At 47.8% G+C, this 288,358-nt stretch overlaps 2 protein-coding genes and 1 long non-coding RNA gene across 10 annotated transcripts; 1 reads left to right on the plus strand and 2 right to left on the minus strand.

Annotated features, from left to right (window-relative positions):
• Positions 1-40,427: 40,427 nt before the first annotated feature.
• On the minus strand, positions 40,428-48,260 carry LOC115832525. The gene is made up of 3 exons (XR_004028049.1): positions 48,146-48,260; positions 44,138-44,248; positions 40,428-41,461 (listed from the first exon to the last, which is right to left on the minus strand). It is a non-coding gene; the product is annotated as an uncharacterized LOC115832525 (long non-coding RNA).
• Positions 48,261-66,657: 18,397 nt separating this feature from the next.
• Positions 66,658-75,492, minus strand: DLL1 (delta like canonical Notch ligand 1). The gene is made up of 11 exons (XM_003280990.2): positions 74,501-75,492; positions 73,927-74,223; positions 73,150-73,210; positions 72,660-72,917; positions 70,690-70,750; positions 70,022-70,152; positions 69,707-69,876; positions 69,372-69,588; positions 67,672-68,470; positions 67,443-67,560; positions 66,658-67,336 (listed from the first exon to the last, which is right to left on the minus strand). Exons 1-11 carry the CDS (start codon positions 74,552-74,554, stop codon positions 67,331-67,333), a joined length of 2,172 nt encoding a protein of 723 aa, XP_003281038.1. The 5' UTR covers positions 74,555-75,492; the 3' UTR covers positions 66,658-67,330.
• A 15,558-nt stretch (positions 75,493-91,050) lies between these two features.
• On the plus strand, positions 91,051-208,757 carry FAM120B (family with sequence similarity 120B). 8 transcript variants are annotated; one of them, XM_030809995.1, is made up of 11 exons: positions 91,051-91,173; positions 101,799-103,445; positions 107,401-107,581; positions 114,348-114,449; positions 131,530-131,702; positions 141,619-141,711; positions 176,309-176,515; positions 181,495-181,603; positions 185,989-186,081; positions 193,126-193,177; positions 207,248-208,757. In XM_030809995.1, exons 2-10 carry the CDS (start codon positions 101,820-101,822, stop codon positions 193,164-193,166), a joined length of 2,625 nt encoding a protein of 874 aa, XP_030665855.1. In that variant the 5' UTR covers positions 91,051-91,173; positions 101,799-101,819; the 3' UTR covers positions 193,167-193,177; positions 207,248-208,757. The 8 variants fall into 8 exon arrangements, 7 of the variants coding, with proteins under 7 accessions (XP_030665855.1, XP_030665854.1, XP_030665853.1 ...); XM_030809994.1 differs by lacking the exon at positions 207,248-208,757 and adding an exon at positions 193,343-196,291; XM_030809993.1 differs by lacking the exon at positions 207,248-208,757 and adding an exon at positions 193,339-195,627.
• Positions 208,758-288,358: the final 79,601 nt, after the last annotated feature.

Genomic DNA, 288,358 nt, shown 5'->3' on the forward strand with positions numbered 1-288,358 from the left:
TGTATTCAATAAGTAACATGAGACAGTCGACAATGTATTATAAAATGAACTTTCTGTCAGATGATGTAAGTGGCCAGAGCAATTTAAGACAGGCTGAGCCCACATTTAAGGCAGGCTGGGCCTACATTTAAGGTAGGCTGGGCCAGCCTATGATGGTTGGTAGGTTTGGTGTAAATGCATCTCAACTTAGATCATTTTCAACTTATGATGGTTTATTGGGAGGTGCATCTGTATTCACATTTGAAACTATTATAATTAAATTGGATTAAAATTTCAGCTCCTCACCAGCAGAAGCCACATTTCAAGTGTTCATATCACACGTGGCTGGCTGCTTCTGTATTGAATAGCACAGAAAGTTCTATTGCACAGGGCTGGTACTTCAGGGTAAGCCTGGCTTACACCTCACAGAGGAAAGGTGCAATTAGGGAGACTCTGCTTCATTTAAGCCCTTGCACACAGGGACACCCCTATGCATGTATAACCTATGCATATACGTGTGCACACACCTATGTATGCACATGCAGTTTTACACACCTACACCTGCACACACCCACATACACAAACCTCTCGTGCAACCTAAACACTCATCACAGCTGGGAAGGCCTTTGTGCAGGGTAGCACCACTCACTAAATGGGAGTTGTGTGATGAGTCTAGCAGTTGTTCTCAGCCTGAGGCACTCGGGCAAGCTTTCCCCACTGCCCACCTTGCCTTGGGTGGGGGTGGTTCTCATGTTGGCTATGGAGGAAGAAGGTCATCTTGAAGGCACTGATTGGAGGGCCCTATTAGGGTGCTAATGTGGGTGCTACAATTATGAGAACACATGGACACAAAGAAGGGAACAACAGACACTGAGACCTCCTTGAGGGTGGAGGGAGGGAGAAGAAAGAGGAGCAGAAAAAATAACTACCAGGTAGTCAGCTTAGTACCTGGGTGATGAGAAGCGGAGTAAAGGCCCCTATTTGGGAAGTTTGAGAGCATTGATGAGGTTCCTGACTTCCTGGAATTGCCTAGCACAGGCCTGTCAGCTGGTGGGCAATGGGTAATCCCAATAGCGGTGTCTTTACTTCAGAGACAGACCTCAGAATGACGGGCAGCCATGGAACATGCCATGTTCTTGTGCATGAGCTTCTACACTTGGGAATCACCGTCAGAGATTTTTAACAGTCATCCCCTTTGATGGACAAAAATCTCCCTTAGCATCGATCAGGCAGCGAGCAAAGTAACTGTTTTACTTTGCTCTCTTTTTAAAGATTTACAGCTGGCACAGTGGTAACATTTCACAACGCATAAAAACCCAATCCCTGGAAGTTGTCCAGTGCCTCACAAATCATGAAGTGATGATGTAGCAGAGCTGGCCTTAAAGCTCAGCTATGGCCTCTGTGTGTGCAAGTGCATGAGCATGTGGAGGGGTGTGAGCACGTGTGTGCATGTGTGTGAGTGGGTGTGAGCACGTGTGTGCATGTGTGTGAGTGGGTGTGAGCACATGTGTGCATGTGTGTGAGTGGGTGTGAGCACGTGTGTGCATGTGTGTGGGGGTGAGTGCATGCATGTGAGCAAGCAGTTCTGTGTGCATGTGTGTGAGTGGGTGTGAGCACGTGTGTGCATGTGTGTGAGTGGGTGTGAGCACCTGTGTGCATGTGTGTGGGGGTGAGTGCATGCATGTGAGCAAGCAGTTCTGTGTGCATGTGTGTGAGTGGGTGTGAGCACGTGTGTGCATGTGTGTGAGTGGGTGTGAGCACGTGTGTGCATGTGTGTGGGGGTGAGTGCATGCATTTGAGCAAGCAGTTCTGTGTGCATGTGTGTGAGCATGAGTGCATGTGTGTGCACGTGTGAGCATGGGTGAGTGTGTGAACATGGGGAGTACATGTGTGTATGTGAGCATGGGTGAGTGCATGTGTATAAGTGTGTGCATGAGCATGTGTGTGCATGTGTGTTAGCATGGGTAAGTACACGTGTGAGAGCAAGTGTGTGTGTTAGCAAGCATGTGTGTGGGTGTGAGCATGTGTGTGCACACCTGTGAGCATGGGTGGATGTGTGTGAGCATGGGTGAGTGCCTGTGTGTTTGGGTGTGAGCACGTGTGTGCATGTCTGAGAGTAGGGGTGAGTGCATGTGTGTGAGCAAGGGTATAAATATGTGTGGTCGTGTGTGCACAATGTTTGAGCATGTGTGAGTGTGTAAGCATGTGTTTATGAATGTGTGAGCATTTTGAGCACATGCCTGAACACATGTGTGCACATGTATAAGCAAGTGCATGTACACTTTAACTGGAAATTTCAGGTGTTCAGAGTGTGGGTCTACACACACACACACACACACTGCCCCCTCCTTCCGTCCCCCTGGCCTGGGGCTTCGCATCTGTCCTTCAGGCATCGTCCCTGCTAATAGCCATGCAGCCCAACCAGAGCCAGGAGGAAGCTGCATTGGTGCCGCCACGCGGCCCTGCACAGCTGCCGAACAGCAGCTTCTCTCACTGTGGGGATGAGCTGGTCAGCCTGGAGCCAGTGTGGCCGGAGGCTTCCTACCCAGCCTCCCTGGGGTTGGGGAGGAAAAGCTGCCTCCGAGGCCTGGACTGTGCTGTGCTGATGTTTGACTGCACCTGCTGCCTGCAGGGGGCACAGAGGCTGTGGGTCCCTGCAGGAGTGGCACAGGGACAAAGGCCACAGGAGGTGCAGGCGGGTGGTGTGTCTTCACTGGGTGTAGTCTACAAGGATGAAGGACACAGGAGGCACAGGCAGGTGGCACATTTTCACTGGGTGTATTTGGTGCCCGAGAAGTGTGCACCCCCCAGCACAGCCCTGCTAACCGGGACAGCTGGCACCTGACACTCCAATCAGGAAAGCAGAGCCTGGTGAAGATGACGCCCCAGGCTGTGACCACTCAGCAGAAAAGTCAGAAACCCTGGCCTAGCAGCTCCTGGATGCAGGCTGCTCTGTGATCAATGAGATTTCAACCAAAAATGAGTCACTGCTTATTTATTTTGCGTTTGTGTGGGCCCGTTCTCTGCTAATCAGAAAAGTTGGCAGAAAAGCCCACTTCCTGGGGCAAGCAGCTATTCTAGGAGAGTGTGGGAATGGGAGATGGGTTCGAGGTAACCCCCACCATATGGCTCTCCTCAGGCCCCTCTCCCGAGTCCCCTCTGAGGGCCCTGAGACCAGCATTCCTGACCTGCATACCTCAGGCAGCAACAAAGTCTCAGCTCCACAAAGGGAGACCTCCGCAGACCACCCCTTCTCCAGTTTCACCCGGTGGCCTCCCTTTCTCGTGTCCCAAGAGGAGTGGGGATCGGGTTTGGCTTTCTGTGGGGCATACGGTTTCCAAGTGGATGTTTAATTCACACGCCAGTCCCTGGTGGCAGATTCGGTTTTCCACTTCTGTAACAGGAGCTGGGCTGTCACTGCTGTCGGAATCAAACAGACCACTTCTTCCAGAAGAATCCTAGGCCGCACTGAAAACAAAGCGAAATAAACTCATCATCCAACAACCACCGCCATGTGGCATATCACCCTCCATTTGGATTTCCTTCGGCTTTTGTTTGTGGCAAGAATGTGGAAACATTGAAATCCAGTATCTGCCCTGGAGACATGAGATTTTGTTAACATTTGAGAAAGTCAAGACTGAGAGTGGGGCAGCCCCAGCGTCCAGACCGCGCAGCCCCCGGGTTCCAGCATGAGGACGGCCAGCTCCTGGAGCTCCATCCCTTCTGCGCCTGGGCCCCAAACTGTTGTGCCAGCACCAGGCAGGGGCTCACTCCTTTGGCGCCAGGTCGTTTGGACCATAGATGGGGAAAAGGGCCCTTAATGGTCCTGCAGGAGCGGTATAGGACTGTCCACAAAGAAGAGGGCACCTGGATGCTGTGGCAGGGCCATGTCAAGATGCCTATGTGAGTGCCATGCCTGGACACCATGGGAACTGACCGAGGGTCCAGCAATCACAGGAGTCATTTCCTCATCAGAAGGATTTGCATCCGTTCCTCTGCTGGCATTTAAAAGCTGATTCACGCACGCTGACCATCAGCCCTGCTGAAAAGGGGGTCACAGCTCCTTGTGAGAAAATAAGAAAACCAGCCAGGACCCGAACCCGAGCATCTGACCTCCGCCATGTCAGGACCTGAACCTGAGTATCTGACCCCCACTCCCTCGGGTCCCGAACCTGAGCATCTGACCACTGCCCCCTGGGGACCCTAACCTGAGCATCTGACCAATGCTGCATCAGGGTTGCAGGAGGGAGAGCAAGATTGCCCTTGAGGCCCTTCCGCCCTCACATGCATGCACTCACACACGTTTGTAACTCTCCACTCCCTGTGGCTGTCAGGAGAGCACAGGCGAGTGCTTCGCAGACCAGGAGCATGGCCTGTGCCATCCCCAGCACCCACCAGGCCCAGGGGCTGCCCCTGCCAATGCCTGGCTCCAGCTCATAGTGATCCCCATTCTACCCAGAGGCTCAGGGCTGAAAAACGTGGTTCGGTTGGAATGTTCTTTCCCTCATCACACCTCAGAAGCTGAATTCTTGGATGAGGGACACGGAATGGGGTGATTCAGGACATTCGGGACATGGACTCTGGAGCCAGACCACTGGGCTCGAATCCCAGCTCTGCCACACACAAGCTGTTGGCCAGAGACAAGTTCTGAGCCTCCTCCTGCCCTGCTTTACTCCCTGTGAACTGGAGCTGTTAAGGGTGCCCCCCTCACAGCATGGTGGAGATTCCAGCGTCAGCATTTGCAGAACCTTTGGGCAGCATCTGGAGCCCGGCAAGTGCACACAGGAACCTGATGGGCAGGCAGGACAGAGGGAGCCTCCTGAGCACAGCACAGGCACCTGCATACAGTTGGCAGCTAGAGGGGAATTCTTCTACCCACAACAGCGTGATGGCGTGAGAGGCATCTCCACCCCTGTGAAACAGGCTACAGGAGGACCGCTGGGCTGTGGGGGTCCCGATCACATGCTGTGGGGCAATTTCAAGCACCTGGCATCCCTGGCTGACCCGTTCTGAGGGGCAGCCCGTGTTGTGGGTCCCTCCGGCTTTCTTGGAAGAGTCCTGCAGCAGCGAGAGGCTGAGTGTCCAAAGCCCTAAAGCCACAACTAGCCCAAGCAGCCATCTGGAGTGGTGCTTGGCGAGCAGTGGCATGCCGTGCCCCAGGCCTTCGGCTCAGGCCTGCAGAGCTCCAGAGCTCCGGAACGAGAGAGCCAGGACACAGGGGTGCAGCCTGTGATCGCCCAGGATGGCCGGTGGCCCTGGCGGCAAGCCTCACCTTTCCCTTGGCCCACTGTAACCAGGCACAGCCCAGGCTGTTCCCCTCCCTTTTGAAGGGAGCCAGTCATCAATATATCAGTTTGTAATCACATGAACAGGAAGGTTCCTGGAAGTGAAGCCACCAACAGGCCAGCGGTCCTGGCATTGCCTCGACTGGCAATTGCCTGGGGGTTTCCTGCAGCCAATGGAAACTGACCTTCGTGCCGAGGAAACAGCCAACCCAGCCAGAGGCAGGAGGAGGCTCGGTCCAGGTGCCCTGGGGGGTCTCTTTTCCCTTGAAAGGACAAAGGTTTGGGGAGGAGACACACAGGTGCATTCCCCAGCCCCCGGGATTCCCCGTAGTGGTTTCCCTCACCATTGTCAGCACTGGAAACACAGAAGTTGACACAGTCCCATTGAAGTGGGTCAAGTGTGTTGTTGAATGTAGTGCACACATACAATGGCAGGTCTGCCAGCACCTGAGGTGGCCAGCTCAAGGTAAAGGCTCATCACAAAGCCATCAGTAACCACATCTTTTTTCTTTCATTCAATCAAAGCAAAGTGTACATCTTCAATGCATGACCTGGCAAGATTTAATAAGACACAGCAGAAACTGTGGAAAGAAAGAGGTTAATTCCAATCAAGGAAGTCTGATTTGGCTTGAATTAGGCCGGCTGTTAATGGGGGTAAGGGCGTTGCCAGCAGAGGAGAGACGGTGAGGCTGATGATGGCATTACTCAGCAGGAGATGATGGGAAAAGAGAATGAAGGGTTCGGCTGCAGGAAGACATGAACGCCCCTCCACAGGTTTGAACTCTACCAGTGTTGAGGGCCATGAGAAGTTTCTAAATAGGGGATCTTGGGTGTGGACATGCTTTAGAGGGTCAGTGGCTCCAAGAGTAGAATCATTTGGGCGGGAGAGGGGTTACCATGAGGCCAACTCAAAACAGATTCCAACAATACCAAGCAGACGTCTGCGGGCTGCACCAGCAAAGGAAGAGACATTCGGGAGGGAAACCCTCTGCCAGGCTGGTGAAGGTGAAGATGGGGCACACTGTTACAAACAAGTCCAAGTTTTCTGTTAAAGCATCAACACTATCACCTCAACCTTATGAATATCCTCAACCTGAACAAAATTGCCCTTCTTAGCTAAAACTTGCAATGATTCCTAATGACAAATTACAGTGATTTTCCCTAATGCTAATGTCTACACTACTCTTCTTATTTCAGCCCAAGCCTGACTCTGAGACTGAAAGAGGCAGCCTTTCCACCTCCAAGGCCCTACCTGTCTCTGGTGCGGATCTTAGGGCTCTGGATGCTGCTTCCCCTGGTGGGGGCTGGCACCGTGAAGGGCCTGACTGCAGCCAGCCCTGTCTGCCCCTTTCTGGAGATGTCATTCTAGACACAACCTCTCACCATCCAGCACTTTTATTTTCCTACCCACAATACAACAGCAAGCATTAGCAATGTTCCTCCGATGTGCCCAGTGCAAGGAGAGAACCAGAGAGTGTATGTAGGACCTGGCTTCTGCCTTCAAACATCTTGCAACTTGTTCAGAGAGTCCAGAATGAAACAAACGAGGTGTACAATAGGCAAGCAGTATTCAGTCCCTGGCTTGTGTACAAGCTCACGGGAGGAGGAGGTTAACACTCGGGAGAAGCCATGCTGGGGACGCTGCATGAAAGTCCTTCTTGGAAGCCAGAGACCAGGCTGGGGATCCAGACTGCGAAGTAATGTGGCTTGTGCCTGGCACACCAAGAAAGGCATGTAGCAGGAAGGGCCCCCAGGGCAGGCTGGAGTCATGGATAGAGGGTCCTGCATGCCAGGCCGAGGGTTGGGATCACAGGTTTGATGCCATGGCTTCCATGAGGCCGCCTCTCAGGGGTCAGGCGGATCAGGGCAGGGTGGTCCCAGGAATGGGCAAACTCGGGGTCTCGGGAGATGCACTGAGAGGGCAGGAGCCCAGCTATGGAAAGACACCTCGAGTTTTCCTGCCAAATGTGTGTGATTCAATTCACTTTCCCCAGCACTGACCTGACTCTCAGCCCACACGAAACCTGAAGGAACGCTGCAAGGGAAGACTGTCTGTGTACAAGCAGATCGTCCATCCTCCAGCTCAGTGGCTTCTTCTGCATTCTTAACTGGTTTAACATTTGTTTTGCAACCTCACACACGAATCCAAGCCCCTCTTTCTATAACAGCCATCACCATCAATTAGGCACCAAGTAAGTCTCCGACCCTGTGCCTAGGGCTTTACATAAGCGATTTCTTTAATCTCACAACAATGTCAACAAGATCAGCCCTGCTAACACTGAGCCCTGTGGGTTGTCTCCTATGAGCCCAAAGGGTCAGGGCTTATCAACCGCATAGGCAAGAGGGGCCCAGGCCAGCTGACCAGGAGGTGGGCTCTGTCCGCCTCTCCCTGCGGCCCCGGTGGAAGGCGGTTCATTCACGAGACATGGAGACGGAGGCATGGGTGAGCTGGATGAGTGACTGCGTGTGCACCAAGGAGGCGGCTGCCACCACGTAGCTCCATGCACCAGCCAGAGCCCGAGCCTCGCTGCAGCCTCACTGCCGTTTGCTTGCCACCGCCTCTGCCCCGGAGCCCAGGTAGGGTGTGGATGTCAGTGCAGCCTCAGCACCACCCACTCCTGACCTTTTCGCCCACCTTCACCGTCTTTCCTGCTGGCTCCCCAGTGCCTTCAGAATAAAGACCCTTGAGACCGTGTCACGGCTCCTGCCTCCTCCCGCACCTCCAGCTTTGTCTCCTGCCTGCGGTCCAGCGTCCTCTGCTGGGCTCCAGGGCCTTCGCCCCAGGACCGGACCCAGGCCCGGACGCTCTCAGCCTGCCTCCTGGCCTCGTGTTTTCTCTCAGGGCATTCCACAGTTGTACTTTTGTGCATTTTGTGCAGTTATTGGATCAGCTTCTGCCTTTTCCAGTAGACTACACGCTGCATTACGGTGGAGACTATATATTTGATAAACTTCTGTAGAATGAATAGTCTGGAGCCCAGAAGATGGAGAGAAGGTTGGCTCCCTTGGCAGGAAGAGCAAAGTGGGCACAGGAATCCCCTCTGTAGAAGGGAGGAGACGATTTTGGTTTCCGACCAGTTGCGTCTGGGCGTGGGGCTGGCTCATGTGCTGAAAGTGTCCCTGAGCAGCAGAAGTCAGAGGAGGTGCGGGCTGCGGATGCGAGCTGGGGCCTTCACACAGAGCCTGAGCATGAGTTTCTGAGGGAGGTGAGACTCACAGCACGAGACTCCCATAGGGGAAGAGCAGACCCCGGGACCGAGCCTGGGGAACGCAGCAGAGCCAGCCCAGCGAGGTCGAATGACCGGACCCCAGGGACGCAGAAGACAGAGGGGCCCGGGGAGTCAGTACTGAGAGACCCCGAAGGCGGCGCACTGAAGACTCCACACGGGGAGTCAGTACTGAGAGACCCACAAGGCGGGGCGCGCTGAAGACTCCATATTCATCTGTTTTTGTTTTATAAATGGAGTCATCAGCAGACAGTGTTTTTTGTTTTGTTTTGTTTTGAGATGGAGTCTCGCTCTGTTGCCCAGGCTGGAGTGCAATGGTGCGATCTCGGCTCACTGCAACCTCCGCCTCCTGGGTTTAAGCGATTTTCCTGCCTCAGCCTCCCGAGTAGGTGGGATTACAGGTGCGTGCCACCACGTCCAGCTAATTTTTTGTATCTTTAGTAGAGACGGGGTTTCGCCATGTTGGCCAGGCTGGTCTCAAACTCCTAATCTCGTGATCCAGCTGCCTCGGCTTCCCAAAGTGCTGAGATTACAGGCGTGAGCCACCATGCCCGGCCGAGTGAAGTGGTTTTAAAGATCCAACTATAGATTTGGCTTTAGAAAAGTAATTGCCAATCTTAGATGCAGAAGCCCAAGGGCTTGATGGCCAGAAGTGGCGGTGGGGGGTGGGGGTGCCGGAGGGGCTGGAGCCGCGCAGTCGAAAGCGCCTTTCCAGCAAGGGGCTGCAGCCGTCTGGTCGCCTTTCCAGAACTCAGACTAAGAAAGTGAGGATAGAAATGGGACCGTAGATGGAGAGGATCCCAGAGGAAAGAGAAGTTTCCGTTAGAACGTTTTATTCAAACACGAAGGGGAAGTTCCACCCCAGTGAGCGCTGGGAAGTGCGTTCTCAGATGGGGATGGTTATAACAGAAGCCACAGTGATGTGCCCCAGAAACCAGTAGCATGAGCCACAGCTGCCTAATCCATGCACAATAACCTCGCTGCCCATTCATCCGCATTTTCCTTAGGTTTTCAGAGAAGTATAATTTTGTGAGAAAGTTGTTGCATTTGCACTTTTAGCCCGGGAACAAAAAGAAAGTCCAGCGGACTGTGTTAGCACACTTGGGAACCCGTGGCAGACGAGCATCTGTCTGGCACACCAGGCGTCGATCTCCGCGAGACAAGCTGGAAAATCCTCTTCCCCAGAAGCGCAGCACCTGAGCGTGTGATGTGCACATGTTCGTGTGGAAGGCCCGAGACGCCATCCAACCCCATGGCTCTCAAACCGGGTCTCCAGAACCACGGCCTCAGCAGCATCTGCAGCCCCCAGCATTCCAGATTCTCAGACTGAGCCCCCACCCACGAGTCGGAAATGCTGAGGCTGGCTCTGGAAACCCGTGCTCTCCTGGGTTCTCCACCCTGACTCTGATGCACCTGAAATCTAAGAGCTGCTGCTCAAGTTTGACAGTTCTCACTCAGTCAAAACCACCTGGGGACGCTGTTGAAATCCCACACTGGGATCCTGTTCCCAAGGGCCCTATACATTTTGTCCTGACTGTCAGCGAGTTTTAAAAGCTCCCCAGAGGCATTTACTGTGCATCCAGGGATGGGGCCATCAGCAAGGTGCCTCCGTGGTGGAAGCAGACCTCACAGTTGGAATGCACAGCTCCCATTATCTCACGTTAAGAGATAGGGTTTGTGGTTTTGAGCCTTTTGGAAGAGAAGTGACATGGAGATCTAAAAGAATATGTGGTTTATGAAAGTTCAGTTAAAAAATGGTTAAGATGGTAAATTGTATGTTATGTGTATTTTACCACAAAAAAAAAAGAGGAAAATGTAGGATATTAAAAACAGTACTACCTGGAATTTGTATGCACATAAGTAATTTAAAGTCCAAAATGACACAAACTCCCTGGGCGGCCTCTGAACCAATGTGCTCCTGAGCCCTCTTCGGCCTCCCTGGGTCACATCTCTACAGATTAGAACCATGCTATGCTGAGCCCACCTTCCTGTTGCCATTTTGTGGGGAAGGAAAACGAGTTTAATCTCTTTTCCTGACCCCACCCTTCTTTTCCATAGTGAACAACAACAAAAGTCGTATAATGGAACTTAGAATTGATGGGGCCCAGAGCATACTGAGGCTCATTAAGCAATAAAGATCTTGATTGAGAATATTGTTCACGATTAATGACAGGCTGGGGGCCGAAAACGCACAGCTGACGGCCAGGAAACCCAGTTGGTGAGAACCCTGCCAAGCATCCCCCACAAGGCGGTCGGTGCCATTGTCAGCAGCAGAGGACGCAGACCTGGGCAGGATCTCCTCCCTGAGAAGCCCGCCCTCTGCGCCTGCACCTCCCCTCTGTCTGCCGCGCCCCTTCCCCGCTGAGCCCATCTGCGGCTGCAGCCACATCCTGCATTCCATCCACTTAAAGCCTGTTGTGCAATCCCTTTGGACCGGTGGACACCTAATTAAAACAAATTAACGATCTGAAGCAGAAACTGTGTTTAATGAAGCCTCGCTCAGGCTTGCGCATAGTACCAGGGCTGTTTGCCTACAAATATTTACCAGCCCTTGGTGCGGAAGAAGCACGGCCACCTGTCCCCAGCCTTCCTTCCACCCGCGGGCAGTGCCAAGCAGGGTTCCTCCCACCATCGCCACCACAACCCCTGGTCCCTGTGCCCATGGAGCTGCAAGAGCAGCATCCACCTCCCTCTGGCCTGCTCTCCCTTGGGCCAGGGTCCTGCCAGGCCTCTGCTGGCCCACCCTTCTGATCCAGTCTAGGTCCAGCTTTGGCAATCTCAAGTTCACCCAGCAACTGGGTGGGGTTTCCTGTGGGTAGGGCTGACAGCCAGAAAGCCACCTAGGGTTAAAAGTAAAAAATATGTTATTATTTTCCCAAAACAGAGATGAGACCCACCTTGAGGGTACTTGCTCCAAGAATTGCCTCAACTCTCATTTCAGGCCTGGTAAGATGGTGCGATTATTATAACAAAGAAGAAATAATTTGTTTTAAAGACAAATGGAAGGAGAAAGAGGAGAGGGGAGAGGAACCTCAAAGAGAAGGCGAGAACTAAGGCAGAAAGGTGGCCCAGGACAGCAGGAAGTGGACCAGCCGAGGGAGGCAGGAGGATGCCCCGGAGCCCTGACCTCCATCCGTCTCGAGTTCTTGGCCTCATCTGCCTCCTTCCCAGCATCTCACCTGACAGTGACTCTGAGGAGCACCTCCAGCCGGAGGCCGCCAGATCCACACACTGTTCCCACCATGAGACCCTGCACACCCGGCTGCCCAGGTGAGGGCTCAGTTGCTCTCAGCCCTCCACGCGGCACAGGACTCTGCTGCCACGAGAGTGAGTAATTCCAATGTCAGCCCCACAAGGCAAGGCCCAGAGGGAGCTCAGGGTGAGCCCCCTTCCACAGACAGAGTCCCTGAGCCACACAGGAAGCCAACAGTCTCTGCAGGATCACAGACAAGGTGCAAAGCAGGTGCAGAGCTCTGTCGCTGCTCCCAACATGCCCGGGATGAGATCGGATGAAACGGCCTCTCCACCAGGTGCCCAGGGCAGGGCCTGAGTCCACAGGACTGTCAGGGCTCCGCAAAAATGTTTTCATCCCTTTTAAAATAAGAGGGAAGAAAACAAACTGCGAGGTAGAAGAAAATGTTTGATTGTATACAAAAAATATGTGTTCATATTTTTCCCATGCGGTTGTAAAATGTCATTTTTAATCTTTCTTATGGAGGGCAGGCCCTGCAGCAGCTTTAGGGGCCAGGCCTGTGCATCGCTTCCAGGACACTTCCTGGGCCAGCAGCGACTGCACCAGGCAGCCAGCAGGGAGGCCAGCAGCCTTCCTTACCAGCCCCAGCCTGTGGTCTGGGCCTCTCCTCTAGAGTTGCCCCTTCCCCTTAAAAGAGCCTCTGTGCTGACGGTAATGTCTGGGCTGGCCCCTGGCCCACACTCTAAAGAAGCCCAGCCCCACAGGCAGGCAGGTCGCTACCTGTCAGCTCAGGTCCCTGGAGACTCTGTGGCCCCACTGACCACCCCTGCCTCCTGGGCCCCGCTGGGGACAGGGCCGACACAAGTCCATGCCTGCCTCTCGTTCCACACTGTCCCCGCTTCCCTCTGCCCTGCATTCCTGGTCCCTGCCTGCAGCCCCGAATTCCTGCAGTGTTCGAGGCAGGATATGCATAACTCTGGAATTCACTTTCTCACCTGCCTGTCACAGCCTGAGCCCGTGAGCCCTCAGGGCTCAGCACAAGTCCCATCTGCTCCCCGGGCAGACGCATGGCAGGCTGTGACTCAGGAGAGGGAAGTCCCTGGGCTACAGACTGTTAATTGTAAACCCAGGAGGCCAGGTGACACCCTATTCTGAACATCAAATAAGGGGAAATGAAGGCATCGCATACCAGGCAGGCCAGCTCCCAGGTGCTCAGGCAGGACACGGCCATCCCTGGGGTTGGTTCTCCCTGTGCCTGGCACTCTCCTCTCCAGGTGCACCAGAGCTGACTCTGCACTGCCAAGTGGGCTTGGGGAGCACTGCACCCCACAGGAATGCTACCTGCTGGGAAGGGCACAAGAAGACAGGAAGCCATCAGCCACACAAACGGACAGCCTCCAAAATCAACACGTTCGGAATCAGCCACGCAAAGGGACAGCCTCCAAGATCAACATGTTCACAAGGAACCAGCAGCCGAAAAGACTTTACCTCGAGCCATTCCGGGAAGCACGAGTCACTCCCACCTCCAGGCACACACCAGCGTTTACCTGGTTTGGAGCTGCCCAGCCCAGCCCAGCACTCTTGCCAGGGTACCAGAGCCTGGAGGAGGAGAAGAGGTGCCTGGCCCCACCGTGCTGTGGCACTGGCAGGGCTGACACACATGTGCCACTGTGTTGCACGACCACAGCCTAGCGGGCTTCCTCTGCCTTCACCCAACCCGCTAAGGACATTGCTGAGGTCAAACAGGTCTTATATGCAGTTTTTTGGATTCCTGAACTGAATGGACTTCGTAAACATAGTTTACTTTTTAAATTTAGTCTTTTATCACGTTCTTCCAGATAGAGAACGGCTCCCTTAGGGACACCTAGATCATGTTTCTCCCAACCAGCCATTGTTTGCCAGAAAACCAAGCTCGTGGCCACCACATCCACAGCGCAGCATAATATCCATGTGAATGGGTTAGTGCTGTCCGCATTAGAAATGCCGGATTCTTAATGCTTAGAGCTGAAAGCGACCGGCCTCAGGGCCAGCACTGTCACCTCACACGGGAAAAGCACGACGCATCACGTGCTCTGAGGTCGGCCCTGCTGTCTGTGCGGCTCCACCTCCAGTCTCACCGTCCCCACAGCCCTGCCACGGTAAGTTCACTGGGCGCTGGACGCTAGATGCTGGCCTCGTCTGCTCGTAGCTTTCACCCCTGCCTTCCGAGTATTGTCAAGTGAGAGGCCTGCTCAGGTCAGTGAATGCCCGATACTGCAGGAGGAATCGTGATCTGAACAATCAGATTTGAATATCTTTCATAAGCCTTCTTTCTAAATCTCCAGCGAGCTCACACTCGCCTGATGGAATCTAACCATCATGCCCTCCCCGTCTTGGCACCCCAACAACTTTTGCAATATTATCATGACCTGGCAAGAACGTGCTGTTTTCAGATGCAGGCGACCGCGTGTTCTTTGTTGACATGCCAAGCAAAGGAGGCTGGAAGAGGAGCCCTTCCAAGATGCCACCTGCAGTTCTCACTGCTCTTGTCACTACATTAAACATATTTGGCCGTCGTTAGTCAGTTCGGATAAAAATACAAGTAGATTTCAGCTGTGTTTGGTAATTCCTAAGAGAGGGTTCACTGAGTCCCACGAGGGGCACCAAGACACTTTATCCCCCAAGACGCCCACCAGGAAGACAGGTGCTCCATGTTCCTCTGGTTTCCACCTCACACTGTGAACGGTGGTTTGTGTTTTTCAACAACACCCAAGGCCTTTTTTCTTTCTCCTTATAAGGAGTACTTTCCCCACGTGGTCAGCAGTGCAGGGGTTGGTGTCCTTGACTGCTGAATCTGCAGGGCCTGTGCCCACTGCACTCTCCTGCCTGTGTGTGGGCCTGACCTGGGCCCCCCTGCTCTGGATATGCCCAGGACTTCCCCTTGGTGTAGCCCTGGAAGTCCTGTGTCCTGGAGAGAGGCCTCTGTGCCAGGCAGACCAGGGTGGTTGGTGGGGTCATGTGCTGACCTCCTAAAATCATGCCCCCTTCAATTTGTCTTATAGCAAACAGATTTTGACAATACAAAGCTTTCTTTAAAAATTTAAGGTCGGGCACAGTGGCTCACGCCTGTATTCCCAGCACTTTGAGAGGCCAAGGTGGGTGGATCACCTGAGGTCGGGAGTTTGAGACCAGCCTGGCCAACATGGCGAAACCCCATCTGTACTAAAAATACAAAATTAGCCGGGTGTGGTGGCGCACACCTGTAGTCCCAGCTACTTGGGAGGCAGAGGCAGGAGAATCGCCTATACCCGGGAGACCAACTAAGCTGAGATTGAGCCACTGTACTCCAGCCTGGGTGACAGAGCAAGACTCTGCCTCAAAAAAAAAAAATAATAATAATAAAGTGCAATTTTTAGTGAAGGCTAAAGAAAAATGGTGGGAAGAGCTGAGGGATGTGATCTCAACCCTGATGAAGGCCTGAGAAGAGCCATCGGAGGAGTCGGAACCAGAAGGGGATTCTATGGGGCCCCTCCCTCGTCCTCAGAGTGCATGGCTTTTATTTACACGTGACGTAGTCTGCTTTTGCCAGGGGACTGCATGGGACACTCCAGCAAGTTTTCCATCTCGAGTTCCTGTAACCAGCAGCGAAGGCATCAGAACGGCCACAGGTTACCAAGCTGGGGTGCATCCTGCCCGGTGGCTTCGCCCTGATCCTTGCTGCGTGGCCTCAGCTCTTCTCCCTCAGGAGCTGCAGGGGCTTTGGTCCACGCCGCCTGTGAGACTGAGGCACCAACAGCTGCCTGGTTCTCAGCACTTACTGGGATTGAGTTGAACATCACATCAAAACTTGCAGAGAGCAGCGGTCAGTGGCCCCCAGGCTGGGCTAGTGCTGGTGACTCGGCCCTAAGCACACAGGAGGCAGCCTGCCTGTGCCCAGCCCGGGACCCTGGGTTTCCCCTTTGCTTTGTTCCCCAGGGGTGCTGGCTGGCACGCTGTCTTTGAGGGGCAAGGAGATGCCAGCCCAGGCAGTTTCCAGGGCAAGCCACAGCAATGCCTGGCGTGCATGGCAGTGAGTGTGGCCATCTGGTCATTACGGCCGAGCTGCTTCCAGTGCCAGCGGCTCTTTCTCCGTCTCATTCCAGGGGCTTTGGAGCCCGCGACAGAGATCCTGGGGAGAGCTTGGCTAAAGTTCACTCTCATGTCTTCTCCATCTTGGACAGAGAGAACGAATTGCACTGTGGGAAGATGTACACCTGTGCATGTGTGTTCTTGCATGTGTGTGAAGACGAAGACACCAGGTGTCGAGGACAGCGGGAGAGTGAGGAGCCAAGGGTGACATGGACCTCAGAGTCCCAGGGAGCAGGAGTTGCAGGAGGAGGAGCAGAGGCCAGGTAAGGGCGGAAGACCAGGACCTCGTGCGAAGCAGAGGGTGGGGAGGCCCAGGACAGCGGCCACAAAAACCAAACAAGGGACAAGTTCTGCCCTGTGTTGCCGAGGAGAGAGGCTTCAAGCTTTGTTTCCCCACAGGAGCTGTCACTGGAGCAAGGGGACGGATGCAGAGGGCTCCCGCACTGGCTGCGCACCAGGCTCTTACCCCCTCCTCACCCGCGCGCCAGGTTCTCACCCTCTGCTCACCAACCACGCTTCTTGGCACGTTTTCTTGTTCATTTCTAGCACGCTGACTTCCATGATAAAAGCTGCCACACAGTTCAGAGCTAGTAAGAATGAAGCGGTTGAGGGAAAATTTGCTTCTCATAAGTAGATAAACCCCAAGGGCTCAAGCTGATCAGGACCGGGTGGATAACACACCTCCTGCAGCTGAGCCTCCCACCTCACTCTCAGCCACTCACAGAGGAAGCCACTGATGGGGACGCTGAAGGCGTCCCCCAGACCTTCAGCTCCCTCCAACGAGCCCCCAGAGCAGGAGGCCCGGTCATCCACCCCCATGCACAGCAAGTCAGTGCTAATGTGACTTCAGCCCTCAGCTGTCCTGAAAAGCATGTAACGAAGCATTCGGAAAATGCATGCACCCAAGAACTAGCAGAGTCCACGACAAACATTCACTGCCACACTTTTTCAGGGAAGGAATAGGGGTTGGTAACACTCTCTGGTCCAGGGGCTCGGGGAGGTGAGACGGCTTCTCCGCACAGCGAGGTGTCCGCTCCAGTCAGCGTGGTCTGCAGAAGTCGCACAAAGTGCCTGGAAGTGCTCAGGGCCATCTGGGGGTGAATGTTCTGCTCCCTCAGCTATCCCTGCCCTTGGCACACCCGGGCTGCAGACGGCCGGCAGGGAAGCCATGGAGGAGGCCACACGGCAGTGTTGGTATCTGATGACTCACCCAGAAAGGAGGCGAGTGAGTGGACTGTAGGGTGAGTCGCAATCCTTTGGAAATTGTTCATCGTACCTAACATTTATTCTAACTCCCTCTGAACCAGGCCTCCCCTGTCTTGCTGGATAACAGAGAAGTGACAGACAGGACGTGGAACCCCACGCAGCTGTCCAGGCCTCCCCAGCACTCATGGCTTTGGGCTCCCAGACCTTGGCCCAAACCTGGAAATTTTACCATAGCCAGGGAAGAGGCTGAAAATACCACAAGAATGGAACCTCATAGCTCTTGGAGATTTCTGTTTCTAGCTGAGTGGGAACCAGGAAAGGCAGTGAAGCCAGCAGCCATGTCCCGTGGCCTCCTGAGTGGGGGGTCTGTTGCTGAGACATCCGGGCACCAGGGCTCGGTGTATTCTCACCGCCACCCCGCACTCATCGCACTCAATGCTTCTCAGCCTGAATTGCAATGCCACATGGGTCTTCCACTTTGGAGAAATAAACACGCCAAGAGAATGTGAAGGAGTTTTCCCTAGGGACACGGAAGAGGGTTCCGTTTATCTTGCTCACTTCCCAGAGAATTCTGTTCAGGAGCCAAATGCCCCAATAGGACAGAGACCTTAAAAATATGGGCCTAGTTGCTGCTGTTGTGTTTGTTCTGGAAGCTTCCAGACCCTGAGGGCTGGCAGCTCTGGTCTCAGGAACCTGGCTGTGCTCAGCCTGCCCTGGTGTGGGTCACTGCAGCCAGGAGGAGGGTGTGTGAAACCCTCCCTGGAGCCACATAGTGGAAAGAGAGGTGTCCTGCCCGGCAGGGCAGCTTTGCCCCATCAGCTCAGGGACTCAGGGAGACTCAGGAGCAACAGGAACCACGGCCACTCACAGTGCCACGGGGAGTGAGTTACACGGCCGGGGAGAGTCACACAGCCACAGAGAGTCTGTCACACAGCTGCAGGGAGTCACACGGCCACAGGGAGTGAGTTACACGGCCGGGGAGAGTCACACAGCCACAGAGAGTCTGTCACACAGCTGCAGGGAGTCACACGGCCACAGGGAGTGAGTTACACGGCCGGGGAGAGTCACACAGCCACAGAGAGTCTGTCACACAGCTGCAGGGAGTCACACGGCCACGGGGAGTGAGTTACACGGCCGGGGAGAGTCACACAGCCACAGAGAATCAGTCACACAGCTGCAGGGAGTCACACGGCCACGGGGAGTGAGTTACACGGCCGGGGAGAGTCACACAGCCACAGAGAATCAGTCACACAGCTGCAGAGCATCAGTCACACAGCTGCAGGGAGTCACACGGCCACAGGGAGTGAGTTACACGGCCGGGGAGAGTCACACAGCCACAAGAGTGTCACACAGCTGCAGGGAGTCAACACGGCCGGGGAGAGTCACACAGCCACAAAGAGTCTGTCACACAGCTGCAGAGCATCAGTCACACAGCTGCAGGGAGTCACACGGCCACGGAGAGTCACACGGCCGGGGAGAGTCAGTCACACGGCCTCGGGGACTCAATCAGATGGCTGTGGAGAGTCAGTCACACCACAACACGTAAGTCATGCAGCCACAGGGAATCAGACGACAGCAGGGCAAGTGGCATCTGATGGGAAGCCACCATTCCAGGGCACTGGAGGTGGCAGCTCAAGCTCTACAGCTGGTGGTCCCCGATGGCTGCAAGAGCAACCCCTCGAGGCTCCGCTGCGCCCCCAGCTTTGGGCCAGCCAGCGTGCGAGTGTGGGCGCCGAGCGTGCTTTGGCCAGATCCTGGAAAGCGAGGCAGCTCCGATGCCGAGATTCATATCTTGATGCCAGACAGGGCCCTGCACCTGCCAAGGGGGCTGAGTGGGCCTCGAGGGGCTGGAGAGACCCAGTCGGGTGGCTTTGCACCCAGATGAAACACACGGGTGAAAAGGCAACTGACTAAATCCCGGCTTCTTCAGAGCTATTTGTAGATGGCACACTTGGGGCCCTCAGTGGGAGTGTGTGCCAGCCTACGAGGAGCCCAGGACCTGCGTGGGGGCCTTGCAGCCCTGTCAGCCTGCAAATCTGGCTGAGAAATCACGATGCTTTGTGTGTCTAGAATAAACCGTATTCAGGTTGGAGCGAAGTGCACTGCATTTTCGTGATGAAGGCCATGAACTCTGAGTTACACGACAAGTATTTTGAGGGAGACACATGGCTGCCCAGTTGTCCAAGCACACTGCCCAGCTAGGGAAGAAGGGTGGAGTCTGGAATACTGGAGCGTTTGCAGGACTCTGGGGGAGGAGCAGGTGTTGCATGTAGGTCCCATGAGATTATAGACGTCCTCCACCATCTCTTCTTTATCAAAGTTGCAATTCCTCCAGCCACTCCCGGTTCCGTTTCCCTGGGATCATTTAGTCCCGTTAGAACCCTGGGTGAGCCTGCAGACCTTCATCCCACTCACTCACCCAGAGACACCACCCACAGAAGCGGGCACGGGGGAGGCCTGGCCTGGCCGTGGCTCCCAGGATCCAATGTGAAATGCCCCCTGGGTGTTTGCAGACAGAGCTTGCTCCTAATGAGAAGCCACAGAGAGAGCAGAAGGACACGAATGCTGCTGCCAAGTCACTCCCACAGCGCGATGCAGCGGACACAGGTGATGGGAGGTTGGGCCGCTGGGGGCCTCTCACCACTCGTCTTTATTCATTGCATCTTAGTTCTCTCCTCTGTTATTGAGGCCTAACATCCAGCCGCTAAACTGCTGTTTTGTGTCTTCTACACTGTGTTCAGGACACGAGCACAGAAGTCCATTCCCACTTGGCCAACAGGCTGCTGGTTGGCACCTCTGGTGAGTAACAGGCCCTTGGGAATTAAAAAAATAACAACAATCAGCACCACTCGCTCCCCTGTGGCGGCTGCATCTCCTGGGGCTTCTCTCCTCCTGGGTATGATGTGTGAGCCCTGCACAAAGCTGGGCTTTGCCGTCGCTCCTCTCTCCACGCGCCCCTTTTTCCTCCCCATCCCGGATACTGCGGGGCCCCAGGCTGCCTTTCCAGGTGAGGGTGTTGGACCAGAAGAGCCACAGCTGTTCCTCCCTCATGTGGCCTCCCAGGCCAGCTCTGTAACTTGCAGGATTTGACTCTGTAAGACATAGTTCTGTGCATCTGAAGAAAGGGTTTGCTCCTGAACGGTGACAGCAAGAGTCACTTTCTGGTGATTTTTCTCTCCTTTGAATCACATTCCTCTGGCTCTTAAGCTCCAAGCGCTGACATGCCTGAACATGCCATGGGGTCGGGAGTGCCGAGATTTGGCCCAGGGAAGGCTGCTGACACCACTGGCATTAGCTCAGCCCTGACCGAATGGCCAGACAAAGCTTAGCAATTTGCTGGACTGCCCTGGAAAACAGCATCCTCGTCTACGGACTTAGGGAGTTGGACCTGGTCACTTTTTAGGCTGTTCCTAACGCTGAAGCTACCTTCCCACTCGACCAAGTCCACAGCAGCCCCATGGAGGACTGCCTGGTTGTCCCATCTGAAAAGAAGGGTGAGCCAAGCCCGGGGAGAGCCTGCACCACTGACAGCGCAGCGGCTGGACCAGGTCTGGGGTCAGTGTCGGGGCACATGAGGGGCTGTGTGCTACCCGCCTGCCAGGAATAATTCAGAGGGGGTAACAAGCTAATTAATTAATGGGAGAGTTCTGCGACCCTTATGTGAAAGCCACACCAAGAGGTGTTATTAAGTCCCTGTCATAGAAAAAAATCTGAGAAACGAAGGCCTGGTCAGTTGCCACCTCCTCCACCCAGGGAGCTGCACTGTGGCCCGAGGGCCCGAGGACAAGGTCTCAGCTCCCACAGTGTCCCGAGAGGCTCCCACCCTGGGTGGGGGGATGAAGGCAGGGGCTGGTGGGACCAGCGGCTCCCCACGCTGGAAGGCTCCATGCAGGCCCCGCTGTTTTCACTAATGTTTAGGCATAATGTCTGTCCTATAAAATAACCGTGTTATCATCCAAACAGCTGACTCACTCACATCTTCAGAGTTTTGACCCAAACTTATACATCTGACATTTCAAATCTGTGAGTCAGCTCTTGCATCCAGCCACCTCTTGGAGTTTCTTCAATGGAAATATGAGGACTTAGAGTCACCTCTGACCCTTTCCATCCTGGGGTCCGAGCCTTCTCCTCTCTGCTTCCTGTGCTGGGAAGGCTCTTCTCACCTGGTGGGCACCTCGACCAGGAGCAGCCACACAGCTTCTGCAGCTGTACATCAGCCAGGAGAGGCTTGCATTTTATTTATTTTTATCTTATTTTTATTTTTTTAAGACAGAGTCTCGCTCTGTCACCCAGGCTAGAGTGCAAACTCTGCCTCCCAGGCTCAAGCGATTCTCTTACCTCAGCCTCCCAAGTAGCTGGGATTACAGGCACCCCCACCATGCCCAGCTAATTTCTGGTATTTTTAGTAGAGACAGCGTTTCACCACATTGTCCAGGCTGGTCTCGAACTCCTGAGCTCAAGTGATCCGCCTGCCTCGGCCTCCCAAAGTGCTGGGATTTCAAGTGTGAGCCACTGCACCAGGCCTGCATTTTAGATACAACACGAAAATCAATCCCTGGCTTCTTTCAAAACGCCATCTGTGGGTTCAGTGCTGTTTTCCAATTCCATGATGACATCATTTCAAGTGAGGGAATAGTCAGAGCTTCAGAGAGCCAATCGGAAGGGTGGGCAGGTGTCTGCACTGTCCACAGAGAACCAATCGGAAGAGTGGGCAGGTGTCTGCAATCTCCACAGAGTGCCAACTGAAAGAGTGAGCAGGTGTTCACGAAGTCCACAGCAGGCCAATCAGAAGGGTGAGCAGGCGTCCACAACATCCACAGAAGGCCAATTGGAAGGGTGGGCAGCTGTCCACAGCATCCAGAGAGCCAATCAGAAGGATGGGCAGTATCTACAATGTTCACAGAGAGCCAGTCGGAAGGGTGAGCAGGTGTCTGCGGTGTCCACAGAGTGAGGCTCAGCCTGGAGAGAAGACAGTGCGGGTCACCAGCCCAGGCCAGAGAGAGACAGTCTGGAGTTGAGCCCAAACCTGCCAAGTGCTGCTGTGGACTCTGCCTTGCGTGTTCTCTCTCTAAGCCTGAGCTCCTCTGCAGCAGGACCTGTCTCACAGGCTGATGTGAAGATTCAGCTCATAGGGTGTTCAGTGCACTGCCTGGCAAATGCAAGGTGCCAATGTTACCTGTGGTTGATGCCAGACCAGGGAAGGACTCCCAAACCCTCCCCACACAGAACACACAGCAGACACTGTCACTGGAAGACACAAAGGCCTTTATTTTATTAACGACTCTTGATTTTCTGTGGATTTCCTTTTGTCAAAAAGAGCATCCTTTGCCCTCCTTTTTAATGTATTATGCTGAAATCGCAGTTTTGTGAAAGCAAATATTGCAGTAACATGCACTATAGAAACAGAAAGTGAAATAAGAAAGAATTGCAGATTTGTTTACCCTGCATATTAAGTGGACTCCAAAATTACTTTAGAAATAAGCCCCTTTCAGGGAACAAAAAAAGTCTAGCACACTTACTTCAAGTGCGGAGAATAATCGCGTATCAAAGGACGGCTAGGACTCACCAAGCTTCCCAGGGCAGAAGGCTCACCCTGTGTTAGGGTTCCATAATCAAGTTGACCGAGTCAAGGGTGTAAGGAATGCCTCCACTTTAACATCAGAGGCTGCTTTTCTCCCATCCTCTCGGTCTCTGAAACCAGTGCAGCAGCGTCTGTGCATTCCCAGCAGCCTTCTTGCCGGCTGTCTCTGGCCGCCAGGACTGCGCAGGGCTGCCGGGGAGGCTGTGGCCGCCCTGCCCGTTGCCTCAACTCCCTGGCTTTGTGGCAGGATCATCTGTCTCCCTGTTGAGTCGCTCTTTGTTCTGCTGGTTCTAACCGTGGTTTTAAACATACATGACTGACCAAAGATCCTTGGCACAGAATGGAGTTGTTAGACATTCCTGTAAAGTAATGCAATGAATTTTTCAGCAAAATTAGTTGAATTCTCCACTAAATTTTGCTTGTCAGACTGGATACTGTTCTTATTAAATCTTTGCTAGCAGATTTAATTAGCCTCTAGTAGAAGATTTTGAAATCTGTAAAAGATTTAATAGGATTTTATTTGAAGTAAATGATGACTCCATTAAAGGATCAATTAATAAAACATTCAAAAAAATTGTGACAATAAAGAATGTATATTTGGAAATAAACATAAGATTCCACCAACAGTACAAGAAGCTTTTTATAGATTTTTGTTGTGGTGGTTTTCCTTATATCTCTTTTCTGTGCTTGCTTTAAAAACGCTGCCAATTAGATGGATTTAACATTCAACCGAGGCAGGTTTTTATTCAAAGGAGACGATTTTAGTCTGAAGAGCAGCGGATTTAAAGCAGAGACTTCCCTGCTGTGCACTGATCAGCTATTGATTAGGGGGAGGGGGGGTCGTTAAACAAAATCATCAATGCCAAATAATAGGCCCTCAGCCTGCGGGGACTGACCTGGGCACATTTGCGATAGGAAAAGTAAAGCCAGCCTTTGTGGAGAACCAAAGGCCCTGGTCTCTCTCGAGCAAAAGAAATGTTAATTGAAAAATTCCTTAAATAGGTGGAGGCTCTGAAGTCTGCTTTACATAAAAGGTATGAAATCACAATCGGGGGGAAAGAAAGGCCGTGGTGTTGAGTGGGAGTTTTCTCCCGAATGGCGCTGATTAATTTCCCATTCATAGATGACAGGGGTTCACGGAACAAGTCCCTGACAGCTGGACCTGCCTGCACAGGGAAGTCTGGTTTAATTGGCTCCTTGACAGGGAAAAGTAAAACAAAGAAACTTCCTACTGCATGCAGAGAAATAAAACCTGACGATTTACATAGATAATCAATGGATGACTGTTTTCCATTTGTCAGTTTACAACCGCAGAAAAATGGTCACTTTGCCACCGTTAGTTTCTCACGATGATCCTTAAATCACATCTGGGAAGCGACTCTTCCCCCCAGAGCATCTCCACGTGACCACGCTCCCCAGATGGAGGCCCAGGTCGGAGGTCAGCCACTCACTTTCCAGATAAACTGAACTCAGAGCCGCACCATGAAACTGGGGCCTGCAGGGCCAGCTCAGGAAGGCTGGGGGGCCGTGGCCGTGAATGGAGAGCCGGGGGAGGGCCGCTGGGGGATTCCTCCTCCAGAAACTGAGTTCCGCATCCCCCTCTGAGTCCTGCCCCCTCCCTGTCTCCTGCCATCACCCTCCAGCATCCAAGACCCTGGGCAGACACAGCAGATCAGGCCCCTTCCTCCTCTGACCCCTTTGCACTGCTCCCCCACAGCCAAGGGAGCAGGTGACATGTCATTAGCCAGAGTCGATGGAAAGAAAACCCTTCAGTTCCTTTGTACTTCACCCAAAAATCAACCAAGACAGAAGAGGTTGGAGCAGCTGCCCAGGGCACCCAGTGTGAGCACTGGCCACCAGGACAGCTGGGGAGACACAGGCAGGCCCAGCACAGTGTCGAGAAGCTCCAGTGCTCAAATACCAGGTCCCCCAAAGACCCCGGGGTCCCAAAGATTCTCGAGGCCACAGGAAAGCCTGCACCCCACACTCCTCCTGGGTGCAGAGCTGCTGATCCAAATATGTGCACACACTCCTTTCCCATCTACTCAACAAGATACATGGAAAACACACAACAAATCCAAGAGTAAGAGGAACAAAGATTTGGAGAGTGGCTTTCAGATATCAACTGAGCAGGAACAGCAGAGCCAGCCAGCATCTGAAACTAGCTTGTACGCCTTAGAAATTCAACCCTCCCCGCAGAGTGAGCACTGTCTCCACACAGAACCTGTGCTGTGGAAGCAAGAAGTGGTGAACATGGGGGAGTTTCTGTTTAAACGACTGTGTCTCCCTCACGGAGAAGGACAGTGTCGCTGGATCCCACGTGTTAAATGACTGTGTCTCCCTCACGGAGAAGGACAGTGTCGCTGGTTCCCACGTGTTAAACGACTGCATCTCCCTCACTGTGAAGGACGGTGTTGCCGAATCCCGTATCTTAAAACGACTGTGTCTCCCTCACTCTGACGGACAGTGTCGCTGGATCCCATGTGTTAAACGACTGCATCTCCTTCACTGGAAAGGACAGTCTCACTAGATCCCACATGCGCTCTGTGCCTCTCACTGGATCCCACATGTGCTCTGTGTGGTCCTCCCAGACTCCAGGCTTCCAGAAGCGCAGGAGTCCGGTGCTAGGCTGGGCAAAGGAGCACCTGGTCCAATGGGGCTCACAGAAGAAGTAACTCCCGGCGGAGCCTGTCCAGGGAGAAATGCAGCCCTGCAACTCCGTGGCTTCCTCAGAAAGGGCCTGTGCAGGGTGATGGAAAGGGTCCAGGAGGGCAGGCTGGAGCCCCAGAGCTGATTTGCACATGGAGGGGCTCGCATAGCCTGAAGGGGCTGGAGCTCAGGGCAGCAGTCAGGAACTCGCTTGTGTATTCTTAAAAACAAAACAGCCCCCAGGCCCCAGCAGGGTCCTGACACCCACATCCCAGGGTCTCACATCCTCAGTCAGGAGCAGCTGCCGAAAGGGACTGCCACTGCCGTGCTCCATGGAGATGCAATCAGCACGGGGTCCCTCCTCAAGGGAGCACTATGCTGCCCGGAGGCAGGTTGGGGGGCTGTGGCTTTTCAGCCATCACGAACAGGAGAGACCCATGGACAGCACACCAGGCCCCGGCTGCCAGGTGCCTTGGGGTCTCTGTACGTGCCGGCCCCTCTCCCCAGGAAGGTCTTGCTCCTCGGCCCCACCTGGTCAGCCCCAGCAGGTTCTCCGGGTGTCTGCTCAAATGCTCCTTTCTCAGGGGAAGTGCTGTATGGCCATCCAAGTACAGCTTCTAGTGACCACGAGCCAGACCCTCTTGGCACTCGGAAAAGCCAAATCCTGGGGCGGGGGGGGAGATTGTGTGTGTCTTTACCCCAGCCTCTCCCTGGGGTGAGGCCGTGCTATCTGAGTCCCTGGGCTGACACAGTGCCTGGCTCACAGGACCCTCTCCACTAACAGCAATGGAGCGAAAAGCCCGATGTCTGGGGGACTCCAGAAGAGCCCCTCGTGACTCTTCCGCCTGCTTCACGGTGATGCCTGCACCACCCCACAGTGGAAGAGAGAAGCTCCTTGTCAACTTCTGTGCAGCACACCATTCCAGGGGAGGTCGGGGGCCAGATTCCCCCAGGAAGAAGAAAGGCAGGTGCAGCGCTACTAATACGGCATGATCAGTTCAGAGCATTGCTTTCTTCTAAGCTAAAATATCAATGGTTTAGGAGGCTTGAAATGTGTTTTCTGGAGAGCCCGTGAGTACGGCTGTGTGGTTTTATCAGCCTCGATGCCCAGAGTGGCCTTGAAAACTAAACTGGGAGTGAGGGTTGGGGGCGTGCACCGGCCGCTGCTCCCAGGCCTCTGAAGTATAAACAATGGGCTCAACTGCAAAGACTCCTGTTAGACATCAGAAAGAACCAAGACTGTAAAATGCTAGGCATCAGAACAAGAACTCAGTCATAAAAATATATATTTATAACAAAATATAGCTAGAACATAAATGCCCAACAAAAGGGGGCTAGTTAAATAAACTTAGAATCTGTACCAATAGAACATTCTGTAGACACTGACAATTATGCCTAGAAGAAATTTCAAACTATCATCTGCAGTTAGGTTGGTTGCTGGCCTCCATCTCAAACGTCTCTGACTTCTCTGTCTCAGAGCCATGGACTCCTTTGACAAGCCAGTGAAAGAAACTGGCCATCTGCCTAGAAAAACTCACCAACACCCACCATTTTGCCCAGTTTTAAGAGTCTCACAAAACCAACAAAGCCCACATGGAGACCTCCTACTGGGAATGCCACGTCTCCAGGGGCCACGCCTCCAGCATCCACGCCTCCAGTGGCCATCACTGCCTGCTGCCTTGTCCCAGAAACCATGGCAAGAGTGCCCAGGCTTGAGCCCACATGGGTGTCAGTGGGGTGGGTGACACACATCTCTTCAAAAAGCAGCATCCTTGTTCCCTGCATGCCTGCTGAGCTTGACATAAGTGCAGTCCCCCAAACCCAGAACTCAGGTCCCACCAGACCTCAGTTTGGAATGACTGAACTATTGATCAGTAGGGTACTCCAGCCCCAGAAGAATTAGGAAGGGCTGAGGGGTCTGGGGAGTGGTAGCTCCTTCCTAAGAACTCTCCAGCAGACCCCTATGTCCTGTAATACACAGAGAGGAGAGAAAACACCACTCAACCTCTTGTCCGTGGGGAAGGGGCCCTGTGGTTTCGGAGAGACTGCAAGATTCCAGACCCAGTTAAAACAGCACAGCACAATTCTACCTGAACTCAGGGACACAAGGACGCAGGCCAAGTCAACCTGGTTTTCCCAAACGCACCAGTTAAAACAGCACAATTCTACTGAACTCAGGGACACAGGGACGCAGGTAAACCTCCCCAAATCCACTGCAGATCCCACATCAGAGTAAAATGGGGCCACACTTTCAGGAAGTAGCTCATCCCTAAGTATGAAGCATCTGAAGTGGGTTCTAGAATAACCAGTTCACCAAGAAGAAATGCAAGTGAACCATGAATGTATTTTTATAGGTTAACTTCACAAGTAATTAAAATTGTAAATGGTACCAAATTTGCAAACTTTTTAGTATCTATATTTATTATTAAGTAATATGATAAATATTATAATAAATATGTTTATAAACATTCTATAATATTTATTTAGTATCTGTACTTAGAGTTAGCAAGGACACAGGAAACTGGTTGTCAAACTACACACACATGTTCAGATCTTGGGAGGACAATGTAGCGTATAACTGAGAACCTTTCAAAGGCTTGTGCATTTTAACCAGTAATTCTGTTTCCCAAAATTGATTTTAAAGAAATAATTAGAAGTTTATGAAACCACTTTTATACGAGCATATTCATCACAGCTTTATTTAACAGGAGTAATAAATAGATGCAACAATAATGATCAATGAAAGGGGGTTAAGTAAATTTTAGAATATCTGTATAATTGAACACTTTCTAGACATTATAAAATCATGTTTTAAAGAATATTTAATGACACAGGAAGAGGCTCACAACATCGTTAGTTAAAAAACTAGTTCCATTGCACGGCAGTGAGTGTGCTGCTGGCAGTATCACACCACACGCATGGGAATTTTGAGGAGAGTGAGTTTTATGCTATGTGGGTTTTTCTCACAATTAAAGGAAAGCTGCTTACAAAACTGAAGGACCCCAGTTTTGAGAAAGATGTATGTAATATAAGCAAAGGGAGGAAAACTTTATGGATACACATTACATATTAACAGTGGCTCTGTTAGTTTTTTCTTTCTTCTTTCAGCTAGCTATGAAGTCTCTTTACGAACTGGAAGAAAGGGAAATTATTTTGTTTCATTTTTTTTTTTATTTTAGATGGAGTCTGGCTCTGTTGCCCAGGCTGGAGTGCAGTGATGCTATTTTGGCTCACTGCAACCTCTGCCTTCAAGCAATCCTCCTGCCTCAGCCTCCCAGGTAGCTGGGATTACAGGTGTGTGCCGTCATGTCCAGCTAAGATTTTGTTTTTTGTAGAGATGGGGTTTCACCGTGTTGCCAAGGTTGGTCTTGAATTCCTGAGCTCAGGCAATCCACCCGCCTCAGCCTCTGAAAGTGCTGGGATTACAGGAATGAGCCACCTCGCCTGGCCTTGTTTACTGTTTCTACATGTGTCCCATTATTCTACTCCTGAAAAGTTAGCCCAAATAAGTTTATTTAGCTCTAGAAAAAGAAAATATCTTTAAAGCAAGTTTATCCCAGAATTGTCTGTGAAAGCAAAGACTTCACCGTTTCAAATATTCAAATAAGTATTAAAAAGAAGAAAATGTTAAATAAGAATATATCAAGTCAGTGGACTATTATATAGACAAGACAAAGGCAGAGATATACACACATAATAGTGTGAAGCAAACGAATCAAGGTGTAAAGTGACAGCTGTGACCCTAACTCTAAACACAGACAGTGGACATTACGCGTGGGAAAGGGAGGAAGAAATACCGGGGACAGGCCGGGCGCCGTGGCTCACCCCTGTAATCCCAGCACTTTGGGAGGCCGAAGTTGGTGGATCACGAGGTCAAGAGATTGAGACCATCCCGGCCAACATGGTGAAACTCCAGCTCTACTAAAAAAAAATACAAAAAAAAAAAAAAAATTAGCCAGGCATGGTGGCAGGTACCTGTAATCCCAGCTACTTGGGAGGCTGAGGCAGGAGAATCACTTGAACCCAGGAGGCGGAGGTTGCAGTGAGCCGAGATGGCGCCATTGCACTCCAGCCTGGGCAAAAAGAGCGAAACTCTGTCTCAAAAAAAAGAAAAAGAAATACCGGTGACCCTAACTCTAAACACAGACAGTGGACGTTACGCATGGGAAAGGAGGGAATACCACGCGGCCAGTGCTGCCTAGGCTGGCGAGACACAAATGATTTTATTTTTCTACTTGTTTCTTCTCTAGATTTTCTAGAATGAGCAGCAATTACTTTTGAATTGGAACAAATTGTGTTCATAAGAATAAAAATCACATCTAGATTTCTTTCTACCTCAAGGAGAGAAACATTTTATTTAAGGTCAAAGACGTGGAATTCTTCACACTTGCCCCTTGCTATACCATCGCAGGCCGTATCGGCCCCAACAGAGACGCTTTGAGTACTGGGTGCCTGAGGCAGGATCCAGGCCTACAGAGGGCCTGACAGGCAAAGCCCCTCACAGCCCACAGGTCTGCCCCGAGATGCTCCTCTGTGCAGTCGGGAAGCTGTCTCTGAGCCTTGGAAAAGACGCAGGTGTGGCTTAAGGTATTAAAAAGTAAACATTGTAAGAAACCCTACTATCGTGTTGGCCATAAATGTGATAACCCTTAAAGAATCTTTGGATTCATTTCTGAAAGCATTTAGAACACAAGTTTTCTTTCTTTTTTTTTTTTTTTTTTTTTTTTTTTTGAGACAGAGTCTCGCTCTATCACCCAGGCTGGAGTGCAGTGGCGCAATCTCGGCTCACTGCAGCCTCCGCCTCCTGGGTTCACGCCATTCTTCTGCCTCGGCCTCCCGAGTAGCTGGGACTACAGGCGCCCGCCACCTCGCCTGGCTAATTTTTGTATTTTTAGTAGAGACGGGGTTTCACCGTGTTAGCCAGGATGGTCTTGATCTCCTGACCTCGTGATCCGCCCCCCTCGGCCTCCCAAAGTGCTAGGATTACAGGCGTGAGCCACCGCGCCCGGCCCCACAGGTTTTATTTTTCATAAGGTAAGCTACTAAGGGATGCTTAACACACACACACACACCACACACACACACCAGCACCTCCAGTCAGCACACAAGTTCACAAAGACACACTCATATATATGGATGGCAGACGCCAGTCCCTCCACAGGCACACACCAAACCACATTCTCCCTCCCCACAGAGTCATTCTCCTTTCAGTGAAACCAGAACATCCTCCCGAGAAAGTCTCCAGAGTGGAATTTACACCCCCAGGGGTCACAGGGAATCAGGTCTCTCCTCTGCCCGCTGACCTTCCACTGAGGTTTACAAGAACTCGTGATTACAGACATTCTAAAGTGGGTGCCGCCTGAGCCCATAATAAAGAGAGAATGAGCGTTTGTCGTATAATGAAAACAACCGACCTCGCACAATAGGATGATAGATAATGCATCAAACCAGCATATGAGCCCTTTAGGATCTCACATTTGGAATTGGCCAACATCAATTATTTAAACACAAATTGAATTAACAAAATATTCAACATATGTTCTTTTAAACTTGCTAAATCGGATGAGACATCTAAAAGCTGATCTGTGGGGTCGGCCTGCTTCGAGAGGGGGGCAGGCAGCGGGGCAGGCGTTGGGGAGGGGTGGAGTGAAGTGCAGGAAGGTGGTCAGCTCCGCGCTGTGCTGGAGGCCTGAGCTCTCCACTCCCAGAGGAAGGGGTGATTAATGCCACCACCAAATGTATGCCTGTGCCTAACCCTGACCTCATCAAGCCCTGCTGCCACCATCTGCTGTTTTTAATTCCTCTGCAATATTTGTATTTGCTGCCTCCCTCCACAAAGAGCGGGGGCGGGGAAGCACTGCTCCCTACTTAGCGACGTGTGATCTGGTTGGCTGGCGGGGCCCGGCCAGAAGCATCTGTTGCTGCAGTCCAGCAGCATCTGCCACTATTTCTCACTTTCCCCAGCATGCTGGGAGATACGGTTTCTCCCAAAGGTGGCCTTTCCATGCACACTGTCAATCCCATCATTGTCCGCCCGCCTGTTCCCACGGTGCCGGCCCCGTTGCCATGCTGCCGGGCCTTTGCTTGCTGGCTGTCTGTAATCCAAGATATTGTGTGACTGAGTTATGCCATTAACCCTCCTCCTATGCATCGGGACATTCAATTAAGCTCAACAGGAGAGGCCGGCTGAGAGGGAGGTCTGTCTGCTGGGGAGGGACGGCCCACTTCCAGGAGCGTTTACAACAATAATAATAACTGCGACGACCAGCGGGTACTGTCGTAAATAGTGCTGACGGCCAGGGAGACAGGAACGATTCTTGGCAGGGCAGCTTTCTCCTCTCTCACTGTTTTCGTTTTTTTAACTTAAAATGCTATAAAAGGATGCATTGTTTTCTCCTGATTCTTGATACGGCTATTAAGCATTGTGATAAAATGTGTGTGAACGCTATTATTTAAGCGTTGAGTGTTAAACACCTTCTGCTAATGGGGTGCAGCCTGGTTGTGCATGCACGCAGTGTCCCAAGCTGTCCCTGGGCCTCGCCCTTGGTCAAATGCCCAAACGCCCAGAGCTGCTGCGGGGACCTCTCCGAGGCAGCGCCTGCACACAGAACCGCACTTCCCCTGGAAGATGCTCTGAGGCCCAGACGTAGAAGGACAGCAGCCTGTCAACAGCAGGGCCGCCCTTGGCAACTCGGCTGTGTCCCCAAAACACTCCCGAGAGCTCAGGGAGGCCCCAGGGATCTCCCCTAATCACTTCCTGAGAGCAAACGGCCTTCCTACGAATGGCCAGGTGTCAGGATGGCCCCACAGCTGCACCGTCCTCCTCACGGGCCCCCACTGTGGCTGCTCCCAGGTGGCTGAGCCAAGGGAGCACTGTGGTCCGCTGTCCCCGCAGGACACAGGGCTCCTCGACAGAGGCTGTGGCCGCCCCGGATGTCCTCAGCTCCCTGTCTGTGGCTGCTTTGTCTGCCGACTGCAAGGCCTCTAGGCCACACGACCACTTTGCAGATGATATTTGAGTACAACTAGACTTTTAAAGTAAGTTCTGAGCAGGAAAAGACTTTCCTCAGAAATTTCGGTGCTGATGAGTGATGCCATATTGACTGTTCAGGAATTCTGGATATTCTAAGTTTATAAATAATCAGCAACTTGCTGAGCAGGGGACGTTGACTGAAGGCCAACTGTGCATCCTGCAGAGACACGCGAGGAGCTCGTTTTGTCCTCCTGCCAGGCCCTCGCAGGTGATCGGGTCTCCTCACTTCACGGATGAGAGATGCAGCTAGCGACGACCTGCACTTGACCCTCGACGGCACCAGCTCCTGGGAGAGCCGGGACGGAACCCACGTCTGGCCCAGGCCTTCTCCTCAAAGGCTTCGCCGTCACAAAACGTGGATGAGGAATGAATCCAGGAGACGCGGGGGGAGAGCACCAAGGTCAGAGTGCACCACGGTGTGGGGGAGCCAGGGCGAGCCGCCGTTGCAAGGGCTGTCACACCAAGCCTGCAAACGCAACCCGAGGGCCTGGGGTTTTCCCACACGGCTGAAACGTGAACCCCTTCCCGTGGCCCTGCCTGGGCTGTCCTCCTGGTCAGAACGTCACACGGCTGCTCTCCAGGAGTGGCTCCTGCAAACGGCCCCGCTGGGAAGCCCTGGGACCTCACACCCAAGCAGATGCAAGCAGCGCCTGCCTGGAGCCCTGACACCCGGCCGCCGGGTGCCCACAGGGGTGAAAGGGAGATGTTTATGTGGCAGGTGTGGGCTCCCCTCCCTGGGCGAGAGCTGCGGGAAACCAAATTTTATAAGTGTGGTTGTCTGCCTCACAAACCAGCTTCTGTGATCATCCATTATCATGTCATTCATTACACTGCATCCAGTCTTAATCAGAACTTCCTGGCCACGCAGAACCTGAAGGTGAGTGCTGGCGCCCTTCTGCAGACTGCTGTGTCTCCGTCCTGCAGCCACCCCCAGCTCCGGCCCTCCTGGCCCCTGCAGCCACCCCCAGCACCTGCGCTCACGGCCCCTGCAGCCACCCCAAGTACCAGCCCTCCCAGCTCCCGCAGCCACCCCCAGCTCCGGCCCTCACGGCTCCCGCAGCCACCCCCAGCTCTGGCCCTCCAGGCCCCTGCAACCACCCCCAGCACCCGCCCTCGCTACCCCCAGCAACTGTGCTCATGGCCCCTCTGCTTTCTGTTTGTCACTCTTTCCATGCTGAGGTCAGACCTGATGAACAGGAAGGACTGTAAAAGGAACAGCTTTCAGGGCAGATCTGAGCCACAGAAAAGATACTGTTCAGGGCGGTGCAGCCTCCCTGAGCATAAACATGGGCTCTGCCCATGTGGCGCTCGCCGGAACCCCAGGAGAACAAAGCTGGAATGACTTCACCCCGGCTCCGACACGGCTCTGCTGTCTGTGTGTGATTGATGACATCAGTCTCAGCACCTCTCCTCACACACTCAGAACACTTTTCCTCAGTTGCCACCAGCGTCAGCCAAGGTGGGGCCATGAAGGGGACCCAGGGGCCCGGCGGCTGCTCCTTCCCGTGCGCTGGGCAGCTGCAGCCCATGGGCCCCTCCGCCGCGTGCACCAGGCTCCTGGACAGGACAGAACGAAGCCACGCAGGAGACGAACTTGCAGAGGCAGGAGGGCAAGGGCAGCAGCAGACCCAGGAGGCACCATGAGCTCTTGCCGGAGGCGCTGCCTCACACGGGCACTATCCACCCAGCTCAGTTCCCAGGGACTGAAGTTTCCACAGAATATAATGGGATGGTCTTTTCTAAACTGTAAATCATTGTACAGCCTTAGGGCAGAAATAGCAAAGGCAAGGACAAAGGACCAGGATGCCAGAGCTCCTGACCCATCACCGGGCCCCTAGACCCAAGCCCACTCCTGTCCACGCCTTCGTCACACGTTTACAGAGTGAACAAGTGAATGAATAATGAGACAGGGAGACGAAGGGGCACTGGCCCCAATGCCAGTGAAAACCAAGATGCCGGTACACGCAGAGAAGAAAACTGAGATGCCGGTGTACACCAGAAGAAAACCAAGATGAAGTCAAGTCGAGGCCTTCCAACAACAGTCTGTGTGCGGCCCACAGGGCCAGGGGTCCAGCCAGGGTTTCCGGAGGGCTCCCTGAAGGCTCACAGCTGTGCCTGGCACTGGCCTGCTGCAGACAGGGTCTTTACAACACAGGGCTGTGTGGGAAGGGCTGGATTCCCATGCAGAGGAAAAGCTGTTCACCAGCATCTGTGGCTCAAAGTTACTGCAACGCAGAGCGGGGAGCTCTGGCCGGTACGAGTGGCTTAATCTCACACTCCAGAAAGACACTTTGAGACGTTTCCCAGCACCTCTCCTAGATTCTGAAACCTGTGGGAGCAGAAACTGGGGCCGTCTCACTCACTCAGTAGCAACTAAGAGCATGATGTGGAAGCCAGCAATTAAACCCCCTCCAGCAGGCCGCAAGGTTCCCCAGCCACACCCCACCATCAGCTCTCCGAGCCACGCGACAGGGAGAGCAGGGCATGCCTGCATGGTCAGATGGCAGCCTCAGAGGCAGCTGCAGCCTGGTGTGGGGCCTGCAAGGGCCGCGTCTCCAGCCACCCTCCTCCGCAGCCTGACCCACGCCGTGCGGGAACGGACATCCAGAGAAGCCAGCCTCATTTCAGCGAGGCTGTCCCCAGAGAATACGGAGAATATGGAGATGCAGCGAGACGTTGAAGAAGGCAGCTGCAGGTCCCTTGTTAGAGCACTTTAGCCTAAAACAAAATTAAAGAGTAAGCTGGAAAAGTCGACTTTTCCTGTGAATATTGGCACACACTCAGGGACCAGCAGCACAGCTGTTCCAGCAGAAATGGAGGAATGAAGTTTCATTCAGAGTCGCACTAAAGGAGAGCCAGCCCAGGACGAAGCTCAGCCCAGGACGGAGAGTCCTGCCTGGGGGTGGGTCTGGCTGCCTGCCCTCCCCTCCAGCAGCTGCCCCTCAGTGTGGAGACCCAGCCCCGCCCCAGCACCCAGGCCTTGCCGAAGAGGGGTCTGGCCTGCAGCCCTGGGGGTCTCACTCCCTCTGGGGTCCGGCTCTCTGGCAGCCTTCCTGACACGGTCCTTCACAGCGGTCCTGTGGCTCCCATGCTGTCCCCCACCCCACACCTCCCCTCATCTTTAATTACACGTTCTTCTCCCTTTCCTTCAACTCCCCGGGGGTGGGGTGGGGCAGGGGTGCTGGGAGGGTCTGAGAGGGGTCTGTGATGACTGAGGGTTTTGTCATATCCCATCCATCCCATCCTGGCCACCAGCAGCCCCAAGGTTGGGCCGGTGCCCGTGACCGTGGCAGGTGAGCGAGATGTGGAAACGGGACAGGCATCCCCTCCCCAGCTGTGGGGTGCAACCCAGGGCTGTGGGCAGAGCAGGAGCCACAAGCTGGGCTGGGCACAGGCCCCACATGGACAAAGCAGGAGCCACAGGCTGGGCTGGGCACAGGCCCCACATGGACAAAGCAGGAGCCACAGGCTGGGCTGGGCACAGGCCCCACGTGGATACAGGATGGACTTCACAGCCCCTCTGCTGCTCCCCTTGTCGTGCTGAGGTGAGGTTGGAGCAAAATCCACACCTGCCCCATGCACGGGCCTCAAACCTCCTTCTCACTGCGCACTGGGCATTCAACACCCAGGAGCAAGGCCTGGGAGGGAACAAAGTCTACCCTCCCCAGCTCAGAGACACACACTGACCCATGCTCGGGCCACAGGAAACACAGACCAAACCCAAGATTAAAAACATTCAAATCTCGACCTTTAATGCAAGATTTGTTTCTCACCTGAAAGACAGAATTTTACCTTAAAATTGGAGGTGATTTCACCCTGGATATGATCAGAGGACTAGTGGGGAAACTGAGGCTGAGGCCATGACATCACATCTTACAGAACCCATGGGAAAGTCGGCACATCCGTGGGGGACACTTTGTGTGTGTTCCTGGAAAGTTGTAGGACCGTGGTTGGAGGGTGTGGATGCGTGTGTGTCCCACGGCCAGGGCAGGAGCTCGCTGTGATGCCGGCCTGGAAAGACACTGGCCGCGGCCGCTGCCCTTCCCATGGAACCAGACATCAAACGGACGGTGTCTGCTTTGCTCAGTGCCTGTTATTTTGAGGAGTAGCCCTAACAGCTCTCCTGAGAGGTGGCCTTGTTAGCCTGCCTTTCCCAGAGCCCCTCGTGGTGAAGCCACCTCTGTAGCAGCAGCTTGTCTCCGGGAGGACCCAGAAAAGCAACATCACCCATGTGCTTCACGGAACCCCAACCCCCGTGTGTCCACCCTCCTGCCTCTGGGCCGGCACACCTCAAGACTTCAGGAAGAAACGTCTGGTCCCTTTGCACCTCCCAGAAGCTGCAGCAGCACCTGCGGAGCAGACGCAGACACAGACGCGACTTTCTCTCAGGTCAAGACCACATCAGACCTGAAAATTCAGTCACCCCATGGCCTGACTGCCGCACCGTGAATGGAGCACTTTAAACTTTCTTAAGAGCTGTGAAAATGTATCTTTTAAAAATATTTTAGTTCGCTTAACATTTTAAAAGTTCCTGCTAGGCACATTTTACCAAAAAAAATAAATACCCACACACACAGTTTGGGGCGTCCAAAGGCTCTGAGAGCAGCTGCAGGGGTCACGGGGGGCGACACAGGCCTGAGTCAGCTCTTTTACTACGCTTTGTGCTGCCTGTGTAAATGACCTAATCCATCCGCAGGGCGTTTCAAGGGGCAAAAGGAAAGGGTTTATGAAACCCAGGTTGAAAAGGAGACACCGAGGCACAGTGCCTCCCCGGGACCCAGAGGAGAGTCACGGAGCCCACTGGAGAAGATGTCAGCCACCATGAGACCCTGTGCATTCATTCCTGTGCGTGCTGTTTTTAAATTAGAAAACCTCAAAGCTTCTCCCTGTGACAACAGCCATTCAGGACGAAAGAGGACGGTAAGCAAGGAGCCATCCTGACACTTCGTCAGCTGATTGATGGGCTGAGAAGTCCACGGCGAATGATTGATAGGCTGGAAAGTCTACAGTGAAAAGGAAAAGAAAGAAGGACACGGCACGTTCACTGACGAGATTCGTGGCTTCCCTCGTGTGGCCACCTCATCCAAACAGGGGCCAACAGGAACTTCACAAGAGATCACAAGTAATCCTGCACAGGCAGAAATTCAGATGTGCGGCCTCACCTAATCTGACTGGGATTTGTAAGAGGTAAGATGTTTGTTGAACTGACTCATCAGTGATAGTTCTTTTGTTTCAAATAAAACGGAAGTAAGGCTGACACCCACATGCCCTGTGTTCAGCTTGTGACCTGGAACAGATTGTTCCTGCAGAAGGAGCTGTGTGATCCAAAAGCCCAAGTGTTTCTGGAGATTTTCCCCTTGGCTTTGCTGCACCATGACCATGAGGTGGATGCTTCTCATCTGGAAACCAGGGCAGTAACATGAAAGGCTAAGATTATCTAGATGTTCCTGGGATAGAACGTGGAGAACGTGGCCCATCTGAGCTGTAGCCCTTTCCAGGGGCATGAGCTCAGCATCTGCAGAAGACGTCTGTGTCACGAGGGACCAGCGGCTTTTCGCACCCAACGTCCACGGGGCTCCAGGCCCAGTAGCCCCTGCCATGCCCCTGAGCAGGGACCTGCTCGAGCCCAGGAACATTCCAGGAAGCCCCGCAACGGTGGTCCTGCCAACAGACCCCACCCAGTCATCCTCCCCCACAGGCCGTCTTCTCCTGAGGGAAGCTTCCAGAAGCCAGGGTAGGCTGCAGACCCAGAAAGCCCACGAAATGCCAGGCAGCCACCAAGGTGTTCCTGTGGCACTGTGTGAGCACCCATCGGCGGCGTGCACGGCCCTCCATGAGCTCATGCGTGTCAGCATCTGCAGAGCCCATCAGCGGCGTGCACGGCCCTCCATGAGCTCACGCATGTCAGTGTCTGCAGAGCCCTCCACCCGCACATGGGGTCCCAGCCACCATTCACTTCTTATGGCTGACATGAGTCGTCCCAAAGCTGAGTGGCCTTGACAGGTCTTAGCAGCCTTAGTGGCTAGGTGAGGTCCTTTCTGGAGGGACGCAGGACATGTCTCTGGGGCTGGACCCATGTGAAATGGCGGTCAGCGCCCGCCATGTGAGAAAGGCTCCAGCATGGATAAGCCGCGCTCAGGAGACCTGGGCCATGGCGGCTGCTGGCATAGGAGGTGCAGTCACACAGCTCAGACCCAGGGCTCGGCTCCCGCTGTGCGGGCACTGATGCCATGGATTGCATAACAGGACGGTGTGCTCTAGGGCAGCCCTGCCTCTGGAAGCCCAAGTTACACAACCAACCCGACCCCAGGGTCCTAGGAAAGCAAAAGCCATCTCGCCAGAGGTGAGCTCCACTGACCCCGAGACACATTTACTGTGGGTGGTTGGGGTACGGCGGCCCCGTCACTCGTCCCCACTCGCCAACCATGTGCTGGGCACCCGGCTGAGCTCTCACATCCATTATCTTCTTTAATCCTCCCAATACCTTATTAGGGAGATATTTTAATCCCACGTCACAGAGAAGGGAAGTGTGGCCAATTGTACACAGCGATTACAGACGGAGCCAGGCCTCGGGGCCATTCTGCACAGCTGTGCCGCAGCCCACAGGTAACCGAAGTGAACTCGACAAACACGTCTCAAAGGTGGGGCCTTTCTCCAGCCTCTGCTCCATCCATGGCAGCTTTGGCATCTTCCTCTAATACCAGTGTCAATCAGCTGTACTTACCAGGCCTACGTGCGCATGGAGTGTTCACTTAAGTGACCACTTGACCCCACATTGCAGCCGGGAACTGCAGCCCCAGCCCACCTGCATGGCTAATGAGTTCAAGCTGCACAACAACAGAAGTTTCAGATGAACAGAAGGAAGAAGCGAAGGTTGGCGGTTTCGCTGGGAGTTAAATCGGGGCAACGATTCCCTAGGAAGTTCAGAATGTCCCTCCCTCAGGCTGTCTCCAAAGACTGCCATTCAACTAAAGGGCAAGAGTCCGAGGTCAGTCCAGCTCTTCCCTGGCAGCCGTGGGTTGGGGGGACAACCCCAGGCCTCCACCCTCTCTTATTTTCCTGAGATCCTGTGATTAATGGGAATGTCGGGTGAATGCCTGGATTCTCAGGATTAAGCCTTATTGCAAATCTAGAAGAAATCAGCCCTGCTGAAACACGGCACACCTTCAAACTCCACTGGTGCCGAGTTGTACCCAGCCTTTGTTCAGCATCCCTGGATGCCTGGACCTCTCGCTGGAACTCAACACCCCAAGCTCTGCAGGGTGCCCTCTCGCCAGGCTGGAGATGCAGATGCATCTCAGGCTGCCAGGAACCCGCACTCTGCATCCCACCAACATGGGCATCCCCAGGAGTTGCCCTAACCAAGGAAACGCCACGGAAACATCACCACAGCATCAAAGCCAGTGGCCGTCACACACCGGAGCCCAGAGCCTGGACACAGAGGCGAAAACGAATCGGTCTAAAACGAAAATCCACCAGGATGTGAACATGTTTTCCCGAAGTTGATGGAGGAAACCACAGAGCAAGGGTCAGACCTGACACCTGCACTCGCTGAAGGTCACAGGCTGCGGAAATGCCAACGCCAGGTCGCCACAGGTGGGGGGCCCTGACAGCGCAGGTAGAAGCTGCAGCCCCCTCTGCAACCTCAGTGTGGCTCTGCCGTCTAACTGCTGCCCAAACCAAGGGTTCCCATTTTTGACCCAGCATGTTCCCTGTAAAACACTTCCGGATGCTTAGTTGAAATTTCCCAACTATAGGAGAACCAGAGTGTCATCTCCCCTCTCTGTCTGTGAGATGAAACCTGAGGACCACAGAGCTGTGTCAGCTGTGGGTTTTATCCCCCTCCGGACTCCCTGGGTGTGCAGCCACAAGCAGGCCAGCAAGTGTCTTGACTGTAATTACCCTTGAGAAGTCACGGGTCTCGGCCCAGGGCAGTACAGACACCACTGAGAGCCACAGGGATCCACCTCTTAGCTGAGCAGCCAGGATAATAATTCAAGAAGTGAATTCAAGAAGCGTTAAGTTCATAATAGGATAAAAACGTAAGCCTGTGGCAGCAGGAAAACGTGCGGAGAGAATGGGGTGTAGTTACTGCTCTTAGCACATGGTGGGGCATTGTGGATCTTGTAAATCTGATAAGAAAAAAAAAAAACCTGATACAAATACTAATTCAGTACATCTCATCCTTTAAATTTACTGACCATGTGTTCAATAAGCACTCAGTGTGTGCCAAGAACCAGGCAGGAAGTGGAGGAAAGCAATGAAAAGACATCACAAGGACCCCGGGGAGCTCGCAGTCCAAAGAGGAGACAGGCACACCACCCAACACTGACCGGCGATGGAGGGTGGAGGGCTTCCTGGAGGAGGTGACTGTGAGCTGGGATTGAAGGATGAATAGGAGTTTCTGTAAGGAAAATGGTGTGTTCAGAAAACAATTCACACAACAATATCCCTTCCAGTGTGTGCAGTGAGGTCTCTCCAGCCCAGCCCAGGGGTGCTGTGTACAGGATCCATCAAAGTCCCTCCAGCCCGGCCTGGGAATGCTGTGTGCTGGGTCCACTGAGGTTGTCTCGGGAGTGGCCAAGCCCAGCTCTGGTCCTTCCTATCTTCTGACACCCGGGGGCAAACAGGGCCCTGCCTTCACACAGACGCCTCTTGAGTGCCAGAAGAGGCTTTTCACTCCAGAACCCTTTTCCTCTGTGGGCCTGGTGGGCACCAGGCTGCAGAAGCTTCTGTGCGGCCATCTGTCAGCATCCATCTCCAACGCAGGTGGAATGCAGCTCTTTGTCAGGCTGGATTGTCCGGGCCACCCACTGTCGGGGCCTAGCAGCTTCCTCAGGGCTGTGCAGCCTCACCACGTGCTGCCAAGTCTGGTCTCTGCCTCTGGTCATGCCCACTTCCCACATGGGAGGGTGCAGGTGCAACCCCAGGCACTGGTGCCATGGCCTCCAGCCACTCAAAATGCCCTGTGGAATGTGCCTGTGTGGGTTTAGTGTGTCTTGATGCTTTGGCAACATGAAGAGCTGTACATTCGTTCTTTCTGTAGGAAGCACTTCATATGAGAGACAGAACTCTCTAGAACGCATGACGTACCTCTGAGAAATGAAGACCTGATTCACGCACACAACAGGTGTGATCGAAGGCACTCTGTGCAGGAAAATGACGAAGGAAACTCCCAGCCAGGGGCAGCACTTGCACTTCCTGAAGTTCACCAAGAATAAAACACGATACTCTTACTTCATGATACGGGTCTCTTTCAAAGACTCTAGTGCTCTACAAACACATTATTGCATTTAAGTTAACAAGATTCTATTGGGTAGATACTGGCAATGTTTCTCAGTTTCCATCAGAAAACTGGGCTGTATGAATTCTGGAGACTTGCCAAAAGTAACAATAAACCAAAAACACATCTTGCCTTCATTACCAAAATCCATGAGGAACTGCTGTGTTAGGCAATTTTAGTATATCGGAAAGCCCCTCGGCACGCCGTCCACCCCTCCCTGCCCCTGTGTGAGTGGCAACCACTGGGATGCCTCCTCTGCAGTGCTCACAGGGAGAGACCATGGAACCGAGCCCCTGTGTCCTGCACACCACACCAGCCAGCCGTGACCACTCCCTCGTCGGCGACCAGGTAGGTCGGACACCTGAGTGCCCCACAGTGTTTTTAACCAGAATTCGTTTCTGGTGCCCTCTTCTCAGCTGAGGGTGCATTTTTGTCCTTGTCAGTTTTGTCTGTCTGAGACCCAAGATCTCTCTGGACCATGTCTCACCTGAGGGGCACAAGCCTGGTGGTGGATTGGCAGAGCAGTGACACAGGTGAGCATCCCCACAGGAAAATGCTCCAAAATCGGAAATGTTTTGAGCCTCAACATGACACCACAAGTGAAAAACTCCACCAGTCCTCATGTGATAGGTCACGGTGAAAACACAGTCAGCACTTTGCTTCACACACGAGTTATTTAAAATGTTGTATAAAATGACCTGCGGGCTATGTGTACGAAACATAAATGCATTTCGTGTTTAGATTTGGGTCCCGTCTCAAGATATCTCATTATGTTTATGCAAATATTCCAAAATCCCCCAAAAAACCCAAAATTCAAGGCATTTCTGGTCCCAAGCACTTCAGATAAGAGACCCTCAGCCTGTGCTGAAGCGGCTGCCGCTGCCCCTACAAGAGCAGAACAGTTTCTCACGAGCAAAGCCACTGGGACCCAGGGGTGGGGAGCGAATCTCAGCTAGAAGCCCCCTGTGGCACTGAGTCTCACCGCCCGCAAGTCCCAGCCTGAACTGCTTTCCCAGGCCTTCGAAAGAAGGAAGCTGCTATTTCTGGCAAGGCCGGGGAGGACCGTTAACCTGGGGGCCTGCTGTAACTCAACGAAACATGGAGAGGACTTCTGTGCCGACCCCAAAGCAATGCTTTTCCAACGCGAATGTGCAAGAAACCGCCTGGGTCTGCTTAAAATGCAGGTTCAGATTCAGGAGAAACCAGCACCCAGGTGGCGCCGAGGTCGACAGATGCTGGAATCTCATCCCTGAATTCTCAATGTTCGCTTCCCTCAGAAAGACTTAGTAGAACGATCATGCGTAATACCTGACTCTATTACTATTCTGAAGACTGATGTGATATTATATTTTGTATACTTTGAATGTGTTGGAAAGCAGACAAAATGTAAGTTGCGACTGTGAAATGAATTACATGCTAGAATCGCTAGTCCCAGTCACTAAAATTGTGGCACCCCAAAGGCATGAGAAGAGAAAGATGAAAAGTGAGACACTCCTCATTCTTAGTTCTTGTATCTCTCTTTCCTGTTCCTTTATTTCATCCCATGTTTCTCTTCATATGAAACTGTGCGCAAGGTGTAGCTGCACCCCCACCCAGGCCGGTGGAGAGACCCCATCTTCTTTTGGAGGTTACCTGTGAAAGTCAATGATGCCAGCTACAAACAATAGACTGGCATGTTTATTTGGAGTGACTGCATCAAATGGAAACCAAGGTCCTGTCTCCAGGCAGACAGCTGCTCCCATCTGTCTGTGCCCATGGCACAGGTGGGGCCTTCTGTGGGCTGCAGCCAGCACCAACCAGTACATCTAGTTGACCACAATGGGCAAAAGTAAAACTTCATGCCAATAAATGGCCAAATCAAAATAGAATTTCTTTTTCTGGCTGATCTCTGCCACACAAAGACCTGTCTTCAGAATTGGCTGAGTCAAGCACCCAGCCTGCCCTTGTCCAGCCCCTGCGAAGGGAGGTAGGATGGAGCCGTCTGGCATGGGCCACGTGCACTGGCCAGTGTGGTGTCTCTACCTGCTGAAGGCCAGCACTTTGAAAACAGCATTGCAGTTTCCGGCTCACACTAAGGAGTCAGTTTGCAGATTCTGCTGGAGGACTGGCCACTATTCGAGATTCTGTAAGATATTCCAAGACATCTAACACATGGTTCCTGCCCTCAGACAGCTTATAATCTGCTCAGGCACAAACATTAAAATGCACACAGCAACATAAGGCTAAATGTAACTACTGCCAGCTTGCTCCGTAGAACAGACCCTAACTGCCGAAAAATCTCAGCTGGAGTGAGGGATTCCTGCCTGGGGTACCAATAAGCTGCCTATAAACTTATTCACAGCTGGGATCAGCTGAGCCTTGAAAAATAGATACAATTTGACTCAGAAAGCACTTTTTCTGGGTGGAACCCAGGCAGTGACTGAGAATATGAAGTGTGTCTCTGCTAAGCACTTTTACACATATTTATCTCGTTTAACCCTCACAGCAGCACTGCACACTTGGACCTGGACCTGAGAGAGCCCAGAACCCCAGTAGCAGCTATTACCCCCATGTTTCCAATGGGGAAACAGTTCTGAGAACTTGAATCACCTCACCAAGGGGACAGAGCTAACGGCAGAGTTACGCCGACCCACAGTTGCTGTGTGACGCTCCGGCCCTTCTGCTGCTACTGGGGTTCTGGGCTCTCTCAGGTCCAGGTCCAAACCCTAAAGAGAAATAAAACACTCAGTGATGTGGGCCAGGCCCCACCTGAGTGTCACGAAACCAAAGAGGGTTCACAGTCCCCAGGAACCCTGCCCTGCTGCCGAAAACGGGCCATCCCGCGAGGGAAATGACACATAATTCCCTCCAATCTCATCATTAGTGGCCTGCTCGGTTAGCCACGGCCAAAAAGAGGAAATCTCAGGGAAACATTCATTTCTTCTGCCCTAAGCCCTGCAGCCATGATTGCTTTTATAAGCAAATTGTCTGCTTCATAAAAATGTTTAAAGCATTTATTGTATTTTTCTGATACACACAGTTATTGTTTTAAAAAACCTTTTAATTACAGAAAAAGCACAAAGAAGAAAATTAATCCCTAGGCAACTAGTCTGAACCACAGCCTTAGACCAGTTGACAACTTTGAAGCTTCAGGTAAAAGATTAAGAAATCCCGAAGGGATAACTGGGCAAGAATGGCGTCCGTGTCTCTGTTAGGACCTACAGCCAGTAAGAAGAGCATAAGATTCAAGCCGGACGGGTCACGGCCACATCACCAAGGAACACTTTACCCTGAGTTTCCAGTTTCTCCATCTGGAGTAAAAAACCTGCCAGCCTTTTAGAATCGTGAGGAGCAGAGACCGTTTACGCCAAGCGCCAAGCTTAGTGCCTGGTACACAGTCGGCAATGATGTTTATCGATCCAGCTTTCTCGAAATGCTTTGGAGGCAGAATAATTTTTCCAGAATTTCCATGAGTCCTCCAAAGTTCTGAGTCCTAATGTGAATTTGCAAAAATGAAATTAATTCCTGGCACCTCCTCCCTGCCCTGGGGCCCAGGAAGCCTCCTTCTCAAAGCCCTCAGAAGCCCCGGGAAACCCTGGGGCGTCTGGGCACCTTCTGACTGCACCCCAGTGAGTTCAGGCAGAGGACGACGCAGTCTGCAGATGGCTGGAGCCCATCGACCTTCCTGGAAGTGGAAGTCCTGATGGGAATCCCCGCGCTGTCATCCACCCTTCTTACAGAAAGGGTCAGAGTTCATTACCCATTCCATGCCCTGCAGAAACCAGGGTCTTTACTTTGGGCTGGCATGATACCAAATCAGATTTGCACACTGGTTGACTAACTCAACAGCTTTCTTTGGCAGTTAAGTGTGACTTCCATCAACCAAATGGTAAAACATTAAAGTAAAAATAAATGCAGGTTCTATGGAAAAAACAATTAAAAAATGGCCTTTGATGTTCCTGATACATTCTGACAATCCTAGAGATTTAAAAAGCAGCATAAGGGATTATTTATTACATAAAAAGGTCAAACAAATTGATAGAAAAATGTATCAATAAGAAATCCATTAGTATGATTTAGATAAACATGGAGAAAAATTGTAAATCTTAATGAGAAAATAGCCAGACTTGCTCATGGTCAAATAATGTAATTAAATAATTATTTATTTCACTATGTTACAAAAATGTAATGATAAATTGTGGTGAAATGCATCCTTATATATTAGTGATACTGAAGCTTGTTCAATGCGGAGAGGAGAGACGTGGCAATGTGTATCGAGAAACAAAATTATGTTTATGTCCTTTGACCCAGTAATTAACATGGCATGAGGGAGAGGCATATATTGGTCATAGTGTCATTTATAGAAGAGAGAATTTTCAAAATAAATGCCTGATGAAGTATTAAGCAGCCTTTTCCAATTATGGTTTTGAAGACTATGTAGCAACTTAGAAATTGCAGATAACAGACAGAGTAAAAAGAAAAGCAGGATGTAAAAATTGTTCCTGGACTATGATTGCAACTTTCTAAGATGTGCACATAGGAAAAAGAAGTGCAAGAAAAGTGGCGAATGACTGTAGTTACGAATACTAGGATTGGGCCGAGCATAGTGGTTCACACCTGTAATTCCAGCACTTTGGGAGGCCGAGGCGGGCGGATCATGAAGTGAGGAGATTGAGACCATCCTGGCTAACACAGTAGAAACCCCGTCTCTACTGAAAATACAAAAAATTAGCCGGGCGTGGTGGCGGGCACCTGTAGACCCAGCTACTCAGGAGGCTGAGGCAGGAGAATGGCGTGAACCGGGGAGGCGGAGCTTGCAGTGAGCCGAGATTGCGCCACTGCACTCCAGCCTGGGCGACAGAGCGAGACTCCGTCTCAAAAAAAAAAAAAAAAAAAAAAAAAAAAAGAATACTAGGATTGAAAAGTTTTCTTCCAAACTTCCTGTGACATGGTTTTTTCAATCTAGGATTTAAAACAAAAATTATGCTTTACAGCAAAGGAGAGTTTGGGTTTTCACTCCCGGAGGTGTTCGGAGGCCACGGCAGCCCACACCATGCCCAGATGGAACCACCACCTGTGCCTCTGACGCCACTGTTCTGGGAGCTGCCCCCAAGGCAGCTGTGCAGATACCAGACGCTGCTCCTGGTTGAGGATGAAAATATGAATAAACGGGCTCTTCAAGGACAGCGTGACAATATTAAATAAATGTTGCATAATGCAAACACTGCACCTAGGTAAAGCCCCTTACAAAATTGATTTATTTTGATCTGTTTTAAATTTAAAGGTTTGTAATGCGGAATTACCGTGCTGGATAATTGCCCACACACCACATTCTACTGAGTTGAATAACATTCCATGTATAATTCAGAGCTGTATCTAATTTCTTAAATACAACCTTTTTTTTTCAAATTTATGTTACTCCATAAAAAGCAACTCTTCACAGTAACAATTATAAGTACAAAATATGAAAATATTTTCTGTACCTTTTCCCAAAATTTCACTAAATCTTGAAAACAGACCTTAAGAATATGTTTTCCGTACTTACATATCTCCCTCCTGTCTCCTCTGCTGCAGCTCTTTTGGACTTGAAGGCCTTGATTTTATTGGGATTAATAAAATATGTTTATATACATGATTTATAAAAAGTAAAACAAGGCCAGGCGTGGTGGCTCATGCCTATAATTCCAACACTGGGAGGCCAAGGCAGGAGGATCACTTGAGGCCAGGAGTTTGAGACCAGCCTTGGCAACATACTGAGATCCCATCTCTACCAAAGGGAAAAAAAATTGTTTTAATGAGCTGGGCACGGTGGTGCCTGTGGTCCTAGCTCCTTGAGAGGCTGAGGGGGGTGGATTGCTTGAGCCCAGGAGGTTGAGGCTGCAATGAGCTGTGATTGCACCCCTGCACTCCCGCCTGGGCAATGGAGCAACACCCTGTGTCTATTTTTTTAAATAAAAGTAAAGCAAGACAACACGATGACTCTGCATCCTAACACAAGTCACGTCCTGAGCTTCTGTAGAAAGAGCCCACCATGGCCATGCAGGACCTCATGGAGAATCAGCAGGTGCACAGGTGCACACTGCAGCTCCCGTCTGCGTCCTGGAAGCTTTGGGTCTTGGACAAATGAGGGCTAAGCCTGTGCAGTCAGTTCTCTCAGCCAGAGACTGAAGCAAGGAACTGAAACCACCACCAAAGAACCTTGAGGAAATGTGCCCATCCTCGCTCCTTGGGAAAATGTGGATCGTTAACGTGACCAAGCAGAACGGCGCAGCAGCCTCCCTCCTGTTAAATCCACGTTGTATTCATCCTGGGGGTGCCTAAAACGTCGCAGCCTCAATTCCTCAATCTCCATCAGATTCTTGGGAACCAAGGGGAGGGAAGGGTGGTGCTGACTGCCCAAGGCTCAGCCCTCCAGGCCTTTCCAGAGCACCAGGGCCGCCATCTCCCTCCTTGGAGCAGCGTTGCATGGCTCCACCTGGGCCAGGGTTCGAAAATTTGAGGTGCTCTCAAGCTCAGAGTTTGCGGGAGCCCTTGCCCCGCTGGCTGCTGTAAAAGTTTTGGTTAAAAGCTCTGAACTGAACGTCCTTCCCGCGTCCCCTCAGAGACTCCAGAGGCACACTCACCCCCAGAGTGAAGCAGCAGACAGAACCCAGGACCTTCTCTGCACTCACACGGGAGAGAAGCATGCACGGGAGGCTGAGCCCGAAGCGTCATTTCCTAAAAAGAAGGTGCTCCTCCACTGCAGCTGCCGCTCTTCCCTCAGCCCCATCAGCAGGAAGTCGGCTCTTTAAAGAGTTTTAAATCAGCAGTAAATCACAGTTTCTAAAGCTGTAGCACTGATTGCAGCGAACCCTCCAGACTGGGCAGCACGTGTGCCCGTCAGGAGCAGCAGCCGCTGAGACTGTGATTCTCCTGCAGCTGTGGGGAAACAGAAGTCCAGTGTTTATCCAGATGCATCATTTGCAACTATTCACTCATGTGAATTAATAACAAGGAAAGCACACACAGGTGGGGGAAGCCCGAGCTTCGCCCCACACGGTGTGCCCCTGCTGTGTGACCTCAGGCCAGTCCCTCAGCAACTCACGCTTTTTTCTTTAGGGAGGGGGTCTTGCTTGTTGCCTCGGCTGGAGTGTAGTGGTGCAGTCATAGTTCACTGCAGCCTTGAACTCCTGGGCTCCAGCCATCCTGCCACCTCAGCTTCCCAAGTAGCTCAGACTACAGGCGTGTGCCACCACACCTGGCTAATTTGTGTATCTGTTTTTTTTTTTTTAGAGATGTGGTCTTGCCACATTGCCCAGGCTGGGCTCGAACAATTCTCCTGCCTCGTCCCAAAGCGTCGGGATTCCAGGCGTGAGCCACGGCACGAGCCTACTCACACGTTTTGAAGCTTCCTTGCCACACTGACACTCTTGTATTCTCTTCTATTCTCTGCACTAAATTATGAGAAAGAATTGAGATTTTTTTCAGGGATCTGAACCAAATTGTACAACACTGGTCTACAACACGCACACACACGCCCCGTGAAACAGCTTTTACCTTTCAGAGCATAATCGGGACATTGTAGGGCGTTCTATGTAGTTTTAAAGGAGTGGACAAGGTACTCACGTCCACCAGCAAAGACAGGAGACAAGGGATTCAGGGGCAGGGTGACATTTGGAGGGAAAGGGAAGGGTCCTCCACCCACAGGCCCTGCAGGAAACGCTCGCGGTGGGAGGCGACCTGGGCCTTGCTCATCACCTCCCTTCTGGTCAGGACCCCACAGCGGGACAGCGTGAGCCCACGCGCTTGTGTTCTGAGCAACGTCACCTCAGCACCTCCGCAGATACGCAGCGGCCAGGCGGTCCCAGGCTCCACAGGCAGAGACTCGGCTTGGGTGTTGGCTGTTTGTTTTTTCCAATATCCACCTCCCTTGAAATCAGGACTTTGAAACTTCGTTTTGCAGAGACCGTTTCCCTGCACTCTACTGAAGTAATTACCAGTTCTTTTCCCGACCTTTGCTGACCCCAGGGAAGTGCTTTTTTTTCACATTTCCATTCTGGGATTTCTGTGATCTCCTGGATCCACTGCCTGCACTTCCTTGGAAAGACCCAAACCAGAGGAGGCAGAGGGTTCCCTTCAGCAAACACGCTGGGCCCCTGCAGTCGCAAGGCACAGAGAGCATGGGGGTCCCACGTTCTCCGCAGGGTCCCTGCAGTCTGGAGGTGCAGGGAGTGCATAGCTGTTACACATCCGATGGCAAGGGTGCCAACTGTGATCAGGGGGCCTCATGAAATGGATTTAGACTCAGTTTCCCCATCTGTGAACTGAAAGGCTGGGAGAGGTGATTTCTCCACCCAGGGGGCCTCCAGTCCTGGTGCATTGGGGCCATTCTTGGAACACCCAGGGGCCCTTCTAACAGCGGATTAAACATGCACTCACCGGTCCCTGCCACACAGAACGCGACACTTCTGCATGAGTGCTGAGGGGTCTGGGTGGGAGCAATGGGCAGCCGACACCCTTGGAAAAAGCTTCCACACACGAGGCAGGACGAAGAGGAATACAGCCGCGTGTTCTGAAAGATGCATGTGAGGTGATTTTGTCACTGTGTTAACATCACCGAGGACACACACACACCTAGTGTAGCCCACTGCACACCCAGGCCATACGCGGGAGGCTGTTGCTCCCAGGCTACAAACCTGCACAGTGCTGAATACTGCAGCCAATTGTCACACAATGGTAAGTATTTGTGCACCTAAACATATCTAAAAATAGAAAAGAAGTACAGTAAAAACAAGATATAAAAGATGAAAAATGGTACAACCGTGCAAGGCACTTGCCATGAATGAAGCTTGGCCTGGAAGCTGCTCTAGTGAGTCAGCAAGTGAGTGGGGAGTGAGTGGGAAGCCAGGACATGACCATACGCTGCTTTAGGCTTTATACACACTGCACACGCAGGCTGCTCCGGTGAGTCCATGAGCGAGTGGGGAGTGAGTGGGAAGCCAGGACATGACCGTACACTGCTTTAGGCTTTAAATACACCACACACTTAGGCTACACTAAATCCATTGTTAAAAATTTCCTTCTCCAATAATAAATCAACCTTAGTTTACTGTAATCTTCTTGCTTTATAAACTTTTTAATTTTTTAACTCTTTGACTCTTATAATAACATGTAGCTTAAGATACAAACATGTTGTACAGCTGCACAAAAATTCTTTCTTTCTTTATATCCTTATTCTATTAGCTTTTTTCTGTTTAAAACATTTTAACTTTTTGAACTTTTTTGTTAAGAAACTAAGACACACACATTATCCTAGGCCTGCACGGAGTCAAGATCATCAATATCACCGTCTTTCCCTCCACATCTGGTCTCACTGGAAGGTGTCTGAGGGCAGTGACGCACGGAGCTGTCATCTCCTGTGATAACACGGTTTCTCCTGGACGCCTCCCGCAGGACCTACCTGAGGCTGCTTTACAGTTAACTTTTTTTTTAATAAGCAGAAGGAATGCACTCTAAAATAATGACTAAAGGTTTGGTATAGTAAATACACAGCCGGGAACAAAGTTTATTAACATTATCTGGTCGTGTGCGCTGTGCACGACCACATGTGCTGGACTAGTACCCAGCTGGCAGCACAGCGGGCTTGTTCATGCCGGCGTCGCACAGGCGCGGGAGCCACGTGTTGTGCTGTGACGTGACAGCCAGGTGACAGCCAAGGGACCAGACACTTTCAACTCCGTGACAATCTTCCGGCGCCACCGCCCCCTGTGGGGTGTGCCATTGACGGCAAAGTCCCTGTTTGGTGCTGGGCTGTATCTGAGCACCTCAGCTCTGCAGAAGGGGTCTAACCAATCTAAATTCTGAAACTGGCCCATTTCATCAGCGTTCTTGGGAAAATGAGGCAAAATAGACTTGGACATTTCAGAGAAAACATTCAGTATTAGTCAGTATGTTTATCTGACATTATTTACAATCCCTCCAATTACAAGCAGTTAGAAGAGGAGAAGGAGGTCAGCTGGCCATGGCAGGGAACAGGGCCTCCTCTCCTGATCTTTCCCATCTCAGCAAAATGCCCCATTGTGTGGCGCAGGGGAAGTTGAAGTCGAAAGCCTGGCGTGGGGAAGCAGCTGCTTGGCCATTGTTTAATCTGAGCTAAGGCAATGTCACCACGCCCAATTATGTGGCCGCAATTTGGGTTACAGTTGCTTTGGTCAATATGATCACTTTCTTTTTTGTTTTTCAAAAAGGTCAAAGGTTGGGGGCTGGAGGCTGAAGCAGTCGGGCAGTGAGGGGATTGGGGACCCAGAGACTGGTTTCTTGGAAAACACCCGCAGGAAAAAGATACTCTGTCACAAAATATCAATGCCAGCCAGATGTCACCAGTCTTTTTTTTTGCATGTGTTTCTTAACAGCTGGTAAGAATATCAGCTCAAATTATTCACCACAAGCACACACTTTCTGTTTGTCTCCAGATAAAGGGATTTAAAATCCCGTTTGTCAGTGAGGGAAGGTGGAAACTGTGGAATGGATCTTTCTGGACCAAAAGGTAGGTGACTCCCCCCTTCCCCGCTGCCCGGCCACAGCCCAGAGAGACAGAAAGGTGGAGACTCACGGCCAGGGCCGCACGCAGGCCTGTGTTGTCTGCTTCCTGGGACGGTCCCCTGCGTCCAGCACACCCACGGGCCAGTTTTTAGCAGGCCCAGTGTGGCCACCTGTCTGGGAAGGCCGGACAGTCGTTCCTGTCTATGACACCAGTCTCCTACGTTGAGCTGCCTCCTGTAATTCCCTGCAGGATCTGTAATCACACGGCGTCTGGTCTGGGCGCCGGCCACACGTCCGCTCACCCATGCTGTCTCCGACTCCCCCCAGTTCCATGTGCAGCTCCCTCATGGCGTCTTTTTGGAAGGGCCATTTTCCATATCATTTATACCGTCTGGGTGCTTTGAATCCAAAAGATTCTCGGAAAATACTTACCGAAAAAAAAAATGTATAACAGATGTGCCTTTGAAAAATTCATTTGATTGATGGTAATAAAAGGCTCTGTAGTGGGCTGAGAGGTGTTCCTTCAAAATCCATGTCCCCCCAGAGCCTCGTGATGTGAGCTCGTGTGGAAACGGGTCTCCGCAGATAGTTGAGAGTGGAGATGAGATTGAGCTGGATGAGGGTCAGCCTGGAATCCAGTGACTGGTGTTCTTATAAGGACACGAGACACAGAGGCAGGGGAAGAAGGCTGTGGAAGAGGGAGGCAGAGATCAAGGTGATGCACCCACAAGCCAAGGGCACCAGGATCTCACAGCACTCAAAGCTGGGAGAGGCCTGGAGCAGAGTCTCCCTGACAGCCACAGAGGAGCCAGCCCCGCCCACACCCACATCCCGGAATTCTGATCTCTGGGACTGTAAGGAAATGAATTTCGGTTGCGTAGAGGAGGTAATTTGCCATGGCAGCCCGCAGGGACTCACTTGGTGTACAAGGAGGAGGAAAGTACCCACTACTCCTAAGATAGAGCAGCCACACCCGAGGTAAAAGGGCACCCCATACCTGGAACAGCCCCCACTGCCCGCGGTGACCATCAGTACTTGTCACTGAATGGATTCAGAACTCGGCAACCTCACCACCTGCTAAGGAAGCCCTGTGGGAGGATGAGTCCCTGTCTCCTAGGTGTGAACCCGTACCCCATCCGCTGCCTGCAGCCCCCCGGGAGGAAAGGTGATATCTGGGGTGCCAGGGCCCTTGGCCTGTGGGGCAAAAGCTGGGCGGAGCGGGCTGACTGAGGCAGGAAACGTGAGCAGCTGTCCAGAGAAGTTGGCCCCCAAAGCATGAGTCTTTACTAGCAGCCCGAGAGCTGGCTGCTGGCAGTCACTGGACAATTCCCACTTCACTTTGAGCTGATAAATGGCAGGAAAAGTGCCCACCAGGAAGCCTGGGAACTCGGCAGGTGGTTATGACGACAAGGCTCAGAGACCAGGTCACACTGGCTGGGGCCACTTGCTAAGAAAAAGGCAGGCCACTAAATCCCTCCCTAAAACCCAGTCAGTGTGGACAACGGGATTCTACCTAATGCCTTGGGGACACGAGAGGTAAGTGTGCTCTTGTTTCTTAGGTGACATTCTTTTTTAATCTTAAAAATATCTGTTGCCACCATTTGACTGTATGGCCCCAAGTAGCTTTCATTCCCACAGGTTTAACACATTGTGAGCAAATAGCGCCCATTACTACAAACGCCTGTGAGGGAGAAAAGCCCACAGCCTTCCCCACAGGAGCATGTGTGATGCGGGGTGGGGACCCTGTACCTGCTCATATGTGTGGAGAAAGTGGGACGTCTGTAATCCTCCACCTCAGGAACTAGCTGACTTGACTTGGACCCAGCTTTTCAGGAGGCACAAAACACGAATGAGAATCAAGTACAGAAGCCCTTAGTGTTCCGGTCGCTCCGCGTCTAAGAGCTGTGGTGGGCGCCACAGAGCCTGCTGCTAATGCAGATCCCAGTTTGGCAAACACCGGGGCCTCACTTTATCTCTTGTGGGGAGTGCACGCACCTCACATCTGTCTCGCGGACCATAAACGCTCTCCCGAGAATCATGTTGACTCTGCTCACCGATCCCAGGCCCAGCACAGAGACACACCGTAAACACCTGTGGAGGCAGCGTGGGCAGCCCCAGCCCAGCGACTCTGGGGCTCCTCAGAAGACAGGGCCCTCCCCCAGCCACGCCGGGAATGCGGCATGACAGCAGATCAGGAAATGGGGCAGAAGCCCCTGAAACCCTCGGAGTCAGGTCACAGGGCGGGTGCTCACCCACCCCCAATGCCTGAGGGTGACATTTGACAGTTTACACACGGTCTCTGAGCGCCTGTTTTAGCCTGGGTTTGTAAAGGAGTCAAGAATTCATCTCAGAAAGCTGCCAGTAGACAACCAAATGCTATTTCAAAGCAACTGCAGGGGTTAGTAATTGAGATTTTTTTTTATCCCTCTAACTTGCTACTTCCCTAGTTCTGCGGCAGGCCTCTTGACTCCGCTTATAAATACTAAAACTGTTGCTGTAATAAGAAAAAACAAGAAACATTCTTTGAATATTTCAGAGCAAAATGCTTGTGAAAGCCCTTAGTTTCCCCACAGAAAACGTATTTAAAAGAAGAGCCGTGAATCGGCGGCAGCTGCTCCCAGCACCTGTTCCCCGTTCCCATCATTGAAGTTCTCGTGGCATTTTGGAAAGAACTGAGCAGTTTTCCTAGAGAAATACTCTGGGTTCTGGATTACACAGTTGACTGCACTCAACTGTTGGCTGAGACAAAGGGGCCTGAGAGGTGTACCCGTGCGCAGAGCTCCGCACCCCGAAACCGCTCAGGGCACGGACCGCGGTGATGTGCCACCTCCCGCCCGGCACCCACTGAAGCGTCCTGCTCACTTCTTCGCATGGATGGCGGTGTGGGGCCAGGGGACACGTGGCATCATTTGCCCATGCCATTTTCACTTTTTTTGTTTGTTTTTGTTTTTTTGAGACAGTCTCGCCCTGTCACTCAGGCTGGAATGCAGTGGCACAATCTCAGCTCACAGCAACCTCTGCCTCCCAGGTTCAAGCAATTCTCCTCCCTCAGCCTCCCAAGTAGCTGGGATTACAGGTGCACACCACCATGCCTGGCTATTTTTATTTTATTTTATTATTATTATTATTATTATTGAAACGGAGTCTCACTCTGTCACCCAGGCTGGAGTACAGTGGCATGATCTCAGCTCACTGCAACCTCTGCCTCCCAGGTTCAAGCAATTCTCCTGCCTCAGCCTCCCAAGTAGCTGGGATTACAGGCACACACCACCACACCCGGCTAATTTTTGTATTTTTAGTAGAAACGGGGTTTCACTATGTTGACCAGGCTGGTCTCAAACTCCTGACCTCAAGTGATCTACCCACCTCGGCCTCCCAAAGTGCTCAGATTACAGGCGTGAGCCACCACGCCCGGCCACTTTCTTCACTTTCATAGAATGTCTGGGCTAAGTCTTCAAGGCACAAGGGCATCAAGCTCTAATGAGCACACGAGGGCACTGCTGCAGATGGCCGGGGGGGCAGGCGGAGGCCACCATGCACCCTCCCTCTTCATCGGCTCACAGCCCCTCCTGGACAGCTCTCGCTGCCATCACAAGCTGAGCGGCTTACAAGACACACATTCATCCCCTCACGGTTCTGCAGGTCAGGAGCCTGACGAGGGTCCCACTGGGGTAAAAACCAAGGCGTCAGCAGGCTGGCTCCTTCCGGAGACCCGAGAGAACCTCTTCCTGCCTCTTCCTGTTTCTAGAGGCCGCCACACCCCTGCACTCCTGGCCCCGTCTCTGAGCCACAGTGCATCTCCAGCCTTGCTGACCCCCACCCCTGCCGCTGCCAAACTCCTCGAGGCCTCTGTCCCCTGTACAGACCCTGTTCTTCCACTGGGCTCCCCTGGGGAATCCAGGCTAATCTGCATCTCAGGGCCTGGGGCTTAATCCACAAAGTGCTGTTGGCTCTGGGGTTGGGAGGTGGGGGAGGCCGTGCCCAGGGTCCTTTCTTCTGTCTTCCACACCATTGATCCACATCATGTTCAAATGATCTTCTAAAAGGAATGGCTTCCCATCAGCCCACGTCACCGGCTTCACCCCACTGTTACCAGGAGCTGGTTCTTGTTGGGCTCTGGAGGCCAAGAAGGGGCTCCTTCCCTCTGCCCATCAGCAGGTTGCTTGGCACCGTAGGGTGGGCGCCCCTGTGAGATACAGCCTGGGGGCACGAGGCGGCCGCAGGCCTGGGCCCGGGCTACGGGCTGGGGAAGAGGGAGGATGAGGCGTGCAGACGCTGAAAGGGCGGCTGCAGAGACTTCTTTGTCCAGAAGTAACCCAGGGCGAGGAAGTCCCCGTGGGTGAGGACCACGCATGCCCGGTTGGCGCTGATGTGTGGGAAAATGACAAATGGTGCAAGCCACACGGGTCACACGCATCTCCTGTGCTAATCGTGGATTTTCATTTCCTCTGGAGACCCAAATGAGAAAGTAAAAGTGTACGCAGGAGTCAAACCCACTTTCTAGAATGTGGCTAATTTCTAGAGGCAGCTGGGTTTCCTGTGGAGAAGACAGGTTTGCCCACGCAGCATAGAGAGGAGACGGCTGTGCGGGCTCCAGCCCCCGGGGAAGTAGGACCCAGAGGTCACTGCGAGGAGGCTCCATGGGCCGCAGTGGCTCTGTGGAATCTGAGGAGCGTGGTCTCACGGCCACCTCCCCCTGCACCAGCCCTGTGGCCCAAGGTGATGTCTGTGTGCCTTGGTTTCCTGATGTGTAGAATGTAGCCGGCTGGAGGACAGGGAGCTGTTGGGTTCTTTGTGTGGAGCTCTCCAGAAGGCTGTTCAGGCTGTAGGCAAATTCCACAGGCCCTCGGCCTTCCCCACTGGTGAACTCGAGCTGAGCTGTGGGGGCGGTAGCCCCTTCGTGGAAGCTCAGTGTCCACAGGGACACCTGCAGCAAGGGAGGCAGAGCCAGGCAATATCCACGCAATGTGACGATATTTAGCAATCAGTCGGAAACTAAACTCAATATGATGGCTCAGAAGACTGGTGAGCCTAGGAGCCAGGACCCCAGGTGCCTTGATGCTGGAGAGAAGAACCTGGCTGAGATGCACCTGCAACTGTTTGGAGCCGGTGACCTTGGGCTCAGCACACCCTCACTGCTGGTGGACACAGTACCAGCGATGCCCCTCACGAGCAGCTGCAAGGCCCTCGGGCAGTGGCATGGGTGCCATCACTTCCTGCCAACCCCACATCCTCATTTCCCACGCTTCTCCTTCCACCTTCTGGGATCACTGGGACCTACTGCAGGACATGCCTCAGAGGGACAGAGGGAAGCAGACCACCCTTTTCTTCAGAGAGTTCATGGCCCAGGGAGGGAACGCTGGCTGGGGACAATCACAGAGCCTCTCTGGTGCCCAGCCAGCGACAGGGACCCTCGGGGCTGCGGGGGGAGAGGACGCCCCTGCCCTGGCCACAGAGGGTTGGGTTAGAGGTGAGCTGGGGCCGGAGAAGCCACGGGAGCCGTGTGACGCCTTCTCAGGAGGTGCTTCCGCAGCTTCGCCTCCTCTCGTCTTCCATGTGCAGGGAAGGACCAGCCGAGTGACAGCTGGGAGAGAAACCGATTGCCTCCCCTCGGGCTCTGGGCAAATGTCAACCTGCAGCTTTGAGTCTCTCCCTCTGGAATCTTCTACATGGGGTATAATAATGTTATTACATATGTTGGTTATTTACAGCACAACATGAAAAGGCAATTTGTAAGGATTGGCCCATCTAATCGGGGCGAATCACCAGTCTTCTGAGCCATCATATTGAGTTTAGTTTCCGACTGATTGCTAAATATCGTCACATTGCGTGGATATTGCCCGGCTCTGCCTCCCTTGCTGCAGGTGTCCCTGTGGACACTGAGCTTCCACGAAGGGGCTACCGCCCCCACAGCTCAGCTCGAGTTCACCAGTGGGGAAGGCCGAGGGCCTGTGGAATGAGGGCTCCATCCCCCCCGCAAGGAGTGAACAGCACTGAGGTTCCCGTCGCCGAGCCACAGCACTGTGCAAGCCCTCGATGGGCCATGGACGCCAGGCCCCAGCCCAACGCGCTTCCTTTGGCTCCTCCTGAACTGGGGGGCCTCGCCCCCGCCTTGCCAGGGCCCTGGCATCTGTCTCACTGGCCTTTCTCACCTGGTATTCCAGCAAGGAGGGCACTGCAGTTTTACCTCCCTTTGAGAGGCAAGAACTTCTCAACCCACAAGAAGAGGTGACCAGGTCCTGGGTGACTGTCAAATAAGCCTGGTCCAACTGGGAACGAGTCTTCTGGGCCCCAATTTCCCACACGGTATTCTTGTCTGACAAAATCACAGCCTTCCACGTTCAAGAATCTTCATCTCTCTATTTCAGGGAATGTTCCCTAAGCTCTCCCATCACTGAGCACTGCTGCCAACACCCCAGCGGCATGCTACCACTTTGGTCTGATGGAGAGAAGGGTTCAGAACCTCGTGCAAGTGGGAGGTAAGCAAGGGAACAAAGGCATCTTCCAGAGCCAAGGCGGGGGCCACACGAGTGTCTGTCTCAGTGAGATCCCACTGTCTTCCAGGGTTTGACACCGCAGCAGTAAGCCCCGGAGTGGCCCCACACCCGAAGATCCACAGGGGAAAAGGTGGATGTCTCAGCATGGGTTTGTAACATTGTTCTCTTGAATAAGCAGAGGATGCAGAATTAGGAGCAAGCATTCCGAGGGGTGGCCAGCTGTGGCTTCTGAGGGGCACCTGACCTTCCATCTGCCTTCTGAGCACCAGCTGCCCCAGGTGAGGTGCGTGGAGTTCCACAGCTGTGATGGGCCGTCGCCATGGAGAACAGTGGCTCACAATTGCTTTGATTTAAATTGAATTAAGGTGAAAATGAATCAGGGCATAACTCTCTTCTTTCAGGCAGATGTCTTTCTGAACCAGTGTATTTATGACTTAAAAAGTCACAAAAGTTTTGGGCCCAGGGATCGGGCAGGAAGGAAAGGCAGTGCGATGCAAGGAGGGACGTGTTAGAAATTGTATCCGGAACCACTGTGGCTTGTACTGAAGGAAGAAACTTCATATTTCTGCTTCTATTTCTACGACAACACCAAGGAAGGTGTGTGGGGTGGGGAGCAAGTACACACAGGTCTTTGGTATTACCAGTGGTCCAGGATTGTATAATTCTGTTTATTCTACCCATCCCACACCCTGACCCTGACTCAAGTCCTGCAGCCCCTTGGTGCCCTGAGCCCCCTCCCCTGCCTGTTCCCAAGCAATCAATTACCCTAAGACCCTGTTCTAGGTGTCGGCAGATGATGATGCGTTAATCAGACAAATAGGCCATGGGGTAGGCAGGGGTTGTGGGTGCTGCTTCCTGGTCCCTCTGGCAAACCAGAAGGGAGCTGCCTCCCCGCAGTCCCCACCCTGTCTCCAAGCTTCCCAGCAGAGCCCCACATCCAGCAACTGGGCCCAGCTTTAACCAGATGGAGGAGCAGCCTGACGTCCTGCCAGCCCCAGAGACAGATGTGGGCACAGGAAGGGGAGGCAGGGAGGAGAGGAAGCCAATAAAAAGCTGCTAGCATCCGTCAGGGTGACCCTTTGCAGAACCTGCGTCAGCCTGAGGACGCAGGGACAGGCTGTGCGGAGAAGCCGCTGTTAGCATCCGTCAGGGTGACCCTTTGCAGAACCTGCGTTACCCTGAGGACGCAGGGACAGGCTGTGCGGAGAAGCTGCTGCTAGTATCCATCAGGGTGACCCTTTGCAGAACCTGCGTCAGCCTGAGGACGCAGGGACAGGCTGTGCGGAGAAGCCGCTGGCCTTTGCCACTTGAAAGCTGGGTCCCTGCCGCCTTCCCACCCCAGGGCTCCGTCGGAGAAATTCTCACAGAACCCCTAAGCAATGCGTGGGGAAAGCACGGATGCCACCCGGAAGCACGCCGAGGAAGAGTCCATTCATGGGAACTTCCAGAGCTGGTCACAGAGGCCAAATGCACGATCAGCTGCACGGCAGGGGCTTGCCCGAAGGACCGGAACCTTGGTGAGCATCAGCGGAGGCCACTGTGTTTCCCCAAGAGTGACCCAGGGTGCCTTCAGGCCAGGCGCAGCTTCTTCTCATTTATCTCCACCACGCAGAGCGACGTGCAGCACAGACGAAGCACTCGGTGAACATTTAAATGAGTTTGTGGGATGCACCTAAAAGAAATAGAAGTTTTCCAGAGAATAAGCAGGTAGAAGCTAGACCCCACCAAAAAGATAGGCAGGCAGGCATTTGTTAAGTCCATTTCATCTCACCCTAGGGTTTTAACATCAAATTATCCCTGTCATGAAGAGGCATTTGTTACCCAAATTCTTATGCTCTTCAAGAGGGAGTAGAAAGGAAAAAAATATGAAAAGGGAGAAACAGTACAGACCCTACCTTCAAACTTACTACCCCCACCATACGCACACACAGACACACACACAGTAAATGACATCAGATATTTATCCAGTCTGCCATAAGACATCTGGCTCCACCTTATAAATGAGGAAAGCTTGGGCCAGCACAGTGGCTCACGCCTGTAAGTGCAGCACTTTGGTGGTCAAGATGGGAGGCTCACTTGAGCCCAGGAGTTTGAGATTAGCCTGGCAACATGGCAAAACCCCATCTCTCCAAAAAATACAAAAATTAGCTGGGCGTGGTGGTGGCACATGCCTGCGGTTTCAGCTACTCAGGAGGTTGAGGTGGGAGGATCCCTTGAGTCTAGGAGTTCAAGGCTGCAGTGAGCTGAGATTGTGCCACTGCACCCCAGCCTGAGCAAAAGGAGTAAGACCCTGTCTCAAAAAAAAAGAGGGAAGCTTGGTGCTGGGTACATCAGAGATGGAAAGACTCTTTCTGGTCTTTATGTCTCACTGGACAACGTGAAGATTCAAATTCCAGGGCTGCTCGGTAGAACCAAGTCTGGAAAACACGCTGGCGGGCGCCACATCAGCAGCACCTTTCCCTGGAGCCGGCGTTGTCGCCACTGTGTACGTAATTCTACTCCGAGGGCCTTTCAGGGTGGAGGAGAGAGCTGTGGCCAAAGGCAGTGAGAGGCAGAAGCCGGAGTCGAAAAGCCAGATTTCAGCCTCAGGGAAGAGCCAGTCCCAGCCCTGCCCTGGCCTCACCACCCCCGCGAGACCCCAGGCCTCTGTGCAGAGACCGTGCTCAGGCCCAGCACTTACGCTGGAGAAAAGGCGGAGACGTTCAGAACCCAGGGGATTCCAGGCTGCCTTCTCCACAAGGGTCAGGTTTGTGGAGGAGAAAGGGGAAGATTCTCCACCCACCAGGCGCCTCCCGGACTGTCAAGAACTAACAGGGACTAGATCACCCAAAATAGCAGATCAAATTGAAACAGCATACTTCGCTTTTGGAACGAACCACGAGGCAGGCGGGAGGACCGGAGATTGCAACATACTGACCTTCCGAGTTCTGTTTGGGTCAGTTTGTTAAAATTAGTTTGTCCTCCCTGGAGACACGGCCAACGCAGACTTTTCTGTGGCAGGGGTCCAAACACAGTCCCTGCTGCTCTCCACGCACAGCAGTGGGAAAGTGGGAAGGCAGCCCTTTCCCTCCATCACTCCGGGGAGCTCATGTGCAGACAGGGTCCTCTGTAGCATCTTTAAATAGGAGGTGACTTTGTACCGTTGGAGCCGGGGGCAGAGTCAGCAGTGACCTGAACAGTTACGACCAGGATAAGTTCCTTCTGCTGAAAGAGGACGTTAAGATGAGAAGGGCTTGGCCGGGCACGGTGGCTCACGCCTGCAGTCCCAGCACTTTGGGAGGCCGAGACCATCCTGGCTAACAGGGTGAAACCCCATCTCTACTAAAAATACAAAAAAAAAAAAAAATTAGCCCGGCGTGGTGTTGGGCGCCTATAGTCCCAGCTACTCAGGAGGCTGAGGCAGGAGAATGGCATGAACCCGGGAGGCAGAGCTTGCCGTGAGCCGAGATGGCGCCACCACTCCAGCCTGGGCGACAGAGCGAGACTCCGTCTCAAAAAAAAAAGAAAAGAAAAGAAGTGCTTTTAGGCACTTAGAGCATTTAGAGCAGTGGGGTGATTAATTCCATTTTCCATTTCGAGCCTCATCTCAAGTGTTTTTATTTCTTTCTCTTCCTCACCTTTCTGCCACCAGTCACTGCCCAGTGACCTTGCTAGGTCAGGGCTAGAGTGTAATCATGACGAATAAACTGGGAGTTTCATGATATTTCTGACACCTGTTTGACTACAGAGACACTGAACTGTCCTCCGCCAGGTCCGCCCAGGGCGCTGGAGCCTGTGTCTGAGGCCCCTGCCCCCGTTGTTGGCAGCAGCTCCAGGGCTCCCCCACCTCCCTTCCCTCTCCTGTTTCAAAAGTATTGACTTTGAGGATCAGAAATGGTCCTAACTGTTGCTTTTTCATTTTAACTAAAACTCTCAAATGTACAGTGTTTTTCCCTTTTTTCAATATACCTTTTTAATATTGCTTTTTTTTTTTTTTTTAAAGATGAAGTCTTGCTCTGTCCCCCAGGCTGGAGTGCAGTGGCGCAATCACGGCTCACTGAAGCCTCAGCCTCCTGGGCTCAAGCCGTCCTCCTGCCTCAGCCTCCTGAGTAGTTGGGACCACAGGTGCCACCACCACACTCAGCTAATTCTTTTAAAATATTTTTGTAGAGACAAAATCTCACTCTGTTGCTTATTGCATTTTTTCATTTCAAATGTTTATACCAAATTTTTTCTAAGCCTCTAATAAACAGCTGAAATTCACAAAATCAAATTCATACTAATTCTTGAAGAAACAATACTTGCCCTTCTGCAGGTGAGCAATTCCTATTGTAAGCATCTGACAGCAGACGCCCTTCCCCCTTCTTCCTTCCTTCCTCCCTCCCCCCACAGGTCAGGGTGGGACAGTGCAAGAGAGAAAGTTGGAATCCCGTCACAAACACTCTCAGGCCACCTCCATAAAAGTGTAAGAGGTTCTAGGCATCAGGCTAAAGTACTGCTATTGAGGTCCATGATGTCTACACCAGGGTGCCACTTGGGGGTTTGGAAAGGCAGGCTGAGGGGCAGGAAGTGGCAGATTCTGATCCTGTCTCTGAAAAGTGATTTTATTTGTTGAATATCCCAGCACTGAGTTGTGAATTAAGATTCACTAAAGCAATCAAGGTACTTGGAAAATGTCCAGGGCCACAAAGCGGACATATTTTTCCTTATGGTTCAATAATTTTAAAGTTCAAATTAACTTAAAACAGTAACACGCTTTTTGTGAATGGTGCTTTGACCATAGGTTTAGACACCGAGGAAGCAGAGGGAGTTGGTGCGCAGGAAACAGCCTGGGAGGCCCTTAGCAGCTGAGACACACGTCTGCACCTCTTGCCATGGGAGGTTGGCTCGGCTTCTAAAAATCGTATCCGAGGAAGATTCTACCACTTCCTCGATAAACCACTGACAGCCTTGAAGTTTCCTTCATGCCTCGATCCAACAAGAATGCCCCATCCTGCAATTTTAGATTATTTCCTCTTACACTGACCTTATTTTCTTTGAGAATGTAATTAATGACACGAGTCTTGTCATTTTTCTTTTCTGTGCTTTAAAAAAACCAAGAGGTTCTGATGCTCATGTTGCAATACATTTTAAAACGCTGTTTCATTCTGCCTTCCTCAGGTACCTCACTCCGGATTCTACTAAAATCGTAATCTCTAGAAGGTGGATTCAGCAAATGCCAGCCGTGGAGACATGAATGTTTCCATAAGAAACAAGAAAAATAGAAAGAATGTGTGTTAGCCAGACGACACCCTGATGGCAGCCCCCACCACCTCCCCAGCCCTCCTCAGAGGCAAAGCAATTTAGCTCAGATGGGCTTCTCCAGAATGGAAATAGTCATTGGGAAAAACGCTAGTACTCTGCACTAATACATATCATCTTAAAAACTTATCTCTGAATTGTTTCCAAATGACAAATGTGTAAAGTTTCTAAGTACTTTTTGTTGTCTTATCCTTGTAGTGGAAGATACTACATTCAACACAGACGTACTGTGTGCCTCCTGCGCGCGAGGCCTGGTGCTCATGGCACGTGTCCTTGCGTGCAAAATACTACTCTTCATCTTGACGTTCCTAGACATTCAGCTGTTCCTCAGGAAACCATTTACCTTCCCTCTGCCTTTTCTATAAAATGCATAGGCTGAGGAATTACTGACTGCACAGCACTTTGCTTGCTGGATACCAAGTAAACGCACTCTTACCATATACAGACAGGGCTGTATCGAGGCGGCCAGTTATTAGAATAAAAACAAAATACTACGTTCATCCGCTCAGATAATCCCTGTTTGGCTTCATGTTATGGTTTGAAACTCCTAGTGACATTGATAAGAGTGAACACGATAATGAAGCTTCTTTCATGATGAAATGTCCTGAGTGTGTGTCTGTGTGTTCTCAGATTATAGCTCACGTGGATACAGAACGTTTTCTTGCTTCAGCATCAAGCGGGGATTGGGTTGCAGTGGTGAAGAAAGGCCAACACAGCCCGCCCTCTTTGAGGTTGCAGTCTCCTGGGACACACGCCCACTAAACAAACAACTACACAAATTAATCATGCCACAGGGCAAGCTGCAGGAGCACCATCACGTGCGGCAGGTATCCCAGGCGGGTCATTTTCGTGGCGGAAGAAGGTCACGCTGGAAGTCACCAGACAGATGGAAGATCACACTCCAAGTCGCAGAGTGGGGGCGGATGGAGAACCAGGCTGCCAGGGCGCTGGCTGGGGCCGAGCAGTAACGGACCCGTGGGAGAACAACAAAATGAGGCTCCAAGACAGGCGGGAGCCGGATGGTGCATGACCTGAGAGGCCAAGTCAAGGATTTTGAACTCCATGCTAAAAGCAGCCGGAAGCCGTTCGCTGGCGCCAGCTGAGCACATGCGCAGAACCGTGCCCTGAAAAGCACCCTCCCCTACAGACGGGGAGGAGGTGCTCCCAGCACTGCTGCAGACACTGCAGTTTCCCTTTCAGGGACTCAGCAGCGGGGGCAATCACCTAGGCGCGCCACCAGCGAGCGGCGGGCTCTGAATCAGAATCCCCGAGACTCTGGTACCAACATCCTTGACCAGATTCCCATTCTCCACCCAGTTTAATTGGGTTAGTTTGGGTCTTATAAGATTTCTCATCTGCAATGTGCATATGCAACCACAGCAAGCCTCCCTAAGATGCATTCTGCTGTAGGTCCCGTAATAGACACGGCGGTCCATACACACCAGGAAGCTGACGTGTTTGTGTGTGCGTGTATTCACTGTATAATCCAGCTTAATGCTTTTGCTTATGGGAAGTTTCAAACGTATACGAAAGAGGAAAGAACAGTGAAATAAGCGCCCCCATGGGCCACTCCCAGCTGCAGCGACCCCCAGCAGTGCCCGTGGGACTCCTCGTGCCACCGTGCCCACGGCGGGGGGGCTCTGAATCAATCCCAGACCTCGTATTGTTTCATCCATAAATATTTCAGAATTTTTCTCTAAAAGATAATGGCTCTTTTTAAACTGAAGAGTAATAACACATCACATCTAAAATATTTAGCAAGTACACTTTAAAATCATTTGGATATCCCAGTCAGCGCTTACATTTCTCCAGTGGGTTCATAAATTTTTTTAACTCTTTGAAACAGGAACCAGATCCAGACGCTGTGATGGATTGATATGTCTGTGTCTCTTTGAATCTGTAGGTTCCCCTTCACTATTTTCTTGTTTTTTCCTTGCAATTTATTTGGCTACAGAGTTCCCTGGATTCAGCTGCGCAGATCTGTGGGGCATTGAGGAAGGAGTTTTCAGTCCCCTGTGTTTCTGTAACTGGTAATTAGACTGAGAGCTGTCATCAGATTGAAGCTCAATGTTCTTAGCAAAACACTTCTCTTTGCTGGTGTTGCTGGTCTCTGTATTTAATGTGCCCTTAATGCAAGGAGGAAAGGCACAGCGGAGTCCTGTCTGAGGGGAATGAACGCCAGTCCCTCCGTGCAGCTCCTGCTACACAGGTCGCCCTCTTTCCATCCCGGGAACCACTCAATGCTTTGAGGTACGCACAAGTTAAAAATACAATCACTACCATTTTCACTAAAACGAACCAGGGCTTAGTGGGGGAAAAGCGGCAAATACCAGGGCCGGAGGGGGGTCAGCCCACAAGGAGCCCGTGGGGTCCTGCTGAGCCAGAAGGCGGGACGTGCTTAGAGACAGGGCTGCCCATGAACAGGAAGCAGAGGAGCAGCTTCCGTGACTCCCACGCCCAGTCTGGGGCCATGTTGGTGTCAAACGGCGACAAAATCATGACAGCTGTGATCCACTGGGTACAAAATCACTCACAAGTCTACACTGACATGAATGAATGAATGAATGAATGAATGAATGAGGAATGCTTATTCTGTCTGTGGAAAGAACTAATAAATGCATCGGGGGATGGAATTAGAAAATCACGGCTGCTTCATGCGCGTGCCTGCTCTTACCAAGTCACCTCATGATGGCCAACAAGCAGCTTCCTGATGGAGAGAGGAACGGGCTGCTTCTCATGGATCCAGGGAAATCAAAGCCTTGAAAAGAGAAACACCAAGGCCACCTCTGCCCTCAGCCCCTCGGGCCGCAGGTGAGTGAACGCACGTCCACTCTGCCTTCTGGTTGTCATTCATAAAATTTATTTTGGAAAAATATTTTAAAAAGGAATTTCTTCATTAACAAAACAGTAAAAAACTCAAATAACATTTGCACAATATTCCATAAATACATTTATATACAAAAAATATAGTCACATAGACCCGAAGTGCCTTTGTACATATTTACCAAAATTTAAATTATAAAAAATGAACATCACAAAATACTCAAGCTTTACAGATATCGTGAAAAATATTTTTACAAATCCAAAAAATAACACACATCTTTTCCATCTAGAAAAAGCACATTTTCGTATCAAAAAGGACAATAAAGGCAGTGTTTGTGTTTCTAATTCAAGAAAAGACTGGCTCATAAGAATCCAAAATATACACTCAGGCAGTGCATGCTTCTTATGCGTAATTCAGTTCACCCATTTAAATATATATTCTCTTAAGAGCAACTGTCCATAGTGCAACGGCGACATCACGGAAGGCAGTGCCGCAGGCGGCCGGGCCGCGGCAGGCTATCGGCAGGCGTCGAGGACCTCAAGAGGAGAACCTGCTCGGTCTGAACTCGGTTTCTCAGCAGCAGTCCACGGGGCCTCCCTCCTCTTCAGCAGCATTCGTTGGGGCATATATCCTTGGAATTTTACTTATTTTAAGAGAAACGGGAGTCTTGCCATTTCACTTCCATCTTACACCTGGAGGGGCCACAAGACAAATGGGAAGTTAGCCTGAGACAGATTCCCGGGCTGCGGCTTCAGGTGCTCCCATGCCGAGGAGGGGGCGGCTGCTGCCTGCACTGACCTCAGTTGCTATGACGCACTCATCCTTCTCCTCGGATATGACGTACACCGACTGGTACTTGGTGTCTTTTGAAGTCGAACAGCCCGAGTCCCGCCTTTTTCTTTCAGGTGCTTCTCCACTAAAAGGAAAATAGAGAAAATCCACAATGAATGCATGAGAACATTTGGAAAGAGAAACGGACCGATACCCCCAGGTACCCCCCTCCTGATGCCCGGCCCACAGCACGTACCCCCTGAGTGTGGTCGCGGTCCCCTTCTCCTCCCCTGAGGAGCCCTGGGGCTGGCACTTGGTGTCACGCTTGCTGTGCGCGTCCCTGACGGCGGCGTCGTCACCCTTGAGGTCCTGCACGAGGTTATAGTCCACTGCCGGGTAGCGGGCCTTGAAGCCGTTCTTGTTGGCACTGTGGTCCCCGTGGAAGTCTGCCTTCTTGTTGGTGTTCTTGATCTGCGTGGCCCCGATGACGCTGACTGAGATGTCCTTCTCACGCTGGCAGTTGGCCAGGTTGTTCATGGTCTCCGTCTCCCCCCGGCAGGGGTCAGCTGGGGGCCGGCGCTTCTGCAGCCTCAGCCGGACGCAGACCACCACAGCGGCACAGCCCAGCAGCAGCATGAGGACAAGGATGACCCCGGCGCACACGGCCACCCAGGGGAATGGCCCGCCCTGGCCCTCCAGCTTCTCAGTGAGGTCCACCACCGCTGGGCCTGGGGGCAGCTCTGGGAGCAGGAACTGGCAGTTGGGACCCCCGTAGCCCTGGGCACACTCGCACACATAGCGGTGGCCCCTCTCGTGGCAGGTGGCCCCATTGTGGCAGGGTGCGTGCTCGCACCTGCTGACGGGGGCACTGCAGTTCCTGCCCGTGTAGCCGGGCGGGCAGGTGCAGGAGAAGTCATTCACGCTGTCCCGGCAGGTGCCCCCATTGGCGCATGGGGAGGAGGCACAGTCGTCCACGTTGTCATCACAGTGCCTCCCTGAGAAGCCGGCCTGGCAGCGGCACAGGTAGGCATCACCAAGGTCCACACACTTGGCACCTGGAACACAGGGACATGAGCGTCATGTGTCTCCTCGTAGGTTTGTTCACCAAAAAGTCATTCTGAAGCATCTATCTGTCTGTCACTGTAGAAACCAGACAAACCAAAGACAGTCGGTGGCCTGAATGAGTCCCCAGCGCAAGGCAACATGGTCTAGGACCTCAAATACGAGAGGCGTCCAGGTCTAGCTCTACAAGTCAGAAACTCCATGGCCAGCATCTGGACAGGCGCTGTGCAGAACACTCTGCCTGGGGACTGCATTAGTCGCCACAACAGCCGGACAAGAGCATGTGCCACTTGACCCAGGTTTCAGATGGGGAAACTGAGGCTTAACAAGGGTGTCCTTGCCCACAGTTACACAGCGAGTGAAAGGAGCAGGCACTTACAACAGGGGAGGGAGGGAGAGAGGGAGGGGAAGGATGACCATTCCAGAATGCTCCGGCACATCTGGGGCCCAGATCTCCTTGCTGTGTGTCTGCTTTGGGCAGCCAGCCCCTCACTGCTAGCAGGAGGCTCTCTGTCCTCACTCAGGGACACCCCCGACTACTGTGCTGGGTGGCCACACAGCTGGGCCATCCTCCCAAGCTGGAGTGGCCGGGGCCTGTGGGCATCACTTACTGAACCCCAGGCAGCCTCAGGTGCCCCAAGCACCTCGTGGCCCTGAGCAAGTCATTCACTGCTTGGTCTAGGTTTCCACAGAGAACTTCATAACCAATGCACCGGCCTCTCTCACTCCCCAGGCCTTTCCAGACTCAAAGACAGAGTTTCCATCGAGAATTCCTGGCGGTCTGGATAAAAGTGCTTCATGAACTCGAGGTCGCTCACAAATGCTTGTTTTTAATGCCATCTCAGTATTAACCACTTGCCCCAGTCTCTGAGCAATCGCCAGCTGCCCCCTTACCATTAGAACAGGGTGAAGAACTGCAGTAGTCAATTTTCTTCTCACAGTTGAAGCCGGAGTAGCCCACGGGACAGCGGCAGCTGTACCCTCCATCGGGGCTGTCTGAGCACCGGCCCCCGTTAAAGCAAGGGCCGTCCGCACAGGTCATGGCACTCAATTCACAGATTTTGCCGTAGAAGCCGGGTGGGCAGGTACAGGAGTAGCTGTTCTCGAGATCCTACATGATGGAGAGGTCAGAAAAGGCTTTCCAAAGTTGCTCCAAGGAGCCCACAGGCTCCATTCAACACCAGGGCACCCCAGCTTCGGGGTAAGATGCCATGCAGCCTCCGACTCACCGTGCAGCTCCCTCCGTTCTTACAAGGGCTGGGGTCACACTCGTCGATCCCCAGCTCGCAGGTGGCACCTGTGTACCCAGGCCGGCAGGAGCACGTGTAGCTCCCCTGGCCCGTGTTGGTGCAGGTAGCCCCGTTCTTGCAGGGCTTATGGTGTGTGCAGTAGTTCAGGTCTGTGAGGGGTGGGGACAGGAAAAGTAGGAGATAGGAAGCTCGACGTCAAATGCAGGAAGACTTTATTTTTCCAGTGATCAAACAGCCAGGGAAGTCCAGGGCTGCTCTGGAGGGGGCAGGCCGCCTCAGGGAGAGAAGGCTTACCCTGGTTGCAGAAAAGGCCCCCCCAGCCTTCCTGGCAGTTGCACTGCCAGGGCTGCTGGCAGGTGCCATGGAGACAGCCTGGATAGCGGATACACTCGTCACAGTACCGGCCCTGCCAGCCCACTCTGCACCTTGGAGAAAAGCAGAAAACTCAGATGGACGCTGACTGTTGCTGGCTTTGCAGTGGACATTCTCACCCTAGAAACCACCCTCCTGCAGCACCAGCGAGCCTCTCGTTCTCCAGATTAGCAAAACACTGGGTCACCTTGGGAGCTGCAGCCTGGGCCTGGGCCCCACCAGAGGTTCTGGCTTCATAGGTGTTAGGGCAGCCCCAGTGTCAGCATCTCAAAAATCACTCCCTGAGTGATTCTAGGATGAGGCAACATTTGAGAACCATTGAACTATACTATCATTTCCTGTGCCAACTCTTTTTAAACTACTATCTGTAAATTCTCATAGCCGTTAAGGGGCTTAGATGAATGACAACTCCATGACCTTACATGCTGCCAAACACTGATTAAGTAGAAACACAAGAAAACGGCCCCTGCTCAATCAGTCTTACTGGAGTTTTTCAAATGATCACCTGGGGCTGTTTTTACAAATACACCAGGTGTGAAAGGATAACAAGAAAAGGCAACAAAACAAAACACCACCTTGTGCAGACTTACTTGCATTCCCCTGGTTTGTCACAAAATCCATGCTGCTCATCACATCCAGGCAGGCAGATCGCTACAAGCAAAGGAAAAACAGGGTCAAGCCCCACGCCAAGTACCTCCCAACAGGGCTGCTGCCCTTGGGGCCAGGACACAACTCGCCGGACGCCGGCTTCAGTCAGCAAATCCCAACTGAGTTAATCTTCCCAGGTTGTGGAGGACTGACCCCCCTGCCTAGTAGCCTGGGACTTGACTCAGCCCTGGGGATGAGCATTCTTCTCAACACAGTGGCTCAAGGACAAAAGGGCTCTCGGAAGCCCCCACCCCCACCCTATCCCCTTTTCTTCTAAGAGAGGGTCAGAAGTCTTCCCCCTCCTCCTCCCCCACTTCCCAATTCTATGCACAAAGCTCCACCTCTTAATATCCCAGAAAGTGTGTGTGCAGATAAGAGTGGACAGCTGGTATGCAGAGTGCCAGGGCAGGACAGCTGCTCCATTGTCTGTCCTCTACGGCAGCTGCCCCAGCGCAACAATGCCGGCCTCCCCCGCGCCCCCGGCCCCACCTCCTCGCACACACCCCTCGCGTGTACACACACACACACACACACACACACACGCGCACGCACGCACGCACACACACCCCTTCCGCCAATGGGAGCCGGCTGGTGTCCCTGCGCCTATCCGCGGAGAGATCTAATCTACGGCACGCGCGAGCTGGGGGCGGGGAAAGACTTCAGTGTTTGAAGAAAAAAGTTTAAGTTTCTGGCTACCCTGTGGTGAAGAAGAGGCAGGGAGGCAGGGTGGGAGGCAGCAGACTGGCCAGAGGCTCCCGCAGGGCAGGGGGTAGACAGTGGGCTTGAGGCTTGGAGCTGGCTCTCACTGCCTGGTTATGAAACTCATTAACAAGCAGCTCCACAAGTTTTTTTTTTTTGAGCTCAGTAAGTTCTGGAGGGAATTTGGGAAGCTAAGGAGCAAGGACATCAAGGCACTCAGTGAATGGGAACCCCAGGCACTACCCAGCTCCTGCCAGAGGTTCTGGGCCTCCCAGAGCCCCTCTCCAAGGCTGTCCAGTTCCAAGGAAGGAGAATGACAGTTCCCTGGAGTTTCTGGGCAGCTCCAGGGCCTACTCATCCTCAGCTGCAGAGAAATCGGTACCAACGGGCTGGGACGGCCAGGCGTGCAGGCGAGGCCTCAGTAAGCTGGAGAGAGGGCTCCTGAGGTCCCCGTGAACCAGAACCAGGAGCCAGCACGGCCTCAACCCCTGCCCTAGTCACCTGCCTGCCATGAAATTGACACATCAATACCTAATAATCAGGCAGGCAGAGCCTCTGTCACTATTGGGAAGACATTGCTTTTCCAGACAAAGTGCTGCGTGAGCATTCAAGCCAGACGGGGCTGTGCACCCCTCGCCCACACAGGCCTTGGAGACCCGGCCTCAGCAGCCCACAGGAGTGAAAGCCTGCCCACTGGCCAGCATAGACAGTGCGCGTCACAGGGAGCATCCGGAAAGGCGTTTGCTCCAGAGAGGTCAAGCACACCAGCTCGAGAGAGAAAATGGAACGTTTCCCAGTGCGATGCTGTCACAGCACTGGGAACTCGGGTTGAAAGCGTGCCCCTGACACACAAGCTCTGTGTTCCTCCCTTCCTTCCTCCTCTCCCTCTGTAATACACACACCCTGGGGGTAGCACTGGCTTTACTTCCTGACCCCTGGCCCTGTCTCTAAAATCCTCCCTGATTAAGAAAGGCAGTTTCGATAGTGGATAAACACAGCCTTGGATGTTACAATGTCTGCGTTGACCCCAACCCCCACCCCCACGCCCCGAGGAGCTGTGACTTATAGCAATCCACTTCTGTCCTCTGGGCCTCAGTTTCCCCACCAGAACATCTCTACAGTCCCAAGCTCCCCGTGGCTCAGGAAGCCCCGTCCCTGCGCGCGGTCCGTGTTCGTGGACGAGTGAGCCAGCGGTGCCTTCCCAGAGACTCACGCTCTGTGCAGTAGGGCCCTTCCCAGCCAGGGTTGCACACTTTCTCCCCACGCTCCCCACAGGTGAAGTGGCCGAAGGCATCGTCCCGGGGGCGACAGAAAACGGAGCAACCCTCTCCGTAGTAGTGTTCGTCACACACGAAGCGGTAGGAGTACTTGAGGTCCGTGCGGCCGCTGCTGTGCAGGTCCTGGGACCACTCCTCGCCCACCGTCAGGTGCCTCTGGGTGGCCAGGCGGCTGATGAGTCTTTCTGGGTTTTCTATGGGGAGAAGATGCTCCTGGTTGGTTCTGAACGAGAACCTTGAGACTCGGGACAGAGCGGGGGTGGACCGAGACATTCAGCACAGGAAGGAGGCCCAAGCCGCTCCACCCTGAACTTTCTGGGGCATGTGCAGAATGAAAGCTGTCCAGGTGTGGTTGGGGAATGGGTGGGCAAAGTCCAAAGCTATTAACTGGGGGAAGCAGTTTTGGGGTTTGGGTTTTGTTTTTACCTGTTGCGAGGTCATCAGGAGAATCTGTGTGGAGAGCTTCAATAATCAGAGAGAAGGTGCCCTGGGAGAGACGGGAGAAGACGTAAGACAACCCAGAAAGGCAACGAAAAGAAAAAGGCAAAAAGCAGTCATTCCTAACAACCAGGTCAGCAACAGAGGCCCAAGGCTGCAGGTCTGGGGCAGCATGTCTGGAGGGGGTCTCCAGGCATCTCCTGCCTGCTCTCACCTTCCCTAAGGAAATGGAAGAACTTTTTAAAGAGTAGTTTCCTGACGTGTTTTTTCAGCCTGTACTACAGGATATTACGTTGTTTTTTTAATTAGAGAGAGAGAGAATGCAGGCAGGATGGGGTGGAAGAGGCCCGAGGGCCGTTGTCATTTTTGGGGGGGATGGGCACGCTCCGGGTGGGAGCGGTCGCTGCGCGGGTAATTGCGTCACCAACGCGTCTAGGAGTCGGGAAACCAGAACCTTCCCACGTGAAGAGGCGCCTCTGACTGGGGACCTGGCACAGAGGCCGGATACGGAAATCTCCCGGGCGCGCTCGGCCTCTCCTCCTCGCCCCAGCGCGGTCCCCTCCTGCAGCCCGCGGGGCCCCGGGACGAGGTGTCCGCGCTGCTGGGCTGGAGTCCTGGGGCCGCCGCTAGGCAGATCGCAGCGCCCACCTGCGCCTCGCGGGGTCCCCGAGGTCCCGCCACCGAGCGCCCAAGGCGGGATCTCAGCGCGTCCTGCAGCCCGCCCCGCTTCAGGCCCGGCCCGGCGCCCGCAGGTGCGGCACTCACCGGCCAGGTGAAGCCGAAGGGGAAGCGGATGGGGTTGCTGAACGCGGAGTCGGCGCCCCCGCCGTCGGGCAGACTGAAGGAGTCGACGCCCAGCACGGGGGTGACGGCGCTGCCGTAGGTGCAGGGCGGCTCGGGGGACACGCTGGCCTGGTAGTGCTTGAGGCACACGCGGAAGAAGGTCCGGCAGGCGCACGGCGGCGGCCCCGCGCCCCCGCGGCAGCAGTTGCGGTTCCCCAGCAGCCCCTTCTTGTTGACGAACTCCTGCAGCTTCAGCTCGAACACCCCGGAGCTCCAGACCTGTGCAGGGGAGGGCGGGGGCGTGAAGACGCGGGTCCCGCCCGAGCAAGGGGGCGTGGGGCCTGGGTGGGGAGTGCGCGCGGAGCCTGGAAGGGCTCAGGGGCCGAGCGCGCTCGCTGCACGGCCGGCGCTGGGGTCGTTGCCCCCGGGATTCATCTTCCGGGCTGTGGCTGGCGCGGCCCGTGCCGCTGTCCGCCCCTCCCCGCGCGCTCCTGCCCCGCGCCCTGGCTCCCCGTGAGACCCCGCAGGGCTGCGGCGCCCCCACCTGCCCGCCTACCTGACACAGCAAGGCCGAGAGCACCGCCAGGGCCAGCGCGCACCGACCGCCCATGCTGCTTCGCCCCACGCGCGAGCCTGGGGGGGGCCTCTCTTCTCTCCTTAGAACAGCGGCGGACGCGCGGGAGATCGATGGGCCCCGGGGAGCGTGGGCAGAAAAGCGCCCTCGCAAGCGCCCCGGACCGGAGGACCCAGGACTTCTTTCTTTAAAAGCCGGTCTCCGCCTCTTCCCGAGGCCGCGGTTCTTTATATCCGCCCTGCGAGGTCCCGCGGCAGCCCCAGGGATGCCCGAGGAAAGGCAGCTCTCGGGGGACAGCGCGGCGGCGGCGACTTTCGTTTTCCTCCTTCCTCCCAGCCCCCGAGGAGGTGAGGGTCGCCGGCTTCCTGGTTTTGTCTTAAGCTTCTTCGCAGGAGAGGGAGGGGGAGAAAGAGAAAGAGAGAGAGTCCAGATATTGAGCTTAATTCCCAAGAGAGCTGCAGAGCTTCCTCCCGAGCCGATTAGAAAGCCGCGGTCTGGAAATCTCACGGGCGCGGCGATAATCCAGGCCCAGCGGCGCGCGCGGAGGGGACGGTCGGCGGCGGCGGGTGTGCGCGGCGGCCCCTGTGGATCGCGGCCCGGTGTCACTCGGCGGCGGCGGTTGCTCCGGGAGCACTCCGGGCTCTGATCTCCGGTGTCACAGCAAAGATCCGCGTCTTTCCGATGAATCCAGCCAATGCCATCCAGTACACACGCGCAGGACCGGAGGGGCCGGGCCGTGGGAGGAGGCTTTGCGCCGCGGCTGCCCGGGTTCCCCTGCCCTCTGCCCTCGGCCGGGTCGGGTCTCCGCGGGTGCGCGCAGAGGATCTGGCTCTCGCCGGCGCCTGCCGCCCTTATATTCAGCCGGCCGCCCGCATGGCTAATGAGATGCAAATCAGCAGCCCCCCAATCTGGCGAGAGCTGTCACAAAGGAGCCACTTTTCCAAACCCTCCTCTCAATGGATCGCCAAATGGTCAGTGAGCTGTAAAATGTGCAACCCTCCTCCCCGCCCCCACCCTTCCCCGCCCCCCCAGTCCTCCCCTGCCCCCGCCCCCAGCCCCCCCTTCCTCCTTCGCCACACAAAACGCACTCATTTACATTCCTGCAAAATGTTCACCGCAAGAATCCCCCTGCTTCTGGAGCTGGTGCCGCCGCCCCGTCCCCTTCGCACGCCCTCCCGGGCCGCAGACGCCCAGAGACCCTCGGCCACACGCGGGGGGCGGCGCTGCGGGCCCCACTTGAGCGGCGGGACGCGGCCTCCGAAACTCCGGGCTGCGGCGCCAGCCGAGGGGTCTCCTTGCGCCGACAGCGTCCCGGGAGCTTGGGGAGGGCGGCTGCGAGCAAGAGGATGAAGTTCGAGGCCTGAGCTCTTGGCCGGGCCGCCCCTTCTTCGGGGCAGGCGCTTCCTAAGGAGGAGTCTCTCGGGGGCGGAGGCGGGGGTGGCGATTCGGGGAGCATCGTAGGAAAGGGGCGGGCGGAGCGGTGGGCCGAGGGCTGCGAGAGTGGAGTGGCATTTTCGGAAGTTTGGGGAGGTCCGACGCGGGGACACCTCCTGGCCCAGGATGGCGACTGAGCCTCGGGGAGTGCAGAGCCGACGCGCTGGCGGGGCCAGGACGCCCCCTGGGACACCGGCATCCCCGCGCCCTCGGTGTCCTCTCGTGGTCCGCGGCCACTGGGAGTGGGGGCCCGGGGGCCGGGCAGCATATCCCCGGAGCCAGGAGAACCTGGCCTTCAACTCCCCCCATAGACACGCGCCCTCCCCCACAGGATCCTCGGCCGCCGCCACCTTCCCCGGGTCTCGGCCCCTCTCTGCCGGGTATCCCCCTCGGCCTCCCTCCGCCTGGTAAGAAGTGAGTTTGGTGTGTGTCGTTCGCGTGGCTGTCATTAAGGCAGCCTGTTATTGTGCGAGGCTGAATCAGTGGCTCTTTGTGCGCTCAGCTGTATGGTAATGCAGACAGCACCTGCTCCCCGCACAATGCGGAGAGAAAGAGCTCCCCTCCGCGCGCGCCGCGGCCTCTGCAACAATGTCCGGCACATGTTCTAAAGCCCCCTCCAGCCCCGGCCCCCAACCCACAACCTTTACACAACCGTCACCTTATTAGGTTTTTACACGTCCATCAGACACTAGAACTTTTGTTTTCATTTTTTAAAGGGAAATGAGTTTATTGGGAGGGCCGAGAACACACGTATCACACAATGAATTATCTAAATTGTCCTCCTAGGCACGATGGAGAAATAAGTTGGGGCATAGACTCCTACTCTGGCACCTAGCTTTGCACTTCTCCCTCTCTTTACCATCCCCGCCAGCGGCTCCCTGACCACCCCCAACACCTCCTTAGCTTCATTAGGGTTCCAGGTGAGTGTTGGAGTGCCCCCTTTGATTGTAGCTCAGCCCCAAGGAAGCGGCCTGGCCACAGTGACCTCACTGTAGGTGTGTTAGAGCTGCCTTATTGGTGAGAACAGAGCACCGTCAAGGCAGAACGAGACTTTCATCCCGGCAGCTGTCTTGATCACAAAGTGTCTAAGCAGAGGGAAAGTCTTCAAACACCAAGGACAACCACTGCAACCAGAAATCTGAAGGTCACGTGGTGAAGTCGTCCAGGGCAGGCCCTCCGGCTGCTACGCAGCTGGAATTGCTACTCTGTGGCTCCTCTTCAAGTGACCCAGCCTGTCTCTGCTACCTTGTTTCCCAAATACCTGTAAAGTTTTAGGATCAACAGAGATGTCCACTTTAGGTTTTCCACTGTTGCCTCATGGAATAGCGAAGAGTTAACCACAAGAAACAAGCATATGATGTTTAGTGCCAGGTGAGAAAGGCAGGCTGGGATCACCGTGAACCCCTACTGTTTGGTTCAGAGCAAATGGAGGCTTCAGAAGATGCTGCCACCCCCATGATGGTGTCCTTTTTGGACTCTATAGGGACTTGCTGTCGCCACAGGGAGGGGCCAGCTCAAATCCTAATTTAATCTTGCCACCTAGTGTCAGGATCCTTTTTTCTCTAGGTTGATGTTTCCTCCAAAAGCTGACTTCTGAGCATTCTGCTTCCCTAAGGCACAGGAGCTGTTCCCTGTGCTTGGGGGTGAGGGTAGGTGAGAGGGTTTCAGGAGTAGAAGAAATGTAAAAAAAGAAAAGAATGCGAGGTCAGAATCCAGAATCCTCTGCCTGTAACACTGAGTGTAGATTTCAGTAAGAAATGAAATATCAGGAACCTTTTAATTAGAAAATGGAAGTGGAAAACAGGCTCATTTGAATGCCTGTTTAGAAAACTGGAAATAAAAAGTTCCACGCGCAAGGGCTTAAACCTTGGGGGAAAAAAGGCTTGCCCCAAATCTTTAACAAACCCCCCTCAGTATCAAGTATTTGTTAAATTGACATGGCACAGATTTCTCGATTACAGCGGCAAAGCGGAACTGAAAGGCATCGTAAAATCCATCAGAATCCTGCCCAAAGCGTTCATTCTTTTCCAACTTAATTTATGCCACGCGATTCTATATTGGGGAAATCAAGCAGAAAGCCCTTTTCTTCTTCTCCCTCTCCTTCCTCCTCCTCCTGTTCTTTTTCTTTTCCTCCTCCTCCTCCTCTTTCTCCTTCTCCACCTCCTTCCTCTTCTCCCTTCTCCTCCTTCTTCTTCTTCCTCTCCCCCATTTCTCTCCCCCCACCCCCAAGTTGGTTCCTCTCTCCCTCTCTCTTTCAAAAGCTGTGCTAACTGGGAGACTGTTTAACTTCAGCGTTTCTATAGGAGCCTGTTGTAGTTTAACTCCTGCGCACCAGTAGCTGGGATGAACAAAGGAGAGACTCGAGGTCCAACTATTCATCCTTTCTTTGCACTTTAATTTTCATTGATTGGGAAGACAAGGGGAGCCCTTAGGGATTCGAGCTGGAGGGGACGACACGCCTTTAGACGCCATCAGCCCCCTAGCCAGCCATCTGCTCCGAACCAAATGGCGTTTTTTCACTCCCTAACTGCATGTCTCTATACTCCCACAACTAAGCACTCTGAACCCCACAAATGCAGGAGGGAGCTTAAGCCAGGGCATGTTAAATAGGCTTGGCTCAGTGTTGGCCCTGGCTGCCGGAGTCCCTCCTCCCCACACTATAAATCCTCACCTTGCTCATTAGGAAAAAACAGGAAACTTTCTTTTAAATACTTTTTTATGTCTCAGCAAATTTACTGTACAAAGTGAGGCTCATTAGGGCTTAGAAGGCACCCAATACATCAGACACAGAAGTGGAAGGAGGAATTTGCTGCCTGGTGGTGGTGTTTTTTGTTTTGTTTTGTTTTCCGGGCAGCACAACCCCACAGGCTGAGTAACTCCAGTGACTAGGGTAAGCTCAGGCTATATAATGATCAGAGCTGCAGCCACAGCAACCACATGTGGAGTTCTCTGTTTGCTGGAGACACTGATTATCTCCTCACCATTTTATTAGGCCACCTGGGAATAAAAGCTTATGGCCATCATCTTATCAAATTCCAATGTGGCCATCCTCAGCAGTGTGTGCATGACCTAATACCATGGTCACCCAATCCTATTCCAACCCCCCTTTCCAAAGAAAGGTTCTATTCTCCAGGTTCGTGTGTGGTGGTGACTGTGGTGGGGGCAGGAGGGCCTGGGCAGATTGCAATAAACAATGCCCAGAATAGGCTCAGACTCTAGGCCAGCCACAGGTTCAGTTTTCTGTGTAAACAAGTCTGGAGACTTGAGTGGGGTTTGTGTTTCCTCAGACCAACTGAATACTGTATACCCAACAGAGAGGTTCTCTTATTCCTAAGAAGAATTAGGGTCCTTGTTCAGAACAACAAGATAAAAAACTTCCAGGCAGCAAATCTGGTGTTGATCAAACATGCCAGCTTACTTGAAATAAAGAAGAAGAAGAAGGGGACGTAGACCATGCTTATTAATTAGTATTGGTATCACATCTGCACCAACCACCCTCTGCCCATTCTCCATCCGTCAGTTTTGGAATCTGAAAGCAGTTAACGTAGCAGAGGAATGGATCTGCTTGCTGCCATACGGGGAGCTCTCAGAGGAGTCCGTGGGCGAAGCCTCTGTGTCATGGAGCTGTCATGGATACTTCCTTGCTGCTTACTTCTTAAGGCTGTCTTTGGACACGTGAACATAGACCTTACCCCCCCCACACACACTCACTGGGCCATGTTCCCTGCCCAGCCACGCCCACCCAAGTGGGTGCACAGATGTGTGGACACTCGGTTGCCGCGCGTGGACTTACAAGCCCACGAAGCCATTCTTCGTCACAGCCTGGAAAAGGGAAGGGGCATCGATCTGGTTTATGTTTGGCCCTCGAGGCTCCCCAAGCGCTGGCGCAGGCAGGAAGGAGGTGAGCGCCGCCCGCATGCACACAAGGCGCGCGGCCCCCAGGCAGCGGCGCTTCCAAAGCGGGCAGGAGCGCGACCCCCGGCGCCGGCAGCTCTGCGCGAGGGTGGGCGACGGTGGGGGCACGAGGACAGCAGCCGGGGGCGAAGGAATCAGCCCCGCAGCGGCTCCTAAGTCTCCCCGCTGGCCGCGGCTGCGCCGCTGGAGACCCGGCGAGTGACTTCCCCTGTGTGGCGGGGTCCCGGCGCCACACGCCCTTTTCCTTTCTCAGGATCGGCGACCGTGCAGAGAACAGGAAGGCGGGCTCCAATCCCACCTGGTTCGTGTCGGGGGTCGTTTTGCTGTTGGGGGGAAGTCCGAACCGCGCCACGGTCCCGCGAGACGCCCACCTCTCGCGTGCGTGGAGCCCGGGGCCGAGGCCAGGCCCGCGGCGAGCAGCGGAGGCATGTGCTGATTTGCATGAGAACGGGCGGGTCGCGTGGCTCAGCTGGCGGCCCCGGCGCAGATGACGGCTCGGCAGCCGGCCCCCGCCCCCTCCTCTGCGCTGCGGCTCCTTCCCCTGGAACCCGCGGATCATCTGCCGGGGCTGTCCCGCGCCCTATCTCCATGACAAAGCACGTGTTTACCTGTGGCCGGAGCACCGGCGGGCACGCCTTTGTCCCAGGATCAGATTACCGCGGCAGCTGCTCCGGGCCCGCCCCTTGCGAACCCCGGAGCTGCCCCTCCGAACTCCGCGCCGACTGAACGCGCCGGGACCCGGAGCTAGGGGGCCGGGGGTGAGGGGGTTAGGAGGAGGCCGCGTGGCCCAGGGAGGGGTTATTTTCAGTGCGAAGATTGCCGGACGCTGAGATCAGCGACGGGGAGTGAACCCACCTGAGGGCTCCCTGGAGGTGGTGGCGGCGCCGGGCAGCATTAGGAGGGGCACCAGTGCGGGCCCGAAGCGCGAGGGCACAGGCGGCGGGGACGTGCGGCGGGTCATTCCCGGGCCACTGCGTGGGCGGAAGGCGACCCCAGTCGCCGTCGTGACGGCCCCACGCAGCCTCGCGCCCGGCCGCCGCCTCGTGCGGGACTCGTGCCCGCATTCCCACCTCACCGGGTGCAGCCAGCCCGGCCCCGGGCTGTGCGAGGCGACGGCGCACACCTCGGAGCCCTGGGGGCCGGGGTCGGCGGGCGGGGCCGGGGCGCGCCCTTTGTGCGCTCTTAGCGGAAACCGCGCGTTCCCGGAGGAGCGCGGCCCGCCGAGACCCCGGATCCCGACGCCAGGAGGTGCTGCAGGAGTCCGCGCGGGGTGGGCGTCTCCGGCCCAGGCCCCTCCGTACGGGCCCCCTGCGGCCGCCACCCTCCGCCTCCGCGCGGCGGCTTCTTTCCAGCTGCATCCGGGAGGTCGAGGCGTCGCACCTGGAAATCGCAGCCTGTGACTTTGTAAAAAAGTGAATGGGGAAGAAAAGGCGCTGAGAGGGGCGATGGGCGGACGGGCCGTGCCCACCCCAGGGAGGTCGCCGCACCTGTCGCTCCTGGTTCCCAGGGCGGCCTGTCAATCACCCACGCTGGGCTCCGCTCGCCGGGAGCGGGGGCACGCGGGGGCTTCAAGGCCCGGCGCTCAGAGGCTCGCAAACAATAACCTCAGAAACGTGGCGCGCACCCGCAGGGCCTGACACAGCCTCTGGAGTGGCCCCTGGGCCTGTCTGGGTGCAGGGTTGGTTGGCCGTGGGCGCGTGTGGCTCAGGGTTTCCTCCACGCTCTTTCACGAATGTCCCCGCGGGACCCCGCGTCCCCCCAGGCTGCTCCGGAGGAGTCCCGGGGAGCGCGGCCGTGGAAGCTTTCGAACGCGCCGTCCTTCCCCGCCGCCCCCGCCTCCCTTTCTGTGAGCATCTGCCGGGGAGAACAGATGTGGGCACCTGCGGTGACCGGCTGCGTGCGTTCCATCCCATTCACAGGCATTCAGACGTGGCCACAATGAGCGGCCTTTGTGTGCACAGAGTCACTAAATATATTAATCTGTACTCCCCAGAGCACCGGGCTGTTTAATTTTTCACTAGCAATAACATCTGATCTAATCCTTAAATCGGCTCCCAAAGCCTTCCCTCCCGCCCACCCCGCCCCCACCCCCGAAAAACGTGTGAAGTTATTCAACTTTCCACCTGTTGCCTGCTGCACTGGGCGTGGGTTATTGCAACCTCTAACGTTGGTTCAGGCAGGGTGGAGGTTGGGGGCCGTGCTGGGGAGCTGTTGGCCCACATGGGCATAGGGAAGGCATGTTTATCAGACGGAAAATAAACACAAAGTGCGGAGTGTGGCTCCCCAAATGTTGTGCAAACAAAGAACAATAATTATTAAACAGCTTCCAAAGCAACCCAGCACACCCACCCCTTCTGTGTAAGGCCTTTAAAAATGTACATAAAGTTCCCATTTATCTTTTTGTTTATTAAACTCCAGCGGTTGTTATAAATACCGGTCAATAGGCCACACAGCCAAAAGGTAACATAAATCTCAGATGTAAGACTTAGATTTTTTAAGCAATTTTGTTGCATGACTCTTTTATCTTAGCATCCCTTATTTTATTTTGATTTGTTTTCGGCCACAATGAGTCCTTTAGTGCCATTGTGGACTCACAATGCACACGGACATCAGGCTGTGAATGAAGACACAGGCAGTTTAAACAAACCAAGCTCTTTCTTTCCTTTCCTTCCATTGTAATATGAATGGGCCTTCTGCATTCGGCTGCTAGGAGACCGGCTTTGCAAAGCCCTGCTCCAATAAATGGGCTGGAGAGAAAGGGACCCCAATAAACAGCCCAAGTATCCAAGTATCAGAGGGGAAAAAAAAAGAAGGAACAAAATTTAGGCAAGTATTTTCTCACTTTCAGATCAACATATTTCCTAATCTCAGAATGTTAGTTTCTATCATTGCATTCCTTGCTTTCAACAGTTTCCTTCATTCTTGTCATTGTAATTCCTATTCCCTCCCTCCACCACTTCCAATGAGGAAACAGAACAGGGATAGTTCTGGATCACCATCAAGATTTGTTTTCAAGATGCAATATTTTCTTTTTTCTTTTTTTGTTCCTTTTAGTAAAATGGGAACTGGAGTGGCATATTTGTCAGTCATCATCACTAATAACTCATGATCATACAATGCCTTCAAAATCTATTCACTGGGGGATCAGTAGGAGCCTAGTTGGTGAGTCTGAATGTTTTTTAGGAACCATCACAAACTGTGATTTGCTTTTCTGCTATTGAGACTGTTCCTATTCCTGTTAATAAGCTGATTGAGGCAAGATGTGAGGCTGCTTGCAGGTTGCGAAGGTCCCAGGCACTGATTGTGTTAGAAAGTACCACCAACTGCCAGCTGTCACTCATTTCTCAGTGACTAGAGCTCAGGCATCTGGGCACCAAGGAGCCAACCACTCTCCAGGCAGAGGGGAACCCACACTGACTTAGAGCCGGTGGCATAGCATGCAGGAAGTAGAAGGCCACTTCATTTCCTCACTGGCCTGTTCACTCCTGACTCATCACAGGCACTGAGGAACCAAGGTGGAACTGGACCTGTCTCTGCCACCAGGTGAATTATAAAATGAGTTGGGGAAGACGTTCTTGCTTTTCCATTTTCTGAAAGTTTGTGTAGGATTGCTATTTCTTCCTTAAAAGTTTGATAGAATTCACCAGTGAAGCTATCAGCACCTGGCCTTTGCTTTGTGGGAAGGTTTTTTTTATTGTTGTTTTGTTTTGTTTACTTAATTCAACTATTTAATATAGGCTTACTCATCATTTCTACTTCTTTGTTCAGGTTTGGTGATTTGCATGGTTCAAGGAATTTCTTATCTAAAGTTGTTCAAATGTTCTTTTATTCCTTAACTGCAGGTGGTTTCTGTAGTGATACTGTCTTCCATTGCTGGGATGCGCAATCTGTGTCTTCTCTCTTCTTGAGAGACTATGATCAGAGTATTACAGGCTTATCAGTTTTATCGATCTTATCAAAGAACCAGTCTTTTGTTTCACTGATTTTTCCCTGCTCTAGGCAGAGATGGGGCAGCCACTAGGCTCACCTCATTTGTTTTCCTCCTTTCAAGATTCTCCATCCTTTACTTCCTGTTGTCTGTTGTCTGAAAATAGTAATTTTGTATTTTTGTCCAGTTTTCTAGTTGTTTAAAGTGGGAGGACCAGTTCTGTAGGAATTATTCCTTCTTGGATGGAAGCTAGAACAGGACACTTTTGGTTGTAACAGAACATCCTGATTCACTATCTATGTATAAAGACGATACTCTCTCTTATAATCAGGAAAGAAGGTGGTTTGAGTGCTGGTTGATGTAGTGACTGCCACATCAAGGCCCAAGTGCTCTCCTTCTTTCTGCTGTGCCATCCATGGCCTGCTGGTCACTCCATTTCCCAACTGCATGATGTCTGCAGCAGTACCAGACATCTTCACCATTACAATGATCATAAGAAGAGGAACATTGTCTTTCTACATGATGCCTTTTATCAGCAATAAAACACTTCAGCAGCATTTAACGTGCATTGCCTATGTAGAAATCAGTATGTTTTCATGGTTTTGGCTTTTTGTCTTTCCTAATTTTTGGATGGTCAATTGTTACCTGTATTAGTCTGTTCTCATGCTGCTAATAAAGACATACTTGAGACTGGGTAATTTATAAAGGAAAGAGGTTTAATTGACTCACAGGTCAGCATGACTGGGGAGGCCTCAGGAAACTTACAATCATGGCAGAAGGGGAAGCAAACACATCCTTCTTCACATGGCAGCAGCAAAGAGAAGTGCAGAGCGAAGGAGGGGAAAAGCCCCTTATAAAACCATCAGGTCTCGTGAGAACTCACTCACTATCACCAAAACAGAGTGAGGGTATCTGCCCCCATGATTCAATTAACCTCCCAGAAACTTCCTCTCATGACATGTGGGGATTATGGGAACTACAGTTCAAGATGAGATTTGGATGGGGATACAGCCAAACCATATAATTCCACTCCTGGTCCCTCCCAAATCTCATGTCCTCACATTTCAAAACACAATCATGCCTGCCCAACGGTCCCCCAAAGTCTTAACTCATTCTAGCATTAGCTCAAAAGTCCAAGTCCAAAGTGTCATCTGAAACAAGACAAGTCTCTTCCACCTATAAGCCTGCAAAATCACAAGCAAGTTAGTTACTTCCTAGATACAACTGGGGCACAGGCATTGGGTAAATACACCCGTTCCAAATAGGAGACACTGGCCACAACAAAGGGACCACAGGCCCCATGCAAGTCCAAAATCCAATAGGGCAGTCATTAAACCTTAAAATTCTAAAATGATCTCCTTTGACTCCATGTTTCACATCCATGTCACACTGATCCAAGAGGTGGGTTCCCACAGCCTTGAGCAGCTCTACCTCTGTGGCATCGCAGGGTAAAACCCCCCTCCTGGCTGCCTTCATGGGCTGGCACAGAGTGTCTGCGGCTTTTCCAGGTGCACTTTGCAAGCTGTTGGTGGACCTACCATTCTAGGATCTGGACGATGGTGGCCCTTTTCTCACAGCTCCATTAGGTGGTGTGCCAGTGGGGATTCTGTGTGGGGGATATGGCCCCATATTTCCTTTCTGCACTGCCCTAGCAGGGATTCTCCATGAGGGCTTTGCCCCTGCAGCAGACCTCTGCCTGGAGATCCAGGCATTTCCATACATCCTCTGAAATCTAGGTGGAGGTTCCCAAACCTCTGTTCTTATCTTCGGTGCACCAGCAGGACCAATACCACAGGAATCTGCCAAGGCTTGGCACTTGCACCCTCTGAAGCCACAGCCTGATCTGTACATTGGCCCATTTTAGCCATGTCTAGAGCAGCTGGGACACGGCACCAAGTCCCTAGGCTGCACACAGAAAGGGGGGCCCTGGGCCTTGCCCAGGAAACCATTTTTCCCTCCTAGGCCTCTAGGCCTATAATGGGAGGGGCTGCCATGAAGGTCTCTGACATACCCTGGAGACATTTTCCCCACTGTTTTAGTGATTAACATTCTTCTCCTCATTGCTTATGCAAATTTCTGTTGCCAACTTGAATTTCTCCCCCAGAAAATGGGTTTTTTATCTATTGCATTGCCAGCCTGCAAATTTTTCAAACTTTTATGCTCTGCTTCCTCTTGAATGCTTTGCTGCCTAGAAATTTCTTCCACCAGATACCCTAAATCATCTCTCTCAAGTGCAAAGTTCCACAGATCTCTAAGGCAATGGCAAAATGCTGCCATTTTCTTTGCTAAAGCATAGCAAGAGTGACCTTTACTCCAGTTCCCAACAAGTTCTTCATCTCCATCTAACACCATCTCAGCCTGGACTTCATTGTCCATATCACTAACAGCATTTTGGTCAAAGCCATTCAACAAGTCTCTAAGAAGTTCCAAAATTTCCTACCTCTTCCTGTCTTCTGACCCCTCCAAGTCTCTAGGAGGTTTCAAACTTTCCCACATTTTCCTATCTTCTACTGAGCCCTCCCAGCTGTTCCAACCTCTGCCTGTTACCCCATTCCAAAGTCACTTCCACATTTTCGGGTATCTTTACAGCAGCACCTCACTACCTGGTACCAATCTGCTGTACTAGTCCATTCTCACACTGCTAATAAAGACATACCTGAGACTGGGTGATTTATAAAGGAAAGAGGTTTAATTGACTCACAGTTCAGCATGGTTAGGGAGGCCTCAGGAAACTTACAATCATGTCGGAAGGGGAAGCAGACAAGTCCTTCTTCACATGGCAGCAGCAAGGAGAAATGCGGAGTGACGCAGGGGAAAAGCCCCTTATAAAACCATCAGGTCTCATGAGAACTCAATCACTATCAAGAGAACAGCATGGAAGTAACCGCCCCCATGATTCAATTACCTCCCAGCAGGTCCTTCCCATGACATGTGGAGATTATAGGAACTACAGTTCAAGATGAGATTTGGGTGGGGACACAGCCAAACCATATCATTACCCAAATAAAATCTTGAGCTCATGTGGTTGTTATACTCAAAGAAATTTAGTTCAGCATCCAAATAAAAACTGCAAATACATCTTGCAGTCTATTTAAAGGGTCAACTTGTTACCAAGAGAAACCTGTCCCAGATGCCCCTGCCATTCATTTTCTGGGTTTCTCTCTCACAGCTGATGTGATGTCTCTCACTTTAGTTTTTTCCTCTGCATTAACCCCCAAATTCACTCTACAGTTTCTTTTTTATTCCCCTTTCTTTTCCTATGTTTCTCTTTTATGTAAACCTCCATCCCATTTATAGATTTTTTTCCCACACCAATAAACTGGCTGTGCACAGCAGAGCACAGGGAAGTGCTTGCCTGAGCTATGAAGCAGGAGGTGAAGCAGGATGTGGATAATCCTATGTAACTCTTCGTGCTCTTGTTACACTGATTTCTGCATGCAACTTTTCTTCTAGTCTCCCAGGAAAGAGACCTTGAAGTAATCTTTGACTTTTCCTTCCCTTTGCTGTAGTGTACTACAGTCATAACAGTTTTTTAAAGCTTCAGGATTTAGACAGATTGGAATTTGAGTGACAGTCGTGCCACTTACTACCACTTGTATTAGTGAATAACTTTTTAAAACTTAAAACTTTTTCCTTATATCAGATATTTATAATTTTAAAATTCAAACGGTATTTCTAGATTTGTAACAAAAATAGTAGTTGCCCACACCACACACTCCCACTCCCTTCTCTTACATTTATCTCTTATATACTTCTTTTGTATATGAGAGAATTTACTCTATTTTCTTTTTCTTTTTTTGTGTGTGAGACAGGGTCCTACTCTGTCACCCAGGCTGGAATGCAGTGGCACAATCCCAGCTCACTGCAGCCTCAAACTCTGGGGCTCATATGATCCTCCCACCTCAGCCTCCTAAGTAGCTGGGACTACAGGTGCATGCCACCATGCCTGGCCAATTTTTAAAAATGTTCTGTAGAGACAAGGTCTCACTATGTTGCCCAGGCTGGTCTCCAACTCCTGGGCTCACAGAGTCCTCTTACCTTGGCCTCCCAAAGTGCTGGCATTATGGGCATGAGCCAATGTGCCTGGCCTTATGCTCATATTTTCTAAGAACGCATATTTAATGTTCTGTCCTTACTTTTCAATTGTGCGTACAGTCTATGGACTTCCTAATTCTAGAAGACAAGGATTCAACTCTCCCACCCTCACTTCCTAGACACATGCACGTTTATATAAACACACGTAATGTCACCTCCCTTTTTAAAAAAATAATTATAACACCCATTTGGGTTAAACTCCCATTCAGTAATTATCTTGTTACAATTACATATTCACAGCCAAGACATATGCTATATCCTTTTTTGCATATTGTTTTCACTAGATTCAATAATGGCCTCATTTATTTCCTTATTCACTTTCCTATCTAGCTGTTACTTATCATCATCAAATTCTGAAGATCCCCTTTTAAGATATTCATCCATAACAGGCATTCCATGTGATTCACTTCCTTCTGGAAACATCTCTCCTAGAGGCCTCTATCCCCTATTGTGTAAGTCCTAGCTTCTGTCCTAGTACTTCCCTTCTCCTCTCTCCTAAGCTGGGACTTCCTGTTTTCTAGGTCCCAAATATTATCCTCTTTCTTGACTTATTTCTTAATTTTGGAGAAGAATATCCTCCATTAGCTTTCTGAGATAAGGATATCTGAAAATATCTACATCCTACCCACAAACAGCTAATACAGTGAGAGTTGAATTCTATGTTAGAATTATCTTCTTCAGAATTTTGAAGTTAATGCCCCATTGTATTCCAGCCTCCTGGGATTCTGTGGAGAATTTCCATGCCATTCTGATTTCCAGTCCCTTAAATGTGACCTTTTCATTTTTTCTTCAGGAAACTCTGAAGATCTTTTCTTTATCCCTGGTGTTCTGAATGCTGTGGCGATGTGCCTTGGTGTTGGTCTTCCTAGGTATGTTGTGCTGGGCACCTGCTGGGCCCTTTCCATATGAGAATATATCTTCTAGACCTGGGAAGATTTTCCTTCTCTTTTATGTTTCTCTTTCATTCCTGTTTTTCAGATGTCACATTTGTGTTTTCTCTTGTTTTTTCCATCATCTGAGCGATACCATCGAATCCATCTGGGAGGCCGATGAGCAGTCACCTGGTGGGGCTCCTTGCTCTGCCTGCCTTCAAGGCCTCCCTAGTCCAGCTCTGCTTCCTGCTCCCCTCAGCATGAACCTCCTGCACATGAGAGTTTGGTCTCTTGAATTTTTCCCTCAGTCTCTTTCCTAGGTTTGCTCCTTCTGCTTGGAGTCCTTCCTCTTCTAACCCTTTGTCAGATCCTACTCCTCCTTCCAGGCTCAGTTCACAAATTTGCTCCTTGAAGCTTTTTCATCCCTGTCTTAGACAGTTCAGATTGCTACAGCAAAGTACCATAGACTGGGTTTAGAAATTCATTTCTCATAGCTCTGGAGGCGCTGAGGTTTCAGATCAGGCACCAGCATAGTTAGTTTCTGGTGAGGCCTCTCTTCTGGGCTGCAGGCCATCTTCTCACTGTATCCTCACATGGTGGAAAGAGGGCAAGAGAGCTCTCTGGCCTCGTTATGGCACTATTCCCATTCATGAGGCTCCACCCTCATGATTTATTCACTTCCCAAAGGCCCCACCTCCAAAGACCATCATGCTGGGATTAATTTCAACTTATGAATTTTAGGGGGGGGACAGAAACATTACAACCCTTACTCCTTACAATATGTTTCACTTGTTGCCTGGTATTTAAAGTACGTTAGTTTATGTCCCCAACCACGATGAGCACTCCTTAAGACTAGAGGTCATTTCACATACTTCTTGGTGTCACCCCACAGCACTAATCAGCAATAGGTGCTGAACACCATTTGTTGATTTTACTTAAAGAAAAGCCCATCAGGAAACGTAAGCCTTGTATGCTGAATCGAGATTCCTTCCCAAATCCCTTAATGCATACGTGGTGCCACTTCAATTTGGTAATGTTTTCTGAGTACCTGATCAAGTGCTTTGCTAGAGATTCTGAAGGAAATCAACAGAATGTGTTTCCTAGAACAATATTTGACCATTTTACTTCCCTGATGGAAGACTCATTAGCTCACCAGGGCTTATAGCTGCCTTGCTGAGACATACTGTGTGTAAGGATAGGCTTGGAGATACATCCTAAATAAGTTGATATTAATAATTGACATTTGTCAATAACTTACTTTTCAGAAAAATAAATCAGATTGGCTTCAAGGTTGTCACTCACATATGCCTTCCAAAATGTTTGCTTGGTTGTAGAGAAAAAGGTGGAACTGCAGCTAGAGGGGCGGACTTACGCATCACCCGGAGCCCACCTGATTTCCTAGCCCAAGGGAGCATGTCCTGAAGGTGAGTTTCGCTATCTTAGAGCAGCTGCAGAAATAAGACTGAGATTGTGGACTACAGAGTCCAAACTCCTGAATATGACGACAGGGACCTGCACGATCAGGTGGCACCTGTTCCCCTGTCCCCGCCACCATGTAACCACAGCAGCCACTGGAATTCCTCTGAAGCATCCTGCTCCCTCACTGCCATTGCCTCTGCCTTTCCTCTCTCTCCCTGGAATTCTCTCCCACCCAATTCCGGACTAGCAACAACCTGCCTGAAACAACTTTCAGCTGAAGAGTAGTCCAGAGCGACAATGGTGACGGTCAGAACACCCGGCCGAGAAGTGCTCAGCGCTGACTGGGGCCGGGCCGTCTCGATACGGAGGCTAGGGTCGAACGCCAGGACGTCCCGCTCCCTCCCCAAACGTGGCGGGGAAGCGCGCGGCGGGTCCCCTGGGCAGGAGCCCCCGCCGTCCCTGTTTCCGGCCCAGGCGAGGCTCCCCGCCTCAGGGCCGCCCGCCTGGGCCGCGCTCGCACAACTGCGGCCTGAGGCCCCGGGAGCCGCCGGTCCTCAGTGCCTGCGGCAGGACAAAGACCAGCATGCAGCGTCAAGACATCGTCCCGGCCGCAGGACAGTGTATGAACAAAGAGGCTCAAGGGCGGCACCCGCCCGACGCCAGCGGGCAGCTACCTGACTGCGCGACCCGACGTCCGCTAGCACCAGAGCAGTTGCTGTGGCAACAGGCCGCGGCGTCCCACTTCGCCGGCGCCTGCGCGCCGCGTCCCAGCTCTCTGCGCCTGCGCGCCTCTCTCCCCGCCCCACCCACAACGCGGGCGCTCCTCACTCTCGCAACGGTCACGCAGACCCCGCCTGTGCGAACCGGACCAAGTCCCGAGCGGAAGTGCCTTGAGCGGAAGCGGAAGTGAACGAGGCGGCTGTGGCGGTGGCTGAGGCGGCTGGGCCTAGGCGCAGCGGGCGCGTCTGCGGCTGGTGTTGGCGCATCTCTAGGTAGGGCCGGGCCCGAGGGCACCCGCGCGCCGTCCGGGCCGCTCCCGGTCTGCGTGACCGTCCGTTACCCGCGTCCAACCCTCGTGCGCGTCAACCCCTCGGCCTCTGCCCGGTCCCGGATGCCTTCCTGGCCGTGCCTCTGTCCTTGTCACGGCGGCTGCGACATCATGGGATCCTCGCGTCCCCGCTGCGGAGCCCGTCGTCATCCCTGTACCTGCGCAGAACCCTCCTGCCGGGCCCTGGTCCGCGTCGTAGCGCGCTCCCCGACCTCGCGACCGTCGCCTTGCCTGCCCCATCTTGAGGTCACCTGTGACCCCTACTCCCTCCCTTAAGATGTGTGTTTGGCTCCTGTGTGTCATTTTTGGGTCAGATCTGTTATCCTTCATAGCTGCACGAGTTTTCTGGTCGTCTCTAGAAGAGAGAGGCATCCTCTGATCTCTTCACTTTTCTCCCATCATCTGTGGGCTATCCCTGAATCAGGGCCCCAGCTCCTTGGGGAAAGACAGACAGAAAGACAGGGTTCCCTGCCAGCAAGGAGTTTACAGACCCGTGGGATAATACTGAGCATCAAGCAGTTCCCACAATGCAGAAAGAAAAGGGTACCTTAGAGGGTGATTTGCCCAGGAGGGTCCAGGAAATTTCCATAAAGGTTGGATTTGAGCAGAGTTTTGAGTAAGTAGGAGTTGGGAGATGAACGAGGGTTGAGAGCCTATTCCTGGCAGTAAGGACCTAAATGTTTAAGACATGAAGGTCTCAGACAGTCTGACATATTTGGGGAACTAGGAGTTGAGCATTTGTGAGACAAGAAATGTTGGTTAGGGATGGGGAATGGCAGGAAGGAAGCTAAAGAGAATGTGGGGCAAGGAAGTGATGTGATCAGAATTTAGCGTTCAAGAGATTCAGTCTGGCAGATATAGGGGTGGGGATGAGGGTGACTGCAGACATACAAAAGGCTTTTGTCGTCGTTCAGGGACTGGAAACCCCGAAATGGCAGTGGAGAGAACTTGGAGGTAAAGAAGTGAGAGGGTAGACTTTCTGATGGCTTGAGCCCTTGAATAGAGAAGTGCGGAGAGGGAAAAGCCCAGAATGGGGACCATATCTGGAGCAGCAGGGTCCTACCCACCATCTCCTGAATATGTGAGAGCATCTTATCCGCAGCTGTACTCCCAAGTTCCTCCATGTCTAGTGTAATGCTTTTGTTTTTGACCTTTCTCTGGCCTCCCCTTCACATAGGCTCTTTGACCTGCCCATCTTTGGACTTTGCTGTTAGGAGCCACCCTCTGCCACCACTACAGCCTTCACACTCTGTGTTCTGATACCTTCTTCATCCCATTTCTGCCGTCTCCCAGCTCCATCATTAGTGAGTGTTTCCCGACTTTGCCTTCAGCCTTCACACTCTGTGTTCTGATACCTTCTTCATCCCATTTCTGCCGTCTCCCAGCTCCATCATTAGTGAGTGTTTCCCGACTTTGCCGTTCCTTTTGTTTTGGAACTCTAATTGAGCCTTCTTACTAGTTGTATTCTTGAAAAGCACCAACACCATAGCTGGGTCGGGGTCTTCACTGCTCATCTTCACACACACACACACACACACACACACACACACACACCCCATTTTGTGACTACCTTGACCTTCCAGTTTTTTTGTTTGGTTTCTAACCACCTAATCTTCCAGACATATTGAAATCTCTGATCACCTGTGGCCCACTGAGAAAACTACAGTAGGTGACATCTGGGGTAACGTAGTTTTTAGCATTCTGAGATTTTACCCCATCCAGGAACCTGAATCTGGATACCATTTATGGGGCAGATTTACTATAAAGTTAATGTAGTTCAGGTTTCTGGGTCTGTCACTTGCATGGGCCCTTGCCTAGGCACTGGGACCTCAGAGATCTTGTGTTTATAATTTGTATTCTTTTTTGAAAAGAGGGTTCACAAATGGTATGTTTCAAGTCTTTCACAGCTTAGATCCCTGCAAAACTGGCTATTTGTCATATCCAGCCTTGAGATTTGCATTTTTGTCCTTCAGACACCTTCCCTTCCCTACCTCCTACTTCTTCCTCTTCTGCTGTGTGCTTTTTATTTAGGCATGGAGAAACAAAATGTGAATGAATGGAACTGATCAAGTTCCTGCCATAACCTGACTTTATTTAGCTGTAGTGTCAGAAGGGAGATGTCAGAGCTTAGTAACTCAGCATATTGGACAGAATCTTTGTAACTTCTTTGTTGCAAGCTTAAATGCCTGTATTGTTAGATTTATTTCACTGCTGAGTTGCCACTCCCTTTAAGAAAAGGTTGATGCTAAGAAGGATAGTCCGCTTAATGGAAATCATAAAAGCAACTCTTAACTCCATGGAAACTAGGGTTATACACTATGTAAATTCACACAGGAATTTATTGCGACTTTTGATTTATTACTTTGAAAATGCCACCAGTTATTTTTATAGAGCTTTATAATGAGTCTAAATAATTTTAATTTGTGTTCTGTTGGAAAATCTTCAGATTTAAAACATGTTTAAAGTTTAAATTATTTATGCAGAGATAAGGTATTTCTAAGGAATTTTTTAGTAGTAGTTTTAAATCTCCCTAATATGAGAAGTAAATAATTATCTTATTTTTACAAATAAGGACATCAGTGATGTACAAAGAGGTTCAATGATTTGTCTTCAGCTGTACAGTAAATCAGGGCCTCCCTTAGCCAAAAAAGCCAGGCCTGAGTACTGTTTTGCTTATAAACAAATATTAATAAAGAGGAATCTATTTTATCAGTTCTTATTATAGAACATTTAATATAAGATGGACCAAATTATATCTTTTGGTGTTTCCATATATTAATACCTATCTGTGCTCATCCGTATATATCTACACACTAGGTTCTATAAAAGTGGGCAGTGTTAATACTGTTCCTATTAGGACTTCTAGTCCAAAGAATTAATTTAATTTGGATTTGTGCAAATTATTATAAAGTCATTTACAATAAAACCATGGCTAACTATGACAAGAGCATATTAACCTTTTGAATAGCGGAGGAGTTTTCTGGTTAGATTAGGTTTTTGCCCATTAAGCACCAAAATATGCCATTTAGGTTGGGAATCTTCCTAAAGTATATTATTTCTTGTGTTCTTAAATAGAATGTGCTGAATGTGATGTAAACTTTCCTCAATGATCTCAAGTGACCATTTAAATATAATTTGTTATGTTGTGATGTGAACAGTAATGTTAGGCTTATTGAGGCATATACAGCTATTTGCTTTGGGGGTTTTTGCATCTTTCCAGTTTGTAAAGTTTTCTGTCCTATTGTTTCCTTGGGTCAGCTGTTAGCACTTCTAACTGCTGTCAGTTTTCCTGCCCAAAGTTTCTACATTTTTCCCTAGTATGGGTTTAGGAGCTAATTGTTAGAACTGATCAGAAAAGTAGTCCGTAGATGATAATAAGAGCCTAAATAAGTGTCTTGTGAGTAAGTTGTTTATGCTGCATCAGCCTCTAAGGGGTTTTGTAGAGCACAGTGTGGGTAGGAAAGGCCAAGGGCACCGGAGTTCTGAGTTGCTGGGAAAAGCCAGAGAGTCTCTTTTATTCCCGATCCTTCTCTCAGGGCCCAGCGATAGGCTGGTGACTGGGAATAATGTAGGAAGGAGAGATCTCGGGTAAGGACACATCCCACAGGGTGGCTCTGTGGTGAGGCCTTTGCCCCACTGGCAGCACACAGCAATGACCAGATCACTAACCCACAGCAGTGCTAAGTGAGGGTTGTGGCCTAGTGAAAGGCAGCTGGGCTATGGAGTCAGATGGATTCAAATCCTGGCCTCCTTGTTAATTACTGCTTGTGGCTTCAGGCAGGTGATTTCACCTGACACAAAGTTTGCTGCCTCCCCAAAGTGACTCCTGCCTTCTTCTTTGCTGCTAGAATGTGTCTTTGACTTAAGAGGCTGCACAAAACTGATAATGTGCTCTAATCTGGGCCAGTGGGACTAGAGGGGCTGCCATGGGACTTTTGGAGTAGACTGCACACACTTAGACTGTTGGGTGCATTTTGATGTATGTGTTACAGCCCTCACCCAAAGCTCTGTGCTTCTCAGAGGACTCCGAGTCTTTGTTTGCCTCCTTCCTCAGGGTTCATGGTCTTAGCTGGGGATCTTGTCTTATTCATTGCTGTATCCACAGCTCCTAACATAGGCCTTGGAGCACAGTAAATCCTGAATGAGTATTTATGAGTGAATGTGGGAATTTGGTTGAGTTTAGATCTCATGTTCTTAGTGTATTTCTGGGGGGATAGAAGAGGGTCTCTCTGCCCTTCTTTTTCTTCTGTGATAGGAAGTGGCCCTGCATCCCTCTAGCCTTGGGATTCTCCCAGAATAGGGAGGGAGAGGGGATGCTGAACAGCCATAGCACCTGGTTCACGATGGACCATCTGACTCCAGTCTTGCCTGCCTCCACCCATCCCCAGAACATAGGCAGAGCAGTGTTTCTGAAATGCACTTGCTTGAGTCCTTGGTGACATCTCGTTTCCCCTCGGGTGAAGCGTAGACATTTTAGCATGGTTTGCCAGGACTTTCATTCATCCGGCCCCAACTCCTCCAGCAGTATCTCATCTCTTCATCCTCCCTGAAAATAGGTTCTAGACATACTGAAGGTGAGTTTTTTTTTTCCATTTCTACACTTGATGAACAAATTTATAAATACAATTGCAAGTTAGATTAAACTACTTAATAGAGCAGATGTTTTAAGCACGTAATAATTTGAAAAAAGATACCTTGTAGACCTTTAAAAGATTTCCTCCGTGTTGCTCATGTCTTCCTCTGGCCACACCTGCCTGTCTTCAGGCCTTGCCTTGAGTACCCTCTCCTCAGGGGATTGTCTTAGAGCCCTAAACTAGGTTGGCTTTCCCTGCTGAAAATTCCCCAGCACTCTTACCTTCTCTGTCTACACTTGTGTCCAAGAGACTGTTGCCTGCTGGAGGGCAGGGACCTCATCTGTCTTGTTCGTAGCTCAGTGACTACTCCAATGTCTAACATAAAGGTGCTTGCTGAATGAGTAAGCCAAATTTATTTTCAAATAAAATTACCTGGTATTGTTGAAGAGAGCTGAATATTCATGAGTTACAAGTGGGTCTATTCTTGATACAATGCTTTTGGAGAAAAACTACCAATGTGTGCCTATGCTGTGACTCAGCAGCTTCCTGTCTAACGTACTGACGAAATGATCAGAGGTCTAAGATTTATGTACAAGGATGCGTTTCATATTCTTAGTTATGGCGTGCAATATCAGAAATAATCCAGGTGTTCTCCAGCAGAGTTAGAGAACTTACGTCCACGTTGTACATCTGTTATACATGACGCTGTGGGAGAATAGTGACATCATGAGTTGGGAATATATTTATAACAAATTAGACACCAAAACAGATTATAAAAGTATAATCTCAATTTTTAGAAGCAGTGAATAGTAGAAAAAGGCTGAAATATGTAAAACGTTTAAAAATTTTTTCTTGTGTTTTCTCTGAATTTTCTGCAAATGGTTCATTTTTTGATCAGATTTTTTTACAAATTAATATATTTCCCAATATTAAAAAGTAATCTAGCTTATAAAAATTATAAATATGATAAAACCTCGCTAAAATTTATGTCTGTTTTAAAATTTGTGATAATTTAAGAATTTTGACATATTGGGCTGATTTTACTAAACTTTAGGCAATTGATAAACATGTTCGATGACCAAATTTATAATTATAAATAAAATTGTACCACAATTTCACTGTTACTAAGTGGCAGTTAGAATCTGGACTGTTGCATTTTATTCTGGAACTTTTCGTTTTATCAACAAAACTCTGCCCATTATTCTCCCACTTCCCCTGTGACATCAGCTGGCACCAGTGGTTGTGGCCCAACTGTTCTGAGGTATCCTCCAGGGCACCCTGAGTCTAGACATCTATTCCTAGAAATTCTAAAGTGCATAATAGCTATAGGCTTTCTTTGAGGTGCTGATGTTAAAATTCTAACATTTGTTCAAACAGTAGGAAGATTTTACTCAAGACTATTGTAGTGAAGGAGAGAGATCTGGCTCAGCTCTGAATGCAGTGAAGACAGCTGGGGATTTACAACCAAGGAGCAGAGTGGGGGTGAGGGGATGGGAAATTTCTAAGGGAAGACATCAGGGGTAGGGAAATTCTTGCTGAAAGCAGGCCAAGGTAGCCAGATATCAAAGGTGGGTTCTCTTTAAACTGACTTAGCAGGATTCTTGCTACAAGCCCCAGATTGAGGCCTGGTAGAGAGGAGGGCTCAAGGCCCTAGCAAAAGTGTGGTCAAGATGAGAGTCTTTATCGGTGATTGGGAATTCTTGCAAAGCTCAGCAGTTTAATGACCCCTGTATGGAGATCATCTGAAGCAACAAGACCAACTTAACTGGCACCCACCCTTATTTATTCACCTGGTTGTTTGTGCATTCATAAATAATAAACCTTCAGCAGATACTATCCTGTGTGCTGTCAGGGGATAAATATTAATCTCTTGGGATTTTCGGTCCCTGTTCTCACCCAACTGGTGTTTAAGAGGTCCCTATGAGTTTCACTTTTTAGGCAGGGGAGGAGAGAAGAAACAATAGACCTCAGATACTCCACAACAACCCATGGGGGAACATCACTGGGAGAGCCTGGGCCCAGGCCCAGCCAGAAGTTACCATTGAAAGAAAAATTACTTTGTACTTGGAAATAAAACAAGAAAAAAGAAGACTTTGTGTTTTGTATTGTCATACTGGGCTGTCGTTTCAGACTCACCCAAAATTATTTAATTTTCTAACAGATTTACCTCTGTTTGGCTTTGCTGCTTACTCTCCATTAGAGTACAAACATTGTGATGTTATATGCTAGTTTGTAGATTCGAGATGCGAATTATTTCTGTTCAAAGATTACGGTTTTATTTTCTCCAGCTTACCTTGCTTATTCCAATGTGCCTTTGCTAATGGACTGTGTGAGCTTGAGCTCCTCTAGTGCTCTGATCCAGCTTCCCTGTCTCTTATGTGCCATTGCTCATTACTACTTGCCTGAGTTATGTCTTTTAGCTTTAGACAGTTATACTTTGACATGGCGTAGATGCTGGGGGTGTGTTAAGGTGGTTACAGCAGCCAAGTATTGGTTGTCCTGCAGAGGCTGCTGTCCATGTGGGGAGTTGCCCTTGGGCTGTCCGTAAGTCCCTCATCCCTGTGTCCAGAGTGACGCCAGGCGAGTCTTCCTCACTGTGTGTGCATCCATCAACGTCAGGCAGCTTCGTTTATGCTGAGCGCATTGCTCTTAACCTCAAGGTTTGTAAGTTGAAAGATTATAGTAAAGGAGCTTCTGAACTTCTCTTTCCTCTTTCTATTTCCCTATTTACTGGTAACTCAATACCCCGGGACTGCTCTGACTGTCAGGAGAATGAGCCAGCCCTAGGAACAAGGCAGCCTCCAGCTGTACCTTATGCCTGCAGCAGCTCCTTACTGGGATTTCCTGCTGGTGCTTTGTTTCCCAAACCCTTTGTAGGCTGCTTGAGGGCAGTGATTCTACCTTGCACTGCTTCTTTGGCCATAATTGAAGTCGGTAACTTACTGATTCCTGATTTCTCTTTATATACTGCCCTTGGATTAATTCATTTATTTATTCAAATACTGGGCCTGTCCCATGCAGATGTTGTGCTAGGTGCTGGAATAAGACAGGATGGTGAGGCCCACCTCAAAGGGAGAGATCCCCAAAGGGTCCCAGGCCATATTTGGGGCAATTAGACTCCTCCCTAATGAGAAATAACTTCTGTTTGTTTCTGAACAACTATTACCTAGATAATGAAAATTTCCTATATAATTTGCAGGTAGAATGACTTTTATACACACATATTATTTTCCCCAGTCATCCCATAATAACCACCTTTAGAGAATGAAAAGCCTGCATATATGCTCTTAACAATGAAAGGCTTAAAAAAGAAAAAATTTAAAGCGATATCCATGGAACTTTCTATATCTTTTTATACATGTTATTCCCTACCTCACTAATTGCATTGATGAATAGATGTTGTGAATATTTAGCACTTTGAAGATACTGAAATACTGGAAGGCATCCTCTAATGTCACAGGTTCCCAAAACCTTTGCTATCCCAATTTTTCTTGGTAAATAGCATAGAAGAGCACATTGTAATGTCACACTCTTAACTCATGATTCAAACTGTGAGAAATTGGTCCTATGTGTCTTGAGCAGTCCAACCAGCAACTCTGGGAACTGCCTGGCCTGACAGCCCCACTGGCTGCTGGCTTCTGACCACAGTAGGTGTGCAGTGAACCCTAGGGCCTGGCTTGCAGTCGGGTTCAGTCCTCTGCTTTGACTGTATTCAAATGCTGTTCCTTGTTTTTTCCTTTCTGCTGTCCAGGGGCTCTCCTGGGCCCGCAGCAGCCAGCACAGAGCTTGGTGAGAGAAGTGGGGCCTTCCCTCACAGCGTAGAAATCAAGTCACACTCGAGATTTGTGAGGCTTATCTTTGGCCAGCTCATCATCAGCAAACCATGCAAGGCCTGTTTAAATTAAAGCCAGGCATAGAGCAGTCGTCTAGAGCTGGTGAAATCAGCCTTTTAAAAGCCATTTCAACCAACCTTTTTTGTATTCTTGTATTTCCTTTCCAACACCTGTCCCCTGCCTACTCTGTTGGAATAACAAATGAAAAAGAATACTCTTTTTCAGAAATAAGAGTGTAACCTTCCTGGACATAGGTTCCATGCCATAGAACCACCTTACAGTTGACATAATCACACTATGAAGCCCAGTTTCCACTTCAAAAACTCAAATACCTTGGCTGTGTTTCCAAGATAAACTCTTTACAAGTCACAATACTGTAGTGATTTGGTGTAGATGTATGAATGTATCCCATTATATTTAATAACTTTATGAGCAAGCCTTCTCTAAATGTCATCATAAAATGTGTGCTATTTATGTTCACCCAATTTTTGCATATTTTCATTATGCAATTAATGAAAATCCCATTAATGTGGCTATTAAAAGGATACCTTCAAATTCTACTGTTAGGGGCTAGAGTCCATTAAAAATCAGTAAATTCTGTTTGGGCACAGTGGCTCATGTCTAATCCCAGCACTTTGGGAGGCTGAGGTGAGAGTTCGAGAGTTTGAGACCAGCCTGGGCAACACAACATAGTGAGAGCTTGTCTCTACTAAAAAAAAAAAAGAAAGAAAAGAAAAATATACAGGTGTGGTGGCAGCTAAGACAAGAGGATCGCTTGAACCTGGTAGGTTGAGGCTGCAGTGAACTGTGATCACACCTCTGCACTCCAGACGAGGCAACAGAGTGAGACCCGGTCTCAAAAAAAAAAAAAAATCAGTAAATTCTTAAAAGATAGTCCTGTGAGGATGCCTTTTCTCAACCTAACAATTTATAGTTTCTTCATTTGTAAAATAAAGCTGATAATATTTATGTGTCAGGGTCGTCCTAAAGATTAGAATGTATATGTTAAGTGCCTACCACTGTCTGGCAGCTGGGAAATACGCCAAACATGAGAGATACCCATGTGCTTAGTCACCTCATGACTGCTGCCTTCAGCCTGTGTAGGAGAGGCATCATTTGTTTTGTGCTGCTGTTTGCATATTAAGAATTTTTTGTTGTGTTTTTATCAAAGGACATAAAGCCTGCATGACTCTTAAAGAAAACTATAGCGGAAAAAGCATAGATCATAAAGAATGTCAGCACGGAGTTTTTCTGACCATTCACGCACATCATTGCCTACTTGAAGAACGCCTTTTATAACGTCATATACAATATTGTGCTCATACCTTTTCCAGATTCCAAATTCTAACTGTAAACTACTTTGTATCTGTCTTTAAATTTTCCAATGGGCAGTTTCTCTGCAAAGTCAGTCAGTCACTATCTCAGATACCACAACATTTGGCATAGTGAATTTTATGTGGCCTTCTTAATACCTTTATTCAGGTGTATGTGACACATGTTTACAGTATACAGTTTGGTAAGTTTTAACATACGCACACACTTGTAAAACCGTGGTGACTAAGTGGTTAATGTATCTGTCACCCCCAAAAGTTTCTCCTTGGTAATCCTTCCTGCCACTGTCTGTCCCCATCCCAGAGAACCACTGATCTGCTTTCTGTCACTACGGATTAGCCTAACTCTTCATGAACTAGAATTTTATATAAGTTGAATGATAGTGTGTACTTTTTTTGTCTGACTTCTTTTACTCAGAAAAATTATATTGAGAATCATCCATGTGGTGTTTCAATTTATGTTTTAGATTTTTAACAATAACTTCTGTTTGAGTTCCTAGATGAGAAATACTACTACTTTGAAAACTTAACCTCTTTTTGAATTTTATCAAGAAATACCTTGAATGATAATATTAATGAAAACATTAAAAGACTGCTACACTCTCTTGTCCTTGTGAAAGTCCAACTCAAGTAATTAACTTATACTTAGGTAAAGCTCCCCATATGTTTGAATTAAGAACTCTTTAGGCTCCTAACCAGCATATCATGTTACCTCGGAGACGAGTGTTTTTGGAAACAGAGTGTGAATATTAACTACTGTGTTTGCTTTGAAAGGTGCCACATATCTAATGATAATGCCATAATTACTGATTAATTTATTTTTCTTTCCAGATCCTTTCCTGGAGTTCAGTTATGGGTGTGAGAGGTTTGCAAGGATTTGTGGGAAGTACCTGCCCACATATATGTACAGTAGTAAATTTCAAAGAACTGGCAGAGCACCACCGAAGCAAGTATCCTGGATGTACCCCTACCATTGTGGTTGATGCCATGTGTTGTCTCAGATATTGGTATACTCCAGAATCTTGGATCTGCGGTGGCCAGTGGCGAGAATACTTTTCTGCTTTGCGAGATTTTGTTAAAACTTTTACGGCAGCTGGGATCAAGTTGATATTCTTCTTTGATGGCATGGTGGAGCAGGATAAGAGAGATGAATGGGTGAAACGAAGGCTCAAGAACAACAGGGAGATATCCAGGATTTTTCATTACATCAAGTCACACAAGGAGCAGCCAGGCAGAAATATGTTCTTCATCCCCTCAGGGCTAGCTGTGTTTACACGATTTGCTCTAAAGACACTGGGCCAGGAAACTTTGTGTTCCTTACAGGAAGCAGATTATGAGGTAGCTTCCTATGGCCTCCAGCATAACTGTCTTGGGATTCTGGGGGAAGACACTGATTACCTAATCTATGACACTTGTCCCTACTTTTCAATTAGCGAGCTCTGCCTAGAGAGCCTGGACACCGTCATGCTCTGCAGAGAGAAGCTCTGTGAGAGTCTGGGCCTCCGTGTGGCCGACCTTCCTCTTCTGGCCTGCCTCCTTGGCAATGACATAATCCCAGAGGGCATGTTTGAAAGCTTTAGGTATAAATGCTTATCATCCTACACCTCTGTAAAAGAGAACTTTGACAAAAAAGGTAACATCATATTAGCTGTGTCAGACCATATATCGAAAGTTCTTCACTTGTATCAAGGTGAGAAAAAATTAGAAGAGATATTACCTCTGGGACCAAACAAAGCTCTTTTTTATAAAGGAATGTCATCATATCTTTTACCAGGACAAAAATCTCCATGGTTTTTCCAAAAACCCAAAGGTGTAATAACTTTGGACAAGCAAGTAACATCCTTGAGTTCAGACGCTAAATCCAGGGAAGAAGTTCCCATGTGTTCAGACCCTGAATCCGGGCAAGAAGTTCCCATGTGTTCAGGCCCTGAATCCGGGCAAGAAGTTCCCATGTGTTCAGGCCCTGAATCCAGGCAAGAAGTTCCCATGTGTTCAGGCCCTGAATCCAGGCAAGAAGTTCCCATGTGTACAGGCCCTGAATCCAGGCAAGAAGTTCCCATGTGTACAGGCCCTGAATCCAGGCAAGAAGTTGCCATGTATACAGACTCTGAACCCAGGCAAGAAGTTCCCATGTATATAGACTCTGAACCCAGGCAAGAAGTTCCCATGTGTACAGGCCCTGAATCCAGGCAAGAAGTTTTAATATGGACAGACCCTGAATCTAGGCAAGAAATTATGTGTACAGGCCATGAATCCAAACAGGAAGTTCCCATATGTACAGATCCTATATCCAAGCAAGAAGACTCCATGTGTACACACCCTGAAATCAATCAAAAATTACCTGTAGCAACAGATTTTGAATTTAAGCTAGAAGCTCTCATGTGTACAAACCCTGAAATTAAACAAGAAGACCCTACAAGTGTGGGGCCTGAAGTAAAGCAACAAGTAACCATGGTTTCAGACACTGAAATCTTAAAGGTATGTGTATCTGCCCAGCCAATATGCCATGATTGAAAATATATCCACTGATGGATTTGTTAGTGAAGATCCATTACTGCCTTAGTGTTTGGCCACTGAGAGGATGCACAACAGGAGTCTCTAAGTCTCATTAGGAAGTGTGACATTATATGTGTGAAAACTCATAACCAATGTTGGATACTGTCACATGAATATTACAGAAAAATGCTATAAGAATACGAGAGAGAAAGAGAACATTGTGGGTTAAACAGGGAGAAGTACGGGCGCGGTGGCTCATGCCTGTAATCCCAGCACTTTGGGAGGCCCAAAGCAGGTGGGTCACCTGAGGTCAGGAGTTCAAGGCCAGACTGACCCACATGGTGAAACCCCGTCTCTACTAAAAATACAAAAATCAGCTGGGCATGGTGGCGTACACATGTGATCCCAGCTACTCGGGAGGCTGAGACAGGAGACTTGCTTGAACCTGGGAGGCGGAGGTTGCAGTGAGCTGAGATCATGCCATTTGTACTCCAGCCTGGGCAATAAGAGCAAAACTGTCTCAAAAAATAAAAATAAATAAAGTACAGGGAGAAGTTCCCCAAAGAGGTAGAACTGGAGCCAGACCTTAATGGGGCAGCCAAAATATGCATTGAATAAGCAAAGACTTGGGAGTTGTGGAAGTACTAAAGGTGTAGTGTTTTGAATCTGCATCACGCGGGGGCGCAGGGAGAAAGGCCAGGCTAGAGCATGGGGTTTGGAGAAATAAATGGGAAAAGGTAGACAATCATTGCCAAATTGGGAAGGTCATTAAATGCCACATGAGGAATTTGGACTTAATTCTGAAAGTATTATAGCACCTTTGAAGATTTTTGATGGGGGGCCACTACGTGTGAGGTTCTGTGCTAGGCGCATTAGGTAACTTTTCTCAGATCTTCTCAACAGCTCTGTGAGATAGACTTATCCTTGTTTTACAGAAGAGGTCTGTGTCCACATGAATGTCTCAAAGGTACCTCAGTAAGTTCTAAACCAAACTTATCTTAACCACACACCTTTCCTTGTTCCCAGCACTGTGAATGCCACCATCTTTCATCTAGTTACAACTACGTAGATCTGTAAGGAAGCTCCTGCTCCTAGTCTGATGCAAAACTCAGGCCTGGACAGCAGCTGAGCAGCTGTGTGGTGAGACCTGGAGGGCAGCCATGTGAATCTGCCAGCCAACCAGCATTCGATTTTTTTTAAGCAGGTATATTGATGTGATCAGATTTTTGGTTTTTGAAACATTACAGTGCAGTGAGTGGATTTAAAGTGGCCATTGTAGTAACTCAGGTAAAATACAAAAGAGCTAGAATTAGGAAAATGGCAGTGGCAATAGGAAGAAACAAATTCAAGAAATGTTTCAGAAGTGAAACTAATAAATAAGTCTTGCTGTGGAGGTGAAGTTCCTCCTTGAGCACCGGGGATGATAGATGCTGTTAATCTAAGGAAGAAGGAGGAAAGGTTTTACAGGGAGAAGAAGATTAAGTGGGTTATATTTTAGTTGAGTAGATGGCTCCTCTAACACATGTTCTCGTAGTGAAATATGGGCCCAAAGTTCTATTACTGGCAAGAGACAGACATCTGGGAGTTATCCTATTTTATGTGTAAAGTAAAAGATGATGTGGGATGGAGACTTAAGGAACAGTCCACTGAGAGATCAGGAGTGAGCAGAGGAGGAAGGAGAATAAGGAGGGGATAATCCCCACAAAAGTCCAAGGGGGCAAGTTTCAAGAATGAGAAAAGAAACGGTCAGGAGTATCACATGCTGCAGAGGTAAAGAGGTAGAATAGGACTGGACATAGGCACTTGGGTCAGTAATTAGGAGGTCCTGATGGCCTCAGAGAGTTACTGCAGCACAGGGTTGGGAGTGGAGGCAAAGCCGACAGGGAGTTTGGCAGTGGAAGAGCCTTTGTTGGGGAAGGCAGAGTCAAAGAGAGTCCTCACAGGAAGGGAGTGCCTGGGCAAAGTGGTGGGTCGAGAGTCGTTCACATGGATTGAACTTAATTGTATCTTTGAAAACAATTTTGAAGTTTCTTACATTGCCCTTACATTTTCTCCATAAAAATTTTTTGCGATGTCATCTTCCAACCCTAACAGGCAACTAAAATTCAAACGTGTATTTTAACCATACATAGTCACCCTGGAAAAATGCTCAGGTAGAAAGGCTGTGGGCACAACAGTTACATTGGATACATGCATAACCACAGCCTTATATCTGTGTCTTCTCTATGTCAGCATTTTGGAAGATCAGTTGAGTTTCTGTTTGTTTGTTTCTTTGAGACAAGGTCTCACTGTCACTCAGGTTGCAGTGCAGTGGCACTATATCCTCCGCCTCCCAGGTTCAAGCAATTCTCCTGCCTCAGCCTCCTGAGTAGCTGGGACTACAGGTGCACTCCACCACACCCAGCTAATTTTTGTATTTTTTAGTTGAGATGGAGTTTCGCCCTGTTGCCCAAGCTGGCCTTGAACTCCTGACCTGAAGTGATCCGCCCACCTTGACCTCCCAAAGTGCTGGGATTACAGGCATGAGCCACCGCTCCTGGCCGGATAGCCTTATAATCTTATAGAACATGCATTGGCAGTGAGCTGCAAGCCACACCTCGGGACAAGTGCTTTTCTTATATTATTTAATCCTCACAGTAGTCCTAGGAGCCGGGCACTTTTTTATTAAACCCATTTTCTATAGGAAGAAGGTAAGGAACAGAGTAAGACTGAAGCCTATGAATAATGAATCAACATAACTAGGACTATTTAAGTACATATAAATGAGACACTCTTAGGATTCAGAGTTTCTGGTATCCAGGTTATTCTAGCATCACATTTTAATGCCTTTAGTAGTAGACTGGATTTAAATTTTGAATAGTAATCTAGATGAACTTATTCTCACAGTAATAAGAATGTTCTTCACTGGAAGGTAAAACCTATATATTTAGGCTATGATAGCCCTTCTGATTTTAACTACTTATTTAATGAGAAAGTGGAATTAGTTTAAATCATGTATCTCATCACCTACCATGAGCCAGCACTGTCTTGACATTACAGAGGAGAAGCACCTGTGCCTGGCACATGGTTTTTCACTCACTAAACAATTTCTGAACAAATGAGTGAATGAATATAGTACGGCTTCTAACGCTAAGCAGCTTACAGTTTAATAAGGGAGGCAGACCAGGCAGCTGTGTTACAGGGAAAATAGGATATGAGCTCCATAAGGCAAGCTGGAGGTTGGTCCTGTCTAAGGGAGGAGGAGAGGGTGACATCAGCAAACCTTAAAGGGAAAAGAGGATTGTAAAGTGGGAGGCTGGGAAAGACTGAAAGAGAAAGATTCTGGGTAGGGTAAGTTCTTATGGGGCACAAGTAAAGGTAGAAGAGGATTGAGTACTCTTGAGGAGCAATGAAGATGTTCTGTTGAGACTGGATTATGGCCATTTCTATGAGGGTGAAATGGTGTGCAAGGCTAGAAAAAGGAGATTGAGGCTTTATAGTGGGGCCTCAAATGTTATGGCGAAGGATTTGTGGTAGCCATTCAAATGTTTTGAATAGGGTAGCAAAGTTTTCAAAGACAGTATGGCAATGGTGTGAAGGATGGGTTGGAAAGGGGAGAAACTGGGCTAGGGGATTAAGACCCTTTTATAGCAATACTGGTGAGAAGTAGTGAGCACCCGGTTACTGGGAGGTTATCGAGGAGATAGAACAGTGAGATACTGCAGAAGATAAGACTGGTAGACATTTGGAGAGAGGAAGAAGAGGGGGAATAGAAAGTTTGAAATTGGTAGTCCAAAGGAAAGAGAACATGGCAACTTGATGTCATGAATTTCAGGGTCAGTTACATTTCTGAGGGCCTTAAAAAACTGGCATATAATGAAAGGCATTGACTTTTTCTATTTGAAGGTTACTATCTTGTTTTTAAGGAGAAATTCAGTTGTATTTAAATTTCAAACAGGTTGCTAGAACACATCACGTCCAAGCAGAAAGCTACCTGGTGTACAACATCATGAGCAGTGGAGAGATTGAATGCAGCAATACCCTAGAAGATGAGCTTGACCAGGCCTTACCCAGCCAGGCCTTCATTTACCGTCCCATTCGACAGCGGGTCTACTCACTCTTACTGGAGGACTGTCAAGGTGAGAATTGGTTGGTCCCTCTTAGTAAAGGTTCTATTTGCAGTTGAGTTCTGAGAAACTGGCCAGATGAAATAGAGTGCATTCTTTCAAGACATGGAGACAATTAAATGGGTTTTATTTCCCTGTCAAATGTATAATTGCGAATACCACTGACATCTGTAAAAAATTAGGTGTAAGTGCCATTGGACATCTATATCTAATTAGCAGTAAGTTGATCAGTGTGCATTAAAAGAAGAATGCGTGATTTCTGTAAAATGTCATATTTTTATGCCTTAAAAGGATTTTTGCTTTTTTAAAACTGAAAATTATTTCCTCCTGTTGGGGAGAGTAGAGTATGCCTATTATTAGAAGAAAACAATGTCTACTTAGTCTTCCCTCAAAATGTGATTTTTATAAAATAATTTTACAAAATCTAGTGATCCTGTTTTTAAATACAAACAATTTTCCTTTGGTGTTTTAGTAATTTGTGTTTTTTCTCATCTATATTTCCATTATGTGCTTAGCAACAAGAGTAGAGGGTGGACCATCAAGGACCCAAATAGTGAAAATGAGGAATTTTAACCCCAAGGAGAAAGTTAGTGAAGGTCCCATAACTCACTGTTTGGAATAGTTTTGGGGGGAATCAGGAGTGTGGAAGAGCACTTCATATTAGAAACCAGAGATGTTGAATGCATTTAGTGACCTTCTATTTCAGTAAGGCCTTGTTCGTTTTAGACAGAGACCTTAGGTACTTTATGGTCTGATTTGAGAGTGCGTTGATAAGAAACATGGTCTACACACTATTACCAGGATAAGAGAGAGAAGGAGTAGGATACCGGTGAAAGTGGTCCGTTTGCCTAAACATCATTATTTCCAAACATGTCAATATTAACCTTACTCTGTTGTTCCAGAAAGTGAACATTTACATAATCTAAAAGTGGTGATAGAATCATCAGATGGAAAAGTCATCATTATTATTTTTGGATGATGGGGCTCGGGGTAGTGGGGTTATTTAAATCCAGTTTTTGTTAGATTGCTGTAGCGCTACCCAGTGTGCACTGCTTTCTCCCATACATACTGCAAGAGTTCACCGCTGTGACCTAAGGAAGCAGACATGAGAAAGATGTTTAAGCTGATTTAAAAACAGAAATAAAGAACCTGTGTGATAAACTCTGGAGCCAAATGTTATTTAAATCATTTTTTAAAATTTCTTTTTCTTACGCGCTCTCTACCCACATTCTTTCTTAACATGGATGTTTGCACATTGACTCTAATGATGGAAAAAAGAGATCTTCCTCATGAAAACATTTTTACATTAAATAATAATATTGGAATTATTTTCAGACTATTTCATTAAAATATAAACTTCACTAACCTAAATTTCATACTTTGTTAATGTAATGTATTTAGGACCAAGTGGATAACTTTATTAGATAACCACATAAACAGGAAAAACCATTCACATTGAACTTGTCTTCATGGTTGATCTTTAGTTTCTTTCTTTCTCCCTCAACTTTTTGGCTTTCTACATGAAGTTTACATTATTAAGATATGAAAATAAAATGCTGTTTTTGCTGATTTATATATGATGATAATAATGAAGTGTATCCTATGTTATTTGTTTGACTTAGTTTATGATCCCATTTGTATTTGAAAATGTTGTGTATTTTACAGTTGTTGAGTAGAGTGTTCTGTAAATGTCAGCAGTGTTAGTAAGGTTATTCCAAGTCTTTTACTGATTTTCTGTCTACTTGTTCTTAGTTCCCAGGAGAAAACGGTTAAAAACTCCAGCTCTTACTGTGGATTTGTCTATTTATTCCTTCAGTTCTGTCAGTTTTTGCTTTAGGTATTTTGAAACTCTGTTGTTAGGTGCATATACGTTGAGAACTGTTATGTTTCTTAATGAATTGACCCTTTTAATAGGAGAGTTCACTTTTAAAAACATGGTAATACCCTTTGTCCTAAAGTTGTCTTTGTTTTATTGTAATATAGTCACTCCAGTATTCTTACTGTTAATGTTTGCGCGATATGGTATTTTTTCTGTCCTTTTAAACTATTTCTTAACATCTAAAGTGCATCTCTTTTAAAAACAGCATGTCCAGTGTCAGTCTCTCTTTTAATTGGAATGTTCACACTGAGTGTAACTTTTGGTGTAATTAGGGCTCACTCTTCCGTTTTGCTCTTTGTTCTTTTTTTCCCACATTATTTTCTCATTTTCATACTTCTTTTGGATTAGTTTAATAATTTTTAGTATTGTGTTTTATGCACTCATTTGGATTATTAGATTTACCTTTTTTTTAAAAAAAGTAGTTGGCCAGGCACGGTAGCTCACGCCTGTAATCCTAGCACTTTGGGAGGCCGAGGCAGGCAGATCATCTGAGGTCAGGAGTTTGAGACCAGCCTGGCCAACATGGTGAAACCCTGTCTCTACTAAAAGTACAGATACTAGCTGGGCGTGATGGCAGATGCCTGTAATCCCAGCTACTTGGGAGGCTGAGGCAGGAGAATTGCTTGAGCCCAGGAGACAGAGGTTGCAGTGAGCCAAGGTCACACCATTACACTCCAGCCTGGGGACAAGATGGCGACATGAGTGATACTTCGTCTCAAAAAAAAAAGTGGTTGATCTGGGGTCTGTTAGATTGGTGCAAAAGTAATTGTGGTTTTTGCAATTTTAATATCTTTAACATCACCATTTACTATCAAATAATATACCATGTTACTAGCAATGTAAAAACCTTCTAACTGTGTATTTTCGTTCTCCCCAACATTTTTGCTACTGTCATTTTAGGTCTTGTACATATATATATTTTTTAAATTTGAAATAATTACAGATTCACAGGAAGTTGCAAGAATAGTATGTAGTTTCCCATGTACCTTTCACTCAGATTCCTCCAAAGATGACATCTTATATAATGTAATATCAAAGCCAGAAAGTTAACATCAGGTACAATGCTAACTAAACTGCAGACCTTATTCATTTGTGCCATTTTTTACATGCATGCATTTATGTGTGTGGGTGTGTAGGTCTGTGCAAAGATCCTGCAGCTACCCCACAGCCAAGATACAGAGCTGATTTGTTAGCACTTCCTCCATGTGCCCCTATGTCCTGACAGTCTTTCTTCCCCCCATTCCTGTCCTCTGGCAACTGCGAATCTGTTTTTCATCTCTATGTTCTTGTTCATTTCAGAATGTTATATAAATGGCAGCATACAATATGTAACCTTTGGAGATTATGCATATGTTTTAAACCCTATAATACATGAGGGGTTGGCACACTTTTTCTGTGAAGGGTCAGATAATAATAAATATTGTAGGTTTTGAGGGCTCCCTCCACAGTCCCCGTCACAACTACCCAATCCTGCTATTGTAGTGCAAGAGCAGCCATAGGCAACGTGTATATGAATGAGTGTGTCTGTGTGCCAGGAAGCCTTTATTCAATTTTCCCATGTGACAGAACTTGAATTTTATTTTATTGATTTATTTTTTTTTAGAGACAGAGTCTCACTCTGTTGCCCAGGCTGGAGTGCAGTGGCACCATCACAGCTCACTGCAGCCTTCAACTCCAAGGCTGAAGGGATCCTCCTCCCTCAGCCTCTTGAGTAACTGAGATGACAGGCATGCGCCACCACACTCGGCTAATTTTTAAATATTCTTTTTTTGAAGAGATAGGATCTCGCTATGTTACCTAGGCTGGTCTCAAACTCCTGACCTCAAGAGATCCCCCACGTCAGCCTCCCAAAGTGTTGGGATTACAGATGTGAGTTACTGCACCAGGCCAAAACTTGAATTTTTTTTTTTTGAGATGGAGTCTTGCTCTGTCGCCCAGACTGGAGTGCAGTGGCATGATCTCGGCTCACTGCAAGCTCCGCCTCCTGGGTTCACGCCATTCTCCTGCCTCAGCCTCCCGAGTAGCTGGGACTACAGGCAGCCGCCACCATGCTCGGCTAATTTTTTGCATTTTTAGTAGAGATGGGGTTTCACTGTGTTAGCCAGGATGATCTCGATCTCCTGACCTTGTGATCCACCCGCCTCAGCCTCCCAAAGTGCTGGGATTACAGGCGTGAGCCGCCGCGCCCGGCCAACTTGAATTTTATAGAGTATAATTTTCAGGAGTCACAAAATGTTCTTAAAAACATTTTTTTCCAAACATCAAAAAATATGAAAACGTTATTAGTTTTCAGACTGTTTAAAAGCAGGGAGATTTGACCCATGAGCTGGTAGTTTGCCAATTTCCACTTTAAATTATAGGCTTTATATACACTGCACACGCAGGCTGCTCTGGTGACTCCGGTGAGCGAGTGGGAAGTGAATGGGAAGGCCAGGACATGACCGTACACTGCTGTAGGTTTTATACATACTGCACACTTAGCACTATAATACATTAAAAAAATATTTCTTTCCTCAACAATAAATTAACTTACTGTAACTTTTTTACTTTATAAACTTTTAAATTTATTTAACTTTTTGACTCTTGTAATCAACACCTAACTTAAAATACAAACACATTATACAACTGGACAAAAAATTCTTTATATCATTCTATAAGCCTTTTTCTATTAGAAAAATTTTTAACTCTACCTCCTGAATTCATACTTTAGAAATTTTTAATTTTTATAAACTGCTTTGTTAAAAGCTCAGACACAAGCACACACATTAGTCTAGGACTCCACGGGGTCAGATCATCAAGGCTTTACCAGAAATGTGTATGCAGTCCGTCACTAACCGAATCATCGTTTATGCAGTACGGGACTGTATTTCATCTTTCTTTGGGGGATATAGTTTTGCTGCATATAGAATTTTAGGTCGTTCTGTATTTTCTCCTGGCTTGTGTAGTTTCTCATGAGACAACAAGGCTCATCTTTATCATTGTTCCCCATGTGTAATGTGGCTTTTCTCCTCTGGCTGTCTTTACAATTCCTCTCCTGTTTGCTGGATTTTGAGTAAGGTTCACTCTGCCCCCTTCATGGGATTCTTGAGGTTCCTAAATCTATGGGTTTCTATTTCCTATCAAATTTGGAAGAAATGAGCGTTTTTTTAAAGAAGATTTTGTCTTTCTCAATCTCTTTTGCCTCTTCCTCTGGGCCATTTGTTGACTTCTTCCTACAGGATCCACATAGTTTTGCTTATTTTCATGTCTAGCGTTTTTTGATTGTATGCTAGAACATTTTGGATACTAAAAAGAGTGTAGTTTAGTTCTGTCAGACAGTTACTCTACCTGCTCCTTCCGAGACATGCCTTTAAACTTCATTAGGCTGTGTCCATTGTGGCTTTTACTTTACAGCTAAGCACAGCCCTACTCCTAAGACAGGGCTTTCTGGGCTCTCACCAGAGTGCCCAAGGTGTGGAACGAGGTCTCTTCATGTTTGCTGGTGGTGGAAACTCCACTGTCTTCAAGCCCAATGCAAGCTCCATTGGTTGGCCAGCCCCAGGACATTGCCTGGCTTCTGTGAGTCTTACCCTATACCCCTATAGCTCTCTCTTCAGCCAGAGTGTAAAGGGCACTTGCCGTCTGCACACTGCCCTGCTCTCTGGTGCTCTGTCCTGCAGATGGTGGCCTCAATAGTCTTGATCTCCAGTCTCTGTCTCCTCATCTGAGGAACTACCTCCCTCACTAGGATACAGTCTGGACAGTGCCTATGGGCACAAAATTGGTGTGATAGAGGGTTGTTTCCCTTCTGTCTGGGATAACAATCTGGCACTGCCCATTGTCCATCACATGAATGCAGTTGCTAGAACCGTTTCTTCAGTTCTAGTGTTGATGGTAGGAAGGCTGGTCAGTGGCTCTGCGCATTCACAGACGACCACCCCCACTGTCCCCTGCTCAGTGGCTCTGCTCTATCACAGCCACCCCCACGGTCCTGTGGCGTCACAGGTACTGATAATGCCGACTGCAAAGTCGAGTGCTGGAGTGATTCATGTTCCTTTTTTACTGACTTTTTTTTTTCTTAGAAGGTTTCGAGATGTTCTCTTTATCCTGTGTTTAGCAAATCTCTGTTGTCTCAGTTCTCTTCTGGAACTGCTGTGAAATGCAGGCGGGGCTTCCTGGATTGATACTGTCTTTCTTCATCTTTTGATTCCTGTTTTTGTCTTTTTGTTCTACATTAAGGGAACATCTCTCCACTTCATTTCTCAGCTCTTTTATAGAAAAGTGTCCCCGCTTCTTCTCTTCATCAAGGCCTGCCTCCCCCAGCCCTGGATCAAGCCCACTGCCTCTCTCTGCCCCTCATCGAAGCCCTCTGCCCAACTTGACCAGCTGTCTGACTGATGATCATCTTTGTGCTGGGATGCCTGGCATCTAGGGACACCACCTCTTCTTCCCTTCCCCATTAAGCACCTGCTCTCTGCTGACCTCCTTCCTTCAGAGTTCCTCAGTTACACCCACTGTCTTCTTTACCTGGTCCTGCTTTAAAAAACTGTATCCATGTTGACTGTCAGATTCCAGCAGTTTTCTTTAAGTGTTTTCTGGAACAGTGTGAGGGGGGTAGGGAGGAAGGACATCTTAGGAGTCGTTAACATGGCAAACTCTCTCTCCCATATTATTGTTTACTTACCCAGATTATCCTGAGGATTTCGTCGGTTCCACAGCGTATGGTTCTTGATGGAATGAACAGATTACTCTCAGATTGGAGGATAAGAAATTAATTGTTGGATAACTAAGGTTACTCAGTCATCTTGGATTTGAGAGGTTACCTTTGAATTGGCCACCTGGGCAGAGCTGGGTCTGTGACACTGTGAGCCTGGCAATGCATGCTCTCATGCATCTACTGACCCAACTCTTTTTCTTCAGATGTCACCAGCACCTGCCCGGCTGTCAAGGAGTGGTTTGTGTATCCTGGGAACCCATTGAGGCACCCGGACCTCGTCAGGCCACTGCAGATGACCATTCCAGGTACAGGCAGCCTTTCTTTAAATGAACCACAGATCTTTCCATTCTATGATAAAAGTCTAAGAATGCATCAGTTATGGAAAGCATCTTTTACCAGAACTGCACAAATACTAGTTTTTATTTAAACCCTTGGCTCATGATTAATGTATCCATCTAATAAAGTCCCAAAATAATGGAAGGATGATGCTGTGGCAGGTTTACCCCGGACCATCTGCGGCGGTGCTCTGCCTCTTTCTCCATCTACCCTGGTCCAGGTCCACAGCAGTGGAGAGAGAAAAGAGACAGAAGGATGGCTGTGGTCAGCTCATGTTGCTGCCACAGCCCCAGCGCCTGACGTCTAGTTGTTGCTTGGTAGACGTCCACGGAGTTTAACAGGATAGGTTCTTCATATTTTGCTTGAATCAACAATCTTACCTTCACCCCACCACTGAAAGCATATTTTGATGAGTTCTGGCACCAGAAAGAGAAGATAAAGGAGGGTTATTTTAACTGGAAAGAAGGTTATATTTTCATGAGTAGTATCTTAAAACTTAATGAGACGTAAGGAAAAACAAAGTTCACCTACAGATTAGCTGAAGTATATCCAAAGAGCAGCCTTTCTTTCTGTGAGTTCGTAGTATCTGAAACAGGTCAGGAATGTACAAGTGTCAGGGTAGGGTTCTACATACAAACAGTTAAGGAAAAGGAGGCTAAGCTTCAGAGTTTATTTTTAGTGGCTCATGTCATTGTTTCACAGAACAAATACTTTCCTACAGTTTTGCTATTCCATTTTCATATGCATTACATTCTCTGGTGTGACTATTATTTTCCATCACATGAACCTGTAATTTACCAAGTATGGATCTGAGCATTATAATTGGTTTTTAAATAAATGGAATTGTATTGAGAGAGAAGTTGAGAAAAGCTATTGTAGGGAGTGTTTCCTTATTCTGTTAATCATAGACTAAAACCTTAAAAGTACTTATCAGAGAAACATAATTAAAATGCATTGACATTTGTTTTTACAGTAAGGAGCATTTTTTTAAAGGATAGCCAAAATAATTTTCCAAAAATGTTTTATTATATATGTAATTTTCATCTTATAGTATCTTTCCAAATATAATATGGAAAATGACTATTACATCTCTCTTCATTGTTTGAATTAAAGAGAACATTTGACCGTTCGTCATTGTGTCGAGTTAATTTTAAAGGCCACTCTATATAATGTTTTAATAAATTCCAGAAACTGTATAAGTATTAGAGAGACTACTTCAGAGCTTGTGAAAACATCCTCTGTTGCACTCCTAGAGTGGGAAAGCATGTGTGTAGCACCGTGGACCACACGTTGGGTTCTCTTCTGGAAGGAGCTCTGGAAGCCTGTGCCCTACATGGAGGGCCATGTCTCAAACACACTCATTCTCACAGCTATTACTCTAGAAATTGGATTTGAACTTTTATACGGAGGGCCACGTCTCAGACACATTCATTTCCACAGCTATTGCTCTAGAAATTGGATTTGAATTTTTATATGGAGGGCCACGTCTCAAACACACTCATTTCCACAGCTATTACTCTAGACATAGGATTTGAATTTTTATTCCAGATTATTTCAGTGGTGACTCCTTATTTACACTTGCATTAATGATGATAATTAAAAAGACAAGATTTTAAATTTTAAATGCTTTTCAGTATCTATGAGGAATATTGCCAAATGATTTTAGACAAAAATGGAAAACAGAGCATCCCATTTCCTCTCACGTATTCACATGAATACAACATACAATTAAAAACAGATCAGCCGGGTGGGGTGGGGTTGGGGGGGCTCATGCCTGTAATCCCAGCACTTTGGGAGGCCGTGGCAGGTGGGTCACCTGAGATCAGGAGTTTGAGACCAGCCTGGCCAACATGGTGAAACTCTGTCTCTACTAAAAATACAAAAATTAGCCGGGTGTAGTGGTGGGCACCTGTAATCTCAGCTACTCAGGAGGCTGAGGCAGGAGAATTGCTGGAACCCTGGAGGCGGAGTTTGCAGTGAGCCGAGATCACGCCACTGCACTCCAGCCCGGGCAACAACAGCAAGACTCCACCTCAAAAAAAAAAGTGAGATCCTGCCGATGGGCCTCCCCTTCTACCTGTCAGGAAAACCTGTGAAAGGTTCTTGTCGCACCATTAGAACCAGTTTTTCCTAAATGATACCCATACCTGATTTTCCTTGTTCTTCTAAGACAGTTTTAATTAGGGTGATCTCATAAGTGCTACATTTTCTGTGAGTTTTTCAATATAGTGGCCCATGTTCTTTTTTTTTTAAAGGCTTTTTCCTCTGACAGCACATGTGGTTTAATGCTTGCTTTCCTGAATTGTAGAAATAAAAGGAAATCACAAGTATTTTTCAACAAAGTAGAAGTGAGGCTGAAGGGTGCAGAAAAAAACTATAGAAATTAGTTAAAAATTAGTAAGGGGAAATAATCAAAATTAACGAGCCAGGGAGCAGAAAAAGAAATCTCATTCCTGGGTACTATGGTTTGAATGTTTGTACCCCCGCCCATCCAAATTCCTGTATTGAAAACCTAATCACTAATGTGATGGTATTCGGAGGTGGGGCCTTTGGGAGGGAAAGAGGTGATTAGATGGGATTCCTGCCCTTATAAAAGAGGCCCCTTCTTCCGTGTGAAGGTGCCAATGTGCCATCTGTGAACCAGGAAGTGGGGCCTCACCAGAAACCAACCATGCTGGCACCTTGATCTTAGACTTACAGCCTCCAGAAATTTTCTGCTGTTACAAGCTACCTAATTGATGGTGTTTTGCCATAGCATCTCAGATGGACTAAGACCCTGGTTTGTTTTATTCAGGGAGCTTATTTACATGCTTGTATTTCTGTGGGCCTCATCTTTTTTTTTTTTTTTTTCATTTATTTTCTTTTCTTTTTTTTTTTTTTTGAGACAGAGTCTCACTGTGTCACCCAGGCTGGAGTGCAGTGGCACAATCTCAGCTCACTGCAACCTCCGCCTCCTGAGTAGCTGGGACTACAGGCACGTGCCACCACACCCAGCTGATTTTTGTATTTTTATATTTTTAGTAGAGTCTGGGTTTCGCCTTGTTGGCCAGGCTGGTCTCAAACTCCTGGCTGCAAATGATCCTTCCGCTTTTGCCTCCCAAAGTGCTGGGATTACAGGCATGAGCCACTGTCCAGCATATGGGCCACATCTTTACGTGTGTGCATGTGGGAGCATGTATATAGGATATATGTACTACATTTCATTTCTTTTACAATGTATCATGGAAGATGATGTTTCTGGTAACACAGCTGAGCTTCCATTTCCCAAACCCAGCTTGTCAAGGTCCTTGATCTGTGCATGTGTGTCTACGCTTTCCCAGCACACTGCCTGCTCTGACTCCCCTTACTCACTTTCCTGACATTCTCCATTCTTTGGCTGGGAGTCTTGGCCCACACCAAAGGCAAGCATTTGAAATTGCCTTTACAGTCTCCAGAATTGGAGATTTGTCAGTTCTTCATTTTCAAAGTGCTGGTGGCTTTTTTTCTCTTCTAAGTGTCGTTTAAGTTACTTTGAGCATATCCTTATTTTAGAAACCTAGGAAAACTAATGCACACATCTAATTGGTAATTTGTCTATCTTGAAGGACCTTTTTAAAGTGGTGTTCAACAATCAGAAAGCTTAGTATTTCTTGGCTATACACATTTGATTTGCCAAAATTGCAGAATATCTTAGAAGATTATTTTACAAAACAAAATGAGGGTAAGTCATACATTTCATGAAAAAAGGACCATGTATTTGATTCAATCTGTCATTGCTATCAAACAGTTGTAGTGGCTTTCTTGTTCACCTCCTCTTACATACATCGTTGAAGGTTTTCATCTGACCCTTGTTGCAAGGTCAGTCAAGAAAGTGTCAACAAGTCTTGGAGGTTTCTGTGAGTGGTAAAAGGAAGCTGGTGTGTGTGTGTGTGCACATGCCCTTGAGGAAGCTGGTGTGTGGGTGTGCGTGTGCCTGCCCTTAAGGAAGCTGGTGTGTGGGTGTGCGTGTGCCTGCCCTTAAGGAAGCTGGTGTGTGGGTGTGCGTGTGCCTGCCCTTAAGGAAGCTGGTGTGTGGGTGTGCGTGTGCCTGCCCTTGGTGAGGCTCTGCTCATGTGGCTGCCAGTGTCTAAAACTGCCCCGACCATCGCAGATCAACATAAATTGGTTAAAATCTCTAAAGCGGTTTTTCACCAACTTGTAAAAAATAGTGTGAAGCTTTGTCAAATGTGTTAACAAATTCACATTAGAGTCACAAGAGTTAAATTTTGCATTACTACTTTTTATAGCCACTTTCACTGTTGAATCCATTAGATGGGAGTGGTGTAATGATGTCATTTTTGCAAGCATGAAATTAGAAAACTTATCCATGTAAGTATAGAGTTTGATGTATTGAGATGTAAATGTATTCTGTTTTGTTTATTATGAATGAATTTTTTTGCTTATTATAAATAGGCTTTTGAAGTTTATTCATCTAAAGATTCACTTTGCATGTGCGTAGTCAGGGTTTTTTGAGTTTTTTTTTTTTTTTTTTAATTTAAGTTCTGGGATACCTGTGCAGAACTTGCAGGATTGTTACAGAGGTATACATGTGCCATAGTGGTTTGCTGCACCTGTCAACCCGTCATCTAGGTTTTAAGCCCCACATGCATTAAGTATTTGTCCTAATGCTGCCCCTCCCCTTGCCCCCAACCCCCCGACAGGACCTGGTGTGTGATGTTCCCCTCCCTGCATCCATGTGCTCTCATTGTTCACCTCCCACTTATGAGTGAGAACATGCGGTGTTTGGTTTTCTATTCTTGTGTTAGTTTGCTGAGAATTATGGTTTCCAGCTTCATCCATGTCCCTGCAAAGGACATGCATGAACTCATTCTTTTTTATGGCTGCATAGTATTCCATGGTGGATATGTGCCACATTTTCTTTATCCAGTCTATCATTGATGGGCATTTGGGTTGGTTCCAAGCCTTGCTATTGTAAATAGTACTGCAGTAAACATACGTGTGCATGTGTCTTTATAGTAGAAAGATTTATACCTTTGGGTATATACCTAGTAATGGGATTGCTGGGTCAGATGGTATTTCTGGTTCTAGACCCTTGAGGAATTGCTACACTGTCTTCCACAATGGTTGAACTAATTTACACTCCCATCAACAGTGTAAAAGCATTCCTATTTCGCCACATCCTCACCAGCATAGTTGTTTCCTGCCTTTTTAATGATCACCGTTCTGACTGGCATGAGATGGTATCTCATTGTGGTTTTAATTTGCATTTCTCTAATGACCAGCGATGTGATGAGCTTTTTTCTTCATATGCTTGTTGGCCGCATAAATGTCTTCTTTTGAGAAGTGTCTGTTCATATCCTTTGTCCACTTTTTGATGGGGTTGTTTTTTTCTTGTAAATTTAAGTTCCTTGTAGATTCTGGATATTAGCCCTGTGTCATATGGATAGATTGCAAAAATTTTCCCCCATTCTGTAGGTTGCCTGTTCACTCTGATGATAGTTTCTTTTGCAGTGCAGAAGCTCTTTAGTTTAATTAGATCCCATTTGTCAATTTTGGCTTTTGTCACAATTGCTTTTGGTGTTTTAGTCATGAAGTCTTTGCCCATGCCTGTGTCCTGAATGGTATCATCTAGGGTTTTCTTCTAGGGTTTTTATGGTTTTAGGTTTTATATTTAAGTCTTTAATCCATCTTGAGTTAATTTTTGTATAAGGTGTAAGGAAGGGGTCCAGCTTCTGTTTTCTGCTTATGGCTAGCCAGTTTTCCCAGCACCATTTATTAAACAGGGAATCTTTTCCCTGTTGCTTGTTTTTGTCAGTTTTGTCAAAGATCAGATGGTTGTAGATGTGTGGTGTTATTTCTGAGGCCTTTGGTCTATATATCTGTTTTGGTACCAGTACCACGCTGTTTTGGTTACTGTAGCCTTGTAGTATAGTTTGAAGTCAGGTAGCATGATGGCTCCAGCTTTGTTCTTTTTGCTTAGGATTGTCTTGGCTATATGGGCTTTTTGGTTCCATATGAAATTTAGAGTAGTTTTTTCTAATTCTGTGAAGAAAGTCAATGTTAGCTTGATGGGAATAGCAATTGAATCTGTAAATTAGTTTGGGCAGTATGGCCATTTTCATGATATTAATTCTTCCTATCCATGAGCATGGGATGTTTTTCCATTTGTTTGTGTCCTCTCTTATTTCCTTGAGCAGTGGTTTGTAGTTCTCCTTGAAGAGGTCCTTCACGTCCTTTGTAAGTTGTATTCCTAGGTATTTTATTCTCTGTGTAGCAATTGTGAATGGGAGTTCACTCATGATTTGGCTGTCTGCTTGTCTATTATTGGTGTATAGGAATGCTTGTGATTTTTGCACATTGATTTTTGTATCCTGAGACTTTGCTGAAGTTGCTTATCACCTTAAGGAGTTTTGGGGCTAAGACAATGGGGTTTTCTAAATATACAATCATGTCATCTGCAAACAGAGACAATTTGATTTTCTCTCTTCCTATTTGAATACCTTTTATTTCTTTTTCTTGCCTGATTGCCCTGGACAGAACTTCCAATACTATGTTGAATCCTTGTCTTGTGCTGGTTTTCCAAGGGAATGTTTCCAGCTTTTGCCCATTCTGTATGATATTGGCTTTGGGTTTGTCATAAATAGCTCTTGTTATTTTAAGATATAGTCCATCAATACCTAGTTTATTGGGAGTTTTTAGCATGAAGCGCTGTTGAATTTTATCAGAGGCCTTTTCTGCATCTATTGAGATAAACATGTGATTTTTGTCATTGGTTCGTTTATGTGATTACGCTTATTAATTTGCATATGTTGAAGCAGGCCTGCATCGCAGGGATGAAGCCGACCTGATCGTGGTGGATAAACTTTTTGATGTGCTGCTGGATTCGGTTTGCCATTATTTTATTGAGGATTTTCGCATCAATGTTCATCAGGGATATTGGCCTGAAATTTTCTTTTTTTGTTGTGTCTCTGCCAGGTTTTGGTATCAGGATGATGCTAACCTCATAAAATGAGTTAGGGAAGAGCCCCTCATTTTCTGTTGTTTGGAATAGTTTCAGAAGGAATGGTACCAGCTCCTCTTTGTACCTCTGGTAGAATTCAGCTGTGAATCCGTCTGGTCCTGGGCTTTTTTTTTGTTGCTAGGTTATTCATTACTGCGTCAATTTTAGAACCTATTATTGGTCCATTCAGGGATTCAACTTCTTCCTGGTTTAGTCTTGGAAGGTGTATGTGTCCAGGAATTTATCCATTTCTTCTAGATTTTCTAGTTTGTGTAGAGGTGTTTATAGTATTCTCTGATGGTAGTTTGTGTTTCTGCGGGATCAGTGGTGATATCCCCTTTACCATTTTTATTGTGTCTCTTTGATTATTCTCTGTTTTCTTATTAGTCTGGCTAGCAGTCTATTTTGTTAATCTTTTCAAAAAAAAAACCAGCTCCTGGATTCACTGATTTTTTTAAGGGTTTTTCATGTCTCTATCTCCTTCAGTTCTGCTCTGATCTTAGTTATTTCTTGTCTTCTGCTAGCTTTTGAATTTGTTTGCTCTTGCTTCTCTAGTTCTTTTAATTGTGATGTTAGGGTGTCAATTTCATATCTTTCCTGCTTTCTGATGTGGGCATTTAGTGCTAGAAATTTCCATCTTAACACTGCTTCAGCTGTGTCCCAGAGATTCTGGTACGTTGTCTCTTTGTTCTCACTGGTTTCAAATAACTTCTTCATTTCTGCCTTAATTTTGTTATTTACCCAGTAGTCATTCAGGAGCAGGCTGCTTGGTTTCCATGTAGTTGTGCAGTTTTCAGTGAGTTTCTTAATCCTGAGCTCTAATTTGATTGCACTGTGGTCTGAGAGACTGTTTGTTATGATTTCTGTTCTTTTGCGTTTGCTGAGGTGTGTTTTACTTCCATTTATGTGGTTGATTTCAGAATAAGTGCTGTCTGGTGCTGAGAAGAATGTATATTCTGTTGATTTGGGTTGGAGAGTTCTGTAGATGTCTATTACGTCTGCTTGGTCCAGAGTTGAGTTCAAGTCCTGAATATCCTTGTTAATTTTTTGTCTCGTTGATCTAATATTGACAATGGGGTGTTAAAGTCTCCCACTATTATTGTGTGGAAGTCTAAGTCTCTTTGTAGGTCTGTAAGAGCTTGTTTTATGAATCTGGGTGATCCTGTATTGGGTGCATATATATTTAGGATAGCTACCTAGCTACCTCTTCTTGTTGCATTGATTCCTTTACCATTATGTAATACCCTTCTTTGTCTTTTTTGATCTTTGTTGGATTAAAGTCTGTTGTATTAGAGACTAGGATTGCAACCCGCCTTTTTTTTTTTCTTTCCATTTGGTAAATATTCTGCCATCCCTTTATTTTAAGCCTATGTGTGTCTTTGCACATGAAATGGGTCTCCTGAATACAGCATACCAGTAGGTCTTGACTCTTTATCCAAATTGCCAGTCTGTGTCTTTTAATTGGGGCATTTCACATTTACATTTAAGGTTAATATTGTTATGTGTCATCATGATGCTATTTTGCACATTAGTTATTTTGCACATTAGTTGATGCAGTTTCTTCATGGTGTTGATGGTCTTTATTTTTTGGTGTGTTTTTGCAGTGGCTGGTACCAGTTTTTTCTTTCCTTATGTAGTGCTTCCTGCAGGAGCTCTTGTAAGGCAGGCCTGGTGGTAACAAAATCCCTCAGCATTTGCTTGTCTGTAAAGGATTTTATTTCTCCTTTACTTGTGAAACTTAGTTTGGCTGGATATGAAATTCTGAGTTGATTTGCAGAAGAATTTTCTTTATAAAATTGAAGTTTTAAGGGATGTCAGTGTTTTTGCCATTTTTCCAGTTCCAAAGTGATTCCATTCCATTCTAGAAATTTGGAGTATGTAACTTGAAATCCTTAATAAAATTTGGATTCAATTAAAAAAAGAAAGAAATTCTGAGTTGAAAATTCTTTTCTTTAAGAATGTCGGGGCCAGGCGCGTTGGCTCACACCTGTAATCCCAGCACTTTGGGAGGCCGGATCATGAGGTCAAGAGATTGAGACCATCTTGGCTAATATGGTGAAACCTTGTCTCTACTAAAAATACAAAAAATTAGCCAGGGGTTGTGGCATGCACCTGTAGTCCCAGCTACTTGGGAGGCTGAGGCAGGAGAATCACTTGAGCCCAGGAGGCAGAGCTTGCAGTGAGCTGAGATCGTGCCACTGCACTCCAGCCTGGATGACAGAGCGAGACTCCATCTCAAAAAAAAAAAAAAAAAAATGTTGGATATTGGCCCCCTACTCTTTTGTGGCTTGTAGGGTTTCTGCAGAGAGATCTGCTGTTAGTCTGATGGGCTTCCCTTTGTAGGTAACCTGACCTTTCTCTCTGGCTGCCCTTAACATTTTTTCCTTCATTTCAACTGTGGAGAATCTGAAAATTAGGTGTCTTAGGGTTGCTCTTCTCAAGGAGTATCTTATTGGTGTTCTCTGTATTTCCTGAATTTGAATGTTGGTCTATCTTATTACGTTGGGGAAGTTCTCCTGGATAATATCTAAAGTGTGTTTTCCAACTTGGTTCCGTTCTCCCCATCTCTTTCAGGTACACCAATCAATCGTAGGTTTGGTCTTTTCACATAGTCCCATATTTCTTGGAGGCTTTGTTCGTTCCTTTTCATTCTTTTTTCTCTAATCTTGTTTTCACACCTTATTTCAGTAAGTTGATCTTCAATCTATGATATCCTTTCTTCCACTTGATTGATTTGGCTATTGATACTTAGGTGTGCTTCACGAAGTTCTCGTGCTGTGTTTTTCAGCTCCATCAGGTCATTTATGTTCTTCTCTGAACAGGTTATTCCAGTTAGCAGTTCCTGTAAGTGTTCATCAAGGTTCTTAGCTTCCTTGCATTGGGTTAGAACATGCTCCTTTAGCTCAGAGGAGTTTGTTATTACCCGTCTTCTGAAGCCGAGTTCTGTCAGTTCATGAAGCTCATTCTCTCTGTCCAGTTTTGTGCCCTTGCTGGAGAGGAGTTGCGATCATTTAGAGAAGAGGCATTCTGGTTTTTGTAATTTTCAGCATTTTTGTGCTGTTTTTTTCTCATCTTCATGGATTTATCTATCCTTGATCTGTAAGGCTGATGACCTTTGGATGGGGTTTTTGTGTAGGTGTCCTTTTTGTTAATGTTGATGCTGTTACTTTGTTAGTTTTTCTTGCAACTGGCCCCTCTTCTGCAGGTCTGCTGCAGTTTGCTGGAGGTCCACTCTATACCCTGTTTGCCTGGTATCACCAGCGGAGGCTGCAGAACAGCAAATATTGCTGCCTGCTCCTTCCTGTGGAAGCTTCCTCCTAGAGGAGCACCGACCAGATGCCAGCCGGAGCTCTCCTGTATGAGGTGTCTGTCAACCTCTGCTGGGAGGTCTCTCCCAGTCAGGAGGCATGGGGAGGAGGGACCCATTGAGGAGGCAGTCTGTCCCTCAGCAGAGCTCGAGTGCTGTGCTGGGAGAAACCTCCTTGCCAGGATTTGCTGCTGCTCTCTGCAGAGCTGGCAGGCAGGAACGTTTAAGTCCACTGAAGCTGCACCCACAGCAGCCCCTTCCCCCAGGTGTTCTGTCCCAGGGAGATGGGATTTTTATCTATAAGCCCCTGACTGGGGCTGCTGCCTTTCTATCAGAGATGCCCTACCCAGTGAGGAGGAATCTCGAGAGGTAGTCTGGCCACAACCACTTTGCTGCACTGTGGTGAGTTCCGCCCAGTCCAAACTTCCCAGCCTCCCAGCACTGTCAGGGGAAGACTGCCTACCAAGCCTCAGTAATGGCAGATGCCCCTCCCCCCACCAAGCTCGATCATCCCAGGTGGACTTCAGACTGCTGTGCTGGCAGTGAGAATGTCAAGCCAGTGCTCCTTAGCTTGCTGGGCTGCATGGAAATGGGACCCACTGAGTGAGACCACTTGGCTCCCTGGCTTCAGCCCCCTTTCCAAGGGAGTGACAGTTCTGTCTCGCAGGGGTTCCAGGCACCACTGGGGTACAAAAAAAAACTCCTGCAGCTAGCTCTGTGTCTGCCCAAACAGCTGCCCAGTTTTGTGCTTGAAACCCAGGGCCCTGATGGTGTAGACATACAAGGGAATCTCCTGATCTGCGGATTGCAAAAACTGTGGGAAAAGCATAGGATCTGGGCTGGATAGCACCATCCCTCACGGCTTCCCTTGGCTGGCTGAGAGAGGTCTCCAGCTCCTTGCACTTTCTGGGTGAGGCAGCACCCCACCCTGCTTCTGCTCACCCTCCATGGGCTGTACCCACTGCCTAACTAGTCCCATTGAGATGAACTGGGTACCTCAGTTGGAAATACAGAAATCACCAGCCTTCTGCGTTGGAATCGCTGGGAGCTGCAGACCGGAGCTGTTCTTATTTGGCCATCTTGCCAGATCTCCAGTATTTTCAGTTCGTGGATTGATTACGATCATAGCCATGACATGACCACAAGGTCCCACAATAGGCCGTCTGCAGGCTGAGGAGCAAGGAGAGCCAGTCCAAGTCCCAAAACTGAAGACCTTGGAGTCCAATATTCGAGGGCAGGAAGCATCCAGCATGGGAGAAAGATGTAGGCTGAGAGGTCAGGCCTGTGTCTCCAGTTTTCTGAGTTTTTTTGTTTGTTTTTTTTGTTTTTTGTTTTTTCCTTTTGGTCAGGAATGATCTACCAACAGACAATGCTAAATAAATACTCACTTAAATTGAACTTGTGAATTCAAGCTTTCACAAATGATCTGAGCTATAAGATATATGCAAGTTAATTCAAGGAGTTTCACTTCTTACATCCTGAGAATAGACACAAGCCAGGCAGTTTTATGTTTTTATTAACCCTAGGAATATGCAAGGAAAATAACCTTAAAATAACTCAAAAACCTACCTATTAAAAAACTTATTTCCATTTAAAAAGCACATGTAAGTGCCATGGCTTAGCATCCAGCATGCCTTTCACTCTTCTGTGTTTGTAGCTGTGGAAACAGCAATGGGGCACTCTGGAGGTGCGTTCACAACTCTCCCCCAGGGCCAAGTCCTCCAGACACCTCTCAGGACAGCCTTTAGAGCTGCCCACCATAGAACTGCCTCCTTTGCCTGCTCTTCTGCATTTCCCCCTGGGGCTTGGTCCCTCCTGAAAAGACCCTGAGGCTGTCCTGTCCATCTGTTCACACAAAACCTTTTACCAAATTGTGTGCTGGGGTTTTTGAAGCTGATGCATTTTAGAAGTGATGCTGGTGGGTGACCTGGGGACCAGATTGCTTGTTTTGGTCTCTAAGTTCTTGTTGGAAACATCTCAGCTGCCCATGAGGCTCTGGGTGAAACATGAGGGCCACCTTCGATCTTTATTGGCAAAGTCTTATCTTTATACAAGACCTAGATGACTGGATGGGTGTGGATGGAGTCCTCTTACACACCAGATAAAGTTTGAGTTGCCCTCCCCTGAGTTGGTCTGCCTTCCAATTCTGATGCAAGTACATTTCCTTTAAACTGAAATTACTTACTAACAATTCCCTTGCATCGCAACCCTCCTGAGTTATCACACCTGAGTTAGCCATTCTTTTTAGAGTTTACCACTAGAAGAGAAGTGATCTAAATGATCCTCCAAAAACATCCACACCCTCCCCTGGGTAAGAGGATGCCTGGAAACCTGTCAGCTGAGAAATAAACCTCTGTATGGCTAGGAGGAGCTAACATTTTACCGCATTTATGAAAAGAAGTAACTTTGTAATTAAAGCCTTTTTTGTAGAGTGGTCAGAGGACTTCTGCATATTCTGAGGATGTTCCGTTCTGGTAGTAGCATTAAAAGACAATAACCTTGGAGTATATTATCTTCCATTAAATACCTGCAAGTTCTGGAGAGAGCTATGGAGATATCTTATCTCCTAAATTAGTATTCACGTAGGCATTCAATAAATATTTCTTGGCAAAATATTGATTGAATTTAGGATGAAAATTTTTTATATTAAAGAGATTTATGAGGACATTTTTCCTACTCTGGTGATTTTCTATAATCTATTATATCATTAGAACCCCTCAAGAGCCAATTTCTTTATTGTTGGCAAGTTACTTGTTTTCTGTGTGTAAATGATTTTGTAGCCTTTTTGTTGAAACTCAGCAGCCGAATCACCTGGCTGGTGTGTTAAAACACAGATTGCTGGGCCCTACCCCTAGAATTTCTGATTGAGTAAGTCTAGGGTAGGACTGAAGAATTTGCATTTCTGAGTTCCCAGATGATACTAAGGCTGTTGGTCTAATAAAAGATGTGGGAGAGAGAGAAAACCTGTTGATTCCATAAGTTGTTTACCGGCTTTGTTCACTAGTATGTCACTACGTGTCACGGCCTCTGAAGACTGAGAACCGATGAATCGTTCAGTCCGTTTGCTGGCACTGTTGCCTTCGGTTCTGGCCTCACACTGGTTCCTGAATAGACCCACCTTGGAAGAACTGATGAGATCGTTCAGTCCATTCACCTGCACCATTGCCTGCGGTGCTGGCCTCTCTCTGGTTCCTGAGCAGCCCCACCTTGGAATCCCACTGTCCTCTATTGCAGTGGATGTCCCCATCACCACCTGGTCAAGTCCATAGATCTGAAGTCCCAGTCACCTCAGCATACTTCCCCTAATCATTTCGTGGATCCAGTCCCTCACCTCTTTGCCTGCCTCTTGTTTTTGCCTTTATATTCCCCGAGTCAGCTTCCCACTGCTGCCAGAGTCCTCCTGCGTAGCAGACTTGATGGTGGTCTTCCTTAGGGCATCCCTCCAGTGTGTTCCTGTTGCACTTGGGACACTTCCCTTCCCTGAACTTCCCTTTTTCTTCTCTCATCTTTGTTCATTTCTGCCCCCTCTTCAAATCTCAGCTCAAGTCTCTTCCTCACAATGTCTCTGCTCCGCAGCAGGAGTCCTCTGCCCTACACGTTGTAGTTGGACATGAGTGTATTTGGTTAGTTTCAGTGTGCTCCACTGATTGTAAATGTTCCCGAGGGCAGACAGTGAGTCATTTCCCTGTGTCGGCACCTCCTTTGGTGCCTGGCATGTGATTGGTTGGATGCTTGGGTAGAGGGCAGGAAGGCTGGAAGGCTTTTATCACTGTCCATTGTTGCCTCCTTTCAATCCCAGAAGAAGTTTTGTTTATAAGTGTCCTTTATCCAGCAAAGTCCAGCCCAATGTTCCCACCAGTCTCTTCCATGAAAATTTATTAATGCCCTGCCCCAATTTGTTTGTTACTCTCTTTGACCTTCAGAACTCTACCAGGCTGGGCACAGTGACTCATGCCTGTAATCCCAGCTCTTTGGGAGGCCTAGGTGGGAGGACCACTTGAGGCCAGGTGTTCAAGACCAGCCTGGGCAACATAGCAAGACACTGTCTCCAAAAAAAGGAAAGGAACTCCTGTCATAAAACCTTCACACTCTTGTAATATTTGCACAACCTTCTCCTGCAAGCTCTTCCAAGGTAGCAACTGTTCATCTTTCACGTGGGGCCACTCAGGTGCAGAGCACCTAGAATTGTATGTATCAGTGCATATGAATGGAGCTTCAGTTCTCAGCCTTCATAGAAACTTTTGTGACAATATGGTAGGAAAAATGTTGGTAAACAATTGATGGATTTTGTGTTTCTTCCTTCCTGTCTTGTTTATTAGACAGATACCTGGAAATCTCTTTCTTGGATGTCTAAGCCCATCTCATGGAGTCTGAACCTGTAGGGAGTGAATAAGAGATCACAAGTAAATACTGTTCCTAATTGTGTATTCAGGAAGTCTCTCATTTATCATTTCCACTAGACAGTCCTGCATTGCTTAGCCACAGTGATCAGTTCTGAGAAATGCGTCGCAAGGTGATTCTCTCGTGAGAACATCATAGAATGTACTTGCACAAACCTAAACGGTGTGGCCTATGTCTCCCAGGCTACAAACCTGTGAAGCATGTGGCTGCCGAATACTGTAGGCAGCTGTAACACAGTGGCAAGCATTTGTGTATGTAAACATTCCTAAACATAGAAAAGGTAGAGTAAAAATAGGGTATTGTGATCTTACGGGACCACCATTATATATGAGATCTGTCAGTGACCAAAATGTTGTTATGTGGCGCATGGCTGTACTGGGTTCTACTAAATAGATGTAATGAATCTTTTTTTTTTTTTTGTATTAAATTTTCATGTGTAAGCAATGAAACACAGGTAAAATCTTTCCACTCTCCATCTCCCTGCATGCTGATGGGGACATGACCTTTCAGCCATGTTCATAAATGTCTTATTCACGTTAAAAAAGGACTAGAAACTTGTATTTCAAAATATGGTTATATCTGGGTGGTAGAATTGTACATTGTTTTTATTTTCTTCTTTATACTTTCCTGTCTGAATTGTAGTCAAAAAATGATTTTCAAAATCTTTAGTATATTTGAAATAACTGTGATAATGGAAGATTCATTATTTACTTTAGATCCGAGACTAGTAAACTTCTGTGAAGGGTAATGTAGAAAATATTTCAGGCTTTGCAGGCCACATGGTCTAGGTTACTCAGGTTGGTCGTTGAAGCCTGGAAGGAACTGTGGACGATACCCACGTGTGCACACGTGGCCCAGTAAAGAGCCTCAGCCTCAGATGCTGTAATTGGAATTTCGTGTGGTTTTCCTGCATCATGAAATATCATTTTTACTTTGGTTTTTTTTTCAGTCATTTAAAAATATGAAAGCCCTTCTTAGTTCATGGGCTGCATAAAAACAGGCAGGAGCCGGGTTTGTCCCGAGACTGCACACGTTGCCTGAGTTGATTATTCTCCTGAAAGTATGTTTCTAAGAAGTAGTTACTGACACTTGTGGTTGTCTTGGAGTCATCTCTATCTTAAGTACTGCTGCCATAGGGTTGTGTTGTTTTTGCTAATTATCCTTAGCATTTTCTTAAGAGAAAAATGATGTTTTTTCTCTCTCTGAGATAAATAATGAAAAAGCTTTTCAGGTGGAGGGAATACTTCAGCCATTTTGGAAATGTAAGTGAGTTTTGTTGAGTTGTTTCACTTCTGATGGTGGGAAATATACCACTGAGAGTAGTCAATGCTATCGTGGGAAACATAAGAAAAGAAAGAGAAGAATTTCCTTTTTGGGGTCATTTGAGGCCATTTGGTTAGTAGGTTCTGTTTCCTTAGTAAACAAAAGGGACATTTAGATCCCAGCCAGCCTTGAGCTTTTGGCATATATTTTATAGCCAAGTGGTCCTCACAGAAAAATCACAGCTGTGGATAGCAAGGGCGGACATCTCGGCAGTCACAGATTAACAAGTCCGACCTTAGAAACGGCACCTTTCTGTCTGTCAGAGTGGAAGCAGAGCTGCACCTGCATCTGCAACTCAGTGTGAGTCGTCATCATTTGTCGTGGTTTCAGTCAATGAGTAAGGGTGTTTTTCTTTTGATTTTAATAATTTAAACATCTATATAAAATATAGAAGTGAAACACTAAAAATTACATTTTAGGAATTTCTGTTTATTTAATAGTTTTAGGAAAGTGCTTTCCAAAGCCTGGGGTCCACAGATTGCCTGCATCCAAGTCTTCTGAGTTGTTAAAATGCAGACTTCCAGGCACCCATACCTATCTAATCAAATCATAGTTTCTGCATATAGATCCCAGGAAAATGCATTTTTTACAATCTCTACAGTTGATTCTTTTGCACATGAAAGGTTGAAAACCATTAATTTAGGAAAGTAAGAGAGCAAACTAAAGGGGTAGATGGATGACGTTTTATCCAAGTGCTCCATCAGAGCTGTGATACTGCAGGGCAGCAGTACCTTCTTATATCCTTGGGACAGCACATTTGAAAGATGTTCTGAAAGCATTCTTAATGGTCGAAAGTGCAGTATCCCTCAAAATTTAGCCATTAAGAAAAGAAGGAATGTTTTCATTGAAACGTACATATGCCAGCCCTTTAGGTTTGGGCTTTTAAAAAAAAAACACGAATCTTATCATGTTTACTTTCTAGTTCCTTTTACATCAGGAAGGGAAGAGATTTGTTTCCTTTTACTGTATTTCTACAAGGAGCATATTATAACTCTGTGCTGCAAAGAACAATAGTTAATGCACTTTTTTTCTTAACTAGGGGGAACGCCTAGTTTGAAAATATTATGGCTGAACCAAGAGCCAGAAATACAGGTTCGGCGCTTGGACACACTCCTAGCCTGTTTCAATCTTTCCTCCTCAAGAGAAGAGCTGCAGGCTGTCGAAAGCCCGTTTCAAGCTTTGTGCTGCCTCTTGATCTACCTCTTTGTCCAGGTAATGTCCAGCTGCCCGTTCCAGTCACTGCAGCCTGCGCTTACTTTATGAGAGGGAGCATGCGGGATATTGCCATGGCTGGTGTCCCGGATCGTCTTTTTCCAGTGTCTGTTCCATGGAACATTATTAGTCCTTTGAAGTGCTCTAAAAATAAAAAGAAGATTGTATGGCAAAATACGTACGAGAAACTCTGTCAGTACCTCAGCTTTAGAGATCATATTAGAGACTTAGGAAGTCTTGCAGGTGATGGAAGCTGCTCTGGCCTTGACTAAACTTTCTCAAACTTTGTGGACCATAGTGTACCTCCTCTGTCCTCGTGGCATTGTTTGGGGGGTGGTTCTTGTTTCTGGGTTTTAGTGTAAAGGTGAGAAAGGACCTGGCTAGAGACCTAGCTTCTCATAGCTCTTTGCCTCTGGACAGATTACTTCAGCTTTTTCCTATGTCAGTTTCATTCCATCATCCAGCGAATGTTTATTGATTATATGCCTTCATTTTCTAATCTGAAAATGAGATAATCTTAGTAGCTGCCTCCCAGGGCTGTTGGGGCGATGTCAGGTGTCATAACCTTCGTTATTTATGTCCTCCCATCCTGCCGAGCTAGAGATTGTAGTGGCAGATCCTTCATTTAGGCTCACTCAACAAGGTGGACTGTTTCTTTTGCATTAGTTTTATGCGTAGTTTATATGTGAAAATCATAAAAATCAGTTAAAAGATTCACCTTTTTAATAGTTTTCTACATGCACGTGCTTGGACACCTTTAGTAAAAGAAAGGCTGAGAATGCTCCCATCTCCCAGCCCCTCTTTCTCTGCTTTGCTCCTCCCCACCTCCCTCCCTGGTTCTGTGATTTAAGATGATTTTTGTCCCATTGTTGACAAAGTGTCTACTTCTTCAGGCTGTTAAGATGTCTCATAAGCTTTCTTCACTCCTTCAAGCCATCGTCTCAGCTCCTCTGACCTCCCTATATGGTGGGTCTCCATTGGCATAGCCATTCAGTGTTCACTTACCTGGAATAGACAATTATAGAATTATTTTTTCAAACCTGAATTTACTTTACAAATTACTGATTGTCTTTAAGAAATGTACTCTTATTGTAGAAATACATCTCAAGGGAATCTTGGACTGATTTTTTGTTTCTAAATGTCCTCTTGGCTCTGCCCGTTCTATAGCTTGCTCTACATTTTGCATTTTGTAAGATGTGATATGGTTAAGTAGTGCTTAGAGGTTTTATTGCTTCATTATTGGTTTCACATGCACCAATGTAAACCTTAGTTTTTGCATTACCGTTTTGAGTAGATTACTTCTTTATTTGCTCAAGACATAGCAGATTATAAATTAATGTAGGATGTGAGGAACTATTTAAAATGTAGATGTTAAAAGAGAGGAGATGAAGCCAAGATGGCCAATTAGAAGCAGCTGCGGTCCGTGGCACTCACAGAGAGGAATGAAAAGGGGCAAATGAATTCAGCACCTTCAACTGAAATACTGAGATTTTCACTTCGGGGCTGACTAGACAAACAACACAACCCACAGAGAATGAAGTAAACTAGGGGTGGAGGGCAGTGCCCCACCTGGGAACAGTATGGAGCCAAAGGAACCCCCACCCGCAGCCAGGGGAAGCCATGAGTGATTGTGTGACCCTGCCTGGGAAACCATGCTTCTCCCATGGATCTTTGCAACCCATGTATCAGATCCCTTCATTAGCCCATACCACCACAGCCTTGGGTCCGATACACAGAGCTGTTTGGAGTCTCAGCAGAGCAGCCACTCAGGTATACACAGAGACCCAAGAGTTTTACATACTCTGGCTCTGGGATCCCTGGCAAGACAAGAAATCTGTCCGTACATATCCCTAGGAAAGGGGCTGAATCCAGGGAGCCAAGTGGCATCATTCTGCAGGCTGCACTTCCATGGCACCTCACAATTTAAGACCCACTGGCTTGGAATCCCAGCCGGCCAATGGCAGTGAATTAGAGTCCACCTTAGAAGGGTCCAAGTTCCTAGGAAGAGGGACAGCCACAGTTCAGTCAACTTACCTGCTTCAGCCTGCCAGCTTTGGAGGATACAGGCAGTCCGGATGAGGAAGGGTCCCCCACCTCCAGTGCAGCACGTCGGCTCTACCAAAAAGCAGCCAGATTCCTGATCCTGTTCCTCCTGACTGGGTGAGTCCTCCCAATAGGGGTCTTCAGCCACCTCCTACAGGTGGGTGCAGGCCAGCAACAGATCAGTGACCGCTAGGACAGAGCTTCCAGAGGAAGGAGCTGGCTGCTATCTTTGCTGTTTCACAGTATTCACTGGTAATACCTCCAGGTATAGGAGAAACTGAGGCAACTGGCATCTGGAGTGGACCCCCAGCAAACCGCAACAGCCCTACAGTAGAATGGCCTGTTAAAAGAAAAACAGAAAACAAAAGACCCCACAAAAACCTCATTCAAAGGTTACGGATAGGGTTAGAGATCTTAAAGGTCAAAGATAGATAAGCCTACAAAGATGAGAAAGAATCAATGCAAACATGCTGAAAACTGAAAAAGCCAGAGTGCCTTTTCTCCTCCACATGACTGCAACACCTCTCCAGCAAGGACACAGAACTGGGCTGAGGCTAAAATGCCTAAATTGACAGAAGTAGGCTTCAGAAGGTGGGTAATAATGAACTTCGCCACGCTAAAGGAGCATGTTGTAATCCAATGTGAAGAAGCTAAGAAATATGATAAAACTACAGGAGCTGATAGCCACAATAGCCGGTTTAGAGGGGAACATAATCAACTTGATGGAGCTGAAAAACACAACATAAGAACTTCACAGTGCAATTACAAGTATCAATAGCAGAATAGACCAAGCAGAGGAATCTCAGAGCTTGAAGACTGTCTTTCTGAATTAAGATAGGCAGACAAGAATAGAGACAAAAGAATTAAAAGGAATTAACAAAACCTCTAAAAAGTATGAGATTATGTGAAGAGACCAAACTTATGACTGATTGGGGTACCTGAAAGAGATGGGGAGAAAGGAAGCAAGTTGGAAAACATACTTTAGGATATCATTCAGGAGAATTTCCTCAACCTAGCAAGCCAACATTCCAATTCAGGAAATACAAAGAACCCCAGTAAGATACTGTATGAGAAGATCAACCCCAAGACACATAATCATCAGATTCTCCAGGTTGAAATGAAAGAAAAAATGTTAAGGGCAGCCAGAGAGAAAGGCCAGGTCACATACAAAGGGAAACCCATCAGACTAACAGCAGACCTCTCAGCAGAAACCCTACAAGCCAAAAGAGATTGAGGGCCAATACTCAACATTCTTAAGAATTTCCAACCCAGAATTTTATATCCAACCAAACTAACTTCATAAGCGAAGGAGAAATAAGATCCTTTTCAGACAAGCAAATGCTTAGGGAATTTGTCACCAACAGACTTGCCTTGCAAGAACTCTTGAAGGAAGCATTAAATATGGAAAGCCAAAACCATTACCAGCCACACTGAAGTACACAGACCACTGATACTGTGAAGCAACCACATAAACAAGTCTGCAAAATAACCAACTAGCATCATGATGACAGGATCAAATTCACACATAACAATAGTAACCCTAAACGTAAATGGGCTAAATGCCCCAGTTAAAAGGCACAGAATGGCAAGCTGGATAAAGAGCCATGACCCATCCATATGCTGTCTTCAAGAGACCCATCACATGTGCAGAGACACACATGGGCTCAAAATAAAGGGTTAGAAGAAAATTTACCAAGTAAATGGAAAACAGAAAAAAGCAGAGGTTGCAATCCTAGTTTCTGACAAAACAGACTTTAAACCAATAAAGATTAAAAAAAGACAAGAGTATTACATAATGGTAGAGGATTCAATTTAACAAGAAGAGCTAACTATCCTATGTATATATGCACCCGGTACAAGAGCACCCAGATTCACAAAGCAAGTTCTTAGAGACCCACAAAGAGACTCCCACACAATAATACTGGGAGATTTTAACACCCCACTGACAAATATTAGATCATCAAGACAGAAAATTAATGAAGACATTCAGGACCTGAACTCAGCTCTGGATCACTTGGACCTGATAGATAGCTATAGAACTCTCCACCCAGATTCAACATAATATACATTCTTCTCATTTCTGCTCGGCACTTACTCTAAAATGGATCACATAATCGGAAGTAAAACACATCTCAGCAAATGCAGAAGAGCTGAAATGATAACAAACAGTCTCTTAGACCACAGAGCAGTCATATTCGAACTCAAGATTAAGAAATTCACTCAGAACCACACAACTACATGGAAATTGAACAACTTGCCCCTCAATGACTCTTGGTTAAATAGTAAAAGTAATGAGAACAAAGAGACTACTTACCAGAATCTCTGGGCTGCAGCTTAAGCAATGTTAAGAGGGAAATTTATAGCACTAAATGCTAGAAAGATCTCAAGTTAACAACCTGACATCTCTACTAAAAGAACTAGAGAACCAAGAGCAAAAGAAAACCCCAAAGCTAACAGAACACAAGAAATAACCAAGATCAAAGCTGAACTCAAGGAGATAGAGACACAAAAAACCCTTTAAAAAAAAATCAATGAATCCAGGAGCTGTTTTTTTTTAAATTAATAGACCACTAGCTACGTTAATAAAGAAGGGAGAAGAATTAAATAAATACAATCAGAAATGATAAGGGGGTTATCACCACTCACCTCACAGAAATATAAGCAACCATCAGAGAATACTGTAAACACCTCTGTGCACCTAAACTAGAAAATCTAGATGACATTGATAAATTCCTGTACACATATGCCTTCCTGAGACTGAACCAGGAAGAAATTGAATCCCCGAATAGACCAATTGAATCCCTGAATAGACCAATAATGAGTTCTGAAATTAAGGCAATAATAAATAGCTTACCAAACAAAATCCAGAACCAGACGGATTCACAGCTGACTTCTACCAGAGGTACAAAGAAGAGCTGGCACCATTTCTACTGAAACTGTTCCAAAATATTGAAAAGGAAGGACTCCTTTCTAACTTGTTCTGTGAGGCCAGCATCATCCTGATACCAAAACCTGGTAGACATAGAACAAAGAAAGAAAACTTCAGGCCAATATCCTTGATGAACATTGATGCAAAAAGCCTCACTAAAATACTGGCAAACCAAATCCAGCAGCAGATCAAAAAGCTTATCCACCATGATCTAGTTGACTTTATCCCTGGGAACTAACTTCAGCAAAGTCTCAGGATATAAAATCGCCAGTATTCCTATACACCAACAACAGGAAAGCGAATCACAAATAAACCCCCATTCACAATTGCTACAAAAAGCATAAAATACCTAGTAATACAGCTAACAAGGGAAGTGAAGGACCTCTTTAAGGAGAACTAAAAACTACTGCTCAAAGAAATCAGAGAGGACCCAAACAAATGGAGAACCATTCCATGCTCATGGATAGGAAGAATCAATATTGTGAAAATGGCCATATGGCCCAAAGTAATTTATAGATTCAATGCTATTCCCATTAAACTACCATTGGCATTCCTCACGGAATTAGAAAAAAAACGATTTTAAAATGCATACAGAACCAAAAAAGAGCCTGAATAGCCAAGACAATCCTAAGCAAAAAGGGCAAAGCTGGAGGCATCGCATTACCCAACTTCAAACTATTCTACAAGGCCACTGTAACCAAAACAGCATGGTACTCATACAAGAACAGAAACAGACCAATGGAACAGAATAGGGAACTCAGAAATAAGACCACACATGTACAACCATCTGATCTTTGACAAACTTGACAAAAATAAGCAATAGGGAAAGGACTCCCTGTTTAATTAATGGTGCTGGGATAAATGGCTGAGCCATACACAGAAAATTGAAACTGGATCCCTTCATTACACTATATACGAAAATTAACTCAAGATAGATTAAGGACTTAAATGTAAACCCAAAAGTATAAAAACCCTAGAAGAAAATCTAGGCTATACCATTCAGAACATAGGCATGGGTAAAGACTTCATGATGAAAACACCAAAAGCAACTGCAACAAAAGCAAAAATTGACAAATGGGATCTAATTAAAGAGCTTCTGCACAGCAAAATAAACTATCATCAGAGTAAACAACTTACAGAATGGGAGAAAATTTTTACTATCTATTCATCTGACAGAGGTCTAATATCCAGAGTCTACAAATAACTTAAACAGATTTACAAGAAAAAAAGCAAACAAACAATCCCATTAAAAAGTGGGCAAAAGACATGAACAGACACTTCTCAAAAGAGGACATATGGCCGGGCATGGTGGCTCACGCCTATAATCCCAGCACTTTGGGAGGCTGAGGCAGGCAGATCATGAGGTCAGGAGATCAAGACCATCCTAACACGGTGAAACCCTGTCTCTCCAAAAAAAAAAAAAAAATTAGCCAGGGGTGATGGTGGGCACCTGTAATCCCAGCTACTTGGGAGGCTGAGGCAGGAGAATGGCATGAACCTGGCTTGCAGTGAGCTGAGATCACGCCACTGCACTCCAGCCTAGGCAATAGAGTGAGACTCTATATCAAAAAAAAAAAAAAAAGGACATATATGTGGCCAAGAAACATATGAAGAAAAGTTCAACATCACTGATCATTAGAGAAATGCAAATCAAAACCACAATGAGGTACTATCTCATGCCAATCAGAATGGCTATTATTAAAAAGTCAAAACAAATGCTGACGAGGTTGCAGAGAAACAGGAACACTTTTACACTGTTGGTGGGAGTATAAATTAGTTCAACAATTGTGGAAGACAGTGTGGTGATTCCTCTGAGACCTAGAGGAGAAATACTATTTGACCCAGCAATCCCATTATTGAATCTACCCAAAGGAATAGAAATCATTCTATTATAAAGATACATGCGTGCGTATGTTCACTGCAGCACTATTCACAATAGCAAAGACATTGAATCAACCTAAATGCATATCAGTGATAGACTGAGTAAAGAAAATGTGGTACATATACACCATGGAATACTATGCAGCCATAAAAAGGAACTAGATCATGTCCTTTGTAGGGACATGGATGGAGTTGGAGGCCATTATCCTCAGCAAACGAACACAGGAACAGAAAACCAAATACTGCATGTTCTCACTTATAAGTGGGAGCTGAATGATGAGAACACAGGGTCACATGGCAGGGAACAACACACACTGGGGACTGTTGAGGGATCGGGGAGGGGGAAGGAGAGCATCAAGAAGAATTGCTAATGGATACCGGGCTTGATACCTAGGTGATGAGATGATCTGTGCAGCAACCCATCATGGCACATGTTTACCTATGTAACAAGCCTGCACATCCTGCACATATACCCCCAAACTTAAAATAAATGTTGGAGGAAAAAAATGTAAAAAGATATTTCTTTTGATATTATATATTAAATATGCATGTATGCACTATTGGTTAATATTTTCTATTTTCTAATAATCTACAGGTGTCTGTAGTTACCATTGAGTCATAGTGGGACTTGAGAAGTGGCAGGTAGCCAGTAAGCTGACTTTTCTCACCCATAAAAATACATGTGTTTTGTTCTTGATACCATGCATGTGCACAACCATGGGGAGGCCATTGTCGGCCCTCCAGGAGGGACACACGACCTGCTGTTCCATATTAACGATGCTTGCTGATCCTGTGTGTGGTCATGCAGCGCAGCTCTGCCTTCCCATCACTGTGCAGGTGACTGCCAGTTCTTTAAATTCACTTCAAGCAGAAAAAGCCCAGGACCCCAGAACAGTAACATCACATCCCTATTTATATAAACCCGAAGCAAGACAAGCGTCAGGAGGAAAATTTCCACTTTATCTTTTTTCTATTAATAAAGACCTTTTAAATAAAATCTCTTTAGTGCAAGTTGGCGTGAGCAGACTTGGTAACTTGTCTTTAAAGGAGATGTTTAAATTGGAACTTTTAAAAACTAGAAAACAACAGATTGACAAATCAATTTGGTATTCACTAGATGAAGAAGGTGCTGTATTATTCACAGGGATAATAACCCTCAGAATTAATAAGGCTAAAAAGATACATTTATAAAAATATTACAGTTTTATATATTAAGCCTAAATTCGATGTTTTGATGTGTAATATGGGATAAAATAGCATACTGTTCAGTGCACGAAAATGACAGAGAAACTAAATACAGTTGTGTCTTGGCATATGTGAGGAATTGGTCCCGGGACCCCCAAGGATGCCAAAATCCATGCATCCTCAAGTCCTGCGGCCAGCCTGTGGAGCCTACAGATTTGAAAATTTGGCCCTTTATATTCGGGTTTTACATCCCATGAGCACTGTATTTTTCCATCTGCATTTGGTTGAAAAAAAATCCACATATAAGTGAACCTATGCAATTCAAGCCTGTATTGTCAGAGGTCAACTGTACTCTCATTTGGTCTGACCTCCCAGTTAACAGTAGCCACAAATGATTTTATTAAAGACTCATCTGAGAATATCCTCTGGAAAGGTAAGTTTACATTACAGAAATGCATATATTTTATATTCCTTTTATTCCAAGGCAACACTTACCTGGAATAAAAGTGGACTAGTATAGTGACATGGTGAGTAAGAGCATCAGCAGGTCCAAGCGGCAGTCAGCACCCCCACCCTGGTGGAAGCAAATGCCGCCATCCTCCAGGGGAGCACAGGAGTCTTTCTGATTTATGGTGGGGTTGTTTTTGTTGCAAATAGGCATGTTAGCCATTTTTAATATCCAAGAAGAATCAATGAAGTTGTTGTTCATGGGTTTACTGTTGGCTTTCTGTTTCTTTTTCCGCAAGCCTTTACTTGCCACAGAAGGTGCTCTTCTGTGAGAAGCAGCTCTTGTGGTCTTAGGATGCTGTGGACTCGTTCAGTCAGCGGGCATGTTCTGCCTTTATCTGGGTAGCTGAACTCGGTGGCTGGGAGAGAATATCTCGACCTCCTCACGGTGGGGCAGGGGAAGGGATGGCACTGTCTGCTCTTGATGGGGTCTGGGAGAGGAATGGCTCAACCTCCTCACCATGGGGGGCAGGGGAAGGGATGGCACTGTCTGCTCTTGATGGGGTCTGGACCGTCCATGTCTTCCTCACTCTTCACACCCTCTCCTTATCTCCATCATCTACTCCACACCGAGCGATGCTCAGTCTGTCCTTTGCTGTCTCTTGTTCCTCTGTCTCTCCTTCCTTTTCTCACTTTTGTTGCATCTTTTGATTCCACAGAGGATTAGTAGGGTCACATATTGGGTTCTGATTTACTCTCAACTAGGATTCGAGGACACAGGTTTCCTCTAGGTTGCCGAAAGTGGATGATGACCCCAGCTCAGCCCAGCTGTGGATACTCGCTCTCTGAAAACCCCTGAACTGTTTGCTCTGTGCAATTTGTGCCAAACATGATCACCTGTCTGGCTCTAAGACCTGGTCTTGGTTGGCACCTCATGATTATTCCCAGATGTTCTATAGAGTTCTGCCTTGTTAGAGTCTATCCCCGACTAGAAATTCAGGCTCCCCTTCCAGCTGGGCTGTGAGTTGTGTGCACAACTGGGGATACCATAGAGAGAGCTTCACAGCCAGGAGTGAAGGATGGTGTGAAGAGGCTGTGCTCTCTCCACCTGCACACTGTCTGCTACCTGAGGTCTGATGCACCATGTGTGTGCCTGTGCATGTGCCTGTTTGTGCACCTGTGCGTGTGCCTGTGTATACACCTGTGTGTACATGTGTGCCCGTGTGTGTGTGCATGCCTGTGCGTGCACCTATGTGTGTGCACCTCTGTGTGCTTGTGTGCACATGTGGGTGACTGTGCGTGTGCCTGTATGTGCCTGTGTGTGCGTGTTTGCACCTACACACACACTCATAGTTAATAACTGAGATCAATTTGTAAGAAATGTTTAATTTTTCCTGTAGCCTAACACTGGTCATTCTCTGTCCTTTTCAGGTGGACACTCTTTGCCTGGAGGATTTGCATGCATTTATTGCACAGGCCTTGTGCCTCCAAGGAAAATCCACCTCGCAGCTTGTAAATCTACAGGTACAGACATGACCAGTTAGTTGTCACTGCCCAGAAGACAGCTGTGCAGTCCAGCCTTCTCTTTCCCATTGTAGCTGAAGTTTCACAGAAAAGATCAGGAAGGTATTTTAGTCAGGATCTTTTCGTGATGCAGTAGTTTGTCTTTGTCTCTTTAAGGGCTCTGGGATGAGCAGCCAGATGAGGTACTAGTAGGTGCTGCCTCAGTTCCAGTTTTGTGAAACTTGTATTTCTCAATACTGCCTTTATAGACTAGTGATTTGAAGAGAATAGCCTATGTGGTTCTCTGTAAACCTTATTAATTTCTGGTGTTAGCAGTTTTGGCCCTCCCCTGGCCTGCCTCCCAGATGGCTGTTGGCTCAAGGGTGGGGCTGCCTGGCACCTTCCTGGATCCCTCCTGGCGCCTTGCCTGTGGCAAGTGTTCAGTAAAGAACTTCATATGAGGGAGAGGGTGCACCTCAGCTAGGAGGTCCACAGCCTCTATTGTTTGTATTCAAACATGCCCTCTGGGAGTGCTTATTTCTTTAATTTCACAAAATGGCCCAATCACAGCCAAGTTCCACAGCTCTCCTCTGTGGCTGCCCCCTTGTGGACCTGGGTACTGGGTGTTGTTTCCTGTTAGAATATCCCAAGGTCAAGTCACCTATGGATGGAATCTTAAAATTCTGCTTTATCAATGCCATCTGATCATGGTTATTGATTTATCCATAGCTGTAGTTTAGTTGCATTTGTTTTACTTGTTTTTCTAATGGAAAAAACTAAGTTTCATTTATAAATGGCTTTTACTCAAACCTCGTAACTTAGGCCAGGTGCGGTGGCTCACACCTGTCATCCCAACACTTTGGGAGGCCGAGGTGGGTGGATCACCTGAGGTCAGGAGTTCCAGCCCAGCCTGGCCAACATGGTGAACCCTCATCTCTACTAAAAATACAAAAATTAGCCAGGCATGTGCCTGTAATCCTAGCTACTTGCAAGGCTGAGGCAATAGAATCGCTTGAAACCGGGAGGCGGAGGTTGATATGAGCTGAGATCGTGCCATTGCACTCCAACCTGGGCAACAAGAGCGAAACTCAGTCTCAAAAAAAAAAAAAAATCACCTCACAACTTGTTTTGTTTTGTTTTGTTTTTTGGTGATAAGACTCACTCTGTTGCCCAGGCTGGAATGCAATGGCTCAGTCCCTGCTCACTGCAACCTCTGCCCCATAGGCCCAAGTGAGCCTCCCATCTCAGCCTTCTGGATAGCTGGGACCACAGGCATGTGCCACCCTGGCTAATTTATATGTGTGTGTGTGCATGTGCATGTACGTGTGTGTGGAGACGACATCTCATTATGTTGCCTAGGCTGGTCTCAGACTCCTGGGCTCAAGCCATCCTCCCACCTGGGCCTCCCAAAGTGCTGGGATTATAGGTGTGAGCCACCACACGCAGCCACAACTTTCAATACTAGGTTTAATTCATAAACTAATTCTCATAGCATAGCAGTCTAACTAATGAACAATGCCAGATTTTTTTTTGTATTAGAAATTTCATAGCATCAGTATCTAAAAAGCAGCCTTTTTTTCCTCCATTAAGCAAAAACAGAATTTTAAAATGTTAATTTTATGTTATCAGTAGGTTAATCTGCATTCTTCATGCTGAGCGGCAGCCCTGGCCTACCTCCTGGGCCCCGGTTGTGGCTGCCATTGGCTGTGGGTGTTTGTAGCAGCCGCTGAGCCATTGCCATTATAGTCTGGGGGCCTCACGTGCTTCCCTCTTCCCTGTCAGTAGAATTAAACAACAAGACAGAAGTATTACAGAAAGAAACCCTGGGTCCTGTTCTCTGGTCCTAGGCCACATGGGCAACATAGCACTGGAGTCTGAGAGTCACACAGATGAGGGAGCTGGGTCTGCCCTTCACCAGCTATGGGGTCTTGAGCAGGTTCTTAAGGACATGCAGCAAGTAACCAAACTTCTCTGTGCTTCAGTGTCCTCTCATTTGTAAAATGAAGAAACCAAGATTTAAATGCAGCAGAAGATGTAATGTTCTTTGTAGGCATTTAGCGCATTTGATCTTCATTTTCACACCCCGTGGATGTGCCCACCCTTGCCATGTTGTAATTGGCAAAGCTAAAGTAGAAGCAGGCTTTTGACACCCTGTCCGGGGTTCTGGCCATGCTGCCATTTTCCATGAGAAAGACATGATTAAATAAAGATGCTGTAGAAAAAGGTTGGTTTTAAAAGCACTCCCATAAGTACGCAGCCATCACACAGAGGCCACTTCCCCTTAGCCATCCACTCAGCAGCACTGGTGTATACAAACGTAGCAGAGACTTGTCCCATGGTTCTAGTTCTGTTCTGTTAAAAGTGGGACCTGTGCCAATTATTATTAATCATTGGTTCCTTCTGAGAATTGTGACTGGGCAGCTTGTGATCCCTGAGGTCACTTAGGAAAATGCTTCCACAAGGAGGGCGGTTTTTCTAACAAACCATGGCACTAAGAACAGAATGTGAGTTTCGCTCGTCTCCCCACCAGCCAAGGACTAGCTTGATATCCTAGGTAGGGCAGAGTCACCACTCAGCCGCCCTGCTTGGCTCCCTCCTGTGAAAGGTGGAGACATGGTTTGGGGAGGGAGTTGGGTCCAGGTGCAGCCTCCCCACAGCTTCTGACTCTGTTCTGACTGCTTCACGTTGCAGTCGCATTGCACTGGGAGTTCGCTGTGGTTTTCTCAATAATGAGCTAATTGAGCCCCAGAGGTGTGTGCCCTGGTGTCACTAGCCACTGTCGGGTAGGTGGCTCTTCTGGCAGTGGGTGGGTCACTGTTGCTCATAGTGAATTTTAAAACACTCTGTTAGTTCTTTGCCCAACATTCCTTTCCTACTCAAATAGCTCAAATATAGCCTTAAAAAAATATACATATATATATATATTTACATACATATTAAAAATTTAGGTGACTGGATTATATGTGTAAAGGTGCATAGTACATATTTATGTATATACACATTCATTTACATACATAGAAATACATAGGAATACAAGAACCCTTAACCTGCAATAATGTTATAAGTAAAGAAGAAAGAAGGAAAGCAGTATTACTTACAGTTTAAGAAAGCCAAAACATGACTTTTTAAAGTAATGGACAAAGGAGAGTTGTGCACTTGACAGGAGGCTGCTATTTTCTGGATACTGAGGACAGGCCTGTGAGCGGAAATGATGGCGGTTGTTTTCCCTTTGTAGTTAGGTCTCTGAGTGCCAGTTTTGTGTTTGCCAGTATTCCTATTCATGTCTGTAACTTTCAGTGTGAGCTTCTAGTATATGGTTCTAGAGAACATACCTGCCCGATTGAACTTTGAATAGGACATGTGATCCTTCATACATAGTTTGTACAACCTTTGTGATCATATATACACATACATATAGATGTATGTGGGATTTAAGTTAGAATCTTTCTTTTTTAATTTTTTGAGACAGAGCCTCGCTCTGTTGCCCAGGCTGGAGTGCAGTGACGTGATCTCAGCTCACTGCAACCTCTGCCTCCTGGGTTCAACTGATTCTCATGCCTCAGCCTCCTGAGGTAGTTGGGATTCCAGGCATGCACCACCATGCCCGACTAATTTTTGTATTTTTAGTAGAGACAGGGTTTCACCATGTTGGCCAGGCTGGTCTTGAACTCCTGACCTCAAGTGATCTACTCGCCTCAGCCTGCGAAAGTGCTAGGATTATAGGTGTGAGCCACCACGTCTGACCAGAATCTCTTTATAGTACAGAAGTAAAGTAAATTAAGCAATAGGCTGAATTATATAATGGACAAGTAAATTGTGAGGTCTCCCTCTTTAAACAACTTGAAGGGGGGAGGTAGAGACAGAGCAGAAGAGGACATGAACTCTGGCACCCTCAGCACCCTGTTTATTGATGTGACAGGAGGAATGTTTCTGTGGACATTCAAGGTTACGGGTCACTCTCCTGTTGCCATCCAGCTCTCCCCAGCTGGTGCCCTTGTGGGCCTGGAGTCCAGCATCCTGGTTCAGGCTTCTGTCTGCAGTCAGTGGGCATACCATGTACTGTCTAGGAATGTGAAAAGAGGTAGAATTATCTACCTGCCACTCTCCCAGTGTTCTGTAAGAATCTGATACATGCCCAGATCATTTTGTCAAGTCCTCTGTAGAACAAGATGCCATGGTTGCCGTTATTCTCTCATTGAGCAGAGTGGAGTGTGTACTACGTATACTGCCGTGGGGCCAGGCCCAGTGAGTGCACTCACATGGTGTGCGCTCAGAAGTCATTTTGCTCTCATCCCAGGGTGCAATAATAATTTGTTTTCTCTCTCTTTTTTTTTTTTTTTGAGACAAGGTTTGGCTCTGTTGCCCAGACTGGAGTGCAGTGGTGCAATCTTGGTTCACTGCAACCTCTGCCTCCCAGGCTCAGGCCATCCTCCCACCTCAGCCTTCCTAGTAGTTGGGACTACAGGCACACACCACCATGCCTGGCTAATTTTTGTATTTTTTTTTGAGAGATGGGGTCTTTCTGTGTTGCCCAGGATGGTCTCGAACTCCTAAGCTCAAGCAATCCTCCTGCCTCAGCCTCCCAAAGTGCTGGGATTACAGGCAGGAGCCACCACCCTGGCAATGATGATTTCATAAATGAGCTCTTGCTCTCTTTTTGGAGAAAAAAGCCAAGAAATTCCTCTGCCTTTCTTTGCCCCATCAGTTTATCTTTGTCGTGTCGGGGCTCTGACCCCTCCTCCTGCTGGCTTTGTCTCCAGCCCCCTCTCCAGGTGGAGGCTCTGACTGTTAGGAAATTCTGGCTTCATCTCTTACACACTGAGAACTCCATGAACTGGTACCTCGTAGCCACTTTTTCTAGTGCCTCATAGCTGATCATTGGGAAGTTCTTGGTCATATTTTGGTTGGGAAATTGAAAAGATGTGAGTTGATGAAAGATAAAATTTTACTATAAAATTCAAGCCATGCCACATTAGAAAGTGATCTGTGGTCACATCATATTTAATTCTGCAAGGACTTCTTAAGATTCCCCTGCATGTGGCTGCCTTGTACCCACCGCTGTCCCTGGTGTGCGTGGCAAGTGCAGCAGGTCACACCTGTGTCAGCAGCATCGTCCCTGCCTTGCACAGCACAGCTTGGCTCGGGGCCTGCTGGGGCGCTCAGAAAACAGCAAGCTGTGTGTGCTGTGTTTGTTAACATAGAGCGTGATGACTGATCATTGTCTATGCCAGTAGCAGCTTTTAGTGAAAATACAGGCCCCAGGCAAGGCCTGAAGCCCCAGTTTTTACTTTATTTTGATTACAGGATCGTAACAATAAAGTAATTCTGGGTCTCCATTTCCTTGGTAATCACTGTGTTGTGATAATGTGTGCACCAGCGAAACGTGGCATTCCCACAGTGAGATTATATCAAGAAAGCACTTATTAAACATAATGTTTTGTTTTGTTTTTTTTAGACAGAGTCTCACCCTGTCACCCAAGCTAGAGTGCAGTGGCACGAACTCAGCTCACAGCAACCTCAGCCTCCCGAATAGCTGGGATTACAGGCATGCACCACAACACCTGGCTAATTTTTGTATTTTCAGTAGAGATGGGGTTTTACCATGTTGGCCAGACTGGTCTGGAACTCCTGACCTTCAGTGATGGGCCTGCATCAGCCTCCCACAGTGCTGGGATTACAGTCGTGAGCAGCCACGCCCAGCCAAAACATAATTTTTTAAAAATGTGTTTTGTTTTTTTCGGGATGCGGCTGTGTGCTGGTGATTTGTGCTGAATTTCCTCTTGTTCAGTCACTGAGAGAGATGCCTGCCCCTTCCATTGCATGAAGTCACTGAAGCAAAGGCCGAAAAATGTGCAACTTCCATATCCAGGGACCCTGAGTCTCCTCCACCTTCTCCGACCTCTCCTCCTTTGAGCCTGCGATGTCCCTTTTATTTATCTTTGTTCAGCAGCACCTTTCACACTGTGGGTCTTGTTCTGAATCCACATGCCAAGTCACTATCCCAGAGTCCTGGCCAGGTTGGTGTGGAGTGTGTTCTGAGGGACACTCGTGGGTGAGAAGCCACAGTGTCCCACTTAGGGTTTTCAGTTTCCCGTTTCCCTCCTCTCCTAGACTAGTGCCCCTTTGAGGAAAGGGATAGTGTTCTTGCTCCTCTTTATTTTCCAGCACCCAGCATCCTGCCAACATTGATTAACTTGATTAAATGGATACCTGCAATTTAAAAGTATACATGAGCATTTGCTGAGACAGGCAGAGTCTGTCTGGTTCAGCAAAGTGTTTGTGCAAATACAAAGCAGGTGTCTAGACAAAGCCCCACCTTTGCAGAGCTCCCTCTGACACCTCTCTCTGGGGTTCCCTACAATTCTAGTCTCAAGAGCTGATGGGGGCACTTGGGACAGGGATGCCTGGGGGCCCTTCAGAGGCTGGTGCTGCTGAAACACAGATGCTGGCATGCCTTTCCTTCCTCCCCAAGATCATCCTCTTCAGATAACTGTGGTGGCGTTTTCATTTCTCATCTCTCTGTTACCTGGAAATGCTATGAGCTTGTAGATTGCAATGGTGAGACCTGCAGTTGGTGAAGCCAAAAGCCCTTTCGTACATGTTCATATAGATGACCATGGAATGATTTTCTGATTCACTGGATGGACTCCTGGGTTGGAAAGCAAAGCTAGGGCTCTGGAGTTTACAACATCAGAATGAGGGGAGGAGAGGATGGGGCAGAGTGCAGAAAAGGGCATGGTGTGCCTGGGGCATGTACTCCTGCTGAAACCCCCAGTCAGGCTGAGCCCTGGGCCATCTCCTGTCTCCTGCGGCTCCCTCCTGGCATTTACCCATGTGGAACTGAATACGTATTTGTGTGTATGTGAAGCTGGTCAGACTGAGCCCACTTGAATTTTCTGAGACCAAAATGTCATAAACCAAGGCTAATGAGAGGCTTACATCTAAACACGGAGGATTAGGATTCATGCTGGCTGTGGGGATTTCTCAAGATGGTGGCAGAAAAGAGTCTAGCTTCATCTGCTGCTTGGTCTGCAGGGTTCCTTCTCGCCTTACTAGGGATGACAGCTGTGGTCTATGTCATGCATTCTTGGCTGTTTGAAACTAAAGTTGTGTCTTGGACTTCACCCTTTGGTTTTGCCCCTTGTCAAATAATGTCCACCTGAAGAAAGAGGTTGCAGGCAGTGCCTTTGATGATAGCAGATGCTGAAGCATGAACCCATGGAGGAAAGAATTGCCCAGGAAAAAGGCCCAGATGTTTTCTGTTCATGAACTAGATGTGTCCTCCTGAGGGAATTCAAATCAAAGAGTTGGCAAAACTGGGCGGTGGCGGTAGTAGAGAGGCATGAGCATATGAGCATGGGCCCCTGACACACACACACACACACACACACACACCACACACACACACCCTGCCAGCAGGGCTCGGCCCCTGACGCCCCCCCTCCCCCCTAGGCTGCCTGGAGCAGGGCTCTGTTGGAATCATGGAAGGAACACACACCCTTTTTGAGCCTATCAGAATTGCAAAGTTGGTGCAAGTGTTTATTCGCCTGCCATCACCATCGGGTGGGGTGGTCTGTGACAGGCTCAGCAGGTGTTGGTAAAAGGACCCTTGACCAGAAATGCAAAGGGGACAGAGCAGGAGCTCCTCACAGTCATAACAGCAGTGAGCTGTTTCTTGTTCTTTGTGGGAAAATGCTTGGAGCCTAAGTCTTGTACGGAAAAATAGATAAATAAGCAAAATGTAAACTCAGTAGCATTCTATCATTCAGTGGCATGTTGCACATCCAGGCTCTCAAGATATAATACAAGTTTCTCTGCAGCTGTTGGGAGGTGGCACTAAATCGTTGTTCTTGGGAGTTAGATTCTGCTGCCTGAAAGCTGAAAGGGAAGCAAAGGCCTCTCCAGTTATCCTGGTGAGACAAGAGCTTGGTGTGTGGGGAGCTGAGAGCTGGGAATCGTGGGTGGTGGAAGCTGTTAGGTTCTGGCCAGTTGCCTTGGCAGAACCTTGCTGGCTCCTAGGAAAGAGTAGGAGTCTCTCCATTGCATCTGGGAAGTGGGGGTGGCCGGGAAGGGGAATGGCAAGTGGGGAGGGACAGGCAGCTGAGTCTATTTGGCTGGACCTGTGCTCTGAGGGGCAGGTGCCAGGGGTATGAGGGAGAGTGGCATGTGAGCGCACCTGAGTGGGGTTCCCCTGGTGGCCCACACCCGTCAGGGGCCCGTGTCACCCACAGGAGGGGAAGCTTCACTTGGGAGGTGAGGGGTGGAGTGGAGAGAGCTCAGGGCCAGCATGGTCTCTGGTGTGGGGTGAATGGGGGGTTGAGAGGAGCCAGCGAAGGCTTAGAGGGCAAAAGACCAGGTGAGGCGTAGCTAGGGACTGCAGGCTGTTGAGAAGAACATTGTGACATTTCCCAACAAATGAGTACTTTGTCGGCATGAGCACACAAAGTGAACAGTGTTGTGGGCTTGATCTTCCCCTAGTCCTGTTGACTATGGCCTCAGGTCAGGACACACACACTCACCGCTCTGCCCAGCCTTGGATAAGCTCATGTTATTTTTTAGATTTTTTTTTCTCCTTCTTGTTGCCATATTCATATTCAGGACTTTGATGAGAGAAGAATGAGGTAGAACATGCTCATTGCATCTGAGCCCACACTGCTTTGATCCTTTTCTTCTCACCAGAAACAGTTCATTAACCTAGAATAAGTCACTTTTAAGCTTGTTTTAAATTGTGACAATTCTGATTTAAACAAATTTTTCTTTTTAGGTTAGCTATAAAACTCACCAGTGGAAGTCGAAAATAAAATAATTGTATGCCATTGAATCTCCAAATGATATTTTTATTTTGCTACAAATTAATGAAACTTTAAATTATAGTGATACTCTCACTTTGTCAAAAGCTTCAACCAGGGGTTACCAGACTATCGCCCATAGGCCACATTCCGCCACCAGCCTGTAGTGAGGCGTGTGAGCTAAGAATGGTGTTCGTTTCTAAATGTTTAGGGGAAAAGTCAAAAGAATAATATTCCATGATGTGAAAATTACATGAAACGCAAATTTCTATGTCCAAAATGGTTTTCTTGGCACATAGCCATGCTCAGTCATTTACAGCTGCCTTTGCCCTGCAACAGCAGAGCTGAACGGCTGCAAGAGACATCATATGGCCCACAAAGCCAAAAGTGTTTCCATCCGGCTCTTTCCAGAAGAGCGTGCTGACCCTTGGCTGGAGCCAGCAGGTCAGTCTGCAGGGAGACGGCAGGACGGGGAGCCCCATGCTTTTGTCTCTGTGCCCCTCCTGCAGCCAGGTCTGCACGCACACACAGTGACAGTAATAACCCCATGCATGAATGTAGCAAGTTTTCAAGACATTAGAGGGCTTTGGTAGTTAGTTTTCATGTCATTACTTTGAGGTAATTAAGTCCTATCTTATTCTTAGAAAAATGAAGATATAATTACGTGTCTTGGCATTGGTCCTTATAAAGGAGCTGAAGTGAGGATATAAATTCCCTGACTCTTGGTTCCACTTCCACCTAATTCTCCTACACAAAGACCCTCGCCATGATAAAACCTGGATTTGGGGGTCTGTAGGGGTCGGGGTGTGGCTGACTCACATGGATCTCCTCACACCTGTTAGGATGCCTTACAAGCATCGAGTGCTTTTTTAAGATTAAGTCATGTTTTCAGTTGACACATAATAATTGTGCATATTTATGGGGTACAGTGAAATGTTTCAATATGCATGTATGTTGTGTGATTTAATATTGAAGTGTAATGTTGCCTGTTGGTTCAGAGCACAGTGGTACCTTAGAGACAATTCAGTCAAGCACTTTTGTCTTATAGACCAGGGTTTTAGGCTCAGATTAGTGGAACGGTTTGCACCAGGTCAAGGTATAGTGCATGTCCGAGCTGATCAAAAGGCCAAGGTTCCGAGTTCCACCGTGCACTCCTTTACTTCCTGCCTTCTCACTAGACAGTGAGACACCTGTAAAGTGGAAAGCAGGTATGCCATGTGTCAAAAGCCGATTTGGAAACCTTCTCATAAAAGATCTTTACTCAGTGCTGCTCTCGGTGAATTCTCACTTTACAAATGGAATATTTTTCTGTAGGCAGAATCACAATGCTTTGAAGACATAATGAGATCAAGCCGTTAAGATGGCGCTTTACTGATGAAATCCCTAAGACAACCATGAAAATACAGGATTGTGTAGTATGTTTTCAAGGAGATATTTATAAAAATGCTTTTACTTCCCTACACAAGTTCACAGAAGAAATACAATTTTTAAAGAAGGAAAAATGCTTTCATTATTGGGCACTCAATAAAAATGAATAGTAGACGTACTAGTCAGTTTGGGCTGCCATAACAAAACACCACAGGCTGGGTGGCCTAAAACCACAGACATTCCCTTCTCAGTGTTTTGGAAACTTGATGTCCAAGATCGATGTGCCAGCAGCTCTGCTGTCTGCCGGGGCGGGGGCCTCCCTCCTGGCTTGCAGGCAGCCAGTTTCTCACTGTGTCCTCATAGGGCAGAGAACAGAGAGCAGTCTCCTGAGGGCACTCACCCGCTTTGGTAGGGTGCCCCCCAGCCCCCCGCCATGACCCAATCAGCCCCACCTCCAGATACCATCCCACTGGGGATGTAGCCTTCAGCATAAGAAATTTTGGAAGGACATATTTGCCCGTAGCAGTAGAAATAGGAATCTTGAAAGTTTTACTGGACTTCTGTAAACACAGAAGATGACTGATGAGTCAGTCCCTCAACAGCTTAAATGAGATAAGATGGAAATGAACAAAGCAAAAGAAAGCAAATGAACAAAGCAAAAGAAATTAGTATTCATATTTTTTTCTTACTTTTATTCTCTCTTGTGCACATAGACTTTCCAATATTTATCCAGAATTTTCACAGGCAAGAGAGAAGAGAGGTTTGTGGCTGCGTTTGAACCTAGGAAAGGACTTTGAGAACTCAGGATGCCTGGAACCAGCTGTGCAGTGCGTCTGCCTCCTGGACTTGGCAGCAGGGCCCCACTTTCACTGACTTTGCCCATAGTCCTCATAATTGTAGTAGGTGTCTCCTGCTACAGATCATTATACGTGTTTGAGAAAATGTGATCTCTATGAGGAAGCAAGAAAAGGTAAGAAGGACCATAGCAGAAAGCAGAGAATTCCGAGTCCAGTTTGGAGAGAGTGAGGAAGTCAGCTGGAAAGGTCTCTCATGATAAAGGATCCAGGTGTTGCTGCCAGCAGTGCTGGTGCAGGCCCCGGGGCTGAACCCGCCACTGGATGTGCCTGGGGCACTCCTCGGGTGACCTTTGCCTCAGCAAACTTAGGGTAGTTTTTTTTTTTTTCCTGCTCCCATACCTGACTCCTAGATAGGAGGTTTCTCTTGTCCTGGAGAATCTTAAGAGAAGTGTGTCTATGTTCTTGGAATCAGGAGAGCTCAGTTACTTGGGGGTGGAAACGGAGTCTTTTATAATTTCCATGGAACCTTTGCACCTTGTAGGTACTCAGTAATTAATTGTCAGTTTGCTGAATATATCCATCAATCTTAGAGTTTATGCTGTGATGCTGGTAGATGTATTTTATCTTCATGAATAAGAATCTTTCACATGTAACTTATTTTTCTACAGCAGAAACAAATTTCAGGATATAATTTCAATTTTACAAAAAATGTACCTTTTTTGAATGTAGCAATCTAATTTCTCTTTTAAACCCGTTCTGTGAGTCAGCAGAAATTTATCACAGAGGCATTGCAGAGGTGAGACGGAGACTCTCAGTTGCCCTTGAGCTGTCGTGGCCCTGCTCTCTGCACCTCACAGACTTCCCCAGCGGGGCGGCCCTCAGGCCCTGTGTCCTCCTGCTCCCACATGCGCTAAGTGGCACCTTAGGGGGCCCTTGCTGCCCAGACACTCCATGCAGACCTTTCTTTTCTGAGATGCAGCTACGTCCCCGAACTCTTTGTGGAAGGCAGGGAAAGTGATGGTCTGCTCTAAGATGCCCCAGCCACCCGAGGGTCCATCACCCTCCCTCTGGGGGGTGAGGCAGAGGACCCTGTTTCTGTAGGGCTCCCAGTTTCTCTGTGCCCTTGGCTTCCTCTCCCTCTTTCTTGGTTCCAGGAGCTGCTGTCCAGTCGTGCTCTGGCAGATCTGAGTTCTTTGAAGTTCTTCTGGGGGTTAAACTCAGAAGCCAGAACTCGGTAATATTACCCTCTCCAGTTAGTCGTCTGATCCTGTACCTGTCATTGCGGGATGTCCTAAATGACTAAAGAGGGTGGGGCAAGGCAGTAAAGGGGAAGAACAGCAGAACTGCAGTCAGCAGTTCAGATATTACCTCACTGCATTTCTTACAAAGATTCGCCTTCTAACACCTTTAAGGACTTGTTTTCCTTAACATTCTTTTAAACTTGTTTTCTTCCTATAGCTTTACATATATAAATACAACTATTCCTATTGATCATTATGCTGAGGTCTCAAGATGGTTGTGCGTCTCTAACAGACAGGAGATGCTGCAGTAGAATTTGCAGCACTTAGCCCTGTGTGCAGGCGGGAGTGAACACTGAGCCACCGCCACACCAAGCAAGAAATGGTGTATATATATCTCAATACGGATGGATGGATAGACAGACATTATTTAGACAAAGTCACATCAACTGTACAATTCACCCATTTAAGGTGTACAATTTAATGGCTCTGAACACAGAGTTGTTCAGCCACAATCAATTTTAGAACCTTTTTGTCACCTCAAAAAGAAACCTCCACCTCTTATGCAGTCTCCCTCCCCCCAGCCCCAGCCCCACACTCCTCAGCCCCTGTCTACCACTCATCCATTTTCCGCCTCTGTAGATTTCTTTGTTCTGAACATTTCATAAACATGGCATCGCACAGTTTGTGGCCTTTCGTGTCTGGCGTCATTCACTGAGCACTGTGTTTCCCAGGTTCTCGATGGCTGAGGGTTGTGTGGATGGACGACGTTTTGTTTGTCCGTCATCAGCTGAGAGACACTTGGTAGTTTCACTTTTTGGCCTCGTGAATAACGTTGCTATGAACCTTTCTTTACAAGTGTTTGTATGGACCTGCTTAGCAATTTCCTTAAATATGTGGAATGACATCCCCCTCAGATGTTAGTAACTAAAGCTTTTCTGTTTTTTTGATATGTACTTTTTGCCATGATAAGAAGCTATCATTGAATTCAGAGGTTTCAAGAATTGTGTGTAAAAAACATTTGGAATAAAAACCTCCACCTTAAGATGCAAAAGGGAAAAAAGGAAATTCTCCAGAAAGATTAATTGAAGAAGAAAAAAGCAAAAAGCATCTCACAGTCAGCACTTGTCAAATGAGGCCTGGGGGTCAGAGCCCCCTCTGTGCTCCTAGCACGTGAGTCATCAGGGGTCAGGCCTTGAAGAGTGTCTGCCATTCGTTCCGAGACAGGAAGTAAGAGATGATTGGCCAGGAGACTGCAGCTGCAGGTCGCAAGAGCAGCGCCTGGTGCCAGCTGCCACTCTCAGGCTTGGAGCAGAGAAGAGATGGAAACCAAATAACCGAGGGCCTGGCTCAGGACCTTCACGCAGTTTTCAAGAAATTCATCTTTTCTTGCCGTTTTTCTTGTGTTGAGTCAGGAAATTGAAAAACAGAAAAAATAAGCGTGAAAGTAGGTAGTTGACTCTCAAATTTATTCAGTTATTTTTAAGGAGTTTATCCTACTGATATGAGTAAAATAAAATTTTTGTTAGGAATAAGGAGAGCTTATTTTCTATCTAGACATACAGAGTCTTGTTTTGCCATTTGATAAGAGCATGGTCCATGCAGTCTGAGTAATTTGTTTACTCTCAGTTTTAATTAAACTTTTTAAGAATGATTTTTTTATACTGGATTTAGTCTTAAAAGCTAAGAAAGCCTCAATTCAGCTACTGCTTACATACACTATTTTAATTATATTAATGTTAAAAGAGTGATTAAATCTATTAGGAGTCACTGAGATTAGTATTTCAGAGACATCTAATGAAAGCGGTTTGACTAATGTAAATTATTCCAAGATGATGGTAGTATCTACAGGGGCGGGGGGTGGGATTAAATTCAGCCTTGCCTGGCTGTACTTCCTGTCTCATCCAGCTCTGTGATTCTTTGAATGTGAGCACGTTCTTAGAAGATAGTCTAATTTTATGAACTGACAGTTGTAACTCAGAGCTGTGCTGTTTCCTTAGGTAAATACTATGTGGGCTTTAGACAGCTGTCAGATACAACATGGGAATCTCAGATGGATGCAGGTGTTAACTGCAGTGCTGCTGGGTTGGTGGGTGCTGCCCTCATGGAGCATCTTTACCAACATGGGAGGTTCTGGCTCCTCCTGCCCCTGCTCAAGGAGGCTGAGGAGTAGCTGGACATGAGTAGAAGCTGGAGCAGCGCTCGCTTACATTCTGTAAGACTGTGCCCAACTACAATCTGAAGACTTCTAGTGAAGAGAAAGAATTTTAGTTATAAAATCAAACTAGGCCTTTTGGACCAAAGAAAATCAGTTTATTTTTGCTCTTTTGTTTACTAATAAATAACAATGTATTCATAATGTTTTCCCTGTTTAGATTTCCACCAACTTGTAGGACAAGCACCCTGATGAAGCAATATCTGAAACTTAAAATAGCACTTTTGTTCATACAAGTATCATTTTACATAACTGCCAATAAACCCTAGTAAATGAACCTTCCTTAGCATATAAACACAAAAACAGTTGAGCTGTTTACTGTTAAATATTTACTGTCAGGCTTTAGGAACTTTAAGAACTGGTTTTTCCAGTTTCCTGGTTCCCATCAGATGCCCTGGGACCCTGGACTCCATGGCCTCAGCAGGAAGAGCTCAGCTTTCCTTGTCTGTTATTCCAGAGCACCTTAAACCCTATTTCCAAAATACAGGCTACTTTTATTTACAAATTTTATTCATTGGGTTGGACAAGCCAAAGGCCATACCTTTCAATCATATTGAAGTGGTGATGTGAGCCTTAGACCTGGTGCCAACCCTCTGTCACGCTGACTTGGGCTCCCAGAATGTTCCCTAAATTCCAGAGTTCCTTAGAGAAGGAGAGTCACCAGGTGACTTTCTCTGTTACTGAGAAGATAACCTCAGATCCTCAGATTTTACTCCTGCAGCCTGTGAAAATGTTCTCTCCCCATGTAACCCCAGTTAACTTAAATTAGTTGTTTTTTCTGTTTGATTAGTAATTTTAAAGTTGGTCTTTGTTACCAAGCCTTTCACAAGTCCCAGGGTTACTGCACAGCGTTTTTGATACGGACCTCCTCACAGAAATTTGCCGAGAAGAGTGTAATTTACTTTATAAAAAAAGCACAAGGCAAACAGGCCTGAGAAGTACTTTTAAAGTATATTCTCTGGGAAATAAGAATTTTGCAATGAACACACTTTTAAAATAGTATCTTCTGTCTCCCAGACCTCCAGAAGCACAGGAAAAGAGCATAGGTGTTCTTGTTGATGCCGGATATAAATGCCCAGGTACCAAATCACAGAATACACAAACCCAGCATCCCAGAGCCCCCAGCACCAACACGGTGCTGCTACCATGCCAGATCATTCCTCAGTTCTACCTGGATTGTTTACACGGTGCTGCTGCCATGCCAGATCATTCCTCAATTCTACCTGGATTGTTTACACGGTGCTGCTGCCATGCCAGATCATTCCTCAATTCTACCTGGATTGTTTACACGGTGCTGCTGCCATGCCAGATCATTCCTCAGTTCTACCTGGATTGTTTACCCTCACTTCTGCTTAGAGTAGCGGCAAAAGAAAGCGTTGTTGAGGAAACTGAATGTCTATAAAAAGCATCTTGGGTTAAACTTCCCCTCTGGTCCTGACACCACTCCCCACAGTAGGTTCTCTGACTTGACAAGAGGACGTCTCAGGTTGTGTCCTACTGGCTCCTCGCCCCTCAAATCCTCCATTGGTTGTTTTGCCCATTTTGGATTTGATTATATGTGTAATTGTTTCAGGTAGAGAAATAAAAGAGGTAAATGATATGTAAATTGTGAAATGGGAGCAAGGCAAGTTTGGTTGAGTTTTAGCTTGAATGAACCTGACAGAAGTCGGCGTACTTAGGAAGAACGGGGTGAACTGGTGTGGCCCCAGCAGGTTCCGTTTCAGCCGTTTACTCTGCCTGAGATGAGATCTCATTGCTTCTTGATGCTCTTGCACCAGGAGTTGGCAAGTTCCTGCTTGGAACAGAATTGTTTAATGTTTATTGTTGACTTGTTGAGGCTTTATTTCACTGAAAAACTTACCCACACGTAACACTTGTTCAGAGCACACCCTGACTTCTAAGAATGAACATGTCTGTCATTTAGGCCAGGTTATTTTCAAGAGCAAACTTTTCAGTTTTCAGTGTGGGAAATAATCACCTTTCTTCTTCCCTTCACTCATTGTTAGTGCCATGAATAGGGCATTGTTGGTCGAGTGTCTGACCCAGGATGGCATCTGTTAGATGAACTGGTGATATCACTTTACATTCCTAAGGAATATTCACCTGTCCTTGTTGCAGCACGTCATAGCAGCTTTACCTATGAAGGGCCTTCAGAGCACATCAGTAGATGATAATTTGGTGCCATCTGTCTTTATTTCCATTATATTTTAATTTCTTGAGGATAGGACTTCCACGTTTGCACCTGGTTTAGTAGTTGTCAGCTATTGCTGACTGAACGGAACAAATCCAATTCTTCATTGCACAGATGAGATCGCCACAACCCACAGAAGTGGCATCACCTGCTTTCAGCCCCTTGGCCAGGTGGTGAGAGAAATGGGGCTTCCAGTTCAGGGCTCCCTCTGCTATAACTCAGGGATGGTCCCTAAGCTGGTGGTTAAAGTGTTCATATGAAGTAGGTCCAATCTGTGGTTGTTGGTTGTTGCTGTAATCAGTGTGTCAGCACAGAGTTCCGCAATTTCAGTATCTTTCTAAATAACTGACTGTGGAATGTTTGTAATCACACAGCACATAGGTAACGGGCTCACAAAGCAAAGGCCTTGTGAAGTCCATTCCTTCAGGGTGGAAACTGACTATTGGCAAAACACAGTTCTCAGGTTATCTGTTGTTCTTAACAACAAGCGTCTCAGTTCAGGGTAGGCTTATTGTGGTTTGCTTTTGCCTACAAAGGATGTATGTTGAGTAAGAATCTTGGCCTATTACACAGTAAGTCAATAATTGTGTCCTTGCAAATAAGCCTTGTGTTCTAAAATGGAATCAGCATATTTCCTTAGAAAGACACTTCCACTCATTCATTAATTGAGCAGCCCCAGTTGATAGAGAATCAGAATATCATGTTCTGATATTTAATCAGCAAACTCGTTTATTCAGTAGAAATTTGAATTCCTGTGATGTGCCAGACTTGTGAGGAGGGATACAGGGAAGATATGGCAAAGAGGCCCTTCAGAGAGCTCAGAGTCCTAAGAAAGTAAGAACAGCGGGCGAGAACTGCATAGGAGATGCACAGGGCACAGCAGGATGCAGGGACGAGGGATGGCCCCCGTCTGGGCATAGAAGGTGTCTCAGAGACTCCAAGGAGGAAGTGACTCCTGGACTAGATCGATAAAGGGTGGGTAGGATTTAATGAGTCAGAGGTAAGAACAAGGGAAGGAGCGGGACTGTTTCTGAAGAGAGAGCATAGAAATTCCCTGGGGTGTTTGGGAGCCACAGATGTGTGGCCCTAAAAAGGCCAGAGAATTCAGTGAGGAGTCTTGCCCAGATACACGGGGAGCTGTAATGAATTACCTGGGACAGCAGAAATGGAGGTGGAGATGAAGAGAGAAATGGCAGGTCATGTTCAGGAAGTGAAATTGCTAGGCCCTCATCATGATTACAGCATGAGATACAAGGAGGAGGCCCTAGTGTGGTTACTATTTCTCTAGTTCGGGTCTCTAAGGTAGGTTAACAGACAAGGGGAGGAGGTGATGAAGTCAGCTTTGTGAGGACTCTGTATGAGATGTTTCCAGACAGCTGGATATGCAAGTGTGAAACTTGGAAGAGAGTTTGGCATTGAAGATTTGGGAAGCATAAGACATATGTCTTTGTAAATAGGTAAGAATGAGGTTCAGTTGAGAGATGTACGTATAGTGTGATAAGGACAGTAAGCCAAGGAGAATAACACCTTCGTTGAAGGACCAGCAGAAAGACAGTGAACACAGAGATCATAGTGTCGAGGAACACGGGGGTGGGGGCGAGGGGGGCAGCGGGGCGTCAGAGGAATGGTAGAGCAGAGAGCGCTGGCATGCGGGGACGACCACGTGCAGCAGAGCGGTATGCGAGAAAAGACGGTTAGTACCCATTGGGCCTGAACCTTGGTCACTGCTCACCTTGTTGAGAACAATTCCAGGAGATTGGAGGAGCGGAGGCTGGTTGGAGTGGTTTGGTGTACGGATGAGTGGTGAGGCAGGAGAGACGGTGAGATCATCTTTTGAGGCGTTCGAATGTGAATCGAAAATCTGGACTAGCCAGATGGGAACATGGAGAGGAAGGAGGAGCGCCTGCTTGGTAAGAAATAGACGTCTGAGTGCTTGGCACAGGGATTAGGGTAACCCCCTAGAGAAGAGGAGGAAGTGCCTGTTTCAGTGTAGAGCAAGTGCAGAATGCCACTTTATGCTTTGCACACGTCCCTAAACCCAGACGCCTGGGAGAGCACGAGCTCACGGCTGCTCTGTGCTGTGCGCACGCGTCCCTAAACACAGATGCCTGGGAGAGCCAGCCCTTGTCGGATCTGCAGCCTAGCAGGGGGAAAGAGACAGGAAGCAGGAAGCAGAACCACATCCTAGCAGGGGAAATGGACAGGAAGCAGGACGCAGAACCAGGAAGCGGTGGCGTAGACGGGCCTGCAAAGGGGCAGCCAGAGCCCTGGAAAGCAGAGAGGCAGGGCTGAGCCCTGAGCTTCCGGTTGTGGGCGGGGTGGGCTGCACCTGAGCCCTGAGCTTCTGGTTGTGGGCGGGGTGGGCTGCACCTTTATTTGGCCACATTAAAAAGGGGCTATTTGAGCTAAGACTTGAAAAAATAAGAGAATTAACTATTCAGCTTTCTGGGTGAAGAGCATGCTAAGTAGATGGCCAGTGCCAGGGGTGGGGGTGTGCCTGTGTCAGGCAAATCAGGAGGAGCAAGGGACAGGGCAGCCTGGTGAGGGATTTCTCTGGCATTTATTCTGAGGGAAATGGGAACCTTGCTCAAGATTCGGAACGAAGGAATGACATGACCCAACTCACCTTTTGGAAGGATCAGCCTGCTGCCTCTGTTAAAACTAGGCTATAGTGCAGGGGTCCTTTAGTGGGGATCTGTGGTCTGAGACAGGAAAAAATATACCTGTGTTTTCACTAACTTCTAACTGAAATTTATCATTTCCTTTATGATATAGTCAAGAAAACAGTAATAATACAGCACCTGTGATTTTGTTACCAATAGAAATCAGATATTTTCATTACAGTTGGAGAAGTCCTTATATATTATTTACTCTCATCGTTGTCTCGAAACTCTGATTATTAGGCTCATTTCTAGGTCGTAGGTACAGTTTTTACAGGTTGAGTATGTCTTCCAGAAGTGTTTAGATTTCTGAATATTTCATTATACTTTTACCAGCCGAGCATCTCGAATCCCAAAACCTGAAATCCGAAAAGCTCCAGTGAGTATTTTGTTTCAGCGTCATGTCAGTGTTCAAAAAGTTTTGGATTTGGGAGTATTTTAGATTCTGTATTTTTAGAATAGGGGTTCTCAACCTATATAAAAAGGGGGCTAAATTACTGTATCTTACATTTGATTTTTATATTATTTTGAAAACCGTCTCATAATTAATTTCTTTATAAATCTGTGTATTTTATTATACTCATTAACTTGTTGTAAGAAAGTGTTTATAGGCTTCCTCAGGCTGCCAGAAAGATTCGTAATACAAAAGAGATTTTGTTTGTTTGTTTTTCCAAATTAACCTATCCATCACCTTCCGTAGTTACCTTTTGTGTATGTGTGTGTGGTAAAAGCACCTCAAATCTCCCCTCTAGGCAGATTTTCGGTATACAGTAGAGTGTTATTAACTCTAGTCCTCGTGCCATGCATTAGCTCTCCAGACCCACTCATCCCATGTAACTGCAACTCTGTCCTTGGACTTACTTCTTCCCATTTCCTCCCTCACCCAGTAACTCCCATTCTGCTCTCTGTTTATATGTATTTGGCATTTTCAAGATTCCACATGCAGGTGAGATTGTGCAGTATTTGTCTGACTTTGCCTGACTTATTTCACTTAACGTAATGTTCTGCACTTCCATCCGTGTTGTTACAGCATGACAGGGTTTTTTTTTTCTTTTTTTTTTTTAATAGCTGAACAGTATTCCATTCTGTATATGTACTGTTTTCTTCATTCATCGGTTGATAGATACTTAGGTCGGTTCTGTGCTTTGGCTGTTGTATAGAGTGCTGCAGGAAACATGGGTGCAGATATCTCATCGACATACTGATTTCAGTTGCTTTGGGTCTATACCTACAAGTGAGATTGCTGGGTCATATGGTAGTTCTATTTTTAGGCTTTTGAGGAACCTCCATACTGTTTTCTATAATGGCTGTGCCAATTTACGTGCCCACCAACAGTGTACAAGGGTTCCCCTTTCTCCACATCCTCACCAGCACTTATCTCTTGTCTTTTTTGACGACGGCCATCCTAGTACGTGGTGAGGTGATTTCACACCATGGGTTTGATTTGCTTCTCCCTGGTGATTAGTGTTGGACACCTTGCATATTCCTGCTGACCATTTGTGTACTGTCTTTAGAGAAATGTCTATTCGTATCCTTTGCCCATGTTTTAACTGGGTTATTTGTTTTTTGCTTTCAAGTTGTGTGAGTTCCTTACATATTTTGGATGTTAGCCCCTTGTTAGATGCATGGTTTGCAAATATTTTCTCCCAGTCCATAGACTGCCTTTTCATTTACTTCATTGGTCACTTTGCTGTTCAGAAGCTTTGCTATGTGAGGTAGTCCCGCTTGTTTATTTTTGCTTTTCTTGCCTGAGCCTTGGGGGGGTCATACTCCAAAAATGAGCTATAGAGAGAAACAATTTTGGAGCTGCCTCCAGGAATAGAAGACTGAGACAATTTGGACTCACTTTCCGGTTGAAGACAAATAGAAAAGCTAGCAAAACATTTTTAAAATAAAGCTATTTGAAGGTATCAATGAACTGAAAAGGTAATAAAGAAGTGCCATGTCAAGATCCTGTAGAAGACAGAGATCAAGGGAGGTCAGCTTGGCATTAGGAACCACTTATGCTCTGATGTGTTTGCCTGTCAAGAAGTAAGAAAACACAAATTAGTACTACTAGGGATAAGGCAGGGGATATTACTATAGACCCTTCTAAGAAGAAAGGGAAGCACTGCAAACAACTCTACACACATGCATTCAGCAACTTAGATGTAGGGGCCAAATCTCAGAAAAGCGCAGGTGACCACAACCCCCCAATACCAAACAGGTTCTTTAAAGAACTCCATAACTGTTAAAGAAATTGAATCTGTAGTTTGCAAGCTCCCCTCGAAAGACGCCTCTAGCCCAGAGGTGTCACTCAGTAATTTATCGTATGTTTAAAGAAGAATTAATACTAGTTCTACCGTCTCTTCCAGAAAACACAAGAAGATAGACCATTCCCCAGTGAGGCCAGTATTACCCTGACACCCAAACCAGACAAAAAAAAAATAGTGCAAAACAGAAAACTACAGACCATTATCCCTTATGAACATAGATACAAAAATCTTTAACAAAATATGAGTGAATCAAATCCAGCAATTAATTATACACTATGACCAAGTGGCTGGTTTAGTACTTAAAAATCAGTCAATGAAACCCTCCATATTAATAGATTAAGGAAGAAAAGTCACATGATCATATGAATCATTCAGAAAAAGGATTTGACAAAATTCAGTGCCCATTCATGGTAAAAAAAAAAAAAAAAAAAAAAAAAAAACTTTCAGAAAAATGTTAATGGAGAAGATCTTTCTCAACTTGATAAAGAACATCTACAAAAGCCCCTACAGCCAATGTAACACATAATATTAAAAGACTAATTGCTTTTCCCCAATATCAGGGATATTAGGGACAGAGATGTCTGCCCTCACCACTCTTACTCAGCGTAGTGCTGGAAGTTCTGTCTAGTGCAGTGAGGAAAGAAAAGGAAATAAAAAGCGTGCAGACAAAAAGAAGAAAACAAAACTGTCTCTATTTGCAAATGACATGATTCTCTAAATAAAAAATCCTAAAGAATCTACAAAAAAACTAGAGCTAGTTCGGGTGTGGTGGCTCATGCCTGTAATCCCAGCACTTTGGGAGGCTGAGGTAAGAGGATTACCTAAACCAAGAAGTTCAAGACCAGCCTGGGCAACATAGTAAGACCCCCATCTCTACAAAAATTGAAAAATTAGCTGGATGTGTTAACTACTCAGGGAGCTGAGGTGGGAGGGATTGTTTGAGCCAGAGAGGTCAAGGCTCTAGTGATTCATGATCACACCACCATACTCCAGCCTGGGCAACAGAGTGAGACCCTGTCTTTGGAAAACAAAAAAAAAACAAAAAAAAAAACTAGATCTAGTGAGAGTTCAGCAAGGCCTCAAGCTGCAAGACCTATATACCAAAAATCACTTGCATTTCTATATACTATTAATGAACATATGGAAACCTAAATTTAAAAGATAGTACTACTTAACAATTGTTGCACAAAAATGAATTACCTGGGCATAAATCAAATAAACATATACAGGATCTATATGCTAAAAATTGCAAAATACTGATAAAAGAAATCAAAGCAAACCCAAATAAGTGGAGACACATACTGTGTTCATGTCCTGGAAGGCTCAGCGGAGAGGTGGGTTCCCCCCAGACTGATATACAGGTTCGATGTACTTGCTAGCAAAAATCCCAGCAAGGTACTTTTTGTAGATACGCAAGATTATTCTAAAATTTATATGGAAGGGTGGTGAAACTAAAAGTCACAAAAATAATCTTGAAAAAGAATAATAAAATGGGCAGAATCACTGTACTTGATAACATACCTTGCTATATAACTGCAGTAATCAATACAGTGTAGTGTTGGTGAAGGGACAGACACAACATCAATGAAACAGAATGGAGAACCCAGACATAGACCCACGCAAGTACCACCAGCGGATTTGGACAAGGTGCAAAAGCAACTCATTGGAGGAAGGCAGCCTATTTAGCCAGTGTGGCTGGAGCATTGGATACCCATAAGCCAAAAAAAGAAAAAGGAAAAAAACAAAAGGACCTTGTCTTTGGCCTCACACTTTTGTAAAATTAACTCAAATGGAAAATGAAATTAAACGTAAAACATAAAACTATTACACTTTTGGGAAAAAAATAGAAGATCTTTGGTATCTAGGGTCAAGCAAAGAGTTCTTAGACTTCATACCAAAAGCATAATCTATAACAGGAAAAATTGATAAATTGGAAACATTTTTAACTCAACATTTTAAATTCAAAATTAAAAATGTCACTCTATTAGGATAAGGAAAAGACAAGCTACTGCCAGGGAGAAAATATTTGCAAACCTCCTGTCTGACAGAGATCTTACATCTAGAAAATATAAAGAATCTCAGAACTCAACATTAAAAACAATCCAGTTAGAAAGTAGGCAAAAGACAGACATTTTACCAAAAACATTCAGATGGTAAATAAGTACATGAAAAGTTGTTCAACATAATTAACCATTAGGGAAATGCAAATTAAAACCACAGTGAGATATCACTACACACGGATTAGAGCAGCTAAAATTAAAAATAAAATAGTGACACCACCAAATTCTGGCAAGGATGCGATCCTTATACACTAGCCTCTTACATGGCTGGTGTCGGTCACTCTGGAAAACAGTTTGGCAGTTTCTTAAAAAACTAATAATGCACTTACCATCTGAACTAGCAATCACATGCCTGGGCATTTATCCCAGAGAAATGAAAACTTAGGTTCATTCAAAAACCTGGGCATGAATATTCATAGCAGCTGTATTTGTAGTAGCACAGGTTGGAAACAACCCAGATGTCTTTAAATGGACAAATGTTTAACAGGCTGGTGCATCCATGCCATGAAGCACAGCTCGGCAATAAAGAGGGATGAGTGGCTGGCGCTTGGAGCCACCTGAATGGATCTCAGGGGAATTATACTGAGTAAAAAAGCCAATCCCAAAAGGTCACATACTACATGATTCTATTTATGTTACATTCTGAAAATGACAGGATAAAGAGATGGATAACAGATGACCAGTTGCCAGGGATTTGGGACAGCACAGGGGAGGTCTTATGTGGAGAAACAGTTTTGTTTCTTGATGGTAGTGGCAGGGGCTGCACAAACCCACCAGCTTTTGAAATTGCCTAGAACCTGAATAAGGATTGTGGGTGGCACTGATGCCAGCTTCCTGGTTTGGATATTGCCCTGTAGTATGTCAGATGTTACCATTGGTTAAGGATACATGGGGCCCTCTATCCTATCTTTGTCAATTCCTGTGAATCTATAGTCATTTGAAAATAAAAATTAAAAAATAATTCACCAACCAAACAGATACCTAAGGTCTCAGGGACACTGGGAAATTAAAAGTTTTAGGACAGAAAAAGCTGTTCCATGCAGCTGCTAACCCAGAGAAACCAGTGTGCCTGCATCAGAAGTGGACTTCAGGTAGAAACGGCCATGAGAGGAAGAAGGGACACTTGAGAAGAAAGGTCAGCGCCGCAGGGTCATTTCCGGATTCTCTAGATCTGTAAGTTAGTATGCACGGCTTCCAGATGCATCAGATGAAAACTGACACAACTGAAAAACGAAGCAGACGCATCCGTAATCACAGTGGGACGTGTGAGCACAGGGGTCCACAAACTGTGGCCAGTAGGCCAAGTCTGGCCTTTGGCCTGCTTTTGTGTGGGTCTGTGAGCTAAGAATGCCTTTTGGGGTTTTTAAAGGGTTGGTTTAAAAAAGAATATCTAACAGAAACTGTAGGGGGCCGGTGAAGCCTAAACTCTTCACTGTCTGGCCCCTGCAGAGGAAGTCTATGGAGCTTTAACAAAGCCTCTCTCAAGAGCTGATAGGACAAACAGACAGAAGGTTAGTATGGATTCGAATTTTTGAGCACATTTTGAACACAGTGAACACACTCATCCTAACGGACATATAGAATCCTGCACCCAAAAGCTATAGAGTAAACGCTTTTCCAGTGCATATGGAAAATCTACCAGAATTGACTAGATGACAGCTCATAAAGCAAGCTTCAGCAAATTTCAAACAATTGAAATCATCCATCTTTTTTCTGTCCACAGTAAGCTAGAAATCAGTGATAACAATAAGTTAAAATTCTCAGTTATTTGAAATTAAAATAGTACACTTCTAAATAATTCACAGGGAAACAGCAGAAACCACAGTGGGCATTATAAAATATTTTGAATGACAGTGAAAATATTGTCCATAAAAAATGTGTGGGATGAAGCTGAAAGCTGTTCTGAGAAGGAAATTTGTAGAATTAAATGAATATACTTTTAAAAAAAGTCAGTGATCTAAGTATACATCTCTATAAATTAATAAAAAATCAAACTCAGGGAGTGTGGTAGGTAGGAAGGAAATAGTAAAAGCAGGAATTAGTGAAATAGGAAATAAATGGAGAATAGAGAAAGGTTTTATTTACGTCATTTGCAGGAGTTCTCCCTCCTTGCTGGTGGGAATTCAAAGTGGTGCAGCCACTCTGTATGGCCGTGAGGTGGTTTCTTACAAAGCTAAACAGGTCTTAACACGCAGTCCAGTAGCTGCGCCCCTTGCTACGGCCACACCACAACCTGTACATAGAAGTTTCAGCAGCCCTATTCGTAACTACCAAAACTTGGAAGCAGCCAAGTTGTCCTTCAGTGGGTGATTAGATGAATGAACTGTAGTCCATCCAGACAGTGGAATGTTATTCAGTACTAAAAATAAGTCTATCAAGCTATGAAAAGACATGGAGGAAACTTAAATGCATGTTACTAAGTGACAGAAGCCAATCTGAAAAAGCTGCCTACTGTCTGATTCCAGCTATAGGAAGTCTGGAAAAGGGAGAACTGTGGAAACAGTAGAAAGATGAGTGCTTGCCAGGGGCTCAGGGTAGGGAGGCTGAGCAGGCAGGCAGGAGGACTTCAGGGCAGTGTACCTGCTCCAGATGGTGCTCTTATGGTGGGTCCAGGTCATTACACATTTGTCCAAACTCGCAGAATGTACACCACCGAGAGTGAACCCTCGTGTCAACTGTGGTCTTGAGGGACATGTCAGTGTGGGTTCGTCGATTGTAACAAATGTGTCCTCCAGGGATTGGCGGGTGGAGGCACTGATCTGTAGAGAAGCAGAGGGTATGTGGGAAATCTCTGTACCTTCCTTTCAATTTTGCTGTGAACCTAAAACTGTTCTAAAAACATTAAGTCCTTTTTTTAAGTTAATTTGAAAAGATGAATAAAACTGATAAACCTGTTACTAAATTGATCAAGAAAAGGAGAAAGCACAAATTGCCAGTATATGGCATGAAAAAGGGACATCTGCTTACATAGATAATGCAGACTAGAGAGATGCGGGAATATTTATACCAATACATTTGAAACTTCAAGTAAAATGTGTGCCATGAAGAGTAATTGTGTTAAAAAATTTCAGATAAAATGAACACGTTCCTTGAAAAATACAACCTAATAAGACTGAAGTATGAAGAAGTAGAAAACTAGAAAACTTGAATGGTTCCATGTCTGCTGAAGACATTGAATCTGAAATGAAAACTCTGCCCACAAGGAAACCCCAGGATCAGAGGGCTTCCCTGTGAGTTTTTCCAGACGCCTAAGGAGGAACCAGCAGCTGTGCTACGCCCATTCTTCCAGAGAGCAGAAGAAGAAGGAAGGCTTTCCAACTGTTTCTATCAGTCCAGCAAAATCCTGATGCAAAAATCTAACAAAGACTCACAAGAAATAAAAATTTAGGCCAGTCTGTTTCATGAAAATAAAGCTTCCAAACAAAATATTAACAAATCAAATCCAGCAATATATAAAACCAATTATACATGATGACCAAGTTGGGTTTATTTTTGGAATGCAAGCTTGATTTAACATTTGAAAACCATTGTAAATAACAATGAATAAGAAAAAGGATATAGTGGATGCTAAAAAAAATACTTGATTAAATTCAGTACCTGTTCATGGCAGTCACCTTCAGGCTTCTATAGGAAATACACTTCTCACTAACACATCCTGTTAGCATCTGCTCAGCCCTGTGTACGTGTATAATGGTTGCTCTTTTTAAAAACGAGTGTTGTTTTGGATAATTTTGTACAATAGAAAGTGTCGTACAGTACTATTTTAGGATAAAGTAGTGCTGTGCAACAAAAATCATTTTGATTAAACCTTAGATTAACTCTCGGATAATCTCAGTTCATGACAAATTTCTTACAGTGGTTAGCAAGCTTCTATTTTAGTAAATGAAGCCTTCTTTTTTTTTTTTTTAACTTACTTTTTAATTTTTTATTTTTATTATTATACTTTAGGTTTTAGGGTACATGTGCACAATGTGCAGGTTTGTTACATATGCATCCATGTGCCATGTTGTTTTGCTGCACCCATTAACTCGTCATTTAGCATTAAGTATATCTCCTAATGCTGTCCCTCCCCCCTCCCCCCACCCCACAACAGTCCCCAGAGTGTGATGATCCCCTTCCTGTGTCCATGAGTTCTCATTGTTCAATTCCCACCTGTGAGTGAGAACATGCAGTGTTTGGTTTTTGTCCTTGCAATAGTTTACTGAGAATGATGTTTTCCAGTTTCATCCATGTCCCTACAAAGGATATGAACTCATCATTTTTTATGGCTGCATAGTATTCCATGGTGTATATGTGCCACATTTTCTTAATCCAGTGTATCGTTGTTGGACATTTGGGTTGGTTCCAACTCTTTGCTATTGTGAATAGTGCCACAATAAACATACCTGTGCATGTGTCTTTATAGCAGCATGATTTATAGTCCTTTGGGTATATACCCAGTAATGGGATGGCTGGGTCAAATGGTATTTCTAGTTCTAGATCCCTGAGGAATCGCCACACTGACTTCCACAATGGTTGAACTAGTTTACAGTCCCACCAACAGTGTAAAAGTGTTCCTATTTCTCCACATCCTCTCCAGCACCTGTTGTTTCCTGACTTTTTAATGATGGCCATTCTAACTGGTGTGAGATGGTATCTCATTGTGGTTTTGATTTGCATTTCTCTGATGGCCAGTGATGATGGGCATTTTTTCATGTGTTTTTTGGCTGCATAAATGTCTTCCTTTGAGAAGTGTCTGTTCATATCCTTTGCCCACTTTTTGATGGGGTTGTTTATTTTTTTTCTTGTAAATTTGTTTGAGTTCGATGTAGATTCTGGATATTAGCCCTTTGTCAGATGAGTAGGTTGCAAAAATTTTCTCCCATTCTGTAGGTTGCCTGTTCACTCTGATGGTAGTTTCTTTTGCTGTGCAGAAGCTCTTTAGTTTAATTAGATCCCATTTGTCAATTTTGGCTTTTGTTGCCATTGCTTTTGGTGTTTTAGACATGAAGTCCTTGCCCACGCCTATGTCCTGAATGGTATTGCCTAGGTTTTCTTGTAGGATTTTAATGGTTTTAGGTCTAACATTTAAGTCTTTAATCCATCTTGAATTAATTTTTGCATAAGGTGTAAGGAAGGGATCCAGTTTCAGCTTTCTACATAGGGCTAGCCAATTTTCCCAGCACCATTTATTAAATAGGGAATCCTTTCCTCACCTAATTTCTTGTTTTTGTCAGGTTTCTCAAAGATCAGATAGTTGTAGATATGCGGCATCATTTCTGAGGACTCTGTTCTGTTCCATTGATCTATGTCTCTGTTGTGGTACCAGTACCATGCTGTTTTGGTTACTGTAGCCTTGTAGTATAGTTTGAAGTCAGGTAGCGTGATGCCTCCAGCTTTGTTCTTTTGGCTTAGGATTGACTTGGCGATGCGGGCTCTTTTTTGGTTCCATATGAACTTTAAAGTAGTTTTTTCCAATTCTGTGAAGAAAGTCATTGGTAGCTTGATGGGGATGGCATTGAATCTATAAATTACCTTGGGCAATATGGCCATTTTCACGATATTGATTCTTCCAACCCATGAGCATGGAATGTTCTTCCATTTGTTTGTATCCTCTTTTATTTCATTGAGCAGTGGTTTGTAGTTCTCTTTGAAGAGGTCCTTCACATCCCTTGTAAGTTGGATTCCTAGGTATTTTATTCTCTTTGAAGCAATTGTGAATGGGAGTTCACTCATGATTTGGCTCTCTGTTTGTCTGTGATTGGTGTACAAGAATGCTTGTGATTTTTGTACATTGATTTTGTATCCTGAGACTTTGCTGAAGTTGCTACTCAACTTAAGGAGATTTTGGGCTGAGACGATGGGGTTTTCTAGCTATACAATCATGTCATCTGCAAACAGGGACAATTTGAGTTCCTCTTTTCCTAATTGAATACCCTTTATTTCCTTCTCCTGCCTGATTGCTCTGGCCAGAACTTCCAACACTATGTTGAATATGAGTGGTGAGAGAGGGCATCCCTGTCTTGTGCCAGTTTTCAAAGGGAATACTTCCAGTTTTTGCCCATTCAGTATGATATTGGCTGTGGGTTTGTCATAGATAGCTCTTATTATTTTGAGATACGTCCCATCAATTTATTGAGAGTTTTTAGCATGAAGGGTTGTTGAATTTTGTCAAAGGCCTTTTCTGCATCTATTGAGATAATCATGTGGTTTTTGTCTTTGGTTCTGTTTATATGCTGGATTACATTTATTGATTTGCATATGTTGAACCAGCCTTGCATCCCAGGGATGAAGCCCACTTGATCATGGTGTATAAGCTTTTTGATGTGCTGCTGGATTCGGTTTGCCAGTATTTTATTGAGGATTTTTGCATCAATGTTCATCAAGGATATTGGTCTGAAATTCTCTTTTTTGGTTATGTCTCTGCCAGGCTTTGGTATCAGGACGATGCTGGCTTCATAAAATGTGTTAGGGAGGATTCCCTCTTTTTCTATCGATTGGAATAGTTTCAGAAGGAATGGTACCACTTCCTCCTTGTACCTCTGGTAGAATTCGGCTGTGAATCCATCAGGTCCTGGACTCTTTTTGGTTGGTAAGCTATTGATTATTGCCACAATTTCAGAACCTGTTATTGGTCTATTCAGAGATTCAACTTCTTCCTGGTTTAGTCTTGGGAGGGTGTATTTGTCGAGGAATTTATCCATTTCTTCTAGATTTTCTAGTTTATTTGCACAGAGGTGTTTGTAGTATTCTCTGATTGTAGATTGTATTTCTATGGGATCAGTGGTGATATCCCCTTTTTCATTTTTTATTGCATCTCTTTGATTCTTCTCTCTTTTCTTCTTTATTAGTCTTGCTAGCGGTCTATCAATTTTGTTGATCTTTTCAAAAAACCAGCTCCTGAGTTCATTAATTTTTTGAAGGGTTTTTTGTGTCTCTATTTCCTTCAGTTCTGCTCTGATTTTAGTTATTTCTAGCCTTCTGCTAGCTTTTGAATGTGTTTGCTCTTGCTTTTCTAGTTCTTTTAATTGTGATGTTAGGGTGTCAATTTTGGATCTTTCCTGCTTTCTCTTGTGGGCATTTAGTGCTATAAATTTCCCTCTACACACTGCCTTGAATGTGTCCCAGAGATTCTGGTATGTTGTGTCTTTGTTCTCATTGGTTTCAAAGAACATCTTTATTTCTGCCTTCATTTCATTATGTACCCAATAGTCATTCAGGAGCAGGTTGTTCAGTTTCCATGTAGTAGAGCAGTTTTGAGTGAGTTTCTTAATCCTGAGTTCTAGTTTGATTGCACCGTGGTCTGAGAGACAGTTTGTTGTAATTTCTGTTCTTTTACATTTGCTGAGGAGAGCTTTACTTCCAACTATGTGGTCAATTTTGGAATAGGTGTGTTGTGGTGCTGAAAAAAATGTATATTCTGTTGATTTGGGGTGGAGAGTTCTGTAGATGTCTATTAGGTCCACTTTGTGCAGAGCTGAGTTCAATTCCTGGATATCCTTGTTAACTTTCTGTCTCGTTGATCTGTCTAATGTTGACAGTGGGGTGTTAAAATCTCCCATTATTATTGTGTGGGAGTCTAAGTCCCTTTGTAGGTCACTCAGGACTTGCTTTATGAATCTGGGTGCTCCTGTGTTAGGTGCATATATATTTAGGATAGTTAGCTCTTCTTGTTGAATTGATCCCTTTACCATTATGTAATGGCCTTCTTTGTCTTTTTTGATCTTTGTTGGTTTAAAGTCTATTTTATCAGAGACTAGGATTGCAACCCCTGCCTTTTTTTGTTTTCCATTTGCTTGATAGATCTTCCTCCATCCCTTTATTTTGAGTCTATGTGTGTCTCTGCACGTGAGATGGGTTTCCTGAATACAGCACACTGATGGGTCCTGACTCCTTATCCAGTTTGCCAGTCTGTGTCTTTTAATTGGAGCATTTAGCCCATTTACATTTAAAGTTAATATTGTTATGTGTGAATCTGATCCTGTCATTATGATGTTAGTTGGTTATTTTGCTCATTAGTTGATGCAGTTTCTTCCTGGCCTTGATGGTCTTTACGGTTTGGCATGTTTTTGCAGGGGCTGGTACCGGTTTTTCCTTTCCATGTTTAGTGCTTCCTTCAGGAGCTCTTTTAGGGCAGGCCTGGTGGTAACAAAATCACTCAGCGTTTGCTTGTCTGTAAAGTATTTTATTTCTCCTTCACTTATGAAGCTTAGTTTGGCTGGATATGAAATTCTGGGTTGAAAATTCTTTTCTTTAAGAATGTTGAATATCGGCCCCCACTCTCTTCTGGCTTGTAGAATTTCTGCCGAGAGATCAGCTGTTAGTCTGATGGGCTTCCCTTTGTGGGTAACGTGACCTTTCTCTCTGGCTGCCCTTAACATTTTTTCCTTCATTTCAACATTGGTGAATCTGACAATTATGTGTCTTGGAGTTGCTCTTCTCGAGGAGTATCTTTGTGGCGTTCTCTGTATTTCCTGAATCTGAATGTTGGCCTGCCTTGCTAGATTGGGGAAGTTCTCCTGGATAATATCTTGCAGAGTGTTTTCCAACTTGGTTCCATTCTCCCCGTCATTTTCAGGTACACCAATCAGATGTAGGTTTGGTCTTTTCACAAAGTCCCAAATTTCTTGGAGGCTTTGTTCATTTCTTTTTATTCTTTTTTCTCTAAACTTTCCTTCTTGCTTCATTTCATTCATTTCATCTTCTATCAGCGATACCCTTTCTTCCAGTTGATCACATCGGCTACCGAGGCTTCTGCAATCTTCGTGTAGTTCTCGATACTTGGCTTTCAGCTCCATCAGCTCCTTTAAGCCCTTCTCTCCATTGGTTATTCTAGTTATCCATTCGTCTAATTTTTTTTCAAAGTTTTTAACTTCTTTGCTATTGTTTTGAATTTCCTCCCGTAGCTCGGAGTAGTTTGATCGTCTGAAGCCTTCTTCTCTCAACTCGTCAAAGTCATCCTCCGTCCAGCTTTGTTCCATTGCTGGTGAGGAACTGCGTTCCTTTGGAGGAGGAGAGGTGCTCTGCTTTTTAGAGTTTCCAGTTTTTCTGCTCTGTTTTTTCCCCATCTTTGTGGTTTTATCTACTTTTGGTCTTTGATGATGGTGATGTACAGATGGGTTTTTGCTGTGTATGTCCTTTCTGTTTGTTAGTTTTCCTTCTACCAGACAGGACCCTCAGCTGCAGGTCTGTTGGAGTTCACTAGAGGTCCACTCCAGACCCTGTTTGGCTGGGTGTCAGCAGCAGTGGCTGCAGAACAGCGGATTTTCGTGAGACCACAAATTCAGCTGTCTGATAGTTCCTCTGAAGTTTTGTCTCAGAGGAGTACCCAGCTGAGTGAGGTGTCAGTCTGTCCCTACTGGGTGGTGCCTCCCAGTTAGGCTGCTCGGGGGTCAGGGACTCACTTTAAGAGGCAGTCTGTCTGTTCTCAGATCTCCAGCTGCGTGCTGGGAGAACCACTACTCTCTTCAAAGCTGTCAGTCAGACAGGGACATTTAAGTCTGCAGAGATTCCTGCTGAAATTTTTGTTTGTCTGTGCCCTGCCCCCAGAGGTGGAGCCTACAGAGGCAGGCAGGCCTCCTTGAGCTGTGGTGGGCTCCACCCAGTTCGAGCTTCCTGGTTGCTTTGTTTACCTAAGCAAGCCTGGACAATGGCGGGCGCCCCTCCCCCAGCCTCGCTGCCGCCTTGCAGCTTGATCTCAGACTGCTGTGCTAGCAATCAGCGAGACTCCGTGGGCATAGGACCCTCCGAGCCAGGTGCGGGACACAATCTCCTGGTGTGCCATTTTCCAGGCTCTTGGAAAAGCACAGTATTAGGGTGGGACTGACCCGATTTTCCAGGTGCCGTCTGTTACCCCTTTCTTTGACTAGGAAAGGGAACTCCCTGACCCCTTGTGCTTCCCGAGTGAGGCAATGCCTCGCCCTGCTTTGGCTCGCGCACAGTGCGCTTCACCGACTGTCCTGCACCCACTGTTTGACACTGCCTAGTGAGATGAAACGGGTACCTCAAACAGAAATGCAGAAATCACCCGTCTTCTGTGTTGCTCAGGCTGGGAGCTGTAGACCGGAGCTGTGCCTATTCAGCCATCTTGGCTCCCAGCCTTAACTTCTAAAGGGGATAAAATATCTGTTACTTTTTTCCTAATTTATTTCAGTTTTATTTAAAATAGCTCTTGGTTAATTTGAGCTACATAGATAAGCCAGACAATGACGGATTCAGTTTCACGTACCTCATTTATGGACTCATGTGGACACTCGCTAGATATCGGTATCACTTTCCATGGAGCCAGTGTCAGCCAGGAGGTAGAGGGTATCTCGTGCAGCATCCTCGCTAATGCAGGAACCCTCTACAGCATCTTAGGATAGCTTCCCCGTTTGAGAACAGAATGTTGGACATCGAGGTAAACTTGACAGTGAAAAGAAATACTTCATATCGGTATGGTCTTAATTTGCAAAGATTATCAGCCTATCAACCTAGTGAGATACATAAGCCATTTTATTCTTAAATGATAAGTGTTCATTTAAAGTTAGATCTTTCGTAACAAATACTCATAATTACAACAATTACGATTTTTAAATACAATAAACTTAATAGTGTCTAAAATGATACTCTCTTGGCTTCCCTGTCTGTCCCTTTGCCTTTGAAGAAAGTTGTTCAGGAAAGAATGCATCCAGAAGTGAATGATCATGTGAGCTTTTTCCTAGTGGATCAAAGTTTTCACCATTTCTGTTCTCAGCATAGAGGTTCCTGGGAGGCAAGAGACACTGTGCTCACTGCCTGTGTATGTGGAGCAGGCCTGAGGAAGTGTCTGAGGTTGGAGTGGGTGGGTGGATGGATGAAGACACACTCTTACTGAGGAGGCACCCTCATTTCTGTCAGCTGAGGTTGTTCCAAGGCCTCTAATCAGTAGAGCTGGTGAAGCTCAGCTTTGAGGATGCAGCTGGGGTGATGCTGTCCAGTTACTGAGCGAGCATCCATTCTGAGCAGAGTAACTGCAGTGCTGAGATCTGTTTCCCGCATGTGTGACTCCTGTCTTACATTTTTGGTGTGTGTTCTGGTCTCCACAGCCTGATTACATCAACCCCAGAGCCGTGCAGCTGGGCTCCCTTCTCGTCCGCGGCCTCACCACTCTGGTTTTAGTCAACAGCGCGTGTGGCTTCCCCTGGAAGACGAGTGATTTCATGCCCTGGAATGTATTTGATGGGAAGCTTTTTCATCAGAAGTACTTGCAATCTGAAAAGGGTTATGCTGTGGAGGTTCTTTTAGAACAAAATGTGAGTTCACAGACACCTACCTTTCACCAGAAACATCCCTGTAGCTCCAGGCTACACAAAAAACATGAAGTCGGCTGTTGCATTTTTCAAATTAATGCTTTCCAAATAAAGGATTCCGTTAAACCAGGAACACATGATTTGAAGCATCAGGCTTCTGCATCAACATAGCTAATACAAGCTGAATATCCCTTATCTGAAATACTTAGGACCAGAAGTGTTTTGGATTTTGAATGTTTTTGGAATTTTGGAATGTTTGCATATACAGTTGATCCTTGAACAATGCAAGGGTTAAGGGCTCCAAATCCTTCTGCACTGGAAAACCTGTATATAATTTTTGACTCCACCAAAATGTTACTACAAAGAGCCTACTGTTGACCAGAAGCCTTAACCAATAACATAAGCAGTCAGTTAACACATCATTTGTATTATATATATATATTATATACTGTATTCTTACAATAAAGTAAGTGAGCTAGAGAAAAGAAAATGTGATTAAGAAAATCATAAGAGAGAACTATATTTACTGTCCACTAAATGGAGGTGATCATCATCACATTGAGTGGGCTGAGGAAAAGGAGGAAGAGGGGTGGGTCTTGCTGCCTCAGGCGTGGCAGAGGCAGAAGAAAATTCGAGTGTAAGTGATCTATGCAGTTCAAACCCATGTTGTTCAAGGGTCAGCTGTACATACATAGTGAGATATCTTGGGGCTGAGACCCAAATCTAAACACAAAATTCATGTATGTCTCATATACTCCTTATACAATAGCCCGAAGGTAATTTTATACAATATTGTTAATGACGTGCATGGAACGGTGTTTTCACTGCATCCATCACATGAGACCAGGTGTGGAATTTTCCACTTATAGCAGTTTTAGATTTTGGATTTTCAGATTAGGAGTGCTCAACCTGTAGCTTCTTCCAGAATTCTTAAAAAGGGTTCAGGACTCCCAAACTTATGCTTAGGTAGGGCGAGCAGCATCACACCCAGTCTGACACATTTTTAATTTTTGAAGTGCTTTTTACTCCTCTCCCCATTTCTCGCACACACATGCACACACATATGTAATACACATACTTTTTTTTTTGAGGCAGGGTCTTGCTCTGTTGCCCAGCCTGGAGTACAGTGGTGCAATCTCCACTGACTGCAAAATTCCACCTCTTGAGCTCAAGTGATCCTCCCTCCTCAGCCTTCTGAGTAGCCAGGACCACAGGTGCGCATCACCATGCCCAGCTAATTTTTTTTTTTTTATGTTCTCAAACAGCTGCCCTTTATTGAACACCTACTATGTACCACACATTTTTTTATATATGGCGGGGCAAGATTCATCCAGATAGGAATGTTTCCAGCCTTCTGTGAATATGCTGAAAACAACTGCACACTTTAATATGGTGAATTTTATGGTATGTGAATTTTATCTCAGTAAAGCTGTCATTTTTTAAAAGAAATACCAAGTCTTTTTTTTGAAATATACTTATTTTAACATGTCATCAATACAAAATCATTAACAAAATATTTTGCATTTTTCATACTGTCTTCAAAATCCACCGTGAATTTTATACCTAAAGATTTTCAATTTGAATGCTAAATTTCCTTTGGAACTTAATTTGCATTTAGATTTTATAAATTTTACAATTGACAATGTAGACTTATATACTCAAGTTTTTCCAAACACACTTAAATGTTGCCCAATATTTGAATGGTGTGTCAGTTTTTAAATTTAAATTGATAAAAATTAAAGTTAAAAGTTCAGTTCCTCAATCACGCCCACCAGACGTGGCCAGTGGTTACCACTGTGGACAGTGCAGGCTGCACTGCTTCTCAACCAAGGGGGAACGACTTGCCAGACACGCCCTTGTTGGATTATAATAGATGTCCACAAAATATGTTTATTATCAGGATTTAAAAAGGAAGAATTTCTCGTTCTAAACCAACTGCAAGTAAAACACGGTATAGAGAAGGAGAAATTCTTGACACCAGAAGGAGTAAATGCTCAGCACATTATTGTTTTTGGCTAAGTTACTAAAGCAAGAGTATTGTTCTTTTTTTTTTTTTTTTTTAATTTTTTTTTGCACCCAAAACAAACATTTTCTAAAAATACATACAAACAAAAAGATGCATATCAAACATATTAGGAAGGTTGCACATGGTAAGACGGGGAATAGAAATGGGGGGTGGGAATTAAAGGAAATAAATGAGAGAGGGACTTTGTATGGATCAATGATAATAACTCAATCCTCTATTTGACAAAGAAGAAGGAGAAGGAAGAGGAAGAAAAAGAAAGTGGGATAAAGGATCAGAAAGGGAGGAAAATAGAAAAAATTAGAGTACGACTCCAGGGTAGACCTGTTTTGTTGTCGCTGGGTTGGTTGGTTGGTTTGTCTGTTGTATTTTTCATAGGTTTCGCCATGTTGGCCAGGCTGGTGTCGGACTCCCAGCCTCAAGTGATCAACCCGCCTCGGTCTCCCAGAGTGCTGGGACCACAGGCGTGAGCCACCACGTCCAGCCCGCACATTGCGTCTGGCCTCCGTGGTAGACCTCCCAGACGGGGCGGCCGGGCAGAGGCGCTCCTCACTTCCCAGACGGGGCGGCCGGGCAGAGACGCTCCTCACTTCCCAGACGGGGCGGCCGGGCAGAGGCGCTCCTCACTTCTTCCCAGATGGGGTGGCCGGGCAGAGACGCTCCTCACTTCCCAGAAGGGGCGGCCGGGCAGAGGCGCTCCTCACTTCTTCCCAGATGGGGTGGCCGGGCAGAGACGCTCCTCACTTCCCAGAAGGGGCGGCCGGGCAGAGGCGCTCCTCACTTCTTCCCAGATGGGGCGGCCAGGCAGAGGTGCTCCTCACCTCCCAGACGGGGCGGTGGCCGGGCAGAGGCGCTCCTCACTTCCCAGACGGGGCGGCCGGGCAGAGACGCTCCTCACTTCCCAGACGGGGCAGCCGGGCAGAGACGCTCCTCACTTCTTCCCAGACGGGGCGGCCGGGCAGAGACGCTCCTCACTTCCCAGACGGGGCAGCCGGGCAGAGACGCTCCTCACTTCTTCCCATACGGGGCGGCCGGGCAGAGGCGCTCCTCACTTCTTCCCAGATGGGGCGGCCGGGCAGAGGTGCTCCTCACCTCCCAGACGGGGCAGCCGGGCAGCGGCGCTCCTCACCTCCCAGACGGGGCGGTGGCCGGGCAGAGGCGCTTCCCACATCCCGGACAATGGGCGGCCGGGCAGAGGCTCTCCTCACATCCCAGGCGATGGGCGGCCGGGCAGAGACCCTCCCCACCTCCCGGACCGGGCGGCCGCCGGGCAGAGGCTGCAATCCCAGCACCCTGGGAGGCCAAGGCAGGCGGCTGGGAGGCAGAGGCTGCAGCGAGCCAAGACCACGCCACCGCACTCCAGCCCGGGCAACACGGAGCACCGAGTGAGCGAGACCCCATCTGCAGTCCCAGCACCTCAGGAGGCCGAGGCAGTCAGACCACTCGAGGCTAGGAGCTGGAAACCAGCCTGGCCAACATGGCGAAACCGCGCCTCCAGCCAAAGGAGAAAAACAAGGGCGAGGTGGTGGCGCAGGAGAATCACCGGAGCCAGAGGCAGGGAGTCTGCAGTGAGCCGAGTACACTCCAGCCTGGGCAACAGAGGGCAGGAAAAGGGAAGGAAGGAAGGAGGGAAGGATGGAGGGAGGGAGGAAGGAAGGAAGGTAGGTAGGTCCCAGCTAATTTTGGTATTTTCTGTAGAGATGAGGTTTTTCCATGTTGCCCAGGCTGGTCTTGAACTCCTGGGCTCAAAGTGATCCGCCTGCCTCAGCCTCCCAAAGTACTGGGATTACAGGCGTGAGCCACCGCGACCAGCCCCTCTCCTCATTTTTTAATGAGGAACTAATACTCCCTGCAAAAGTGCCCCCACAGATACCAGACTAATCTGATAGGTGTAGTTATGATTTATTACTTGAAAATACTCCCCAAAGGCTGCCAGTTTAGTTGGGGACGCTGGCTGCTGTCCAGCTTAATAAATAAAATCGCTACATGACTCCTGGAAGATTTCCAAATAAGGCCTCAAGCCAAGCTCATTTGGAATGTGTTTTAATACCCGCAGGGATGAGAAAAGCGGTGTGATCCGTGAGAGAGCATACCGGTCTGTCACGATAAAGCACTCCAAGCTTTCATAGCAGAGAGAACACATTTGATAATGTGTTGCCATCACTGTTCCTCGCATACACACACACACACACAGACTCCAGAGTGGCATAGGACTGCAAGTATTTAGAATTTGGAAGCAGCCTGAATTTTATAGAGAACAAAAGCAGAATAAGAGGAGAAATATGCTTCTAATAAGCCAATAAGTATTGGAAAGTAGACTATAGAAATGAAAGGTAAAGTAGCCTTATTGGACCATAGCCTGTAAGTCATCCATCAAGGATCTTTTCCTTTCTTTATCCAGAGTCTCTTGACCAAGTTCCAAGTGATTATAGGTTCTAGTTTGGGGAAAAAAAAAAAGTTTAGGATAGAATATTCGATAATAAAACAGGAAGCTTGAAGGAAAGGTTGAATGTTCCATGTTCCATTTCTTGATCTGCTGATGTTGTTTTGTTTTTGTTTTTGTTTTTTTTTCTAACGTTGGCATTTCTGCTGAATGTTCTTATAATTAAGAATTGAAAGATTAAGATATATTAAATCCAAACACTTTTTAAGGTAAGATTGTGTGGTAATCACCTAAATTGTCATCATAGGACTTGAAGATTCTTTTTTAGAAATCATTGTTTAACCTACAGAAGCTGCTTGGTGTTATTTTTCTGGGGGATCTAGGAGACTATGTTCTCGAAGACCCTCTTGGGATGTGGTCATGCTGAAGGAGAACTGTGCTGCCGTTCGTGCCTGGGAGGAGGGTGCAGCCACCATTGCTGCCTCGCCTGGGGAACAGCGTGGGAGGGTGTCCCCTAAGCTTCCTTCCAGCCACATCTGGCCCCTCACATCTCATTTGCATCTGGTCTGTTTGCAGAGATCTCGGCTCACCAAATTCCACAACCTGAAGGCAGTCGTCTGCAAGGCCTGCATGAAGGAGAACAGACGCATCACCGGCCGAGCCCACTGGGGCTCACACCACGCAGGTGGGAAAGGACCAGGTGCCTCGAGAAGCCCCACAAGCGTAGAGCCTAGCTGCTTCCTAGGTCTTGTTGGTCAATGAATTCTAAGAAGAGGCTGATACAATTGGATGAACAGAATAGAATTTAAATGATAGGGCCGGGTGTGGTGGCTCACGCCTGTAATCTCAGCACTTTGGGAGGCCGAGGCAGGCAGATCACTTGAGGTCAGGAGTTCAAGACCAGCCTGGCCCACATGGCGAAATCCCGTCTCTACTAAAAATACAAAAATGAGCCAGGCGTGTTGGCGGGCGCCTGTAATCCCAGCTACTTGGGAGGCTGAGGAAGGAGGATCACTTGAACCTGGAAGGTGGAGGTTGCAGTGAGCCAAGATCATGCCACTGCACTCCAGCCTGGGTGACACACTGAGACTCCATCTCAAAAAAAAGTATTAAAGTGATAGATCTCTACCCAGTGGTTTAAATTCTGGTCCCAGCAGGAACATTTCTCAGGATTCACTCATTAATTAAATAATGAAGAACTCTTTTTCTGTGTGTGTAAACTCCTTTCTAGGGTTCCCCAAAGTGGAACGGCTCCTTAGGTAATGTTTGTTTATTTGACAAGAGTTTAGGTTTATTTTTTCTTACAATAAAAGTATTATAAAAAGTGAGTATAAAGAAAGTAATTAAAAAGGAAATATACATGGCCTTTAATTCTGTCACATAAAGATAACAGCGTGGGCTTCTGCTGAGGTTTTCTGTGTTTGGATCTCATTGTGAGTACACTCCATGCAGTTTGCATCCTGCTTTCCCACTTAGCACTTAACTTAGGGCGTTAACACCATTCTTCTTAAACAACAGCCACAGAATCTTCCACCACTAGATAGCTGTTCCCCCGTTTGGAGCTCTGAAGATATTTCCTTTTTTTTCTCATTACTCCTAATGCTTTTATGTGTATTATTATTATTTTCTTAAAACAGAATATCACTGTCTGTGGAATCATAGATTGAAATGTAGTCAATTTCACGTAAATGATCACTGAATACCTTCTCCAGCAGTGAGCAAGAGTTTCCGTTTCAGGGTACCCTTGACACTTATAAAAGTCTGGGGTGAGGCAGACTTTTTGTTTTTTTGAGATGGAGTTTCGCTCTTGTTGCCCAGGCTGGAGTGCAGTGGCTCGATCTCGGCTCACTGCAACCTCCGCCTCCCAGGTTCAAGCGATTCTCTTGCCTCAGCCTCCCGAGTAGCTGGGACTACAGGCGTGTGCCACCACGCCTGGCTAATTTTTGTATTTTTAGTAGAGAAGGGGTTTCACCATGTTGGCCAGGATGGTCTCAATCTCTTGACCTCGTGATCCGCTGGTTTTTAAAAACCAATTTGGTAGGTGAAAAATGTATCTCATTGATTGAATGCTGCTTTGTCTGTCAGTGAAGTTAGACATCTTATTAGTTTATTTTGTTAATGAGACTTTTTAATTATTCTTTCATGCCCTCCTTCAGTTCATGTTTACACCTGTAACTATTGCAGTCCCATTATTTTTCTTGATGGAATAGGAGAACTCAGCCCAGATTCTTATCCACCCAGACTATCTCTAGGAGAACTACTTGGTGTCAGCCTTGCAAATACGATTCTCAGAGGTTTTGTGTCATGAGGGGAGTAGCTGCCTCAGATGTGCCCAGATCCCACCAGGTGTCGTGCGTAGCACCCCACAAAGGGAGAGCAGCCGGGATGAGTGGAGCCATGTCCAACCGTGAGAGGGAAGGCTGCTTTTTCTACTGTTCCAATCCTTTTCTCCGTCTTTTGACTTTCTGCCACCAACTATAGATAGACAGAGATTGAGACCCCAAACAAAGTTGATTTATTGCAAAATAAATGTGTGATACTCTCTCACATTGCCCGTTTCCTTACCTGGCTGGCAGTAGGTCCTCAGAAGTCTGCGCCGTGGCTGGGCACATACCTGTAATCTGAGCACTTTGGGAGGCCGAGGTGGGAGAATCACTTAAGGCCAGGAGTTTGACACTGGCCTGAGAAACATAGCGAGACCCTGTCTTTACAAAAAAAAAAAAAAAGTCTGCACTGCATACACAGTCCTGCAGGGTTCCCTCTCCTCTCCAGACTGAGGTTGTCAGCGAAGCCATGACACGGGGCTGAGGGACCTGCAGATGCTGGACGCTGCTGCTTAGGTGGCAGTAGGCATGGCGGTTGTCAGGCCAAACTCCTCTTTCATTTCAGAGGCCATGAGGTCCTGCATGACAAGTTTATTTTGAGCACTAAAGATGACCTGTTAGTTTAATGCAGTGGTACAGTGGTACTTGTAATTTTTATAGAAACTAAATTTTGACTATTTTCTTTTTTTTTTTTTTTTTTTTTTGAGACGGAGTCTGGCTCTGTCGCCCAGGCTGGAGTGCAGTGGCGCAATCTCGGCTCACTGCAAGCTCCGCTTCCCGGGTTCACGCCATTCTCCTGCCTCAGCCTCTCCGAGTAGCTGGGACTACAGGCGCCTGCCACAACGCCCGGCTAATTTTTTGTATTTTTAGTAGAGACGGGGTTTCACCATGGTCTCGATCTCCTGACCTCGTGATCCACCCGCCTCGGCCTCCCAAAGTGCTGGGATTACAAGCGTGAGCCACCGCGCCCGGCAAATTTTGACTATTTTCTAATGAAGTCTGCATACAATGGGCAGAAATCAGTGTCCTGTCATATTATTCCAAGTTAATGAGGCAAACTACATTTTCCTTTCGTATTATTCCATTAATGAGGCGAACTACATTTTAAGAGCTATGATAGATTAGTAAGATCATTTCGTGATTTGGAAACTGTTCCCTTTTTTGTTCTCAAAGTAATTTTCTTCACAAATCCAACTTAAGGTTATATGGTTCTGTCCCTCATTTTGCTGAAGAACCTTATGCCCCACATGGCTCACCCAAAACCAAGCTGATTCTTAGTTGCAGAGCTTAGACTGAAGCCTCCACCGCTTGGCTCCAGCCCCATGTTCTTGGGTAATGCTGAGCTTGCACCTCCTGTGTTGGGGAAGGGCTGTAGGGACGTGGTGGGGCTCTGCAGTCCTGACTGCTGTTGTCTGCTTAAACGGGCCGCACAGCCAGGCCACTGCAACACCAAGCTACTCTTGGTGTGTTGGCCTCTGGACCCAAGCTGACAGCTGTGAGCTCACAACTGCTCCGAGCTTGGAGTCACCTGTTATTCTCAGTGTGTGGTCACGAGTGCCCATGCTGGAGGTGAGCTGGAGACCACGTGTGTAAGATGAGCACACACGGGCTGACCCTGGCCAGACGCGAGGAGCATGTCACCAGTCCTGCAGACCAGTAGCTCAGAGACAAGGGCAGCAGTCACAAAGGGCAGGAAGGTGGGTCTTGGGGGACTTTCAGTAGCTAGACTGGGGTAAAACACCACAGTAGGAGGACACTGGGGAAGGTGAGTCAGCCTTAGAGACCACAGAGGCTGTTGAATGCCAGGCGAGTCGTGGCTTTTCTACCCACCTCACACCGGGGAGCTTTTGAACTTTTTTGAGGTGATGTGATCAGAAATCTGTTAGTTCAGGACCTGTATCTGGGTCCCAGACAAGGGGGTCGGTCCTGAGGGCAGCCCTGGAGCATGTGCCAGCACAAGGCCATGCCCCCGTGGACACCGCAGCATGTCCAGGGAGAACCAGCCTGGCGGAGGCACGTCCTGCAAGGCCACTCTTCACTCATAGTTAAGGCCCCAGGCGGCCTGCACACTGCATGTGTGGTCACGCGCTGGGAGTCCTGGTCACAATGTGGCCCACCTCGCAGATGCTTCCAGTGCACCTATGGAGCAGGGACAGTGCCTATGGCAGGGCTGGATGGCCTGGGCCTTTGTGGAGCACCATGGACGATCACGATACCTTTAAAAAACCACACGAGTTTATATTTAATCAGGCCTTCTAGTAGAGACAAACAGGACAAGGTGTCATGGACTGGGAAGTTACGGAAATTTTAAAGTACGAAAAGTGTGTGTGAATGACGTTTGTGGAGAGTGGGGAGAAGCTCACAAGTCCCAGAAGTGCTGCTCCATGCCTCACCCAGGGCCCCAGAGGGATGGGCCTGGTCATGGGTGCCACGGCCTGCGTAGGTCCAGGGGTCCCCAGGGAAGAGGAGTGGTTGGGCTGCTCAAGTCTTTGTTTGCAGAGTCTAACCTCTCTCCACCAATACCAGACTCTCCTGGGGTGAGGTGTAACATGCAGATCTGTGACTCCACTCCTGAGCCAGATTCTCTGGGGACGCAACCCTTAAATTTGCGTTTTTTCACGACCCTCCCTCTGATTTAAGTATGGGGAAACTGCTGACCTGGTGCTGCTTGCCACCCTTACATGATGTGTCATTTGGGTTAAGACATTTGACAAGTTGCTAATCTTCTGACCACGTGTTCCCACAGGGAGGTGGGGAAGACAGGGCTCCAGCTACCACAGGACGGGCTCTGGGTATAGCCGTTCCAGTCAGGGACAGCCATGGAGAGACCAGGGACCAGGTAAGAAGGCCAGTGGTCACTCTGCTGGGCCACCTGCATGGCACTGCCTCTCACCTTGTGCTTTTGCTGATAACTGCCTTCCTCCGTTTCAGAAAGGTTGTATAGTTCCAGTAAATAAACAGATAAATATACCAATGCATCTAATTTTTATCATTTAGTGAAATAAAGACAAATAATTTTCCATGCTTAATGCTAGCCCTGTCTGCTTCTGGCCACTTTATTCATTTTCTATCAGTTCATTCTGCTCAAGATCCAGTTTTTGTAATTTACTCGCTAGAAGGCACTTGTAAAATTTACATGTGGAAGATCCATTGTTCTCCTGAAAAAAGGACAAGTTATAGTGTTTCATCAATAGCTGTATTCAGGTAATAGAATTCTGATATTTTCTGTGACTTGGATTAAAGTGTGAGGTAGGAAATAGCCCCAACCCTTTGTTTTTTACATACATTGTACAGATACTGTTTTAATGCATGTATTGTGCTGAATTTAAATACATCGAGAACTTCACATCAGTATATGAGCTCAAATTCCGTATAGTTTTGAGAGCCAAACTTAATAAACTTTGAAATTACCTAATATTTATCATTTAATCCCTTAAAATCCCAATCAGCCTTTAATTTATGGTATTTATGACTTTCACAACGTCTAAAATGTGTAGAGACTTCGCAAGCTGCTCAAATTATTCCCTAAAACACAGCAAGTCTTCGGCGTGAATCCAGTTGACCTTTGGGGTCTGTCTCAGGTGGAGTCTGCATGGAGGCTGCGGGGCCACACGTCTGTTGAGTGCCATGTCCTTTCCTCTTGGGTCTGTACAGTCAGCAAACATTGCGAGTCCACTGTATTGTTGAGGGTAGATGAGAATTGATGGTGAATGTTTCTGAAATGCCCATCCTTGACAGAATTGCGAGTCCACTGTATTGTTCAGGGTAGATGAGAATTGATGGTGACTGTTTGTGAAATGCTCGTCCTTGAGAGAGAGCTCCATGAATTTAGATTTACATTTGCTTGAGATGTGTTTCCTTGAATGAGCTTAACCTGCAGAAACTCGACCCCACCAGGTCGTGCACTCACTGTCATCTGGAGCTTCCAGATGGCCCCACTGAACACGTGCAGTCCATCCTCACATGGCCTCTACTACAGCGTAACCATAAGGGTCACTTCCACTTTGTCACTAACTAAATCATCCGAGTATTTATACCAGTGCAGTGCAACTGAGATCTGGGCAAAAGACCTTCCATTTGTGCAAGGATATTTGAGATTGCTTTTTAACTTAGAAGGTGCTGCAGTTGATTGGAGTGAAGCACGAACAGGGAACCCAAAAACAATGGGAGGGGTTTTGTAAACTTACCTAAACTCAGACTGAAGCCTGGTGCTATGGGCCATTGCAGCCGCCCTAGGCGACTCTGGCCTTGGGGTGCAGTCCTGTGCAATGCACGTGCTGTGGCTTTCCAGTTTGCTTCTCCACTCTGGCTAAGAGTCTGCTTTCAGGTCAGAAACTGCAGCCCTGAGGTCGTGTGTGTGTGGAGAACTCACCACCTGTCCTTGGGGCTCCCCGTGGGCTGGCGGCCTACAGCCCTGACCTGGCAGGTCTGTCTCCAGCTGGCCGTGCATATTAGGGCTGCTTGGGAAGAGTGCAGGGTCTGGGATTCTGAGTCTTTGGGATGAGAGGCCTTCCTCATATGAGCCGTGGTGAGGGTGCTCCCAAGAAGAAGGTGAGTGTGTGCAGAGCACTTAGGTCCAAATGGGTGGGTGGAGCTTATGCTCCCCCTCCATCCCTCCCTCGCTCTCTCTGCTGCTTGAAATAGCAGATCTGAGATCTCCTTGACAAGGTGATATTTAAGCAAAGGCCTGATAAGAGGGTGGGAGCTGATGCCAGATGCCTGTGGGCCAGACGTGCGGGCAGAGGGACCAGTCGGGGCTGTCATGAGGTCAGGTGGGCTAGACTTGGAGGGCCCGGCAGCTCTGTATGAATCTGGAGTCCACCCCGACTGAGAAGCTTGCCCCAGGTGATTGCAGCAGGTGGTGAGACCTCAGTGACCACATCCTGCAGAAATGCTCAAGGCCTGCAGACTGACCACATCCAGCTGATGATGGCACACAGTTTGGTCTAGATCTAGGGTTTAGTAATGTTGGAAGTACTGGTGTTGACTGGTGTGGAGTAAAGCTACTGGGTGAAGCGGGCATCCCAGCCTCATCCATCCACACCTTCCCACCCTGGAGATCCATGACCAGCCTGGCCATAAATGCCAGGCCAACCTTGATGACATGAAAGGCGTTAGCCCCTCTAGGTGAAGATGCAGCAGAACCCACCTGACCCATGAAGGCAGGCTGGCGGGGGAGGGAAGAGCCACAGCCTCTCTTTCGGTCAGCCTGACTGGGCAGGGCATGCTGTCGTGTCCCCTACTCCTAGCCTTGTGGTAAGAAAGGAGACCTCTGCTTACCCTCTTTGGCTTGGGGTTGCCCCCTTTCTTCCCCCTGGGCCTCAGGAAGGTGGAGAGGGGATAGTCAGGAGAGTCCACAGTCCAGGTGGGAGGATGGGAAAGAGGCTACGGGTTCTGCAGACAGGTGTGCCTGCCTGTCACAGAGGAAACTGTAAAGAGCATGCCATCAGGCCTCCCACGGATGGGACACATCGCCACAAGCAACGCACTGAACCCTTTCTGTCGGGCGTCTGGCCTGGATAACCTTGAGTGTCCTTTCTAGCTCTGGAATTCTGTGACTTTCTATTCTCTTTATTAAATGGTGGGTGAGACATTAGTAAAGTGTAACTCTTAGGAGTCAATCAGGAAGGTAGAGCTATGTCATTTACAGATGTACCATCAAGAACATGCCCCATCCTGCCCTGATCTTAGAAGGCAGGTGGAGTGGGACCTGTTTGGTACTGACTCCTCTGGGAATGGTAAGAGCCACAGGCTTTTATTTCTTTCATTTTCTTCCAGAGGCGGCCTGCTGTGGTAGCTTCAGACAGGCTGACTTTGTCTCAAGCCCTGGTTCTGCCCCTTCCCTGTGGCCTGCCTTTAGGGGATCCCTGGACCACTGGGCTGCTCCCTGGCTTCTGATCAGTGTGGCCTGACCAGCTGCAGGGATGGTGCCTCCACAGCACCAGCATCCAGGTGGAGGTGATCGTGGCCGCTTCTTCCAAAACCACGTTTTTCCTTTCCCGGCATTAATTCTAACATGTCTCTTAATATTTATGTCAAACTGTTTTGTTAAAGAGTTTTTTCTGTTAAAAATAAAGCAATGTCAGTCCTACCTCAGTATCGCTGTTCTTGCAGAATGAAGTGAAGCAGGAACAGCACCAGAGCCTGCAGGTGTGGCCTGGCGGGAGCGGAGTCATCTGCTTCTCCCGGGGCTCACCCAGAGCAAGGCCCCAGGTCAAGTGCCAGGAAGGGTGCCATATGCACATTGGCTTCTTTCTTTTGTGTGACGACAGAGACTACAGGAGCATCTTTAAAGTAGACCAGAAGAACCCCCTTCTTTGGATTGACAGGAAACAGATTTCTTCTGATTCCGTTAGCAGAGAACAGTGTCCAGAAATTTCTCCTCCTCGTGCAAATTAAAACAGCAGAATGACTTTCCATAGGCAGAACCGTAGCTAGTCATCCTCAGCCCTGGGTCCCTGCCAGGGGAAAGTCTCACTCTTGGAACCCTATGTGCGTCTGCAGCAGATCCCTCGGCCATCCAGTAACAGGCACGCCCCAGTCACCCCTGGTCTTGCCAGAAGTCCGGAGGCTGCCGTGGTTTCCTCGTCCTGCCTGATGGCAGCTCCTTGGGGCAGGCTGAGCTAAGCCTGAGGGATCTCCAAGTGTCATTCAGCAGCTGGTGTGTGGGTGAGGAGAGAGCCCTCAGATGGACACAGGTTTGGGGGTGACAGGACATGGGGGGCTGGCAGGAGACAGAGGCAGCGTCCCATCAGGACTAAGCTGGAGAGGGAGGCCGTCCAGAAGCTGGCAGAGAAGAGAGGCTCTGAGGACAGAAGCTGACAGAAAGGGCCAGGGAGCAGGGAGGGAGGGAGCAAAGGCAGGCTGCCCCTGCAGGAGCCAGGACAGGCACCGCCAGTATCTCCAGGAGTGCTTATTTCTTACTCCTTTCTGCCTGTAATACTATAAGCTACTGATAGGAAGCAGAAAATATGTACAGGCTGAGTATCCCAAGTCTGAAATCCAGAATGCTCCACAGTCCGGAATTTTTGCCCACCAACAGGACGCTCAAAGGAAACGCTCCTTGAAGCATTTTGGAATTTCGGATATTCAGATTAGGGTTGCTGAACCCCGGTAAGTATAATGCAGATATTCCAAAATCTGAAAAATATCTGAAACCGGAACCACTTCTGGTTCCAAGCATTTCAGAAAAGGGTTACTCAGCCTGCAGTAAACAACCCAGGGCTGCCTCCGCAGCCTGCATCTGTGTGGGTTTGGACGCATGAGTGGCCACAGGCCTCCCCAGGAGGCACTCCTTTCTCGTCCCCGAACATGCCATCCTCTGTCAGGACTCCCTGCGCCCTGGGCTCTGTGGTGCCCGCACCCTGCGTGTCCCACGCTTCAGTCCCTCATCATCTTTGCCATGTTCCCACCGCTGAGGGTGCTGTGCACGTCCCAGGACGGACCTAAGGAGGCAGGCTGAGCAGATGAAGGCCCCTGGTGTGGGCGCCCTCTTAAATATCAAATTTAGTCTTGCTTTAATATTTGCTTCCTGTAGATTCCTGAATCCCTGAGCTGGTCCGCAAGGCTGTGGGGGTGGCAGAGGTTCTCCCTAGACTCTGCATTTTGCCAAGCTTTCCATAGCATGCCCAGTAATTTGCTTTTAAGTCCAGTACGCACATCTGTAAGTACCACTTCAGCACAAGTTTCATTTCTGACATACATTTCTTTAGGATGTCATTGACAAACATAAATAAAAAGCCAAGTAACCAAAGTGAATTTGTAGTTCTTCCTGACCCAGAAAGGAGCACGGAGGAGATTTGAGCAGTGGGCACAGGAGAAGTGCAGGCACTCTGGCCCTGCTGAGTGAAGGGCGCGTGACCAGGAGAGCAGCCCCACAGCTGTCTCTGTCGCCTCGTTCCTAAGTCACTGTTAAGTGAAGTGGGCTCTCCCGGGCTCTGCAGAGCCCACAGCCCTCCAGAAAGGAGGAGACAGTTGGGCTACATGGCGTGAACTCCAGGTGTAGGGTTCCCTTCTCACCACCCACAGGACCGCTTTGAATTTCAGGAATGATTTGGAACTCGAAGGAATGTTTGTCAGTCTGGGTGCAAGGCCTAAGGGAGCATGTTTTACCACTTCTGTTCTGGTCACTTAGAAACAATAAAACCGTAATGACCTCAGCAGCTGGAGCCTAAGACCACTTCAAGGCTGTGCCCTAGTTTCATAAATAAGTCTTTGAAGAAGATCCCTGCTTTATTGGAGTAGATCATAACAGTAACACAGAAATCAAAGAGTGGTGATGCATGTGGGTTTGGGGCCAGAAAGTAGCTCTAGGAGACTCTCGGGTTAAAGGCAAAATCGAGATGTTAAATGCTGAGTTTGTGTCAGATTTAAGAGTTTAGGAATGAGGGTGGGAGAAATTAAGCCGTTCCTGCAAGACAGAAGCAAGGATGCTGTTTCATTTGCATTCTGCCTTCCATGCGGAAGTAATTACAAAAATGATATTAGTGGTGCCTGTGTGTATTCTAATTTCAGAGATCCAGTATAAAGTGTATGTTATACACACATCCACACACACTGCTCGCATCAGGACTGGAATGTGCTTTTCAGACCAAGTAATCCACTTTTTCAGTTGTAATTACCGTGAGTTTGGGGCAGCACATTTCTTCCTGGGTTTTGCCTACCTTCAACTCCTCTTGGTATTTCTTGAAGATATTAAAGTAGTTCAAGTAGAAAGTTGTCACTATTTCCAGGGCAATTGATAGGTAAAATTCCTTGTGTTAGTAAAAAAACTAAAAATGCCTCTTCACGAAAGTATTCAGTCACTGCCAAAAGGTTGTCAAGTTTCTGGAGCCTGAGTGTGTGGACAGGTAGGGGGGTCCTGGGGAGCCTGGCCTGAACTCTCTGGTCCACTTCAAAGGCCTCAGAGCTCAGTGCAGGCAGCTGCCCCGAGAACAAAGGCTGCTCAAGTGAGAAGGCTTTAACCTCTTCCTTGCTGTTGCTCAGCCCAGCTGGAAAGAGATGATGTGTCAAATTCCACAGTCCATAGCTACAATTTGCCTGTGATTTTCCAGATTGTCACTTCTCGGTGGTGATTCTGTAGGAGGCCTGCTATAAAACTGTCTGTGATCATCTGTGATAACAAGGGTGGGGGCAGAGGTAACAAGGATCTGGAAACCTCACTTTGGCTGTAACCCTCTCCTTTCACACCTTCTGCCAGAGCTCACACTTTTGGGGGTAGGGGAGAGACCCAGGCTGCCCACGGCAGGAGTGGGTCAGAGGAGAGGCATGGAGACCATCCCCAGTCACGGCAAGTGAAGGCTCACGCCGTCGTACACCAGAAGATAACTCAGAGCAGGGAACTCTGGAAGAAAAGTGTTATTTTTAAAATGTGAAAAACTGTCACCGTTTTTACTACCAGTAGGGAGGTTCTGCCCCGAGTCTCTTCCCAACGTTACCTGTCTATCAGAAAGGCAGACAGTAGCCACCCAGGCTGTGGCTGGAGAAGGGAAGCCCTGGGCCAGCCGCAGAAAGAGCTGCACGTGGGCTTTTCTGTGTTGGCAGAACGTCCGTGGTGAGCCATCTGCATGTGAATTTCCATTTCCAAATGTCGTCAGCAATAGTGAATGCCTAGAAATCACGCAGATGGATGGAGCTGGTGTGAAGAGGGACAACTTCGACATTGTTTCCTTCCACGAACCTCTTAATTAATTGCTTCCACTTTAATGGAATAATTATGGAACACAGTTTCAGTGGCATGTGGCCACAACTGTAAAGAGGATAAAGCTCTGTCCTCCAAATACAGCTCACCGTCTTTGTTCATACTTAGAAATGTGCAGCGTTCTTGTTTGTATATTGAGAGAGATTTAACGCTTACTTTGGTTTTCATGTCTGTTTACTGCAGGAAGCAGACAGTATGAGCACGACCAGTGGAGAAGGTACTAGTCATCCTCCAGGTAAGTTCATCACCTGCATCTCCAGAAGAAATCAGTCACATGTCTGTCTTTATAACATAAATCTTCCATATCAAGTACCAAAGTAAACAGAACTCAGATATTGAATCCTGCTGACCTGGTGCCGAGTTAACTTGGTTTCAAGACGCACTTGCTTCCTCCAGAAAGAGTGTGGAGAGAAAAAGAGGCACACCTGGACACAGAGCCCTGCCAGCGCCCTCCTCTGCTGTCGCAGCTGCAAGGAGACCGTGCCTGTGGGAGCCAGGCCTCACTTGCATGAAGAAGGAAAGATGCCTTTTTCAGTGGTGTCTCCCTCCCATTGTGCAGAAGAGCTTTTGTTGGCTTCTCTCCCGAGCTTGTGCCTGATTCTGTGGCCTAAAACAATCATTGTTAACGTCTTCATGTGTTGCATTCTGATCTTTCATTCATGTATATGATGCCTAGCTCATTTCATTTTAAAATAAATGGGAATCTGTTGTATTCTGATTTTTTATTAACAACACTAGATTATGAGGGGTTGTCTCCTGTTACTAAAAAGTCAGAAAACACTCTACAGTAGTCCTCCCTTATCTGCAGGGAAGACATCCCAAGACCCTCGAGTGGATGGCTGAGACTGGATGGGATGGAACCCCACATACATATACCAGTGGCTTTTTCCTTTACGTACATACCATGGTAAAGCTTAACAAAGAACAGTAAGAGATTAACAGCAATCAGTAACTAATAAAAGCTATGTGAATGTGGTCTCTCTCAAAATATCGTACTGTAATCGCCCTTCTTGCTCTCTGAAAACCAAGAAGACCACTAAGGGACTAATGGTCACAGAAGCTGGATGAGGGGCCGATTCATGTCCCGGGCATGACAGAGCGGGAGGCACAAGGTTTCATCACACCACTCACAGTGGCGAGCAAGTTAAAACGGATTTCCCACTTAATATTTTCAGACTTCTGTTGACCATGAGTAACTGAAACCACAGAAAGTAAAGCTGGGGATATTGCAGAAATTCTTTTCTAATCAGAAATTCTAATCAAACCTAAGTTTCCAACTATGTGTTCTCTTGGTCCTTAGAAGTGTTTGAACAGAAAAGTAACAACTAACTTCCCATCTTTCTGGTGGAAGAGTTAATTCTGCCTGGAAGGTTCTGCCTGAGAGACATGACAGCATGTGTGTGACTCCTGTGTCTGATTCTGTGGGGTCATCCCTTTCGTTTCATTTTGCCAGTGCCTGGTTCAGGATTTTTTATGGCAGTGCCTGTGAAGACAAGCCTGGCCCTCCATCCAGTCACACAGGAAATCCACAGAGAACATGCTGAGAGCAGCCAGCGGCTGGGCTGCCAGCAGGCCTGGTTTATGATGCCGCAAGTGAACAGCACGTTTGTTCCTCTTTATCTCTGAGCATTGAAGGACTTTTGTTTAAAAAAAAAATTAAGTTCAGAGTAATCCTTTTCATGGAAGAATCTTCAGGTCATCCAAGAATTGAAATTTTAAGCCCCAGATTGTACTGAGCTGTACCTGTGGGAAAAGGAATGGCCAGGGTATTGATGATGGAAAAGATTCAAATGAGGAGTTAGAAGGCAAGCCCTCTGTGGGCAGCCGTCTTCCGGAAACCTCGAACTTACGTCTGTCTCCACCTGAGAAAGGAGAAGAAAAGCTGGTGGTGACCCCTGGTCCCGCTGGGCCACGCCATGGCTCTGAAGGTGCCCAGTGTTCTTAGGAGGTGCTCACTCCTGTCACCTAAAGACATTTCCTTCTGGTTGTTGCTCTTTAAAAAACAAAATAAGCCCCTGAACGTGCTTGCAGACCAGTTTGTGTGCCTGTACTTGACAAATTACCTTGACCAACAGGCCAAAGGCACAGGGCTCCAAGGCATCATCTTTCCTTAAAATCCTGAGTGTTTACTAAAAAGGGACACGGTCTCTAGGTATTTTATTACATTTGTATTTCTTACATTTGAAATATCCTAACGGCTCTGTTCAGTTTCTTCTTAAGGACATTTACATATAATTATTTTTCATGCAAGTCTTGTAGGACCCATGTTTTTTCCTAGCTTTGGAAATCAATATTTTGCCTTCCTCTTATGAGGGTTTCCCTATGTCAGTAAACATTAACTTTCTATTTCTTCCATTTTTGCTCATTTGAAACCCCTGCTGCTTCTAGATCTATTTCTTTGCCCTTGTGTAACTTTGAAATAAATTCCTCATCCCTTAGAGAGTGGGTGTCTGTGAAAATTGTTTTCTCCTTCATAATACCTAAATTCTAGTTTGTCAATAAAATGTTTGTGTTTGGTTAACAAGCCCTTATTTAAACCATTGAGTTAGTGTAATCTTTGAAAAACCAGAGAACTGAATTTTTTGTCATTCTAAGATGTAACACTGCAGTCAAGTCTTCTGATGAAATTTCCACATATCAAATTGAAAATAAAGCAAAATATATTTATTACTCATAACTAATATACTGTCACATTTCTTTGATTATTTGTAAGACATTTCAGCATGTGGACGTGGGGAATGGTGAGCCTCCCCCAGAAACATCTCCCTGCTGCCACCATGGCCACGGCTCTGCAGTCTCCCTTCACTGACTCCTGAAACTCCACATAAATCTACCGTCACCCACCCCTTTGACTGTTCCCTTCACCTTCTTGCTCACAGAAAGCTGGTGTTTCCCCCATACCTTGGTGCATAGAGCCGACGCCCCTCACATTCTTGGCCTGTTCCAGGCTGTTGTAGTCGCTTCAGCACGTGGTAGTGCACAGCACCCATTCAATTGTGCTCATAGATTCTGGGCGTTGAGTCCAGGCAAGGCATGGCAGGCACTACCTGTCCTGGCTCCCATGTCTGGGCTTGGCTGGAAGACCTGGAGTCGGACGAGTCTTCGTTCTCGCCTGTATCTGCTGATGCTGGCTCTTAGATGGGGCTTGTGTCTCTCCATGTGAACCTCTCATTGGTCCTGAAGACTAGTTAACTGATAACTGGTTGGTAACTGGATTCTGAACACAAGCATCGCAAAGGCTAAAGAGCCAGGTAGAAGCCATGTTACTCTTTATAGCCCAGCCTCCGAAGTCACAGCATCCAGCATCTCTTCTGCCATATCCTGTTCATCAAGGCAGACAAAAAAAAAATTCAGATGGAGATGAAGTACCTGCTTCCTCTTGGCCAAGCAGGACAGAGTCCCAGGAAATCATGTGAGACCAGAAGTATTACTATGGCCATTTTTGGAAAATACAGTCTCCTGCACAGACCATTTCCCCTTCTCCATAAAAGCCACAAACTTGGAATCTCATCATCCAACCTTGCCACCCACCAGTCCTCCCTGTTGGCCTTTGGGTTCCTGGCTGTCACTCTTCCCAGTATGACTCTTGTAATAATTTCTGGCAGCCTTAGTATCCTGGAGCTAATCCTTCTGGTACCCTGATCTCAATTCCTTGATGTCCCCTCCCAGTGATCTTGTTCCCCACCTTTGGCCTTGTAATTACCAGTAACTCAACTCCTTCACAATCTCAGTCCCCAACACTCACTCTCCAGCCACACAGCTCGTTACCTCTGGCACATGGTGATTCCTCAGTCAGACAGGAGCTGGTGCATTGACCCAGCACACTGCAGCCGAGTGCCCGTCATCAGCCGTGGTCCCTTCCTCACCTGTCCTACCCTATCTGCTGACTTCCGTGGTCAGTAATGGAAGTGACTTTCTTGTATACACTACTTTGGCTCTCTTATTGTGTCTATGTGGTAAAACCACACACCTAGGTTAAATCCAACTCTGCTTTTAGAATGTGGCTAGAGAAAATCCCACAGTCATCCTTACTGGTCCCACCATAAATCTAGTGAGCCCTGGGTACTGCCCAGTGGCCATTCCCCACTTCCCCCTGCGCTCTTCAGATGCTTGGTTTGTGTCCTCTGCTCAGCCTTCCAGCACTTCTCCTGTCCTCAGTCACAGGCGACAACTTTGCTTTCTGTAAGTTCTCACAGCCATGTTTGCTAGCCTTCAAGCATCTGCATCATCAAGTCAGAATTTATAAACAGAATACCGGTAGAAATAGACAAATCCACAACAGAGGGAGTATCCACTTTTTAACCTACCACATGGATGAGCTGACTCTGCCCCTACCTAAGGCCGTCTCTCCAGCTGTGAACCCAGGGTCCCTCAGCTGCTCAGACAGCCCCAGACAGCCCCTTGCCCCTGAGTCATCAGCGGTGTCCTCTCCATGCTGTCCCCCCCATCTTACAGAAAACCTCTGCAACCTGCTTCTCACTCCAGCAGCCACATCATGTTTCTTTACCTTTATAGAAAAATAATGCTGAGTCCAGAATCCTAAGGTCAGCCAAATTAGCATTCTACACTAAGAGGAAAAATTAACACATTTTTGGGAATCAGAAATTATTTGACCCATAGAGCCTTTCCAAGAGAAAGTGGATAGCAAAATCAGCACATCTAACAGGAATACATGGACAATGAGAAGCAATGTTAAGTAAAGAAATTAGTAAAATTTCAGTCATTGCTAAGCAACTATTAACCCAAAGCGAAGATGCCAAACAATTGGAGACTAAATTTCCATATTAATTCAAGGAAAGAAAGGAATGAGGGCAATGATATAAAAAGAAAATTAAAAGCATACTAAATTTCTTACCTTGCTTAGAAAGGATACAAATTTTTATTAAATCTGGATGTTTTTAGAAAAATGTAAGTTTATGTATGTATGCTAAAATGTTAAGCATGCCCATTAAAAGAAGAAAAGTAAATCATGAAAGTCTTAAAACTATCATAACCTTCATGCATCTGGCATAATGAATGAAAATTACAAGCAAAATACAAGGAGAAATACACCCAGTAACAGGACACTTAACATGCATTTCTGTCTCAGAAATCAAAAGATTTTGTAAACCAAAAGAAATGACATACATTTGAGTAAGTCAGTCAACAAGCTTATTCTAATAGAAATATACGGAACAAATAGATGCCTTTTTATTAATATTCTCAAACACAAATGGACAGTTCACAAAATTTAACCATGTAGTAGACCCCAAAGTAAACCTCAATCAAAATACTGAAAAGCCAATTTACTGAAATCACACAAGCCTATTTTCTGCCCTTAAAATAGAGGCCAGGAGCGGTGGCTCACATCTGTAATCCCAGCACTTTGGGAGGCTGAGGTGGGTGGATCACCTGAGATCAGGAGTTTGAGACCAGCCTGGCGAACATGGAGAAAGCCTGTCTCTACTGAAAATACAAAAATCAGCCGGATGTGGTGGCAGGCGCCTGTTGTCCCAGCTACTCGGAAGGCTGAGGCAGGAGAATCGCTTGAACATGGGAGGTGGAGGTTGTAGTCAGCCAAGATTGCGCTACTGCACTCCAGCCTGGGTGACAGAGCAAGACTGTTTCAAAAAAAAAGAAAGAAAATACAATGAGAAATCAACAACAAAAGGATAAAAAGCAAACATTTTTCCACTTAGAAATTGACTCACCATTTAAAAATATTTATTGAGGAAATCAAAACCAAAATTACTTTTAGAAATAGAAGTGTTACCTTAAGAAATTCATGGGAGAGGAATGATATCAGAGAAGATTGCAGAGCAGGAAGCACCAGGGATCCATATCCCCACCTAGACAAAAATGGCACTGGCAGAAACTATCCAAAGTAACTATTTTGGAACTCGGGAGTCTACTTGACAACTTGCAGCTTCTAAGGGGAAGCTTGCCTGGTAAGTTGTGGTTAGTTTCCATCAGTTTTGGATGCCTGGTTCCCAAGTGCATGGTAGACAGCCATGCACGCATTCCTGGTGCAGTTTGCTGGAGCCAGGATGAGCAGTAAGGACCTTGTTCTTCAAATACCAGGGCTCTGTGTTGTGATTGCTGCTTTGGATCACTGAGTTCAGACAGAGACTGGGCGCCACTGGTTCTGCCCACACTGGCTAAAGCACCTTCCGTGGGATCTAAAGGAGTAACACCTGTGGGTTTCTATGGATTTGTTTTTGCTTTTTTTGGAGTCAGGCATTTAAGGATTAGGACATTCAAGAGCAACCATATATAAGGGAAAATTTAGAAAGCCACAGCACATGGCCAGGGGAGTGACGGGCTCAGAAAAGACCTAAGAGAACTGAGAAGTTTTTCCCTCAGGCTGGTCTTCACCACAGAGGCACCCTTTAACAATCAAAAAGTAAACCCAAGGGGAGGAGGATTATCTGATTTCCAGAGGTGCAACGTTATAAGATTCAAACGTCTGTTTTTCCACAATAAAGAAAATTACATGGCATACGAGAAACAGGAAAGTATGGCCCATTCAAACAACAACAAAAAAAATGGCAGAAAGTATTTCTGAAGAAGCCTAGACATCAGACTTACTGGACAAGACTTTAAAACAGCTGTCTTAAAGATGCTCAAAGAAAACATGGACAAAGTCCATTGAAAATGTATGAACAAAATGAGAATAACTCAATAAAGAGATAGAAATTACAAATAGGATCCAAAAAGAAATTCTGGATCTGAAAACAGTAACTGAAATGAAAATTCACCAGAGGAGTTCAAAAGCAGAACAATAAAGTATTGAGCAGGCAATAAAGAATGAACAAACTTGAAAATAGGAAAATTATTGAGCCTGAGAAATGGAATGAAGAATGAAGAAACATGAACAGAGCTTAAGGAACCTGGGGAACAGCAAGTGGACCAACACACATTTCAAGGGTCTCAGAAGGGGAAGAGAGAGGGAAATAGAATAAATAATTCTGAAAACTTCTCATATTTGATAAAAGACATAAATCTGCAAATCCAAGAAACTCAACAAACTCCAACTAGGATAAACTTGGAAAGAGACTCATACCAAGACACATTATAGCCAAACCATTGAGGGCCAAAAGCAATCCTGAGAGCGAGAAGTTACTCATCAGATAGATTACAAGGGACCTTCAATAGAATTATTGCCAGTTTATCAGAAACCTTGGAGGACAGAGAGCAATAGGTAGATACATTTAAAATGCCGAAAGAAAAAAACACTGTCAACTGAGAATCGTCTATCTGACAAAACTATCCTTCAAAAATGAAGGAGACACTCCCAAATAAACATAAGCTGAGGGAGTTCATTACCACTAGACTTGCTGTGCAAGAAATGCCAAAGGGAAATCGCTCAGGTTGAAATGAAAGGGCCCTAGACAGTAACTTGAAGCCACACGAAGCAGTAAAAAATCTCCAGTAGAGACAAATATGTGGGCAATTACAAAAGCTAGCATTATAATTTTGGTTTGTAACTGCACTTTTTATTTTCTACATGATTTGAAAGACAAATGCAGAAGAAACAACGGACTAATCTACATTATTGGGTTCACATCTGTTTCAACATTGTCTCCTCCAAGAATTCATTAGCTTGATTTCCCAGCCTACTTACTCTTTTTTAATTTGAGGTTTAATTTTTTCAAAGTAAAACATTCACATAGTTTAGAGAGTCAAATAGTTCTATAGGCTGTTTTTAAAAGCACATCAGTCCCCTTCTGTGTTTCCCAGAAACACCTACTTATACTTTCAGCTTTTCAGATGTTGTGTCCTAATAATCTGTGTATTTCTAAATAATATTCTATTGCTATTCCTTTATTTTCTGTTTTAGGAATTAACTCTAGTGCTCACTATAGACATCAAAGGATTTTCTCTCTTGCCTCTCATCTCACTGCGTTTCCCAGTTCTCCCGAATGGTTTTAATTTTACTTAGTTTATATTACTATTTCCATGAAATCACTGTTCACAGCCAAACCAAATAATTACTTTTACTTTTTCACTTATCATTTGTTTTTCCCCTAGATTCTTGTTTTGTTTCTGTGGGTTTATTTAGTTTTTTATACATTTATCATAATTTCAGCTCTCAGTTATAGAAATCTCAGCATACCTATACGTTAGGTATCCTGTTAATTTCATCTTCTCGACGTATCTTCTGCTCACTGGCCAGCCCTGCCTTGTGAGCTGTGGCTGTCGTCCCTCTCTCTGGAGTTGGGGCCCTGAGTCCCATACAATCCTCTTTCTTGATTTATTTCCTTATCCTGAGAAAAGAGGAGAATAGGCAATATGTTTTTGAGGCCTTGCAGGTCTGAAAATGTCTTTATTATACCTTCATATTTAATTGAAAGTTTACCTGGTTGTAGAATTCTATGTTGGAAATAATTTCTTAGAATTTTGAAGACATTGCCTCATTGTCTCCCCCCTGCTTCCAGTATTACAGCAGGCATCTGATGCTTTTCAGGTTGTCGATGCTTGTCTGTACCCATATTTTCTCCCTGGATGTTTATAAGGTCCTCTGTTTGTCCCTATTTGTGTGAAATTTTGTGATGAGAGGCCTTAGTGTGGGTTTGTTTTTACCTACCATGCTGGGCACTCTGTAGAATTTTCAGTTTGGCCCCTCAGTCCTTCCATCACAGAACACATGTCCTAGCAACTTAAATTGGCCTGACCAGATGGCAGTGTGATTGCCTCAGTTCATCTTTGACTGTTAGCTTCGTTATTGTAGAGAGTGTCCAATCAAACTGTGCTACCTGAGCAGAACGTGCAAGTGGTGTCTTTGCCAAGTTTGTCCCATCCTTAGCATCCTTGGAAGGAGGAAAATGGGTGGGACGGTGTCTGACTTCTTCCCAGGTGGCCTTGTTATAATTTTCTGGAAACTTCTTCCAGAATCCCTCTGTCTTGCCTCTTTCTGCTGAGCCTCCCCTCACAGTAGAAGCTGGTTTTGGTGTGCTGCCTCTATGTCGGTGAGCTTCCTACCCCTGTCATCCAAGAATGCATCTTCATACCCATAACATTCCTCGTATCTCTCTCTCCTACTTACTGGTTCCTTTCTGTCTTGCCTCTGTTTCCTTCCTAAATCCATATTCGGAAACAACCTTTAAATAACCTGGCAATTAGACAGAATTATTCTTTTTCTCAATAAAGAATCCATTTTATGCCTTTCTTATCATTTTTCTAATCAAAAACATTTTCCTTTTTTGTATATTTTATATGCAGAATTATGTATATATTAATCAGAATTTTAACTTTTAGTAACCTTAATTTCTGACAAGCAATTTTGAACTATTTGTCACATATTGGTATTTTATAAATGAGAACCCTTTTATAATTCTTAGAAATATGTTTCTCCATACAACATAATATTTTATGTATATTAATAGACCCAAATATATTTAGTCTTTCTATAAAATGTAAGAAGACAAGAACAAATTTATATTTATGTTTAGCAATTGATGTTTCAAGTTTTTAAATCTTATTTAGAAATGACCTAGACATTTAATGAGTATCTGTTGTTCAACTTAATGTTAAGATTTCAAATTACATGAAAAGCTTATTTAAAAGCATTTATTCCATTTACATTTACCTAATTTATTTTTAACAATTTACCTAGATAAGTTATGAAAACTGAGATACTAGACAAAGCTTGTCATCATTTCAAGTTATTTCTTGTTAACCATTTTTATAGCCTGTGAATATCAGGCATTCATCTAAGTAAGTACCTTAAAGTTAAATATATGGGTATTTTGTCAATAACCCTGAAGATACAGCAGTCTTATTAAACCACAATATTAAATTAGTCTTATCTATCAAAGAATTGCACAAAGATCACTCTGTTTTAGGCTGGGTTTATAGTTTTATAACTTTTGTGTCAAACCCTGACACCTTAAAACATCTAGCAGAGACAAATGTAAAACTATTAGAACAATAAATGCAGGCAAAAATGTATACTCACAGTTTTGAAGTTATTTTACCAATGATTTTTAAACCAGCTTATTTATCAAAGATCTACTTAGGTCACATGAAATAGAAGACATTTCGGTTAATAGCTATATACTTTATATGAGCACTCATTTAAGCAAATCTGAATAGAAATTCTTAGGAATTTCTGGCCCACTATGCCAGATTTTACCATGTGGATACAACGTACAACATAATACATGTACATGTGCATAAACACACCTGAAGTTATATGCATACACAAAGCTCTTATAGCTTTCATTTTAGAATTTTAGTCATGAGACAGTAAAATATACAAACTCACTAGTTTATAAAAGATAGTTGGATCCAAATTATATTTCTGACAAAATGGGAACTGTTCACGTGGCAAAAACTTTATTTGCCCTGATAGATAGCCTAATGAAAGCTGTGGGCCAAAATATTGGGTTAAGCAGTTTGGTTTTAAAAGGGATTTTTTTTTGTTTGTTTCAAATGAGTTTAATGTTAAATTTTTAATGTTTATGTTTTAGCTTGAACTGGCTGAATTATATAAGAAAAAAAATGTCCAAGTAGCCTTGAATTAGTAAAAAATCTGTCTTTTGTTTGCAGTCTGGTTTCCTTGCACCTGGCTGGTCAATGCAGGTGGGGAAACATTTTAGCAGGTTTTGGGGGGCTTTTTTCCCTTGGCTCCTGCATGACAGAAAAAGCAATGTTTATGCCAGAGATACAAAAAATTATATTACTGCTCTGAGCTCAAGATTTTGACCTGTTTGATCTCGGATCCTAACTTTTATAAACATTTATCTAGGCCTTTCCTTTTAGATTATCAGCCCTTTAATTAACTGTTCCATCACCCTAAGCAACTGTTAGGCAAATCTAAATTTACATTTTCAAAAAGTGTCTACGTTGTTGGCTACCATGGAGCTGTTATAATTTGTAAAGCCAGTAATTTGAAAGCCCTTTAAGACTTTTTTAAAGGAACCTTGGCTGGAATATCATAAGCAGTGAATTTTATCTCAATACCAGCAGAAGGGTCAGCAGATTGGACATAAGCAGAAAAAAAAATAGAGGACTTACAATGCTAACTTTATAGTTGTAGATTTTTTTTTAGAAAGTTCAGATAATGACCACTCAGCTCTGAATTTTCCTTGGTGTAATTTGCCCATCAGTTTAAAAATGTAATGAGAATGGGCCATAATACAGCCAGCTGGAGTCCCAGAATACCTGGCACATCCTCATGTTTGAGAATCCCATTCCGTTTCTTATTAATCTCTTGAGAGCAAAGAAAATCCTATAAATCCTCTCAAGAGAATGTTGGGAGTCTGGACCAGCGTTTTAGAGAGAATATCGGGAGTCTGGACCAGCGTTTTAGAGAGAATGTCTGGTGGCTGGACCAGTGTTTTAGATAGTGGCAACCACTCTAGTGGCTTTTAATGAGCCATCCTGTGTCCAGCATTTAGAACGATTGTTTTTGCTCTGAGAAGATTTCCAGAAACAAGCAAGAGAAAAGAGCCACATCAAACAAAATATTAAATTAGGTGCACAGAAAGAATCAAAAGCAAATTCACTAGGAAAGATATGCCTCAGAGACAGGATGGAGATTCTGCAGGAATCAGACACTTTATACAGAAAGGACTTGCTGGAAAAGACAAAAGGTCTTTTATCATCCCAGCAGGGATGGAAGGGCTGTTATTAAAGGTGGCCTTATCACCAAAACAAACTCCTATGAAATCAAAAAGCCTCTACCAAAAAACAGCGAGGCTCTGCCTGAGAGAAGACTCACCAGGGTAGAAAAGCAAGTGGCAGACGCAGAGAGCTCAGAGGGCTTGAGTGAGAACTACACACCAGCTCTAAGAATCACCAGTTTCTTCCAGTCACAATCTTTCTTCAGGTTCTGTTACAGACACCACTTATGTAAACCTAACAACAGAGACAGGCTGTCTAACAGAAAGTGATATTTATTTGGGAGTAGGCATTGCAATGGGAATACATGTGCCATAGTAAACTATGTGCATATATATGCAACAATGGGGAGCCAGTTAATAAGGTACTATCCATGCCAAGGGGACAAGAGCAGGATAAAATAATTCACAGTGGCTCGGGCCAGGTGTGTGGAGGCACTGGCCGTGTGGGACATCCAGGCCGCCTCTCCACTCACTCAGCATTCAGTCTTCTCAGACACTCGCAAACTGCAGAGGAATTAGCCCTCCAAGGCCCCATGAGGCTGATTGCTGTTGACGGGTAAAAGCCTCTTCCCTCCCTGTCCCACTCACTGAGCAGCAGGAAGCCTCTGACAAGGGCCTGGCGAAGGGAAGAGAAGAGGCACCAGGGTGTGGTCCCAGTACCTTGCTACTTGCTGTCCATGGTGTCATCCCCATTGTCTTTGCCACTGTTTGCCAAGCTCTGCCTGCCTCAACGCTACACACAGCTCAGAGCAGGGAGCATGGCAAGCTCATGGGGCAGCTGGTGGGGCACATGGGGCAAGTGGTGGGGCCTGTGCTGTCCCCACAAGACTGGGGTCTGCAAAGGGACTCTGCAAGTGTGATTAAATTAAGGCTCTCGGATCGGATGGTCCCAAGTTATCCAGGTGGGCCCTGCATGCATCTCAAGGGTCCTCATAACAGGGAAGCAGGAGGGCCTAGACAGAAACAGAGGCTGGAGTGATGCAGCCATGAGCTAAGGAGGGCCGGCTGCCTCTAGAAGCTGGAAAAGACAGGAACAGTTCTCCCCTGGAGACTCCAGAAAGAACCAGCCCTGCCAACACCTTGATTTTAGCCCAGTGAGACCCATTTTGGACTCCTGACCTCCTGAACTGTATGGTAATAAACTTGTGTTGCTTTAAGCCACGAGGTATGTAGTAATGTATTACAGCAGCCATAGCAAAAATACTGTCCAATAGGGTCCAGAAATCACAGGTGGCTGCAGAGACCAGACAAGTGGCCCCTCTGCAGGTAAGCAACGCACCTCTCTGCAAACACTCCCCTTGTCTTAGTTCTGGTTGCAGACCCTCAGTGTGGAATTGGGCTCCCCTTTCTTAGCCACTCAGCCTGACATGCTGTTCCTGGCCTGGACCTCAGCTGATGGGGAGCTAAGGTTACAGCGGGGAGGAGACAAGTGTGCTCTATCCATGCAGGCTCAGGTCTGGGGAAACACAGACAAAGGTGGCTGGACTGGAAGTCCATGTCGATCAGTGCCATGCAGAGGTGGCACCCCAGCTGTCGGTGAGGTCTGTGGGTGCAGCAGGTCTTCCCGCAGCTTCCGCTCCCCCAACACCCTCCATGTCCCGACTTTGTCCACGCAGCCGTTGGTCTCTGCTGCCCTCCATCCCGTGGCTGAGGATTCATGCATGCCTGGACTACATGGTCTGGAGTCATGATCTACTGGCAATACTTGTCTATCATTGCTTTGGAATTTGGGATTGAGATGGGAAGGGCCAAATTTAGCATCTGCATTCCCACATAGCAACCTAATCAGGTTCCCAAAGCCTCTAGAAGCTCCAGGTTGAGCCTCCAGGAAGGCAGCACAGCTTGGGAGACAGTACCTGGGGCCACGTCAATGAGGGAAGGCTGGGGTTTGCTTCAGATAGCACTTTGCAGGGGGTGGGGCAGGCTGCAGTGACTCCCAGCACCACCACCTTGACTGCCCTATTTGGCTGTGGGGGCGTCTGAAAGAAGTGCTTACCCTGGGGAACCAGGAGGACTTCAAAGTCCTCTGGAGAAACCCACGGGCTCACAGCAGCCCCTCCATTCCCTCCACCTGAGGCGGATCTGTGCGATGAGGACTGGCAGGTCCCGAGCACCAGACTCCAGTCGTCACTCCCGCAGCTTGGAACCAACCGCAGCCGGCACGCAGGACAGACCTGTGCACAGAGCGCGGGTTTCACGGTGGGCAAAGATCAACGCCCTTTGGGTGGACGAGGTCTGCCTGGCATCAGCACAGCTGAGCATCTACTGAGGTGAACTTCCCAGGGGCAGAGAAACCGCGAACAACACAAGCCTGATTTAGGAAGAAAAAACTAGCGTGAAACAAGCCTTAGTACTTTTGGACATTGAGTTGAAAGCTGGGTAAATATCTTTATATTTTTTTCCCTGTCCACTAAAGGCCTCAGCGTGATGTCGCCTTTCCCCAGGAGCATCTGCATGTCTCCCCACGCGAGGCTCAGGCCCGGCTCTCAGCACGGGAGATTCACAGCCTTGGCTGGGCTGTTGTGAGACTTGAGGGCAGGGGATTGCTTTGCTCGTTTTCATGTCCCCCACAAGGCTTGGGACAGTGACTTCCACACACTGGGTATCCGACAAATATTTGATTGGGTTTTGTAAAATTCCTGTTCCCAAAATGCATCATTCTGAGAGAGTTTTTAAATCTTTCTTTTTTCCTTTTACAGATTTGGCCCAACTGAAATAATTGTGTGTATGGCTCTATTTGCCTAAACAAAGGCAAAAATATGTGTGTGGTCATGAGAGATCCCAGAGCCTAGTGGACCCCAAAGGGCACCTCACTCATTCATCTGACAACCTTCAGTTCCTCCTAAGTGTGGCTACTTCCTGAGGAAAGCACAAGTGACTCCCAGGCCCACTCAGAGCACCCGATCCCGACATCACAGGGACACCCATCTCCTTCAGAGGCCTGTGCAGCCCCAGAGCCAACCCTGCTGATGTCATGGCTTCCCAGGCTGGAGCTGGTGGGAGCCACATACCAGAGTCTTGGAGGGTGAGGGCTGGCACCAAGGAAAAGTGTGGGTTGGCCCCAGGGAGAGGATGGGCCCAGCTGCCCCCTGCTATGGGCATTCACTGTGACAGAAGCAACCAGCACTCACCTCCCAAGGGCCTCCACGGTGTGTGGAATTAGAGCCAAGTGTAATGAATGTCTGAATTTACAGCAGAGGAACATGAAAAATTGTCTCTGTTTAAGAAGGCAGGAAAACCTTTTTACTGTTGATATCAAGTTCATTGAAGTATAATGTGCATCCAACAAAATTATGCATTTTTAACAAATGGAAATATCATGGAAATACTCATGTGACTATCACAACTGATACACGGGTTTCTGTCCAAAAAGCTGTCTTTAGTCTGAGCCCTGGCCCGGCCAACGGCCATCTGCTGCTGAGTCTCTTGATGCCTGTAGGGTCTGTTATGATGACCCTCCTCCATGCCTGGTCTTGCTAATATGTACTCTCTCTCTTCTTGATCAGTCTAGGTTGGAGTTTATCAAGTTTGCCAGTCTCTTCAAAGAACCAACTTTTGGTTTTGCTAAATTTCTCTGTCACCTGCTCTTTATTTCACTGACTTCTGTTCTTTATTTTGTGTTAACTCTTACTTTGTGTTACTTTTGCTCTTCTTTTTCTAGCATTTTAAGGTGGAACTTCAGGTCACTGATTTTAAGCATTTCTTCTTTTGTGGATAGGCATTTAGAGCTATAAATTTCCCACTAACCAAGTATTGTTCTAAATGCTTAATTGGAATGATTAAAATTTTATACATTTTGTAAAAGTTTTAATCTGTAAAATTTACTCAGATTCACACATTCCCTTGAAGATGCCCCTGAAGCTTCCTTCGCGTAGCACTGGGGTGATGTGACACATTTAGGGCTGCCCCGGCTTTGTCCCGCTGGCTGTTTCTCTTGGGTTCGGGGAGCTGTGACCCAGGGATTGGTGGCCGTGGGTTCACTCAGGGATGATGACAGGAAGACAGATGTTTTTCACACAGTGTCCCTGAAGAGAAAATGCACATTAATTTTTTTTCTCTTGGATGTGCAGCATTGGTAAACCAAGTCAAGCAGAAAGGAGGTGGAAGGAAATTCCTGGCTTTCCTGGCAGCTCGTCTGTCTGGGCACTTCATGCGTAGTTTGTTCACTGGCACCAGTGGACCTGGCAGGTCCCATTCATGCAAACGTTGTCTCTGCCCCCAGGCTCCCTGCAAAGCACGCCAGGGTGTTTGTTTCTGTACAAACTGGATTTATCCCTCTGGTCAGTCAAGCCTGCTCCTGCAGATTTTAACCTGATTTGTTAGGGAGAGGAGAACTGTCGAGTGGCTGCCCCTGCTGGCCTCTTCCTAATAACTTCTGAGCTTGCAGATGGATTTCCACCGCATTTGACCTAGAGGCAGAATATCGAAGGCCTCTCCAGACGGCAGCGTCCCGCTCAGGACTGGAACGCATCCAGCCCAAGCAGAAATCTGCGTGGACATTCCTGGGATGGGATAGGATCCAACTGAGGATTGTTACAGGACCCCAGAGGGTCAGCTCTGTGCTGATATTGGATACCAGTGAGCAGTGAATTTGTGAGGCCTGGTGAACCAGCAGACTCGTGTGGAGCACAGACAGGCCTGAGAATAGAGACCAGAGATATAATGGGAGCTGGGAAGCTGGGCCCACTCTGGACAGAGCTGCACCCGGGACCAGCGGACACTGAAGAAAGGAGCCCAGGGCTTCTCTGAAGCTGACAAGACTGTCCACGAGAGAAAGGGTGCCTGGCTTCTCCTGGCCACAACATAGCCCCAGTGCAGACACAGCCAGGCCTGCCCTGTGGCCTGTGACCACAAGACTGCCTTCCTGGAGCCCAGCTGGGCCTGGAACTCAGAGCCAGGCTAGACACCTCCTCCACCCTTGCTGGCCGGCAGAGATCGGATCCCAGAGGTGTATCCAGCGTCTGGGCATAGTAGATGTTCAGTGAAAGGCAGTTGCTGTAATCATGCTGGCAATCAACAATGTAATCACCAAAATCTTTTCTCCCTGAGCTATCCTCATGCTGGTGAGGGTGGAGAGACTGGGGACCTCATTTTGAGGGGCCAAACCATATGCAGGGAATACAAGGTCTGAGAGACGAATCACTTGTCACACTAGCCAGTGGCCAGTGCACGCGAATGTGTGTATATTGACTTTGATCAGCTTTGAGGCCGCATCCTCTGGGACCCCACCTCCATGGCCGAAAGGCTTCTAATTCTCCTTTGATCCTGTAAAGGGCAGTTTGATTTCTCCTGTAAACATCCACAGAAACCGGAGGCCTGAGATAGTGACACTGGAAGGTGGGCAGGCTGCTAATGAGGGTTCCTGGCTGGGATTCAGCCTCAGCACGCAGCTCTGTGTGCCTGGCTGTTGTTAACTGTGCAGCGCTCTGGTTAAGCGAGGCTAGGAGTGGCACTGGCGTGTTTGTAATCCGCACTCACCAGCACCACTCGGGCTCCCCTGGCCTCTGTGCCTCTCGGCAATACCGCACCCATGGGAAGGGAGGAGAGCCTCCCGCCCACCCTCCATCTGTGCCCGTGTCAGGGCTTACAGGAACATATGCTGCCTGTTACTCACTGACCATCTGTTCACAGAGCTGATGAAGTGTCCCGGTTACCCTGGCAACGAAGCCCTTGATTGGCGGCGGCTCCACAAACATTTGCCGCTCAGGTTTCACTTTTATCTGTGCTCTGGAATGGGGCTGGGTGGGGGATGCTGAGGCCTGGGGGCTGGGGATCAGCAGGCTTGGGGGGGTGCTGGGGTCTGGGGAGCAGGCTGGGGGTGATGGGCTGAAGCTGGGAGGTCAGCAGGCTGGGGGAATAGGCTTCGAGCTGGGGGGTCAGCAGGTTGGGGGTGGTCTGGGGTCTAGGGGTAGCAGGCTGGGGCGTGGTCTGGGGCTGGGGGAGCAGGCTGGGAATGATCTGGGGGCTGGGGGGTCAGCAGGCTGGGAGGTGGTCTAAGGACCTGGGGGGTCAGAAGGCTGAGGGATGGTCTGGGGCTGGGGGAGCAGGCTGTGGGGGGCAGGCTCCCCTTCTCCATTTTCCTTTCTCACCTCTCTCCCACCTCCTTTCCCTCAGCACTCACCCACCTCCAGTCTGGCCCTTCTCCCCACAGTTCAGAGCAGGTAGAGCTGGGAATATGGCTGACCAGTCTGAGAGCTGGGTGGGGGCTTGTTCTTGTTCACCTGGCGCCAGTACCTTTCCCAGACTGCAGGCTGGAGTCTAAGGGTGGAGGATTCTCAGCCTCCCAGTCCAGGGCAGCAGCTGCCCAGAAGCCACCCCACGGCAGTGGACATCTGTGCCCCCGTTTTGGAGACCTGGTGTGATGAGGACACATGGGCTGCAATTAGCTGTTAGCAGGGCCATCCATGGACCACAGTCCCAGGAAGACGTTCTGTTCAGTTGCTCCGGAAGGGACCTAGGGTGCACTGCAATTGTGGAGGGGTGATTGCTGCTGATCCCAGCCCCCAGAGGGAGTTCCTGAGTTTTTAGCTTGAGTTGAGGAGCTGAAAATGGAAGCTGCAGCAGCCAGTTTATGGCAGTCCCGAAAAGAGGCAAACTACCTCCTCTCTGCTAAGGACATCAGCCAAGTGCTGAGGCCAAAGGCCTACAGATGAACCCTAGTGTGAGATGGAGAGGCTGAGGCACAACACTAGTGCCAAACTGAGCCTACGTTCTTTTCTTTAGCGAGACCTGGGATTGAGCGTCACAAAGTCTAGATTCTATTTATTCCACCGTCTCACAGTCTGGTAGCAAATGTCTGTGGGGAACCCTCCTCACTCCTGTCTGAGCTTGGAATCCTGGGACTAAGAATAGCAGCATGGCCCTGCTCTGCACGGGACTGGCGTGAGTGCCAGAATGCTGGGTCTCAGGGCATGCGGATTGCACATTGATGGCATGTGGAGGCCACCTGGGGTCTCAGACAGCACAGGTGAGGGAGCTCTGTGTCCACAGGGACCACGACATTTTATCACAAGGGGCACAGCACACCAGCGTCCTCGCTCCCAGGAAGAGAGGCCCCGGACTGTCTGCTGTTGGCTGAGATGATTGAGTCACTGGCCCTGCTGCACAGCTGGGGTCAGACACGGAGGCCAAGCTCTGCTCCAGGCTCTCTGGGGCCTTCTTGTCACCGGACGCTGAGCAGAAGTGGGGTGACACAGAATGCCCACACCCCACAAACTCCCTGGGAAGCCAGTGTCTCTGAAAGATTCCATCTGGGACAAAGAGAAGCCATCACTTGGTTGGAGTCAGCCCATCACGGCTCTGCCTGGAGTGGAGAAGGCCCGGGCCCAGGTGTCATCACTCTCTCTGCTCGTGACCCCCAGAATTTTGCAAAATCTGTTTTAAAAGTTTCCTTGTAAAAGTGACCCGTCCTCCGTCAGGAGCCTGGGTCTCACTGGCCATTTTAGGAGCGCAGCCTTCCCGAGCTCAGCAGAATCCCTCCATCGCAGTGAGCACTGGTGGCCCCCTCCCTACTGCCCTTCCCCTTCCTGGGTCCTCCCAGGCTGGCGACCCCTCTTGGCCTTGATTCTACGCTTTCAAAAGTCCAGCTCCCACCAGTTCCTCCAGGGCCCACTGCGGGGTCACCACAGGTCTGTCCAGGGCATGGTGAGGCCCATGAGACCCCTTGTTCTATAGACGCTACGCTTCTTAAAAACAGGGACTTTGTCCCTCACTGAATCGTAGTTTTCTGTATCATTCATCATTGCAGCTTGTAAGCATCAAGAGTGTTTCCTAAATAAGATTAAAATCTGGCCTTCAAACAACTTTTGAATTAACTGACAAATGTATGTTGGGCACCAAACGGATTTAAGGACAAGTCTGCCTTGGGCTTTTACCAAACTCCAGCTCTTAGACTTTATTATCTCAACTGAAATAAAATTGAAATTTCTTCATAATATCTGATATATATTTTAATTTCTGACAGAGATACATTAAAAGACCCATTTCAAGGTTACTTGGATAAAGAATGGAAAATGTCCATTTTCAGCTGTGCCATTTCCCATCTATTCCAACAGTATTTAAGCTTCTCCAAACAAAAATAGAAGGAAAGCTTCCACATTTTTTTGTGAGGCCAGCATGACATTGCCACCAAAGAGACCAGCTTTAAAAAAAAAAAAAAACTACCAACAAACCTAATGTGTCAATAGCAATGTAAAGAGGCCAAATAAAATATGAGCAAATGAAACGCAGCGGCATGTTGAGAATTACACACCACGACTAAGGGTGGGTTGTTCTGCCCAGTGCAAGTCGCAATGACTCAGTATTGGGTCTATTAATATAAATCACCATTTAATAGAGCAAAAGAGAAAAACAGTATGACCAGCCCTAGAAATGCTGGCAAACAGTGGATGGAAGTCAACATCCTCCTGTGTGTTTTGAAGTAGAGACTGAAATGTTCCTGATAAAATGGGAAGGGATGAATAGTTCTTTTACATGATAAATGACCTCTGCCTCATCCTGACCATTCCCTGCAGCCACTGAGGAGGACAAGACACTCAGAGTTTCCAGGCTGCGTTCTCTCACTGCTTTGGAGGCACATCTCGTGCAGTTAAGGCACAGAAACTGGGAGTGCAAAAATGAGATAGGAGCAGAGAAAGTGATGATGACTTATAGATTATTTGATTGTACATCTGGATAACCCTGAAGGAGCAATTGCAAACAAATGTGCAAAAATATAATTCGACAAGGTTAGCAACCAAGGTGAAAGCTCTACCCCAGGAAAACGGCCCTGCCTCAGAGGGATGTGCACAGACAGGGCAGAAGCCAAGCAGGTATACAGACTTTCAATGTTTGCAAAGTTAGTCTCTGCACATATGATACAATCCCAGTTAAAAGGCTAACTTTTTAAAAACCAGACAGGCGAAATCTAAATTTGTGTAAGGAAATATTTAAGAACAGATAAGATAAACCTAAAAGAAAAAACAAATAATAGAGAAACTATTACTATCAGATCTCAAAACATATTATAAAATTCCATTTAAAACTATGTCCATTTAAAAATATGTTACTGGCAAATAGATAATTAGAAAGTATAGAAATAGACCTCAAAATACTGCAAATTATATGATAAAGACATTTAAATCATGAGGGGAGACAGGATATTCATATAATGATGTTGACTAGGTCGTCTCCTGGAAAAACTATAAAGTTGGTTCTATACTTCACCAAAATTAATTCCAAATAGAGCAAAGGTATAACTGCCAGAAAGAAAAAAAAAAAGGAAGAAAAGCAAAGAGGAGACCATGGGAGAATTTTTTATGACATTGGAGTACGGAAGCTCTAAACACAAGACAAAATCCAGAAGCCATAATAATGCGAAGAAATATGATGACGCAAAAATAAAACCTTCTGCCTAGAATGAAACACCACCATGAGCCAATCGAAAGATAATAACAAGCTGAAAAATTTGCAATTAATACCAGAAACAGTCATTTCCAAATATTTAAATCAATAAAAAAGAGACCAGTAAGTTAATAAGTAAAAAGAAGCAAAGGATTTCAACTGAGTTCACAGAACACAAAATATAAGGCACTCTTAACCGCATGAAGAAAATGCTCACAACGCCCTGCTCAGAGCCAGGGTGTGGGCAGCCAGCGTCTCGTGCGTTGTGAAGGCTACATAAAGCCCGTCTCTTCCCAAGAACAGAAAACTGGCCACATCCATCGGATGGCAAACGCATGTGACACCTGGTCAAGCAATTCTATTAACAATTCTATTCCTATGAATTTATTCTATGGATACATTCATGCAGATGTGAAACAACACGTGTGGTTACTCGCAGAGGAAGGGCCATATAAGCTTGGAAGTGGCCGTCAACAGTAGACCAGGTCTAGAATTTGGAAAACGCGCACGCAGCACACGGCCGTTAGCTGGTTTGTGATTCCACCTTCATCATTCACCTGTCAAGGGTGTTTCTCATTAGGCCCTGGGGGTGTGCTCAGCCCTGCCAAGCACAGCAGGCACAGACTCTTCCTCAAGAGTTACAAGCTTCTCACCCTGACTCTTCCCTTAAGAATCTGGCTCCCAGGGCCACCTCCCAGAGACACCATTGTCAGAGTGGAGGAACGGACTTGGGCAGGTGTGACCTCCAGAATCCTCAGAGGCTTTTCCAGCTCCGGGAGTGGCTTCAGACCTGAATCATGGCAACCCGGCCCCCTCCTGACTACAGACCATCCTGGAGTGTTACCGTGGAGATGGGAGCGCCCAGAACACGGATATGTTCTGAGGGAATTTCCATTCTTGTCTTCAGGACATTCTGCCAGGATGGGGACCTGCTAGAAGTATGGGACACTAGCTGTCCCTTTGCTATAAGGCCCCCGTCCCAGGTGTGCCTCCCCACCTCACTGTCCCCTCAGCACAGTCCAGCAGGGCCAGGAGAAAACCACCAAGATAGCGCAGTCCCCGGGAAGGGGTTGCTACCAGGCCCTACCCCATGGGAGGAGGGCTATTGGGCTCCCCCTGGGCCCAGTGGCCTGGCATGAGCCACCAAATGACAAGATGGGGCAGGCAACCTGTTCTGTTGTCTGGAGGGCCTCAGAGCCCGCACGGCTTTCTCTGTGCACAACGGGGAAGACAGGCAGCTGCCCTGACAGGGGTTTCCACACAGAGTCCCTCCAGACTTCTGTGCCTCCACATCAGAAACGAGCCACTCTTACAAGCCATCAGAGTGCTTTCTGGGCCTGAATCGGGCCTTTCATTTGTATGTACCTTGGATCCGAGAGGCTGTCACCCTAGAGCGAAGAGCACGCTGACGAGCTGCAGGGCTGAGATGGAGAACGGGCAACAGAAGTCATCACTTGACTTGCACAACTGCCTATGCTTCCTTCTTCGTGTAGAATTCCTTTCCAGAGCCTGATAGAGTGAGAAGCAAGAAGAGAGCCATGTTGAATGAGAAGCTGGGTCACAAGGCTGTGCCTGGCGCCTCTGGGGTGCCCTGTGAATGCTGATGGGCCCACAGCTCCGCCTGGCCCAGGAGCAGCTCAGAAACGCCCCGAGTATGAGTTGATTTGACACCCGGCAGCTGGGCCTGGGCTCAGAGCAGAAGGCCTGTGGGCCTCCTCAGTCAATCAGCACCCATCCCCCACCCCCGCACCCCCCCCCCCCCCCCCCCCCCCCCCCCCCCCCCCCCCCCCCCATCACCACTGTGAAACCACCCCCCCCCCCCCCCCCCCCCCCCCCACGTCGGCACCCATCACCGTGCACAACCTCAGTCAGCACCCATCACCCTGTGAAACACACCCTCAGTCGCACCATCCCCTCTGTGAACACACCCTCAGTCGGCACCCATCACCCGCTGTGAAACACACCCTCAGTCAGTCAGGCCCATCACCCGCTGTGAAACACACCCTCAGTCCAGTCAGCCCCATCACCGCTGTGAAACACCCATCACCACTGTGAACACACCCTCGTCAGCACCCCATCACCTGTGAACACACCCTCAGTCACAGCACCCATCACCGCTGTGAAACACACCCTCCAGTCAGCACCACCCCTGTGCACCCATCACCACTGTGAAACACACCCTCAGTCAGTCAGTGCCCACACCCTGTGAAACACACCCTCAGTCAGTCAGTGCCCATCACCACTGTGAAACACACCCTCAGTCAGTGCCCATACCTGTGAAACACACCTCAGTCGGTTCCACCCATCACCACTGTGAAACACACCCTCAGTCGGCACCATCCACCCTGTGAACACACCCCTCAGTCAGCACCATCACCGCTGTGAAACACACCCTCAGTCAGTCAGCACCCACCACTGTGAAACACACCCTCAGTCAGCCCCATCACCGCTGTGACACACCCTCAGTCAGCACCCATCACCACTGTGAAACACCCATCACCACTGTGAAACACACCCTCAGTCAGTCAGTGCCCATCACCGCTGTGAAACACACCCTCAGTCAGTCAGTGCCCATCACCACTGTGAAACACACCCTCAGTCAGTGCCCATCACCACTGTGAAAAACCCTCAGTCGGCACCCATCACCACTGTGAAACACACCCTCAGTCAGTGCCATCACCACTGTGAAACACACCCTCAGTCAGCACCCATCACCGCTGTGAAACACACCCTCAGTCAGTCAGCACCATCACCACTGTGAAACACACCTCAGTCAGCACCCATCAGCTGTGAAACACACCCTCAGTCAGACCCATCACCACTGTGAAACACCCATCACCACTGTGAAACACACCCTCAGTCAGTCAGGCCCATCACCGCTGTGAAACACACCCTCAGTCAGTCAGTGGCCCCATCACCACTGTGAAACACACCCTCAGTCGGCCCATCACCACTGTGAAACACACCCTCATCGGCACCCATCACCACTGTGAAACACACCCCATCATGCCCTCACCACTGTGAACACCCCTCAGTCAGCACCCACACGCTGTGACACACCCCCAGTCAGCCCCACACCACTGTGAAACACACCCTCAGTCAGGCCCATCACCACTGTGAAACACACCCTCAGTCGCACCCATCACCACTGTGAAACACACCCTCAGTCGCCCATCACCCTGTGAAACACCCCTCAGTCAGTGCCCATCACCACTGTGAAACACACCCTCAGTCGGCCCATCACCACTGTGAAACACACCCTCAGTCAGCACCCATCACCACTGTGAAACACACCCCTCAGTCGTGGACACCCATCCACCACTGTGAAACACACCCTCAGTCAGTGCCCATCACCATGTGAAACACACCCTCAGTCGGCACCCATCACCACTGTGAAACACACCCTCAGTCAGTGCCCATCACCACTGTGAAAACACCCTCAGTCGGCCACCCATCACCACTGTGAAACACACCCTCAGTCAGTGCCCATCACCCACTGTGAAACACACCCTCAGTCAGCACCCATCACCACTGTGAAACACCCATCACCACTGTGAAACACCCAGTCAGTAGTGCCCATCCCACTGTGAACACACCCTCAGTCAGTCGCACCCATCACCACTGTGAAACACACCCTCAGTCAGTCAGCACCCATCACCACTGTGAAACACCCATCACCCACTGTGAAACACACCCTCAGTCAGTCAGCACCCCATCACCGCTGTGAAACACACCCTCAGTCAGTCAGCCCATCACCACTGTGAAACACCCATCGACCACTGTGAAACACACCCTCAGTCAGTGCCCATCACCACTGTGAAACCACCCTCAGTCGGCCCCATCACCACTGTGAAACACACCCTCAGTCGTGCCCATCACCACTGTGAAACACACCCTCAGTCGGCACCCATCACCACTGTGAAACACACCCTCAGTCAGTCAGCACCCATCACCACTGTGAAACACACCCTCAGTCAGTCGCACCCCATCACCGCTGTGAAACACACCCTCAGTCAGTCAGCACCCATCACCACTGTGAAACACACCCTCAGTCAGTCGGCACCCATCACCACGTGAAACACACCCTCAGTCATTGCGCCCATCACCGCTGTGAAACACACCCTCAGTCAGTCGGCACCCATCACCACTGTGAAACACACCCTCAGTCGGCACCCATCACCGCTGTGACCACCCTCAGTCAGCACCCATCACCACTGTGAAACACACCCTCAGTCGGCACCCATCACCGCTGTGAACACACCCTCAGTCAGTCGCACCCATCACCGCTGTGAAACACCTCAGCGCAGCACCACCCGCTGTGAAACACACCCTCAGTCAGTCCAGTCAACCCAGTCTGCACCGCTTGTGAAACACACCCTCAGTCAGTCGCCACCGTGACCACATCCACCCATCCCGTGTGAAACACACCCTCAGTCAGTCAGCCCCATCACCCTGTGAAAACACCCTCAGTCAGTCAGCCCATCACCGCTGTGAAACACCCCTCATCAGCACCCATCACCGCTGAACACACCCTCAGTCAGTCGGCACCCATCACCGTGTGAAACACACCCTCAGTCAGTGCCCATCACCGCTGTGAAACACACCCTCAGTCAGTGCCCATCACCGCTGTGAACACACCCTCAGTCAGTGCCCATCACCGCTGTGAAACACACCCTCAGTCAGTGCCCATCACCACTGTGAAACACACCCTCAGTCAGTCATGCCCATCACCGCTGTGAAACACACCCTCGGTCAGTCAGTGCCCATCACCTGTGAAACACACCCTCAGTCAGCACCATCACCGCTGTGAAACACACCCTCGGTCAGTCAGTGCCCATCACCGCTGTGAACACACCCTCGGTCAGTCAGTGCCCATCACCGCTGTGAAACACACCCTCAGTCAGCACCCATCACCGCTGTGAAACACACCCTCGGTCAGTCAGCACCCATCACCGCTGTGAAACACACCCTCAGTCAGCACCCATCACCGCTGTGAAACACACCCTCAGTCAGCACCCATCACCACTGTGAAACACACCCTCAGTCAGCACCCATCACCTGTGAAACACACCCTCAGTCAGTCAGCACCCATCACCGCTGTGAAACACACCTCAGTCAGTCAGCGCCCATCACCGCTGTGAAACACACCCTCGGTCAGTCAGTGCCCATCACCACTGTGAAACACCCTCAGTCATCAGCCCATCACGCTGTGAAACACACCCTCGGTCAGTCAGCCCTCACCGCGTACACCCTCTCGTGCCATCACCGCTGTGAAACACACCCTTGGTCAGCGAAGGCGCACAGTGGAGGAGCAGCCCTGCCACCCTCTTGACACAGCTCAGCCTCTCCACTGGGCAGGTGCAGAGGCACCTGCTAAGGCCTCTGCCACTGCCTGGCAGAACAGCCCTCTTCAGACGTGCTTCTTAGGAGTAGGGGCTGGAGCGCTGAGTCCCACAGGTGGGTCTGGTCTGGACACCCGGCGCCCGGCCTCTCATAGAACAGCCCTGACAAAACATTAATATCCCTGCTAATGATGCCTGGCTGTCAAAGCTGGGGCAGCAGCCTCAGTCCAGGTGGCGGAAAACACTTGGAAGGGCTTTGAGAACTTGCACCAGCTCAACAGGTAAAGTTGTTTCCTGTCACCAAAGCCAAAGGGAGAATGCAAAGTTTCAAGTCTACCTTCCCTGGCAGCTTCTTCAGACGAGGTCTCCCTGGCTCCCTGGTTTTTCTCCTGGCATGGCCCTGCCTCACGACGCCTACCATTGTCGCCATCCATGCCAGGTTTGTCCACAGTCCGCCCTCGACTCTGTCCCCTCAGGCCTGGCTGCCGTGTGCCTTCCCGGGGGCAGCTCAGGGCGGAGTCAGGGACCTTGCACCGCATCCTCCTTGACCCCAGCGGCCTCATGCCCTCCCTGCCACAGAGAGGCTGCCGCCCACTTGGGCTGTTCCTGATGGAAAAGCCCTTTGAGCCGGGCCCGGACCTGCAGCTGTGGGATCCTGAGACAGCAGCCCCTCTGGACTGCGTTCAGGGTCCCAGGCAGCGCCTGTGCTGTACCGTTCGTTCAGCTCCAGAGGTGCCTGCCGCTTGGCGCTTTGCTGCAAAGCCACTGCAGCCCGGCTGTGGGAGGGTGAGCCCCTCACTCTGCCCACCTGCTGCACTGCGCTCTGTGGGACCCCTGGTGCTCCTGAAAACAAGGGTGGGTTCTGTGGGCTGAGGTGAAGCCTCTGCTGGGCCCAGAAGTCCCTTCTGAGGAGAATTGGGGCCAGCTGCTGAGGCCTCGAGGAACGCAGACCAGGATAGACACTTCTGTAGCAGGACTTTGCTTCTAAGGAAGGAAACCTGTGAGTTTGTTTTTTTTTTTAATGAAAGTCAGAGCCTGGAGTGAAGACAGCCTCTGTCCCACCCTCCGTCCCACGCAGGCGCGGTGCCGAACTGCAAAGGCAAAGCTCCCCATGGAAACCGCCTTCCCGCTAGTCTTTGCCCTCTCTGACAGCAGGCCCCGAACAGAAGTGTGGAAACGCCTTCCAGGACAGTGCTAGCGAAGTCACTGTCGCACCTGCAAGTTGGACTCAGCTGTAACACTTTTTCTGTTTGGTTTCATGCAGACAATTCAGCCAAGCCGGCAAACAGCTGCCCCAGGAGCAGATGGATTTGTAATTGGTGGAGTAACGGCCTTGCGTCGGCTACCCCACACATCCTCGGCCAGACCCAGGGGTGACCTGCAGAGTCCAGGCTGAGCTGCTGCACTGTGAAGCCTGTTAGGCTATCGTCTGGGACGCATTTTCAAAGTTCCTGAAGCAGGATATGAGCAGTCCTTCCTTACTGATATTTTGACATATGTCTAGGTGGAAGATTTTTACTCCTTGTATTAATTCCTGAAGAAAACACACTACAATTCAGAAACAAACGCAGGCTTTATGTCCCTTGTTCATATTTAAAAATTTAAAAGGCAGAGAAACATCCTTAGTGGATTTCCCGGTAGCTTAATGATGTGATGGATGCCTCAGCCCATCAAAGCATGGCTTAGTCCTGCCGAGTGCAGCTGAGGGCTGTGTCTCCTCCAGCCCGGAGTGCACAGCATGACTTAAATTGGGGTATGTGACCAAGGGTGTCTCACTCTGCTTCAGCCCGGAGAGGACTCGCCTATTAGAGTTACCTGCTGCCAGTCAACATTCTTCCCACAACACAATCCACATCAGTAGGATAGAACCAGTGGGTCGTGTAGGCTACACTCACTGGGGAAAGACACGGAAGTTATCCGTTACGGGAGTTATCTATTACAGAATGGCTTCAACGTGAAGTGAGTTTAAGAACCCTGGAACTAGGGACGGGGGTTTACTGTTGGCGTCTCTGATTCCGAGAACCTACCTGATGCAAACTCTGGTGAAAGGAACATCCCCCTCCCAAATCACGTGAATTCTCCTGATCCGATTCTCCTGGCCGAGTGTTTCCTGACACATGGGCACCGGGCAGTGCCTCCCTGAGGACACACAGCAAGGGGCTGCGGCCACATTTCTTCCCTTCAAGCTGCTGTTCCAATTCCTGCCCTCCCAATCTTCCCAACCACACCTCACCACAACCCGTCCGGCACCAGAAGCTCCAGCAGGAGTTCAAAGCCCTCAGTGCGGGCTCTGACCCAGGCTGGCTGTCACAACCTGCCGACATGAACCCTGTGGCCAGAGCCCTCTGACCACCGACACCACGTGTGTTTCCCCACATCCGTGTCCCTGTGGCCTTTCCCCCCGGGAGCTCTTACCACGGGGTGGGGGCTTGACCTCGAAGGACACCACTGCAGCAAGCAGCACCAGCCTGGCGGGCCATGAGCCAGCACCCCACAGGTCGCACCCTTCCTCTCTGCTTCTTCCCCAAGGCCAGCTCCACAAAAGCTCTCTGGAACCCTTCACGGCTGTGCGTCATCTCTGCAGAGCCTCTATGGCTGTGTGGCTGGTATCCAGCGTGCCCAGCAACACTCTCCTCAGAATGGATGCCAGCTGCTGGTGCGGGCCCTGCCGGTCCAGGCGTGGAGAGGGCACTCATGGACCCAGCACCAGCTCCTGATGCATCACCAAGAGCGTCTCAGCTCCACATCCCTGCACCAGACGGGGGCTCGCAGGGCAGAGAGCTCACCAGCTCAGCAAGGCCATGTTCATGGTATGGCAAAGGTCGCCATCTGCCTCCCGCCCATTCTGATGGTCTCAGTCACAACCCTGCGTCCTCCAGGCAGCTCTGCGCTCATGCAGGCTGAGGCACCTCCACACTGACTCCACAAGGACTCAGCAAAGAATTGTGAGTAGATAGATGGTGCCTAGCGCGTGAGAGAGTGGTGAGGGCCACGCATGTCACCCTGTGCAGCCGCGAGCCAGGAGCACGAGCTCAAAGGACGCTGAGGGAGAGGGCAGTGGAGCCAACCGAGAGCATTGGCAGAGGGTGACAGCGCTGTCCTGGGAGGGCGTGTGCACGTGTGAGTGGCAGGGACCAGGACAGGGACCACCACTCTCCGTGTCCTTTACCTTTTTATTGTTTAAATGTGTAACAAGCTTGTGTGGTGCTTGTAATTAAAAGACAGACTTGGCTGGGCACGGTGGCTCACACCTGCAATCCCAGCACTTTGGGAGGCTGAGGCAGGTGGATCACCTGAGGTCGGGAGTTCGAGACCAGCCTGACCAATATGGAGAAACCCCATCTCTACTAAAAATACAAAATTAGCTGGGCGTGGTGGTGCATGCCTGTAGTCCCAGCTACTCGGGAGGCTGAAGCAGGAGAATCACTTGAACCTGGGAGGTGGAGGTTGCGGTGAGCCAAGATTGCACCACTGCACTCCAGCCTGGGCAACAAGAGTGAAACTCTGTCAAAAAAAAAAAAAAAAAAAAAAAAGGACCTGTTTCTGCCTAACTTCTGGCTGTGATTTGACCTCTGACTCTGAAAACTGGGATCTTCCTGCAAAAACTTCAGAGACAAGGGCTTGCCCTGTGGAAAGCCTGGTGGTAAGGGCCAGATCGTCGACAGAGTGCGAAGGCAGAGATGAGCACTGTGGGCGGCCTGACGCACCTCCGTCTGACATGGAGCTCTAGGCACTGCCTCCCGGGCGGTGGGTGGAGGCAACGGGGCCAGGCTCTGCTCGGCGCCCCAGGCCCTGGCATGGATGGGCCTGGCTATGGAGGTAGAAGCTTGTGGTATCTCAAAAGTTGATGCAGTTTTGAAATGCAGTTATTCCTTAACACTAATTCCCTCAACTGTTCTCTCAATGAGTTCAGAAAGACTGAGATCGCAGCCTCCAAAGGCACATGCAGTGAGTCCCTTGAAGCTTCTGTTCCATTTGCCTGTTTGCTCTCTGATCACTGTGTCCTCTGCTCTCACCCAGCAGACGACCGTGGCAGCTCTTACACACTGGGAACTGTGCCAGTTGCTGGGGGCCAGGGACAGGGTGGTCTCAGACCCCTTCTCCGAGGAGGGTCAGCCGACGAACAGCACACAGGAGGTGTAAAAGCAGGAAGAGGAGAGTCAGGCTGGGGCACCTCCCAGGGCAGGGCAAGGATGGATGCTGCCCAGTGCAGAGGACGGGAGAGGCTGGGACTGAACCACAGGTCTCTGCAGCCTGCCAGACTGAGCCCCCCACCTCCCTGGGCCCATAATTTCCTTTCTCTGAGCTCCTCACGTGGCTCTCTCTGATCCAGGGCCCCAGCAAGCCAGCAGGCAGGCACAGCGTCCCTGAGAATGAGCGCTGGTGGATTCCATGTCTTTGCTATTGTGAACAGGGCTGCAGTGGACACGCCTGTGCAGGAATCTCTTTGGTATTTGATTCCTTTTCCTTTGGGCGGATCCCCAGGAGTGGGATTGCTGGATCTAATGGCAGCTCTGGTTTTAGTGTTTTGGGAGCCCTCCACACTGCTTTCCATCGAGGTTGTGCTTACATTCCCACCGGCAGCGTCTAAGAGTTCCCTTTTCTCCAAATCCTCGCTAACATCTGCTATTTTTTGTCTTTTTAGTAATAGCCATTCTGACTGGGGTAAGATGGTATCTCATTGTGGTTTTGATTTGCATTTCTCTGATACTTAGTAATGATGAGAATTTTTTTCATAGACCTGTTGGCCACATGTCTGTCTTCTTTTGAGAAATGTCTGTTCAGGTTTTTTGTCCACTTTTTAGTGGGATTTTTTTTTTCCTGTTTGATTTCCTTGTACATTCAGGACATTAGTCCCCAGTCAGATAAATAGTTTGCAAATAATTTTCTCCCATTCAGCCAGTTCTCTCTTCACCCTATCGGTCCCTTTGCTGTGCAGAAGCCCCTTGGTTTAATGTAGGCTCCTACGCCCGTTTTTGTTTTTGTTACCTGAGCTTTTGATCACACTAAATACCCTGACTTGACCACTACACATTAGACACATGTAACAACATTTCTCATGTAGTCCATAAATTTGCACAACTAAAAACAAATAACTTTTCAAATACAAAAAATAATAAAGGATAAGCATTAGCATCAAAACCATGGAAATGATGGGTGGCTTGGGAGCCAAGCAGAGCCATGGTGAGGAAGGGCCTCCACTCAGAGTTGCTCGTGGTCAGGGCTGGCCTGGGACCGGCTCAGAGTTGCTCGTGGTCAGGGCTGGCCTGGGACCGGCTCAGAGTTGCTCGTGGTCAGGGCTGGCCTGGGACCGGCTCAGAGTTGCTCGTGGTCAGGGCTGGCCTGGGACCGGCTCAGAGTTGCTCGTGGTCAGGGCTGGCCTGGGACCGGCTCAGAGTTGCTCGTGGTCAGGGCTGGCCTGTGGACCGGCTCAGAGTTGCTCGTGGTCAGGGCTGGCCTGTGGAGCGGCTCAGGGTTGGTCGTGGTCAGGGCCGGCCTGCGGACAGGCTCGGGCTCTAATTCCAGCTCCGTGCTCTTCAGCAAGTCATTCTCTGATCCTCGGTTTCTTCAGCCACAGCAAGAAGAGCTTACAACAGGATCATGGTGGCGGGGGATCAAGCTAATGCCCATGAACATGTCACCGCAGTCCCTCGGGCATAGAAAGCACTCAGCCAATGCCTGCTCCTCCCTTTTTCTGCAGGAACCCATGTGAACCCCTGAGGCATATGGGACCTAAGCTAGACACCACATGGCTGATAATTACCGCTTTTCTTAGCAAATCTGCTACCTCACTCCCAGTTGCTCCTGTGACACTGAAGATAGGAGAGAGCCCCTCAGAGGATGAGTGTGAGCACAGGAGGCCTGAGGTGCCCTCCCCACACTCCTCCAGGGGGCTTCCATTAGCAGAGGAGCCTCACCTAGCTTCACACTGGGAGCTCTGGAGGCCCCCCTGAAAGGTGGAGTTCAGAGCACAGGACACAGTCCTTCTGCTGAAGACCACCCGTGACAGCTCTGCAATCACAGCCAGGATCAATATCACGTTCTTGCCACTTGGCAATTTAGCAATTACTGAATTTGTGTCAAGAAAACACACGTTCCATAAAAGAATCTTAAAATATGTTGACTCAATACCTCGGGTGATTGTTTTTGACACCCGCCCACTTTGACAATAGGCATTACAGTGGTGTTCTAAATATTCTTAGGGATCTGCTGAGACTCAGGAATTGCAGCCATCTCTTTCTTTATGGTGAGAATGTGTAATTAGTACATTGAATAGATTTTAACACTATTTTGGGAAACTGTTGAAGGGGCAATTGCAGTGTTGTGGTATTTGGGTCTCATTTTGTGTGTGTGTGTGTGTGTGTGTGTTAATTACATACTCAACAGCAGCTGCTGAGGCAAGACGAGCCAGTGTTTTCCTTCCTTCTCCTCCCAGGAGACATGGACTAGGTGTCACAAAGATGCCGCAGAAGTTTGTGAGTGTCCATTTGGAGTTTTCCCAGGCCAGGCCCTGGGGTCACTGCACAGCCAGCAGCCGCCTCACTCTTGCCTCCTTTCTGCTCAGGCAGAGCTAAGCTCTAGGGAACTCACTGTGAGCGTTCCCACTGGGGAGTCCCTGGGACTTTCTGGGTGAGGTGCCATCCCTGACCCTCTGCTGCAAGGGACTGTGATGACTGTGGTCTGGGGAGGAGGCCGAGGGCAGGGAGGGGCGTGGGCCCGGTCTCCCTCAGGCCCATCACCACCCACGGCCACTGGCCACTCAGCTCGTGCCTGGCAGAGGGTGTGGGGCAAAGGCCAGGTGACCCTGTGTGGAGCCTTTTAGGACCCATGGCAGGCTCCACCACCTCGTTTGTAAATGATGAGCCAAGCAAGACCCTGGAAAGCAAGATCTGCCTAAACTCAGGGGGAGCCCAGGCATCCTCCCAGCAACAGCTCCAGGCAGGCTGTGCCCAGGGCTGAATATGGCCACATCATCGCTCATCCCACGAGGGACCTGAGAGCCCTCCCAGCCTAAGCTGGCAAAGCAGAGACGGGGCCTTTCCCATGGGCTCTGCTGTGCACCGGCTGCTCACTTTGCTTTAGCAAGACGGAGCCAGACATCCCTTGCCTGGAGCAGGAGCAGCGCCTGTGACCCAAACGTGGGTCAAGGCGTTTCCTCTATTGCTCTGTTCAGCCCCCACCCAGCCCCGGAGCCCTGTTTCTTAAGCAGTTTTAATAGGACTAAACTAAAGCAACTCACGACATGGTGGCGGCTCTCAAGCTCTGCTGTCCGTTTGAACCTGGAGGGCCTTGCTGAACACAGGTCTTTGGTCCCACCCCAGAATTTGTGATCCAGGTGAAGCTCTGAGATGCCGCTGGTGTGGGGACCACACTTTGAGGACTTTGGACTTGATTGCTGATGACATTCAAAGCTTCAGTTACTATCACAAGAACAAACTGAAGCTGTCTGCAGGATGCAGAGTGCCTCTGGCCCACAGTGCCTCCGACCGCCCAAGAGGGCTGCCGGCCCCTCCCGCACCAGCTACTGTGCCCCAGTTCAAAGGCCAGAGCCAGAGATGCCGGCCTCTGTGGGTTCCGTCAGCAACCAGCATTGATGGAATACGGTGATGCTGAGTTTGGTGCTGCCAGAACTACCCGCAATAAAACAGTGGAGTCCACCCTCTAGAACCTGCAGGGCTCAGTCCGCCAGGAGGGTGCGGCTGGAGCCTCGCCATCCCCCCTGGAGGCACTGTTCCCTGTCCAGGCCTGCGCATGGGCTGCGCTGGGACCCTCCACATGCACCCACCCTCCCCAGAAACCCTGCAGGACAGGGCCTGGGATGGGCAGGACCCCACTCACATCCCCCCTGCCACCTCAATGCCTGGGACCCCCTCAGTAGCCACCTGGGCCCTGCACCCTGGTAGCAGGTGGACGGCAGCATCCTGTGCCTGTTTCTGTCTTCAGTGAATGTTTAAAAAGCTGCTGGAACCACATCCACGGGTGCACCCAGCAGGACCAGGGCAAGAGGTCCCAGCCCCGAGTCAGTGTCAACCCCACTCACTGAGAATGCCCAGTCCCCCGGGGCCAAGAGCAGACGCGGCCTGACAGAGTTGGCGGTGGATTTAGGCAAAGTCTGACACCTGGGAAGGCTCTTCCTCGACGGGGCCTGGCAGAGAGTGTGTGAGAGTGTCAGTATGGAATGAGGATACAAGTGTGTGTGACAGTGGAAGGGTGAGGGTGTGTGTGTTAGTGTGAGTGTATGTGGAGTGAAGGTGTGAGTGTGAGAGTGTGAGTGGGAGAGTGAGGGTGTGTGTGTTAGTGTGAGGGTACATGGGAGTGAGGGTGTGAGTGTGAGAGTGGAACAGTGAGACTGTGTTAGTGTATGTAGGAGTGAGTGTGTGTGTGGGAGAGTGAGGGTGTGTGTGTGTTAGTGTGAGTGTGTGTGGGAGTGAGGGTGTGTGAGTGTGAGAGAGTGGAAGGGTGAGGGTGTGCGTGTGTTTGTGTGCGTGTACGTGGGAGTGAGGGTGTGAGTGTAGAGTGTGAGTGGGAGAGTGAGGGTGTGTGTGTGTGTGTGTGAGGGTGTGAGTGTGCATGCGTGCACACGTGTGTGAGTGAGGAGCCTCCCCAGCCTCCTGCGGCTCCTGAGGGGAAAAGGCTCCCGCCCTGTGCCCTTTCTCACCTTCTCATGCCAATCTTTAAGGACAGAGTGGGGACAGCTCCCAAACCCAAGGCCTCAGGAACAATTGAAGCAGCCTCTCTGTCCCTGGCACCCGGCAGCAGCTTCCAAGGGGCGCCGAGTGGAGGAGGAAGCAGCCTCTCCCAGCTCCTTCTTTAATCCACGGAGCACCCTTACAATAACCCTTTGAATATGAACCCTTTGTGCCCCAGATAGCATCTCATCTTCCTGAAAATGGTACCAAAATATTTGATCAGGTACCACAGCCAGATCCGGAGCAGGAAGACAGTCATTTTTCTCTGTGAGCGGCAGATGCAGACGGCCGAGAAGAAACTTGAAAGGCTTCTGCTGCCTCATCCGCCGACCCTCCCCCAGTGAAGGCACCGCCTGTCCCGCCCCATGGGAAAAGTCACATTCCAAGGGCCCCTCCCATGTCCCCTGCAATATGGGAATCAATCTCGCGTCCCCAAGTATCTGGAGGTGGGGTCTATCGCAGGCAGCCCCAGTCGCGGACCTCGGGGCCGCCCCAGCTGGGCTCAGACCCCAGTGCTGTGTGGGCCCCGACGTCCCTGTCCTGCTGAATTAGAACAGTCTCCACCCAGAAGGCTGCTGGAGAGGGGAAGGGCACAGTGAGCCAATTAACTGAAGTGTGTGTCTGAAAGGGCCTGCTACCCGGTAGGCGGGAGGTGTTGGTCCTGTGTTCCCACCGGCAAGGCACTGAGGAAAGTCACCTCCTTCCTCCCAGCTCACCTCCCAGACGCTCAGAAGCAGAAAGACCCCGAGATGTGGCCACGTGTCCTTTCCAGGAGGATACCAGGTCCTCACGCACCGTCTGCCTGGCCACCCTCACCACAGACATTCACACTTCAAACCCTCCCTCTCTGCACTCTGAGCCGAGGAAACCTCTCTTCGAAGTCCTGAGCCTCTCTTAGACAAACCTCGGAAACAGTCCCCACTGAGGGCACTCGGAGTGCGGTGAAAAGAGGCAAGAGTGAACCACCCTGCCTTGGCCATGGTGCCCTGAAGCACTCATGGAGCCACCCACACGGGGGTTCCGTGATTCCCATAGGCCAGGTGACCTCGCACACCCCCAGGCAGCCTCACCTACGGTTGCCAGAAATTTAGCAAAATAGCCAAACATGAACAGAAAACATTCAGCAGGATGGCCAGTTGTCAAGGTTTGAATTTCAGATAAAGAAGGGTTCATGTTCGGTATACGTATTCCCATGCTGTATTTGGGACATGCTTATCCTGCCTGAAATTCAGATGCAACTGGACATCCATATTTTACCCAACCACCCTCCTCCTGCCACAGGCCCTCCTACCTGTGGGTAGTTTCTGGGAAGGGCAGGCCCTTTGGCCCCCTTGTGCCACCCACATCCTCCGTCCATCTGTCCCGGACAGGAAGTGGTGACCTGCTCCCACCTCAGCCTCTTTTCTCTTTTATCAAAGTTCTCATTTTCCCCAACACTTCATTTACTTTCCATCATCCCCCTCTGCTAGCTGTGGGAAAGCCCTCACTTCGTAATGTAATTCCATTTTACACCACGACAGTGAATGACCAAGGTCCAGGGCTGGCTTTGTGGCTGGCTGCATTTAATAAGGACCTGAAAAGTTTCCCAAGGGCTCTCCAGGATAAAGAGAAGAGGAGAGAGGTGGATGGATATGAGCAGGCGATGAAGGCGGACGGAGGGCCCTGCTGGGGGAGAAGGGGCAGCCCGGCCCGGGTTCGCCAGAGAGGAACGTCTCAGCTGTGCTGGAGCCTGGGTCCTGAACGCAGCCGCGGGACCCAGCAAGGCCTCTCAGACAGCCTGGCCTTGCGCCATGGGCACGGCTGGATGCAGGCCCCGCGGGCCCTGGGGTGTGTCCTCTGTGAGGCACTGGGGAGCAGACTTGGGTCTCAGAGGGTGCAGAGGAATCACATTTGTCATCCGCCAACTTTCCTCAACTCAAAGGCCATTTAGAGCATTCTCGTTTTTTCCTTAATGCAAGGAGGCAACGTGTGACCTTAGATCTGAGGAAAAAATGAAAAAAAGAAGCTGGAGGGTGGCATCATTTTCAAAAATGAGCTTCCTGCTCGTTACGGCCATGGAGTGCTCCCCGTGCCTCAGAGTCTCAGGCTGCATGCCAGGACCAAGCAGGGTCCTGGGCCCAGGACGGAGGTGCTGGCAAGAGCGGGCCTGGGTGGACTGGCAGGGAGAGGAAGTGGTGAGTCCAAACAGAGCCCAGGGCTGGCCTCGGCTCCAGCCTCCCCTGCCACACCGCGCCTGTCGGTGCCCGGTGGATGCTGAGTGCCACACGGTGCATTCCACCACCATTGATGCAACTGTCAGTCACGCAGCCGAGAGGTAGGCACTTTACAGAAAAGGAAGCGGAGACTCACAGAAGAGTCCACCAACCCCAGCGCCAAGCAGTTTGTGGGTGGCAGGTCTGGATGGAAGCAGAGTCCACCTGACCCCATGTCCACACCCCGAGCCCACATCCCACACCCCAGATTCCAAACCCACCAGAAGTCCACACTAGACCAGCTCTGTGGGAGGTTGCATTTGCTGATGAAATGGCTGCCCCTTGCTGTGCGCAGATGAATGCGTTCCCTACAGAATCTGTGTAGATGACTTGGCTTCCGTCACACAGATGTGCCACTGTGAACTTCATGAATAAGAACAGCAAGCCAGGCCAGGCTCAGTGGCTCACGCCTGTAATCCCAGGACTTTGTGAGGCCGAGGTGGGTGGATCACCTGAGGCCAGGAGTTCAAGACCAGCCTGGCCAACATGGTGAAACCTCATTGCTACTAAAAATACAAAAAATTTGCCGACTGTGGTGGCGCTGCCTGTAGTCCCAGCTACTTGGGAGGCTGAGGAAAGAGAATCATTTGAACCTGGGAGACGGATGTTGCAGTGAGCCGAGATTGCGCCGCTGCACTCCAGCCTAGGTGACAGAGCAAGACCGTCTTGGGAGGAAAAAAAAAACCCAGCGAGTCAGGGCACACAACAGACCCTCCTGGGAATGGCCTGAATCGCTCCTTGTGGATGGCCAGGCACATCCCCTCAGTCCAGCCAAAGCACAGAGCCCTTCCTGCACTCTGTCCCCTGCCCATATCTGCCCCTGCTTTCCAGACTCAGTCCACTCAGTGGATGGACTCCCATTAGGGCACCGCATGTCTGCTCTGTGGGAGCGCCCTCTCCAGCTCCATGTTGGGGGCACATTTCCTCCTGGAGCCCCTGTGAGTCACGTCCCAACCACAGCCTCGGCCCCCTTGGTACTTCCCCACCTGCCCTACCAGGCCAACCCGCCCATCATGCCCACCTGCAGGCATGTTCTGGATGGGCTGTCTTGTGCTTTGTTGTTTTTGCTTGTTTGTTTTGGTTTGGTTGTTTGTTTTGTTGTTGTTGTTGTTTGTTTGGTTTTTTTTTTACAGAGTCTGGCTCTGTCACCAGACTGGAGTGCAGTGGTGCAATCTCGGCTCACTGCAACCTCCGCCTCCCGGGTTGAAGCAATTCTCCTGCCTTAGCCTCCCAAGTAGCTGGGACTACAGGCGCCCCCTCCCGCCACCGCGCCTGGCTAATTTTTGTATTTTTAATAGAGATGGGGTTTCACCATGTTGGCCAGGAGCTTTGTTTTGTTCTAATTCAAGCCAACACTTAGAATTTTAACAATTTTGCACAGAAGCCTGGATTTCTGCCTGCCTTCTCCACAGGACGACCTCTGACGGGTGGGGTGGATAGCATGCTCTCTGGGCTTCTCTGTGAGCTACATACACCTTCCCTGCCTCTCCCTGCCTGCTGGGCCTGCTGCTCTGACCTGGGCCCCTGGGACCTTCCTACAAGTCAGGAGCTGGCACTGACGTCTGGGGCTCCAAAGCAGCACACCTGCTCACACAGAACTCACCTTTCCAGCACGGCTCACTCGCCCCAGCTGCAGGCCTGGCCCTCTTAGCTGCAGGGCACGTACAAGGCCCCAGGGTAGTGTGAGAGGAACTTTGGAGCAAACCAGCTTCATGACCCTGTGTCCTGCCTGAGTAAATGCCTTTCAGCCTCTTTACCACCAGTGTCTCCTGGATACCCTCGGGTACCTCAAGCCCTCAGAGGCTGGTGTTGCCCAGTCTTCCCAGGGAGGGGCCTGCCTGGTTCCAGCAGCTGCCCGCCGGGTCTCCAGGCCTCCCACACCCAGCAGCTGCTGACAGCTCCACCTAAACTGGGGCCAGCCCAGTACCATGGAGATGGGACATGTTTGCAGGGATGGCGTCCAAAGGATTTGCGCAGAGCTACCGGGAGGTGGGAAGAACAAGAAGTATCCCAAATGTTAGCAGTGCCAGCCTGGCTGCTGAGACCAAGGCCCCAAAGGGGATGGGGCAGGAGGAGTCCGTATCCCACAGGAGGAGCCCCAAGCAGAACTGGGCAGAGTGAGTCAGCGAGTAGGTGTGTTTTAGGAGCAGCTGGAATCTAACTCTTTCTGGGAAGAACACCCAAAGTTCCCAAAACACCTGAGCCACAGAAACTAATGAGGTCTCACATAGAGTCACTCACTGAATGAAATGTACATTAAGAACCTATTATGTCAAGGGTCCTCAACCCCAGGGCCACAAACTGCTACTGGTCCACGGCCCGTTAGGAGCCAGGCTGCACAGCAGGAGGTGAGCAGCTGGCGAGCAAAGCGTCATCTGTATTTACAGCCACTCCCCAGCCCTGGCATTACGGCCCGAGCTCTGCCTCCTGTCAGATCAGCAGCACCATTAGATTCTCACGCGAGCATGAATCCTACTGTGAACTGCACATGTGAGGAATCCAGAGTGCATGGTCCTCTGGAGAATCTAATGCCTGATGATCTGAGGTGGAGCAGTTTCATCCCGAAACCATCCCCCCACCAACCCTGGTTGTCTTCCAGGAAACCAGGCCCTGGTGTCAAAAAGGTTGGGGACTGTGGGGATGGCTATATTACATGACACACTGGGGAGTAAAAATTAAAAGAGATGAGCTCCCTGACTCCAGAAATATAAGTGTTCAGCAGAGAAGCACAAAGATCAACAGATGGAGCCCGGATTGACAAACACAGGAGAACAACGCTGAACAAGAGACACTGGCCAGTCCCACACAGACCCTGGGAGATGGGTAGAGTGTATCCTTAAAAGAGACAGACACAGATCCCCCAGTCACGCACACAGACCACCCCCCAGACAGTCACTGACACAGAGCCCCCCTCCCAGACTGTCACAGAAACAGACCCCCAGACACAGACCCCCTAGACTGTCACAGACACAGACCCCTCTGCACAGTCAGACACAGACCTCTGCCCACCGGCCGGACAGTCACAGACACAGACCCCCAGACACAGACCACCCCTCAGACAGTCACAGACACAGACCACACCAGACTGTCACAGACACAGACCCTCTGGACAGTCAGATACAGACCCCTCCCGACAGTCACAGACACAGACCCCCAGACACAGCCCTCCCACCCAGTCACAGACCACTCTGAGCAGTCACAGACACAGAACCCCTGAACTCTGACACAGACCCCCTGGACTGTCACAGACACAGACCCCCTAGCCTGTCACAGACACAGATCTCTCTGGACAGTCAGACACAGACCCCCTGGACTGTCACAGACACGGACACCCGCCCCCCTGCCCGCCGGACACTCACTGACATCATCCTTTTGTACAGTGTGAGGGACGGCACAGTGCATCACTGGAGTCTGAACGGTGTTTGAATGGACAGACAGATAATTTCCCGGTGGGGAGTACTTGATCCAGTTCCAGGTGAAAAGCAAGGTTGCGAAGGGGACAGAGTGATGAGTGGGATGTCCACACTGGGTCGGGGTGGCCGGGGACACAGTTGCGAGGGGGACAGAGCGATGAGTGGGAATGTCCACACAGGGGTGGGGTAGCCGGGGACACAAGAGAGGATGTGAGTCAGATCCGAAAGTGAAAGTCCTGCTGGCTCAGCCACATGCTGGACCTCACAGTAAGTAAAGTGCGGCCACAGGAGTCTTTATGTACAAGAGTGACAATATCAGAGTTTTCTTGCAGGGTGACCATCTCGGTGGTGCCTGGAGGAGCAAATGAGGTGACAGTTGAAGGTGGTGGGGACTCTGTGAACAGCAAGTGCAGGACAGGGAAGCCAAGAAACACTTCATTTGAAGCTTGAAATAGGGGTTGCCAGAGGCGTTAGCCCAGGTCCCTCAGAAGGAAAAGGATCTTGGGGTGTCTAACCCCAACCCTGTGCCCCAGGGTTATGGCTCTGCAAGGGTTCCCAAAAATACATAAGAACTGGAGCAAAGATTATTTGCTTCAAAATATGAAAGTAAAAAATCCAATTGATATTTGAATGCTTACAAACAAACTTTCCCATCTGTGAGCACAATGCATATGAGCACAGTGCACCTCAACCCTCACACACTTCCTGTCAATTCTATTCCAGGTGGGCTACTGAGGCAGTTTCACACATTTGGTGGGATTTGCATGGAGCCTCCAGAGGTCAGAGGTCTTGAAGCCTGAGAGACAGAGAGAGAAAAAGGAGAAAGGGAGTGAGAGAGAAGCAGGGGGTGACGACAGAGGAACTCTGAGACTTCCTCCCCCTAATACCCCACTTTTTCCAAGCTAAGTGTCAAGGACGTGTGTGCACTGGGGTCTGGGAAAGCCACAGTTCAGTGGTCCTACTGTGGTTTTTAGGGCCACAAAGAACCTTTCACTTTGCCCTCAAACCAAATTGGTAACCTCCTATTGCTGAAGACAGCTTCCTTTTTTTTCCATTTCAGCAGAAACAAGTGAGGTAGCAGAGAAGCACTGAGGACCCAAAAAGCCCCCTAGGGTTCGGACCTCACCCTAGAGAGGCATCATGACTGCAGGTTTGGGCACGGGGGTGGGAAATGGAGGCCTCCACTCATCCTTAGCACACAGGGACCTGTGTGGCTGGCGTTTATTGTGCTAAGCGTCTTAGAAAAATAACTATTAAATATATAAACTGTTAAATGCATATGAATCCCTTGTACCTAATGGCAAAGATGAGACATTCACATCGCATGCATTCAGACCCAATGGGCTGCTCCTGACAGCTCTGACCACAAAACACAGGGGCCAGGGGGCCTGCACATCGGGGGCCTGCACATCAGAGGCCTGGAGATGAGGTGCCCTGAGGCACTAGCTAAATGTTTGGGTATGCCTGGGAGGTCAAGAATAACTAAGCTCGTGAGTAGCCTAAGAAATGCTGAACGATTTTCTAAGAAAAATGATGGCAGATACAACATTCATAATATCTGGCACATAGCAGGTACTCAAATATTTGTTGCATATTTGAATGAATAGCAGAGCATTTGCATTTTTGTGTAATTTTATCATCGTATAATCAAAATCCAAAATTCATAGCAACATCCACCAGGCAAAGAGCTCAATGGGCTTCCCCAAGCCCCCACTCCACACCTGCTCCCGTTAGCCCCCAGCATCGAGTGTCTTGTGGCCAGCACCCTCTCCCTTCCCTGGTGATGACCAGAAGACAGAAAAAGATGCAGGAAGGGGCTTCTCAGCGTGCTCCTGTCCATCCACAAATAGGCCAAAGGGCCCCTCCTCACCGCCCCCCCCCGACTCCATGCCCCTCACCCCTTCAAAGTGGCCCTGGGGGATCTGCGCTGGGGGAACTCTGCTCAGAGATGCTGAGACCCTTACGCAGTGGAGTTATGCACACTCACTTCGGCAGCTGCCGAGGGGATGCCCCTCTCAGGAGCCATGGGTCAGGGTGCCCTTCCCTTCACTTTCCTCTTTTGTCACCGACCTTCACAGATCACGCTCCTTTAACACAACCAACAGTCTTATGAAACAACACTTCTGAGAAATCACAGTACAATTCCACAGATCTGGCCCAAAGACCTGGAAAGAACCTGAAGAATGGTGCTTTGAAGGTCCAAGAAGGGAAAGGAGAAGAACGCCACCCAGGAACGCAGGGGAGCAGGTGCACCTGGATAAAAAGCCACACACAGCGCTGCACTGCAGGGAATGCAGAAAGGACAGGCACACTCAGGTCCATGACCTCTCTGCCCAGGATGAGCACGAGAAAGTGGCAGCTCAGGACGGAGACACGGGAAGGGTAGGAGATGCCGGCAGGCAGAGAAGTGAGAGCCACGTCCCATCCTGGGGAGCAGACACACGTTGGGTGGGAGGGGCTGGAGGAGGGCTTGGAAAAGAGGCTGTAGAGGTGCCAGGCCCAGAGTGAGTGGCGAGGGCCATGGGAGTCAAGCGGTGCTTGGGGCTGGGGCCCAGGAACAGAGCTGGGGGTGCCCGGCCCAGCCTCCCACTCCTCGCTGTCCCCCAGGTGCAGAGCAGGGTGGAGGGGGACCTGAGTCTGGGAGCTGAAGGAAGTGGGAAGGGGCTGAGGCTCCTGGAGAGGAAGAAAGTGTCCTCTGAAAGACGCTGACACACACCCTCCAGAAAGTCCCAGGTTAAAACTAGATCTGGTCACAAAGGTTATGACATTCGTTTCCGTGAAGGGAATGAGGTGCAGCTGTGTGAGGGGGTCTGGCTCGGGCTGGCTCCTCGGTGACACAGGCTCCTGGGTCCTGGCACCAGCCCTGACCACTGCTGGCACCGCAAAGCTGGTCACCCGACGGCTGCCCTGCAGAGAGGACCAGGCAGACAGAATGGAACCCACCATCCAGCAGGTGGTCTGGCCACAGCCCAAGTCACCGAGACTCCTGAAGACGGTCAAGGCCAGCAACCCAGGCCAGCCCCTACCTTCCACCTCCCTGCAGCTGGTTGTGGCCACAAGATAAGTCCACCAATGAACATCAACACTGGTGTTTGTAGGACTTCGGGTGGCTTTTTAAAAGTAGGCTGTGTGTTTCATACAAACCAGGAAGTCCTACAAAGTGAGGGGTTAACAGGTGCAGACCAGCAGCACCAGCACGTGCATACACCACAGAGCACCCTTTAGCTCGTCCTCTTCCCTCCGTCCCCTACCTTACGTGTTATTATCAAAGCATTTACATAATGCCCCTTTAATGCCCCTCAACCCAGCAGTCACTCTGAAATGCGATTTTCATGGTGAGGGATCCTGAGAGTGGAAGCCCTGGAGTCAAAGCAGGAAGGGGAAATGGAGCTTGGATCCCTAAGGACCCGCATTCCTGCCTTGGGGCTGCTTGGGCTGGGATCTGGGCCTACCACACAGGAGCTGCTCAAGAGCTAGCCATTCAACTCCCGCCTACCTTCATAGTCTCTGAAGTGGGGGGGCCCACGTGCCCGTCGTGAGGAGCAGGTGCCAGCTCCCTTTATGGAGAGACTGGATGTCTGCTGGCCTGGAGCTGCCCATGTAGGTATTGACAGAACTCTGCCCAGACCAAGGCTCTGAGGAGGACAGAACGGGGAGAAAACTGAGGCAGAGGCCAGTGAGGGGGCAGTGATGGGGAGGGGGCTGGTGCTGTGCCGTAAGCTTCACTGGCCCTGGTGGGCAGGCTCAGAGCTCAGCGGGCACCCCTCACACCCGGGGCGTCCACCTGGAGCATCGGGCATGTTTGGAACGAGGCCTCCACTCAGCAAACATTGCAAAGCACCTAACCACGCACATGTTCTGGTGTGGGGATGGTGAGACCATCTGGATGCATGAAGTGGTGATGGCCACACAGATGTTAGCTGTAACGTTCACCAACAACTCATCTCCAAAGGAGCCAGGGAACAAGGCCTGTCTGGGGCAATCAGGGGAGGTGCTCAGCAGGCAGGGGTGGGAGGGGCAGAAGCGGTGCCTGAGCTGGACCTGGAGGGACGGGTGAGAAGTGGAAGAGTGGAGGGAAGAAGCGGCTGCGGAGGCTGCGGAGGCTGCAGAGGCTGCAGAGGCTGGGCCTGGGTCTGGGGAGGCTTGTCAGGACCAAGGGAGGGTGACACCCAGTCAGTAAGGAGGGGCCTTGGCCACCATGCTGGCCCCTGTGCTGAGGCTCCGATGCCCCCTGTGAGCACGGCAGCAGCTCTTCCAGGGCTTCCCCTGGCAGTGGAGGGGGAGGTCTGGAGAGAAGAAAACTGGCTTCGTCAAAGGTTCCAGGTGGCCTTGGATCAGGTAGGGGTGGTAGATTTGGAGAGTACAAGAAAGGCCTGAGACCTTTTCTAGAAAAGTATCAGTGGCCCTAGCAAAATAGATAAAGGCAAAGCCTGTCCTGACACTTGGGTCTTTGGCCCATAGACTGGTGGCATCTGCAGGGTAAGACAGTTGGGAGGGGCAAGTGCCAGGATGGGACCAGGAGGCAGGTAGTGTCATCGCCAACACCTTGCGTTTAAGCTGATGCCAAGTTGACTAGAGGTGTTCTGTAAACAGTTGGGATTTGGGGCCTGAGTTTGTGGTGGCCATTGGAGCCAGGGATGTCCCTCTGAGAACTGTTGGCAGCGTGGGGATGAGGAGAGAACCTGGAGAGAGAAGCCCAGTGGGGAGCAGGGAAGGCCATAGCTGGAAGCCAGGCCTGGAGGAGGGAGCTTGGGCCTTGGGCATGGCTCAGCAGCAATGCACTGAGCTTTTAGGTCTTCCTTCCAAGACCCTCCAATTGTCAGATGCTGGGGAGCATCTTCCCCTGAGACAGCCAGATAAGGGTGGCAGTGGCTGAGTGGGGGTGGCAGGAGCAGATACGCATTCTGGAGCTCTTGCTGTTCAAAGCACAGGATGGTGGAAGAGTATCACGCAGAAGGTGGGAGCTGGATTTGAAACAAACAGAACAGTGAAAAGATAAACACAGGAATGTGGGCAGCAAGGTAGACCCTGGGAGGCCCTGAGGAGAGGAGCTTGAGGAGTTTGTCGTCTTGTTGGTCCACAAGACGATGTCTGTTTTAGGGGAGCAAAAGCACATGCCTCCCCACTGGAGCACAGGATCCTGTCCTCACCTTTCTGCTCCACCCCCTAGTTCACCTCGGATGCAGAGGGAATGAGGCAAACAATGGCCACGTGCGTCGAAGGAGCCCTGGCTGCTGGAACAAAAGCCAGGGTGGCCAGCCCTGTCCAGGCACTGACCCAGCACCCAGCATCCAGCTTAGGCCATTGAGCCAGCCCCAGGTAGCACAGACTGGCAGGCCCTGGTGTGTGACCCTCCATACTCCTGGGACCAGCACTGCATGCTCCATGCCAGGGAATTCTCCCACCAGGCCTTCAAGAAGGGGGTTTTCAGCCAAGAGAAAGAAAAAGAAGCCCAAGTTAAGGTATATTTAACTATCACAGATAATTTTGGTGATAGCTTTTAAAATGTTTAGTAATAAGATTTCTGGTGTTTCTAATGCAATAAGAGAGTTTACACAGAATTTATGAAACAGATCTGGAGGAAGACAGACTTCACAGAGGGGCATTACATATAAAAATAAAATAGAACTTGGGCTTTGTTTCTCTGGTGCTTTAACTGTTGCATCTCTTAAAAATATATGTATTGTGCTATAATATACATGCGGTAAAATACACAGCTCAGTAGAGTGTTACATATGTGTATACATGGGTGACCAGCCCTGAGATCCAAATAGAACATTCCAAGTACCCCGGAAACTCACTTTTTCTGAAGTAGAGAAATAGAAAAACATGAATATGCAAAAACTCCCCCTCCAAAAAGAAATTCAGGAATTTTAAATGACCATGTGTTCAGTCTCACTCATAAAATCTGTGGGAAGTCACAAATGGCAACACATGGGTGGCAAGGGGGGAAGGTTCAAGTGCTGGGTTACAAACACCACCTCTCTGCACTTGTGTATGGTTCAACCCTAACCCTAACCCAGGCTCCCACCCCAGTCCTGGGTATGAGACGCTCTCACACATACACTCTGACTCACACATATGTGTGCACATCTTTACGTGTGCACTCACATTCACACACTCACATGCACACACACCACTCGGATGCTTGCATACATCATATGCACATACCCATGGGCACACCACACACTCACATGCAGACACACACATGCATGTGCACACTCACAGATGCATGCACTCACACTCATGCATGCACTACACATTCACACAAAACCTATGTGTATGCACACACTTTCACATGCATGTGCACACAGATGCATGCACTCTCACACTCATGCATGCACCATATTCACACAAAACCTATCTATATGCACACACTTTCACATGCGTGTGCACACAGATGCATGCAATCACACTCATGCATGCACCATACATTCACACAAAACCTATGCATATGCACACACTTTCACATGCATGTGCATGCCACATACAACACACCTTGCACATGTGCACATTTATACACACACATATTCACACAGGTGCACATGTGCACACCCACACACTTACATCTTTCCACTGATGAGAGTAGAATCCCTGAGTCCATCAGGTTGGTAGTCAGCACCAAAAAAGGGCTACACAGCATCGCTCAACACAGCCAAAGCACAGACGACTTAGGGGACATCTCTGCTCGTCAGCTGGTTCTTTCCACAGTGAGTCCTGTCTCTGGTGGTCCTCCTCACAGCCAGTTGCTTGTGTAATGTGCAGAGTGCAGAGAAATATTGATTTTACTGACATACGTTTTGTGTCAAGTATGTAATATAAATAAAAAATGCTAGTTGGCTTAAGCAATAGCAACAGACATTTATTGAGCACCTAGTAAAAGCTGCCCAGTGTTGGGATGGGGGTGAAGACACAGGCCCTTCAAAGAGGCCTGTAAAGATGGCAGCTCAGTGAGCAGGTCGGCATCTGCAGGCACTGGGGAGATTTCACATCACACAGTCTCAGCATCTCCACTCCCAGCTGCTGCTAAAGCTTCCCAAGTCAGACTTGATATGTAAGTCAGGGCTCCCTCCATGCGTGGAACCGATGGCAGCATTGGAGTCGGGCACACAGGGAGCCCACTAGGCCAGGAGGAGAGGGAGAATGGGAAAAGCAGCAGAGAGCCTGCATGCACAGATACAGGCAAGCCGCAGATACCATCAGGTGAGGGTGTTTTACAAGAAAGGCTGGGAAGGATGGGGTAAGAGGAAGAGACTAGCTTTGCAAAGTGTAACTTAGGATCATAGATACGGATTTTCCCAGCTCCTGAGGGGACATAAACCTGTCTTCACATCACCACCTTTGCATACAGGCTCTGTCTGATTGAAGGGGAAGCCCAGATCACAGTGACCAGTGACCTTGGCCAGAGCAATGTGGCTTGGAGGACAACCACAGGTGTCTTCCTGGATCAGCACTTGCCTGCCCTGGCCCAGCCTGGGAGAAGGACTCAGGTGTTCTTCTTGAAGAGGGTCTAGCTCTAGGGACAACTGGGAGGAGGGGGCTGGCACAGGTATCAATCACTCTGCCCCCTGCACCCAGATTTTTACAGAAATGGAATCAAGTTACAAATCAGCATGGGGTGGGCTTTGCAGGAAATATAGTTACAGTGGAGGGGGCAGTCAGGGGTGCAAGGAGAGGAGGCTTCTGGGGACCTCAGCCAGGCTCATGAGACCCTCCATGGCAGACTGTGGGAAAACTTATCAGGGCAGGAAGAGAAAAGGGCCCCTTTTCAACGGTGAGTATTTTTCAGCCTGCAAGAGGCAAGCAGCCTTCTTCCAATCGTTTTGCTTAGAGGCCTAAAGTCTCTGTCACCCAGGCCAAAGCAGCCTGCCTGTCTTTCTGAACCCCTCACAGGGTAGCCCTGGGTGTCCTGTGAGCAGCACCGGGTTCACACAGTTCACCCGCACCCCAGATGCCTGAGCCCGATCCTACAGCCATGTGCAGTTCCCATGCCTGCTCCCCTCCGTGCAGCCGACTGGGGCAGCCGGCAGTTTCTCAAGCCTCCCACTTGAGGAAGGGGTCACCGTGCTGCTCTGCACCCCCCGTCTGACTCACATCAGCCCCAGATCCCTGAGAAGTGTGGGTCTGCCAAGAGGCAGCAGGCTGGACTGAAGGAGCTTTTTGGATTCCTTCCCTCACAAATCCCCACCAGTGTACTCATTGGAGCCCATGAATGGTTAAAAAGCAAAGCTGTAAGAGAGAGAGGTTTCCACATAAAACAAGAGAGTTAAAGTGTGAAACAGGAGGTTTGGCCCTCACTCCTCCTCTTTCTGGGAGAGTCAGGGGGTTTCCCCGCCCACGCCCTGAGAGACCATCAACACCGTGCAGGCTGGTCTGTGCTTCACAGGGCTGGCTCCCTGGCTTCCTCCTTTGTGAACTCAGGGATTCATGGAGCTAAGCCATCAACACCTGGCTGAGAAGTAGGGCCTCTCCACCTTCCTCCCCCACCTTCCTCCCCTTCTGCTCACAAATGGCCCTGAGGAGTGTCAGAGATCAAAGGGGCCAGCACCCTGGCTTTCTGCTGCTCAGCCCCATAACTGCCCTCAGAGGACGGGAATTCACACCTGCGGGGGGTGGAGGGGGCCCAAGGTGTGGAGGATTGTGTTGGCTGCGGCAGCATCTGCAAAGGTGAGTGAGGTTGAACTTTGAAAAGGTGGGCCCAAGCCACCACAGGGGTAACGAGATGAAAGGTGTCTCCCTGCCTGCATTACAGAAGGCGTTTGTGGAATTCACATCCCACTGCGTCCTTTCTTCACAGTTCCTTGGCTTGAGGCCTGTCATCCTGCTTTCCACAAGCTGACTGGGTGTCACCAAGGCCCCAGAAGGGCCCGGACCTCCCCCTTCTCTCACCGACTCCCCCATTACGTGCTCCCAGCACAGCTGTGCAGCCAGAGGGTGAGGCTGCAAGCTAGATCCTGAGGCTGACTGATAGGCCTTCACCAGGAGGAGCCACCTTGAAGGAGAAAGAGGGAGAAGGGGATGCTGTTGTGAATGGGTGGATACGTCAAGATGCGAGAAACTGAAGCTAGTAGCTGAAGTGGATCCACAGGGATTCCTATAGGCAGCCGAGTTTCCTGAACTTTTCCCGTGAAACTGACTTTGCTTTAACGAGAGCAACTGCACTGGCCATTCCCACAGGTATCTCTAGCCCCTCGTCTACGTGAAATGAGTGCATTCACTCAGATAAATCTCTAAAATGGTGCCCGGAGGGTGTTATTAGGAGGCTAGTAAATGATTTTATGCTTGATATAATATTGCCTGTGGCTTAGCCACTGTTGTAGAACAATATTTTGCCTGAAACTCTTCAAATGATGTTTTGGTAGCTGTTTCTGCTCATTTTGGTTAATGTTTTTGCAGCAATAAGCCTGAGTAGCTGAATCTTTTGTTCCTCACACAGCATATTCCAGGTGGGCTGCCTGAACCCTGCATCCTAAACCCTATAAAATACCATCTCAGAAACAACTGGGTTTTTGTCTACAAGAAATTGTCCCTATAGTAGCTGGTATATGCCATGAAGTAATGAGATGGCTGTTAATAGAAAAATATTTCCTAGAATAGACCATTTTTATTCAAACATCTGCCAACATGAAAACTATGTACACAGCATTGCAATGGAGTAATCGCTTTCCTAACAGTTTTCCTACAGCCTGACTGATACTCACACCATTTACAGCCTGACTGATACCCACACCATTTACAGCCTGACTGATACTCACACCATTTATATCCTGACTGATACCCACACCATTTACAGCCTGACTGATACTCACACCATTTATATCCTGACTGATACCCACACCATTTACAGCCTGACTGACTGATACAGACACCATTTACAGCCTGACTGACTGATACAGACACCATTTACAGCCTGGCTGATACACCATTTACAGCCTGACTGACTGATACCCACACCATTTACAGCCTGACTGACTGATACAGACACCATTTACAGCCTGACTGATACCCACACCATTTACAGCCTGACTGACTGATACAGACACCATTTACAGCCTGACTGACACCCACACCATTTACAGCCTGACTGACTGATACCCACACCATTTACAGCCTGACTGACCATTTACAGCCTGACTGACTGATACCCACACCATTTACAGCCTGACTGACTGATACCCACACCATTTACAGCCTGACTGATACCCACACCATTTACAGCCTGACTGATACTCACACCATTTACAGCCTGACTGACTGATACAGACACCATTTACAGCCTGACTGATACCCACACCATTTACAGCCTGACTGACTGATACAGACACCATTTACAGCCTGACTGACACCCACACCATTTACAGCCTGACTATGCCCACACCATTTACAGCCTGACTGACTGATACCCACACCATTTACAGCCTGACTGATACCCACACCATTTACAGCCTGACTGATACCCACACCATTTACAGCCTGACTGATACTCACACCATTTACAGCCTGACTGATACCCACACCATTTACAGCCTGACTGACTGATACCCACACCATTTACAGCCTGACTGACTGATACCCACACCATTTACAGCCTGACTGATACCCACACCATTTACAGCCTGACTGATACTCACACCATTTACAGCCTGACTGATACACCATTTACAGCCTGACTGATACTCACACCATTTACAGCCTGACTGATACACCATTTACAGCCTGACTGATACCCACACCATTTATATCCTGACTGATACCCACGCCATTTACAGCCTGACTGACACCCACACCATTTACCCCTTTGTGTTGGCACATCGAAGAGCAGCATCTAAGTGGTCTGAGTCACAATGGGACAAAACTTTCAAGTAGGTCCACCCTTTAGCTGTAGATGGAGCAGGTGCCCCTCTAGAAGAATCTGCCTATATCCCTTGCCAGAGCTGGGCTTCACTCCACAGACAGGGAGGAGGAGAAAGTGCAGCCAGTTTCCAAAACAGGCATAATTTAGATGTGCCCAGGCTCTGATCCCGATGCATCCTGTGCTGAGACTGCAGAAGCTGCTGTCATCGACCCCTCAGCATCCTACTATGAGCTTTGCTCCATAATCGCTCCTGTGACGAACAAACGAATTAAGTGGCGTGAAGGATTGGTCACCCTGGACTCTGTCCACAGAGGTGCCAGCTGAGAGTGTGCTCTGGCCATGGCACACCGGTCCCTCCGGGCACTAAAATGAGACCCTGTTCATTTCGTGTCTCCCACCAAGCAGCTGTCAGGCGACAGTGGCTTTTGGTCCCCGTGTACTGTGAGACAGTTTCAAACAGGTGGTCTATACAGGTTTAAAAAATTCCCTATCCCATTACTGGTTCCCAGAGCTATCCAATTCCCCCTCCTTCTTCTGGGGAGAATGTTGTTATGAACAGAAACCCTGAATTGGAGGCTGCTGCTTCTTTCCTTTCTTCCATATTATTCCTCAGCCTCCTCAGGAGACCCACAACCAAACACAGGAGGGGTCTTCCCTTTGGGGCCGAGTTGCTCCAGAAAGGCTCAGAGTGGCTGACAAGCTTCTGTGGATACAGATGGGTGCACAACCATCTCAGCAAATGCCAATGCTTTTCAGCAAATAAAGCCCAAGGGGTGACTGGCGATGGCTTTGGGGCTGCAGTATGTCTATGCTGGGTGACTGCTTGGGGGACACAGCCCTTCCCTCTATTCAAAGTGCCATGTAGCTTATATTTATTTAAATGAGTTAAAACTTATCTTCTTTGGAGACATTTTAACATAGACAAGACCATTGGACTTGGAGGAGAACCTGCAGACCATCTGGTCCAGTGTTCTAGCCAGGGGGCCACAGAATCTCCCGTGTTCTCTGAGACTACTGACGTGCTCTGTCCTCGGGGGGGCCACAGAATCTCCCGTGTGCTCTGAGACCACTGATGTGCTATGGCCTGAGGGGGCCCACGGAATCTCCCGTGTGCTCTGAGACCAGTGACATGCTCTGTCTTCAGGCGTGGTTCAGGCTCCGTCAGCCTGGGGGCACTGGTAATGTACACTCTAAAAAGGCATCAGGATTGATTCTCATCTGTGGCCATGTTGAGAACTGTTGTACAGATAAAAAGCAGAAGCCAAGGTATTTGTTTAAACATGTTTTGTGACATATTTGGGGGATATAACCCTTGGAAAATGGCAGTCACCCTGGGATTCCTGGACTGGTAGCTGTGGGATCTCCCACGTGCCAGAAGTGCAGCCCCAGACTCTCCGGGTAAAATCAGGGTTCTGCTGACTGTTCCCCAGGTAACATGCAATGCACATTGTTTCCTGACTGACTGTGGGTGTTAGTTCACTGCAATATAACAAGCACATATTAAGAATGTTTATGCTAGGCCCTCTGGGAAATACCAATTTATGTGCACGTATATACAAATCCTAGTGCCTGTGTTCAGGAAGGGGAGGGGAGAGGGATCTCCCCAGGCCGGAAGACAGAGGACAATGTGGCACAGGACAGCGCACCAGCTTCTGTGCTCTAAGCAGGGGATTCTCTCTCTCTCTGCACTGGAAGATAAGATAAATGCATTGCTTTTAAAATGAGTCACCCTCACATCCTCCTCATGCCCCCGTGGTGTAAGCACCTCTAACCAGCTGTGTTTTTCTCAAGCCAAGAACTGAGATGCAGTTTCAGGACCAGACCTCTTCGCTGGGGCCTAGAACGTCAGCTCCCACAGCCACTTAAGGAAACAGAAGTGTGTGCAACAATTTTACTCTGAAGGTAAATGAAGTTCGTGACAAGCGGGGCACATGGAAAGTTCTATGAGGATTAGTTCAATCCCATTGGAGAATCCAGAAAAATTTCATGGATGAGGGACAATTTGTACTGGATTTTGTTTCTTTGAGAAAAAAAGACTGCCTAGCCAAGTTACACAGAAGGTACTTGGTAGGCCGGGCGCGGTGGCTCACGCCTGTAATCCCAGCACTTTGGGAGGCCGAGGCGGGTGGATCACGAGGTCAGGAGATCGAGACCATCCTGGCTAACATGGTGAAACCCCGTCTCTACTAAAAATACAAAAAATTAGCCAGGCGTGGTGGCAGGCGCCTGTAGTCCCAGCTACTTGGGAGGCTGAGGCAGGAGAATGGCGTGAACCCGGGAGGCGGAGCTTGCAGTGAGCAGAGATCACTCCACTGCACTCCAGCCTGGGCGACAGAGCGAGACTCCATCTCAAAAAAAAAAAAAAAAAAAAAAGAAATTACTTGGTAAATGCTAAATGGAATATCAATAAACAAGTAAGTACTGAACCAGATCATGGCTTCGATGTGTAAGCTCAAGATACAGTCGACAGTACATGTGCATGAGTGTGCATGTCTCATGTGTAAATGAGAGCATGATCTGAACACGTGTGTGCTGGAGGGTGTGCATCTATGCATGCATGTGTGTGTGCAGATGAGTGTGCCTGTGTACAAATATGTGTGCACGCCTGTGTGTGTGCATGTTCGTGTGCACGCGTGACCTGCCCTCCCTCCGTTGTTGCTGCCCACTGTTCCTCCAGGGAGTTTCTGCCTCAACCCCTCTCTCAGTATGGTAAGCTGAACCCTGCCTTCTTCTTGGTAACCCGCTATGCCAGACTTAACTGTTTTATGACGAAATATCCTCCATGCAACATTAGGAAAGTCAGGAGTCCTAAATAAGTCACATGGTTTGGCACTTTAACATCTGTGATCTCATATACTCTTCATAGTAACCCTGCGCAATGGGGATCAGTCAATTAAGAATTGAGTTCAGCTGCCTGTCACTGAAAAGCTAAGGAACTGGATGAAACCAGATGTCAGGGTTTGCCTTCTCTCACAGAATGTGAAGTCCAAAGGAAGGCATTTTGGAGCTGGTCACCAGGGAGCCAGCTGGGGTCCACCTTTGTTAGGACCTAGATGGGTGGTGTGCTGGCACAACATGGTGAGAAATGGTGCTGCTTCCATTTTGCAGATGAAGAAACTGAGGCTTCCAGAGGCTACGTTATTTTGCCCCAAATCACACAGTGAAGAAGAGCTGGGTCTAGAATTCTAAGCCAGACTCTACACTCAAATCTGTTTGACCCAAAGTCTGTGCGCTTTCACAGACCATAAGTAGACAAGTGTGTGTACGTGATGGAGGAGGCGGGCTCAGAAGAATCGATGGCCACAGAGCCCATGTTCATGTGTGGGCCAGGAGGAATTTGGAGAGGCTGGAGCCTTAGACTCCTTTTCAGTCTCACTGTTTGACTGGAAGAAGCCGCCCTGTTCCTAATCTCTGTAAGCAGACTGTTCTGGTGTCCTCAAGATCACTCCCTTTGTTGTTTCAAGACAGGCAAGGGCTGGGTCTGGGGATCATGGAAGGTAGGGCTTTTCCAGTCTCCTGAGGTGTCACCAGCTACTGTCTGCTGAGGCTGCTCAGACCCCTATTTCATTCTAATCCTTGATAGCAGGCATAGCTGTGCTGTTTATAACCATCCCATCCACCTGACATAGGTTCTTGCCCGGGGTCATTTGAGTTGGTGCCTCTCGGTCTGATCCAACAGCCCACTGTGATGCCCTGGCCAAGTGGCAGCCCTGAAATAGTCCCATTGATAGGAAGGGTCCAGTACCATCTGTGATGCTACGAAACGCATAGTGTTTCTCCTTGCTTCCCAGCATTCTTGGAAATATATGAAATACAGGGCACTTTATTTTGCCACAAAGTTATTTTAAGAAGGAAAATCAATTTTATTTTAATTTATTTTGTTTTTTGAGATGCAGTCTTGCTCTGTCGCCCAGGCTGTAGTGCAGTGGCGTGATCTCGGCTCACTGCAACCTCCACCTCCCGAGTTCAAGCAATTCTCCTGCTCCAGCCTCCTGAGTAGCTGGGATTACAGGTACCCACGACCACGCCCAGCTAATTTTTTTGTATTTTTAGTAGAGATGGGGTTTCTTTTTTTTTTTTTTTTGAGACAGATTCTTGCTCTTTCACCCAGGCCAGAGTGCAGTGGCGCTATCTCGGCTCACTGCAAGCTCCGCCTCCCAGGTTCACACCATTCTCCTGCCTCAGCCTCCCGAGTAGCTGGGACTACAGAGATGGGGTTTCTTTATGTTGGCCAGGCTGGTCTTGAACTCCTAACCTCGTGATCAATCCACCTTGGCCTCCCAAAGTTCTGGGATTACAGGCGTGAGCCACCACACCCAGCCAAAATCAATTTTAAAAATCCTACAAAACACACACTATAAATGTTGAGATGTATCTGTATGTAGCTCCTGAAGGTTGCACTGTGACCACATCTGCAAAGCTGTTCACCCCACCTGCCTGCCTCACCTACCTCCTGCAGGACTGCACCTGCTCCTCAATTCACACGTCCAGTTTTTCTGGGACTCTGTTGAATGCCCTAATTCCCATCCTTTCCTAGAGCTCTGTCTTTCTAAGCTAGATGGCTCCTTCTTTTTCAGGACTTGGAGAAGGTTTAACAGATGTGACTGAAGTCACATCCCTCCTTCGCTCACTGACAGTTCCCTCCCTCGCTGACAGTCCACCTCCCCCAATCAGTGCTGGGTGTCTCCTTGCACTTCCAGGAGGTACAAACCGCCTGCAGGGTTCCACCAGAAGCAGCAGCTGACAGACAGATGCTCACACTGCCAAAGACAGAGATGCTGCTCCTCTGCCAGCTGCCCCATCTTGTCTCTGTATGCCTGCCCAGGCTCTGGTGCTCACAGTTGAACTTGACAGGTGCTTTTCCAGGCTCTTCATAAGACTTTTTCCATCCAATATTCAGTCCCCCTTTCCTCCAGGAGTAACCACAAGACCTGGCCATGAGCTCAGCCCTGTTTCTGCACCTGGCAGAATGCCTGACATACAGCAGTTGCTTGGGAAACAAAGTTTAGCTGGTGAATGAACAAAAAGGTACTGCAAGGCAGTGATCCTCCTGGATCTCTCTACAGCTGCCTGAAACAAAATCCTGCGTGCACCCTGCAAGAGAATTCTGAAAACTTGGAGCCCGCCACACACACATTGAAATAAAACTCTGCTTGTGCCTCTAAGAGAATTCTTAAAACTAGGAAGCACCCCCATTTTGAAACAAAATTCTGCTTCACTCCCTAAGAGGATTCTTAAAACTGGGAACCTAGGAACCCCCTCCTCTACTTTTTAAATAAAACTCTGCCTGCATCCCCTAAGAGAGTTCTTAAAACTAGGAACCCCTCACCAATATTTTGAAGTTGACATTTAAAATTTTTTATCATGTATTAAAATAATTACAAAGAATGTTGCTTCTAAAATAACCTATGGACGCAAAGAGGGAAACAAGAGACACCGGGGCCTCCTTGAGGGAGGAGGGTGGGAGGAGAGATGGGGGCAGATAAAAATGCCGACTGGGTACTAACGTATTTCCTGGGTGATGAAATGATCTGTACATCAGCTTGCACTGTACCTATATAACCTGCATAGGCAGCCCTAAACCTAAAAGGGTTCTAATAACTTTTTTAAAGAATGTTGTTTCTGGCCTAGGGCAAACATTTACATTTTAAAATAAAACTGTCATATCACCCTTTAAAATGGATGCAATGTATTCTAAATGCAATAGCTATTTGAAACCCATCAGAAATTTTTCATTGTTTCTTTTTCTCCTTTAATTCATATTCCGAGTCATTTCCCCCCCCCCACAGAATTTTATCCTAAAGCAGTATAACGTATCTTTAGGCTTTACAATTTCTCTTTTTTTTTTTTTTTTACTGATTACCCCATCCTCTTTTCTCTGACAAAGAAAAAAAAGGTATGTAATCAAAACCAATTCTTCTAAAAATAGCTCTATTGTCAAGACTATCTTGGGAAGGTAATGAAAATGTTTTGGCACTAGATAGAGGCAACGGTTGCATAACACAGTAAATGTGGCTGAATTCTACACTGTAAATGTGCTGAGTGTGACTGAATTCTACACTGTAAATGTGCTGAGTGTGGCTGAATTCTACACTGTAAATGTGATGAGTGTGACTGAATTCTACACTGTAAATGTGCTGAGTGTGACTGAATTGTACACTGTAAATGTGCTGAGTGTGACTGAATTCTACACTGTAAATGTGCTGAGTGTGACTGAATTGAACACTGTAAATGTGCTGAGTGTGACTGAATTCTCCACTGTAAATGTGCTGAGTGTGGCTGAATTCTCACTGTAAATGTGCTGAGTGTGACTGAATTCTCCACTGTAAATGTGCTGAGTGTGACTGAATTGAACACTGTAAATGTGCTGAGTGTGACTGAATTCTACACTGTAAATGTGCTGAGTGTGACTGAATTCTACACTGTAAATGTGCTGAGTGTGGCTGAATTCTACACTGTAAATGTGCTGAGTGTGGCTGAATTCTACACTGTAAATGTGCTGAGTGTGACTGAATTCTACACTGTAAATGTGCTGAGTGTGACTGAATTCTCCACTGTAAATGTGCTGAGTGTGACTGAATTCTACACTGTAAATGTGCTGAGTGTGACTGAATTGAACACTGTAAATGTGCTGAGTGTGACTGAATTCTCCACTGTAAATGTGCTGAGTGTGGCTGAATTCTCCACTGTAAATGTGCTGAGTGTGACTGAATTCTACACTGTAAATGTGCTGAGTGTGACTGAATTCTCCACTGTAAATGTGCTGAGTGTGGCTGAATTCTACACTGTAAATGTGCTGAGTGTGACTGAATTCTCCACTGTAAATGTGCTGAGTGTGACTGAATTCTCCACTGTAAATGTGCTGAGTGTGACTGAATTCTCCACTGTAAATGTGCTGAGTGTGACTGAATTCTACACTGTAAATGTGCTGAGTGTGACTGAATTCTACACTGTAAATGTGCTGAGTGTGGCTGAATTGTACACTGTAAATGTGCTGAGTGTGACTGAATTCTACACTGTAAATGTGCTGAGTGTGGCTGAATTCTACACTGTAAATGTGCTGAGTGTGGCTGAATTCTCCACTGTAAATGTGCTGAGTGTGACTGAATTCTCCACTGTAAATGTGCTGAGTGTGACTGAATTGAACACTGTAAATGTGCTGAGTGTGGCTGAATTCTACACTGTAAATGTGCTGAGTGTGGCTGAATTCTACACTGTAAATGTGCTGAGTGTGACTGAATTCTACACTGTAAATGTGCTGTGTGTGACTGAATTCTCCACTGTAAATGTGCTGAGTGTGACTGAATTCTACACTGTAAATGTGCTGAGTGTGACTGAATTGAACACTGTAAATGTGCTGAGTGTGACTGAATTCTCCACTGTAAATGTGCTGAGTGTGGCTGAATTCTCCACTGTAAATGTGCTGAGTGTGACTGAATTCTACACTGTAAATGTGCTGAGTGTGACTGAATTCTCCACTGTAAATGTGCTGAGTGTGGCTGAATTCTACACTGTAAATGTGCTGAGTGTGACTGAATTCTACACTGTAAATGTGCTGAGTGTGACTGAATTCTCCACTGTAAATGTGCTGAGTGTGACTGAATTCTCCACTGTAAATGTGCTGAGTGTGACTGAATTCTACACTGTAAATGTGCTGAGTGTGACTGAATTCTACACTGTAAATGTGCTGAGTGTGGCTGAATTGTACACTGTAAATGTGCTGAGTGTGACTGAATTCTACACTGTAAATGTGCTGAGTGTGGCTGAATTCTACACTGTAAATGTGCTGAGTGTGGCTGAATTCTACACTGTAAATGTGCTGAGTGTGACTGAATTCTACACTGTAAATGTGCTGACTGTGACTGAATTCTCCACTGTAAATGTGCTGAGTGTGGCTGAATTCTACACTGTAAATGTGCTGAGTGTGACTGAATTCTCCACTGTAAATGTGCTGAGTGTGGCTGAATTCTACACTGTAAATGTGCTGAGTGTGGCTGAATTCTACACTGTAAATGTGCTGAGTGTGACTGAATTCTCCACTGTAAATGTGCTGAGTGTGACTGAATTGAACACTGTAAATGTGCTGAGTGTGACTGAATTGAACACTGTAAATGTGCTGAGTGTGACTGAATTGAACACTGTAAATGTGCTGAGTCTGACTGAATTGAACACTATAAATGTGCTGAGTGTGACTGAATTCTACACTGTAAATGTGCTGAGTGTGCCTGAATTCTACACTGTAAATGTGCTGAGTGTGACTGAATTGAACACTGTAAATGTGCTGAGTGTGACTGAATTCTACACTGTAAATGTGCTGAGTGTGACTGAATTCTCCACTGTAAATGTGCTGAGTGTGGCTGAATTCTACACTGTAAATGTGCTGAGTGTGGCTGAATTCTACACTGTAAATGTGCTGAGTGTGGCTGAATTCTACACTGTAAATGTGCTGAGTGTGGCTGAATTCTACACTGTAAATGTGCTGAGTGTGACTGAATTGAACACTGTAAATGTGCTGAGTGTGACTGAATTGAACACTGTAAATGTGCTGAGTGTGACTGAATTCTACACTGTAAATGTGCTGAGTGTGGCTGAATTCTCCACTGTAAATGTGCTGAGTGTGACTGAATTCTCCACTGTAAATGTGCTGAGTGTGGCTGAATTCTACACTGTAAATGTGCTGAGTGTGACTGAATTCTCCACTGTAAATATGCTGACTGTGACTGAATTCTACACTGTAAATGTGCTGAGTGTGGCTGAATTCTCCACTGTAAATGTGCTGAGTGTGACTGAATTCTACACTGTAAATGTGCTGAGTGTGACTGAATTCTACACTGTAAATGTGCTGAGTGTGGCTGAATTCTACACTGTAAATGTGCTGAGTGTGACTGAATTCTACACTGTAAATGTGCTGAGTGTGACTGAATTCTCCACTGTAAATGTGCTGAGTGTGACTGAATTCTACACTGTAAATGTGCTGAGTGTGACTGAATTCTACACTGTAAATGTGCTGAGTGTGGCTGAATTCTACACTGTAAATGTGCTGAGTGTGGCTGAATTCTACACTGTAAATGTGCTGAGTGTGACTGAATTCTACACTGTAAATGTGCTGACTGTGACTGAATTCTCCACTGTAAATGTGCTGAGTGTGGCTGAATTCTACACTGTAAATGTGCTGAGTGTGACTGAATTCTCCACTGTAAATGTGCTGAGTGTGGCTGAATTCTACACTGTAAATGTGCTGAGTGTGACTGAATTCTCCACTGTAAATGTGCTGAGTGTGACTGAATTCTACACTGTAAATGTGCCTAGTGTGGCTGAATTCTACACTGTAAATGTGCTCAGTGTGACTGAATTCTACACTGTAAATGTGCTGAGTGTGACTGAATTCTCCACTGTAAATGTGCTGAGTGTGACTGAATTGAACACTGTAAATGTGCTGAGTGTGACTGAATTCTACACTGTAAATGTGCTGAGTGTGGCTGAATTCTACACTGTAAATGTGCTGAGTGTGACTGAATTGAACACTGTAAATGTGCTGAGTGTGACTGAATTCTACACTGTAAATGTGCTGAGTGTGACTGAATTCTCCACTGTAAATGTGCTGAGTGTGGCTGAATTCTACACTGTAAATGTGCTGAGTGTGGCTGAATTCTACACTGTAAATGTGCTGAGTGTGGCTGAATTCTACACTGTAAATGTGCTGAGTGTGACTGAATTGAACACTGTAAATGTGCTGAGTGTGACTGAATTTAACACTGTAAATGTGCTGAGTGTGACTGAATTCTACACTGTAAATGTGCTGAGTGTGGCTGAATTCTACACTGTAAATGTGCTGAGTGTGACTGAATTCTACACTGTAAATGTGCTGAATGTGACTGAATTCTACACTGTAAATGTGCTGAGTGTGGCTGAATTGGACACTGTAAATGTGCTGCGTGTGACTGAATTCTACACTGTAAATGTGCTGAGTGTGACTGAATTGAACACTGTAAATGTGCTGAGTGTGACTGAATTCTACACTGTAAATGTGCTGAGTGTGGCTGAATTCTCCACTGTAAATGTGCTGAGTGTGACTGAATTCTACACTGTAAATGTGCTGAGTGTGACTGAATTCTCCACTGTAAATGTGCTGAGTGTGACTGAATTCTACACTGTAAATGTGCTGAGTGTGACTGAATTCTCCACTGTGAATGTGCTGAGTGTGACTGAATTCTCCACTGTAAATGTGCTGAGTGTGACTGAATTGAACACTGTAAATGTGCTGAGTGTGACTGAATTCTCCACTGTAAATGTGCTGAGTGTGACTGAATTCTCCACTGTAAATGTGCTGAGTGTGACTGAATTCTCCACTGTAAATGTGCTGAGTGTGGCTGAATTCTCCACTGTAAATGTGCTGAGTGTGACTGAATTCTCCACTGTAAATGTGCTGAGTGTGACTGAATTCTCCACTGTAAATGTGCTGAGTGTGACTGAATTCTACACTGTAAATGTGCTGAGTGTGACTGAATTCTACACTGTAAATGTGCTGAGTGTGACTGAATTCTACACTGTAAATGTGCTGAGTGTGGCTGAATTCTCCACTGTAAATGTGCTGAGTGTGACTGAATTCTCCACTGTAAATATGCTGAGTGTGACTGAATTCTCCACTGTAAATGTGCTGAGTGTGACTGAATTCTGCACTGTAAATGTGCTGAGTGTGACTGAATTCTCCACTGTAAATGTGCTGAGTGTGACTGAATTCTCCACTGTAAATGTGCTGAGTGTGACTGAATTCTCCACTGTAAATGTGCTGAGTGTGACTGAATTCTACACTGTAAATGTGCTGAGTGTGGCTGAATTGTACACTGTAAATGTGCTGAGTGTGACTGAATTGTACACTGTAAATGTGCTGAGTGTGACTGAATTCTCCACTGTAAATGTGCTGAGTGTGACTGAATTCTACACTGTAAATGTGCTGAGTGTGACTGAATTCTACACTGTAAATGTGCTGAGTGTGACTGAATTCTACACTGTAAATGTGCTGAGTGTGGCTGAATTCTCCACTGTAAATGTGCTGAGTGTGACTGAATTCTCCACTGTAAATGTGCTGAGTGTGACTGAATTCTACACTGTAAATGTGCTGAGTGTGACTGAATTCTCCACTGTAAATGTGCTGAATGTGACTGAATTCTACACTGTAAATGTGCTGAGTGTGGCTGAATTGGACACTGTAAATGTGCTAAATGCGTCTGAATTGTATCCTTTAAAACAATGTTATGTTTCTTGAATTTCACCTCAATAAAAAGTTCATTAAATAATATATTGTGACCATAAGCCACTAATTTTGTGTTTTTTAAATTTTTGCCATGGATCCCTTTAGTGATCTGGTGAAACCCACAGACCTCTTCTCAGAATAATGTCCTTTAATGCAGAAGGTAAAATACACAAGATCAAAAAGGAAACCAAGTGTACCAAAATACACCCATCAAATGAGCTTTAATCATGATACAGTCACACACGTGCCTCTTTAACACATTGTGGTGGCATGATAGATACCAGTTTTGGTACAAGGCTCCTGGCTGATAACTCCCACACCCCTTGTTACAGTCTTTTGTTATAACCTTGGCTGTGTTAGGTCTCAGGGGCAGCCTCTGACCTCTTGCCCCTTTTCAGATTAGAGTTCTGTCCCAAGGGAGGATTCTAATCTTCCCTGCCTTTCTGGTTGTGGGTCTAAGACCCTCCCATGAGAGCAAGACCCCTATAGCCTGTGGGAAGGCATGCTGATGTCTCGAAGCTTACATAAAAACCCTAGAGGACTGGGGTCCTGGAGCTTCCAGAGAGCTGAACATTTGGAGGCTCCTGGAGGGTGACGCCCAGGAAGGGCACAGAAGCTCCGTGTCCCTCCCTACACCTTGACCTACCTTAGAAGCTCCGTGTTCCTCCCTACACCTTGACCTACCTTAGAAGCTCCGTGTCCCTCCCTACACCTTGACCTACCTTAGAAGCTCCGTGTCCCTCCCTACACCTTGACCTACGTGTCTCTTCATCTGTATCCTTTGCAATAGCAATATCCTTTATAATAACTCAGTTAACGTGTTTCTCTGAGTTCTATGAGCTCCTCCAGCAAATTAATCAAACCCAAAGAGGGAGCCATGGGAACCCCAACTTGAAGCCAGCCTGTTGGAAGTTCCGGAAGCCTAGGCCTGTGGCTGGTGCAGGGGGCAGGCAGTCTTGGGGACTGAGCCCTCAACCTGTGAGATCTGACGCTAGCTCTGGGAAGATGGTGTCAGAACACCCAGAGCACACCCAGCTGGCGTCAGCTGCTAGGTGTGTGGGGAAAACCCCACACATTTGGCCACAGAAGGCTTCTTCTGTGCTGATGACTGCTGTGGTGTGAGAGCAGAGGAGAAACACGGTTTGAGGAGAGTTTTTCCCTACACACACATTAACAAGATCCAGTTTGTTAATCCTAGTAACAATATATAAATCCAGTAACTACTGCAACTTTGAAGCAATGCTAAGCAGAAACGATGTTTCAAGTTATCTGCAACAATTATAATGTGATAGAAACTATCTCTGATTTATCTTGGTGACAAAGTCACAGACATTTTAAAACCACTGCCATTTGTTGCTTGCATGCATAATGGAAGGAAATGCTAAATTTCACTTAGAGGTTAGTGGTAAAAAATGTAATTTTTTCATTCAAGTTCATGAACACACTAAATTAAGAATCCTACCCTATTCTAAACATAGGAAATTCATTCTGAATTGCATCATCATCACATAATACTAACTTGTTAGTAGTATATAATTGAACAGAAGAGCATACATATGGTATACATTTTGACAAATAAATAACATTCAAAGTAAATTTATGTTAAAATGTATGTCTTGATGAGATGGACGAGGTTGGAAGTTTTTTCCAATGAGTTTTTCTGTGGGTGGCTAATACCTATTACTGGAATGATAGAGAGTTCAGCATCAATTATTTTCCTAGTGTTTATTTGTAGGGGTATAAGCATGGAGGAAACTTTGTCCACATACAGAGTTTCATTGAGCAACAGGAATCAATTGTTTGCACTCCTCCAGAGTTATATGTCAAAAATCACATGGTAGGCCGGGTATGGTGGCTCATGCCTGTAATACCAGCACATTGGGAGGCCAAGATGGGCAGATTGCTTAAGCCCAGGAGTTCAAGACTAGCCTGGACAACATGGCAAAACCCCATCTCTACAAAAAATACAAAAATTAGCTGGGTGTGGTGGTGAACACCTGTAGTCCCAGCTACTCAGGAGGCTGAGGTGGGAGGACTGCCTAAGCCCAGGAAGCAGAAGTTGCAGTGAGCTGAGATTGCACCACTGGAATCCAGCCTGGACGACAGAACGAGGCTCTGTCTCAACAACAACAACAACAAAATCACATAGACATGGTAGTGTCTCATCAAGATTTATGTGCAATGCGCTATCAGTTGGCAATTCAGTTTGAATCTCCTTCAATTCTGATAAGAGAATTGGAAGCCAACTTTCTTGGGAAAGGTTTGTTTTTAATTATTAAATACCACAAGACTTAGCCAATGTCCCTTTATTCTACCTGTTCCTCTTTCACTTTACCATGCTGAGTGTCCCTGTGGTCTTGTGGTGTGCGAGGCAGAGCTCAGGCCTCTGTTTTGTTGTTTGGAACCAGCAGTCATGGGAGCTGGTTCCTGATCCCGGGATTTCTTTTTTTTTTTTTTTCATTGTTACAATTTTGGATTTTATTGTGGTAAAGATAACAACCCATTGGACAGTTTTTAATATAGAACACTAGAATTTACATTTTAAAAGTGTAAAATTTCTGACTTCTGTATTAAGCATGAGTTTTAACAGGGCTAGTGCGAGGCAAGCAGGTCAGTCAGAAGGTTATGGCAGTAATTCAGGCAGATGAGCAGGACTTCGACAAATGCTAATGGAGGAGGTAATGAGCCCTGGTTAGGTCATAGCTGTTCTTCGAGGTCTCTGACTGTTAGTTTTCAGAGTTAGAGTTAATTAATCTATTTATTTATTTATTTTGGTGAGGCAGGAGAATTTCAAAAATTTAGGCTTTAATTTCTTTTGAAAAATTAGAAACTTTGGAAACAAATTCTGTGTCTAACTGACCTCAAGGAAACAATTCAATACGGCTGACTCCATTATGCGACTTTCTGACTGCAGCAGAAGCATCAGCTCTCTCACCAGGCTGGGTCTGTGGTGGTGCTTCTGGGTCATTTCAGGAAGTTCAACCTAGAGCCTGCTCCTTCATTCATTTCGATGCTTCTGGATTCTCCTAATCCCCGTGTTACATTCCTGGTTGCTTAAACTAGCTGTAGTAGATGTGCGTATCTGCAGATAAACACTGATCAATTTAAAAAATTGTCTATAGCCTGGGCTAGATGACAAGACCCCGTCTCTTAAAAACAAAAGATTCCTATATATGCCCGGACTGTGTCTTTCCAGTGGCGATTCTTACACCGAGGCTATGAATATGGACTCTGCCATCAGGTGCTATTGATTAACAAATCATCCTCTCTGAGCCTCTTTTTCTTACCTATAAAATGATTGGTGATAGACTGAGTTATTGTTCAGTGAACATTCACTCCCAATCTCCCCTCCATAGGAGGGTCACATGTCCACTCCCCGGGGGTGTTGGGTGGACGAGGGCTTGCTTGGGCCAGTGGGGCCTGGGCAGGAGGGAGAGCGAGCTGTGTCTGCACCCAGCTGAAGGACAGCAGCATTTCGGCTCTGAGCAGCCCCACTCCCACCTTATGAGAAGAACCTGCCTGGGCTCCAGGCTCCAGATGAGACACATGGAATAACCCAGGATTCTGCCATAAGACCCTGAGTAAGAAATGATGCATGTATATCACCAAGCACTGGGGTGATTTGGGCATCATTGTAGCAAAAGCTGGTAAAACCTCCAAGCGTAATTTTGAGAATAAAATGAGAAAATGCACAGGATATGCTGACCTGTGTTCTACCTACCAGAGTAAGCACTCAAACATTGTTTCAGAAAAGTTTCTATTGATTTCTGAAATCTCACTGTTTGTAATTCCTTTTCTTCCAGGTTCTTCTTTCATCTTTTTTCATCCTTTATCAATCACAAAATTGTGGCTGAGGTATCTGGTTACAGCAGCTGTGTGGAACTCTGAGTGTTTCCCCCTCATCTCACTCTTCCTCTGCCCTGATGATCCAGCACCCCACACAACACCTGGCAAGGAGGCAAACAAATGGCTTGGGCAGCTCTTCCGGACACCAAAAGGAGGGGAGAGTCCAGGGTCCAAGGGGAGCCCCAGTGAGCCCTCTTCAGGCCTCATCTCCTGGAGATCCCAGGGCCCAAAGGGGGCCCCAGTGGACCCTCTTCCCGTCTCATCTCCTGGAGAGTCCAGGGCCCATGGGGAGCCCCAGTGGACCCTCTTCCGGTCTCATCTCCTGGCCCCACATGTAGTGTTCTGTTAGCAGTTGAGGCAGAATTGGGCACTCCCAGGAAGGTGCATGTTTTCAACAGAATTCTCAGAAAACTAATGATATAGAGTCATCTCAACTTCAGTTGCATGAACAGGGGTCAGAGGACCATTCCACAATCAAGCATGAAAAGAGCAGCAATGGCCTAGCCACACTCACCAAATGAGCAAAACTTGTCAGGGTGTTCCTACCACCCAGATCATCACAGATAAGATGGTTTCTCCATCAGGATGAACAGAAATGAGACCCTTACCCCACCAGACAAACAGGGGTGAGGCCCTTCACAGTGTGGGGAGAAACAGGGGTGAGGCCCTTCCCAGTGTCGGAATGAACAGGGGTGAGGCCCTTCCCAGTATTGGGATGACTGGAGCTGTACAGACTTCCCTGGCAGTTCTCAGAGCCTTCCCATCATCACTTAGCTGGTGCTGCCAGAGCCATCCAGTAATCATGGACTTATCGAGGTCTAAACTGACACAGTCTCAGAGCCCTCAGGTGTCTCCTCCTTAGCTTGGGACATAAAAACAGAGTCTGGGTGGTCCAGGCCTCCCAGGAGCATCCTGACCTGCCTGTCATTGCTGCAGGCTCTCTGTGGCTGGTTGCTCCCCACCCATGAGGCTTTCCTCCTTTGTCTAATTTTATGCCTTTTGGATCATTGAACTTTCATAGTCTTCAGTAAAAATCTCTCTAAATTGTCCTGAGTAATTTTATGTACTCACAAACCAAAGACTAGATATGAGCACTCTCCCAATTGTTCCCCCGTCTTTATGGAACATGGTAGGTTTGGGGAGGTGTTGGTTTCTTCATGCTTTCTATGTGCAGTATCTTCCAGTTAATCCACTCTTTGCCTCCATACTGCTCTTCTGGGCCTGCCTCTTCACTTGGGTGGGATTTTGTGGCATGCCATGACACACCTGAGGACAGAATTCGGCCTTGTCTTGTCCTGACAGCTCAGGGGCTGTGCAGGTCCTTGTTGGCTTCCTGCAGGCCCCGCGTCTTGTGGCCATCTGACCTGGGCCGACACTGGGGACCTTGATAATGTTGGTGCAAAACTGTCTAGAGTCACTTCCAATGCAGATCTGGAATCTTCCTTCAACAGCCCTTTCCTACTTTCCTCAATGGGGACAGCAAGCATCCTCTAAAATTAGACCAGTCTCTTACTGGGAATTTGGAAGATTAGAGAAGAAACTGGGGAAACTAAACCTTCGATTGGATTTGAGAACCAGAGGGTCATATTTTTCCCCATATCCTTTTAAGGCTGAGGAAAAGAGCTTGCGTATCACAGGCCTCCTCCTGTGAGGGCCCTGGGCTGGGACAGGTTAGCTAATACCTGGGACTGTGTGTGTCCCAGGTGAACATATTCACCATATACCCTGGAGTCATGGAAAACAGTCCTGTCCCCCACTACCTCCCTGCGAAAAAGAAGAAATCCAACAATAAAACCAATCAGAGTATTTGCAGCTGGATCAACAGCTTGTTTCCTAGTGAAAAAGTCTCAAGGCAACGCAGCAGAAAGAACTGGAGGGAAGAGGGCAGGCCCCAGCCTTGAGTCAGAGAGAGAGGAGGACAAGGAGAAACAACTGAAGTGTTACTGATGGTTTCCCCAAAGCCTCCTAGAGGGCAGCAGTGACAGAAACTGCATTCCAGCTGAACGGGATCCCAGAACAGGACGGTCAGCCAGGCCCTTGCTCTTACTGGTAGAGTCTCTGCATAGGGACATTGGGCTCACAGAATGGGCTCCTAACCTAAGACAACCCCACCAGGCCCTTCTGGCTCTAAGCAATCACCTTCACTGACTTCTGCTTCAAAACCATTCATGCTCTGAAACTGAAAAGAGAGGCACTTATTCTGGAAGACCTCCAGCACATCTCGGAAAAGGTTCAGAGCCCAGGGCCTCTGAGTACCCTGGTGGCTAGCACTGACTTGCCAGGACTTGGTTCACCCACTTCTAAAATGGCAGGAACACACTGGCAGGGAGCCATGCAGGCTCAGTTTCCCTGCCGTGTACCAAGCATGGATCTCCTCCCACACCCAGCAACTACAAGCATCTGGCTGTTGAATAATGGAATGGCTTAACTTAGTTACACCCCAAATGTCTGAGTGCTCCCCTAACAGGATATCGTATGAACGTCAATCCAGCAAAGGTTCCGCCCATAGCCAGAGCCCAGGAATCAAAGGAGAGACGTGAAAGAGGTCTCTCTCGATGCTGTGTCTAATAACCCATGTGAGGACCTTTGCTGTGTGTCCCCTTAACTTTAGGCTGATTCAGAAGTTTTGGTTCTCAAAAGAAGACAGAATTGTTCTGATGAATTGAAGTTGAAACTGCCACCTGGTCATTTCACGCTCCTCATGCTACTGAATCAACAGACAAAGAAAGGGGTTACTGTGTGCCCTGGGATAATTGATCCCAGTTACCCGGGGGAAATTGGTCTGCTGCTAGGGAAGGAGAGAAGAGAGACTATGTCTGGAATTCAGGGATATTTCCAGATCCAAGTAAAGATGAATGGAAAATTAAGCAATGTACCAAAGGTAAAATCACAAAGGATTCAGACCCTTCAGAAATGAAGACTTGGATTACCTCACAATGTGAAAAAACTCCATCAAGCTGAGGCAACAGATAAGGGCAAATGGAAACCGGGGGGCGGGGCGGGGGGAAGTAGGAAAAGGAAATTATTATGCAAAAAAAAAATGAATCTAGGTACAGACCTTTCACAAAATTAGCTCAAAATAGATTATAGACCTAAACATAAAGCAAAGGCTGGATGTGGTGGCTCATACCTGTAATCCTAGCACTTTGGGAGGCCAAGTGGGGGGGATGCCTGAGCTCAGGAGTTCGAGACCAGCCTGGGCAACATGGTGAAACCTCATCTCTATTAAATACAAAAAAAAAAAAAAAATTAGCTGGGAGTGGTGGTGGGCGCCTGTAGTCCCAGCTACTAGGGAGGCTGAGGCAGGAGAATCGCTTGAAACCAGAAGGCGGAGGTTGCAGTGAGCCAAGATCGCACAACTGTACTCCAGCCTGGGCGACAGTACAAAAAAACAAAAACAAAAACACATGAAACACAGCTTCTAGAAGATAATGCAGGGGAAAATACTGAGACCTTAGGCTTGGCAATGAGTTTGTCAATACACCATAATAATGATGTATGAAATGAAATGTTGGTAAGTTGGACTTTACTAAAATTAGAAGCTTCTGTTTTGTGAAAGACACTGTCAAGAGAATGAAAAGACAGGCAATGGAGTGGGAGAAAATATTTGCAAAACACATTATGGCAAAGGGCTTGTATATAATGTACACAAAGAAGTCCTCAAACTCAACAATTAAAAAGTAACCTTGTTAAAAATGGGGAAAATATCTGAACAGACCCTTCACTAAAGAAGATACACAGATGGCAAGTAAGTATCTAAAAGATGTACCCAGAGTTTGAGGCTTCAGTGAGCAATGATTACACCACTGCATTGACGCCTGGGTGACTGAGACCCTGTCTCCAAAAAACAAACAAACAAAAACCCAAAACAAATAAAAGACGGTCAATAAAATACGTTATCAGGGACTTGCAAATTAAACGAATGAAATACCAGTACATACCTATTAGAATGGCCACAATCTTTTAAAGTGACGTCAAACACTGGTGAGGATGTGTAGAAAGAGGGGCTCTCATTCACTGCTGGTGGGAATGCAAAACGGTGCAGCCACTTGGAAAGATAGTCTGTTTCTTACAAAACTAAATGTTGTCTTCACATACAATCTGGCAATCATGCACCTAGGTATTTACAGAAATGAGTTGAAAAATATGTCCACACAAAAAACTGCATATAAACATTTAGCAGCTTTATTCATAATTACCAAAAACTGTCCTTCAGTAGGCTAGTGGGTTAAAAAAATGTGGTATATCCAGACAATAAAATATTATTCAGCCACAAGAAGAAATGAGCTATGAAGCCGTGAATACGTGGCAGAACTTTAAATTCATGTCACGAGGTAAAAGAAGCCAGTCTGAAAAGATGACATCCTATATGATTCCAATGACGTGACAATCTGGAACAGACGAAACTATGGAGACAGTGAAAAGAGCAGTGGTTTCTAGAGGTTGAGAGAAGGAGGGAAAAAATGGGCAGAGCACAGGTGGGTTTTAGGACAGTGAAGCTGTTCCATATGGAAGATTGGGAGAAGGAGGGAAAAAATGGGCAGAGCACGGGGGGTTTAGGACAGTGAAGCTGTTCCATATGGAAGATTGGGAGAAGGAGGGAAAAAATGGGCAGAGCACGGGGGGTTTAGGACAGTGAAGCTATTCCATATGGAAGATTGGGAGAAGGAGGGAAAATATGGGCAGAGCACAGGTGGGTTTTAAGGCACTGAAGCTCTTCCATATGGTACTGTCATGACAGACAAATGATATTTCTCCAAACCCATAGAAATTTGCAACACCAAGAGTGAACCCTACTGTAAAGCATGGACTTTAGTTAATAACAATAATGTATCAGTATGGTTTACTAGTTGGAACAAACGTACCACACTAATGCAGAATGTGAGCAATAAGAGAAAATGTGTGTGCTGAGAGGGGAGTGTTGTAGTGTGAGAACTTTCTGCATATAGTTCAATTTTTCTATAAGTCTAAAATTGTTCATTAAACATAGTCTATTAGACAGGCATGGTGGCTGACACCTGTAATCCCAGCACTTTGGGAAGCCAAGGCAGGCAGATCACCTGAGGTGAGGAGTTCAAGACTAGCCTGGCCAACATAGTGAAACCCTGTCTCTACTAAAAATACAAAATATTAGCCAGGCATGTTGGGGCACACCTGTAGTCCCAGCTACTCAGGAGGCTGAGGCAGAAGAATCGCTTGAACCTGGGAGGCAGAGGTTGCAGTGAGCCAAGATTGCACCACTGCACTCCAGCCTGAGCGACAGAGCAAGACTCAGTCTCAAAAAAAAAATACTCTATTAATTTAAAGTAAGGAATAATGCAGCAGTGGGCTGTAGAAAAAGTCTCAAATCTGATGAAAACTACAGGCCATAGATTAAAAAAACTCAACACAACTCAAGCACAAGAAACAAACAAAATAAACCATGGTACATTATAAATTACTTAAAACCAATGATTAAAAAGAAAACACAAAAAGCAGTCAAGAAACACACATAATTTACAAAGGAACAGATTAGAATGACAGCCAACTCCTTGTCAGAAATAATGCAAGACAGAAGGCAGTGGATCCACATTTTTCAGGTACCAACAAAATGACGTTGTCAACCTAGAATTCCATGCCTAGCAAAAATATCTTTCAAAAAACAAAGTAAAGACATTTTTAAACATATGGAGGTTGAAGGAACTTATCACCAGCAGACCTGCTCTATAAAATTGCTGTATACCTTATATATATATATTTATATATATATATATATTTATATATATATATATATATATATATATATATATATTTGTTGTTGTTTTCTTTTCTTTTTTTTTTTTTTTGGCATAGTCTCACTCTGTCACCTAGGCTGGAGTGCAGTGGCGCAATCTTGGCTCACTGCAACTTCCACCTCTCAGGAAGAATCAAGAGATTCTCCTGCCTCAGCCTCCAGAGTAGCTGGGATTACAGGCACGTGCCACCATGCCCAGCTAGTTTTTCCACTTTTAGTAGAAGCGGGGTTTCACCATGTTGGCCAGGCTAGTCTCGAACTCCTGACCTCAAGTGATCCATCTGCCTCACCCTCCCAAAATGCTGGGATTACAGGCATGAGCCACCATGCCTGGCCACTTTTCAATATTTTTAATACACATATAATCATATACAAATATAGGTACAGAGACATATTTGACCTTTTGGGTCACTGTTTAACAAGCATGTAACAATTGTATCACCTTTCTGAATATTGCCTTTCTCATTCAATAATACCTAATAGACATCCCTTGATGTCAGTGTTTTCATAGACATACAATACTCTCTGATGCATATACTCTGTAAATTACTAAATTCCTCTTTGAAAAGAACATTATTGAGATCAACTGTGGCCTAGAGATAAGTTACAGGACAAATAAGGCCATAGCAGCTTTGAATTGTCTTCCTTTTGGTTATGTATGTGTTTGTATATATTATTTTCCTCTACTCTTTGCTCCTATTGTTTTACGTAATAATCATTGATGGTGGTTAACTTTACAATTTAGTTTTTAGATTTAGAACATTTGGGTGGGATTTTGCTTGGACTCAAGTGGGACTTTACGTCACACTGAGATGGATGCAGCAATTAATGGAAGTTTCATCTCAACTTTCTGGCTGAGAGCAATGTCATTGGTACAAATTATGGCTGCATCTTATTGGGAATAAGCATGAAGTTGTTTTGTGTGGCAGTTCAAACACGGGTAAAGGGAATCAATGGCAGCGAGTAGGAGGACTGTGCCTATTGTTCACCTTAGTCCCTCGACTCATTGTCTATATTCTGCTCTGTAATGCTGGGGCTAAAACTACATTTCTCAGTCTAGTTTGTGTTGCTATAACAGAATATCTGAGACTGGGTAATTTACAATGAACGGAAATTCGTTTTTTACCATTATGGAGGCCAGGGAGTCCAAGATCAAGGCAACAGCATTTGGTGAGGGTCGCGTTGCTGTGTCCTTTAATGATGGAAGGCAGATGGGCTGAGAAGGGAGGCAGGGCACAGACAGGAGGGGTCAAACTTACCCTTTCATGACAACATTAATTCCGCCCATGAGGTCGGAGTCCTCAGGACCTCATCACCCTCAAAGTCTCCACCTCTTAATACTGTCACACTGGCAGCTCAATTTTAGCACAAGTTTTTTGGAGGGACAAACACTCAAACCACTGCACTCTCAGATAGCTGGCTTTTATTACTTGCATTTCCCTTGATAGCAGGCTTCTTATTAGGTCCTGCCAATGGGAGCTCCTAGAAGTTTGAAAGATGAAAAGAGAGGAGCGACTTCCTCATATTTTCCTGTTTCTGTCAATTGGCTCCAGCCCCAGTTGAGTCCCACCCACTTCATGCTGAGCACCAGTGGCAAGGAACCCTGCTCTGAGCACTGCTTGCCTTAGGTTCTGGTAACCTTCCCTCTCTTTTTTTGCACCACCATCCCCAGCCACAGAGGGGCAGCTGCTTTAGTTCCTAATCTCTGGGTTGTTTCACCTCTCATTGTGCCCTTCCAGACTTCCAGCACCTATGTAACCAATTCATCTGGTTAAATTCCCTCTGTTTGAATTACCAGTGCAGTTTTTACTTTCCTGTCTGGACCCTGACTGACACAAATCCCATCTCACATTGTGAATCTTAGAGCATGAGTAACGTAAGCCTACCTAACAAATGTCTGACATCACAACCTCAATCAGGGAGCTGAAAGTCAGTTCGCATGGTCCTCCAGTCTACAGACACAGTGAAAAGAGAATGCTCATGCAACCCCCGTGACAAACAGTTCGTGCCTTCTTAGCCCAGTACTGACTGCGGTGGAATTGCATTGGTGAGTACTTACTGAACATCAGCTACCACCTGGCAGTTACAGTCACATAGAGAATGTGAGTGTAGAAGCTCTATCATCCCTGTCTGCCTTCAAGGTGCTTTTCACAGGGGATGACAGAGTTATGTGCAAAATAATTTGGGAGGAAGAGGAAGAAAAGATTTACAGTGTCTCTTCCCTGCACTCACTCTCAGCACTCACCACCTGCTCGCATACTATGCATTTGTTTACTGCCATAAAATATGAGCTCCATGCAGGAGCATGTTTTATCTGTTTCACTCACAAAATAATTCCCAGTACTTAGCAGAGTGACTAACACATGGTAGGTACTGAATAAAAATTTTCAAATGAATTAATGAAATTATCAAACAAGTGAACAAAAAGATATGCTTGAAGAGGCTTTGTATAATATTAATACTATATCAATAAAGTGTGAACAATTTAAATAACAATATAGGATGGGGGCCAGGCACGACGGCTCACGCCTATAATCCCAGCACTTTGGGAGGCCGAGGTGGTTGGATCACCTAAGGTCAGGAGTTCTAGATCAGCCTGGCCAACAAGGTGAAACCCCGTCTCTACTAAAAATACCAAAAATTAGCTGGGCGTAGTGGTGGGCGCCTGTAATCCCAGCTACTCAGGAGGCTGAGACAGGAGAATCACTTGAACCTGGGAGGGAGAGGTTGCAGTGAGCTGAGATTGTGCCATTGCACTCCAGCCTGGGTAACGACAGTGAAACTGTGTCTCAAAAAAAAAAAAAAAAAAAAAAATATATATATATATATATATACACACACACACACACACACACACACATAGGATAGATTATATAAGCTTTGGAAATATTTTGAGCCATGCATCCATTAAAAATAAAACTCTGGGTGGCTCATGCCTGTAATCCCATTCTTTGGGAGGCTGAAACGGGTGGATCCCTTGAACCCAAGAGTTTAAGATCAGCCTGGGCAACATGGTGAAGCCCTGATCTGCAAAAAATAAAAAAATTTGCCAGGCATAGTGGCATGCACCTGTAGTCCCAGCTACTCCAGTTACTTGGAAGGCTGAGGTGGGAAAAATACTTGAGCCTGGGAGGTCAAGTCTGCAATGAGCCGTGATTGAGCCACAGCACTCCAGCCTGGGCAACAGAGTGAGACCCTGTCTCAAAAGTAAATAAATAAAAATAAACAAATAAATCAACAAAACTCTAACAATGTGCTTGTGCACACAAAGTTGTTCATGATGTAACATTTTCTTTATTCTTTCTCTTTCTTTCTTTTTTTTTTGAGACCGGGTCTTGCTCTGTAGCCCAGGCTGGAATGCAATAGTGCCATCTTGGCTCGCTGCAACCTCTGCCTCCTGGGCTCAAGCAATTCTTGTGCCTCAGCCTCCTGAGTAGCTGAGACTACAGACACATGCCACCATGCCTGGCTAATTTTTGCATTTTTGGTAGAGACAATGTTTCACCATTTTGCCCTGGCTGGTCTTGAACTCATGAGCTTAAGTGATCTGCCCATCTTGGCCTCCCAAAATGTTAGGATTACAGGTGTGAGTGACTGTGCCTGGCTGATGTCGCATTATTTATTTATTTACTTGAGACAGAGTCTCGCTGTGTTGCTAGGCTGGAGTTCAGTGGCGTGATCTCGGCTCACTGCAACCTCCACCTCCGAGGTTCAAGCCATTCTCCTGCCTCAGCCTCCTGAGTAGCTGGGACTATAGACGCGCCACTAAGCCCAGCTAATTTTTGTATTTTTAGTAGAGATGGGGTTTCACCATGTTGGCCAGGCTGATCTCAAACTCCTGACCTCAGGTGATCCACCCACCTCGGCCTCCCAAAGTGCTGGGATTACAGGCGTGAGCCACTGCACCTGGCCAGCATTATTAAGTAAAGAAAAAAAGCTCAAAACAAAAGTTTGCTGTCCAAAGTTCATTCCTTTTTTCTAGGAACAGCACCCAAACTTGTTTCTAAGAACCACCTCTTTCCACCTTCACCAAGTGGCTGGTGGTTTAGCTCCTCAGGAGTGTCCCCTCGCATAAGCCAGTCAGCACATCCCATCCAACTGGCCACATCTGTGGCCACGGCGCCCAATTATGAAAAATAAGATTGTAAGAGAGTTTCCTGAGGCTTCTGTAAAAAAGAAAATGTTATGTTTCTTCTTAGGGAACCACTCAGGATCCTCTCTTGCCCCGAGTGGCACAGAACGATGACAGGCATAGTGGCATGCACCTGTAGTCCCAGCTTGCTGCCACGTTTGGTGGGGGATGGGGACAGTGGACCTGACAGCTCAGAGAGCAGAGTGAAGAGAAAGAGAAACCAACTCATTCAAGCCACTTATTCATGTCTCCCAGAAGGTACCCCTGCTCTGGAGTTTCAGTTTGGTAAGCCTATGCATTCTATTACTGCTTGGGTCCAGACGAATTGAGTTTCCTGTCATCTGGGATTAAAGGAGTCTGGGCTGATATGCAGAGCATGATTCCAACTTGGTTTTCTAAACATATTTTAAATACACAACCAAAATTTTAGAAGTACCATCAAAACCCACTATTTTCACCTACCAATCCACTCCTCAGTGTCCAAACGTTTGCTTTTATTCCTCCAAGAAATAGCTCGGGTAGCCAGCGAGATTCATTTATACACAAATGGAAAGAGAGTTTCCAGACGAATCCTGCAAGAGATCATGGTGGCTTGAGCATGGTTGTGATGGATGCGTAAGAGAGAGTGATGGGGAGTGTGTAGGAAAGGTCAAAAAGAATGTTGAAGAAAAGTTTAACAGTGGTTGTCTTGGTTAGTATATTGCTTTGTTTTTCTTTTTACTGATTTGTATTTTCTAAGCTTTCTAGAATAAACTTGTATTTTCTGGGTCATATTTCTGGGTCTCTGCCCTAGCTCACAGGATGGATATCATTATTGACATGATATCAATATAATTTTAATCTCAACCTAAGGTAATACAGTACTCTGAGTTCCTAATTGTTTGCTTAAGATGCAAATTCTTAGAAGTTACAACATGACTGGGGGGTTTTGCTAAATAGACTGAACAAAGCAAGAGACACAGATTGGGAGGTTTTGCTAAAGAGACTGAACAAAGCAAGAACCTAGACTCTAATTCCAGGTTTTCTCTTCCACTCTAGCTTCAGACTTTACACCTAATTTTTATTAATGCGAATAAATCTGAGCACACCGGAAAGAATAATCAGAACCACAGAGAAAGAAGTGTCCTCTAGAAGAATGATAATATCTTCTACATCAGAAATAGGAGCATGTGGTCTTACTAGTATTATAGCATCTGGTAAAGTCATGAGGAAAGGTTCTTCAAATAAGGGCTGTCCCAAACTATCTGCAGTTATGCTTTCCAAGATTCCTGGTGTTGGCCCCGTGTTTGGGGTGTACCAGGAGAGAGTGAGGGGTTCCAAGGGAAGGCCGGAGGTGCTGGGGATCTCAGGCATCATAAGTAACAATGACAAAAACACGGATGTGCAGAAATCAATAAGCTGAGACTCACTCAGGAGGCTTTGAGAAGCCATTCGGTGCCTACGGACCAGGCTGAACATCTGTCAGGCAAACAAAAAGCAAACTGAGAAGAACAAAGGGGAGACGGATTATTTTCACTCAAGTTCTTCAGGCTCAGCAGGTGACATCCAAGCTGCTTGGCCTTCCTTCCTTCAGACACTGAAACTCCATGGAGGGTATGCTGCCCAGAAAACCCCAAACCAGCAACCCCAGCACAAAAGAAGGATGAAAACAAAGTGCAGATGGAAAATTCAGGCAGAGCCACACTGTGGCCATGTCAAAACTTCCCACATCCTTGCTAATTTCTACAGACCCATTTTGTTTGAGTGGCAGAAGCATCAATCTCCAAGGGGCATGTAAGTCCAGTTAATTGAACTCTTACTCCACCGCATTTTTATTCTTAAGGCCAGAAGTTGGGGAAAAGGAGGAAAGCGGAGGAGCCGTGGGTCCTTGCAAAACAAACAGAGCTCAGAGAGAGCCAGATCCCAGGCACAGGGCGCAGCCATTAGTGATAAAAACAGCTCACAGTGGGGAAGTCCACGCTGTGCTACGTGCCATCTTCTCTTACTGACTTTAGTCTTCACCCAGTTGCTGTGAGGTAGATTCTGCTACTCTCCAGACCTTTGTGCACACTAGAGACGCAAGGTGTCCCCTGGGGTTGGGAGTGGGGCAGCCACAAGTCTTCCCTATTCAACAGATGACAAAACTGCTCAGGAATTAGCCCAAATTCCCACAGCTGGTATGTGACTAGGTTATATAGCATTACAAACCTACCAACAAAATTAAGATCACCAAATGACATTTATAAGGTGGCTTGGGGGTCAAGTTTTCTGGGTTAAGTTTAGACACACCCATCACAATGATTTTTAAATATGTCCACAAATTCTTTGATATTCCTCCCTTCAAAAGGCAAAGTCTAATTCCTTTCCCCTTAAGCGTGGCAGTGCTTCACAACTCACTTCGCACAAATCGAACATGAAGCAATGAAGAGGTGTCACTTGTCGTAAGAAAGCATGTGTACCCTTCTCACTTTCTTGGGTCACTTGCTCTGGGGGAACCCAGCTGCCACTCAAGCAGCACTGTGGAGAGTCCTTGTGGTGAGGAGCTGGAACCCCCCACCCAACAGCCAACACCACTGGCCAGGCATGGGATTCAGCCATTTTAGAAGCAGATCGTCCAGCCAGGTCAAGGTCAAGGTCAAGCCTTCAGACGACTTCAGCCCCAGCTTCATGACAGTGTCCTAAGAGACCCTGAGCCCAAACTACCCAGCAAAGCTACACTTACGACTGTGTTAGAGGATAACTGTTTATTTAATTGGGGGAGTACTTTGTCATGCATCAATAGATAACTAAGACATCCCCCTTTATCTACCTTATGCCTATTATGAGGTACCACAATTGCCAAGGCTGAAATTTAACATAAATGCCCTCTCCCTCTCGGTGAAACCGGAGACTCGCAGGCACTGTGGAATGACGAAGCTGACAAAGCTGTTCCCCAAACTCACGTTGCTCTCCCAGGGCACAGCTGGACTGCACTTCTCAGCTCCCTTGCAGTTGGGTGCAATGGGACTGAGGTACGGTCAGTGGAATATGGGCCAAAGCGTTTATACTGCTTCCAAGCCTGACTCATAAAACCTTCCCAGGTGACCTGCTATAAACTGAATGCACCCAGAATTCACATGTTGAAGGCCTGATCCCGGTGTGACCATGTTTGGAGATCAGGATTTTAGGAGGTAAAGTTAAACGAGGTCGTAAGAGTAGGGCCCTGAGTCAATAGGGTTGGTGGCCTTACAAGAGAGGAAGAGAAATCTTTCTCATTCCACATACACACACCAAGGAAGGGCCAAGTGAGGACACAGCAAGACGGCAGCCATCTGCAACCCAAGGAGAGAGCCTACCCCAGAGCCTGACCCTGCTGATGCCTTGATCTCAGACTTCCAGCCTCCAGAACTGGGAGAAAATAAATTCCTGTTGTTTAACTCACCCAGTCTGCGGTATTTTGTTATGGCAGACTGAGCAGACTAAGACAGATTCTCCATGTCTCCCCTTTTCCAATCTGCCTGCTGGATATTGAGACTCAGGACAACCTTGGAAATCACACATGGAAGGTGGCAGAACCCCCCTCAGCTTGGGTGCCTGAATGTCTACATAGAGACCTACAACCACCCACCAGGAACTCCTACCATGAGCTTCACAAGAAAGAAACTTCTATTGTGTTTTGCCACTAAAAGTTCAGGTTTGTTCATTATGGCAGCTAGTATTCTGTAATTAATACCTGTTACATTCATTGTGTTAATTATATCAGAGTTTCTTTGTATGTATGCTAACATTAGGGAATCCCTATTTTATTCATTTATTTCACTAGTCTGTAGTTTCAACTCCCGCAGACTGACTCAGAAAACAATGATATACAACTGCTTTTGGTGAGGGCCAGTTTCTTTTTCAGGATAAGGCATTCCAGCGCCTATATGAGCCCAGGGCTGTTGTTTTGGGGATGCCTGTTTGACTCTAACGGACGCCATCAGACAGCTCTTGTTCACAGGGTGGGAAATCTTCACTTTTCAGTGAAATCTTTGAATGCCGGGTTAGAGACAAGGCACATGCAGGGTTGTCTAGTAACGCTAGAATACTAGGTATTCTAGTAATGTTTGCTATGCTTTCTCTCTTTCTGAAAGATGTTAATCTCCTTCTACATCCAGGGCACATTAACACACTGTCCAAAATTCCCAAAGGGAATAGAACTTTCTTTCCCCTGTCACTGGGAAAGCCAAATTTTCCCATAGAATTCAGTATAGTGTTTGCTTACATGGATTATGGTGGTTACCATTTCCTAATCCCTAACCTGCAGGTCAAAAATCCAGGTGTATACGAATGCATTACTTGACTTACGTGCCTCAGTTTTCTTTCTTTTTTTTTTTTTTTTTTTGAGACAGAATTTCACTCTGTCACTCAGGCTAGAGTGCAGTAGTGCCATCTCAGCTCACTGCAACCTCCATCTCCCAGGTTCAAGCAATACTCCTGCTTCAGCCTCCCAAGTAGCTGGGATTACAGGTATGCACCACCATGCCAGGCTAATTTTTGTATTTTCAGTAGAGATGCGGTTTCACCATGTTGGCCAGGCTGGTCTCGAACTCCTGACCTCGGGTGATCTGCCCCCCTTGGCTTCACAAAGTGTTGGGATTACAGGCCTGAGCCACTGTGCCTGGTCAGTTTTCTCATCTACACAGTGGGCATAATGATAATATCTACCTCAAAGGAGTGTTGTGAAGATTGGGTTGGATAATACGTGTCAGTCATGGATCGTAGTGACCAATGTACAATATCAGTAAGTCATGACTATTAATGTCACTGTGGCGATAGTGAAAGTGATTGCTACTACCCCTGCCAAGGAATAAAAGATCCCAGGCTCTGGGAAAAGTCCTACATTTCATTCCCATTTCCTGGAGGAGCCCCCAGGACAGCCCTTTAACCTGGGCATTGGGTGCGGTTGGCCCAGGCCTTCTTGCAATTCTCTACCTGGCTACTGGTTTGGTTCTACTGGCCACCTCAGAGCTCTAGCCTGTGACGACACAGCCACCTTCTCCCTGGCAGACATGCCACTCACAAACAGGGCCCCAAGAGGCCCAGAGGGGACAGGGCTCTGCTAGACTCACTTTCTTACCAGACGAGACTGTTGAATCCGAGTAAATGGGGCTGTGCTCCAGGAACCTGTGGGACTCCTTTGTCTGGAGTCATCCACCTGAGCAGCCTCCCTGGTCCCATGAAGGTACTACTCCATCACCCACCCTTAATTCCCAGCCCTGCTCTTTGTGCCTATTTCTAATGAGGATCAGGAGGTAGGGAGGAGAGAAGGAGGAGGGGAGGAGGGGAGGAGAGGAGGAGAGGAGGTGAGGAGGGGAGGAGGAGGTGAGGAGGGGAGGAGGGGAGGAGGAGGGGAGGAGGGGAGGAGGAGGGGAGGAGGAGGGGAGGAGGGGAGGAGGAGGGGAGGAGGAGGAGGGGAGGAGGGGAGGAGGGGAAGAGAGGAGGGGAGGAGGAGGGAGGAGGAGGGAGGAGGGGAGGAGGGGGAGGAGGGAGGAGGGAGGGGAGGGGAGGAGGGAGGAGGAGGGGAGGAGGGAGGAGGAGGAGGAGGAGGGGAGGAGGGAGGAGGAAGGGAGGGGGGAGGAGGTGAGTAGGGGAGGAGAGGAGGTGAGGAGGAGGGTAGGAGAGGAGGAGAGGAGGTGAGGAGGGGAGGAGAGGAGGTGAGGAAGGGAGGAGGAAGGGAGGAGGAGGTGAGGAGGAGGGGAGGAGGAGGTGAGGAGGAGGGGAGGAGGGGAGGAGGATGGTGGGCATGTGCGTACTGAGGCTCCAGGATCTCAGAATCCATGAAAGGCGGATTTGCAGCTGCCCCTCTTCCCCACACCTGCCAGTCACCATGTCCTGCAGATCTGCCTCCGAAGCACGTCTCAACTCACCACTTTTCTCCACCACAGCTCTCTTTTTAATAATATTTATGTATTTATTTATTTTGAGACAGGGTCTCACTGTGTTCCCCAGGCTGGAGTGCAGTGGCGCCATCTTGGCTCACTGCAACCTCTGTTTCCCTGGTTCAAGCAATTATTCTGCCCCAGCCTCCCGAGTAGCTGAGATTACAGGCACATGCCACCACGCCTGGCTAATTTTTGTATTTTTAGTAGCCACAGGGTCTCACCATGTCAGCCAGGCTGGTCTCAAACTCCTGACCTCAAGTGATCCACCCGCCTCGGCCTCCTGAAGTGCTAGGATTACAGGCGTGAGCCACCGTGCCCAGCCGCTTTTTTAGAACGCAGCCTTGGCTCTGACTTGGTCTCTCTTCTTCCAGTTGAACTTGAACAACTGCTGGAATGATTGATCAAAATCACAAGTCTCACCACTCATCCCCCTGCTTGAAATGCTTGGTTGGCTTCCTGAAGCCTTCAGAATGAAGTCCAGGGCCCTCCATCTGCCCTCTCCTCATTCTCCTTTGCAAAACGTTACTGATCTTCCTACAGCTGGGGGAGCTTCCAGCTGCCACAACAAGGCCACATGCTCTGCTGGGCATAGAGGTTGCCAGACGGTTGTTCCTGCTTCTGCTCTTTTAGTCTCTCCTGCTGAGCCTTCAGATGCTGGTGTGCCCAGGTTCTTTATGTCTCATCTCTCTTCCCCAGGAATTTCACCCAGACCCATGCTTTAAATCTACAACAATTCAGCACCTAAATGGCTGTTTTCAGTCTATTAATCTGCCATTCATTTCCTCATTCATTTAGTAAATAAATCACCAAAGATTTATGGGGTTTCTTGCATACCAAGAAAGAAAGGGTGGGAAAAAATGACCACATATAAAGTATTGGATAGTCTAATGAAGAGAACAGAACAAGCAGATAAGCAACAACAGAAAGACACTAAATGCCATAAGCAAGTTACAAACAAGATCTGTGGAAGTTGGGAGAAGGCAGAAATTGTTTTATCAGTAGTATCACGAAAGGTTTCTTGAAGAGGGAAGTTCATTCACTCAGCACAAATTTATTGGGCACCCACTATGTCCCAGGCACATAGGCATTTAGGAGGGACCCAAAAGGGTGAATACAATTTTGACTGGGTTGGAGGAACTACAGAGGGGTGGTGAAAAGGAGGCATGGAGGGGCTGAGGGAATAGTAGGTAAGGCAACCGGCAGAGTGAATTGGTTCTATCATCTGATAACAGGGCCCTGGTTGTCCTCTCAAAAACTACTGCCTCCTCTTCACATAACTGGAGAAAGCTGACCTTTACTCCCAGATCCAGGGCTGCGTCCTCAGTGGCTTAAGTCAATCAGCATTTCCCATCTTCCTGATCAGAGCAGTTACTTTAAGGACAGGCTTGTAGCCCAGTTAGAACCAATGATGTTAGAATACACAAGAGGCAAATACACAAAGGCAAACCAGATAAATGAAGGGAAACTTGGATTCAGTGACTGAACCGAGCCTCGCCTGAAGTCCCTTTATTGTTTAAGCCATTTTTAGTTGGGTTTTTCTGTTACCTATAACCTGCAAAGTCCTGCAGACAGTGAATCAAGATGTTGAGGCAGGAAATCAGGGGAAGTCCAAGAAACTACAGACTGTTCTAGAAGTTAAGCAAGCAACAGGAGATAAATCTGCAAAGATAGATTTTTTAATCATTGTAATAACTCTTTAAATATAATAATAGCAGCTCTTATTTATAGTGACCACTTAGTTCATGTTAGGTACTCTTTTAGGTTGTATATGTTAATTGATTTACTTAGTCCAATGAAATAGACGCTACCATTATCCCTCCTTTTTAACAGGTGTGGAAACTGAGGCATTGGATAGATTGACTTATCCAAGGTGGCACAGTTACTGAATGACAAAGCCAAGACTCACATCCCGTCATCTTACTTCAGAGCCTGAACTCTTAAACATTATGCTGTTGTTTGTAGTTTTCAGTGAACTGTAAGAAGCTAAAAGATCTATAATCTTACAAGCTTTGGGGTCAGATTCAACTTCTTCCACCTTCTAGCTAGCATGACTTTGGAAAATAATTTAACCTCTCTGAGTCCCAGGTTCTCCAACTGTGTGACAAAACAGAGTTGCTGTCCGAAATGAAATAATGACGGAAAAAGGTTAGCACCACAGTGAGCACACAGCCAGGCTCCACTGCCTTCTCATGTTCCTGCCTCCTGCTGGGCCAGTTCATTGTCCTGGATTCTGGGCCGGTTGGGTTAACATGAAGCTCCTTTCTTACCTTTGTTGACCTGCAGTGGCTAACAAAACCCAGTTGCAGAGCCGGGAGGCACAAGAAGCACTTTCCTTTTATGTCTGCAGCCCTAAGTAATCCTCCACCCAGAGTCTCCCCGAGAGGAGAGACTGTCAGCTGTGCCCCTCCCCTCAAGCCCACTGCTCTGTTTGGCTCTTGCTGGTAGACATATGGCAGGGGCTTTGTCTTCAAATATGTCTGCTTCCAAGTTGAATACAACCATTGTCTGAGCCTGGGCCCTCCAGGAATTTACTGATGAGGGCAGGTTGATGACGGCCCAGAATTTCAGTTGCAAGTTGCCACTTGGCTGGTTGTCAGCAGCTGAGATGGCCAGAGAGCTGACCTGGGCTGAGATTCCCAGGCTGCCCCTCTTTTTTTTTTTTTTTTTTTTTTTTGAGACGGAGTCTTGCTTTGTCGCCCAGGCTGCAGTGCAGTGGCTGGATCTCTGCTCGCAGTAACCTCTACCTCCTGGGTACAAAAGATTCTCCTGCCTCAGCCTCCCAAGTAGCTGGACTAGAGGTACGTGCCACCACACCTGGCTAATTTTTGTCTGTTTAGTAGAGACGGAGTTTCGCCATTTTAGCCAGGCTGGTCTTGAACTCCTGACCTCAGGTGATCTGCCCACCTCAGCCTCCCAAAGTGCTGGGATTACAGGTGTGAGCCACCGCACCTGGCTTGAACTGTCCCTCTTGTGAGGAAGGTCCTGGACAACTGTCCCCCACCTAGTCTGAAGACCCTCTTGGACACGTGGAGGCCCAGGGCATGGCTGTAAGGCTGGGGAGTGGAGTTGGGGTAGCCCACGGCTAACATGCGTAAACAGAATGAAGGGAGTAGCAAAGCAGGCAGGACCCACTGCATGGCTGCCCCAGGGCCAGAGTGACCAGGACACCCCAGGTGAAACAGTGGAATCTCACTGCGGGCCTTCCTCTAACTTTTTGTTCTCGAATAATCTTTGAGATTTATAGAGCAGTTGCAAAGATAGTACAGAGTTTCTATATATCCTTCAACCAGCTTCGCTAATGTCAAAATTCTGTGTAACCTTGGTACGTGTACCAAAACTAAGAATTAACAATGGTTCTGTGAGTCCATAGATGGTAATTAATAAGCAAATAAATTAAATTAAAATAAATAAAAATTAGCATAGACCCGTGTCTAAGAATGAACATTGGCATATGTATCAAAATCAAGAATGAACATTGGCACGTGTATCAAAACTAAGAGTTTATGTTGACATTTGTATCAAAACTAAGAATTAACATTAGCACATGTATCTAAACTAGCAGCTAACATTGGCACACCACCATTACTAAGCTCCAGACCATATTCGGATCTCACCCGTTCTTCTGCCCCAGGGCACATCCAGGACCCTATGCTGCATTTAGTTGTTATGCCTTCTCAGGTACTCTGGTTTGTGACAGCTCCTCAGTCTTTCCTTGAATATCCCGTGAATTGGGTTTGTCTGCTGTTTCCTCATGATTAGATTGAGGTTGTGGGCTTTGGGGAAGAATGTGAGCTGCCCTTCCCAGGATAGCAATGTGACTTGGGTGATGTTAGCCTTCATCTCCTGGTTGAGGTGGGTCTGCCAGGTTTCTCCACTGTAAGTAACTAGTTTTTCTATTTAACATTCGGTTCGAAAGCCACTAAATCCAGCCCACACTCAGGGTTGGCGTGCGGAGGGAGCAGGAAGGGCTCACATGTGTCGTTGGAGTGCAGGGCTTTTGAAAGCAAAAGATGTCTGTTTTGGGTGCCCCAGCTCAGACCACTGCTTTAGAGAGTTTCCATGAGGCTTGGGGCCCTTCTGTGGGCTCATGTTTCTTCAGAACAGCTAATTCTGAACTTTGGAAATCCTGATTTGAGCACTGTAGTGCCACCAGAGAGCTAATGAGAGACAGACAGAGAAGGCATGGCACATGGAGCCAGCCCCTACCCCCCTGGAGGGCGCACCATAGTGTGAGTGGAAAAGCCTGTTCTCCAAAGCACCTTCCCTGCTGGGCCCGGCTAACAGAGGCCCTCAGCCCACTCCAGATCCCTTCCTGCTGGCATTCCCTGAAATCTGTCTCTGACCATCAACCCCTCAGGAAGGTGGCCCTTCCCTACAAGACCCAAAGACCCCTGCATGACACTTAAGGCCTTCCAGGAAGCCTCCTGGCCTGTAGGCCTTTGAGACCCCCACTGGACCCTCCCTTTCTGTCCTGTTTGGTTTTCTGACTAAGCTTATCTCTCAGTTGTGGAACTGCAGTACCCATAAGACACACCCTTCCCTAATTAGGAATGCAGCTTCACACCCAGAGTGGGCTACCTGGGGTGGGATGAGGGTCCCAATGAGAGAGGGGTCTGAAACCCTTAACCAGGAGGGTTTTCTTCCGGCCTTTTGGTATTATATTTGTCTCCTCAGTCACAACCCCCTGCCCCTGCTGTTTCTGACTCTCCCTGCCCCAGTGGTTCTAGTCCTGGTCTCGGATGGCTCCCCACTGTCTGCTCACTGATGGAGCCAGATGCCTCACTTCCTACCTGTGGTTTCTGGTGTCGCTTTGTCTTCTCAGGCACTACCATGACCAAATCAACAAGTCTCCCTCAAAAACCATGTGGTGTGAGCAGCTGAGGCTCGGAGACAAGAGATCACCTGTCCCATGTCACATGGCCATGTAGCCCCAGTGCTTATCTGCACAGGCAGGAGAGCTGGACCCATGCATTCACTCCACAAGCATTTAATGAACACTACTAAGTGCCAGGCTCCCATCTACTAGATCAGAACAGAGAATGTCCAGCCCAAGAAGAAGTCCATAACCAACAAGCAGGCACTGACAAAACCGAGCAGTACTGACCTCTCTGAGGAACCGCCATTTCCCAGAGCCAAAAGGAATGAGAGGCACGTCCCACAGCCATCAGGGGAAGGAAATAAGGGACATGTCCCACAGCCATCAGGAGAGGGAAATGAGGAGTATGTCCTGCAGCCATCGGGGGAAGAAAAAGAGGGGCATGTCCTGCAGCCATCAGGGGAAGGAAATGAGAGGCATGCACTGCAGCCATCAGGGGAAGGAAATGAGAGGCATGCACTGCAGCCATCAGGGGAAGGAAATGAAGATCATGTTGTGCAGCCATCAAGGGAACAAAATGAGGGATGTGTTCTGCAGCCATCAGGGGAAAGAAATGAGGGACATGTCCTGTACTCATCAGGGGAAGGAAATGAGAGGCATGTCCTGCAGCCATCAGAGGAAGGAAATGAGGGACATGTTCTGCAGCCATCAGGGGAAGGAAATGAGGGATGCATTCTGCAGCCATCAGGAGAAGGGAATGAGGGGCATGTCCTCCAGCTGTCAGGGGAAGGAAATAAGGGACCTGTCCTGCAGCCACTATGGTAAAGAAATGAGGGACATGTTCTACCACTGTCAGGGGATGAAAATGAGGGACATGTTCTTCAGCCTTCAGGGGAAGGGAATGAGGGGCATGTCTCACAGCCATCAGGGGAAGGAAAAAAGAGGCATGTCCCACAGCCATCAGGGGAAGGAAATGAGGGACATGTTCTGCAGCCATCAGGGGAAGGGAATGAAGGGCATGTCTTCCAGCTATCAGGGGAAGGAAATGAGGGACATGTTCCACAGCCATCTGGGGATGGAAATGAGGGACATGTTCCACAGCCACCAGGAGAAGAAAATAAGGGGCATGTCTCACAGCCATCAGGGGATGGAAATGAGGGGCATGTACTGCAGCTACCTGGGTAAAAGAATAAGGGGCACATCTGGCAGCCATTTGGGGGAAAGGGATAGGATATGTCCTGCAGCCACCTGGGAAAAGAAATAAGAGGCATGTCCTGCAACCAACCTGGGATGAGAATGAGGAGTATATCCTGCAGCCATCAGGGAAGGGAATGAAGGTCACATCCTGCAGCCATCGGGGAAGGGAATGAAGGGCATGCCCTGCAGCAATGAGGGGTACATCCTGCAGCCATTGGGGCATAGAAATGAGGGGGCATGTCTTGCACGCATTAAGGGAAGAGAATCAGTGGCATGTCCTGCTCCCATTAGGGGAAGGGAATGATGGGCACATCCTGTGGCCATCAGGGGAAGGGAATGATGGGTATGTCCTGCATCTGTCATGAGAAGAGACTGATGGGCATGTCCTGCACCCATCAGGGGAGGAGAATGGTGGGCACAACCTGCACCCATTAAGGCAAGGGAATGAGTGGCATGTCCTGTCTCCACTAGGGGAAGGGAACGATGGGCCCATCCTACAGCCATCAGGAGAAGGGACTGACCGGTATGTCTTGCAGCCATCAGGAAAAGGGAATGATGGGCACATTCTGCCCCCATTAAGGAAAAGGAATGAGTGGTATGTTCTACATCCATCTGGGGAAGGGAATGAGGGGCATGTCCTGCAGCCATCTGGGGAAGGGAATGTGGGTCACGTCCTGCAGCCATCAGAGGAAGGGAATGAAGGGTACATCCTGCAGCTGTCTGGAGAAGGAAATTAAATGCAAGTCCTGCAGCCACCTGGGAAGGGGAGTAGGAGTGAGTCCTAGGTCACCAAACAGCAGGCATCAAGCTTGTCCAGCTCCCTCCCAGTCTTCCAAGCAAGCCACAGAAGCTGGTGTCCCACAGGCCTATGGAGTTTCCAGGGAGGACCTCTGCTGATCTAGAAGGTGGCTTCCTACCTGCTGAGTGGGAAACCAAGGCTGCCCTTTTTGGTCAGGCTCTGTGAGCACCTGCATCATTTACAAGAGCACCAGCAAAAAGCAGAGCAGGAGGCACGAGAGACCTGCAAATGCTCTGGACAGGGGGTAAGATTTTCTTCTGATCTCCTGAAGCTTAATGGAAAAGCCAACACTTGAAAATTATTTTCCAGCCCACATACACCACAGCAAGGGAACACATTGGCTTCTACAAGTGTCTAGTTGACGTGACTTCCTGAGATACAGCACCAACCTCATAACTCACTGGAGAATATTCAGAGGCCCCCTGAAGGAGAGGGAACAAGATCCTTTCTGCTCTCACGCTTAAACCTCTTTTCCCTCCTCATCGCACCGTGTCTGTGAACATCGATCACCAGGAAAACATGGCCGTGGATTAAGTCCCTAATGGTCAAATTCTTTAGGCAATTTTTTCCCCTTTAAAATAATTAACTCTATTAAAGAATCTGAAAAACAATAAACAGTTCTGGACATGTGGCCTGTGGAGGATGAAAGAAATGAAGGTTCTTTCTGGGGAGGCTTTTGGAGACTACCCTGAAATTAGAACATATCGAATACCTGGAAGGAAGATCCTAAGGCTCCTGCATTTTGCATGTTGATGGCTGTTGTGTTACGATTTTTTTTTCTGCTCACTTCCTTTTGTTTCCGGAGGTCTGTGCACCCCTGTGGCCCTGGGGTCAGTGAAGGGCACAGGGACACAAAAGGGACACAAGAGGGCAAGGCGATGGGAGCAGGGGCTCATCTGTGCACATTAACTTCTTGCCCAGTGAAGGCCAAAAAGCAAAGTTTAGCCCCACACTGAGGTGAGGAAACCTAATTTCACCCACAAAGAGCCCACGGCCAGCTGACAGGTCAGGGAGGGTTTGTCTTGCTGTGCATGGAGGGTCCTGCCAAAGGCGTCCGGCTGACGTTGTCTCTCTTCAGTGACATGATCAGACACCCAAGGATTCAGGGCAGGTGCCAAGCCTTGCTGCCCCAGTTGGCTGATGCCTGACGTCTTCACGATGAGGCTGGCATGTGGCCAACAAGGAGCACTCGGGGACATAAGTCATAAGAGAGCAGCATGCATGTATGTTGACAGAATCGGAGCACTCTGGTCTTCCCAGTCTCTTCAGGTTTAAAGGGGTCTTTCCCCATTAAAGTCTTATTTGAAGTCTAGACTTTAGTCTAAACTTATATATAAAGATTTTAAAGGTTTGTTTAAAGTATAGGTAAAGTATAACTGTAAGCTCATGGGACCTGCTGCTGGAGAGTGGAATGGAATGGAGATTCTCGCAAATGAGAACCAGCTCTGGATCACAGAGCTCCCACCATGGTGGCTTGAGCCCGCTCTCTAGACTGACAGCAGCAGGAGGAGGCAATACTGGAAGAAAAAAAGGGGAGGAATGAGCTCCTCACACAGTACATCGATTGAAAAGAATAGGAAAAGGAGACTGACTAGTTGCTTAAATTCAATAGTTTTCTATGCTATGGCACACCAGAAAATATTGCATATGAATTAAAAGACTCATTTTTTAAAACCTAGTGAAAACAGAGAATTATATTTTATTAGTATAGTTTGAAGAAAGCCTTCAACCTATATTAATAAAGTATAGAAGAAAACTCAGGAGTCACAAAGGAAAACACTGGCAGACTTCATCACATGCATACTTAAAACCACCCTACAAGAAAAACCCACATAAATGAAGTTTCTTTTAAGGTGTCTACTGGAATAAAATATTTGCAAAGTATTTAAGAGGTTAAAAATTAATATGAATAATATGTAAATGAGTTATTCAAACTGATAAGAAAAAGACAACTCAATAGAAAAATGGGCAAAAAAAAAAAACAGGCAATTCATAGAAGACAGACAAGATACAAATATATACATAAACATACACGTACACATTTACTTTCCAACTTCCTCCTCTACTGTTAGTAAGGGGAAGCCAAGTTTGTGCAAAATAAACAAGTATGCTCATTACTTATAGCAGTTGTGTTTTATAAAGTCACTGCTGTCAACTGAAGAATCACGAGGCTCATACATTTGGAGAGGAGAGCTTTATTTCTGACAAAGGATTGCGCCTTGCAGGCTGGCCATCTTGCAGGCTGGGAAGCAGAAACCAAAAGCAGGCACTTTGAGGGAGGAAAGGCTGGAACAGGGATTTATGCCAAATGGGTTGGCTAAGTACACATATCTAACAGGTTATTCATGATGGGTGGATGCATGCACAGAGAGCAAACATGCATGCATATCCGTCCACATTCAATTTGGGGTGAGCACTTAACGTTTAAATGCACTCAAATTAGGTCTGTATGTAGAAGATGAAATGGAGGGCACAGAGGCATCCTGTGTGCAGCCACTGTACACCGGCCAGAATCAGTCCATGGTCGGTGGTCTCTTATCAGGAAGGAATGCTGGTCCGTCGTGTCAAAACCACAGAAGGGGAGTCCGGCAAGTCTTTTGAAAGGGCTGTGGCTTCTGATTAACCCTCATGTAAGAAAGTCTAATGGCGATTAGCGAGGGAGGGGGTATAACAAGGCGTGTCCAACCTCCCCATTCCATCATGGCCAGGAATTCAGCTTTTAAATTTTCTCTGGGGCTCCCTTGGCCAAGAAGGAGTCCATCCAGTCAGCTCAGGGGCTTAGGATGTCATTTTTCTTTTTCAGCACAAACATTGAATTAGTGAACCGTGAACCATCGCTCATGGAGGAAAGACAGGGTTAGGTTCCCGTGAGCCTCAGGACACAGCTTTTTCATCAACCCATCAATATACAACCTTGTTTTATGTATGTTTCTGTTTAAAGACACCTAATTTCGTATATATTGTAGAGTAAGTAACATGGCCAACGGCGCTGTAACTCATGTCTGAGTGAAGCTTATCTAATGCGTGTTTTCTCCCAAAGGCACCTCACAGCCTTCTTGCTCTCAGGAACGCTAAGCAGCACTTCCGCACTGTGCTTGAGGCCATTTTAAACAGTGAAATCACCAACAAAAAGCATAAAAATGCGGGAAAAAAGTGGCACTAAATAAACTGTGAATGTAATCCCAGCTACTCAGGAGGCTGAGGCAGGAGAATGGCGTGAACCCGGCAGGCGGAGCTTGCAGTGAGGCAAGATCGCACCACTGCACTCTGGCCTGGGCGAAAGAGCGAGACTGCGTCTCAAAAAATAAAATAAAATAAAAAATAAAAAATAAACTGTGAAAAGAAAACAGTTGCTTACAGTATGAGTTGAAACCAGAAGGCCGAGCATCACCTCATTCAGCTGGGAGCTGGGAGCATGTGCACTGAAGACACAAACTTCACTTCTCTGTGCACTTGAAAGTGTTGATTTGAGGGTTACCAATAAATGTTGTTGAGTAGATAGATTCACAAATAAGAAATCCATGAATAATGAGGATCAACTAGAGAGAGAGGGAAAGACCTTGCATGTGGGGTGAAAAAAATGTGAATATTTGCACCCCAAAGCTTGCCCAGTAGAAGCTGTCAACTCTTTACTGCACTTCTCCCTTACATCATGTTTGTTTCAAGCACTGGGGCAGAAACACTGAGACCACGTTGCTGCCTCAGAGGGTTTATTATAATGGAGGAGTCAGATTATTCTCAAGTGAACAAATAATTACAGGTTGTGCTTTTTCTAGAACAAAATAATCAGGTTGCTCTGGAAAAGAATAAATACTCAGGCTAGCTGAGAGAGATGTAACCTGTGCTGGGGAACTGGGGGAAGCCATTGCCAACAGTGTGGAGAAGGGAGAGGGGGCCAGGCTGCCAGCAGCCTGTGGCACGGTGGCTGGAGAGGCCAGCTATGGGCCTATTTGGTTCTGGGGAGGGTAGTGGGGCTGTCTGTGAGTGGTCAGTGGAATTTTCACTCTTTATATAACTGTGGGGTATTTTTAATGAAAATATTAATATATTTACATAGCAGAGTATAAATGAAAATATTTAAAATAACAAAGCAAAGCATTTTCCAGTTTCTTTAAGGGTGACCTCGTGGTCCTTATTGAGATAACGGAGAGCTTGTTAGCTGTCCATCTCTCATGCGGACACCACAGCAGCCTCTGTAACATTATCACTCTTATTAGCACTATCCTGGACCACTCCCCACAGCAACCAGGATAACAGCTGGCAGTGTGGCTCCTTTCTCTGACTGTCCTGTGGTCTTCAGATAAAAGGTCATCATCCATCACATGCTCCCCAAGGCCCAAAAGGAGCTGCCTCTGCAAGCCTTCCCCACTCACTGAGCATTCACGCTGTGTGAGCTGCGTGTGCTCACTCTGACCTGCCGCATGCGTGGCTTTCTCTGCTCTGCATTCTTGTCTGGCACCCTCTCCCGGGGGGTCCTTCCCTGTCACTTCTCCTGCTCTCCCCAAAGCAGTCAACAGAACATTGACTATTTATACACAAGTGCCCAGTTACAGATTGGTGTTAGCCTTTGATCAATCTTAATCAGCAGCCATAAAAAAGAATGAAATCACATCCTTTGCAACAACATGGATGCAGCTGGAAGCCACTATGCTAAGTGAACTAACTCAGAAAGAGAAAATCGAACACTGCTTGTTCTTGATTAGAAATGGGAGCTAAACAATGGGGACACATGGACATAGAGATGGAAATAACGACACTGGGAGCTCCAAAAGTGGGGGGGTTGAGAGGGAAGCAAGTGTTGAAAAATTAGCTGTCAGTTACAGTGTTCACTATTTGGGTAATGGGCACACTACAAGCCCTGCGCCCGCCAGCACGCAATATACCCATGTGACAAACATGAGCATGTTCCTCAATCTAAAATAAAACCAATGCAAATGCACGTCGACATGTGACTGACTAACTTATTCTATTAGACTGTGGGCTACATCACTTGAGGTCTGTCATTTGTACTTTGGGGTTTACATCAATGATAGAATCTTTAACTTTCCAGTTCAACACTTTTACCAAAGCAACATACTTTCACAAGTTTGACAGTCTCAAATTATTGCCAAAATTTTGCCACCCAGACTCGGATTTCAGAATATTTCTGAATTTGTACATTCATTACCAAAATTTTACATATACATTAACATCACGGGAAACAGAAAAATTATAGCTCAGTCATTTCCTCTTGAAACTAAGACTTACAATAAGAGAAAAATTTGAGTTCAAGTCTAATCTAAAGTTTGAATTCAAATGGCAGCTGGCAAAAATCAAGTTTTCTTACCTCTAAGAATCTCTTCTTATACTACAACTACAGTGCTTGAAATGTGCAACCTCTTTGAGCTGGGGCAGTCTGGCTATGGAGACAGGGCAGTCTCCCCTCTACCTGTCCCAGCCACTGGCTCATGTGCGGCCTCATCACCTGCATTCTGATGGCCAGTGAGCATCACTCTTATTTTCCTGCAGGTGTGGTGGGGGTTGTGGGTACTTCGCATCCTCGGTAAGAGAAGACCATGTATGAACTATGAAGCCAATGATCATTGAGACCGCTAATACCTTTCATTCTAAAAAGTCCTTAAGAAGGTGGGATCAGTTAGGCAAGAGAATACCTCCACAACACAAAATTTAGATGTGTGAAACAGTGAAGGAATTTGAGTGTGAGAGTTACAAATAGTTTGTTAAGAACATTATTGAATGCCTGTTATACACTTGATGCTACGTAGATGCTGGGAATACACTGATATATAGAACACACAGTTTCCTCCCACGTGGAATTTATCATCTATTGTCCGAGAGAGATCAAGGAAATAAAAAACTAATAAAAATGCAAATGGAGTAAATGTTATAAAGGAGACAAACAGGCTAGGCCACAGTGAGCAATGGAGTATGGAACCTATTTCTTCTTAAAAGTAAGACTAGGAAGGTTGTTCTTTGGAGGCACAACAAGTACTGACAAGTGAGAATGGGGAGCCATGCATGAATGAGCATGCAAGGTTGAGACACCAAACTGGCCAAAGCCACTGAGAGAAAATAACTCTATAGGTTCAAGGGAAAAAATGAGGTCAGGGGAGCTGGAGGATGGTGGTCAATGGGAGAGGGGCATGAAACGAGGGGGGAGAGGGGCATGAAGTGAGGG

This window comes from Nomascus leucogenys, chromosome 3 (genome assembly GCF_006542625.1).
Source record: "Nomascus leucogenys isolate Asia chromosome 3, Asia_NLE_v1, whole genome shotgun sequence".
NCBI classification, from domain to species: domain Eukaryota; kingdom Metazoa; phylum Chordata; class Mammalia; order Primates; family Hylobatidae; genus Nomascus; species Nomascus leucogenys.

What these genes read in the sequence shown, in the direction of transcription:
- FAM120B (XM_030809995.1), top strand. Translation starts at nt 101,820, where the DNA reads ATGGGTGTGAGAGGTTTGCAAGGATTTGTGGGAAGTACCTGCCCACAT. An exon ending in CGCAGCTTGTAAATCTACAG is followed by an intron (nt 141,712 to 176,308) that starts GTACAGACATGA and finishes TGGTCTCCACAG; the next exon opens with CCTGATTACATCAACCCCAG. An exon ending in CTGGGGCTCACACCACGCAG is followed by an intron (nt 181,604 to 185,988) that starts GTGGGAAAGGAC and finishes GTGTTCCCACAG; the next exon opens with GGAGGTGGGGAAGACAGGGC.
- DLL1 (XM_003280990.2), bottom strand. Translation starts at nt 74,554, where the DNA reads ATGGGCGGTCGGTGCGCGCTGGCCCTGGCGGTGCTCTCGGCCTTGCTG. An exon ending in TCCTGATGACCTCGCAACAG is followed by an intron (nt 72,918 to 73,149) that starts GTAAAAACAAAA and finishes TTCTCCCCATAG; the next exon opens with AAAACCCAGAAAGACTCATC. An exon ending in ACCGCGACCACACTCAGGGG is followed by an intron (nt 67,561 to 67,671) that starts GTACGTGCTGTG and finishes TTTTCCTTTTAG; the next exon opens with TGGAGAAGCACCTGAAAGAA.